The 288,358-nt window shown below is 38.1% G+C and overlaps 2 protein-coding genes and 1 long non-coding RNA gene across 11 annotated transcripts; 2 read left to right on the top strand and 1 right to left on the bottom strand.

The window, feature by feature from the left end:
- Positions 1-49,602: 49,602 nt before the first annotated feature.
- Positions 49,603-183,387, top strand: ABCC9 (ATP binding cassette subfamily C member 9). Of its 8 annotated transcripts, none has more exons than XM_046012227.1 (41): positions 49,603-49,989; positions 51,103-51,217; positions 54,193-54,253; positions 55,579-55,740; positions 58,860-59,001; positions 63,277-63,398; positions 72,928-73,094; positions 74,033-74,275; positions 76,380-76,574; positions 78,761-78,913; positions 79,566-79,721; positions 81,631-81,765; positions 84,963-85,125; positions 89,857-89,897; positions 90,769-90,911; positions 102,209-102,317; positions 106,973-107,080; positions 112,289-112,361; positions 113,257-113,362; positions 118,419-118,457; positions 119,832-119,933; positions 121,671-121,755; positions 123,163-123,243; positions 134,110-134,247; positions 134,396-134,521; positions 138,674-138,770; positions 141,054-141,283; positions 141,923-142,071; positions 142,284-142,353; positions 144,432-144,589; positions 149,290-149,382; positions 153,863-153,965; positions 164,471-164,572; positions 165,142-165,262; positions 166,951-167,081; positions 167,830-167,908; positions 170,255-170,363; positions 171,673-171,776; positions 174,130-174,263; positions 175,812-175,874; positions 180,704-183,387. In XM_046012227.1, the coding sequence occupies exons 4-41, from the start codon at positions 55,599-55,601 to the stop codon at positions 180,839-180,841; spliced, it is 4,650 nt and encodes a 1,549-aa protein (XP_045868183.1). In that variant the 5' UTR covers positions 49,603-49,989; positions 51,103-51,217; positions 54,193-54,253; positions 55,579-55,598; the 3' UTR covers positions 180,842-183,387. The 8 variants fall into 8 exon arrangements, with proteins under 8 accessions (XP_045868183.1, XP_045868184.1, XP_045868191.1 ...); XM_046012228.1 differs by having other exon boundaries at positions 49,603-49,923; XM_046012231.1 differs by lacking the exon at positions 49,603-49,989 and adding an exon at positions 50,313-50,780.
- On the bottom strand, positions 174,195-195,290 carry LOC123946637. The gene is made up of 3 exons (XR_006819641.1): positions 195,192-195,290; positions 187,210-187,361; positions 174,195-174,280 (listed from the first exon to the last, which is right to left on the bottom strand). It is a non-coding gene; the product is annotated as an uncharacterized LOC123946637 (long non-coding RNA).
- A 1,595-nt stretch (positions 195,291-196,885) lies between these two features.
- On the top strand, positions 196,886-204,284 carry KCNJ8 (potassium inwardly rectifying channel subfamily J member 8). 2 transcript variants are annotated; one of them, XM_046012237.1, is made up of 4 exons: positions 196,886-196,924; positions 197,249-197,387; positions 198,230-198,671; positions 202,606-204,284. In XM_046012237.1, exons 3-4 carry the CDS (start codon positions 198,298-198,300, stop codon positions 203,504-203,506), a joined length of 1,275 nt encoding a protein of 424 aa, XP_045868193.1. In that variant the 5' UTR covers positions 196,886-196,924; positions 197,249-197,387; positions 198,230-198,297; the 3' UTR covers positions 203,507-204,284. The 2 variants fall into 2 exon arrangements, with proteins under 2 accessions (XP_045868193.1, XP_045868192.1); XM_046012236.1 differs by lacking the exon at positions 196,886-196,924 and having other exon boundaries at positions 197,093-197,387.
- The last annotated feature ends 84,074 nt before the right edge of the window (positions 204,285-288,358 follow it).

The raw sequence follows: 288,358 nt of genomic DNA on the forward strand, positions 1-288,358 counted from the left end.
AAGGAAAAGAAAAGAAAAGGTCTTTTTAAAATTTTGATGTACTAATATAATATCTTTATTATTCCTTTAAATTTCATTTTGCTGTAATTTTTTGAAAGCTCCTGAATCTATCTTTCTGAATGTTTGAAAAATTTGCATGGTGGAATATATTTTTCCTGGTAACCAGGTTATAAGGAGATTTAATACTTTTTAGCTTGTTATGATATTTACTGTCCTTCCTCCACAACATATAACTACTTATTAGGTATTCTTTCTCTTTATTTCTCAAAGTTCCAATAGCACAAACTTTTTGTAGATTTCCTGAGTTTCACTGACTATTTGGGGTTATAGAAAGTTGTTAGAGTGCCCAACACAAGAAGGTCCCAGCCACCCCTTCCGTATGGAAGTTACCACTGGACTACTTTCTTAGGATCTTGCTTTTTTTTTTTTTTAAGATTTTATTTATTTATTTGACAGACAGAGAGAGAGGAAGGGAAGCAGGCTCCCTGCTGAGCAGAGAGCCCAATGCAGGGCTCGATCCTAGGACCCTGGGATCATGACCTGAGCGGAAGGCAGAGGCTTTAACCCACTGAGCCACCCAGGTGCCCCTCTTAGGATCTTGCTTACTGATTTCCTGTTCATCAATTTCTCCCAGACCCCAGCTATTTTGCAAGACGTTTCTCCACAATTCTATAACTTCCCAAGTAGGTATCTGTTTTACCTGCCAGGAGAAGCTTCAAAATTCTTGTTGCCTTATGTATCAGGATGCTTTTGGTAAGTGTAGAAAACCCTATTCAAAGTGGCTTAAGTCATTAAAATGTTTATTACCTCATACATGAAGTCCAGAGGTATGGAGGCCCTAGAAGTAGCTAAAGGTTCAATGATGCCATGAAATACCAGGTTCTTTCTAGTTCGGTTTTCTTCTCTGTAATTCTTAGTATATTGTCTTTTTTCTCAGACTGCCTCTCTTCATAAAATATCTGCGGCAGGTCTAGGCATCATAATTAAGTACCACATCCAGAAGTACAGAGAGATTGTCTCATCCGGTTTCTTGTTTTTAAGGAACGAGAAACCTTTCCCAGAAGCCTCCACTCAGAACTCAATCATATCTCCGTAGGCAGCCCCACTCCTCATCCATCACTGACTTAGATGGGCAAGTTTAATTCCTGAGTTAAGGATATGCCCACATTTGCGCAGAGTCTCAAATAGGATTTTGTTAGCATGAAAGAAGTAGGGAATTAAATTTATGTAGGCAGTCAACAGTGCTTGCATACTTTATTATGAATTACAATTTAACACTTTTTGTTGTTCTTTGAACTTTTTCTGCCCAAAAATGTTAATGAGGAAAACTTGTCTTTTTAATCACACCAATATCTTGAGGTTTCTTCTCTAAAAAGAAGTGCTGGTTTTTGCTCAAATTACAGCAATTAGCTGTTACATAACATCTTTTCTTCCTCTTATAAATTTAAAATTTTTTATCTCTTGAATTCTCAAAGATGTTAGTGAGGGACATAGCAAGTCTTTAAAATTACCTTTTTTTATTGGCTAATTTCCTCATTCTTGCTATAAGAATCAGAAAGAGAACTTGTGTCAACTGAGTATTTATTTTTGGCTTTATCAGCTTAACATCAAGTCAACACTTTGCCCTGGCTCTTAACCTGGTATTGATAACTTGGTCAAGTCAGTTAAAGTATTGGGGTGAAAAGTTTCCTCATGTGTTTGGGTATATATAAAATAACTTCTGTTCCAAAGTTTTAAGGCCCTACAAAACTGATGAAGCACAGAAAACCACTGAATTATTTGAAGAAGTTTTTTTTGGCCTGGTTTACTTAATCTTGACTTACTTAGGTCCAAGATAATGAAACATCCTCTTTTTGACTTACTTAGGTCCAAGATAATGAAACATCCTCTTTAATTGAAGGTGCAAAAAATGAATACTACTAATAACTTTAACAATTGCTTATACCAGAAAAATGCATCAAATGTCTATTTTGAAATGTCACTATATTTTAGTATTATATTAGTGTTTTCAAAATGTATTTTGTGTGTCTTTATAAAATACCAGGATAAAGGTCAAAACTCCAAAGACTGAGGTTTAATGACCATGTCTGTATATTTTCTTCTTTTTATGGTATATAATCTTAAGATCTTCAATATCATAAAATTCTCATGTCATTGGCTATGACAATTTTATGGGATACCAAATAAAAAGTAAACTGAACAAAACTGATATTCATGAGATAATAACTTGGAGGAATATAGAATTTATCCTGCAGCCAGATTATACCTTTCTTATAAATCCTGCCCAAAATATGTGTGAATTATTTGATTATCAAATATAAGAAAAGAAAACCAAATTAGGAGTCTTGTTTGCTTAAGGTTTAAATAGAAACCAATTCAATTCAACGTGCTTTTACTGAGAATGTACATACCATTATGTAAATGATTTATAGAATAATTGAAATGTTGACAGATGAGATGACCTTTGATTTCCTTACAGATGCAGAGTGCTTAAAGCACAGAGGAAAGTAAACAAAACAGTAAAACAATGACCTTCTACTATTATGAAAACACAGAGCCTTATATCCTAGTGGAGTCTATAAATTAAGCTTATGAAATGAATAAAATATTTTGTGTTGATTCCACGGAAGTTAAAATAAGGAGAGAATAAGGAGAAAAGAAGTTGAATATAAAATTTTGTTGAGACCATGAATATTTGAAATTTAATGATAACACTTGAGTTCAAGTCAGGTCATTGTCTATCAAAGATGAGGAGAAGAGTCTGTGTAATACACATTAAAAAAGAGTCTGGAAGTTTTCCTTCTGCTTCAATTTTTTTTAAATTTATTTATTTGACAGACAGAGAGGCAGGCAGAGAGAGAGGGGTAAGCAGGCTCCCCGCCGAGCATGGAGCCTGATGTGGACCTCAATCCCAGGACCCTGGGATCATGACCTGAGCTGAAGGCAGAGGCTTTAACCCACTGAGCCACCCAGGCAACCATTCTGCTTCAATTTTTTGAAACAGCTTCAGGAGAATTGGTGTTATTTCTTCTTTGAAAGTTTGGTAGAACTCCCCAGGGAATCTGTCAGGTCCTGGGCTCTTGTTTTTTGGGAGGTTTTTGATCACTGCTTCAATCTCATTACTAGATATCAGTCTATTCAGGTTATCAATTTCTTCCTGGTTCAATTTTGGGAGTTTATAGTTTTCCAGGAATGCATCCATTTCATCTAGGTTGCTTAGCTTATTGGCATATAACTGTTGGTAATAATTTCTGATGATTGTTTCTACTTCCTTGGTGTTAGTTGTGATCTCTCCCTTTTCATTCATAATTTTATTAATTTGGGCTTTCTCTCTTTTCTTTTGGATTAGTGTGGCCAATGGTTTATCGATCTTACTGATTCTTTCAAAAAACCAGCTTCTAGTTTCATTGATACGTTCTACTGTATCTCTGGTTTCTACCTCATTGATCTCTGCTCTAATCTTGATTATTTCCTTTTTTGTGTGTGTGGAGTTGGTTTGATTTGTTGTTGATTCTCCAGTTCTTTAAGGTGTAGAGACAGCTGGTGTATTCTGGATTTTTCAGATTTTTTGAGGGAGGCTTGGATGGCTATGTATTTCCCCCTTAGAGAATCGATTCCATTTACTATAGCACCTAGAACCATAAGATACCTGGGAATAAACCTAACCAAAGAGGAAAAGGATCTGTACTCAAGGAACTACAGAACACTCATGAAAGAAATTGAAGAAGACACAAAAAGATGGAAGACTATTCCATGCTCTTGGATCAGAAGAATAAACATTGTTAAATGGTCTATACTGCCTAGAGCAATCTATACTTTTAATGCCATTCCAATCAAAATTCCACTGGTATTTTTCAAAGAGCTGGAGCAAATAATACTAACATTTGTATGGAATCAGAAAAGACCCCGAATTGCTAAGGAAATGTTGAAAAACAAAAACAAATCTTGCGGCATCACGTTACTTGATTTCAAGCTTTACTACAAAGCTGTGATCACCAAGACAGCATGGTACTGACATAAAAACAGACACATAGACCAGTGGAACAGAGTAGAGAGCCCAGATATGGACCTTCAACTCTATGGTCAAATAATCTTCGACAAAACAGGAAAAAATATACAATGGAAAAAAGACAGTCTCTTCAATAAATGGTGCTGGGAAAACTGGACTGCTATATGTAGAAGAATGAAACTCGACCATTCTCTTACACCGTATGCAAAGATAAACTCAAAATGGATAAAAGACCTCAACATGAAACAGGAATCCATCAGAATCCCAGAGAAGAACATAGGCAGTAACGTCTTTGATATCAGCCACGGCAACTTCTTTCAAGATATGTCTCCAAAGGCAAAGGACACAAAAGTGAAAATGAACTTTTGGGACTTCATCAAGATCAAAAGCTTCTGCACAGCAAAGGAAACAGTCAACCAAACAAAGAGGCAACCCATGGAATGGGAGAAGATATTTGCAAATGACAGTACAGACAAAAGGTTGATATCCAGGATCTATGAAGAACTCCTCAAACTCAACACACACAAAACAGATAATCGTGTCAAAAAATGGGCAGAAGATATGAACAGACACTTCTCCAATGAAGACATACAAATGGCTATCAGACACAGGAAAAAATGTTCATCATCACTAGCCATCAGGGAGATTCAAATTAAAACCACATTGAGATACCACCTTACACCAGTTAGAATGGCCAAAATTAGCAAGACAGGAAACAACGTGTGTTGGAGAGGATGTGGAGAAAGGGGAACCCTCTTCCACTGTTGGTGGGAATGCAAGTTGGTGCAGCCACTTTGGAGAACAGTGTGGAGATTCCTCAAGAAATTAAAAATAGAGCTTCCCTATGACCCTGCAATTGCACTGCTGGGTATTTACCCCAAAGATACAGATGTAGTGAAAAGAAGGACCATCTGTACCCCAATGTTTATAGCAGCAATGGCCACGGTCGCCAAACTGTGGAAAGAACCAAGATGCCCTTCAACAGACGAATGGATAAAGATGTGGTCCATATACATGATGGAGTATTATGCCTCCATCAGAAAGGATGAATTCCCAACTTTTGTAGCAACGTGGATGGGACTGGATGAGATTATGCTGAGTGAAATAAGTCAAGCAGAGAGAGTCAAGTATCATATGGTTTCACTTATTTGTGGAGCATAACAAAGAACATGGAGGACATGGGGATATGGAGAGGAGAGGGAGTTGAGGGAAACTGAAGGGGAGATGAACCATGAGAGACTATGGACTCTGAAAAACAATCTGAGGGTTTTGAAGGGGCGGGGGTTGGGAGGTTGGGGGAGCCAGTTGGTGGGTATTATGGAGGGCACATATTGTATGGAGCACTGGGTGTGGTGCATAAAAAATGAATTCTGTTATGCTAAAAAGAAATTAAAAAAAAAACTACACATTAGTTACAGAATGTGGTCCTCTTTCCCCTCATTGTGCCAAAGCTTACAGGCAGACCCCGTCCCCCAGAACTTTCCCTGTTTAATGTTTTCTTACTAAAAATGACTTTTCATACCTTAATTCATAGAATATATTTATCTCTCACACAGTGTTTTTCTAGGTATGCTTTTTATTCATACAACTAAAACCCAATCTGACTTTTCATTCTTCTCATTTTATTTTTTAGAATTCTTTTTCTTATTTGTGGTTTATAATTATGTAGTTGAGGCTACTAAGCAAGGTATATTTAAAGGAAGCCTTGCTCCCATCCTTGTTTCCTATGCTCTAATCTCTTCTCTCTTTTATAGGGTAATGCTTTTAATTTTTTTTATTCATCTATTTAAAAAATAACACACACACATATATATCCATATCATTATGTTATTATACATAACATGATAATATATAATAACCTCTCTCTTTCCCTAGAAGAATGATAAATTATACACAATTTTCTCTACTTTAACTTTTTTAAAGAATTTTTTTATTTTATTTTTTTTATTTCTTATTTTTTATAAACATATATTTTTATCCCCAGGAATACAGGTCTGTGAATTGCCAAGTTTACACACTTCACAGCACTCACCATAGCACATACCCTCCCCAATGTCCATAACCCCACTCCCCCTCTCCCAACCCCACCTCCCCCCAACAACCCCCAGTTTGTTTTGTGCGATTAAGAGTCACTTATGGTTTGTCTCCCTCCCAATCCCATCTTGTCTCATTTATTCTTCTCCTATCCCCCTAACCCCCCATGTTGCATCTCCATATCCTCATATCAGGGAGATCATATGATAGTTGTCTTTCTCTGATTGACTTATTTAACTAAGCATGATACCCTCTAGTTCCATCCACGTTGTCGCAAATGGCAAGATTTCGTTTCTTTTGATGGCTGCATAGTATTCCATTCTGTATATACATCACATCTTCTTTATCCATTCATCTGTTGATGGACATCTAGGTTCTTTCCATAGTTTGGCTATTGTAGACATTGCTGCTATAAACATTCGGGTGCACATGCCCCTTCGGATCACTACGTTTGTATCTTTAGGGTAAATACCCAGTAGTGCAATTGCTGGGTCATAGGGTAGTTCTATTTTCAACATTTTGAGGAACCTCCATGCTGTTTTCCAGAGTGGTTGCACCAGCTTGCATTCCCACCAACAGTGGAGGAGGGTTCCCCTTTCTCCACATCCTTGCCAGCATCTCTCATTTCCTGACTTGTTAATTTTAGCCATTCTGACTAGTGTGAGGTGATATCTCATTGTTGTTTTGATGGGCAGAGGATATGAACAGACATTTCTGCAAAGAAGACATCCAGATGGCCAACAGACACATGAAAAAGTGCTCCACATCACTCGGCATCAGGGAAATACAAATCTACTTTAACTTTTTGATTTAACAATATATCCTAGAGACAGTTCTATAGTAAACATAACATGTTAAACAAAATGATTGGGGAAAAAATTTGGAGTTACATTCCAAATAAGATTGAAATCACTTACAAACTTTGTGAAAAATGCCAGTGGTCAAAAAATGTTACTTTCTGCAAAACAGCTGTTTTTAAAAAACCATATTGATAATTGTTTGGTAATCAGAAAGTAATGTTTTAAGCATTTACATACTGATATAATAGTTTGTTGCATACATATGTATGCATATGTGCATACAGATATACGCTTCCGTGAGTTTTGTTACATTTTATAAAATTGACTTTTCAGTTGTTATGGAACATGTTAGTTATAATTTTTCCTCATTGAAATAATTGGATGTATTCTCCTCGTTAGTATTATTATACAGAATGTCTGATTTCCAGAAAGAGATTACTGAGAATAAGAAGATAACCTGTACTTTATTTCTCTATCCCAGTTTGCCAGGATATTATGATTTTACTAGCAAACAGTAGATGGCACTATAAGTATACACTCATTAGAAACCAAATTTATTTCTAATGAACTCCAACATGTAATTTATATTATTTAACAGTTGAAGTTCTTGTGCCTAATATTGCTCAAAAAGGAATGGACCATTGCCTGAGGTCTAGAAATATATTTCTGACATATTCAAAATTTCTATTCAATTTTATTTGAAATACTATTAGTTGTAATTACTAAGGGTTTTTATATTAATAAAAATGTTATTATATTAATAAATGATGTTACTGATACAAAGTCTACACTTGGACATTTTAATTCAGCATGGCGAGTAATTGTGATGGGTTAATCATTTCAGTGTTAGAATATCTAAGACACAGACTGCATGTATTCCTTAACCACAAATGAATAGACTATCCATCCTCCATTTTTACAAGATTTTGATATTTTTAAAAAATTTCAAAGAAGTCTCAATGCCAAAATCAAAAATTTGTTGGTCTCCCTTAACCTATAATTATGATTTTTTTTTCTCTCACTTTCAATTTGTTATGGTGTTTTGAAAAGTTACCAATGACCTTTATGTTGCTAAGTTCAACTTTTATTCTCTGGCCTCATTTTGTTTGACCTGTCAGCAGCTTTTCACACTCCTGATCATTCTTTTTTTCTGAGAATCTCTTCTTTTCTTGGCTTTCAGGATACCACATTCTCCTGGTTCTCCTTTTACCCCACGGGCTGCTGTTTCTGTCTTAGCATTTCCCACTAATCCCTCATTTTCTTATCTTTTAATTTTGGAGAACCCCAATATTGGATAAATTCCTTTTCTTATCTACATTCACTTCCTTACTGATATCATCCAGGTTTGCTGTTTTAAATATAAGTAAAATGTCTAAGTTTTAGGTGAAGTCCCAAAGAGTCAATTGTATAAAAGGAATTGCTGCATTATTTTAAGGATAGCTGGATGTAGAAGAAGAATAGTGATTGCTATCTAGTTGTATTTAAATTCTATAAAATCATGGGATTTTATGGTTGTGGGTTTGGTGTACCATCCGAGTACAGGGGCCATCTCTGTGATGACAATGTTCAAATTTATATTTCTAGCCTAGACCTACTCTTTGAATTCCAGACATATATTCAACTGTTTATCTGCTGATTCTATTGATATCTAATACAAATCTCAAGTGTGCCCAAATTACCTTCCCATTTCCCAGACTCCTATGCTGTGATCTTATTTATCTCAGTTGGTGACAACTCTGAATCCTTTCAGTTGCTGAACATTTTCTTACTCCTCTGTTTCCAACCTGTCATGAAGTCTGTTGGCTCCTCTAACTTCAACCCAGCTCTCACCACTTCCGCTGTTAACAGGCTGGTCCCATAGATTATCGTCTCTCACTTGAATTATGGCAATAGCCTTCCAACCCATATGTCAGCCTCCATTCTGACTGCCTTACATTTGACATTCACCAGAGCAGCCAGAGGGGGTCTTGTCAAAATATAAGTCAGTTTATGTTACTCTGTCTCTCAAAACTCTGCTGCAGCTCCACATTTCATTCAGAATAGAATCCAAGTGCTTATAAATGAGCTGTAAGGTCAGATAAGATCTGACCTTCAGCACTTGAGTTCTTCTCTTCCTGCCCTTCCTCTCTGTCACTCCAGGCCAGCCATCCTGGCCTCCTTGTTTCTCCCCAAACTCAGTAGGGGCAATCCTACCTCAGGGCCCATGCACTGCCCTTCCTTTGTCCTGAAAGTCTCTCCTCTTAGTATTTACTTTGCTCTTTCACCTCCGTGCTTTCTTCACCTCTCACACTGAGGAGTACACAGAGGGTCCTGTTTACAATTTCAAACTTTATTGCTGCCCCAGAATCCCATCCCTCTTACCCTATTAGTTTTTTCCAAAGCTCGTGTCACCTTTGTCATAATATTTATTAGGTTATTTGCTGCACTAAAATATAAGCTTCACGTAAGCAGAGGTTATTGTCTTTTTGGATCGCTTCTCTATCAGTGCCTAGAGCAATGCCTGGCATGTTGTAGGTAACCAGTAAATATCTGCAAAATGATGAATGGGCAATGAGCAAGTGGGAAGATAGTACGCCGTAATCCTTTCTGTATTTTGGGTCCCTAAATATCACTTAGTTCTCATGAAGCAACTATCACATGTTTTGAAGGATGACTCTCTGTTATAATAGGTTTTGCTTTTCTTCTAAATCTGCTTGAACCAATGGTGGACTCATGGGAACAAAATTCCAAAATAATTGGCAGTGCTCTAGTTAAAAATATAATATGCACAACTTAAGATATAATGAGCAGGTGCCTAATAGTTGAGGAATGTTTACTACCCAGGTTGCCTAGTAAGGAAGGACATTGACATTAATTGGGTCGCTGACATACACATAACACCATAGGCCTTTCACTTATATGTTATCATTAACTCTTTGCAACTGTGCGGTGTGTGTGTTGCCCTAATTTTGTTGACTTAGAGGTTTCGGCTCAGGAAGATAAAATTACTTGACCAGCATCACATATTAGCTGGTAACACAGCTAGGGTTCAAACCCAGCTTTGATTCCTAAGCTCACAGTCTTTTGTGACACTCACTACCCAGGCTCCCTTCTTTTTTTAAGGGAAAACGTATTTAAATATGTATTATACCAGATCGGGTGTGTGGAAAAAAATCAGTCTAGTGACTCTTGAATATTTACAGCCAAGAGGTGTTTCAGCTTCTGGACTTGCCTCTAGTTCCAACCTACTTCTGGGATGAATTTTATCTTATTTTTATTCACTTATTTATTTTTTAAAGTTTTTTGAAGATGTATTTATTTATTTGAGAGAAAGAGAGAGAGAGCATGTGCATGAGGGGGAGGGACAGAGGAGAAGGCAGAGGGAATCTCAAGCTGGCCTAGTGCTGAGTGTAGAGCCTGATATGGGGCTGGATCCCATGACCCTGGGATCATGACCTGAGCCGAAATCAAGAGTCAGATGCTTAACTGACTGAGGCACCCTGGCCTTACTTGATTTTAATTATGAAAAAAAAATAGATCAACATGAAACACTGGTATTATGTTTCTTTGTATATACCTGAGATCTGGATAAGTGGAGGTAGAATATTTCAAGTCACATTATTCATTGAACCCTTTACTCCTTTTATAAAGAACAATCTACACTGCAGTTCAATCTACACAACAGAATTCTCCTGACAAGGATACAGTCAACCAGGTTACTTTGACAACTCTAATAGCCAATCTAGGTTTGGTTTTGATTCCGGTAAAAAATTAACCTATCTCCTGACCTAAATTCAGATGGGAAAATAATACTAGAAGAAAATACTTCTGTCTGAAGTAGATTCTTCTTCTGGTGCCAACTCTGGCTGATAACGACTCCAGGGACAAATCACAAACAAGCTACAGGCCACGACTGTACGCTGCTTTGAAGCAAAACGAAGTTGCCCAGCTCACGCATTCGCTCTCCACATCCAGCTCTCTAGAGATGGCTGCTGATCAGACAGAGCTCATTGTTCTCTCCACACCCGTTCTATAGCCACACCATCAGGAAAAGTGCTCTTCTTCTGGCACTTAGACTATAGCTCAGAGTCACAGAAAGTTCTTTCCTCTCTCATGCCCTGGTGTTAGTAGAGTGACTTTTTAGGCCTGGGGATGTTTCACATCACTTTTATTTTGGGATCTCATGTCTGGAGACAGCTGGTGAGTGTTAATGACCAGGCCACAGTGCTCAGGTCTGCACGTCCACTGTCCCCATTTCAGAACAAGGGAAACATCCTGGGATGTGGTTCTCACAACACAAAGGAGACACTAAAGCCTTGGGACGATCCTCAGTGGGAGAGGAGCTATTTTTCAATTTGGCTTGGGACCAAGTACTGACAAATGTGAAACCATTGATTACATATTACTCCTTTCAGCCAAAAAGTCAAAATTACACAAATACACAAGAAAAACTTACTATATTTTTCCCACATTCTTTCTTTTCCCTAGATATATTGTTTAACATTTGAACAGTTGTACAAGAGATCCCAAGGGAATGACACTTCCCACATGAGCAGCTTCCTCGCTGAGATTCAATTCAATTCTCTGGCTGCTGAGGGGCCAATTTAAGTCTATCTGATTTAACCCTATAAGTCCTTTTATGCTATTATGTGGGAGAAGGGAAAGAAAAGCATGATAAACCCAAATCCCTGTGAATTGAAAAAACACTGTCCTGTGTGGTATTTGGCTTAGCATTATCTTCATGCCATATTTGCCTGTGCCAACACAAAGTCCTGGTGTCACAAGAGAAAGGATAAGGAGGTAGACTGACATATATACTGTGGTGCATTTCAGATCAGCTGCCACATGTTAAGATCCATATCCTAGGAGCTAAGCTAGTTGTGGAAGATTCAAAGGTGAGTTACATTCAGTCTTTGCCGTGAGCTTTATCACCAAAGCAGAAAAAATGGGCAAGAATTGAAACATAGTACTTCACAAGCCAAAAGCAGGAATCATACCAAGAGGAGGTAGATTTGATCAATTACCTTACAGTCACTTTCAATGCAATGATGCTATCCCTCTCAGTCACTGAATTAGAATTTGAAATTTGAAATTAGAATTTGAAATGAATTAGAAATTTTAGCTAACGAACTAGCTAGACTAATGAACTATTTAAAGCAAACTGATATAGAGAAGCAATTTATCTATCTCTAGGAAATAATTTATATTATCACACAACTCTATTATACTTCTATGAAACTCAGATTATGATGTCTTCTAAAAAATTTGGAGTGTAAATAAAATTGGTAGGGTTCAGAGAAGCATTCTGTTTCTTTGATAAATGTCATTATTGTTATTTTAGTCATTATACTATCAGAGACCCCATTGGGTCCCATGGCCCTCATATCTCAAAGATTGGGGAAGATCTCATTCTTTTTATGCTATGGGCATTTGCTCTACTGCACATAAAATTCTGATAGCCATCTTGTGAGCTACAGATTTCAACCTACAACAAAGCCCATAGAGCAATTTATTGAATATTACTTTATGTTAGGTTCTAAATTGAATGCTTGTCCATATATCATCTTACTGACTGTTAGAAGCAACTCTCTAAAGAAGCCAATATTATTTCTGTTATTCAGAGGAAGAAATTAATTGAGATTAATTGACTTGCCCAAGGTTAGTCAGCAATTAAGTCATTACAATGGGATTCAGAGTCAAGGTGTGAACAGTGACCAAAAATGATAAGATATGATTTGTTAATAAAAAGCATTATTTGTTAATAAAAAGCATTTAGATGTAATTGCTAAATGAAAATATCTTTGCATTTCCCAGAGTGGCTTTGAATTTAGCAAAGCTTTAATCCCACTTGAAAGAACAGGATTATATCAATGAACTAATTAAGGTCAAATACTTTTCTCAAACAAAAAAATGATTTGGAGAAGGCTGGAAAGTTAAGAAAAATTAGTGTTCTTTTTTTTTTTAAATTCTTCTTTTTCTAGGAAATCAACCAATGCTTTCCTGTTGACATAATTTCTGCCAAGACATGTAAAAGTATCCTGTATCTAGAATATATATGCTCTGTAGGACAGACAGAAAGGGTATAGTTTAGTGTATTGTTTGAATGGGAAACAGGAAATCAATCTTCAACATAGACTTAGATAATGTGATTCAATTAGCCTCAAAGCCTAAAACATGCTTTTTCTTTTGTTATACCTTAATAGTCTTATTTATTCTTTTCCTAGTACCTAAATTACTTTTATACTATGAAGAAAGTATTTTTTTTGTTAAAGTGGAAGAATTAATATTGAATACAGTGATAAAATCTTACAGAGCATAAAATTTATAAACACACACATACACAAAACATTCCACACATACAAACAGTCCTTAAAAAGATAGACTATCAAAACAAATCAACTTTCTGCCTGTCCTAAAGAGTCACTTTCTTTTCTGTTTTTACTCCCTCCTCAAGTTGGGATGAGGAATAGCTGGAAATAGGCATAGTCTCTGAAATGCGGCTCTGGAGATCTATTTAGTTGCTCTTCAGTTAGCTCATTATCTTGTTTTACAGCTTCTAGAACACTTGGAAGAAATGGAACAATTCTTTTTGAGGTTCTGAAGCACCAAACATCTATGTGGTTCCAAGATATAGGGAAAATATATGTTTATTATTATTTTCAATGATAATGGTAGCATTCATTTTTTAATACAACTGGATACTTTACTTCTAAAGATTTACCCGTGATATTTAAAGTAAGAGAAGAAGGTTCTTTCCTTTGGCCGTGAACCTGGGAGGATGAGAACCGTGTAGCTGCCACAGGTGGTGACTCCAGCCACAGATGCTGGCTCACACTGAGGAAGAGAAACCCAACACACAGAAAGAGGCAAAAACGAGAGAGAGAGAGAGAGAGATTAAGAGAGAACCATGGCATTGAATTCCTGATAGTAGTCCCTGAGGGCCCTGAAGCTGCTCTGACTCCTGGTTTCCTGATGCCTGGCTCCCCATTTTTCATTCTGTAAGCTACACCAACAGCTTTCTAGTAAGGTCTCTTACATGGGTTTCTATTTGTTGTTGTTGCTGCAGTTTTGTTGTGATTTTCATGTAAGCTGGTGCAAGTTGAGCTTCTATCCTCTGCAACCAAAGATTCTTATACATATAAGAACATTTTTATCCCAAGCGTTGAGGTACCATCTCAGCTCCAGCAGTTCTGTGACCAAGAAGCAAAGGATTACACAGGGTATTGCCCTAGCCTATGAGCTAGTTTTCAGGGGCTAACCATCAGAAGGCCTGAAGACTCCATGGTAACGGTGCTAAGTAAGGGATAAAGCTATATATTCTGTTTTTTCTAGAAAGTCCCAGTTTATACCAACAGTCAGTGAGGTGTCCTGCCTGCTTAGCATTTGTCTCCGAAGTTTTAATTTCTAAAGTGGCATTATTATTATTGACAGTTGCATTAAAATAATCCAACACCAGCTTATGAGAGCACTGCTTTGGATTTCTAGCTTCTGCAGTGGTCCTATCAGGTACCCGTGTGCGGTAAAGACTCTTTTTAACATGTGATTAAAAGTCTGAAAGACCTCCAGCAATAGCCCGTCTCCCTCCAACCCATCCCACAGGCATTGTAACTCACACTTCTCCTTGAATGGCGGTGAGTGCAGTGAATAAAGGTGCATCTGAAGACAGTAAATTCTTGCCAGTCTCTAGTGGTGGAGGATTATTCAAACTCACTGCCCCTGCCAACCACCTGAAGGACCTGCCAGCTATGCCATAGGCCTGGGAGAGGCTGGAAGCTGCCAGGCCACAATAAGGCTGGCAGGGTAGAGTGGAATATTAAGAAATCATAGTTCATGTTTACATGAAATACCTGTAGGTGAAATAGTTCTCACATAAGTCACACAGAGTACAGTCTGCATACTTTTCCTCCAAAGGTTTGTCATTGGTGGGAATGAGCTTGTTTCTATTTTATTGTTTAGTTACACTTCAGTATTTTGCAATAAACTCCTTACAAAATTGTGAGCTTCAAGAAACATAAGTCTACCGTCACTGAAACATTAAATTCTTAATGCCACAAGATGCAATCTACTAAAGGAGGATCAGCATCCATCTACTTCAAAATTGAGTTGATATTTTTATTTTTTAAAGATTTTATTTATTTTTTGACAGGGAGAGAGAGTGAGCACAAGTAGGCAGAAAGACAGATAGAGAGAGAGGGATAAGTAAACTCCCCACTGAGCAGGGAGCCCAACGCAGGGCTCTATCCCAGGACTCTGGGATCATGACCTGAGCCGAAGGCAGACGCTTAACCGACTGAGCCACCCAGGTGCCCCTTGAGTTGTTATTTTTGGAAGAATGTGTCCAAAGACAACCATTTTATAACGTCAGCTGCAAGATATGGATTGTACATTAGCTAATTTGATCAATAACTTTTCTTAATTGTTTCATGTTTTCTGTTTCCAAGTTTGGCCATGCATGTTGGAAAAGAGGAAAGGTATTAAGTGCTAAATATACACATTTTTTTTAATTTTTATTTTTTTAAAGATTTTATTTATTTGACAGACAGAGACCTCAAGTAGGCAGAGAGGCAGGCAGAGAGAAAGGAAGGGAAGCAGGCTCCCTGCTGAGCAGAGAGCCCGATGCGGGACTTGATCCCCGGACACCGGGATCATGACCTGAGCTGAAGGCAGAGGCCTAACACACTGAGCCACCCAGGTGCCCCATATTTTTAGTGAATGATTTATTTGTTGACAAATAAGAACAGAAAAATCATATGAGAGAAATAAGTATAGGTATTATGGAAAGACTAAACCTTAAGTTCCTTCTGTACAACAGGTGTTTAATAAATACTTGTGGGCCAAATAGGGCAGGATTTCCAGAGGTCACTAGATGGATGTTAAATATCTTTCAAGGGTGGCTGCCCTCTAATTAACAATTTTAAAGCTTACCAGTGCTTTCATCAACTTGCACAAAAGATCATCTTAATGTCATTAATACCAGCAAGTTTATAGAGGTTTTACTCACTAGGTCCTAAATATAATTGCAACAGTTCTTTTTGCTGATACAGATTATTTTGCAAATGGCTCTTGGCAACTTTAAAGAATAAAACCCAGTAGTTGGCCGAACTCCTGGTTAAATTTAGGAATCCCTTTCCTGTGTGGGGCTACCATTTCAGGAGCTACTTGGGTGGCATTTTGCCCATAGTTAGAACTATATTTCAATTTATTAGATTCATCTCTAAGAATTAGGTAAAAATCTTATTTTTTAAATAGGTCTTCAAAATGTAGTGGTAATTTTTTGTTTTCTTCTGATAATCCTATCCTTCTATTGACCTGCAAATAAAAAATTACATGCTAAAAGGATTTTTGAAAATTTTGGGGAAATTAAACAAAGTTTTTATTATGCTAATAATTTCCTAATTTAATAGTTTTATGGGTTGAGTTATTTGTATTATGTTTTGCATGTCATTAAGCAAAGAATTAGAATAAAAAGTATCTTCTAAAGAAGAAAAAGGACTGTATACTTTCACTTTTCTTCCAGATTCCAAAGTCTTTTTCTTCCTTTCTCCCTCTCCCCCATCCTCTCTGTCTCTCTGTGAGTGTATGTACAACATCAGAACTTCAAAATCTAAATCAGACTCCAATTATTTGAAATCCATGGCAAGCTAAGTGTAGGAGTGGGTTAGGCAATTTTCCAGTGAATTTAGTCAAAGGAAATAGCTAAGGCTCGTAATTAGCAGATGGTTCGTTCACTGCCTAAACTCTGATAATTGCTCATAACTATTTTCCTTTGTTTACATGATGTAGATTTGACTCAAGTGTGCCAAAATATTTTGCTGACAGAGAGAGTTCTAAACATTCTGACACTCAAATTTGCTCTTACTCTTCCCTTCTATGTAAGAAGCAGTAATGAACAAGACAGAGACTTAATTGGATAGACATCTCATTTTATCTTCTTATTCAAGAGAAACTATGGTCTGGACAGATTGTCACTGGCTCATGGTTTTCTCCTGTATCCCCTACTTTAACCCTCCCCAAAAGCTGGAATTCCCCACCGAAGTTTCCCTCATAAGAAGAGTAAAATGGGAACATTTGGCTGTTAAGATATCATAGTGAGTCCCAAATCTCACTGCCCTAATACCCAAACAAGAGTAGGCAAACATGATAATGATAGGTAAAGCTAAGGATTCACCAAAACGAACCAATCACAGAACAGATTAGAGCATACATTTCAACATTTCAAAAATTTTATTTTTTGATAATAGAAGCCAAAGAGTCTGAGTTGGCTGGGCTTCCTTCCCAGTAGCCTCATTTGAGAAGCAAAAGGGGGAACGGAGAAGACCCTGAGGAACACCACTTAGGACCTTCGATATGACTAAGGAATGAGAAGAACACGCAAGGAAAGAATCCATGACTAGGTCAAGCAAAATCTCTCAAGAGTGGAAATCCCTGCATCCCATCAGAAGACCTCAGTAGAGGCTCCATGGCACTTGAGCTGGGTGGAGGAAATGAGCCCAAAGAGGTCGCATCCTGACTGGATATAATAATCTGTGATGTAAGAAAGTTAAGGGACTCTTAGATGACTTGGCAGAATCCAGGTCCTTAGCAAGTATTTCATTCAGCCCCATCTGGGTTCTCCCCTTCCTTTCTCCACACCCCAGACTATCGCCAGGGTAGATCTGGTACTACTGGTGTAGAGTATAAGGGGACAGGAGAGAATTGTCCAGGATAACTGCAGAGAATATTTTTACTATCCCTCCCCAACATTTAGGTAAATGTCTCTGAGTATAGAAAGCTTCTGAACTACCTCACAAGCGTGTTTCACATGGACAAATAACCAATGGAAGAATTTTGGCATTAGTCCTCCAAGTGTGTCCATACAACATAGCTATATTTTTCTAACCCCAAAGAGTATTAACACTCTTTCCCACAGTCATTTTGACTTTTCTGATGTTCCCCTTTAATCAAATTGTCATTAACATCTGTTTTAAGCTACAAGACATTCCCACGGTAGCACAACTATGATGATTTTTTCATATGGAGAAAGTAAAGGAAGCACATGAATCGAGAAAAACAAACAACAACTTGAAAAATCTTGGATTTGAGAAAACAAACTTTGAGTAATTAATATAAACCTTATTTTGTGGGGGAGGAACGTGAGAAGGATACTCTACTCACAGTAGGTTCTCCTTTACTGCAGAGAAGAACCGAGCTGTAGCGGCACTTTGGTTACTCCAAACAAAACTCAACTAATTCTTCTGTCTTACCACCCTTTCTGGGGATGTTCTCAAGATGGAAGGAGCCTTTCAGATTCAGTTTTTACTGTCATTAATGGATCTTTATTGTCATAGGCAATGAGACAAGACAAAAAACTTTTCCTTAGTAGCTCTAGTACAGGATAAACTTAGGTGCCCAGAACTATTATATGTAACCGGAGAAAGCAGTTACCTTTGCTATTACAGCCATTCAAGGGCTAAAACTATAGGTATTTTCCATCCCCAATGATATAAACTTTTACTTATTTCCATTACAAAGAGAAGTCCTCAAGGAGGCCAAGTTCCACCAAACTAACTTTGTCCATTTGGTCTTTTTAGAGGAGTTCTTGATTATTTTCCACAAACAAGAGCTCCCCTCAGGCTGATCAAAATTCATGGAAGGCTTATGGCTCCTTTTAAACACCATACTGTGGTACTGTACCCAAAATAAGTATGCTTCACAAAAGGCAGAGGAAGAATTGGTCTAGCAAAATCATTCTATGTAAATGCCCTGAGATGTTGACTAACAGTCTAGAAAATTCTTTGTGTAATTAAACATTAAAAAGATTAGCTAGAAAAGAACCTTAAAGATATCTAGTGTCTCTCTCTCTCTCCAGTCTATTCTTATTGATAAATAATTTTCCTTAATTACATGCCTTCTTTTGTCTGTTGACAGGTATTTTTATTAGGAGCCTCCCAATCTCTGCGAGGCACAGGGTATAGATTCTTGAACAAAACACATATTCTCCAGCCTCATGGAGTTTTAAGTCTACTGGGAAAGACAAAACCCGATTTATGCAAATAACTATAGAATCCCAGTCTGGCAACTTTCAATTGCTCCAGATGCATGGAGCACTACTTTTATAGGTAGCCATCCTATTCATACGATGCTATGAGAAATTCTCATAAAGAAAAGAAAAAAAAGAACAAGGAAAAAAAAGAAAGAAAAAGAAAAAAAAAAGAAAAAGGAAAAGAAAAAAAGAAAAAGAAACTTCTCCTCATGTCACGTGGGCCATCACTTGTCACATGCTTCTGTGGCGCCATCTCCTATGTTTGCACATCTTCATTCTTCACCAGCATTGTAAATCCTGTGCCAGAGAAGTGTTCTCTTTTATTCAAATGTCTGAGTCCCCCCTTTTGATTCACCCTCAGAATTCAGCTCCACGAAGACTCACCTAGCTTCTGCTAGTACATGTTGGCTGGTCCCACAGATCTTTGGGGGTAACATCCCTCTTCTCCTTTATCAAGCCCAGTATCCCAATATACCCTGGATGAGTTATTGTTGTCCTAGAGGCTGGGAGGGCAAGTGGGGGTAGATCCCAGTCGTAGCTCCTACTGTGCTGGAAGAGGACCTCTGTATGGTCTTCAAGCAAGGGAGCAATTCAGACCCTTAGTGGGGAGGAGTGAGCTACTTCTGAGGCTCTCAAGGAAGGGAAATCTGGGTTTCGAGAATTTCAGGGAACCCCATCCATGTGTCAGGATCTCAGTCTTTCCTATACAAATGTTAAGATAACTAACTTTAAAAAGTTCAAGGATTCAGCAGCGAAACTACTAGAACAACAACGAAAGCTCAGTAATTTCTCCAGTTTCATTACAAATAAAGCCATTGATTTCCCAAATTCAAAAATTGGAAGTTATAAAATACAACTTTAAGATGTTCTATTCTTACCAGTAAATCAGTTATGTGTTGCACTTTGTTGCTAACAACAGAACTTGTTAAGATGTCTGGTTTTTAAATAATAAACTAACTTTCCTGTAGAAGAATCATAAGCTATAAAATACAACTTCAAAGTCTTCCATTTACAATAGTGTATCAGTTATGAGGTACGTTTTGCTGAAAATAGAAGCTCCATAAATAAGATAGGAGTCTCTTTATCTTTCACTAAAGAGAGGCCTAGAGATAGGCAGCCCAGAGCTGCTCTGGTGCTATAATTGTTAGGCTTATCTCTTTCTGCTCTGTCATTCTTAGAGAAAGGCTTTTCCAGCATTGAGTTTGTCCCATGGTTCTAATAGTTACTGGAGCTCCAGCCATCCCATCTATAGTCCCAAGAGCAGAAAAGTAAAGTTCAAGTGGTGCATGTACCCTAGCTGTATGTCCCCACTTTAACAAACATTTTCAGGGGGTGTCATCTAACAACTTTCACTATGTTCCACTCGTCAGAAATTAGCCACTGGCCACATCTAACTACAAGCAAGACTGGGAAATGTAATCTTTTAACAGAGCACTTTGCTACCTCGAATCAAGGCAATGTTAATTAAAGGAGAAAAGGAAAATGAACATTAGTGTTGGCTGCTATAAATAACATTTTGAACTACATATTATTGATAACTACTGAGTATTTGTTCATGGGCATATAAAAGAAGATTTGAATAAATTAAATTTTACTGAAGCTGACAAATATCTTTGAATATAATGAGAAGTGCAAGGTGGCTTTGGATGGGAGAAACCTGAGGATGGAGGGAGTTGTCAAGGCACTAGCTTTTGTTTGGGGTAGTAATTTGCAAGTGATTACGTCATTGTTAAAAATTAATAGCAAACTAAATGCACAGAAGGAGACCACGTATGAACAAACAATAAGAGAAGATCATCAGCCAAGATTGGATATTAATCTATCTCAAAAAAGAAAGTGCAATTTTGAAATCCTACTTTTAAATTTAAAAAATGACTAAAATAACTCCAAAATGCAGATGGAACTATAAATGGGTGGAAAAGAAAAAAAAAGTGGGAGGGGAGGAGAATAACGAAAAAAAAGTGCACTGTCAGATTTTTTAAATTTCTGACACATCATTCTAATTAAGCACTTTGCCTCTTGGAAGGAGGAACCAGATCCTAGTCATTAACCCATGCTGTCATTGATTCATGGATAACATCCTCTGTGTATTTTATTGGGAGTAATGTTGTTCACCCTTCTACACTAAATAAAATGTGATTACTCCTGTGCTTCTTCTACTGTATTTTCCAGGACTCATCTATGGATTTTGAGGTGCCATTTTATGCTGTGCCATTACCCCCTTCTGCTGCAGAGATTTCAGGTTACCTACGCTCTCTCTCTTTCTACCTTGGTCTTATTCAGAACTGTCAACAATGTGAAAGTAGAAATGTGTAACTACCAGAAAATTTTGTTAAAAGACAGCGGGCGTGTACCCTTTGACCTTTCCGCCATTTTCCCCTTCCTGCTGTCTAGGAGACAGAGGTAATGCATTTGCGAGCATGAAGGATGGAAGAGCTCAGTGCTTCTTTGGGGCCCCTGTGACTCAGCAGAACCACAGTTTCAGGCCTGGACTGCCCTCTCTGATCTTCATTAAACATCGATGAGCACAAACTTGTGCGTATCAAACTCTCTAAGACGGTCTCTTGTGTATGCGACGGACCCCAGTCTTAACTGATACACTTTCCTTCTCTTGGTTATATGCCAAACTATTTTAAGAATCAGAAGCCACAGGAAACCAACAGCAGAATGTTCAGCAGAACCCACATTCTGAAGCAGGATCTTAAAGATAGCGGTGCAGATTCTTTCTATTGTGCATTGGATTGGATTCTCTCAAATGTATACCCATTGTATTCTACTATTATATCTTAAAAGTAGAAAGATTACCTCTTCCAGAGTCGTCTCCTCCATCCTGAAAAAGTGTAGGAGCTTGTTATACTAGCACTGCATAAAAAATTCTATTTAAAATATGAAGTGAAGCATTAGGAAACCAAAATTCTCTGGGGTTGATTAATGTGGTAGTTGCAGTGCAGAAAGCATGTTTGATGAACTGTCTATATAATATCCAGACACAGAGAAGTGTGCCATTCCTAAATGTTTCACCTCAGTAATATTTTTGAAATGTGTTATTTAACACAAGAAATATAGTTGACCTTTGAACAGCAGGGCTTTGAACGTGTAGATCCACTTATATGTGGCTTTTTTTGGATAAATACATTACAGTACTAAAAATGTGTTTTCTCTTCCTTAAAATTTCTTAATAACATTGTCTTCTCTCTAACTTACTTTAGTGTAAAAATATGATATATAATACATGAAACATACAAAATATGCATTAATCAACCATATTTGTTATCAGTAAGGCTTCTGGTCAACAGTAGGCTATTAGTAGTTATTATGCTTTATGCAGTCAAAAGTTATAGGCTGATCAGGGAGATTCAAATTAAAACCACATTGAGATATCACCTTACACCAGTTAGAATGGCCAAAATTAGCAAGACAGGAAACAACGTGTGTTGGAGAGGATGTGGAGAAAGGGGAACCCTCTTCCACTGTTGGTGGGAATGCAAGTTGGTGCAGCCACTTTGGAGAACAGTGTGGAGATTCCTCAAGAAATTAAAAATAGAGCTTCCCTATGACCCTGCAATTGCACTGCTGGGTATTTACCCCAAAGATACAGATGTAGTGAAAAGAAGGACCATCTGTACCCCAGTGTTTATAGCAGCAATGGCCACGGTCGCCAAACTGTGGAAAGAACCAAGATGCCCCTCAACGGATGAATGGATAAGGAAGATGTGGTCCATATACACGATGGAGTGTTATGCCTCCATCAGAAAGGATGAATTCCCAACTTTTGTAGCAACGTGGATGGGACTGGAAGAGATTATGCTGAGTGAAATAAGTCAAGCAGAGAGAGTCAAGTATCATATGGTTTCACTTATTTGTGGAGCATAACAAAGAACATGGAGGGCATGGGGAGATGGAGAGGAGAGGGAGTTGAGGGAAACTGGGGAAATGAACCATGAGATGAACCATGAGAGACTATGGACTCTGAAAAACAACCTGAGGGTTTTGAAGGGGCGGGGGGTGGGAGGTTGGGGAACCAGGTCGTGGGTAATAGGGAGGGCACGTATTGCATGGAGCACTGGGTGTGGTGCAAAAACAATGAATACTGTTACGCTGAAAATAAATAAATTAAAAAAAAAGTTATAGGCTGATTTTTTACTGGGGGGGGGATGGTCATGGGCTAACTGCTCATCCTTTACTATCGCTGTTTCTTCAGATGGAAAGTCCTTGCTCCAAATCTGAAGTGGGAACTGTAGTGATCCCAGCCAACAATCTGAAGGTCAAAGAGTAAAGTTTGGTCAGCCCAGAGGACAGACCAGCATAGATATAGGGGAGTTGGGGGGGAAAGGAAAAGTAAAGACTGGAAAAGTATGGCAGACTGTTGAGAGAGTGCAGGAGAACTCTCACTGTAGGTCTCGCTGGGTAAAGTAAACTTTGCTAGAAGCTATCATCAGCCCTAAAGGATCATGGGATTCTTGGTTGTTCAATAGCTTAGCTGGTGACATACAGACAAATTCGTCAAACGTCTATGCATACAAAGTCCAACCGTCAGAGTTGAATTCATTTCACTGCTAAGTTGGAAACTTCCAAGTTGCTTCTTTCCAAGTATATTTTTGTCATGTAACTCATTTTTTGAAAAATGTGGGGAAAAATTTGAAAGAATTCTTATTCAATGCTTTCATAGCTACTGAAATGCTGTTTTATGATAAGATGCTTCTAAAAATTTAAGATGGAGATAGTTTTAATTCTTTTTTTCCCCATTCCATGTATTCTCTTGGCATTTTGGTTCAAAGGACATTTGGTAGGAGTCAATGCTGCACTACCTGCTGTATATATGGTGATGATGAAGACCCTCTCTCTGTTTTGCAGATAAAATACTTTTACTGTGTAAATGCTGTAATTCTGTCTGCAGTTCCCTTTTCTACTACTCAAAATAGCGAAGTGCTTACGTTAGTCTCACGAAGAGTCAGTCTCTTGACTTGGCACTAGGGGGAGCAACACTGCAGAAGAAAAGATGAGAAAATTTGAGCTTCACAATCAATGATAGGAAGATGGAAAATTACAAAATTTCAGAAATGAATGCTGAGAAGTGGTAGGATGTCTAACAGTCTGTGATGGTGAGCAACCAGTCAGGAAAGTGCTTTTAAGTGAGGGCAGACAGTGGAAGCTGAGGATGCTGGTCTGGATCACCAAAATCTTTTTAAGGGAAGTTTCTCCAAGACTGGAACTTGTAGAGTTCATATATTAAATAGCATCCAGGAAACTAATGCATATCACATTCAAAGCCTTTGCTGCCAAGTTTTGCTAATTAGCAGGGTTAAAGCAAGAATGAACAGGTAGGACAGTTTTGGGCCAAAAGCAATACAATTCTGATCTGGTTTTAATAAGTAGAACCCTGAAAACAAAGGGCTTTTAGAATAATAGTAATTTTGTAATGCAGAGAACATACTATGTTGTTTTCTGGTAAGGACACTTAAAAAAAATCAAGACTTTTTTTTAAAATAAAAAATTTATTTAAGTAGGCTCCACACCCAGCGTGGAGCCCAATGTGGGGCTTGAACACATGATCCTGAGATCAAGACCTGAGCTGAGATCAAGAGTCAGATACTTGGGGCACTTGGGTGGCTCAGTGGGTTAAAGCCCCTGCCTTCGGCTCAGGTCAGGATCCCAGGATCCTGGGATCGAGCCCCGCATCGGGCTCTCTGCTCAGCAGGGAGCCTGCTTCTTCCTCTCTCTCTGCCTGCCTCTCTGTCTACTTGTGATCTTTGTCTGTCAAATAAATAAATAAAATATTAAAAAAAAAAGTCAGACACTTAACCGGCTGAGCCACCCAGGTGCCCCATAAAAAAAAAATCAAGAAATTTTGAATCAAAGACAATGAATTATGGTTAAAAAAAAAGACTGCTGTACTAAGGACAGAAAAATGCAAACATGTATGAAGTGCCTGTCCTTATGATTTATATAAGCTGACATTTAGGTTTCCCTAGGATGGTGATGAGATTGGTGATGCCAACCATATTTTTCAAGTTAGAACGCAAGCTCATTATGAGCCAAGCATTAAACTAAACATTATTTGTTCTTCATGCTATAACATATTTATATGATAAATATGATCAGAATCAACACAAAACTGGTTAGCTTTATTTTATTTTTTGCCTTGACAAATATCTTTAGAATATTAAGACTTTATTAAAATGCAGTAGAAAGACATAGTTAATTTTATTTTTAAATTGAATGCAAACACTGGAAGCACATATTGTCTGAGAAAAACTTATAGTATTTGGAATTTGACATTTAATAGAAAAATGAATTCTTGAAAAGTAAGCTATATATCTTATTACCAAAAGAGAAAGCTCAGCTCATATTGTTCTTGGCTTTTAAAAGTGGTGGGTTTATTACTTATTTGAGCTGAGTATATAAATAGAATGTGTTTACTATCAGGATTCACTAATACCCTTTAAAGTCCCTCTAATTCCTTATGCTAATTCAGGTGGTGTTGATGTCACTGTCTTTGGTGGTTTCATTACATGAATGTGTTGATGTGGACATGAGAATATGATATACCAACTCAGAATCCTTTCAGAAATACCCTGGTGTTATTGAGTAGGACCTGTTTAAACCCTTAGCTGAGAAAAAAAGACACGAGTTTAGTTTTTAAGCGCACAGAATGTCCCCTGTTCCCCACTCCTAAATTATGGGACACATTTCTGTTGGGTTTGCAACCTGATGGGTTCCCACAAAACCCTAAAGGGAAAGAGAAAAAGGTCATCTTCCTGCAACTTTTAACTTCTTGAAACATTTAACTAACCCTTAATTCCCAAATTAGAGGAGACACTAGACTTGCATATTCTGAAATTTGGGTTCTAAAAATTGGGGAATGCCATTGACCTTTCATTTGGAGGTTTCTGAAGGCAGGAAACCCACTGGTGAGTGGGTTCACAGAAGCAGGAGGTCAGCATGAGAGTATCATAACATGCCTATGAAGAGGATGCGTTGAGGGCTGCCATATCTCTATTCCTAGAGGGCATGGGAGCTCGTATTCAAGATTCCACCTGAGAGAGCCCAAAATTGAGCAAAGAGATGAGAGCCACTTAGATTGCTGTTCCCAGAAGGTATACCCAGAAGGGTGTATGCACCACTGATAAGGATTTGGGGGAGATACACATTGGCTAGAAAAACCCCAGATGCCATCTACCTGGAGACTCGCACATCAGTGAAATCAACTGACATCACAATGAACCTGTGGAGGACGGGGACCTCCTCTCATCCCTCTCAAAGCACCTGACCGTGACTTTGTCTTTGTCCAATTCCAGGAGCCAGACCAGAGGGTGACATTGGTGGCAAAAGCCTCTGAAGAGGAACAGATAGGAGGTGGGCGGAGAAAATCAGGGAGGTGGAGAAGGATGTCATGAGAAGACGACTTAAAACCAGATAGTACATGTTTTCATGAAGAGATTAAGGGACAAATTTCAGTGGGCAGGACTGAATTCATCAGGGAAGACTGAATCAACATGAATAGTGGTCCACAGGCTTTGAGCCAAGCAACGACGTTTGAATCCTGGCTCTTCTGTTCACTAACTATGTGACCCAGAGCAATTAATTGTCCCTGCACCGAAGATTTAAAATAAATAAATAAATAAATAAATGGACTACAGTGTCTTGGACACAAGAACATTTAATACATGTTACTTATAATAACGATGGTGATGATGACAAATTCACCACTCAGACATGAATGGGCTCATAATCTTTACATCGGTTAGGGAAAAATACATCCTAATTTTGTACACAGCTGTGTTCTGATGCTTAATTTACACACAGTTTATATGAAGTAGGATATAAAGATTAATAAAATATCCTTTTACCAATTATATAGTTTATACAGTTAAAACTGAGTACATAAAAATAAACAATTATAACCACAGTGGTTGTTTTATTCAAACAAAATAAAAACATTCTTTACTTTATAAATCAAATCTCAAAACATGGATTTTGGAAACATAAATTCTCATCTTGTGTTGAAATAAACAGACATCATACACATTGCTTTTTGTAAGTTTAAATGTTAATTCCTTTGTGTAACACAAAGACTTTAGATCTGGTCCCTGTCTGCCCAACCATCTTCTTATTCTTTAGTCACGATATCCATTCTCTCGCCTTTATGCAGAGTCTTTTCTCTGTACACACACACACACACACACACACACACACACACACACACACCCTCTTTGCTGTAGGCAGCTTCTTCTCTTTTCCTCAAATATAATTATAACCCTTTTCTCCTCTGAAACACCTTCCATGAATTCATTCTTTCGACATTCACTTGCATTCATTTTCAACATTCTTTTTAACATTCATTCTTTCAGCAAATATTCCTGAACAATTGTTTCAGGCATCATCCCACACCCTTGGAGTATAGTACTGAGCATAGATAGACAGGTCCTTGTCTCAAAGAAGCAGTATGCTAGTAGGAAGAGAGAGAAAAATAGGAAGACAGAAAAAGGAATAACAGTGACATTTAGGTCAGTGAAGAGGAAAGACCTTCTAAATAATCAAAATTCTAGGACATATAACCTATAGTAAGAGAGACTACTCATCTGTTCTCACTACTGTATCCCCAGGGCCTAGGACAGTGCCTGGAATATAACTGATCCTCAATAAACATTTTTTTTTTAATATAACCATGAATGCAATGGATCCTTTTGGAATGCAAGGCCAGAGAATTCCAGGCAGAGTAAAGAAAAAGTGCAAAGGTCTTACAGGAGGATGAGCTTGGCATGTTTGAGAAACACAAAGTAGGCCAAGGAGCCAGAGGAAGAACAATAGGAAGTGTGGTCAGACAGGAAGACAGGACTTTGTAGATTCTGGTCTAGGGTACAGTAGGAAGCCACTGAAGGTGGGTAGAAACTTGCACATACTTCCATTACATATTATCACACTGTTTGATAATTTCTTGATCCACCCTATTAGATACATATTTTTTCACTTTGTCATTTTTTTTTTGCTCCTTTCTTTATTTTTCCTTTTATTTTACTTACTTGGCTTTTATTCTTTTTTTTTTTTTTCCACTTCTTGATCTTGAAGCTTAGTTTATTCATTGTTTTTTACTAGTTTTACTAATACATGAATATAACACTCTAAAATTTATGTTTCTTGCTTCAACTTTATTCCCTAAGTTTTGATAAGCAATGTTTTTTTATAACACATAAACTGTTTTATCTTGATTCAGATTTCTTCTCACAGTTTAATTATTAAGAAGTGTGTTTTTAAATTCTCAAATACATGAGCTGTTGGTGTTCTTGTTTTTAATTTTGTTATGGTAAGAAAACATGGGTCTAGATAGACATGAGTCGCATGTGACACTTGCTTTGTAGACTAATAATAGGTCAAATTTTGTAAATGTTCCATATGTGCTTCAAAATAATTTTTTTTTGCAATTACTAGATTCAGGTCTCTCTATATGTGTATTATATCATATAAGTTAACTGTGTTGTTCAAATCACCTACAGTTTTAGTAAATTTCCATCTCATTTACCTTATCACTCACTGAAAGAACAGTTCTAAAGTTAACCTTCATCGTTGTAGACTAGTCACCTTCTCCTGGTAATTTTGTCAGTTTTTGTTTTTCATGTAATCATAATTCATATATGTTGTTAGGGGTACATACAAGTTCAAAAGATATATAGCTTCCTCATGAATTGCTCCTTTTATAAAACTCTTTTAAAATATAATGGTGTTTTTGTCCCACCCAAATGTCAATTTCCTCTGATGCTGACTGATATGGCTATATTAGTTGGTGCAACTGTCATTCTGGCTTCCTGCTTCCCACATATTACTTTGTGCCCTTCCTTCTCTCTTTGTATTGGATAAGTCATGGTTTTTCACCAAAATTTCCCTTTATTCTTCTTTTATTATTATAATACAGCAAAAATATAACCACTTTCTATCCTTTAAGTAAATTCACAGTATTCATATATGGCATAGAAAATGTAAAGATGACTAGTGTTTTACTCTCCTGTCAGATTATATATAATTGGTAGAATTATATATATTTTATGTACTATATATAATTATATATATATATATATATGTATATTAACTCTAATCTCCTCTGAGTTCTGCTAACATGTAATTGTTTCTGGGGATGTCTGGGTGGCTCAGTCGTTAAGATCCTGTCTTCGGCTCATGTCATGATCTAGGGTCCTGGGATCGAGACCCACATTGGGCTCCCTGCTCAGCAGAGAGCCTGCTTCTTCCTCTCACTCTGCCCCTGCTTGTGTTCCCTCTCTTGCTCTCTCTGTGTCAGATAAATAAACAAAATCTTAAAAAAAAAATGTTATAGTCTCTGAAATTCATCTTGCTTCTGAGCCCTCAGCTCTCCAAAGTGAGCATTTTTGTTGTGGGGATGGTAGCTTTCAGAGTCTATGCCAATTTGGTGGAACCCATATCCATTTCCCCACTTTCTTTTTCTGTTCTGCATGGTTTCTTGTATCTCAGACTTTCCTTCTGGGGTCAATCTCTTTCTTTAGGGGAAACTATTAATTACATTATAAAATCTCACAGTCACTGTCTGAAGATTTTGTGTTTTTTTTGTTTTTGTAAGGAATCTCTACACCCAAGGTGGGCTTAAACTCACAACCCTGAGGTCAAGCGTCACATGCTCTACTGACTGAGCCAGTCAGGCTCCCCCTCACAGTCACTGTCTGAAGGTGATTTTATTTACTCTTTCATTTGTGATATTTTGGTTTGGTTTCATTTATACTGGCAGTCATTTTCCACTTTGGAGACATCATTTTGCTGTCTTTCTGGCCTCTTTTGTTGCTGTCCTGGTAGTCTAATTATTTTTTCTTCCTCGCTAATCTGGCTTTCCTATCTGGTTACTTTTAGAATGTTCTCTCTGCTTTTGTGTTATGCAATGTCTCTTTCAGATGCATCTACCTTTATTTATTTATGTATTTTGGTCCTATATTGGAATTGTGTTGTTTCTTCTCTTTCATCACTTCTGCAAACTACTCAGACATTATTGTTTTAGATGTTTTCTCTCTACGTTCTTTTTATTCTTTTCTTGGGAATTATTATTAGACCGATGGCCAATCTTCTCATTGTTTCCCTGTCTCTCTTAAACTCTCTGTCATAGTTTCCATTTTTAGTTCTCTCCATCTGTATCCCAGATAATTTATATATTCTGTCAAGTTGTTTTTCTATCACACAAAGTTCTTAGTAGCACTGAATACTTCTGTTGTTTCTGAAGACTCTGTCTCAGATGGATTTTTTTCCCTTGTATGTTTTGTAATATTTTTCTAGACAGTTTGTCTTTAGAGGTGCTTGTTTATTTCCCTGGGGGAGTCCCATGGGAGTAAGTTGGGTTACATTCCTTAGAACTGGACACTTGACATGAGGATTCAGTGGCAGTCCTTATTAAGGGAGTGTTCCTGGCAAGCTGGCAAGGGAGTGGAGGAAAACAGGAGCGAGAAGGCGAGCAATTTGAACAAGGGTGTGATCTCAGGCAAAGTCCCACGGAAAACGGTCTTGGGCCGATTCCGTAGATGACTCTGGAGTCTACGTTATACTACTGAGTTGTTGCTGCTGAGACTATGGAGCTATGAAAAATGGGCGGGAGGATGTGTCTTGGAGGGCTATGCTCTGAAAAAGGAGGCCCGGTGGTGCTGGATAGGAAAGCATACCCAAGAGAGTATCCCTGCCCCAAGAAACCGTGAAATTGAATCCAGGGGACCTGGGTGAAGCACATACACTGGTATCATCCACTCCAATGTCTTTGCAGGCGATTTTACATTAGATTCTGCTGAGCACTTAAGGATGTAACTGGCCGGGGACAAATATTTATGTTTGCTTCTCAGTTTGAAGATTCTCTGATACCATGTGGGTCTTTCTTCGGAAAAGTGCAGGCCAAAGAAACTGATTTCTCGTTTAAGACTTGTTTTATCCCAAAGTGCAAGCCAAGATGAACTTGCATGTCAGCTGCCTGGCTGCTGAGCCACTTTTCCCCTTCCTAGCTTCTCTACCTTAAGGGCACAGCTTCTCCAGGACAGGCCTTTCAGCAAGATTTCGGTTCTAAACCTTAATCGTGCTCTGTGCAAGGATTAAAATCTAATCCAGATATTAGAGGGTCTAATTAGCCCTCCATGTCCCTCCCCTATCACTTCTGAGGGCTGCATACTGTTTGCACACCAGTCTGGTTAGAGACTTGGGGCTGTGTTTGTGAAAAATGGTCTTACTCTTCTTTTGATTTAAAGTTTTTTAAAAATTTATTTTTATTTATTTTTCTATTTTTTTGCTTACTTAATTGTTTGGTGTGGATCTTCTGTCTCTTCTCTCTCTGCAGGTGAGTTTTATGTAGGAAGAACTTCAAATTCAAACTGTAAGTAAGATTCTTGTCCTTCCAGTCTTGGTTTGGACCCCGGTACCCTTGGGTCCTCAGTGGGTCGTAAATTGTCTTTAGTTGTGAAGATCAGTACTAGAAAAAAGTTGGAGACAGGAGACAGAGAAAACCATGAGATCAAAGAGTTCCTGAAACAGAAGTGTGGAAAACTTGACATCCTCAAAAAGGATAAACAGGAAGAACATGTCACCACTATAACCAGAAGAGGAGGTGAACATAGCTGTGTGTTCTGTGGCCTGCAGATGTATTTTATTGCTGTAGCATGAAAAGAATGGGTAGGAAATTCTCTGTTTTAAATTCCTTTTTCTTAGAAAATGATACGAGGTTTCTGAGTTAGCTGGAGAGACAACTGAAATACTACTTTCCTCGGTTTTCTTTAAATGTATGATGAGAAATGAGCTTGATGTCTTGAACTCTGATGGTTTTCTTCAGTATTTTCTTTTTCTTTTTTTTTTTTAAAGATTTTATTTATTTGACAGAGAGAGATCACAAGTAGGCAGAGAGGCAGACAGGGAGAGAGAGAGTGGGGGTGGGGGGGGGAGCAGGCTCCCTGCTGAGCAGAGAGCTCTAGGCGGGGCTCCATCCCAGGACTCAGATCGCCACCTGAGCCGAAGCCACCCAGGCGCCCCTTCTTCAGTGTTTTCTGTCTTTCTTTCTTTTTTTTTTAGGATTTTATTTATTTATTTGACAGACAGAGATCGCAAGCAGGCAGAGAGGCAGTCAGAGACAGAGGAAGGGAAGCAGGCTCCCCGCTGAGCAGAGAGCCCAACGTGGGGCTCAATCCCAGCACCCGGGGATCATGACCTAAGCCAAAGGCAGAGGCTTTAACCCACTAAGCCACCCAGGCACCCTCTTCAGTATTTTCTTAAAAGTACTAACACCGTAATGCAGTATTACCGATAAAGCAGCAACACGTAAGGTAGCAGCCCAAATAAAGGTGTGCGAGAAGTGTTTAAACTTCCAGCAAGGAAAACTTTTAGCAAACAACTCCAGTGTAGATTGTAGAGCTGACACTGAACTTTGAGCTTAGTTCCAAAGTGCTAAGCATTAACTTGACTTCCTCGAGTGCAAATAGCTGGACTGGAAACATTCTAGGTTGGTGTTAGTGTAACACATGGAAAAAATCAAATAGGAGATTCAAGATTATTTATGAAGAGTGTTGATTCTGCCCAATTTGGCCAACAGACTTGCAACGGTCATGGTCACGTGGGGCCTGCTACTCTGTCAGGAAGAGATCTTTAACTCTTTATAAAGACAGGAGAAGGATTTGTTGAGAATAACTGTATTTACACTGTAGATGATAGTGGTATTCAGTTTCTTACAGAGACCATGCTGTAAAAATTATCAGCTGCTCCGTTCCTTTCTAATAGTAGTTTCCCATTCCCTAGGCACTGGAGAAAACTCTTAACAAATATAGCGGTTATCTCAGCTTGCATCCATGGATATAAAAATATGTACATAATTTTGGAAGACTGGGAGCGGGAAACACAGCAAGAGTTTGCTTTCCTACCAAGAAAAACTCCTCAGGTATGAGAAAGTAGAAGTACAGAAGTTTGGTGACGTCTGGTACATTATTATTAGAATGTTGTATTTGTATTGGTTACTTAGGTTATCAATCAGCTCAGCCACCCTCAGCCCGAGAGCAAGGGAGCTATAGTAAAAAAGCATGTAAAATCTCCAAAAGCTGTTGTTCTAAACCTCCATGAGACATGGAGTCTTCTGGAAATGGTGGGACTGGGGACACGGGGACAGAATGCTAGCTCCGCTGGTGGTACGGATAATAATGAAGAACTAGTTTCAACACCTTTTATTTTCCGGAATGGAACCCCCGACTAGGTATCAAGTCTTGGGCTACTTGACATCATCATCAGTGGTACTTTTTGTGGGAGAGTGTCTGGGCAGTGACGCTGTCGATGGGTAACAATGGCATAGCTCCTACTCGTAACTTAGGCACCATTAGACACATTATCTCAGCGATCTGCACCAGAATATAAGAAAAACAGTATGTTTCCCCATGGTAGTTAACAGAATATTACTTAACCTCATGTGAGACACCCACTGGATATTCTGACATTTATTTGGAAAGTTTTTCTGGAGGCTATATTTCTTGAGGAGTAAGTAAAATTATAGATAACTTTTCTTTAAGTAGTTGTTTTTGTCATCTTGTCCTTAAATTCAAACTGTTGTGACTCAGAAAACATAGGTGATATGCGTACAGTCAGAAGAATGATCTCCGTTCTGCTTTCTCTTCCCAAATGATCCCAACTCTGCTCATCTTCTGTGTATCTGTGGAAGACGCTGAGGGTTGCTGTTCAGATCCCCTTAAAAAGGGCCTGCTACGCAGCCATGAGGAGAGGAGGATGGGAGCTGACAGTCTCCAGCCGCTGGCTTTCTTAAGATCTGCCTCAGCTTCTGAGCAGAGATCAGGTTCTTCTCAGTTTTCCCCAGCCGTGACTAAGCTGATTGAACAAAGCGGTGCTTCCAGGGCTTGGCTTTGGTCTGACAGTTCCCGGGGGGGTTATGGAGTTTTTGTCAGGTCTGTGTTGTGATCTGACAGCTACCTCTGTCTAATCCTACTTCCTCCTCCTCTTTTCTTTTAAGGTGTTAGACTTCCCACTCAACTATATGCACTCCTAACTCATCTCGGTATCTGCTTTCTAGAGAGTCCTAAAGGAAGGGTACCCCACACTGTCCTCATTCCATACAGTTTTGTGTTATGACATTCTGTGTAGCACAAAATCCTTCTGTTCCAGCACCTCGGTCCTTAATTATTTCTTACAAAGACAGTTAAATAGGTACTGTTACAAGAGACGTGATTTTGGATTCAGACTTGTTTTGGGTTTGAATCTCAACTTTGCCTTATACATAGCAACACGAACTTGACTGAGTTGTTAATTCCCAATTTTTTTCATCTTCCCAGCATGGGACTCAGCTGGAAACAGATGCCGCGCTGGATGGAAATACGAATGCATACAACGGATGTGCAAAACAATTAAGCATTCTCCTAACAGTTCCAAAGACAGACGTCCTATTTCATGCTCACTGTAGACAGTGTGGATTTAGTTATATTTACATTGTTTTTCTTTTTCTTTTTTTAAGAGTTAATTTATTTGACACTCAGAGAGAGAGAGAGAGAGAATACAAGCAGGGGGATTGGGAGAGGGAAAAGCAGGCTGCAAGCCTGATGCAGGCCTCGATCCCCAGACCCTGGGGTGATGACCTGAACTGAAGGCAGACCCTTAACTACTGAGCCACCCAGGCATCTCAAGTTTTTCTTTTCCTATATAAGAATTTACCACTAACATGTAAAAAATGGATGGAACATTATTTTTCCTTCTTGCTGGTAAAAAGAAATCCCCTGCACTGTAAAATCTGCTTGCTTTTTTCCTTTCCCCTCAAATTTTCTAATTTTAATCATATCTCATCTTTTGCCTCTCTCGAAGTAAATTTTTTCTTCCTTAAAGTTTGGTATATTTTCCCATTCATTGACTAAGTTTTGTTATTCTCCTATGATAAGAGGTGTTAGCTTTTGCTTTTTACAATTAATAGTTCAGTTTTGGGATGAGAATTATGTCTCTTGTACTATTTACTATATTTTGAAAGAGAGGTTTCACTCTATTTAACTTCCTCTTTGTCTTTTAAAATAACTCCTTGAAATATTTTGCCTAGTGTTTTTCCATTGAAACAAAAAATTTGGAGGACGGGAAGTGAAGGCGAATTATGGAAAATGTTTTAAGTTAGCTTTCTTTTTTTCCGTCTTTTTACTTTCCTTGCCAAGTTTAAACCCATGAAGTCTTCACCAGATACTAAGTACAGAAGGGACCCAAACAAACCAAACCTGCTTTAAAGATGGTGACATATTCTTAAATTATATTTTGATAAAGGATCTTTTTTAGTGTAAGAAATATTTGTAATAAATAAACAGCAAATAATACTAACATCTTATCGTTTTATGGTATTTTATAGTTTGCCAATGACTTTTACTTTATCTTATTTTAACCTTGTATAAAAATACTCAAAAAAGCTGAAACTGTTCCTTTTGGACTTTTCAGAATCCTGTTTATATGTTACTAGGAAGACCAGAACCCTAAATGAAAGTCTAACAGAACGGTAAAATGAAAGTCTTGCTTGAGACCTTAAGACAACAGAGCCTGGAGATTCCAGACGCACATGGGACAGTTCCCCCACCCCCTCATCCCACTTTTTGGGGAGCTGAGAGACTTGAGAGTAGTCACAAATCACAGCTGAGCAAGCACAACCGATAGGGGTGTAGTTCTTCCATGTCTCAAACCTCACCTCTCCCTTCAGCATCTTGAGGTTTTGCGAATTTCCAGGGTGACACATTATTGTTCGGTTGGTCCCTCAAATGCAGGAGATACATATTAAGCTCATCAATGGGTCTCCTTACATCCCCTCTCCCATGACATGTTTTTAGGAGGAAGCTTCTCATAGTCTTTCTTTGCAGGATTGCCCTTTTAATAGACTTTTCCCAAAGTGCCCTACAGAAATCACCTTCTATGTGCTAAGTCCCAACTCCTGTGGGTAAGGAGCCTTTAAGAATTATCTGATTGGTTTCTGCCGGCTAGTTTTTGCAAGTCCTGCAGGGTGTTCTTCCTTATTTTGATATCTGAAATCTGTTGGTCTTTGTCCAAACTTCTATTTCAAGAGCCATCTACAAATAAAATATTGAAAAATAGTAAATACACACGTGCAGCTTGCACAGAGAAATGTACGCCATCAGAGTTTGTCTTCAATCAATCATAAGAGACTCTTTTTTTTTTTAAAGATTTTATTTGACAGAGAGAGATCACAAGTAAGCAGAGAGGCAGGCACAGAGAGAAAGAGAGAGAGAGAGAGGAGGAAGCAGGCTCCCTGCCCAGCAGACAGCCCGAAGCGGGACTCGATCCCAGGACCCTGAGATCATGACCTGAGCTGAAGGCAGAGGCTTAACCCACTGAGCCACCCAGGTGCCCCAATCAATCATAAGAGACTCTTGATCTCAGGAAACAAAGGGTTACTGGATGGTGGGGTGGGATGGATGGAGTGCCTGGGTTATGGACACTGGGGAGGGTTTGTGCTATGGTGAGTGCTGTGAATTGTGTAAGAGTGATGAATCACAGACCTGTACCCCTGAACCAAATAATACATTATACGTAAATTTTTAAAAATCAATGACTCTGACTTCAACAAATATTCACTTATGATTCTTCCAGATGCTAAATCCAAAAAAACCCCAAAGTATTTGAAATAATTTCAGATATGCGGACCAGGTTGGTGGCGTCAGAAAAATCAAATTCATTAGTAATTTAAAACATGGGACTTAATGCAATGGCAACACATGAATGTGGGGCGCTCAGATCAGATGGGGGGGCACCAAATGTTGGGTATCCCAGAGGGTGGGGGCTGGCAGCATGGGGGGTGAGAGAATTCTTCCAAGGCAGAACTGAAGAGAAAGAATTTTACTGAATACACCACAAGGAAGCATTGCAAAGGAGAGCAAAGGAAAGACAGTCTGCGAGAAGTTAATGGTGAGAGACCACGGTTATGGGGCAGAGTGAGAGTTTGGGGACAATGGATTTTCCCCTTTTTGGTAAGCGTAGGAACTGTAGTGCTTGTAATTGGTCATTAGGGCCTATGGCTATTTTGAGGTGGGTCCTTTAATGAGCCTGTTTGGATTCAGCTTGGTGGTCCCTGTGGGCCCTTTAGACCTTGCTCAAGTTTCCATTGCTCAAGACTTTTGCCTATAAAAGCAGCCTCTACAATGAGGTATTTTTTATACTCTCTGTGACAAAGACTATTGACTCTTGCTTTCTCAGGCACATAGCTAGATTGTTTTTCCCATCTATATTTACTTGAACGCATGACTGTGTGCCTAGCCTTAACCAATGGAGTATGTGTCCCTTCTGACATGACACTTTTAGGGAGCATGTGTGCCTTTTCCACACTTTCTTTTCCCATCACCAGTGGGATATTTTAAATGTCATTTCCATAAGGAAACTTCCTGGACCAGGTCTGATCTGGCAAAAATACACCATATACTTTACCTTGCCTTACTTTACCATGATTTTATTTTATTTCTTATTATTTCTTATTTATTTAATAGTTTCCTTTCTTGCTAGACCTAGAGCTCTAGAAAGACAGGAGGTGTGTCTATTTGTATAGTGCTATTTTCTCCACATGTGTCTCCACATGTGAGACACATGGTAGACAGTCAGTAAATGTTTGTTGAAAGGATACGTTACTCCAAGTCTTCATACTCTTCGTTACAAGACGCAAGTGCTCAGGGTGCTGGTGGATCAAGAACACCAACCTGTTGGTTTCTGTAACTTCATTTTCACCAGGACTAATGAACTGTATTTTCTTTGGCTTAAGACAGATATCTTCTTTTCCCAAAGGAATCCTTAAAAAAAGGAAATGGTTTCTTCAAAAGGTTCATATTTGCAAAAGAATAAACAATTGTTATTACGTGACTGAGCCAAAGTAATCAGCGGGGCTTATCTAAGTTTATTAAATGCCCTTAGGATCTGTTTCCCAGATTAGCCTCTGATCTGCAGTTCCAGGAACAGCTTCTTGTGTTGTTGATTTTTTAAAAAATTTTGACTCTAACCTTGTGTCCTTTTATAGCATTTCCTAAGGAAGTTGCCTGTATTCACATCCTCAATAAGAGCTATTGAATATTCAGTATCAAATGCATGTGTATGAGTCTGTATTTCCAGATTTATAGGATGCATAGTAATGGAGATCTAGATCTTATTTACACTTTTTGTTTTGTATAAATGTTATGAGTATCCTTCATTCCTACAGAACATCTTTTTGTTTTTTAAAGATATTATTTATTTATTTGAGAGAGAGAGCACGAGAGGGGGTAGGGTCAGAGGGAGAAACAGACTCCCTGCCAAGCAGGGAGCCTGGTGTGGAACTTGATCCCAGGACTCCAGGTACATGACCCAAGCCAAAGGCAGTTGCCCAACCAACTGAGCCACCCAGGAGCCCATTCCTACAGACCATCTTTGGAGAAACTGCTCTCTGGTTTCTCCTGCCCAACTCATGTAACTAACTATAGCAAGATTTGGAACAAAGTTCATTGCTTAAAAACAATATACTTGACTCAAAATCCTCTTTGGCTCACACCACCAAGTGTCCTCACTGATATCTCTCCCAGAAACACAGTTCATTGCTCTTAACTTCTGCCGTTCTCTCCACGTGAATTTCTGCTCTCCTTTGCAAAAGACTGAAGGTAGGAAAATGCCCAGGTGTCTGTCAAGGTTGCTATGAGCTAGTGGGAGCAGAGGTATGATTTAAGGGATGATAGAAGAGTGCTTGTTTGCCTAGAGTTCACTGACCTTTCCCCTGTTCTCTGGGTAATCTATGTTTTGTACTTGCAGGGAGAAGACCAGAAGGCCAGCCCGTGAGGCAGCTGTCTTCCCGGTTCCCGTGATGTAGGGAGGAGTGTGCTGACACTGCAGTGTGTGCTGTGTGGGGGAAACACTGCAAATGCCACCCTGGAGGGGCCCTTCGGACTGCAGTTACAGAAAGAAAGGGCTGTAGCAATCAGCTTTAGATCTTCTATGTGGCAGATCCACAATTGGGTGATGCAAGAAACGAGCTGTTTGGGGGAGAGGGTTGAAGCAGGGCAGGGTTCAGAGAGGGAAAAGCACAAAAGACATCATTCGGCGGTTGGATGAGCAAAAGCAAGGAGATTGAGGAGGTTAGTGCGGGGGGAGGGGGTGTCCCAGAGTTTAAGTAGTAGAGTTTGGTTGAGATATAAGGGGTCAGTGAGGATGAGGCAAACTTTATAAGGGCCTTAAATGACAGAGGAGTCATGAAAAATGTGTGTGTGTGGTAGCAAAGTCTTTGAAGATGAATTTGAGGAAGATGAATATAATCTCTATGTGTAAAATTGTTTAGCCAGAGAGAGACCAATTAAGAGGCTGATAGAATAACTAATGGGACTGTAAGACAGAAGGGAGGCAGACAGAAAGGAAAGAGGTGGAGGGAAGTTATTGCTAAGTGTAACATAAATGATTTAATAACTGTGAGGTTGGAGGAGGAAGAATAAAAGAAAGTGGGCAATGAATGAGTCCAAAGCTTCAAATCTAAGTTACCAGTGCGATTAAATAAAGAGTTGGTAGGTGGGACTAGTTTAGGAGGGGGTGAAAGAGATACAGGGAAAGAGGAGTACAATAGAGTATACTAATATACTATAGATATTTCAGTTATTGTTATGCCCACACGGCTCTAATAATAAATACTTTTTCTTGGAAGAGAAAATTAAGATTTTACCAAAGTCCTAAAGAAATAGAGAAATTTTTCCTCACTAATATCAATATTCTGGGTTTTCTCTACTGTCCTCCAAAATTATGTCTGACCTTTATTGTAATTGTGAAGCAAACATATTGCAATTGCTTGTTGTTGTTTATTTTATTTTATTTTATTTTATTTTTTGCAATTGCTTGTTTACTTAACTCTATGGTGTAAGTAGAATAACTTAAAAGGAAAAAAATCGGGTGGGAGGTTGGGGGAACCAGGTGGTGGGTAATAGGGAGGGCACGTATTGCATGGAGCACTGGGTGTTGTGCAAAAGCAATGAATACTGTTATGCTGAAAAAAAAATTTTTTTAAAAATTAAAAAATATATATATACACAAATATATATATAATATAATAAGGGAAAATCCTTATTATATTCCCAGTATCACTAGGGTGTTGGCAGGAGTGGTAAGACATGAAATTATTTATTTTTTTCATTAGTTTCTTAACAACATAAAAGAGATCATCAAATACTTAGCTCAGAAAATAGATATGAAGTTGAGTAAGATGCTTAGCCGAGTGCCTGGCACATAGAAATTGTTCACATGGTCTCTCATTGTCTCATTGTTGCTACTTTTCATGAATAGAGAAGTAAATCCTTGTGCATTCCAGGAATGCTCATGAAGATAAGAAGGTTTTCTATTTTCCCCTTCTGGCTCCTTCTCCAGCTAAGTCATCTTTGTAATTGTGCTATTTCCAAATACTTTCTTATTACCTAAGTTATGACAATGACTGCTTCAGCTTTCTATTTCACAGTCTGGACAAAGAGCTAGCTGACACAGCCTGCGGAAAGAAGAGAGGCCCTAACCACTTGGGCAACAGAAAGTTTGGGTTTGACTGTCTAAAGAGTTAATTCATTAGCCCATGACAAATTGAATAAAGAAATAAAGTTAAACTGTACTTATCTTAGACCAAGAGCTGTATTTGGCACCAGGAGTCAGCATCATTATCTGTATAAATACATCATTATCTGTAAAAATACTTCTGGAAGTTATCCTGGTAAACAACCAGTTGTGAAGCCACTACCCGACCATGTTTCTCAACCTGGAATATGCGCATTAGACACTTGATATAACAGTGTAATCATGAAACATATTCCTAAAGTGCTGATTTTACTTGAAGATTTAGGAAGATACATTTTCACTGAAGGCAACTTGCATATATTATTTGGTCATTCAACAAACATTTATTGCACTCAAGCAGAATGTCAGATGTTGGGAAATGTCAGAAGTTAGAAAAGGAAATTGGGGTGCCTGGGTGGCTCAGTCAGTTAAGCATCTCTCTTCGGCTCAGGTCATGATCCCAGGGTCCTGGGATCAAGCCCTGGGTCAGACTCCCAGCTCAGTGGTGAGTCTGCTTCTCTCTCTCCCTCTGCTTCCCCCCTGGCTTGTGCTCTCTTACTCACTCTCATTCTCTCAAATGAATAAATAAAATCTTGGAAAAAAGGAAAAAAAGAAGCAAAAATAGTTTTACTCCTTTCAGTTTGAATAAATAAAAATGTATGATTTCCTCAAGTATTTCATTTAACTAATGACAAAAGTATGAAACACTAAATTGTGGAGATATTTAGATTTACCAGCAGTCCTGTCTTTACTAAATTTGAACGATGTTGGAACCAGCCGAGTCTCTTTTATTTTTTTAGATTTTTTATTTATTTGACAGAGAGAGATCACAAGTAGGCAGAGAGGCAGGCAGAGACAGACGGGGAAGCATGCTCCCTACTGAGCAGAGAGCCTGATTCCGGGCTCGATTCCAGGACCCTGAGATCATGACCTGAACCAAAGGCAGAGGCTTAAGCCACTGAGCCACCCAGGCACCCCCTAGTCCCTTTTATTTTACAAATAAAGACTTGAAGTCCCTGTCCCATTCTCTACCTACATTATTTTTAATACTTGATATCATTTACATGATTTTTATTTATTTGTTTCACCAAGTCCCTGTTGAATCTGCACCAAGATATAAACTGTGGATTTAGATTTGCCTGCCCCATTCAAAAAACCCAGTGCTCATGAAGTTAATATTACTGAGATGACACTGTATTTTTCACATTGCCTACAGAGTGATCTTTTAAAAGCAAGGACCACTGTGGGTGCCTGGCTGGCTCAGTCGGTGGCACATGTGACTCTTGATTTGGGGATTGTGAGATTGAGCTCTATGTTAGGTGTAGAAATTACTTAAAAATAATATGTATATATATAGTATTTTAGACATTAAAACAAGTACAAATCCCTTGAAAAGCACAGCTTATATAAACTGACACAGGAAGAAATACAATATCCGAGTACTACTATATCTAGGAAAGAAATTAGGTTCTTAAATAGAAGTCCTTCTACAAGGAAAACTCCAGGCCCACATATATTATATAATATATATATATATATATATATATATATATATATATATATATATCTCGCATACACACACACACACACAAGGCTCATAGCATCTCATGTTTGCTTACAAAACCTAGGAAGAAGCTCCACATTATTTACCTTGAAAGGTATCCCAATCACAAACCAGTCTCTAACAATCTTTCTAGCTCACCATATTTTTATTTATACTATATTAAGCTACTTAGAGCTCAAGTGTGCAAGATCTTATCAGCTTCTGTGAGTCCACACATGCTTCTCTTACTGCTTGGAAGACTTTCTGAGCCTCCTCTGCCCCCATCTCTGGCTGGTAATGGAAAGATTCTATATCTCGGTTGCTGCTAGTCACATGGCAGTATATATATATAGTCAAAACTCATAAAACTGTTAGATTTTACTGTATGTAAATTTTACCTAAATAAATCCTACTTTAAAATATCTGAATAATCTCCATATACTTGGGAATTAAGACATTTCTAAATAACCAATCAAAGAAGACATTTCAAAGAAAACTAGAAAATACAAAGTTAATGGTACCAAAATTATTTTTAAACTAAATAAAATTGACAAATACTTGGTAAAACTGATCAATAAGAAACAGCAGAGAATATGTAAAAGACTAATAGCATAAAGATCCTACAGACATCCAAAGGGTTCTAAGGAAATATTATGAACAACTCTGTGCGAAGACATTAAAACAAGTACAAATCCCTTCAAAATCACATCTTATATAAACTGACACAGGAAGAAATAGAATATCCGAGTACCACCATATCTAGTAAAGAAATTAGGTTCTTAAATTAAAGTCATTCTACAAGGAAAACTCCAGGCCCACATGGCTTCTACTTTAATCTATCAAAAATTTGAGGAAGAAATAATAATCTTATGAAATCCTTTCAGAAAACAGAAGGAAATACTTCAAAATTTATTTGATGAGGCCAGCAAAGTTTCGATATCAAAATATTGCCAAAACAGACGAATAAAACTCTCCCCAAACCCAAAAAACAAAAACAAAAGGCAGGAAAACTATAGACTAATGTCCTCATTAAAATAGATGCAAGTTTTCTAAATAAGATATTAGTAAATTGAACTCAGGAATATAAAAAAAAAGGAGATGCTATCTTAACCAGGAGGAATTTATCACTGGAATGCAAGATTGGTTTAATGGTCAAAAACTGAACAATTCATTTTGGCATAGTAACAGAATAAAGGGGGAAAAGCATATGATTAGCACAATAGATGCATAAAAAACACTTGACAAATTTCAACATCTATTCATGATTAAACTCTTTCAAGAAACTGCAACTACCAGAAAATGTTCTTGAACTAATAAAAGGGATCTATAGAAAACCTACAGAGAACATCACTCTTAATAGTGAAAAATTGAATCCTTTTTCAGATTCAGAACGAGTCAATTATATCCACTCTCATTATTTCTATTCAACATCATGCAAGAGATTCTAGCTAGTGTAATAAGGTAAGAAAAAAGAAGTAGGAGACTGATGGGAAAAAAGAAAAACTTCATTGGTGGATGACATGATCATAAACAGAAAATTTTAAGGAATCTGCAGGACCACTGGAACTCAAAAGTGAATTTAGCAATGTTGTAGGATACAAAGTCATTTCTATATTTGGATAGTGAACAATTAAAACATGATATTTAAATAATGTCATTTATATTACCATTAAAATGATAAAATATTTTAGGGTAGATTCAATGAACTATGCACAAGACATATACACTGAAAAACTGAAAATAAAACTCCATTAAGAAAATGAAAAGGCGGGGTGCCTGGGTGGCTCAGTGGGTTAAAACTTCTGCCTTCAGCTCAGGTCGTGATCCCAGGGTTCTGGGATCGAGCCCTGCATCGGGCTCTCTGCTCAGCGGGAGCCTGCTTCCCTCTCTCTCTCTCTGCCTGCCTCTCTGCCTAATTGTGATCTCTCTGTCTGTCAAATAAATAAATAAAATCTTAAAAAAAAAAAGAAAATGAAAAGGCAAGCCAAAAAATATTGACGCATATAGCTGAGAAATGAGATATCCAGAATATACAGATAGTCCCTGTCTTACAATGATTTGCCTTGTGATTGTTTTTTTAACTTTATTATGACAAAAGGAATATGCATTCAATAGAAACTGAACTTTGAATTTTAAATTTTGATCTCCTGAGCTAGCAATATGCTGTACGATACTCTCTTGTGATACTGGCCACCGGGGACAATCTGTAGCTCCCAGTCAGCCACACATCAGGAACATAAACAACCATTCTAGGTTGTACCCATTCAACCATTCTATTTGTCACTTCAGTACAATATTCAATAAATTACATGAGATATTCAGCAATCTGTTATCAAATATGTTTAAGGTAGGCTAGGCTATGATGTTTGGTAGGTTAGGTATAATAAATGTATTTTTGACTTATGATATTTTCAGTTTATAATGGGCTTATCAGATCATAACACCATTGTAAGCTAGGGCAGGTTTGTAGAAGAAAAGTTACAACTCAGTAATAAAAAGATAAACAACTCAATTAAAACTTTGAATAGAGGGGTGCCTGGGTGGCTCAGTGGGTTAAAGCCTCTGCCTTCTGCTCAGGTCATGATCCCAGGGTTCTGGGATTGAGTCCCGCTTCGGGCTCTCCACTCAGCAGAGAGCCTGCTTACTCCTCTCTCTCTGCCTGCCTCTTTGCCTACTTGTGATCTCTGCCTGTCAAATAAATAAATAAAATCTTAAAAAAAAAAAAGTTGAATAGACACCTCACAAAAGAAGTATACCGGTTTTCTATTGTGATATAACATATTGCCACAAACCTAAGTGGCTTATAACAATACCCATTTATTATCTCATATTTCTGTAGAGCAGAACTCCAGGTGGGCTCAGCAGAGAGTTTTGCTTAGATTGTCTCAAGCCAAATAAACGTGTCAGCCTGACTGGGCTCTTATTTGGAGACTCTCAGGAAGAATCCACTTCTGAGTTCATTCAGGGTGTTTGGCAGAATCTAGTTCCTCATGGTTGTAGAAATGAAATCCCAGTTTTATTGCAGATTGTTGGCTGGGGCACTCTGCTCATTTTCTAGAGGCCATTCCCAGGTTCTTGCCTTATGGCTATTTCACTGGAGCAAGGAGAATCTCCCTCACACCAGTCCTTCTCATTCTTCAGATCTACCTGACTTTCTCTTCTACCACTAGCCTGAGAAAACGCTCTGCTTTTAAAGAGCCCGGGTGATTAAATTAGGCCCCCCTGGATTACCTGCCTTTAAATTAGTAACCCTAATTACATCTGCAAAATCCCTTTTGCCAGATAACATAACATAATTACAGAATCACAGGAGTAACACCGGGGCAAAGATAAGAGCTATCTTAGAATTATGCCCACTACATGAAGATGTGGGAACCAACCGGCCCATGAAGATATATGCCCCAAATCATTAGTCACAAAGGGAGAGACAGCTTAAAACTATAATCAGGAACCTGTCTACACCCAACAGAAGAATTAAAATGTTGGCAGGACTATGGAAGACCTAGAACTCTCATACTTTTCTGAAAGGAATGAAGGTTTCAACTTCTTTGGAGAATATTTTGACCATTTCTGTAAAGTTACATGTGTACTTACCAAACGACCCAGCAAATCCACTGCTTGGTGTTTACCTAAGAGAAATGAAAACTATATTTATAAAACTTTCATTGAAGCTTTATACATCATTATCAAAAACTGGAAATAACCCAAATACATACACAGATAAACTGATAAATTGTGGTATATTCACATAATGGAATTTTTAGCAATAAAAAGGAATAAACTATTAATACAAGCAATGACATGGGTGAATCTCAAAAACACTATGCTTAACGGAAAAAAGCCAGACACAAAAGAATATGTACTGTATGACTATATATGTATGGCATTTTTGAATAGGCAAGACAAATCTGTAGTGATAGACCTCAGATCAGTGGTTACTATAGGTAGTGAGGATAAGACTGGTCAGAAGCACAAAAGAACTTCCTGAGGAGATAACAAATATTCTATGTCTTGGGGGGGGGTGTCATGGTTATATCAAAGCATTTTAGATTTTACATGTATAATGGATAGTTTTTATTTTATGAAAATTATACTTAAAGTTGATTTTAAAATGTACATATTTTAATGAAAACAAAGATGTTTGCCTCCTTTTATTATTTAATAGCATTCTGGAATTTGGAATTGATAAAATTAGATAGAGTATAAATAAGCTATTAGTACCTGAAAGTGGGAAGTAAGTTGTCTTAGTCAGTTTGGGTTGCTGTAACAAATTACCCAGGTAGTAATTTGTTGACTGGGTGATTTTAACAACAAACTTATATTTGTCACAGTTCTGGAGGCTGGGAAGTCTAACATCAAGTTACCAACAGATTTAGTTCTTGGTGAGGGCTTCTGTCCTGGTTTGCAGACAACTGTCTTCTCACTCTGTCTTCACATAATAGAGAGCAGAAAGAGCAAAGTCTAGTCTCTTTCTCATAAGGTCACTAACACCATCATGATCTCATCTAAATATAATGACCTCTCATGGCCCCACCTCCTAATACCATCCCATGGAGGGGTTAGACTTGGACTAAGACTTAGACTCAGAGGGGTCAGACTTAGGGGAAATACAAGCATGCATTCCACAATACAAGTGTAACACTATTTGAAGAGAAAAATCATAATTTTTGGACAGTAAAGGTAGCGTGGCAAAACAATACTAAGATTATTGAGAAAGCTTAACAAAATGGCTATATAGAAGATAAACACATACCAGAAAATATAAACAAATACCAGCACAAAATATGAAAACCAAAATATAAAATTTGTATGCTCGATCGTTGCAAGAAATGTACAGACTTATATAAATTTGACAGATTAAAAGGAGGCTTAAGTAAATGAGAAACCATCTTTCTGGATAGAAGGAACACTGAGAATACGATTTTTTGGTAAATTATTTTCTAAATTTAATGGAACCCCAATAAAATGCCCAACAGAGAATAGCTAAGAAAATTTTGAGAAGAGTAAAAAAGGGGACTGGCCCTCCCAGAGTTAAAAATATGGTTTAAAGCTTCAATAATCAAATTCATTTGATCGTAGTCATATAGGGAAAAAATTGTAAAAAAAATCCGTTAAATGGGGCTCCTAGGTGGCTCAGTTGGTTAAGTGTCCAACTCTTGATTTCCACCCAGGACACGATCTCAGGGTTCCGAGACTGAGCCACAGGTTGACTCTGCACTGTGTGGACCTGCTTAAGATTCTTTCTCTTCCTCTACCTCTGTCCCCCCCCGCCCCATGCACGCCAGGCTCTCTCTTTCAAAAAAAAGAAGATCCATTAAACAGAATAATTACCTCAAAAACAGATCTTTTATGAAATAATGATAAGTATACAACAAAGTTGGTATTACACATCAGGGTGGAGGAAAAAGATTATTCAGTAAATGGTGTTGGTGTAACAAATAAAATGTTAACTTCTCATCCCATAGCATATGCCAAAATAAATTTTAGAACAGAATAAAAACTAAAAACCCTTTCTTTTTTTCATTTAAATTCAATTAACATATAATGCATTATTGTTTTCTGAGGTAGAGGTCAGTGACTCATCAGTCTTATATAATACCTAGTACTCATTACATTACATGCCCCCCCTTAATATCTATCACCCAATTATCCCACCTACCTCCCCTCCAGCAACCCTCAGTTGATTTCCTATGCTTAGGAGTCTCTTATGGTTTGTCTTTGCCTCTGATTTCATCTTGGTTTATTTAATTAAAAAAACCCTTTAGTGCACCTGGGTGGCTTAGTTGGTTAATTGAGTGCCTTCCGCTCAGGTCAAGATCCTAAAGTCCCAGGATGGAGTCCCATGTCAGACTCCCTGCTCAACAGGGAGTCTGCTTCTCCCTCAGACCCTCCCCACTCTCATGCTCTCTCATTCTCTCTCTCTCAAATAAATAAAATTTTTAAAAAACCCTTTAAACAAGTAAAAGTAAAGGTTAGTATTTATTAACCAAAACATTGGGGTACAATGTGCTAGTAAAAGACACTAAATTTGCCTAAGTAAATTTTCTATTAGAAGAAAGCACCAGGAAGGTAGAGACCCTGGAGGTCTGACTCATCCTCTGTGACCTACAGGAGATCTATGCAGTATGTATGTTCTAATAAATCTTTATAGGATGTATGAAAACAATTGTTTCTATTTTTTGCAAAAGCAGCATCACTCTCGTTTCTTAAATGACAAACTGGGAAAAATATTTGTCATGTATATGTAAAGATTAATATCTTCTTATTAAAAGTTCATGCAAATCATAAGAAACTTCATTGAGACCCATTAGATGGACCCGTATATGGACAAGCTATTCACCACAGAGGGAATACAAAGATTGGCGAACATTTGGAAAAAGTCAATATGAATAACAAACAATTACATGTTATGTGTCAAATTACAGGATTTTAAAAAATAAATAATATATTCAATGCTGGTTTTGGTGTAAGTGTAATAGGTCATCTCAAATAGTTTGGGGGAAGTTAATGCAAACCTTTTAGAAAAGTAATTTTGCATTCTATATCTATAGCCTTAAAAATACTACTTTTCACCCTGTAATTACTTTCCAGAAAATGAACCTTAAAAAAATTATCTGCTGCAAAGAAAGAAGAAAATTTATTTTAAAAGGTCATTGTAGGATTAAAAATGGTGGTGAAAAATCGGTAACTATGTCCAACAATAGGAAGATGGATTTTAAATTACGATTTCCACACAATGCATTATGCAGCCATTTAAATGATTTCTATAGAGATTTTAAAATTTGATCAAGAAAATAATTGTTTTAAAAGGTACTGTGAGGAGAAAAATTATTTTGTGATTGCCAATAATAATATTCAATATGCATAGAAAAAATAGTAACCATGGCATACATATTACCTTTTACTGAAAGGGCAGGCACTTAGCATTTTAAAGGGATTCTCATTTACCCTCACACCAAGACTATGAAGAGATATTTATCTATATGTATATCTTTGTTTTATATATACATTCATTAATATATGTATCTTTATTTTGTATACCTATAAAATATGTATATATTTATATTATATATATATTTTTTATTTTTCCCCATTGAACAGGCGAGGAAACTAATACACAGAGAGATGAAGTACTTTGTCCAAAGTGTTTGAGCTGAGTGAGGCAGCGGGTTTGAGAGCAGGTTGGCTCTTGCGTCCACGCTTTTACTCACTATTAAAATGTAACTAAATGCTTTCAGTTTTGTAGTTTTGGGGGCTCATGGGTCTCCCTTCTACTTTTCAATAATTTCCAAAGTTTTTACAGTAAGCATGATTTTTACTCATTATAAATAATCCTAATAATAGTAATCTGTACATTGTAAATCCCGAAGCCAACCTGATTTTCTGCAGTAGCGCTCAGCCCTGTGTCTGGGGTTACCCGCACCCCCTGTCTCCAGGTGTCTGCGCCCTACATCCCCCTTCCGGCTTGTTCGCCGGCTCTTTTCCCGAGTTCCACCCACAGTACTCGGATCCCCGTCCCTGAAACAGACTTTCTTCGCGCGCCTGCGTCGTGGCCGACAGCTCCAGGGTGCACTTGGCAAACGTTCAAGCGCTGTGGGACCGGAGTCTTCGGGACCCGCCCAGATGTCGTCCCGCGAGGCCCCGCAGACCTCTGGCCGGGGAGAGTTCAAGCTTCAGCCGCTGGCGGAGGCCCGGCCCTCACGCGGGAACGCGGCGACCTTGCTGGGAGGGAGGCGCCCGCGGGAACTCCCCGAGGCTCGCAGGGCGGGGGTCGGCCTCGGCCCACCGGGTCGCAGAGGCCGGGAGGCCGCGGGGTGCGGGGTGCAGTCCCGGGACCAGCGCCTAGTCCCCCGCGCTCCTGGAGCGGTGCCCTTGGCGGTCGCGCACCGAGTCCCGGAGGCACCAGCCCGCCCGCCTACGGCCCTTTATCAGATCAGGACAATTGCTGAAAACAGGGATTATCTGGCTGAGTGAGCAGTGGCCCCTGAGAAAATCTAGGGTTAGTTAAAGAGGGTTGCCCGGGGACAAAACTTACGGCTTGGGTCCCGGGGACAGTTACCGTGGGGTGAGTGCATTTTAAACCCGTTATCTCCTCGACAATTAATTCTCTCTCCGGTCGGGAGCAAGGGGGGGGGGGGGGGCTGTTCGTGCAGGGGTGGGAGCCGAAGTCCCACTTTCGGGGAGCTAGTGTAGGGGCCGCCCTTCGGAAGCACCGCGACTGGTCCTGGGGAGGAACGAAGGTTTCCCGGCCGCCGGGGCAAGTATTCGATTCGAGCCGCCTCGCTCCTGGGAGACCTTCGCACACACGCCCCTGCCGCCGGGCAGCGGGTCCTCTGCCGGGAACCAGCCCTTCGCTTCCCAGGGCCGCTGGCGGGGACAGCCGGGGCCTCCCCAGGTCCGCTTCCTTCTGTGGTCAGTACGGGGGCGCACAGAGAACCTGGGGGAAAATGTGCAAGTGCAAGGGAGTACCTTGCGTGTTCTGGCGCCCGAAAACCTGACTCCAGAGAATCACTGAATCCTACGTTGCAAGTCTCCGTGTTTAATGAAGTTTAGGGGACGCGTATGACTTGCCTTTGTAAAATCTCTGCATCGCGCACCCCAAGTTTGTCGCCCTGGTACGGAAAGCAGGGCCGAGCGGGGGTGGGGAGGGTCTCCAGTCGCAGGCGCTCGCTTCTGCACGCGGGGCTTCTGCCCAGTTTCCTGCCTCGGAGTTGTCGTGTCCGCCCCAGCTCAGAGCAGCTTGTGCAGTTGAGAAACCCGATAGGAGGCAGCAGCTGATCTCCCACCACCCTAAAAATAATCCGCTCCGGCGCCCTGTGTGCTTCGGCTAGGGGAGGAAAACTGCCTGCGGAGTAAGTGAGTCCGTCTCTTTTACATAAATATGATTTAAACATTTTAAGAGTAACTGTAAACTGTCGATCTCGGCGACCCAAAGGCGCCCGCGCCCTCTGCCTTCGGGGTCGCTATTTCTAGGATGAAGGCACCGGGCCCCAACCGGAGAAGAGAGGGCGCGGGGATCAGGTTTCCAGCTCTACTTACAAACTGCCGGCTCCTGCTGAAAAACGGCCGGGAATACTGCAAGGACTTATTACTGATTTTTTCCCTCTCAGACAGCGTCCTGTATTATTCATGAAGTAGTTTTCAGTTTGCTTAATTTTTGTTACTCTTTACTTTTTAGGAGTTCTGCGTCTGGGTTTGAAATTGACACTTAAGTCAGTGTAGGGAGCCCGTGTTTTGAAGGTAGTGCAAGTGCACGAGTAGGGGCTTGAAGCAGCATCAAGCGACCGCCCAAGGTATTTATATTTTGCTTGTTTGTTCAATTTGGGATTAAAATATACATATATATATCCTATTGGCGTGTCTGAATTTTCTCTGTTGAGTTTCCTTTAGTGTGCGATAGAACTTCAACGGGTGCATTGAGATGAGGCACTAAATCAGAAGTTAGTGGTCATTTTTGCTAATGATTTTCCTATTTGGAGCTGTCATTCATAGGTAGACAGGGAGACAGATGTCTTTTGCTTCCTGTTTTGTGAATCGTAGACTGAATGAAAAATTTCAAAGAAGTTATTACATTTGTTTTTAAGTGATTTATTCCTAAAGTACCCTAGATGATGTTAATGTTAATGCCCTAAATCCTTCACAATGTCATGTTTCTCTCTCATAACATGTAATTAATCTCCAAATAACTGAAGAATGAGTTACTTTGTATGTAAGAATGCAAGTTTTTATGTTGCTATTAGCATGTTTTCTTCAGGAGTTTCCAGTTTAATTAAGTTCTCTGAGGTTGCTACTCCATCAGAACTGACACTTTCTTATGGATGAGCAGGAGAGAGCGCTAGTTTTTACTTTACTTTAGCCATCAACTGAATCCAAATTTTATAACTCCAGAGGGTGTGGACATTCCTAAATGCATTTTAAGAATAAGAATACTGGGGGTGGGATTCTTGCTATGAAATCATACCTTTGGGCATCAAGGAGTATATTCCTTCTGTGGTTTCAGCTGGGCAGACCATCCCTGTAATTAAAGTTTCACTTTTGACATTTGTCTTTAAGGTTCATTCAGTCAAGTTCTTCAACCCTGTCTGCTGTCCTAAACACTTGAACATCTTTCAGTGGGTTTATGCTTGGGGGAAGAAGGGTGTCATGTCTTCCTATCTGGTTTCTTTCCCCTCTCTCTCCTCCTGGATGCTTGGGCCTCTGTCCGTGCTTAGCCCAAGGAGACACTCCAGAAGGGGCAGGGAATCAGGGGTGACACGTGACCAAGGTTAGCCAGCAAGAGCAGCAATTTATGCTGTTCCCAAACCTTCCCTAACTTAATTATGGTTCTGGGAGGGAAACCTTGAATGACAATAGGAGATTTAAAAATTAATTAAAAGTTCTGATTGAACAAAATGCCTTTGGCAAACAGGATAATTATCAACATATCTACAACTTTACTCCTTTTCTCTTTTTGCCCATGTTGAGTTGTAAAATGGGCTGTTAGAATATGCCACATGTGTACTGTAGGTTGGAGACAGAAACAAAGACAGGAGAGATACAGTGAGAGGGTGAACAGGTTGGGAGCCCTAGGTCATGTGAGGGTAGAGATTATGGTAGAAGAAAGAAATCATTCTAAAGCCTTCAATTTACTAATCTGAAGTATGTGCCTTAGTGTGATTGTATCATTGTATATTCCCGTATCCCGTAGACCATAACCTTTACATTATACCAAGAACTACTGGGATTAGTGTAGTCTGATTTACGTGGTCTAAGACTACAGGTACTCTTTGTCATGGGCATTCTTGGATTCCTAGTGCCTAGCACATGGTCAGCATCAATAAGTACTTTTATAGTTAACGAATGGCCTACAATCCCAGTCATCAGGTATGTGGCTGGAAATGTTCTTTGAATTTTTCAGGTTGCTGTAGTTCTCTGATATTTTCTTTCCACCATTATACACATTTATCCAAAGGTTACTTGATTGGTAGGCTTGAGGATTGATTAGACATACCAGGTAGGCAAAACTTAACTATAGCTAATGAAGTATATGTTTTGCAAATTCAGATTGTACTTAGTATCTGCCTCAATGATGATGATTAAATATCTATCATTTATCTGTCTATAAATGTGGCCAATTGGAATATTATAATTTTGGATAAAATTATAAAACTGCCAAAGTAAAAATTATTTTCTGGTTCATTCGAGGAAATGGTTTATATGTGTCTTTCAATAAGAGTGGGCTCAAGTTTCTTCCTGTCATTTCTACCCAATAAAAGAGATAGTCTAAAAGAAAAATGAAAGTAGTCATGAAAATTCTATTAATAGCTATTATTTTTCAGTTTCTGGGTTTTTTTGTTCTAATTTTTCCATCTTATTGATGTACATCACTGTATAAGTTTAAGGTGTACAGCATGGTGATTTGATTTAGATGTATTGTAAAATGATTACCACAGTAGGTCTAATTAAGATCCATCACTTTAGGGGTGCCTGGGTGGCTCAGTTGTTTGAGTGACTGCCTTCGGCTCAGGTCATGATCCCGGACTTCCAGGATCGAGTCGCACATCAGGCTCCCAGCTCCTTGGGGAGTCTGCTTCTCCCTCTGACCCTCTCCTCTCTCATGCTCTCTCTCATTCATTCTCTCTAAAATAAATAGATAAAATCTTCAAAAAAGAAAAAAAAGATCCATCACTTCATATAGCTGTGGTACATAATTTGAAACTTCCATTTTACTGCTACTTTAAAACTCTCAAGCTGTTTTTGATTATTTTATGAGGCTTGGAGTCTTAATAGTTGATAAGAATTTGCCAAGTATATACCCTCATCTTGACTTTTTTTTTTTTCATCTTGACTTTTTTAAAATACTTTTTTTTTTTAATGACAAAAGGTCTCAACTGAGATCATATCAATGATGTTCAATAGAGCTTACCGGAAACAATATGTGAGAGGAATTCCATATAAGGATTCAGGGGCTCCTGGGTGGCTCAGTTGGTTAAGCGACTGCCTTTGGAGAGCCTGCATGGAACCCCACATCAGGGTCCCCACTTAGTGGGAAGCCTGCTTCTTTCCCTCCCTCTGCTGCTCTGCCTGCTTGTGCTCTCTCGCTCTCTCTGTTAAATAAATAAATAAAATCTTAAAAACAAAAGAATTTACAAACTGTAAACACAGGTTTTTAAACTAGTTGTTCTACTCATATAATACTTTATAAAACTTTACCTTGAAATTTGGTTTCTCAATAGTTTACCTACTGTTGCCAGTCTTTTCTGTCTAACACTCTCTGTTTTTTTCCTAGGGTAAAATATTGTTCATGACCATTGCTAAGTCATTTCTCAATGAAAGGGGAGAGAGAAAAGGTACTAGTTTACTCCAACCTTTAATAATCTAATTCAGAATCCACTGTGACATAATGTGGAAAAGAGACCAAGTACTGTGAGGTTAAAATCTTAAACTGCTACTTTTAATGACGACAGATAAGCTGTTTTTTAAATGGGTTGGAGGCTGCATGATGTAAGCAGGGGGAGAAACAGTTTAAGTCAGACACATGGGTGTGGATCACCGCTACTCTATTCGTTGGCAGGATACTGAACCTCAGAATGCTCTCCTGTAAAATACAAATACCTAACATTGCATGGCTGTTCCAAAGACTAAAGATAGTGTATGTGAAGTGCCCAGAATTTGGCAGGTAGGAAGAAAATGGGCATAATAAAATAATTTTTCAGAAGGCTAAACTCTTCAGAATTTCACAGTGATATTTTGATGAAGCAGAACCTTGCCTCTATACCATCTGCCTCAGCCCAGCAATGAGAGGCTTCATTTAAAATGTGAGTTGGAGTGTGTCACTCCACTGATGAAACCTCCCCCCGCCCCCGCCCCGGGATTCTGTTTCACTGAGTAGAAGCCAGAGTCCCAACAATAGCTAGCAAAACCTTGGATTACCTCATCCTCAGCTTCCTCTCTAAATCTGTCTACTTCTGTTCTAATGTAGTATTGATTTCCAATTTAAAAACATTTTGTTTGTTTGTTTCAAGACTTGATTAGGGTATATTTCATGCAAGAATATTCTCTGACTGTAGGACCTGAGTAATTTCGTTAAATTGTCACTTGAGTTATATATAATGTATCTGAAGCCCATGATTTTAATAATCTTCACAGACAGGCTGATGGCTGCGTGCCCCCACGTGGGCCCCTGTGTATTAGTATTCCTTTGTACAGTTAACCAAGAGTGGTGGTGAATTTTGTCCAGCTTAAGTTATTTGCTAATGCATTTCCAATGAGAAAAGACAAGAAAGAATTTAATATTACACTATCTTGTAGAATCAGTCAGTAGTTTCATTTTTTTCTTTCTTTTTCTTGACATATCACCATGTTTGTTCCTTGAAATCATTTTCGTCATACACACACTTTGTTAAGGTACCATCATTGGTAGATATTAATAATTATATATCTTCCAAATTAAAATATTTTTCTCCGGAAGGGAAAAAAAGATGAAAAGGAAGTGATTTATAGACTGTATAAGGCCTTTATAAGAAACTCTCAAAAGACTTTGGCGTACAGTTTCCTATTTCCTCAGTTGCAAAAATAAAGGGGTTAATTTTATAATAAACCTCCTCCTTAGGGCTATGAGTGTATAAAAGGGAATATAATAATGGAGCCTCTTTCTTTTGTTTCTTCCTTTTAGAGTAAGCTATATAAGAAGACATGAGCCTTTCATTTTGTGGTAACAACATCTCTTCGTATAATATCTGTGACGGTGTGTTACAAAATCCCTGCTTTGTGGATGCCCTCAACTTGGTCCCTCATGTCTTCCTCTTGTTTATCACTTTTCCAATATTGTTTATTGGTAAGTAATCTATTCTCCCATATTTCCTCAGCTAATGTTTATTTTAAAAGTCTTCATTATGGTTGAAATTTGGTATAATGTTGACCTAATCTTCCCCAACATGAAAACTGATATGAAAATCAATGAGAAAAAAACAAGCAGGTTTTTTGTGGTTCCCAATTATTTATGGTCTTGGCATATGACATTTTGTAGGTAAAATAGAAGTCATATGTCTTCTTAGAAATGGATTTCAAGTAGCAACAGCAGTGTTTTAAGAAGAGGGAAAGAGAACTAGGTGGGATAGATCGAAAGCCTTTGTGGAGCACTTGCTTTGTGCTGGTGAAGAGAATGGGAAAATGGGTGAAACACAGTATTTGCCTGGAATAGTCACTGGAACTGTCCAGTGAAACAGAAGTATCAAAGTCAAGAGAAAAATGACAATCCCACATTGTACACTCATTTGCAGGTACAGGAACAAATTATCCTGGGCATTAACTTGTTAGAACAACTAATTCTTTGGGCCAATGGGATGATTGCCCATGGGGCAATGGGGATGATGGAAAGTGACATGTTGAGGGACCTGAGGACACAGAGCCTGCAAATTCCAGTAGTAGTGCGAAGGGTGCATTCCAGGTAGAAAGAATACTTATGCAAACTATTTGCAAAGGAGCTAAAAATACAGTTTTCCCTATTATTTTACAGTTTACATATACACAAAATCCAATTATTATTTTTAAAAGATTTTATTTATTTATTTGACAGAAGGAGATCACAAGTAGGCAGAGAAGCAGGCAGAGAGAGGAGGAAGCAGACTCCCTGCTGAGCAGAGAGCCCGGTGCGGGGCTGGATCCCAGGATCCTAAGGCAGAGGCTTTAACCCACTGAGCCACCCAGACGCCCCCACAAAATCCAATTATTCTAAACAATTATGTATGACTTGTATAATTCCACCCCCCAAATCAAAATAGACATTTAACTTAAACATTTAAAAAAATACATCTCACATATAAAAATAACAGAGGGGCACCTGGGTGGCTCAGTCAGTTAAACATCTGCCTTCGGCTCAGGTCATGATCCCAGGGTCCTGGGATCGAGCCCCACATTGGGTTCCCTGCTCCATGGGAAGCCTGATTCCCTCTCTCCCACTCCCCCTGCTTGTGTTTTTTCTCTTGCTGTGTCTCTCTCTGAAGAATAAATAAATAAAATCTTCAAAAAAATGACAGTAAACTTATAATGTATTTTTATCCCCAGGGGTACAGGTCTGTGAATCGTTTATTAAAAAAAAAAATTTGGAAGGGGAGGCGAACCATAAGAGACTATGGACTCTGAAAAACAACCTGAGGGTTTTGAAGGGTCGGGGGTGGGAGGTTGGGGGAACAGGTGGTGGGTAATGGGGAGGGCACGTTTTGCATGGAGCACTGGGTGTTGTGCAAAAAGAATGAATACTGTTACGCTGAAAAAATAAATAAAATGGGAAAAAAAGAAAAAAAAATGACAGTGACTAGTATGATAAACATCTATTGAGCCTGTCACCATTCAGCTTAGGAAATCTAATGGTAAGAATGTAAGTGAATCCTTCTGTTACTGTTTCCTGAGCCTGTTACTCTTTCCACATCCTATGTCCCTATTCCTTTCAAAAGAGGTAACTACTCTCTGAATTTGATCTTGAATTCTGCTTATAAAACTAAATTTGCTTATAAAAATAAATGCAAAACCCATCAGATTGCTTTTCTTAAGAAAACTAGCATATTTTAATGGTCTGATTTAAAAGAAGGTTAAAAAATAATTTGTATGCTTTTGTTTCTTCATTTAACAAATATTGATTGAGAGACTACTATGTATCTGGCATTGTAACAGTGATCAAAATTTTCTGTTATAAGATGTATCATATGCCGAGGCTAATGAAACTCTTGGCACATTGTTATTTGTGTTAAACAAATATATAGACATTAAATATAACTGTGTCAGAATGACCATGTATAGAGACATGAGTTGTGGTTTATGTGGTTGGTATTTATTTGTAGGACATTAACAGTGCCCTTTGGCCAAAAGTAGACCATAATTTTTCAATTGCAATTTGACAGTTAATAATTTTTTTTTGACATTCAGCTAACTTCTTGAGAGCAGTTACTGTGACAGTCTTGTTTGCATCAGTAACATCAAACACAGACTGGCAGAAGGGTGTTTGAATCAAGTGGGGTTGGAATGAACATTGTCAAAGGAGAATGGTGGAGGAAAATGCAAACTGCTCATGTATAACATTGGCTACTTGAGTTAGTGAGAGATGATAAATAAATCTCAAAGAAGTATCAGGCATAAAGATAGCTTGCCTGCAAGAGCTTACAGCATAAATTCTAGTACAACATGTTATATGTAACTAATCTCTCCGTAATGAAGTTCATTTGGGAACAACTAAGACATGAATCAATTTTCTTTTCAAAAAAATGCTTCAGGAGTCTCATTAGTCATTACAGAAATTCCTTCCTGTAATATTTCGAGCACAAACCCCGATTCATTCTTGAAGTATGTGAGGCTTCTCTGCAAACATTTCTTTGAGAAAATACCACTATCACTGTTGAATAGTGCTGGCCTAGTCATAGGTTATAATTTTTCACACATGATATGCATATGATCGAGTTGACTCAACTAATGAGTTCTACATTTCATTACCAAATACGGCTTTTTTCGTTAGTCCCCCTACAGATCGCATGTTTTGAAAGACTTTAGACACCAAATTGCTTTTATTAACATCATCATTAATTTGGTTTCCTCTTAAATGAATCAGGGACCTGTCAGTAAGAGCTCTGATTAACACGAGATAACTATGTTGTCACCCAGAGTCGGCCTTATTCTTGAGCACTGCGACAAATGTCAACGTGTTAACCTAGACAGTCCCGTAAAGATTCATTGAAATTGAATTATTTTTTCAACATAATGAAAACAGACCAGGATTGGCATTGCTACCCTAGAAAGCACTTCTCATTCCTTTTTCAAGAATTGCCCATCCCCCAAGTGATAACACAATATGAATTATTTCCATGTAATTATAATCATTATAATTAATTATAATTAATTAATTAATAATAATTATAATTATTTCCATGATTAATTATAATCTTTTCACTTCTCTACTTTTTTCAGGGTGGGGAAGTCAAAGCTCAAAAGTACAAATTCACCACAACACCTGGCTTCATTTTCCTGGACATAACCTGAGATGGATTCTTACATTTGCTCTTCTGTTTGTGCATGTTTGTGAAATAGCAGAAGGCATTGTTTCTGATTCGTAAGTGATTCAACATAGCTAATAACTAGATTACACTATATTAGTGAATATATTGATATGGATGGTAGTTAAGAGCCTACCCAGTCAGGCTTAACTTTTTCGTTATAATGTATGAGAAACCACAGGTGTCACTCATTTATAGCAGTCCTTCTTATCTATGATTCAATTTACCTAATATCAGCTGAAGTCTGGAGAAATGATCCTCCTTCTGGTGATGGGTCATCAGAAGGTCAGTAGACTAACACTGCATCTCAGTGCCTATGCCATTCACCTCACCTCATCTCGTCGTGTAGATATTTTCTCATCTAACATCATCACAAGAGGAAAGGTGAATACAGTACAGCAAATATCTTGAGAGAGAGGGAAAGAGACCACATTCATGTAACTTTTATTACAGTATATTATAGTTATTCTATTCTATTGTTATCAGTTGTTAATCTCCTACAGTGCCTAATCTATACATTAAACTTTATCATAGGTATGCATGTATAAGAAAAACATAATAGGATTCGGTATCATCTGTGATTTCAGGCATCCACTGTGGTCTTGGAACATTAACTCCTGCAGATAAGAGGAGGACTGCTACATTTGATAATCATGTGTTTTGTCCATATTTTTGTGTGACTACATAATTTCTCTGATAGTAAAAATTCAGGTCTCTGTGATTTGTGCTTATTCATGTGCTATTTTCTTTGATTCCTTCATCTATGTAGCTCTTGCAGAAAGTTCTCTCCTTTTAAACACTTTGACGTTTATTTATCTATCAATGGAGGTATATATAGAAAGAATGTCTATGTTGACATATAGCTCAAGTAGCTATATACTTACATATAACTGTATAACCAGTTCTCAGATGTTTCCATTTATTTTATAAAGAAGCAAAGATAGATGAGGCAGGTATTTAAGAAGTCTGAGAACTAGTGAGGATATAGCCACAAATTGAAGCAAAACACAAAACCGTTTTAAAATCAGGATTTGCCATAAAACCCATACTTTTGAAGGAATTTTGTCATTCTTACAGAAGAAGTTTGCATTAAGCAGTTAGAATATAATGAATTCTACTTATTAACCTGAATATAATGTGGGACAATAGTTTTTATCACATATTAACAAAAAATAGGAAAGAATTTTGATAAGCAATATCAAATAAGAGAATTTTGATTATGAAATTATGTTAAATAATGCACCATCAATTAAAGAACTGATAGGAAAAGTTCTTTAGAGTTCTTAAAAAGAAAGCTCAAAAATCATTTTTCTTTTATCTAATAAAGACCTCCCCTGACATCTGTTTATGTTTTTCTGTTGTAATTAATGAGGAATGAAATTTCTGAGCTTTTGTTACAGAGCCAACTATTTTGTAATGTTTTGTGACAGTTCTTTGCATGGATGTGCACGTCTTAGTTTCTGATAAAAAAAAATCAAGGACTCTGATGATATTGCATGCCTTCAAGGATTTAGAGGCTTGATTGTCTATTATCTTATTAATTACTGTTTAAAACCCTATTGTATTAGCATAGGCAACTCTGGTCTTTGCTTTTTAATTCTTTAACATATAGGCTGCCTCTGTGTGTTTCTTTCTTTTTTTTTTTTTTTTGAAGATTTTATTTATTTATTTGACAGACAGAGATCACAAGTAGGCAGAGAGGCAGGCAGAGAGAGAGGGGGAAGCAGGCTCCCTGCCGAGCAGAGAGCCCGATGTGGGGCTCGATCCCAGGAACCTGAGATCATGACCTGAGCCGAAGGCAGAGGCTTAACCCACTGAGCCACCCAGGCACTCCCTATGTGTATGTATAAATTGGAAGATGGATTGGTCCAACATTTCCTAAAAACTTGACACCATGTAGGAGAGAATGCTTCCTTCTTTCCTGCCTCATGACTGATGTATAGATTCAGTCGGAGACTTAGAGGCTGGGCTAATAATGGTGAAGACAGATGCTAACAGCAGAAACTTGTTTTATAGTAGTAATAATATAAAAGGCCCATCCTGAAATCAAACAGAAATGCACTCTGGATTTCCATTATCCCTCCCATTCCTTAGCTGCAGACTGCTTGCTGACTGCTTCTTGTTATTTATTTATTTATTTATTTATTTATTATTTTAAGTAACATATAATGTATTATTTGGCTCAGGGGTACAGGTCTGTGATTCATCAGTCTTATATAATACCCAGTGCTCATTACAACACATACCTTCCTCGATGTCCATCCCCTTACTCGGTTCATCCAGCTTCTCAAAAATCATTTTCCAATGATTCCTGAACTCCAGAATTTAGTTTGCTTTCTTGTTTGCCTTGTCCTATACTGGAAACTGCTTCTAAAGAATGCCAGTGAACATTAAATACACTTTAACGAACACCTTTTCTTCCTTATCATACTTACTACCATTGGCATTGCTGACTGCTGCTTCCTTCCTTTTTCTTTTTTTTTTTTTCCATTTTATTTATTTTTTCAGCGTAACAGTATTCATTCTTTTTGCACAACACCCAGTGCTCCATGCAAAACGTGCCCTCCCTATTACCCACCACCTGTTCCCCCAACCTCCCACCCCTGACCCTTCAAAACCCTCAGGTTGTTTTTCAGAGTCCATAGTCTCTTATGGTTCGCCTCCCCTCCCCAATGTCCATAGCCCGCTCCCCCTCTCCCAATCCCACCTCCCCCCAGCAACCCCCAGTTTGTTTTGTGAGATTAAGAGTCATTTATGGTTTGTCTCCCTCCCAATCCCATCTTGTTTCATTTATTCTTCTCCTATCCCCTTCCTTTTTCTTTAACAAAATATTTATGAACTATTCTCTACTTAAAATGTAACAAATGCTCATTATAATTAGTGAAATAATGCAAAGCCTTTCCTAATTGAATATTTGACTTTCTTTTTTAGTAATATAAATATTAAAGCTATCCATTTTTCTTTTGAAAAACCCTTACTTATTTTGCACAGATTTTTGTAAGAAATGTCCTTTTTTATTTCTATATAAATAGTTTGAGGTTCTGCTTTAGGTATTCTCCTAGACCTAGGAATCATTTTCAGTTTGCTTTTTAGTCTAATATGATTGATTTATTAGTAGAGCATATAATTTGTTAAGCAAATACCTTTTAGGAATCATTAACATTTCCATTATAGTTAAATATTTGATTATTTTATACGGTTTTAATGATAATTAGAAAATAATAATTTTTGTTGGAGACAAAATTTTATTGAGTTTACTGATTAGGTTATTCAAGTCTTGTGTGTTGATTATTTTTATACTATTTAATTCATCAAATTCTAAAAATGTGTATTAAAGTCTTCACTATTACTGTGTTTTCATTTAAGCATTTATTTTTATTAATTTGTCTTTTTTGAAATTATTTTCTTGTCCTCCATGATGAATGTATTTTGATTTTCTTCTTTACTTTCTGAGTAAAGACTTTCTGCCATAATAGGATGTTTGTGCTTCTACCAGAACCTTGAGGTCTGGGAGTCACACTCTAAAAATAACAGAGCTTAAGGGAAAGAATAGGGTTGGGACACCACTCAAAACTTTGTTATGATGAGGGGGGAAAAAATGAAAACTGAGGGTTGTGGAAAGGGGAGGTAGGTAGAGAGATGGGGTAACTGGGTGGTGGGCATTAAAGAGGGCTTGTGATATGATGGGCACTGGGTATTATACTGAACTAATGAGTCATTGAACATTACATAAAAAACCAATATTGTACTATACCTTGGCTAATTGAATTTAAATTAAAAATCCAAATATATATGCATATATATACTTGTGCAGGTTTGTAAATAGACAATTAATAATATAATAGCAATCCTAATAAAAAGACTAACATGGTTAAAAGACCCATGAAATCCCAACAAAAAAATGCCACAATAAGTATAAAACTTTACTGTAGCTGTTGCAATCTTTATTCATCCCTTATTAGATTGTCTCCCTTAATGTCGTTTTGTCATTCTTTTTCTAACTTCTTGAATTGACTACATAGTTTATTTATTGTAATGCTTTCTTATTGAATATGTTTAAGGTTAGTTATGAACTTTCTTCTGAGTATGGTTTTGACCACATTTATTTATAGGCCTTGATAGGTAGTATGCTCATTTTTAAATTCTTAAATATTAGACAGTGATTTTTAAAATTCTTTCTTTGGTTCCATAATAAAAGAATACTGGAAGGCATTCTGTATTTTAAGCATCTTATTACTTAAGGGAAAGTTTTAATGAACAATTTGGAAACAAAATGAGAAGCTGTCTGCAACCATCATCTCCGGACACTGATACTGTACCGCTCTCCGCAGACGGCGGGAGTCCCGGCATCTCCACCTCTTCATGCCTGCTGTGATGGGATTTGTCGCCACTACAACATCAATAGTATATTATCATAATATTGAAACATCAAATTTTCCTAAATTACTCCTAGGTAAGTATGATCAAGTGTCATCCTCCTTCCTGGAGCTCTTTTTCTTTCTCCTCCTAGTAAACACTGTCCCTGGGGGTTGGGACTGGGAGCATGGGAAAACCACAGTAGTTAATTTCTCTGGTTTCCTGGTGAATGGGGAGATGAAGATAAACTGAGTGCTCTGGGCTGTGAAAACTCTGTTCCCCCAGGACATCCGTTCTCCACTAGATGCCCCTCGTGTTGTGTTTGTTTTGTGAGATTAAGAGTCATTTATGGTTTGTCTCCCTCCCAATCTTAAGAAATTTTTGCCTCTGCTCAAAATATATTTTCCTCATAGTCTCCTGGTTTTTTTTTTTTAGAAGCTTTATAGTTTTAGTTTTTATTTTTAGGACTGTGATCCATTTAAAATTAATTGTGTAAATGACGTAAGGCTGATGCCGAGGCTCTTTTTTCCAAATGGATATCCATGTGCTCCAGCACCATTTGTGGAATAGACATTCCATGTCTCATTAGATTGCGTTGGGACCTTTGTAAAATATTTGGATCAAGTTACCATTTTAGTATGATCTATTTCTTGACTCTATAGTTTCTGTTCCTTTGATCTGTTTGTGAGTTTTCTGAGATTACCATTCTGTCTTAATCTGATTACTAGTGCTTTGGAGGTCTTGAAATCATATAGTATACCCATACAACTAGTTTTCTTTGCTTTTCTCCTTGAAAAGGAGAAACTAGAACCTTTCTAGTTCGTTTATATTGTCATATGTAGTTAGATTCAGGTTGTCCGTTTCTACCAAAAAAAAAAAAAAAAATCTTGAGGCGCCTGGGTGGCTCAGTGGGTTAAAGCCTCTGCCTTCGACTCTGGTCAGGATCCCAGGGTCCTGGGGTGGAGCCCCGCGTCGGCATGGAGCCTGCTTCCTCCTCACTCTCTGCCTGCCTCTCTGCCTGGTTGTGATTTCTGTCAAATAAATAAAAAAATATATGTATAAAAAATCTCAGAATTATGATAGAGATTGCACTGAATGTTTAGAACAATTTGGAGGAGAATTGACATCTTAGCAATATTGAATTCCACAGCCCATTTGTTCTTCAATTATTTAGGTCTTCTCTCATTTCCCTTAGAAATGTGTTATACTTTCAGGGTAGAGGTCTTCTATGTCTTGTTAAATTACTAGCTTTTTTGTTTTCCCACTGCTGTTATGAATAAACTTGTATTTTAAATTTTGTATTCTAATTGCTTCTGTCATATATATATATATATATATATATATATATATATATAATACAGCTGATTTTATATATTGACCTTATATTTTGAAACCTTGGAAATATACTCATTACTTCTAATTATTGCTTTGTAAGTTTCTTGAGATTATCTAGATATACAAATATACCATCTGAAAATAAGAGAGTTATATTTATTTCTTTTTAAACTTTATGCTTTTTTTCACCATATTGAAATAACCAGGACTTCCAATATAATGCAGAATAGACATGGGGAGTGTGAAACCTTCTAATGCCTGATTTTAGGGGAAACATGGTCAATATTGCATAATTAATTATAAAGTTAATTATAGGTTTTTCATAGAAGATCTTTATCAGATGAGTAAATCTTCCTCTATTCAAAGCGTTCTTGGAGTTGTTTTTGTTTTTTGTTTTTTAATAATGAATAGATGTTGAATTCTATTAAGGAATTTTTTGGCATCCACTGGGACAATTATAGTTCCATTAATGTGTTAAATTAATTGATTTTTCAAATGATAAAGCAACCATGAATTCCTGGGCTATGTTACACATGGTCATGATATATTATCAATGCTATATATTCTTAGATTTTGTTTTCCAAGGCTTTTTCTTTTTTCTTTTTTTTGGGTGTAATTTCTTTTTTTTTCTTTTTTTTTTATTTGTTTATTTTCAGCGTAACAGTGTTCATTGTTTTTGCACCACACCCAGTGCTCCATGCAGTACGTGCCCTCCCTATTACCCACCACCTGGTTCCTCAACCTCCCACCCCCCTCGCCCCTTCAAAACCCTCTGGTTGTTTTTCAGAGTCCATAGTCTCTCATGGTTCATCTCATGGTTCATTTCCCCAGTTTCCCTCAACTCCCTCTCCTCTCCATATCCCCATGTCCTCCATGTTCTTTGTTATGCTTCACAAATAAGTGAGACCATATGATACTTGACTCTCTCTGCTTGACTTATTTCGCTCAGCATAATCTCTTCCAGTCCCGTCCATGTTGCTACAAAAGTTGGGTATTCATCCTTTCTGATGGAGGCATAATACTCCATCGTGTATATGTACCACATCTTCCTTATCCATTCATCCGTTGAAGGGCATCTTGGTTCTTTCCACAGTTTGGCGACGATGGCCATTGTTGCTATGAACATTGGGGTACAGATGGCTCTTCTTTTCACTACATCTGTATCCTTGGGGTAAATACCCAGCAGTGCAATGACTTATGACCCCTGCAGGGTTATAGGGAAGCTCTATTCTTAATTTCTTGAGGAATCTCCACACTGTTCTCCAAAGTGGCTGCACTAACTTGCATTCCCACCAACAGTGGAAGAGGGTTCCCCTTTCTCCACATCCTCTCCAACACACGTTGTTTCCTGTCTTGCTAATTTTGGCCATTCTAACTGGTGTCAGGTGGTATCTCAATGTAGTTTTAATTTGAATCTCCCTGATGGCTAGTGATGTTGAACATTTTTTCATGTGTCTGATAGCCATTTGTATGTCTTCATTGGAGAAGTGTCTGTTCATATCTTCTGCCCATTTTTTAATATGGTTATCTGTTTTGTGTGTGTTAAGTTTGAGGAGTTCTTTATAGATCCTGGATAACAACCTTTTGTCTGTACTGTCATTTGCAAATATCTTCTCCCATTCCGTGGGTTGCCCTTTTGTTGTGTTGACTGTTTCCTTTGCTGTGCAGAAGATTTTGATCTTGATGAAGTCCCAAAAGTTCATTTTTACTTTTGTTTCCTTTGCCTTTGGAGACATATCTTGAAAGAAGTTGCTGTGGCTGATATCGAAGAGGTTACTGCCTATGTTCTCCTCTAGGATTCTGATGGATTCCTGTCTCACGTTGAGGTCTTTTACCCATTTCGAGTTTATCTTTGTGTACGGTGTAAGAGAATGGTCGAGTTTCATTCTTCTACATATCGCTCTCCAGTTTTCCCAGTACCATTTATTGAAGAGACTGTCTTTTTTCCATTGTATATTTTTTCCTGTTTTGTCAAAGATTATTTGACCATAGAGTTGAGGGTCCATATCTGGGCTCTCCACTCTGTTCCACTGGTCAATGTGTCTGTTTTTATGCCAGTACCACGCTGTCTTGGTGATCACAGCTTTGTAGTAAAGCTTGAAATCGGGTAACGTGATGCCGCCAGTTTTGTTTTTGTTTTTCAACATTTCCTTAGCAATTCGGGGTCTCTTCTGATTCCTTACAAATTTTAGGATTCTTTGCTCCAGCTCTTTGAAAAATACTGGTGGAATTTTGATCGGAATGGCATTAAAAGTAACCAGGTGGTGGGTAATAGGGAGGGCACGTACTGCATGGAGCACTGGGTGTGATGCCAAAACAATGAACACTGTTATGCTGTAAATAAGGAAATAAAAAAAAATAAATTAATTAAAAAAAAGTATAGATTGCTCTAGGCAGTATAGACATTTTAACAATGTTTATTCTTCCAATCCAAGAGCATGGAACGGTCTTCCATCTTTTTGTGTCTTCTTCAATTTCATTCATAAGTGTTCTATAGTTCCTCGAGTACAGGTCCTTTACCTCTTTGGTTAGGTTTATTCCCAGGTATCTTATGGTTCTTGGTGCTATAGTAAATGGAATCGATTCTCTAATTTCCCTTTCTGTATTTTCATTGTTAGTGTATAAGAAAGCCACTGATTGGGGCGCCTGGGTGGCTCAGTGGATTAAGCCGCTGCCTTCGGCTCAGGTCATGATCTCAGGGTCCTGGGATTGAGCCCCGCATCGGGCTCTCTGCTCCACAGGGAGCCTGCTTCCTCCTCTCTCTCTGCCTGCCTCTCTCCCTACTTGTGATCTCTCTGTCAAATAAATAAATAAAATTAAAAAAAAAAAGAAAGCCACTGATTTCTGTACATTGACTTTGTATCCTGCCACGTTACTGAATTGCTGTATGAGTTCTAGTAGTTTGGGGGTGGAGTCTTTAGGGTTTTCCGTATAAAGAATCATGTCATCTGCGAAGAGAGAGAGTTTGACTTCTTCATTGCCAATTTGGATACCTTTTATTTCTCTTTGGTGTCTGATTGCCGTTGCTAGGACTTCTAATACTATGTTGAACAAGAGTGGCGAGAGTGGGCATCCTTGTCGTGTTCCTGATCTCAATGGGAAGGCTGCAAGCTTTTTCCCATTGAGGATGATATTTGCTGTGGGTCTTTCATAGATAGATTTTATGAAGTTCAGGAATGTTCCCTCTATCCCTATACTTTGAAGCGTTTTAATCAGGAACAGATGCTGGATTTTGTCAAATGTTTTTTCTGCATCAACTGAGAGGACCATGTGGTTCTTCTCTCTTCTCTTATTGATTTGTTCTAGCACATTGATTGATTTGCGAATGTTGAACCATCCTTGTAACCCAGGGATGAATCCCATCTAATCATGGTGGATAATCTTTTTAGTGTGCTGCTGGATCCTGTTTGCTAGGATCTTGTTGAGAATCTTAGCGTCCATATTCATCAGTGATATTGGTCTGAAATTCTCCTTTTTGGTAGGGTCTTTGCCTGGTTTGGGGATCAGGTAATGCTGGCTTCATAGAAACGGTCTGGAAGTTTTCCTTCTGCTTCAATTTTTTGGAACAGCTTCGGGAGAATTGGTGTTATTTCTTCTTTGAAAGTTTGGTAGAATTCCCCAGGGAATCCGTCAGGTCCTGGGCTCTTGTTTTTTGGGAGGTTTTTTTTTGTTGTTGTTGTTTGTTTGTTTTTGTTTTTTGGGGGGGAGGTTTTTGATCACTGCTTCAATCTCATTACTAGATATTGGTCCATTCAGGTTGTCAATTTCTTCCTGGTTCAATTTTGGGAGTTTATAGTTTTCCAGGAATGCATCCATTTCATCTAGGTTGCTTAGCTTATTGGCATATAACTGTTGGTAATAATTTCTGATGATTGTTTCTATTTCCTTGGTGTTAGTTGTGATCTCTCCCTTTTCATTCATAATTTTATTAATTTGGGCTTTCTCTCTTTTCTTTTGGATTAGTGTGGCCAATGGTTTATTGATCTTATTGATTCTTTCAAAAAGCCAGCTTCTAGTTTCATTGATATGTTCTACTGTATCTCTGGTTTCTACCTCATTGATCTCTGCTCTAATCTTGATTATTTCCCTTCTTGCATGTGGAGTTGGTTTGATTTGTTGTTGATTTTCCAGTTCTTTAAGGTGTAGAGACAGCTGGTGTATTCTGGATTTTTCAATTTTTTTTGAGGGAGGCTTGGATGGCTATGTATTTCCTCCTTAGTACTGCCTTTGCTGTATCCCATAGGTTTTGGACTGAAGTGTCTTCATTCTCATTGGTTTCCATGAATTGTTTAAGTTCATCTTTGATCTCCTGGTTGATCCAAGCATTCTTAAGCAAGGTGGTCTTTAGCTTCCAGGTGTTTGAGTTCCTTCTGAGCTTTTCCTTGTGACTGAGTTCCAGTTTCAAAGCATTGTGATCTGAGAATATGCAGGGAATAATGTCATCTTTTGGTATCGGTTGGGTCCTGCTTTGTGACCCAGTATGTGGTCTATTCTGGAGAAGGTTCCATGTGCACTTGAGAAGAATGAGTATTCTGATGTTTTAGGGTGGAATGTTCTGTATATGTCTATGAGGTCCATCTGGTCCAATGTTTCATTCAATGCTCTTATTTCTTTATTAATTTTCTGCTTTGATAATCTGTCTATTTCTGAGAGAGGCATATTAAGATCTCCTACTATTATTGTATTCATATCAATATGACTCTTTATCTTGATTAATAGTTTTCTTATGTAATTGGGTGCTCCCATATTGGGGGCATAGATATTTATAATTGTTAGATCATCTTGGTGGATAGTCCCTTTAAGAATTATGTAGTGTCCTTCTGTATCTCTGACTACAGTCTTTAGTTTAAAATCTAATTTATCTGATATGAGAATCACTACCCCGGCCTTCTTTTGAGGCCCATTGGCTTTTTAGATCTATGTTGTGAAGTATATTGGGCTTGTTATTTTCTTGTAATATCTTTGCCAGGTTTTCCTATGCTGGGTTTTATTGGCTTCTTAAAATGAATTGTAAAATGTCCTCCATTTCTCTATTTTCTGAAAAACATTGTGTACAATTAATTTTATTTCTTCCCTAAATGTTGAATGAAATTCATTCATCAGTGAAATCATTTGGGCCTTTTAAAGTGAGGATCTTAAATTTAAACTTATTTCTTTATTAGACATGGACTCTTCAGTGTTGTGTTTTTTTTTTTTTTTTTTTTTCCCTTCAGAGTATTTCTTGTTATGTCAGTTTGGGAAGTTACAAGTTTCAAGAAATTTTCCCTTTCATCTAAGTATTTTATTTATTGTTATAAAGTTGTTCAACGTAGTCCCCAATTATCTTTCTTAAGTATGCAAAATATGTAGGGATGATTCTTGTTTCATTCCTAATACTGGTAATTTATGATTTTGTTCTTTTCTTAATTATTTTGGCTGGGGACTTAGCAATTTTCTTGATCTTTTAAAAAAATCAATTAACAATGAATACTGTTACGCTGAAAAGAAATTTTAAAAAAAGTGAAAAAAAATCAATTTTGTTGGCTAATTTTCTCAATTATTCATTTTCAATTTCATTGCTTTCTACTCTTATCTCTATCATTTTCATCCTTTTATTTATTTTGTTCATCATTGTTCTTTCCCTAGCTTTTAAGATAGAAAATTAAATCACTGATTTTGGTTTGTGGTGATTTTTTCTGCCTTGTCATTTTGTCCAGATAAGAGGATATGAAGGAGCAAATAAACTACTAAAAGGGTGGCAAAGACCCCAGAAAAATGCGCTGTAACCAAGTCAGAAGAGACCCCTAATTGTGGGGGGGGAGAAAGGGGATAAAAACAGGTTCTGAAAAAAAAAAAAGAAAAAAAAAAGAAAGAAAAAAATTATCTGCCTTTTTTTCTAAAATAAATATTTAAAGCCATAAATTTTTCTTAAAGTATTGTTTTAGTTGCAATCCTTAAATTTTTAATATGTACTATTTTTATTATACATTAGTTCAAATGCTTTCTGATTTTCCTAGTGATTTCTTTTTCAACATGAAGTTAGTTAGAACTATGTTGTTTAACTTCCAAATATTTGGAGACTTCTAGATATTGAATTGTGTGGGAAGTCTTGAAGTTTACCTTCTTGAAACTTGTAACTTACCAAAACTCAAAGTGGTTAATAGTATTCAGATCTAAATCTAAGTTTGTATTTTTTATGGTTGTGTCTCTAAAAAATTGACCTTTGTTATTATTAGAAATTTTCAAAGTTTCTGATAATACTTTTTTTTTTCAAGTTTTTATTTAAATTCCAGTTAGTTAACATACAGTGTAGTATTAGTTTCGGGTAAACATTTAGTAATTCAACACTTACATATATCACTCGGTGCTCATCACAAGTGTACTCCTTAGTCTCCTACCCACCTCCCTCCGGTAACCATCAGTTTGTTCTCTAAGTTAAGTCTGTTTCTTAGTTTGCCTCTCTCTCTCTCTTCCTTTTCCCTTTGCTCATTTGTTTTATTTCTTAAATTCCACATATGAGCGAAATCATATATTTGTCTTTCTCTGACTGTCCTATTTTGCATAGCATACTTTCTAGCTCCATCCCTGTCATTGCAAATAGCAAGCTTTCATTTTTTTGTGGCTGAGCAATATTCCATTGTGTGTATATACCACATTTTCTTTATCCATTCAACTGATGGACACTTGGACTATTTCTATAATTTGGTTATTATAGATAATATTGCTACAAACATCGGGGTCTGTGTATCCCTTTGGATTAGTATTTTTTTTTAAGATTTTATTTATTTATTTGACAGACAGAGATCACAAGTAGGCAGAGAAGCAGGGAGCCTGCTGAACAGAGAGCCTGATGTGGGGCTCGATCCCAGGACTGTGGGATCATGACCTGAGCCGAAGGCAGAAGCTTTAACCCACTGAGCCACCCAGGCACCACTGGATTAGTATTTCTGATGATAGTATTCTTTGTTTTAAAGTCTACTTTATCTAAAACTAATATAGCCACTCCAGATTTCTTGTGTTTTCATTGTGTATTTTTTCCTTCTACTTACTTTCAATCTGTTTCTTCATATGTAAGATGAATCTCTCTCTTTTTAAAAAGATTTTATTTGTTTGAGGGAGAGAGAGAGAGAGCACATGAACAGGGGGAGGGGCAAAGGGAAAGGGAGAGAGAGAATCCTAAACAGACTATGTGCTGAGCACAGAGCCCAATGTGGGCCTCAATGCCAGGACTACGAGATCATGACCTGAGACAAAATCAAGAGTTGGATGCTGAACCAACTAAGCCACCCAGGTGCCCCAAGACCAAGTCTCTTTAGGTAGCATGTAGTTGCATGTAGTTCAGTCTTTTTTTTCCCCCCGAAAGTCTATTCTGATATTTTCTATTTTATGCTAGAACAAGATAGATAATGAGCTTATATTATATGCCAAAATTTCCATTCTTTTTCACTATGTATATTGTGGCCACTTTTAAACTTTAGTAACTCTAATAAGTGTTATACAATGGATTGTCTCATGTGTGTTTCAGATTTCTTCTTTCTCAACCTGTATTCACTTGTACTGACCCTTATTCAAAGTTTGAAATATACTGGAACTTTGATTTCTAGTAAATTGTGTCCATCTCATATTTGTTATGAAAGGCTGGCTGTGGTTAGGAGAGGTTTAGATCCCTACCTTTCTCAACCACTGCATAAAGTCTGGCTTTGTTCTGTAGGATCATCATTCTTCTCTTCACTTTGTGGAGATGTGTGGTGTTTTAAGCCATTTGCATGAGAAGAGTTAACTTACTACTTGAATTTTGATCTGTAAAGCAGAAACCCCATTATATAGCTAGTGTGCATTCCATAATAATTCCAGGTAATACCATTAGACATACCCCTGGCAGCTGCAATACACTTACCTATTAGACCGGTGATGCAGATAACAACTTGTGAATTCTTCATATAGTATAATCGGGACTTCTTAAAAAAAAAAAAAGACTGGGAGATAGAATTAATTTTGAAGTCAACAGAACTACACATAAGTTCTGGAGTATAGATTATTCCTATTTACGTGTCTTTTTACATCTGTCCATCTACTACAGAGTGGAAGCACTAGCATTTTAAAGTCATTACCACACCTTCAGTTCAAAAACTCTGAAAGTGTCCTGGGGCATACATGTTGCTTTCTTAAAAAATAAAATTATGTGGAAATAAAATATTTAAAATTATCTTTGTTATTAAAAAGCATTATATCTATATTGAAATGTCAGTGAAGTTAAAAAAAAATATCAGGGAAAGACTGTATCTTTTTCCTTTTCTTTTTTATTTTTCCAGCCCTATTTCTGTATTGGGTAATGGCCTTTATTACAAAAACCATAAAATTGGTTAAGTACTGGCAGTCCGGTTGGGGAGTATCAGACCTGCGTTTCTGCATCACTGGCATGATGGTCATCTTGAATGGACTCCTCATGGCTGTGGAGATCAATGTGATTCGGGTCAGAGTAGGTACCTCATCATTTTTTTTTAATTGCTGGAATTCAAGACCCCAATATTAAAGATTATAGTCAGCTAGAAATTAGTAGTATTCAAGAGGATGAACAAATGTATATCCTCTTGGTGTATAAAAGTTGAACTAATCACTAAGTTTCAGGCCATTAGTGTTCCAGAAATCTCAGTATGACCCTAGAATCATTTGTAAATATTGATTGATTGTTATGTGCCAAACACTATGCTCAGTTCATATTATGGATGAAATTGTTTTCATCAGGAAATTCCATCATCCATGATTTGTCCCAAGCACACCTATATTAATATGCAAACTACTGTATTTCTAGAAATTTCAAAATGAAAAGAAGACAATGTGTTTGCTCATTTCACTGCTGAAGAAACTTTTACAGAGTTAACTAGCTATATCCAAAGTCACACAGTCAAAACTCATGCTTCTTATGTTGTGTGACATACTTGTGAATGATTTTTCAATATTCATTTTCTACCAGAGCACTTTGAGTTTGCTCTGAATGGCAAGTCACAAGCTGTAAGGAATAGTGGAGAAGTTAGTGAACATCAGCCAAACCACGAATTACCAGAGAGTGACTCAATAATGGTGTCAACACATTAAAAAAATCTAAATAATGTAAAAATCTTTATTTAGTTGACCCTATCACAGGCTATCATGAAAGATTGGTTCTTAGTAATAACTATCTTTTAGAGAGATAATCTGTTTGTTTGGTTTTTTTGGGAATTGTCCGTAAATGCATTAATCATAAAATCTGGCATTTAAGGGAAATTATTTCAAAAAAGGTTTCTGAAGAAATGTAAGAGATACTAAAATATACATTTTTGTCCTCCTGAAATGAAAATGTAGAAAAGGTTAAAATTTTATTTTAATATGTGGAATAATAATTGGGCTAAAAAAATTGTGGAATTTTTCTTGCCACAGAGATATGTATTCTTCATGCATCCTCAGAAAGTAAAGCCTCCTGAAGACCTCCAGGATCTGGGTGTGAGATTTCTTCAACCATTTGTGAATTTATTGTCAAAAGCTACATACTGGTGGATGAACACGCTTATCATATCTGCTCATAAAAAACCTATTGATCTGAAAGCAATTGGAAAATTACCAATAGCAATGAGGGCGGTAACAAATTATGTTTGCCTGAAAGATGCATATGAAGAACAAAAGGTAATTTAATATCTGTTTTTCATGTCCATAATTGTAGAAAGTGGCTCTGTCGGGGCGCCTGGGTGGCTCAATCGTTAAGCGTCTGACTTTGGCTCAAGTCATGATCCCAGGATCCTGAGATTGAGCCCCACATCGGCTCCTTACTCAGCAAGGAGCCTGCTTCTCCCTCTCCCACTCCCCCTAGTTGTGTTCCCTTTCTCTATCTCTTTGTCAAACAAACAAACAAAATCTTAAAGAAAGAAAGAAAGAAAGAAGAATAAAATGGGTCTGCTAAGTATAAAGTTACTAAGTTTAAATGGTTAAGAAAGGTCAGATTTTCTTCCTATGTCTTTCCCAGTAATTTTGAGTCATGTGAATTGGGCCACTGAGAATATACCAGCAGAGGAGATAGAGGGGGGATAGAGGGAACACTATTTTTTCTTTTTCTGGAACCAAGTGGAAAGTAAAAATTAAGTTCAAAGATCATGTATATCTAATCCTTATTACCATAAAATGTTAATAATTCATGGAATTGTTAAGTTTTTTCAACTAGTCAATAATTTTGTTATATAAAGGTAAAAATAAATCATATAATAATCACATTTAAGAAACTTAAATCCCTAAATTAATTGACTAAAATTTGCAGCACGTATTTCAGACTTGAGAAATTGAATTAAATAAAGTTACCTACCTATTTCATGTATCATCCCATGTATCTGTCAAAATTAGTTTCTTCTGGTACTTTCTTTGAGAAATTGCCTTAAAAACCTTAAATATGAGTCTTTGGATATTTTGAATTTGTCTTCTTATTATTCTATATAGTCATGTGTGCTCTCCACAATGGTAGATGTAATTTATATGGCAGTCATCTACAAATATTATTGCAATTGAAATTATTAGTATTCACGACAACATTGGAAAGGGGTAGGGTATGGTGAATCAGTTACAGTTTTTGTCTGTTCTAAATCAAGACAACAAAGCATTTATGGTAAATGATGAAAATGACCTCTGTTTTATGTCAAAAGTGTGTCTTATGAAATTAATATTGCAGGAAATGGTTACTACAAATGAACCTGAGTCATCTCTTTGGTTTCACCTCTGGGAAAAGTATTGCATAACATTTTTAAAACTCCTTTGCTGAAGTAAAGATTAACAGTATAGCCTACACATAGTTTAAATTTTCTTTTTTTTTTAATAGTATAAGTGTTCTGAGTACTCTTTATAACACAAATCAGCTTGAACTTAGTGAGTTAACATCTTGCATTAACAAACTTTTAAAAATAATCAAATTACTTATCTAATAGGGAATTGAATATGAAACACAATCGAATTCTATTCCACTGAGTTGGCTTTTCACAATGAAAGAAAAAAAAAACCAAGTTATCCACCTCCTCTCTAAGACTTAATTATGATGATTGTTCAGGTCTTAAAACCCTTTCAATAAATCACTAGAGATGGGTAAAACCATGCGTTGGCTTAAATATATATGCCATTCTTCAATTTTGCATTTCTTTGTCAAATAACTTGGAAACACAAGTCTAACACAACTTTAAACAGTACTGACTACTATTCACGGAGAAGGGAAATACCTGAAAGAGAAACAATTTGAAGTTGAGATGATCTGTTTTGTTTAGCTTGTAGTAAAATACCTTGTAGTAAAATATCTTTAGCTTGTGATAGATACCTGGTGATGGAGTGACTCCAGAAATTTTGACTAGTCTTCAAATCTGTTTCATTCTTACACTTTACGATCTTCTTTTCCATACAATGGTATTTGGTAATATTCATGACAGATACACATGTTCCAAACCAAAAAGAATTAAAATTAATTTGACCTTAAGAATTTTGGGTTATCCATTGACAGCTAAAAATTATGCAAAGTCTTTGAAAATCTGGCCTATTTACTCCTCATTCTATCCCATTAAAAGGTGTTCAGTAGCTACTGTTTGCATAAAATGCAATGGTTTATGGATTATGCATACTATATTAAAGGGACACATTAACACTTACTTATAAACTTAAAATATCATCAGAGATATCAGAAGGAATTGCCATAGTTGCTGAGATTAATTGCTGTGCTAATAGTTTTAGCTTGGTTCATCTGTGCTTTTTTCTTTTCTTTCAGAAAAAAGTAGCAGATCATCCAAACCGGACTCCATCTATATGGCTAGCAATGTACAGAGCTTTTGGGCGACCCATACTACTTAGTAGCACATTCCGTTATCTTGCAGACTTACTGGGTTTTGCTGGACCTCTCTGTATTTCTGGAATAGTTCAGCGTGTGAATGAAACCCAGAATGGGACAAATAACACAACAGGAGTAAGTTTGTCGTGCTTCTGAAAGGAAACATGTTATTGGCAGATTTCATTGTAATTGTTCCTTTCTATTAATGCAGTTCTTTGAACCATTTAAACAGGCTTATTTACAGAGCACTGAATGCATTTAAAAGGAAGAAAACAATAATTTTCCTTGTAGGGAAAATTATGTGTTTATGCATTCATTGAATGGATCTGTTCAACAAAATTATTTCTCAGATTCAGAGCCTATAAACATTTAATGAGTATCTAGTATGTGCCAGAAACCATGCTCAGAACTTTCACATTGATTATTTTCTTTGATCTTTTCAGCAACCCTTTGAAGAACTTTCATGCATGAGTACATGAAGGAAGGCTGTGACCAATCACAGTAGCAATGTGATTTGTACTATATACATTTTTCTTATATGATAAAAGCCATCACCCTGTTTCACATTATGATCAGGGCAAGTCACATTATAATTTTTTTATTAGATATCATGCTACTCTTTGGGGGGCCATACAATATAAAATACTATATATCTGCTGTTACAAATATATAGTTTTTTATTCTCTGTTCTTAAGAAAGTCTCATCATGAACTTCCCAATTTCTTTCTAAGAGTTGATTTCCCTAGGTTCACAGATAGAAACTCTAGTCTAGTCTAGTTATGTATTAATTTTTCTTTTCTATTCCCTCAACCTAATTTTCTTTTTTTTCTTCACTTACTAAAATTTCATGCATTCTCAAAGCCTACATCAAATGCCATCTCCTCAGTGAAGCTTTTCTGATTGTTCTGGTTGGTATTTGACTCTTCTTTGTACTGTCCAACACATTGTTTATTTCACCTTGGCACTTGCTATAAATGTTCTTTAAATGAAGCATGTTATTTATGGATGTTCTTATCTTTCTAGGTGGTAAGCTCTTTAAATAGAAGGACTGTGGACTGTTAATATTTATGTTCACAATGTGTAGCCTAGTCACTTGCACATACTGGTGCTCAGTTATTATGAAAGTGAACCGGATATTTTCACCATTGAATGCACTTTTGTGATGTTTTACCCCTACTAACCTGATTACATTCCATACATTCCACATAGAATTTTTCTGTCATCTCTCTCCCTTACATGTATTAACCACACATCTTTCTGAGAAGGAACAGAACTTACACATTTCTGTGTATCCTCATGAAAGAAGAGGAAAGGACCAGAAACAGAATGTAATGGATCTAAACCATAAAAAACGAAGATTGCCCAGATTGACATGATGTACTTATTTGAGTGTTACCTTCCCTCACTTCTTTTTTTTTTTTAAATATTTTATTTATTTATTTGACAGAGAGAGATCACAAGTAGGCAGAGAGGCAAGCAGAGAGAGTGAGAGGGAAGCAGGCTCCCTGCCGAGCAGAGAGCCCGATGCGGGACTCGATCCCAGGACCCTGAGATCATGACCTGAGCCGAAGGCAGTGGCCTAAACCACTGAGCCACCCAGGCGCCCCAACTTTCCCTCACTTCTAACTAACAAGTTACCACATACTATTGTTACAAACAAAAAGCAGTTTTGTATGTCCTTATGATGACTTCGGTCATACCAACTCAATTTCATTTTAAGTTGTGTTTTGTCCCTGGAAGTGTCAATGTCAATAACCACATTACATATTTTACAGTTTATAATTTATTTTGTTAATATAAATTAAGATAAATGAAAATTAGATTAAGTCAACTATGTGGAGTTATTTTAATAACTTTAATAATTTTAATAATATTTTAATTAACAAAACTATAGAAGTTGTATTTCTGTATTAGTGGTCTTGCTGACCAACTGACAAAACCAGTTTTGTGGTTTCTACTTCAAAATTACAGTCTAAATTAATTTCGATCTTCAGTTACTATGTCTCAAGATGGAATAATATATCCTTGCAGAATATATACTCAAGTTTTTAAAGATTAATGTGTACCTTTTTTCTACTATCTGGCATTTCCAGCAATCTTAATGATCAATTTGGGATTTTATGCATTTAACTAGTTTGAATTTGTATCTGTGGACAGGATGAAGAAAAGCCAAAATTGCCTTGTTGTGGCTCATTTCACTGCTGTTATAAAGATATTGAGTTTTTACATTTAAAAATCATGTATCATTTGATAGATGTGAACTGTACCCCTGATATATGAAAAGAGCAGTTTTAATTTATGTCTTTTTCTTTTGGGACAAGATTTCAGAAAAGCTTTCATCAAAGGAATTTCTTGAAAATGCTTATGTACTAGCAGTTCTTCTTTTCTTGGCCCTTATTCTGCAAAGGACATTTTTGCAGGCTTCCTACTATGTAACCATAGAGACTGGCATTAACCTCCGTGGAGCTCTGCTGGTATGTACAAGTTTGAATGATCTTTGTGTTTTGAAAATGCCATATACCATCCGATGATAGAAGCGTAGTGGAGTTAATTTTGTTTTTCACGATTCTGTTTTTACTCTGATACTACAACTTCAACATTTCTAGGAGCTGCTTAATAAAAGTAACAGAGCTAATTAGTAACCCCCAGAATTTTTAAAACGTTTTGTAATAATAAGAGAATTTGGGGGCACCTGGGTAGTTCAGTTGGTTAAGCATCGACTCTTGATCTTAGCTCAGGTCTTGATCTCAGGGTCGTGAGTTCAAGTCCCGGGTTGGGCTTCGTGCTGGGGGTGGAGGCTGCTGAAAGAAAGAAAGAAAGAAAGAAAGAAAGAAAGAAGTTTTGAAAACTTTATCTCTGTTTTAATTTGTTCTAGAGCTTATGTTTGAAATTGAGTATGCATTTTGATTATATTGCAAGAAAATTAAGTTTGTATGTAATTGAGGACGGAAAGTTACTATGCTAAAATGAAGATAGTGTTTGACTTAAGAAGATGGAATTCTAGGTTTTTTTCCCTCCTTTTTCTCCAGAAAAACTTAAAATGTTATCTTTTCAATAAAAGTGAATAAATATAGTATTGATTAAGTTTAGAGTTTCAAGTACTTTTTTTGTTTTTCTTTTTTGCAGGCGATGATATACAATAAAATCCTTAGGCTGTCTACATCTAATTTATCCATGGGTGAGATGACCCTGGGACAGATCAATAACTTGGTTGCCATTGAAACCAATCAACTCATGTGGTTCTTATTCCTGTGTCCCAATCTATGGGCAATGCCTGTTCAGGTAGATCAATATAAATAATCTCATTTGCACAGGAAACAAAACAAAAGGAGTAGGAGATACTTAGCTCAGTAAAGGGCAAGCTTTTTAAATATGCTGATGTTAATTATACTCTTTTTATAGAAAGAAAGCAGAGATTCAGAACTCTGACATAAGTTAGGAAAGTGGGGTGTGGAATTCTATGTTTAGGTTCAAATATCTGCTCTATCCCGTTTGCACAAGTGTTTAAATCCTCAAAACATTCATTTCCTCAACTTTAAAATGGGAATGATAATAGTATCTGCCTCATAGAATTGTTGGAATTGTCAAGACTAAGTTAGTACATGCAGCACAAGCAGCATAATGCCTAGCATTTCATGGGCATCCAGTATTTGTTAGTTGTTACTGTTGTTGACCAGATTCAGGCAATTCACAGAGCCAAGGCTTGACCCCGTTCATTTTGACAGACTCTCATAGCATTTCTAAAGTAGAACAATTGCTGTAACCCATTCCATAGTTTCAATAGCTGATGTTTTATAAAATGTCAAACTTTATTAGGTGGTAGGAACACTAACAAGCTGGAGGGCAGTTTAGCCATTTTTTATGGAAAATAGCATTTTAGCAAAGATGCAGCATCCCTGCTCCCCACCAATTGAGTAAAAAAAGCAGAAGAAATGTTTTCAGCTCTTTCTTCCATGTGATGGTGAATATTTTTAGTTATCTCAAGTTTTGCATCCTGTAGATAGAGCTTAAACTGTAGATCTTATTAAAACCAGTCTGTCACCTTTGTCCCTGTGTGCCATGCTTATTAAAATGCATATAATAATACAGATATGGTAGTTTTAAAATTTTGTTGGCCCTTTTAGTTTTAAATGGAAATCCAAGCCAAATAAAAATGTATATCATCCACAGTGCATGACACAATGAAAGATTTAAAATTTGCTCAGTCTCTTTTATTAATATGTACTTATATACAGGCCAAGTAAGTGGCTGCCTACATGATGTAATTTAAAATGCACCCCAAATCCTAGGCTGCCTTTGAAAGATTACATCATGAATGACTTTAAGGAAACTTTATTTTGACTGGAATCCCTAAAAAGCCCAATTGGTTAGGCAGTAAATATGTGCATTTGCCTCCAAAAGGCCACTGTTAAGCTGTTATCATTGGCAAACACACAAGGATTTAATGCTTTAACTACACAGATATAGTTCATTTGTTGACATTTTCAGCCATGATAAACTGATCTACTGGAGGAAAAAAGTAGGGAGAAAAGACTGTGGGATCAAATCCTAAGTTTTTAAAGGAAGAAGAAGAAAGTGACAAACCAGAGAGGGTTGACTTAAGTGGTTCAACCCTGGGTTTGGGGAAATAAAAAGGGAAGTGAGGTATGACAGGGCACCACCAACTCTAGCTTCCTGATAGTTTTAGTTAAGCTTAGCCTTCTTGTCATCAAGTGACTTCTGGGGTCACTGAGGCTGTGAGGAGCTCAGATTATTCCTTTAGCCTGCAAACAACCACCCAGGGCTCACTTACATTATGATGCTGCCTCCTGCTTTCCATCCTTCCCACCTGGAAAAGTTAGTAGAGTTCCATGACAATATGGAATGCCAGTTACAGTGGGTGATAATGTTTTCAAGAAAAAAATGTGAAGACTGTCTTAGAAGGTCAGAAGCATCAGGGGACCAGTCTGCAGCCTCATGCAGTAACTTGGTTTGACACTCGTTTTGCAGATCATCAGACCAAAAATAAATTCCTACCACTTAGCTTTCCCCAACAAAACATAGCAAAACCCAACTGTTCTCAGTTGAGTTGACTTCCAAATACATGTATTTATTAATCAATCAATAATGAAGAAATAGTACATTTTTGCCAAAATATATTTCCTTTCATGCAGTGGTTCATTTTCCCTTTTCCATATGGTTTCCTTTCTAGATCATAATGGGAGTGATTCTGCTCTATAATTTACTTGGATCGAGTGCATTGGTTGGTGCAGCTGTCATTGTTCTCCTTGCGCCAATTCAGTACTTCATCGCTACAAAGTTGGCAGAGGCTCAGAAAAGCACTCTGGTACGTTCCCATCTTTTGGAAACTTGATTAGGAAAAATCTACTAAGCTGTTTTATTTTTAAAATAATGGGAAATGAATACATGCCACTCAGAATAATTTGGAAATTGATACATTTTATTTCAATTCTTAGGCAGCAAATGTGTATTTTCTGTGTTGCAAAAAAGCACTTGTTTTTAAGAATTTTTAAAAATTTTATTTTATTTAAGATCAATTAATTAACATATAGTGTATTATTAGTTTCAGAGGTTGATTTCAGTGATTCGTCAGTTGCATATAACACCCAGTGCTCTAGAAGTAATGTTGCTCTTTTTAAAAAATTTTATTTTATTTTTTCAGTGTTCCAAGATTCATTGTTTAGGTACCACACCCAGTGCTCCATGTAATACATGCCTTCCTTAATACCTACCACCAGACTCACACATCCCCTCATCCCCATCCCTCCAAAACCCTCAGTTTGTTTCTCAAAGTCCACAGTCTCTCATGGTTCGCCTCCCCCTCCAATTTCCCGCGATTCATTTTTCCTTTCCTTCTCCGAATGTCCTCCATGTTATACCTTATGCTCCACAAGTAAGTGAAACCATATAATAATGGACTCTCTCTGCTTACTTATTCCACTCAGCAGAATCTCCTCCAGTCCCATCTATGTTGATAGAAAAGTTGGGTATTCATCTTTTCTGATGGAGGCATAATACTCCATGGTATATATGGACCATATCTTCTTTATCCATTCGTCTGTTGAAGGACATCTTGGCTCTTTCCATAGTTTGATGACTGTAGCCATTGCTGCTATGAACATTGAGGTACAGATGGCCCTTCTTTTTACTACATCTGTATCTTTGGGGTAAATACCCAATAGTGCAATTGTGGGGTCATAGGTAACTTTATTTTTAATTTCTTGAGGAATCTCCACACTGTTTCCAAAGTGACAGCACCAGCTTGCATTCCCACCAACAGTATAAGAGGGTTCCCCTTTCTCCACATTGTCTCCAACACTTGTTATTTCTTAACTTGTTAATTTTGGCCTTTCTAACTCATATAAGGTGGTATCTCATTGTGTTTTTTTTTTCCCCATTTTATTTATTTTTTCAGCGTAACAGTATTCATTCTTTTTGCACAACACCCAGTGCTCCATGCAAAACGTGCCTTCCCCATTAGCCACCACCTGTTCCCCCAACCTCCCACCCCTGACCCTTCAAAACCCTCAGGTGTTGTGTTTTTGATTTGAATTTCTCTGATGGCTAATGATAATGAACATCTTTTCATGTGTCTGTTAGCCATTTGAATGTTTTCTTTGGAGAAGTGTCTGTTCATGTCTTCTGCCCATTTTTTGACATTTTCTGTTTTTTGGGTGTTGAGTTTGAGGAGTTCTTTGTAGATCTTGGATATCAGCCCTTTGTCTGTAGTGTCATTTGTGAATACCTTCTCCCATTCCGTGAGTTGCCTCTTTGATAAAAAGCGTCTGCACAGCAAAGGAAACAATCAACAATAACAACAACAAAAACCACTTGTTTTAAAAGTGGAATTGAAATGTATGATTTGATCATCTCAGACTCAAAATACCAGAGGCACAATTCCTGAAGTTTTTAAGTGCCATGGGGTGATGAGGCATGGATCATTTTCTAGATCACGTCTAGAGAATATACCTGAGTGTATTTCGAGTCCATTGGATGTTAATTATTGGCATGGGATAAATGGTTCAAAGAATAAATAAAGCATCAGGTTTGCTGCTTCTGATGTTAAATTTCCCTCGAGTCAAAACAAGCCATGAGATGATCTATGGAGTTACACTCAAGTATTTCAGTGGCTGCTGCTCTGGCTGAATATGTTCATGGTCAGCTTGGCAAGCAAGCAAAGCCAATGATTGACACTTTCTGGCTTCAGCGTGTCATAAAATCATTTTATTGGACCAAGAATTGGCTTCTTTTAAAGAAATATTTGCAAATAATAAAATTGTTGACAGGATGTTTAGAAATAAAGTTTGATTAAATATGAGCGAGGCTGTCTGTGAATCAGGCATAAAATGTAGGGATGCTGCCACCCATGGAAGTGTTTCCCAAGTTGGTTTCTGCTGTGACAAGCGAATTGTATGTCATGCAGGTGGTTTCTGTCACTTGTAGTTTTTCTTGTAGTTTACAAGAAAAACTTGTAGTTTTTCTGCTACTCCCAGTGAGGCTGCTCATTGTTTCTGTCTGAGCTAACCGTCCATCTTTACTTCAGGGCATGAATACAGAGAGGTGAGGAAGAGGGGCACAAAGTGGAGACATGACTATCCTCAAACATCTGTCTTTCATTGAGCTCATCATGCTGTATTCATTTACTCATGCAACAATCATCTGATAGGCATCTAAGGCTCTGTAGAGACCAGAAGATGAATAAAAACCAAGCCATTTGCTACTTTTGCTTCCTCCCATCGCCTTTGGGCCACTTGCCTGCTCCTTTTGATAGCTCATAGGACATAATGTACCTTACTGATCATTTTAATACTTGGTGGTGGTAGAAGTTGCAGCAGTTCAATAAATTGTGGCTTTTGTAAAAAATTTCTTTACAGTTAATCCAAACTCTCAGTAATGAGTAAATCTAGTTTAGGCTTTAAACAAGAGCTTATGAAGAGGTGTGTAGAAGTCTCTCGAAGTTAAAGGTAAAAGCCTTGGTTTCAATAAGTGTATTATGAAGACACAACATGAACACCTGCCTTGTGAACACACACAACCCTCACATTCCCAAATAAGAAGCAAACTAACTTTCCTTACATTCATTGTTTTCTAAGTATGAGTGATAGTGCTGAGGAGAGAATAAAATGAGTTAGATGTTAGGAGGAGCCACTGGAAATCTCTGTGTCATTTCCCTAAATGTCTATATATACTATCTGCAGACCAATTCAAGGAAATCAGGTGATACTTTAAGAAACTGCTTTTATTTAACCCAAAGCAACAGAAACATAAAAGTTTTTAGGTAGAAAGATATTTGAGGCCATTTCATTCAATTTTTCGTTTTAGAGTTGGAGGCAGAAGCATAGAGAGTTTGCCTTCCCCCACCCTCACCCCGGCCCCCACTCCCAGGGGATCTCAAAGTCACAATCAATGGTGGAGCCAGGCAGAAATCAAGATCTGGTCCATCCCTGTCTCTTACATATAGAGTTCCGCCCCTTTGATTCACTTGGATGCAGCATGCATTGTTTTTTTATTTTTGTTTTCTAGGATTATTCTACAGAGAGACTGAAGAAAACAAATGAAATATTGAAAGGCATCAAACTTCTAAAGTTGTATGCCTGGGAACACATCTTTTGCAAAAGTGTAGAAGAAACAAGAATGAAAGAACTATCCAGTCTCAAAACCTTTGCACTTTATACATCACTCTCTAGTAAGTTGCCCTTGCTCTAAGGACCACCAAAAAATATGTGGCCTATTTACTTTGGGTTATGATCCCTGAGACATTCTACTCATCTGAGGAAGTCCATTCATTCTGTACTTAGGTGCTGCCCAATAGCCATTAGCCATGTCAGCCTTTTTAAATTTAAATTAAAGAACAGGGTTAGCATAGGCTTAGTCAGGTTGACCTAAATTTGTTTTCTTTGAAGATGCGTGCTTTTGTCATGTTACTTTGCATCTGAAATCCTTGGTTTTTTCATCTGTAAAATGGGGATGGTGATGAGCATAGTACCTGTGATTGAAACCATTTTATCAGTTACCATTGGGAAGAATAGTGGGTTTTCAGTAACAGTTTTGTTTACTTAAGTTGATTGGACTGTATTGTTATTGACCTTCTTATCCCCAAAGGTCCTCAAAAATTATCTGCAGTTGTCTTACCTGTCTCTCTGTGAGCTTATGATATTATATTTTCTTGAAGATTATACTTAAAATGCTATTTTTGAAAATTGAGAAGAAGAAATGTCAACATATCTGAGTAAAAGAAGTCCAGTTATATTCACATAAAACCCTCTTTTCCAATACATTTTCAAGAACTTTTAAATATGGAGCACTCTTATCTTCAACTCTAATTTTTATAAAGCAGCTATTAACAAAATTATTGTTTTTCCCCCAGAGTGACACTGAGTACTCTCAAGAAAAATTAAGCTTATGTTAGTACAATTCTTATAAACTTAACCAAACTACTCCCACTAACATTTGATCTGGTTTGTATGTCAGTTTTGTTTATCTTTATTGTTCCCAAGACTTTGAACAAATTAAAATGCTGGAAGTTAATATATTGTTTCCTCTTGAATTCTAAACTACTTTAATTCTTAGAGATTATAAATACTTCTTGTGTGAAATAGATTTAGAGAAAATATTTGGTTTGTATAGCTCATTTATTCTACCCCTAATGCCTGATGCATTAGAAATGAAATGGGAAGGAGATTTCTCTTCCAGCTCTGTACCACTGCTAATATGACATCAAAATGCTAGAAGATGGAATGATTGATATCCACTTGTTTATATAACAGTACTCTAATCTGGTGACCCTGGCAGGGGAATGTATATTTGTCTCTGCAGTGGACTGAAGTACTCATGAAAAGGATGGATGAAGCCAGAAATAATAACAATAAAAAAAGTTGAGATACTCAGCCAATTATTGCCCTAAGTGGCTTTACACATATAATCCCATTTAATCCTCCCAACATCCCAATGATTTAGATGCTACTATTAATTCCATTTTAGATATTAAAAGATTGAGGTGGAGAGAGCTTAAGTAACTAGAATTTCATTTAAATCATCCACCTACTAAATGGCACGGGTGGGTTGTTAATCCAATTTGTCTGTCTCCAGACATGAAATTTGGATGGGTTTTTGAAAGTCAGATACAAAAGAAGGGAGGACACAGGATAACAGGGGAGAAAAACAAGAAATAATGAAAGTAAAAATACAGAGTTAGATGTTTATGATGGGCAGCAGGAATTCTTGAGCCAATGGTATAAAATTCCCAGTTGGACCACTTGTAAGATTTATGATATGGTTATGTACAGTGTTCTTGGTGATTAAGAGCTTGAACTGTAGGAGTTGCATAGAGCTGGCTATAAATCCCAGCTCTGCCACTTTTTGGCAGTGTGGCCTTGACCAAATTACTTATATCCTCCAAGCCCCAATTTCTTCATCTGTAACATGAGGTGATGTTTATCATGTAGGACTGTAGTAAAGATTAAAATAATGAATAATACAAATGTTGATTTGGGTTGTTGATTCTATTCCAGGCGTGACATCAAATGCTTCATAGTCATTATCTCATATAAAGCACCTGGTAAATGGTCTAGTACTCACTAACCTCCAACCATCACTTTCCTCATCTAAAAATTGGTATAATAATAATAAATCATTATCACAGATATATTGCGAGAATCAAATGAGGCAGTGAATTTTATAAATAGGGGCACCTGGGTGGCCCAGTTGGTTAAGCACCTGACTCTTGATCTCAGCTCAGGTCTTGATCTCAGGGTCATGAATTCAAGCACTGCATTGGGCTCCATGCCCAAACATGGAGCCCACTTAAAAATACACACACACACACGCACGCACACATTTTGTAAATAGGATTTGTAGAGAACCACAAGAAAATAAAAAATAATGAAAGGAAAAAGTCAGTTGTATAACAGAGTGCTTATTATTGAGTCTTAGAGGGCAAGCTGACCTAAAATGATATCTTGCATCAACAACTTGTCAGCTCTACAGCCTTGGTTTGTATTGGGGGTAGTCTCAGTTTTCTCATCAGGAAGCTGGGAAATATTAAGATCATCTTCAGGAATTAAATAAGATTATGTGTGTCAAGTGTCTAGAAAAGTACCTGAAACATAAAAGTGCTCAATCAGTGGTATCTGGAGATATTGAAAAGCAAAGTTAAACAGGACACTTACTAGAAGAACTGAAGATTCATCTCTGCTTTTATGAATCAGTATTCTTGCCATTTGAGATAATATCTGGGGGGAAGAGAAATTCTATTAATTTCCTAGTTTCCATTGCCAAATGGTTGTGTACTATTTATAGATTTAATCCATTGGTAAAAGACAAAAAACCAGTACTATATTTTTTTGTATTCGCTTTGATAGAGTCTTATATGGAGAAGTGAAAAGAACATATAGCTTTTTTAAAAAAACATATTTATTTATTTATTTATTTATTTGATGGAGAGAGAGAGGGAGAGAGAGCATGAGCAGGGGGAGGGGCAGAAGGAGAGAGAAGCAGACTCCCCACTGAGCAAACAGCCCAATGTGGGACTTGATCCCAGGACCCTAGGATCATGACCTAAGCTCAGGGCAGGCACAATGACTGAGCCACCCAGGTGTCACAAGAGCAAAGAGCTTTGAGACCAGAAAGGTCTAGGTTTAAATCCAAGTTCTATGACCTCCTAGTTTGGAATCTTGCAAGCTGTGTCCTCATTATTGTGCAGGGTAGTTACTGTCATTAAATATGAGAATGTGGTTGCCTGGGTGGCTCAGTTGGTTAAGCAACTGCCTTCAGCTCAGGTCATGATCCTGGAGTCTCAGGATCAAGTCCCACATTGGGCTCTCTGCTCAGTGGGGAGTCTGCTTCTCCCTCTAACCCACTCATACTCTCTCTCTGTCTCTCTCTCTCTCTCTCAAATAAATAAATAATATCTTTAAAAAATATGAGAATGTATGTAAAGCTCTCTTATCATACCTCAGTGCTTGTGACGTGTTAGTTCAGAGCAAGGTGGTGGCAAGCGGTCTGAGAGGCCTGACTGCATTGGTTTGTATCCCAGCTGTGTGACCTGAAGCTTCTCGTCCTCATCTTTGTAACAGTATAGGAAGAGTACCCTACATGTACCTGGTGCAGATTGCTGTAGAAATGGTTTTCCAACAAACAGCAGTTGTCCCCGTTCTTCCTCATCAAGAGGAAATTACCTATTCAAAGATGTGGACTATAAAATGAATGATAAACAATGATGAGGGGGAAAGAAAAAAATGCACTTAAAATAGCCACAGAAAGAAGATGGAGGTAGAAACGCAACTGCTTATCGGTGCTGTTAGGAAACTCGGGGCAGTGTTTGGATTCCCAGTCTTGTACAAGCATTTGGATTTGATAACCAAGCCACGTATGGACCCGCAAAAGCACAACCTGATTTTGTGTACAGTGGTGAGGGTAATTCACGAGAGTGGATCATGAGGACTGATGTTGGTTTTTGGATGAACTCTCTCCTGCATGTCAAGGAAACTGGGTTCTAGCTTTCACTATGTCACCAATTCATGTACTCTTTTACTCCTCAGTTCCTAGAATTCTGTGGTTTATGAAAAATAGAGCTACAAGTCATCAACTTGGCTTTTTAATTTTCCTATAACCTCTAAATGTTAGTATTTTAGCCTAAAAGATGAGTTTTCCTTGTTTCAATTGTACATATCATCTCATCAAATATGAGTGCAGTATGTTCCTAAAGAGACATTCAGACAAGCAGAGGGCTCAGGAGATGGAGGTGTTTTGTTAAACAAAAGGTCTATAACTGGAAATAAATGTCACTTTCGGAAGTCAAATTCTTATTTTTATGCACCATAATAACTCAGTTTTCATATATTTAAGTTAGCTTAGTGGACCAAGTGAAATAGATTGGAAATACTCTCAGGAAGGCACATTTGAATGGATTCTAATTATTTGTATCATTAAAGGAGTATTTCATCTGAATTTTGCAGTTTGTAACAGTTCATAAAAAATAATTTTTCTGTAAGATAGAATATTTTCTGGGGTGCCTGGGTGGCTCAGTCAGTTAAGCATCTTCCTTCAGCTCAGGCCTGAATCGAGCCCCAAATTGGGCTCCCTTCTCAGTGGGGAGTCTTTTTCTCCCTTTGCCCCTCACCCCCCTCATGCTCACACTCTCTCTCTCTCTCTCAAGTAAATAAATAAAATATTTTTTTTAAACTCTGTTAAAAAAAGAGAAGTATTTTTTGATTCAGACTAATGTGGGGAACTCCTGCGACTTTAAACAAGGAAATACCAACAGGGCACTGTTTGTGGACACTGGACAAAATGTTATTTAATGCACTCGGTCCTCTCTGTCTTTAAGGAACATTAAAGTAATAATAGATGATTAATTAGAGTTACTGAAAACATTTCACAGTTCGATGAGCCTAACGTATTTTATTTCTTTCCACAGTCTTCATGAACGCAGCAATTCCCATAGCAGCTGTTCTTGCCGTAAGAAACTTTCTCTTGCTTTTAGAAATGGAACTAAGTCAGTGTTTAGAAAGGATTTATGAGCAAGAATGTGTGGGTGGTAATATATATTATTTCACCTCTGCTAGTTTTCTCTTGTAGTCCCATTGTAATAATTCTAATCCAGGGTTTCTCCACGGTGACACTCTAAGCCTTTTTGGCCCAGATAATTCTGTGTTGGTTGGTCTTTTCCTCTGCATGAGGACGTGTAGCAGCATCCCTGGCTCTTGGATGCTGTTAGCGTCCCCCAGACATTGCCAAGTGTGCCCTGGGGAGCAAAATGAATAGTAGTTGGGAACTAACTGTTGTAATCTTCATGATCTGGTTCCCAGACATTCTTAAATCAAGAGAGTGCTAGTTCAACAACCAGAAAAGTACATTACATTTCAAACTAAAATAACAAACTGGAATTACATTTAGTAAGTGTGCATGGAACACGACTGTTGGCACATTTAGTAAAGATCCATAATGGGGACCCTAAAACAATGGAACATCTTCTTTTTCTCTTAGAAAATTTAGTATTGGTTGGATAGAACCTGATTGGTTGTTAAGAACTCTAGGTTCACCTCACAATTATCCCCCTACTGAGTAATTTGACAGAAGACCATTTCTGAATCTGTAAACAGATTCTGCTCTGCCCTTCTCACAAGTTCACTGCGAGGATGATATGTAAGCCATTAAGGACTAAAAATAACAAATCTTTTTGATTAGGGAGTAATTTGAGTGAAGTAATTGTTTTCAGAGTTAGGATGGACGTGTTGGCATAGCAAAATAGATTAGGTTTGTAAAATTGAATGTAAGCGTTTGTGAAACTTTCTCCAGCTTGCTCTAAAGAACTTCTCTCTTTGTGCAGACATTCGTGACCCATGCGTATGCTAGTGGGAACAATCTAAAACCTGCCGAGGCCTTTGCTTCCCTGTCTCTCTTTCATATCCTGGTTACCCCGTTGTTCCTGCTCTCCACAGTGGTCAGATTTGCAGTCAAAGCCATCATAAGGTATGCCCTGGGATGTCTGGAATTCTTTGCTTGATTATAGAAATTATGTATGCTTGTGGGAGTCAGTTTGAGAAGGTATTAAAAAAAATTTCAAATCAGTCCAGAGATAACCATTGTTAAAATTCGAATAGGTTTCTTTTCAGTCTTTTGCAATTATTTTTAAATGAAAATAATTATTATTCTGAAATAAAAATTTTGAGTTTCTGTTGCTTTTGACTCCTTATTTCATGATTGTTTTTACTTTTTCCCCTTCTTTAAGATCAGGATGTTTATTGGGTATGCAAAAGTCCATTGTTTTAAAGTACTGTACTCTAATTTAATGATTACCTCCCTGTTGGGCACTTAGAGTGTTTCTATTTTCTACCTAACATAAATAACTTTGAGATAAACATCTTTTTATATCTTTAAACTTTTCTCTGATTATTTTCTTAAGACAGATTTTTGGAAGTAGGGATACTAGTTCTAACAGTATCCACATTTTAAAAAATTTATTAATTTTTAGATTTTAACTCCAGTATATTTAACACTCAGTGTTATATTAGTTTCAGGTGTACAATACAGTGATTCAACAATTCCATACATTACTCAGTGCTCATTAAGATAAGGGTACTCTCAACCCCCTTCACCTATCTCACCCATCTCCCCCCCCCCCCACCTCCCTTCAGGTAACTATCAGTTTGTTCTCTTGAAGTAAGAGTGTTTCTTGCTTCGTCTCTTTTTTCCCCCTTTGTTTATTTGTTTTTTCCTTAAATTCCACATGTGAGTGAAGTTATATGGTATTTATCTATTTCTGACAGATTTATTTCACTTAGCATTGTATTTTCTAGCTGCAACCATGTTGTTGCAGATGGTGAGATTTCATTCTTTTCTATGGCTGAGCAATATTCGTGTGTGTGTGTGTGTGTGTGTGTAAGCACTTTATATCTATATCTATATCTATATCCTTATATTCTGTATTGATTCATCTGTTGATGGATACTTGGGTGGTTTCCATCATTCGGCTGTTGTAAATAATGCTACAATAAACATAGGAGCACATATATCCTTTCGAATTAGTGTTTTTGCATTCTTTGAGTAAATACCCAGTAGTGGAATTACTGGATTGTAGGGTAGTTCTATTTTTAATTTTTTGAGGAAACTCCATACTGTCTTCCACACTGGCTGCACCAGTTTGCAGTCCCACCAACAGTGAATGAGGCTTCCTTTTTCTCCAAATCCTTGCCAGTATTTGTTGTTTCTTGTGTTTTTGATTTTAGCCATTCTGACAGGTGTGAGGTGGTACTGCATTGTAGTTTTAATTTGCATTTCCTTGATGATAAATGATGTTGAGCATCTTTTCATGTATCTCTTTGGCCATCTGTAGCTTTTCTTTGGTGAAATGTCTATTCTTGTCTTCTGCCCATTTATTAATTAGATTATTTGTGGGCTTTTTTGGTTTGTTTGTTTGTTTTTTGGTGTGTGTGTGTGCACGCTCGATTGTATGAATGGTATGAGTTTTTAAGGTTCTTTTTTTTTTTAAGATTTTATTTATTTATTTGACAGAGAGATAGAGAGCACAAGCAGGCAGAGCGGCAGGCAGAGGGAAAGAGAGAAGCAGGCTTTCCACTGAGCAGGGAGCCCAATGTAGGGCTCAGTCCCAGGACCCTGGGATCATGATCTGAGCCAAAGGCAGACACTTAACTGACTGAGCCACCCAGGCACCCCCATTTTTAAGGTTCTTAATGAACCTAGGGTTCATTAAGGTTCTTATTGCTATGTTGCTTTTAAAGAGTGGTGGGTCAAATATTATACACATATTTAAAAATTTTTTAAAGGTTTTATTTATTTGGGATAGAGAGAGAAAGTGAGTAGGAGGGAGAGGGAGAGAGAATCTGAAGTAGACTTCACTGAACGCACAGCCCTGTGCGGGACTCCATCCCATGATTGCCTGATCACAACCTAAACCGAAACCAAGAGTTGGACACTTAACTGACTGAGCCACCCAGGCTCCCCAATTTTTAAGATTTTCTTAATGAAAATGGCCATAATATTTTCCAGTAAAACTGTATCAGTTTAGGGGTGCCTGGGTGGCTCAGTGGGTTAAAGCCTCTGCCTTCAGCTCAGGTCATGATCCTGGGGTCCTGGGATCAAGCCCCGCATGGGGCTCTCTGCTTAGCAGGGAGCATGCTTCCCCCTCTCTCTCTGCCTGCCTCTCTGCCTACTTGTGATCTCTCTCTGTCAAAATAAAATCTTAAAAAAAAACAAACTGTATCAGTTTATCTTTGCAGTTATAGTGATGTACAATGTTCCCATCAACATATAATTTCTGTTTTAATTTTAATTAAACCAGGAAAAAATTTAAGTAAGACTCATGGTTTCTGCCAATGGAAATACTTTGCAAAACCCCTCCACATTTTGGTTATTTTAAATATGCTGCTCTAGTTTTTTAACCAGTGTATACTTTGTCTCAGACTTACAATTTCCTACAATGCACAACAATAAAAATATATGATATTGACCATTTCCCACCAGTTTTCTTGTATTATATAAATAATTACGCTACCAAACTTTATTATGCTATATTATATAATGCTGTTTGTGTCACAGTCTGCTGTGTCTGATACTTTATTATGAACAGGGAAGTCTTCAAGTAAGTATTTCGCTTATGGTATAAGATCTGATAAACATAAAACCTCAGCATGTTTCATAAACAGTTGTAATGCCTGGCCTTTGAAAGAAACGTCAAGATGTTACAATACTAAGGAAAATTGGAAAATGGAGGCCTTAAATACATGGAGCTTGGCGTTGCTACTGATAACAATGTTGAACATTTTCTTATAAGGGCTTTTATTTTATTTATTTAATTTTTTTTCTTGTAGGGTCTTTTTTATTTCCATTTTATTTATTTTTTCAGCGTAACAGTATTCATTCTTTTTGCACAACACCCAGTGCTCCATGCAAAACGTGCCCTCCCCATTACCCACCACCTGTTCCCCCAACCTCCCACCCCTGACCCCTCAAAACCCTCAGGTTGTTTTTCAGAGTCCATAGTCTCTTATAGTTCGCCTCCCCTTCCAAATTTTTTTTTTAATAAACATATAATGTATTTTTTATCCCCAGGGGTACAAATGAGTTAATTTTCCCAATGGCTATGTATACGAAGAACACTAGTATTTGACATATAAAATACCAGAGTCTTCAGTTTGGGACAGTTTTCTATATTGTTTAACAATGGCTCAATCCCCAAAACCGGAAGATGCATGTCCATTATCTTATTATAAACTGAAATTCTGTTTGGTTGTAATAGTATCACAGAATGGTTTTAGTCGTGTTCTGTAGGTTATGTCGTGGGTAACCAATTCTGGAGCTGTTAGAGTTTAAGGATCAGACCCTCTGGCCTCGTTTGGCTCCTTTGCTTTTCTTACTGTTCTGCCTCTTAAAACAGTTGTACGGAACATGGACTGATTTTCGTAGCACCACTTCCAAATTAGGCAGTGCTCTGGAAGGGAAGCTACTTCAAACAATAAAATTGATGAATGGCCAAAGTCTGCTATTTTGGTCCTTAGTTTCATTTTCTCCATTTAATAGCTGTCCCTCTCATGGTTTCATTTTTAATTGGAATTTGACTTTGTATCTCAAGTGGGGATAAGAAACAGTTGATAAGTTCTACCTAACTTCTCTGAAATCAGGGGGTTACCAAACATCAAAAGGGCTTAAAGAGTTTATTTGGGAAAACACACACACACACACACACACACACACACACCTAGGAGTGCTCTTCCACTTCCATAGTATACAATCCTGTGTAGTAAATGCTGGTGAAGTTGAGAGTGGATAATGTTCACTGTATATTTCTGCATAGCACTCTTTTTTCTTTATGTCCCAGGGAAAGGCATTTGCCAGTTTGATAAAGACCAGTCTGTTTTCAGGGCTCAGCTCCAGATTTCCCAAACCATAGGCTGAATAGAATCAGCTTATAAAAACTTGCTTCTCCAAAATGAGTCTCAGTGATTGATTTGTGGGTCCTACAGAGATGACCAGTCAGCAGAGTAGCCAGGTCTTTTCCCTACTGTGTGCTGGTTCTGGGAACCCAAATGAGCTTTTTCCCAGTATTGACTGGGTTTGGCATTTTCTTCTGTGCCTGGGAACCCGTGACCAGTCTTTGATGCCAGTTGGCCCACAACAAGCTGAACAGCCTGTTTATAATCGGAGACTTTGGTGAGCTGATTTTGAAACCTCTTCTTCAGGACCGTGGAAGTCATAAGTTCTTTGCTTCACTCTTAAACGTATCAGAGATTTGGTGGGTTAGAAGGGGATGCAGCATACTCCCAAACTTGCATTACACATGCCTGTAAGAGACTTAAAAACCTCTCTAATGGAGGAAAATTCTTTCCTACGTGAAAATTCTATACTTTCTTTTAAAAATGTTTAGTTTCTTAGTCAAAATGGTCTTCGTGGTGCTCAGTGGGTGGGACGCCATATATACATAATAAAAAATGGAAGAAAGAGGCAGATATGATTCAGGTTTTCTCCTTACAATCCTACACTCCACATCGTTTGAGTTTTCTGGACATTTTATGATATCATAATCCAGTCTACATTTGTAAAACAGAGTCACGAAGTGGGGAGAAGTAGGAAAAATCACTATTGTCTAAAATATTAAAATACTGAGTAAGAGTGATTTTCCAGGATGCTTGCCTCACTTTTCCACTTTGTTTTATTTCTAAGAAAACAATATGTGTTTTTGCTGTTCTGGAGGAGAATGTAAGTTGATATGTTGTATCTTTTATAAGTAATTTCAGTGAAGGTTTCTGGTATTTGATGTATAATGCATTATCTATGTCCAAAGATGTTATCTGCCAAAAGTAAAATGTGTAAAAACCAATCCCTTGCTTTGTTAAAAAATAACTTTGTATCCTTTCTCTCATATACCTCCCAAAGGACTGTATGCTTGGCTGGTCCAGGAGAATTACCTTTGATCAAATAAATTGTTACTGATATTACAGAGTATGCATACTTCCACCTGGTCCCTGTTTATAAAAAATGTTATAGTTCTTACAAGAAAAGCACATAATTGTCAGCGACAAAGTCACTTATTCCCAATTAATATAATAGCACCTATCCAAGGTACTCAAGCTTTAGCTAAACACCCAAAGTGAAACTTGAAAAGTGAAAAAATAGCATGTGTAGCTAAAACCTTAAAGACTGATATGAATTATCCAAACACTTGGGAGATTAGTAAAACACTGACCTAGGAAGATGGTGGAGGCACGTTAGAAAATTGGTTGGTATCAAATGCATCTGCTGTCAAATCCTAGTACAGCCTTAGAGTACTCATTGTCCAGTCTCCAGCATATCATTTTGTGTTTCTATAGCTCAGCACCTTACTTACTGAGTACTGCAATAGCACCTGCTTATGGCAATTGAAACAATGAAACGAGACAGTATATGAACAGTGCCCAGCTCATTGCCTAAATATTTTAGATACTTTACCGATTTCAATTTTCCTAATTTACTCTCATTTTATTAATCTCCATCTGTGCTTCAGAGAGACATCTTCTGTGGGTCTACATGCACTGGTTAATACTTTGGGTACATTACAAAGTATTAAGAATTGCAAAGATGAAAGGTAGAGTGAAATCTACAGGGAACCTACCATCTAGATGGAGAGACCAGGAGGGGAAACTAAGTACAATATGGTGTATTATGCTATTTACAGAGCTCTATACAGAATACCATGGCCCATTATTTGAGTGTCACTGAAGTTTATCGAGTGAGAAACTAGACAGTCAAGTGAAAATTTAAAAGAGTTACTGTGGCTTCTTCATAAGATCTTAAAGAATAGGTAGGACTCGGTCAGTTGAAGAAAAAGGGAAAACATTTTTAAGCTGAGAGAGCAATGTATTCAGGGGGAAAGGGTGAGTAAGTAGGTGAGAGATCTTCGTGCATTTAGAGGACTAAACATAGTTGAGTGTAATTGGTGATGGGTTCTGATGTGGGAAGTGGCAGGGGATGAAGCTGGGAGCGGGGAGTAAAATCCTGAGCAGCCTGGAAATGATGCTAAGGATGCGGAAGGCAGAGGGGTGCCATTTGCTATTTTAAGGAGAGGAATCCTACATAAACAGATTTGGATTTTCCATATATAACCCTGGCAGCATGGTGGAAATTACTTCAGCCTTGGTCAGCATTCATGCGTTTTCCATAATTGCTTTGCCTCAGTGATTTCTGAAAGGACCTCATATGAATAGGAAATGCTTTTTGTATTACCCATTTATTCATTCACCAGACATTTCTTGAGACATTACTACGTTGTATTTTTGGCATTGGACTGGATCCTGAAGATGAAAATCTTTGCTCTTAAGGAGTTCGTAGTATAATGAGGGAGATAGTAACAAAAAATGACAAAATACGGGTGCTGCGGACCCTCAACCAGAGAACCTAGAATGATGAGGACGGGGAAAGGGAAAGGACAGGAGGTTCAGAGAGGTATTCATCTTGGGGTCCTCCGATATTCCTTGTAATTGGAATTCCAAAGTGGAGAGTTATGTAGAAGAAAGAAAGTTCTTTCTGTGCCCCAGTTATGCTCAGAGACCATTGCTTCTTAATGTCTAGCAAAAATGGGGCTCATTAATTCCATAAAAACTTTAGTAAGATTTGTGTGTGTACTAGAAAAGTGAAATGAAGAGTTGAATCAACTGACTTTACTTAAATGGCCGAGTCACTGGTTTATTCCTTCTTGGATTTATTCAGCAAACATTCATTGAGTAATATATGCCAAGAGCAGCTAGACATAGAGTCACAAGGCAAATGACCCTGTCCCCTGGACTTCCCTTTGTGTGCAAAGACATAGTATGAGACTGTTTAAAGGGTATTCCTTGGAATGGCAAAGCCATGCTCCTTAAAATTCATCTTCAAAATATAAGAACAGAATTACAACTAAAATCTATAAAGGTAAAGAAGATCTTTCAGTACTACTTTCAAAGTAGATCTTAGACATTTCTATCCCAGGAAAAACAATTGTAATTATGTATGGTGACAATGTTAACTAGACTTGTTGTGCTGATGAGATTGCAATGTATACAAATACTGGATCATTATGTTGTACACCTGGAACTACTACATGTCAGTTATACCTCAACTTAAAAAGTAATGAACAATCTCCACACTGTTCTCCAAAGTGGCTGCACTAACTTGCATTCCCACCAACAGTGTAAGAGTGTTCCCCTTTCTCCACATCCTCTCCAACACACGTTGTTTCCTGTCTTGCTTATTTTGGCCATTCTAACTGGTGTCAGATGGTATCTCAATGTTGTTTTAATTTGAATCTCCCTGATGGTTAGTGATGATGAACATTTTTTCATGTGTCTGATAGCCATTTATATGTCTTCATTGGAGAAGTGTCTGTTCATATCTTCTGCCCATTTTTTGATATGATTATCTGTTTTGTGTGTGTTGAGTTTGAGAAGTTCTTTATAGATCCTGGATATCAACCTTTTGTCTGTACTGTCATTTGCAAATATCTTCTCCCATTCCGTGGGTTGCCTTTTTGTTTTGTTGACTGTTTCCTTTGCTGTGCAGAAGATTTTGATCTTGATGAAGTCCCAAAAGTTCATTTTCGCTTTTGTTTCCTTTGCCTTTGGAGACATCTCTTAAAAGAAGTTGCTGTGGCTGATATCGAAGAGGTTACTGCCTATGTTCTCCTCTAGGATTCTGATGGATTCCTGTCTCATGTTGAGGTCTTTTATCCATTTCGAGTTTATCTTTGTGTACGGTGTAAGAGAATGGTTGAGTTTCACTCTTATACATATCGCTGTCCAGTTTTCCCAGCACCATTTATTGAAGAGACTGTCTTTTTTCCATTGTATATTTTTTCCTGTTTTGTCAAAGATTATTTGACCATAGAGTTGAGGGTCCATATCTGGACTCTCCACTCTGTTCCACTGGTCAATGTGTCTGTTTTTATGCCAGTACCACGCTGTCTTGATGATCACAGCTTTGTAGTAAAGCTTGAAATTGGGTAACGTGATGCTGCCAGTTTTGTTTTTGTTTTTCAACATTTCCTTAGCAATTCGGGGTCCCTTCTGATTCCATACAAATTTTAGGATTCTTTGCTCCAGTTCTTTGAAAAATACCGGTGGATTTTGATCGGAATGGCATTAAAAGTATAGATTGCTCTAGGCAGTATAGACATTTTAACAATGTTTATTCTTCTGATCCAAGAGCATGGAACGGTCTTCCATCTTTTTGTGTCTTCTTCAATTTCTTTCATGAGTGTTCTATAGTTCCTCGAGTACAGGTACTTTACCTCTTTGGTTAGGTTTATTCCCAGGTATCTTACACTGTTGGTGGGAATGCAAGTTAGTGCAGCCACTTTGGAGAACAGTGTGGAGATTCCTCAAGAAATTAAGAATAGAGCTTCCCTATGACCCTGCAATTGCACTGCTGGGTATTTACCCCAAAGATACAGATGTAGTGAAAAGAAGAGCCATCTGTACCCCAATGTTTATTGCAGCAGTGGGCAAGGTTGCCAAACTGTGGAAAGAACCAAGATGCCCTTCAACGGATGAATGGATAAGGAAGATGTGGTACATATACACAATGGAGTATTATGCCTCCATCAGAAAGGATGAATACCCAACTTTTGTAGCAACGTGGATGGGACTGGAAGAGCTTATGCTGAGTGAAATAAGTCAAGCAGAGAGAGTCAAGTATCATATGGTCTCACTTATTTGTGGAGCATAACAAAGAACATGGAGGACATGGGGAGATGGAGAGGAGAGGGAGTTGAGGGAAACTGAAGGGGAGATGAACCATGAGAGACTATGGACTCTGAAAAACAACCAGAGGGTTTTGAAGGGGCGGGGGGGTGGGAGGTTGAGGAACCAGGTGGTGGGTAATAGGGAGGGCACGTACTTCATGGAGCACTGGGTGTGGTGCAAAAACAATGAACACTGTTATGTTGAAAATAAACAAATAAAAAAAATAATGAACAAATACCTTCTTTTAAGATAAATAAATGGCCATTATTTCATAAGGCATTTCTAATGTTGACTTTCCAGTGTATATGGTCAGTATCTGCTAACAAAGATGCAAAGAAAGTACACAAAAGGAAGACCTTTCTTTCTTTCTTTTCCTTCCTCCCATCCGTCTTTCCTTCCTCCCTCCCTTCCTTTCTTCCTTCCTTTCCTCTGAAATTCTTTTTAAATAGCAGTAAGATACACATACCATAAAATTTGCCATTTAAACCAGTTTGTGTGTATAGTTCAGTCACATTGAGTACATCTACATTGCTGTGCAACCATCACCACAATCCATTCTGTAACTTCTTCATCTCTACAAATTGGAATCTATATTCATCAAACAATAACAATTTCCCCTCCTCCCAGCCCCTGGAAACCCATTGACTTTCAGTCTCTATGAATTTGACTCTTCTAGTACCTCATAGAGGTAGTGGACTCATACGCTATTTGGGGGTGGGGGTTGTGCCTGGCTTATTTCACTTAGCATAATGTCTTCAAGGTTCATCCATGTTATCATAACTCTATTTTATTGAATCAAGAATTCCAGAATCCTGGTGCAGGTGCTGTTGAAAGCAGAATGGTGATTCCTCAAAAAATTAAACTTAGAATTAGCATATGGTGTAGCAGTTCCACTTCTGGATATATTCCCCCCAAAACTCAAAGTGGCAGGAACTTGAATAGATGTTTGTACACCCAGGTTCGTAGCAGCATTATTCACCATAGCCAAAGAGGGAAAACAACCCAAATGTCCATCAATGGATGAATAAGTAAATAAAATGTAGTATATACAGATGGAGTATTATTCAACCAAAATTCTTCTTAAACCATTATCTTTTTTAGTTCTCTGTAAGTGAAGTTTGGAAGCTAATTAGAGTTGCTGCAGTGGAATTTACTCACCTTTACGTTCCCAGTGACAAGAAGCAGTTTCTATGGCATTTGAGGCCACACACACACACACACACACACGCACGCACATACGAAACAAGCTTTGCAGACCTATTTGGAGGCACTTAACTTTGCGACAGGTTCAAACGAAAAAAAAATATAGTACCTATTTTGTTCCACATCTTTACTTTCCAGTTTCCTACCACAGGTGGTATCTCCCCTGTGGTTGATGCGGCATGGGCCAAGCTAGTTTGCTCACCTTCGGCATCCTAACATGCTAAAAGGAGCATTTCTTTCGCCACTTCACAGAACTTTCTTTAGCATATTCTCTTATTTATAGGAGGATGTTTTCAAATCATATTGTTGTTTCTCTGGTTCTTTTCTTTTGTCCTGATTCTATAACTGGTTTGAAAAAGTTAGAATGGGAAGGGTAGGTGGGCCAAGGAGTCTTGTGCCCTGCCCAAGGAGACCATAAGACAGGACGTTTGCAAACCACTCTTCTAGATCCAGGCTTCTCAAATGGTAATCTGCTTAGGAAGCATTTCTGGATCTTGTGAAAATGAGTATTTTGAGTGAGTAGGTCTTGGGTGGGGCCTGAGAGTCTCTGGTAAACTCCAGGTGATGCTGATGTTATTGGTCCTTTGCCAACACCGAATAGCAACTCTGTAGAGGCCCGTCTTCCTGCCAGGTTCTGAAAATATATGTAGTGTATAGTGCTCAAGCAAAATAGCAGAATGGTCATGGACCCCAGAGCTGTGTGTTAATATGCTAAATGTTTTTAAGCAAGCTATTTAGCTTCTCTATTACTTATTTCCCCTCATTTGTAAAATTAGAATAGTGTGTATTTCCCTCATTGGCATTATTATTATTTTTTAATATTTTATTTATTTGACAGAGAAATCACAACTAGGCAGAGAGAGAGGGGAGCAGGCTCCCTGCCGAGCAGAGAGCCTGATGTGGGGCTCGATCCCAGGATCCTGGGATCATGACCCGAGCCGAAGGCAGAGGTTTTAATCCACTGAGCCACCCAGGTGCTCCCGTTATTATTTTTAACCACTCTGTTTTAAGTTCCTCCTCAACTCCACTGTCTTTGACAAGACACATAATTGCAAAAGAAAAAAAAAAGTGCAAAGAGTTTGGCTGCATTCAAGGAGTGACAAATTGTTCCTGGTTTTCCTGAGACATTTCTAGTTTCAGCACTGAAAGTCCCAGGTCCTGGGAGCCAATCATCCTTGGGCAATTTACTTAGGATGCTTGTTCCTCCCAGCTGAATTCCCAGTTGGTCTTGAAAAATGACTCTCAGAGGTGGCTTGCTCAACGTGATAGTGAGGGAAATGCTTGTTTATTTTCATAGAATTTCGTTGGTGGTGGTTTTATTTTTAACCCCTTTTTTTGTTTTGTTGGTTTTTGCAGTGTTCAAAAGCTGAATGAGTTTCTCTTGAGTGATGAGATTGGTGAGGATAGCTGGCGAACTGGTGAAGGTTCTCTTCCTTTTGAGTCCTGTAAGAAGCACACTGGAGTGGTAAGTGCTTTTTCTTATTATTGAAGCTGTGACTAGGTAACTGGCCCAAGACTGGATGATTCAAATCAGTGTGATTAGAAGAAATTGTAAGCTCCACTTTTAACCTATATAAAGAAAAATTGCCACCTGCTCTACAACAAAGTTCAATAGTCTAAAATGCATAAACAGATGTATAAGGCTTGTCATTAGATATCATCAAAGAAATATCCCAAGAGGGACAGCACATGTTCAACTGAAAAAATTAAAAGGTTTTCTGCCCAAAACTTTATATAATAATAATACTAAGTAAGCTTACCAACTCCCACACCATATTCTTTTAATACCTTTTAGTTGTATTATACTTTTTAGTTTAAAAAGTGCTTTTGATGCATTGTATCTTTTTTTTTAAGATTTTATTTATACATTTGACAGACAGAGATCACAAGTAGGCAGAGAGGCAGGCAGAGAGAGAGAGGAGGAAGCAGGCTCCCCGCGGAGCAGAGAGCCCGATGCGGGGCTCGATCCCAGGACCCTGGGATCATGACCTGAGCGAAAGGCAGAGGCTTTAACCCACTGAGCCACCTAGGCGCCCCTGTATCTTTTAATTCAATACAAATTATACTACCTTATTTTTATCTTCAAACTGAATATATTGAGTTTGTGTATTATGTGGCTTGAGTCAAGTCATAAACTTAGCAGCAGAGCCAGAATTAAAACCTGAGTCTTTTAAGTCCAGAACCAGTTTATTCATCCATTATACAAATATTTACTCAATAGCTACATACAGCCTGGAAACATGTTCAATATTATTTCATCATGTATTACATGTAAGATGACATGTACCATATATTTGCCTGTGTTTCTAGATTTATTGGCTACCCTGTACTTCAGGGATATAGCTGTGAACAAGGCACACAGACTGCTCTTTGTCACAGTTAGCTTTCTTAAGGCAGGAGTCAGATGATAAGTTTAAAAAGTGAGATAATTTCACTTTGGGAAGAAAATAAAATAAGGTACAAGAGAATGACTGGGATATTGGAAGCTAGTGACCATTTCCCAGAAAGGCTACCTCTGAAGAGTTGGCATTTGGGCTGAGACCTGAATAAAGAGTACATACATACCTGTTCAGCAAAGACTGGGGGAAGAATGCAAAGACCCTGAGGTGGGAATGAATTTGTTGTTCTCAAGGAGCAGAGAAACACGCTGGTTGAAGCCTGGTGAAGAACAGAGAGATAAGACAAGGTAAGAACAAGGATTGAGGATCTGGATTGTATTGACATGCAGCAGGAAACCGTAGGAGGGTTTTAAAGTGGGGACTAATAGAATTTTGCTTATCTACCTACCTACCTACCTATCTATACATGAACCTTGAACTTGGGACCCTGAGATCTAGACCTGAGCTGAGATTAAGAGTTGCGTGCTTAATGACTGAGCCACTGGGTTGACAGTAATCCATGGGAACAAGGGTAGAACAGGTAGATCAGTAAAAAGATTATTATAATAACTTGGGCAAGAAATGATGATGTTAGAATTAGTTTTGTGGCAGTTGCAATGGACATCATGAGAAAGTGAGCAGATTCAGTGTACTTTTTTTAAATGTTGAGTTGGTAAAGACTTGCTGATAGACTGGATAGGGTGGCTAAGATGTGGACTGGTCCACCACTAGTGGACTGGTGTTGAGGTAGAATCAAAAGATATATTTGCACATGATAATGTTGAGATATTCATTGACATCTAAGAAGAGAAGTCAGCATTGGAGATGGGGTAAATTTAAGAGGCATTAGCCATTAGATAAGATCACATCACTTTCTTGAAAGGTGTGTCTGAAAAAGTCTAAAGAAAGTCTTTAAAATTAATATGTACATTTCATAACAATAAAATAGATGCTTTTCTAAAGTGGATCATGTTATAATTAATATTATTTGTGTTACTATTAGACAAAAATATGAATGTATTTATTACTTTTGTAACCAAACAAAATTACATGCGCAATTTTCTGACTGGAATTAATTGAGGCTTGGAAAGTCTTTTTACCAGGAAGTCAGTCTATATTAAATTTTTCACTACATCATGTTTAAAACTGCTAAATACAGTTGAGATAAGCACTCAGCTATGTTTAGACCTGCTGTTTTCTTCTGCTTTTCTGTGTTTTACTTTACCCTCAGTTATTTTATTGAGACAGTGTGATTTTGTCTAAGAAGGAGCTACCACTCATGCCTGTATACACTGGGATAACCATGCCTTAAAATGCTGGTTTGCTGTTGTGTGGACATGGATGCAAAGACAAGAATGCATTATAGAGTGTCTATACATTGAGACAGCAGGAAGGTCAACTACTTGATAAGAACCAGCGTTGTCATCCTTTGGATTATAGGAGATTACCGAAGAATTTATTAGGTCATCTTTCAGAAATGTGGGGATGAGCAGAGTGGATGACCTCAAGAATTGGGGATGTAGGAGATTAAGTTTGTGGAGTTAGGGAAATCTGAAGAACTTTTTGTATGGGATGAGGGCTAGAAGAAAAATTGAACCAAGAAAAGGTTTTTGGAAGGAAAAAAGAATCCCCTTCAAATGTATTCAGTATCTTCAGTGTTATTGGAACCAGACTGGACTTCTGATGTCTTTCAGGGTCATTCATCACTGCTGATGGGCCAAACCACAAACGACAAACTTTTTAAAATGGAGTGAAAAAATCTGTGTGTTTGAAAATAACACTAATGGAAACTTCTTCTTGAGAGTTTAAGATGCTATGTATTCTGTAAAAGCTTTGAGTTAAGTGGTTTTGGCTGTAGAATCTCCATGGAGAATTAGTGACATTCTAGAGCCAAAGTCTCTTCAAATTACATCTGTGGAACTCCAACTCAAATCTCTGTCAACACATCTCTTCCTCCCACCCTCTTCTTAGTTTTGTGAAGAACATGACGTCATTCCTTTTGGACCTCTGGGGCAATAGTACTATAGAATTAAAGACTCTAGAAGACAGAGGACTTATGTGAAGGCATAGACCATCTTGTGAGAAAGATACACTTAGCTTGAAGGATACTGACTTTCTACATCTCATGCAACATACTTCCAGGGTCATCTGTGAGATTGTGAAAAGAAAGAACTAAAAATTTCAGGAACAATCTCTCAATTTTTTAAAAGTTAAAATTCGTTCAGTATTTTCTTTCTTTCTTTAATATTTCATTTATTTATTTGACAGAGAGAGAAAGAGCAAGAGAGGGAACACAAGCAGGGGGAGTAGGAGAGGGAGAAGCAGACTTCCCACTGAGCAGGGAGCCCAATGTGGGGCTTGATCCCAGGACACTGGGATCATGAACTGAAGGCAGACGCTTAACAGCTGAGCCACCCAGGCGCCCCATGTTCAGTATTTTCTATGTGACAAAACCAATGTTAGCTCTTCTTAATACCTTTTAAATCTGTGTATTTATTTACACGTAGCCTAGCAATGTACTATTTGATAATTTGATGTTCTGTTGATATAACAATTGATGGAAATTGGAAGGGTAATATCTTATTTGGATTAAATTACTGATTATTTGAGGACATTTCTAATTCCCATAGTAGAAGTCAGTGGATTTTTCAAAAAGCTAAACCTGCAATTCCAGGCCAAAAGAAAAAAAAAATTTCACAATTCTAGACTACTTTGCTTTTATAGGTAATTTAACAGTTTTAAAGTATATTACTACTTAGCCTTCATAAAATCTACAAGGTATTTAAGTAAGACAGATCATTTTTTTTGTTGTTGAAATATTTGGTCACTAGATTCCTGGCACAAATTTTGAGCTTGTAAATTTTGCTATATTAGAGGTTTACAGAGCTGAATTTTCTACCTTCTCTTTAATCATCTGTCTCTACTGCATGATATTGAAGTCAGATTTAGAGGGTAAGAAATTCCTATTTCTATGACCTAACTTAAGTTCCTTTCAAGTAGGGGAAAACTGTCCAACCTCAGCTATCATCCTCTTTATAATGGATACTTTAGTCCTTTGACCAGGAACAATGCTACAACATTTTTGCGAAAGACTAGATCATTCTATTACACTTTCATCAGCATTATATGTTTATATACTTAAGAAACAGTATTTATATATACATATTTGGACCAAAAGTTTCTGAGATCCTTATGCTTTTTCTCACTCACAGTGGATCCTTGGGTGATGTGTAACCCAATCTGAGTTATGTGAGTGTATGAGATTCAAAATCCTCATGATTCAAAGGGTGATCAAAAAGGTACTGTTGGAGCATTTACAATCTCAGTGGCCTTCCAAGTAGATTCTAGTTTAACCTGAGTTAGTCTGCCTGTCTTTTGACACACAGACTAGATATATTTATTGGGAGAGCTGGATGAGGAATATCCAAAACCTAGTTTGGGGCTACACACTTTCAACTCCATCCATTGCAAGTATCACATCTTTGTGTTTTTATTTTTCTAAAGAGACTTGTGAATTAGGTTTAAAATGATAAGCTTAACGCACTTTGTTATTATTTGCCTTTTTTTTTTTTTTTGGAGAAGCCATTGAAAGAATTCAAATATTACATTCACTTTACTTCTTTCTTTTTCTTGGAATTTCAATTGGAGAAGTAGCAATATGAGTTAATGTTCTGTAAAACATCTTTTTTTTTTCGTAGAACATCAACTTGTGTTTTTTTTTTTCCCCCCATTTGGAATGTAGCAGCCGAAAACTATAAACAGGAAGCAGCCTGGAAGATATCACCTGGACAGCTATGAGCAATCAACCCGGCGTCTACGTCCTGTAGAGACCGAGGATATTGCAATAAAGGTTATTTTATTTCCTGGATTCTTGCATGGCTAGAAACATTTATGTTACTATTTTATGGTGAAGTTCTGTAAAAGTGTCCTAAATTGGGTCTTTAAAGTCTCTTTACAGTGATCACCAACCCTCATAACATTTTCAAAAGTGTTCTGATGAATTTCATTGCCAGTTCTGCCTTGCCTTCCGACCACATTTCTTGCTCTAGCAGTTCTGTTTTAATAACTGGAGCATGAACCTTTCTTCTGAATCCGCGTTAGAAGCTAATCTCCAACGTATTTCCTTTCATGCTCTTACGTTCCTCTACCTAGTAAATTGATTTATAGAGAACACCAATATTATAAATACAGGTTTTAAGGAAATAAATCAGATCGTAGTTGTCTTCAACCGGGAGGGGCTTAGGCCAGTGTTGCAAGCATCCCCCCCGCCCCCCACCGGGGGCCAGAGTCCTGGAGATTATCCCTTTTGAAGAAAACTGTGTGGACTGCTGGGGTTAACCAGCAACCTGTGCTGCCCAGGCCAGTTGGAGAGTGGGAGCCTCCACATGGAGGCATGGAGGAGTGTCTTAAAGCTGCCGGCTACTTCCCTCTGTATCTGCCTGACAAAATACTTGGCCCACAGTAGGCACTTAGCAGTTGGAGCAAATGTAGGATTGGCCAGATTAAGCAAATGTTAACCCAACTTCTGCCATTGACTTGATGTGTGACATCTGGGCAAATTACGCTGCCTCTCTGAGATGGTTTGCCCTTCTTAAGGCGGGAATGCTATTTTAGCATGGTTGTTTCGAGGATAAAAAGTGTCACGTGTAAATTTGAAAGAGCTTTAGTGATTCTTAACCATGGCTGTACATTAGGATCCCCAGATAGCTTTTAACAGTGTGTGTGTGAGTGTGTGTGTGTACGAATATGACCCCGGCATCATCAAAGACAATAGTTCTAGTAGTTCCCTAACAATTATAATGTGTGGATAGGATGTAATGTGTGGATAGGATAGGATGTAAAGTACTAGGCTATGACAAAGTCTGGACTGAGAGACGATGAAGGGCCCTCTGTGCTTCGTACTTCCAATTATGCCCACATAACGAGTAATAGACACGTGACTGCAGAAACAGGATCAGTCTTTTTTTTAATTGACATTTTCTATTCAATATAGTAAGAACCTAAAAATATATCTTTCCCATGTGCCTTACTAAATTTGTTTTTATTTTTTATTTTTTATTTTTTTTAAAGATTTTATTTATTTATTTCACAGAGAGAGATCACAGTAGGCAGAGAGGCAGGCAGAGAGAGAGAGAGAGAGGGAAGCAGGCTCCCTGCTGAGCAGAGAGCCTGATGCGGGACTCGATCCCAGGACCCCGAGATCATGACCTGAGCCGAAGGCAGCGGCTTAAACCACTAAGCCACCCAGGCGCCCCAAATTTGTTTTTATTTTGAATGTAAAAAAACAAAACAAAACAAAGCTATCATTTGCTTTTTTAAAGTTGACCTTTCATGCACCAAAACAAAACAAAACAAAACAAAAATGCCACACAAAAAAAGCAAAAACAAAAAACTTGAAAAACTGCTTAGCAATGGGCACTGCAGTTTCAGGCCCACCATCAAGCCTTTAAGTTTTTATTCATGGGGGAAATTCTCAAGTTGGTAATAACTCATTTGTCTTTTTGAAATCTGTATTTTATTGTGAAATTGAACATGCCTCCAGAAAACTACATAAAATATACATGAACCATTTAATGAAAAAGTGAACACTTATGGAACCAGCAGGAAAAGAGCATCGCGGGTTCCCTCCGAAGGTCCTCCCAACACACACATTTGCTGTTCCCTCTCCTATCTCTCCAAGAGACAGTCGCCACCTTGACTTTGATGGTCATCATATCCTTGACAACCCCTGCTATGCATGCCTCCCTAAAAACATATTTTAGTTAAGTTTAAATGTGTGCATGGATATGTGTGCGTCTTGCTTCTTTTGCTCATTATGGATGTCTAGTTAATCCAGATCGTCAAGTGACTTGTTCGTTCTCATGACCAGGTAGCATTTCAATGTATGAATATGCCGAACTTTGTTCTACTTTTGATGGGCTTTTGGCTATTTTCCCATTTGGGGCTATTGTGAACAACTGCCGGGTCATGGGGTCTGTACATCCTCCCCTTTCCCAGATAACGGGAAACTGTTTCCCCAAGTGGTTGTGCCAATGGACACTTTCACCAAGGGCTGTTGAGAAGGTCTGTTGCTCTGCGTCTTCACCAGGGTTTCCAGTATTTTGCCAAAGTTTGTATCATGAGAAGGTGCCGTTGTAGCTTGTGGTTTTTTTTGCTTTTATTTACTTTTCTGATTTCTACTGAGGTTGAGCATCTTTTCATATACCTTGGCCATGTGGGTTTCGATTTCCTCTTTTGTGACTTGCCAGCTTATTGGTTCCCTCCCCCTTTAAAAAATGCTGAGGACTACTTCTTTATACTTTATACTTCAGCTGTTTTGGCAGTTAAATGTTACAGAACTCTTCTTCCATTTAAAGCTTGGCTTTATCATATCAGAAGTTGTTAATTTTAGTGTAGTCTGGTTTATATAACTTTTTCCTTATGACTGATTTTTTTTTTGTCTCATTTAAGAAAACTTTCCCTACCAGAGGTCAAGAAGATGATTTATATTAGCGCCTAAAGTCTTTGAAGCTACACATTTCACTTTCAGCTCTGGAATCGACCTAGGATCCCTCTTTGTGTTTGGTATGAAGTAGGGATGTGATATAGTGAGGAAATCAGGAACAAATAATTTTGGTTGAAATTTAGTGGTAGGAAATTTAGTGGCAGTAACTTTACTACATTCCACAGTGAGTCAGTAAGGTCTGATTTACTTTCTTATATGACATCCTGTTGTCCCAGTCCTTTATACTGGTCACTGTCCTCCCCCTACCCACCGACAGTCAGTGTAGTCTTGTCCACACTTCAGGGATCTTTATGTCTGGACTGATTGGTTGCCTCTATTTATTTTTTTTCCATTGGTTTCTCTCTCAGATTCCACTGTTATGATCATTATAACTTTCTAATAAACGCTGATATATTTTAGGACAAGTTCTTATATGTTATTGTTTTTCTTCTAAAATATCTTAGCTCTTCTTGTCCCTTTTGTGGGAAAGAGGCCTAGGTGCTTCAGGACTTAACAGCTCTAAATTTGTCCTTTTTTTAATATTTGGACTTGGTATTTCCTTATTCCTTGTTTTAATGATCATCTTTACAAACTACGTTTTATTCAGCATTTTTACTTATTTTTAGCAGGAGGAAATGGACAATGGTTTGTGTAATGTCCTGCCTTTAATTTTTAAAAATTATTTAATCGAAGTAAAATGCATATAGCATAAAATTAATTTTAAACTCTGTACTGTTTCAGGCATGGACACTGACAACAGAACGCTACCTGCAGCTCTCTCAGGCCTCACCTTTGCTGACATTGCTTTTTAACCTTACCGGGAGAGACCTTCAGCAACTTAAGCCCCTTCTTTTCCCCTCAGTCTTCTAGCACTTTCCATAATCAATCCAACATCATGCCTGCGACACTCCTAAAACAGACCACCAAACACTATGGAAGAAAGATGCAATGGGCCCGTTGGCAAAGCCACACATTTAGTATCTCCCCACTCCGCTGCCCCTCAGTAGTTCCTGGCGATCCTCTGCATGCCTCCCGTCAGCATGTTTCCACAGCCTCCCACGGCTCTTCTGCTTTCAGCACGGTCTTCTCACCTCCTTCCATGTCCCCTTTGACCTCTTCTCTCTGCAGATACGCTTCACTCCCAGTTCACTGAAAACACAAATTATCCAGGAGGGCCTGTCTCAGTTCCACACTGGCCTGCTTCCAAACCCAGGCATATTTGCAGCACTTTGCGCCTCAGAGAAACAGGGCTCCTCAGGCTGTTTAATTTCTTGCAGCATCATTTGTCAGTTAGCCACAGTATCGTAAACCTCTGACCCAGCCAGCTTTAGTCTTTATTTCCCAGAACATGTTTCATAGTTTCCTGATCTGTGCCTATTTGTATATGTAGGTCTTTACCCCCAAATGCCTTCATTGTAATTCAATATATTTTCCCAAACTAGCTCAAAGACCTCCTCTTCCAAAAAAAATTTTTAAACCCCATCTCAGACATCAATGTTTTTCTTTTTGAAATGTGAATGGTTTTCCTTTTGTTCCACTTAGTGTCTGCCCATCCCCTCTATTTGTTACTCAGCTCACACTGTCTGGCACTATACTTGCTCCTGTCCATGGTCTATCTACTCAGCTGGCTGCAACTCCAAGCAAGCAGGGAGGAGACGTTGTACCTTCTTTGTAGCCTACATCCATATGAATGCAACCCCTCACACAGAGTGGGTGCTCAACAAATATTTGTAAAGCAATCGGAAATGCAGCCCTTCCATGCCACCCTCCTCCGAGGACTAATCTCATGTGCATCTATGCGATGGATATTACTCAATGTCCTGCATTTTACAGGCTAGAGAAAACTTACGTGGAAAATTGCAATCTTGTCTTTTCAAGCAACCTCAGTCCTTTGGTTCTGTTTGTACCTCTTTTGTTTCCCATTTTTGTAACTATTTAAACTATCAAATCTACTTCATGCCTGTTAGATTGCTTTGGATGACTGCAGGTCTTGTGATCTTTGCTGGTTGTTGAGGGTTTATCCCACCAATAAATGTTACCTCACTTTTGTGCTTTATTTCTCTCTTCCTTTTACTCTTTGTTTTAACTTCATTGAATAGAGATTAATCCACACAGTTCAGGAAACTCCTTTATTACAAAAATTTCCTCCTTGGTAACAGTCATTTTGTTGGAATCATTTGTCATTATTTCCACTCTATAACTTACATTACCAGAATTCTGGGAATTGCCTAGCAGTGAGAAAGTAATCAATTAAAAAATATTTGGGATGAATGTTGTTTAAGAATGCTCTCATGTAAATGATCTAGCAATCCCAAATTCTCAGAGAAAATTGTAATTTTCCTCCTATTCATAATATCACTAATTCAAAGACCCTCCTTTCACTTCCATTCTTTTTTGTTCTTCATTTATACCTCTCAATAGCTAAAACTATAAATTAGAATTTCACCACTATGTGTTCTACCTTGTACTGAAAGTCTTTCAGTGTTCTAAAGAGAAAATGCTTTTAATTGGAATTATTCTCTAACACAAAATATATACACGGTTTTATAATTTAATTTATGCATTCTTTTCTAGGTCACAAATGGCTACTTTTCATGGGGCAGTGGTTTAGCTACATTATCCAATATAGATATTCGAATTCCAACAGGTAAGTCATTTGTTACTCAGTTTTTAAATTGTTAATTACCAAAACCATGGATATCCAAGATAATTGATCTTAACAACAACAACAAAAGACTTTTTAAACATAATAAACATTATCTGTAGTTGTTTTTTTGCACCATGTAGCTCACAAGCCACTGTATCATTGTGGAAATGGCTGGAAATGCTTTTAACTACAGAGTATGTAGACGTTGGATAAGTTATCTACTGTCCAAATAAGCTGTTATCAGCTCATTTGCTGATTTGTCCATTTAAATAATGGGATAGTTGATTTTTTGTTCTGTTTGAGAAAGGATTTAAAGAAAGACCATATAAGAGAATTATTTTCTATCCTGGAAGACAACCAAAGTTTTCAAGATATTTAAGGCTCAAATGCTCAATAATTTTTATTTAAAATGTCTAGGTAATTGAATAAACATTCATTTTTGAGCTGGCCTGATAGAAAATAGGTTGGTATTTTTCTATTTTACATGCATATCAAAGCCTGAAATTAGAGAAGGTGTCTTAATGCCAGCCTAAATCCCTTTCATTCCAATTATCAATTTGAGTCAAAACTGCCTTCTCCTGAATGAATTGAATAATAAAATTAAAATTAATTGAGATTATTTAGCCAAATATTTCATTGCTCTCTTCATTAATCTCAACTATTCTCTTAGTTGGAAACAGTAAAGCAAGACCTATTATCTTTTAAATTTTCTCTCCATTTTCAAAAAAACCTTGTGTATCAGAGAAAGGAGCTATGTCAAATAAATACCTTATTGCTGGAGACCAAAAGTGGGCCATTGATTTTGAAACATCAGCCTTTCTAAATGTATTTTGGTTTTGTTTTACTAAGAGGATTCCATGTCCTCCTGTTCTTAACCTTGTTTTAATTTCCCTAGGTCAGTTGACCATGATTGTGGGCCAAGTAGGATGTGGGAAGTCTTCTCTTCTCCTTGCTATCCTTGGTGAGATGCAGACACTGGAAGGCAAAGTCCACTGGAGCAAGTATGTGTATTTTTAATTGGTTTCTATTGTTCTTCCATACACCTGATGCTCTTCCAAGGGAAGATCCAAATGATAATCCAAAGGAAGAAATTAGACCAATAGATTCCTAGGTTAGAAATCTGAGAATCCCCTCAGAAGTAGATACAACTTTTTAGTGGAAAACTTAAATGTCATAAATTAAAAATTGCAAAACAGTTTCTCACAGAGGTTTAAAGTGACATAAACTAGAATGATTGGGATTGTAAAGATCGATTTTCAAAGTTAAATGGTAACATTCAAAGAAATAATTTGAAAATTCATCCTGGATAAAAGAAGTTTTGGAAAACTGACATTATTCAGAAAGCTTAAATGCAAACAGAACCATAATGGTTCAGTGTTCAGTGAAGAAATACCAAATAATCTTTTCCAAAATCTTCATAAGGGGCTGAGAAACCAGCCATTTCTTTTCACAGTCAATTTAAAATAGACACTAGAAAGATCTAGTAAGATAGATATGGGTAGGTCAGAGTGGTATGGAAAAAGAAGATATCTAGCATGGGCTTTCTTCTGAATATTTGAACAGTTGGCTTGGGGTCTTCAAATCACATTGCAATAATAAAGTGACTCAGAACCATAATATTATATAATTGTATGATAATGAGTTAATCCTATTTATTTAATTCAGCCTACCTGGTAGATTCCCCATAAGTGTATGAAGCTTATCTAAGAAATTGGATTGTAGACTAGTGGTTCTCATCCACGTGTGATTTTGCTCCCAGTGAGTTGTCATACTGGGGAATAGGTTGCTTTTGATCTCATTGATATAGGCTATAGTTGCTTCTAAATAAATAAATAATAAATAAATAAATAAATAATAAATATTCTAAATAAAGCAGGGAAGGCCACAAGGAAGTAAGAAAATAATTCCATAAGTAATTATTTGGTTAAACTTCTATAAATACCAGGAAGAAGTAGTACAGGATTTTAAAAGAACAAATAATAAGTAACCCAACTGACTTGAGTCTGTGGGATCAACAAGGCTTTTTTAGGAGAATGCATAAATGAGTGATACTTGCTTATATTTTAAGGATAAACCAAAATTAATGAATCAAAAAAGTAAGGAGCTATAATATAAGTGGAGATCGAAGGTGGGGAAGAATATTCTAATTCTTCTTCAGTCTTTCCGTGGTCTGCTGTAGTGTCCTCTTCCTTTACATGGCCCTTAATTTGTCTTTGACTTCAGTTCTTCTCTAAGTATTTACAGCATAGCAATGTACATTTCTGGCCAAGATCTTTCTTCTGAAGACCTAATAGCTCCTCCAAAAAGTCTTGTATAAGCTGCATATTGAGCACATCCAAACCGAGCTCATAAACATCATACGTCCAATACCTCCTTCTCTTGTATCTTGGCAGGGTGTGTCCCCACCCACTGAAATCAGTTGGTACTTGCCCAACTCAGAGCTCAAAGGTTCAACCTAGATTCTTCTCTCTCTCCATTGCCCGCAAAATCTAACCAGTTACTTTCCTTCTGTCTGTCCTTAACATTCTTATGCCTTTATATACTTTATATTTACATATATTATATTATATTATATACTTTAATTTGCCTAGTTCAGGAGAACTGGATATGTGAACTATTCACTGCAATAACTCCCTCACCTTTTTTCATACTGTTATGAGATGTATCTTTCTGACACGAAAATCTAGTCCCCTCTTGCCTATAATTTTTTTTTTAATTGACTGGCTAAAGCATACAAGAAATAGTCCAAAGACCTTTCTATACTATACCAGGAGCTTTCATGATCTGGTCCCTGTCTAATTTCTTAGCTTGTACCCTGCCATCCCCCTACCCTTACTATTGTGCTCTAGTAACCGAATTGCAGACGCGCACACGTCCTCTGCAGTGCCCTTCCTTAGATCATTAGACTCACTTTTTTTCTAGCGTCACCTCAGATATTTTCTCTTTGACAAAGCCTTCTCTTATTCTTCTAGGTAGATTGAAATGTACCTTATCTCCTGGTCCTCTGTGTTTTGTTTAAGTAACTTATGTGTATGGTCTCCTTAGTAGACTGAGATACCCTATATCCAAAGCATGTTGTCTTTCTCTTTATCTGTTTCACATCTAGTCCAGCCCCTGGCTCTTTTCTATTCTTATTTGTGGGAAAACAGCACTCGTGCATCTCTGTCTCTATCTCTATCTCAATCCTGTCTCTGCCTATCTTTCTAATCTCAACCTACAGCCCCCTCCAGCTACTACTCTAGCCCCTTCTTTTTGTAGATAAAAACAAAAACAAAAACAGAAACAAAAAACCCTTCATTTGTGCTTTCTATTCCTCTTACTCTCTTCTTTCCTTAGCCCACTGCACTCTGGTTTCTATCTCTGTCACTCCACTGAAGCTATTGAGTCCATCAGTGGCTCCTAGTTTTTAAAATTCATTGGGCATTTTTGGATCATTATATTACTTGATCTCCTGGCCACTTGACATTGTTGCCCATACCTTTTCCTTCAACAGGCCTCCTTGCTTAGTTTCTACTCATGGCTGAATTTACCTTAGAGCATTTGCCTGCTCCTCTTGGTCTTTTCTCCAGGTTTCTCTTCCTCAGCCATTTATTAAATAGTGCTGTTTTTCAGGTTCTGGCTTTGTTGCCTTCATTTCTGCCTCTGTATATACTCACCAGGCAATCAGATAGCTTCCTATGATTTTAGTTTCCTCTATCTGGTCTTGTACCCGTGTTCTATTATGAAACAAGCTATAATTGTTGGAAGTCATTTATTGAATTTTCATTAATTAAGGATGGAATCCAAAGCCCTTGATATCTAAGGCAAGTTTTAGGAGGGAAAGTCACCACCAAGTCTTCATTTGTTTACCAGCTATCTCTTCCGAGCTTCACATTCTGCTTCCTAGCTGTGGTCATTCAGATATCCCTTGGGTACCTCAAACAGAATGTGTCTGATATTGAATTTGCTATCTTCCCCCAACATATGCACTTCCTCATCTGTGTTTTCTGTCCACAACTTCTTCCTCTCCTGCATCCCCTCCCACCTTGTCAGTCACATAATCCTAGGTATCTGTGAAGGTGTCCACTTCTCTTCATTCATTCACCATTACTCTAATTCAAAGCACTGCCTTCGTATCTCCATTACTGGCCACTTCCAGTGGTCTCTCTGTCAGTCTAGTCTTGGTCCTCCAATTCATTTGGTACATTCTGCAATCAGAGTGATATTTCTAAACTGAACCTGTCTCACCCCCTCTTGTTTAAACCCTTTCATCATTTTTCTGTTCTGAAGACAAATTCAGAAACTCTGAAAATGGTTTACAAGCCCCTTTGCTCTCTGGCTGTGCATGCTTCTTACGTTCATTACATACTTTTCTTCACTTGCCATTTACACCCCCATTATAGTCATGCCGAATTTATATCAATTCCTCATAAGGCCAGGATAACTCAAGGCCATCCAGTATGTGTTTTAATAGGTTTAAAATACTCTTCATCTTTACTTCATCTACCCCACTCTTGGGAGGTGAACAGTAAATACTTCAAAATTGATATTGAATAAATATAGTTGGAATTTAATGAATAGTAATTGAAAAAATTGATGCTTTCCAAATTCATATGTCCAATTTGGGCTGACATTTTCAAACATCTGGTGAGCATTTTCATGATTCTAATTGGCACTTCTGGCTGAATGGCCATTAGGCAAATTAATGCATTAATTTCTGTCATACACCTGCTTCTCTTCATCTGTTTTCCATCTTGCTCAAATTGAGGTCATTCATTAGCTTTTCACCATTAAAAAAATCAAATTTCTTGATATCTAAAGCATATTATGTGGAACTATCACTTAGGGGAAATTGTATTTTTTGTGTATGTGTGAGCAAATTAAGTCAGGGAATAATCACTATTGAGAGGGAATTTATTAGTCTGAGAGAGTTGTTTCCTACCTCCATTAACCATACCAAGATGTTATTAACAATATGCATGTGTGAAAATCTTATCGTTAGTAGATCAATGCTAAACATCACCAGATTCCTTCACATATATATACTTTCTTCACAAAAGCATATGATGCTTTCCAAAGCCAAATCAGATCTATTTTGGGGATTCCACTGGAATTTAATTTTGTGTGTAGTTTTAGAATTCAGGTCTTTCAGAAGAATGGAATTCAATTGCATTATTAAAAATCAGAACAATAAAATGAACAGGTCCTCAGGTGTTTTTCCCCCATAACATAGACATAACTAAATGTTTTTATTTTTTTATAACTAAATGTTTTTAGACAAGCATCTCTTTGTACATGAATCATATCAAACAATAATTAAACCCAAATGTTGTACTTTGACCTTTATACACGTCTGTTTTTCTCACCAGTTCCTTAAGGGCCAGGCTGTGTCTAAATCTTTTAAGTTTAGAGCCCCCCAAATGTTCTTCCTTTCATGTTGTAGGGTAGTTAATTAGGAATTTAAATAGATTAAATTTGAATTTTAGGGGTACCTGGGTGGCTCAATCCGTTAAGCAGCTGCCTTCAGCTCACGTCATGATCCCAGGTTCCCTGGATCGAGCCCTGCATGGGGAATCCCTGCTCAGTGGGGAGCCTGCTTCTCCCTCTTCCTCTGCCCCTTCTCCTGCTTGTGCTCTTTCTCAAGTAAATAAGTAAAATCTTTAATATAATAATAATAATAAACTTGAATTTTAAAGGTAGGGAGGCTTTGGAGATACCAAATCCTTATATAAACTAGGAAACTATTCTAGGAAGATTACAAAAATTTATATAGCTAGTTGGAACAGAGTTGGGGTAGAACCCAGATCACTGTATGAACCCAGATTTTGTATGTAATAGGACAGTGCTGTCTATCTTTTGGAAGCATACTAATTATTTCCTAGCTGATGAAGACATAAAAAAAAATTATCATCTGTCTGATTTGTCTTTAAAATAATGTCAAAACCCATTTGGGAAAGAAACATTAGTTATTTAATATGATTTGTATTTATTTTATTTCTTACCAGATATATGCACAGATTCACTCTATATTTATATTTATATTTCATAATTAATGAACATTGTTTGCCATACTTGCAGTGTAAATGAATCTGAACCTTCTTTTGAAGCAACCAGAAGGTATTATTTCTACTTTAATCTGCATTTAATAAAAAATAACTTTCTTTCTCAGACTTCATTTAATAATCTCTTACTCCTAGTCATTTTATTCATTCTGATAGCGAATGAAGTTTTTATTAAAATGTGCCAACATGTTTCCAATAGCAGTGGTTCCCAACATTTATAGGCTGCTAAAAAAAATTAACTTGTCAAACAAAATGGCCCATTGTGTCAATGATTTTCTTCTCCATGAGTCACAGAGGTCTCAACTTTGGCTGAAACGCACTCAAACTGTTCTTAGCAAATTGGTTTTGGGACTTCATGAAATAAAAAAGCAAGACTATATATATTGTTTATGAGTTAAACAATGATGGGATCTGTCCCTAAGCTAGAGATGGGAAGACTGGGAGCGGGGAAGGGAAGCAGACATGTCAGAAGTTGGGAACCACTGTTTTACTACACATATGGTTATCTAAGAGACTACTAGCATACTGTATATCATCAGGTCTTTTAAACTCCCAAGACATAATGTTTTAGGATGATTACTGAGCATTTCTAATTATTCCTTTTCTTAACCTTACTGTCTTTTAACCTTGATTCCTTAATTACTACTTACAGACCATGAACTAACTGTGAATTTTTGACTTTTAAGCTGTTCCCTTTCCTACCCCAATCCCATTGTCTTCTTTATCTTCAACTCACATGTATTTTCCTGGTTATTGCAAATTAAAGTCTGATGTGTAGACATCTGGTAGAATTTGCAAGTGAAAAAAAAATGGGGGAGGAGGAAGAGGTTACAAATTTTTAAAAAATAAACTATTTCAATATGTTTTGAAATATGTAGTTTTTAAATGTGTAGTTATTTCAATATTGAAGTATATCCTCAATATATTATGCTTTGTTTTGAAATAATTAAATATTATCTAATAACAAAATATGTTAACATGATTAAGCCACAGACACAGTACCAATTCATGTCTTTTTCTAAGGTCTGCATATAAAATTAATAGTTACATAAAGTGCTTTTAGTAAAAAGTAAAATATCTGTGGCTATCAGAGAGAGCGTGTTGTTATTGATCTTTTAATTATTTTAAAAATTACACTCAATTTAGAAAGTAGATTTTCAATTTATTTAAACACTTCTTTAGCATAGCAAAATCAAATTTTGCACATTGGGAGACATTTTGATTAAATTCAAATCCTTTTAATTTAGGTGAAATACTTAACCATTAAATAATAAGGTTGGTGGTTATTAAAATGTTCTTTCTTGAAAGTTTTCCATTTCTGTGTCTGAGATATTTTACCAACTTCCATGTTCCTTAGTTTTACCAAAATACACACAGCACAACACCCTTATATAATTTTGGGGTATTGTTTTTCTTTTTCATTTTCTAGTAGGAACAGGTATTCTGTGGCGTATGCGGCTCAAAAGCCTTGGCTATTAAATGCTACAGTAGAAGAAAATATCACCTTTGGAAGTCCTTTCAACAAACAGAGGTAATTTTGAATGTATAAAATTTAGAATGAAAATGAGCAACTATTTCTAATCTTTATGTTTGGTCCATGGTTTCTGGAACGTTTATAGCCATGACTTCCTTTTTTCCCTGGTTGCATCCTTCCACCCCCACTGTAAGGCCTTCTGAGTCAACTTTTTAAAGAGAAATCTTACTGGAAGTCTCAGCCCATCCTATACATTTATTGAGAACAACTTGTACACCAAAACTAAACAGCTGAATTGGAATTGGTGGCGCGGGGCAGGGGAGTTACTGAGGTTATCGGTAAGTAGAAGGAAAAATCCAAGGAGCAGAAGGAAAGTTACTAGTGTAAAGAAAAGGAAGAATGTGGGATCTGAGAGGATCTAGTTACGGAGAGTGGCCAGAATATGCCATCTCTCAACCGTCTTTAAATACCACCACAGTGCACAAAGGCATAACCCTTTCCAGAAGCCATCATCTCGAACCTTGAAAGTTAAGCATTAGGTCAGGGGAGATCAACTTATTTAGTAATGGAGGCTCTGCTAGAGTAACAAAAACTTATTTGACAAAAAATCAATGGGCTTACAAAAAAAAAATTAGGTCACTGGAAAGGCATAAGGAGAGGAGGGAAGAGGAAAGCAGATAGTGTGGGAGGACAAACCTAAATTACATAGGATCTCTCGGGACCTGGGGAACAAAAGTCAGAAAAGGACTTATGTGTATTGTCAGTGGCAAACTAGATTATAAATAAAAGCTGAAATGATGTAGTGGAGTGCCTTAAAAGCCAACTGTATATAATTCAGTGCATTCTGGGAGGTACAGTAAGTTTTAGAAAGGGGAATAACAAAGTAAATGTGATGTTTAATCTGGAAGTGTAATGGTAGATACGTACAGGATGAATCTGAATTCGTAGCGAGGAGAAATTTAGATGTTTGTTGGAATAATCGTCCAGGCATGCAGCGTTCATTGCCTGCACTTGGGGGTGACTGCAGAAATAGAAAAGAAGATACAGTTGACAGAAAACCATTCTAGAATAAGAATGGAAAAATAAGAGCAAGGAGAAGAAGGATTACTCAAGAATGACTTTTTAATATTTTAAGACTAGATGATTGGGAAAGTGAAACTGTGGATATTTTCCCCAACATTCCCTATCTCCATGCTCCCCTAAACTTCCAATTTATCGTTTCTAGTCCCAGCCTTAGATCTATTTGTGTATCGTCAGTCCTCAACCCTTTCCATTTTGCCTCCTTTCTGCAGGCAGACCATATGCACAGACACCCACCCACAACCTGTTTCAGCTCTAGTGAGTCTCCTGTTATCCCTAAAAGGCACCATGACCTTTTCACCTTCATGCAGTTCCTGAAGTTTCCTTTCCCTCATTTTCTTCCTGGCCAATTACAACTCATCTATCTGGATACAGCTTATGTGTTGCCTCCTTTACAAAGCCGTCACTAACTTCTCAAAGTGGTCAGCCATTTCTATGTATTCTAGGAGCATTTTACACCTACTTCTGCTGTAGTGCCCAAGGAGATCCATTTTATTATATGTTTATCAGTCTTCTGCTCCATTTAGTAGTTTTCTCAGAGTGAGAACCAGTATCTAATTATCTTTCTATCCATAAACCTACCGTTGAGGCTAATCTGTACTAAATTGCTCAACAAATATTTTATTTTGGCTTCCAAGATATTGAACCTGGGGCTTACTTTATGAGCAATATATTAATAATGTCCTAAAAAAATCAAAATAATTTCTCCCAAAGGTACAAAGCTGTTACAGATGCCTGTTCTCTTCAGCCAGATATTGACTTACTACCTTTTGGAGACCAAACTGAAATTGGAGAGAGGGTGAGCTATGTATAGTTTAATTAAACAATAAACAAAAATCTAGAAAAGTCTTCTGGTTGTCTTTCACTTTTAATGGAGCATAATGAAATCTGAGAGCATAGGGGCTGTGCGTTGTCCTAGTGACAGGTTCCAGAAACAGGAGCATGGGAGTTTTAATGCCACTCTTAAGTATTTGTTGGGTAACCACCATCTATGTAACATTGTGTTAGCTACTAGAGAGTTCTTAAGGAATATAACGCAGTTCCTGTCTTTGATCAAATACATTTTTACTTACTTGGAGTTGAAATTGAAGTTGCTTCCAACTTCTTCCACTCTTGTTAACATCTGTTTAATCTTGTTAAAGTGACCTTTTTTCCCTTTGTGTAAACATGTTTTACGATGACATCATCCTATTCTGGACAGCTAAAAAGTATTTATGCCTCTATATAATCTTTATAACAATTTGGCTAAAATATTTTGACCCTCATAGGTTTGAAGTACTGGGCATAAATTTTATGTATTATCTATGTTTACAGCAAATTTGTTATATGGGTGTTATCCTTACTGCATATTGCAACTAAGGAAGCTAAGTGGAGAAAGGTTGAAGAGCTTGTCCAGTTAGTGGTGTAGCTGGGATTTGTGTAACTCTGTAGTCGGTGTGTCTGTGTGTTTTTTTTTAAAATTATGTTAGTCACCATACATTATATCATTAGTTTTTGATGTGTTCCATGATTCCTTGTTTGTGTATAATATCCAGTGCTCTTAATGCCTTTTCTTGATTGCAGCACAGTATGGTATTTAAGAGTATGGGCTCCTTAGTTTCCTAGTGTGTAAAGGGAATGCTACTCATATATTGGAATTGCTATAAGGAGTAAAAGAAATAAGGAAGGTAAAGGCATTCACACAAGCCTAGCACATATTACGTGATCAGCGTAGTTTAAAATTTTTTATAATTAGTACTTGATTATAAAATATATTGGTATATAGTTCTGTTGAACATAACTGATAATATCAAATTTGAGAGGTATATATGAAGTAAACTACAGACACAATTCACAAAACTAGTAAAAATTTTGGAGTTATGTGCTGTGTTTAGCAGTCAGCTCACCACGTGTTTGGTTATTGATGCTTTTGCACAGCAGAGCTATCTATCAGAGTGAGAAAAGGATCTATGGAACCAGTCAAAAATTATCTGAACATAATTATTAAGCATTGACCAGTACTTTAAAAAGTATTAATTTAATTATAAAGTATCGAACAGAAATTGACAATTTTCATTTTACCTCACCAATGTTATCACAATTTAATTAATAAATTACCATTAATTTAAGATTTTTAAAAAAGAAGTTTGTATTTTAAAGAAAATTTGTAAACAATAGATCATTTACTGCTGGAAAGGTTGGATGCTTATGGTTATTTCTTCTCTAGGGCATCAACCTGAGTGGAGGTCAGAGGCAAAGAATCTGTGTGGCACGAGCTCTCTATCAAAATACCAACATTGTCTTTTTGGTGAGAATATGCCTTTATTTCTACTTCATTTTTCCCTCTGGACAAATGAGCCTTTAGAGACAAGTCAAGTGACTAAAGGAAAGACAGTTTAACTTCTGAAATCTTAAAGAATATAAAGGAAACAAATCCCATATACAAACCAGATCAACACAGAAAGTTGAAAGTTGGGGTATCTGGATTGGAATCCAAGTGACTTAGGTGCCCTAAATTGTTGCTTATATGAGATTCATAACCATGAGAATCATTAATGAAAAAGTCTGTACGGTGTTGGATCAACTGGACAGGTTCATATATCTTCTCATTTATATTTGCTGACACAAAAGGGATTGGAAGATGCACTCTTAGTGGATAGAGGGTAAGTATGCATAGTACTCCATTCCTGTGATGTGCAATTCAGGCTGTGCATGACCTTTGACCATGAAGCTTTCTAAAAATATAGAAATTTGGTACAACCCTCGACTTACTAAATTATAACTTATAAACATAGAGTCTAGAGTCTGACTCTTAAAAAGCTCCTTGGATGATTCTCATGTATATCCTGGATAAAAAACTTGGTTCTACCCATGGATCCATAAACAGAATTTGATGATTATGGTGATTACAAATTTTGCTGTAGTTTGGTTCCTCTATCAGGAGGTAGCTAAAATAACTTAACTTAAAAGTATGTATATGAGATTAGCAGACTATGTAAATGTTTCCTTTTCCTGCCTCCTTCTTTTGTGCAGTTATTCACCATTTATAAATTTCCAGACTTACTTTAGAGTTTTCACTCTACCTAATATTGAGAAGCTCTTCAAAAAGTAGGTTTTAGAGTTTCCCACTAGATTTGGATCTATTGCTGGGGATGGGAGTAGAATTTGGACACACTGGAAATTCGCCTCAGGTTAATATCCCTAAGAATACCTGTCCCCAAAATTTTCCAGAAAAACATACCATTAAAACCATAGCAGGATCTAGCAGTAACTTATGTAATTGTAAATCCCTTTCACAGTGGATAGACCCACAGCTGGAAGTGACTTCTTGAGTCTTGGGATCAGTTAATGCCTGAACCATCTGAAGACCAAAAGACTTGGGAATCTGAAAGAGACCAATGTTCTCTGGGTGTAGTATTCTATCCATGTTCATTCCATTGCCTTCAGTTTAATGACCTTACTTATTTCAGTTGTAGAGTCATGGAATTCAAAGAAGTCATAGGGTTAAAATTGTAGATTCCCTTAATCCATTCATTATAGGATTACTTTTCACATCACCTCTAAGAGCTTTTTTTTTTTTCCAGAGGGTTTGTAATTTTTTTTTTCCCATTTTATTTTTTCAGCGTAACAGTATTCATTCTTTTTGCACAACACCCAGTGCTCCATGCAAAACGTGTCCTCCCCATTACCCACCACCTGTTCCCCCAACCTCCCACCCCTGACCCTTCAAAACCCTCAGGTTGTTTTTCAGAGTCCATAGTCTCTTATGGTTCGCCTCCCCTTCCAAATTTTTTTTTTTAATAAACATATAATGTATTTTTATCCCCAGGGGTACAGGTCTGTGAATCACCAGGTTTACACACTTCACAGCACTCACGATAGCACTTACCCTCCCCAATGTCCATAGCCCCCTCCCCCTCTCCCAATCCCACCTCTAAGAGCTTTTTGATGACTCTCTCTGAAGACAGATTGCTTAACTTCACGATGGCCTTTTCCTTGTTGGTCAGTGTATAAATTTCCGACTGCTGCCATAACCAATTGCCATAATTGGTGATTTAAGTAATAATATGATGTGATGCTTCTGTAAATTAGAAGTCCAATATGTGTCTCACTGAGTGAAAATTCTTGTAAACAGGGCTGTGTTCTCTTCTGGAGGCTCGAGGAGAGAGTCCATTTCTTTGCCTTTTCCAAATTCTAGAGGCTGCCCACACTCCTAGGCGCATGGCTGCTTTCCCCCCTCATCAAAGCCAGCAACTTTGTATCTCTGGCCATTTTTACTAGTCACATTTCTTCCCTTCACAACTGGGAAAGTTCTCTGCTCTTGAGGATTTGTGTTATTGGTTTGGACCTATCTTGATTATCCAGGATAATCTTCCAGTCTCAAGGTCTTTAATCTTAATTATATGTGCAAAGTCCCATTTAACATGTAAGGTAACATTGTTACAGGTTCTGGGAATTAGGACATCTTTGGAGGCTGTTTTTCTGCCTACCACGGATAACTCTTATTGGAAAGTTACTATGTGATTAAAATTTGCTTCTGTGGATTTTTCATTAATTGGTTTTCCTTCTGCTTCTGCAACAGCATGTATTTCTTTTCTTCATCCATAATCAACATTTTAATATTATTTCCACAATTCACCTTACTTTACTTTTTGCTAAGCTAAGCAAGCTTAGTATTTTTAATTCTTCCACAGTAATATAATTTCTCTAAATTTTCTTAATCCTGGATCTAATAGATAGTGTTCATCAGAGTCCCTTGAAAAAGTGTGTTCCAGATGTACTCTGGTCATCTCAGATAACCTTAAAACTATTAGATTTTATGATCTAAATACTATATATACTTTATTGCAACCTGAAATTGAATAATATTTTAGCAGCAAAATATCTCTGTTGATGTGTTTTAATAATTACGTCAAAATGATATCTAACACTTCCATTGTTTAAAAATTCACAAAGCACTGAGTGTTATCCCATTTGATTCTTTTTTTTCCCCATTTTATTTATTTTTTCAGCGTAACAGTATTCATTCTTTTTGCACAACACCCAGTGCTCCATGCAAAACGTGCCCTCCCCATTACCCACCACCTGTTCCACCAACCTCCCACCCCTGACCCTTCAAAACCCTCAGGTTGCCCCAACCTCCCACCCCTGACCCTTCAAAACCCTCAGGTTGTTTTTCAGAGTCCATAGTCTCTTATGGTTCGCCTCCCCTCCCCAATGTCCATAGCCCGCTCCCCCTCTCCCAATCCCACCTCCCCCCAGCAACCCCCAGTTTGTTTTGTGAGATTAAGAGTCATTTATGGTTTGTCTCCCTCCCAATCCCATTTGATTCTTATGAGTGTGCTGTGAGGGTAGACAGTGTCCCCATGTTAGATGAAGAAACGTATGCATAGAGCGCCTTACCCAAGGACTAATGACTAGTGAGTGGCAAAGTCTGGCTAGGACAGCATGTCTGTTGAGTATTGTTTTTCCGATCAGGTAAGATTCTCTGGTATTAAAAAGTATATATTACTGTCAAATTGCTAACTATATTGTCCTATTTTCCCTTTCCTTTTGCCTTCCCCTCTTCCCTGCCTTCTTTTCCTTCCTTCATCTCTCTCTTCCCTTTTCCAACCCTTCTCCTTCCTTCCCTCCTTCTTTCCATCCACTAGTATTTTGTAAATGTCCTCAGTGCCATCTTCTGTGCTGGGTAGAAGAAACAAAGGAGAAAAAGACATTACTCTTATCTTTAAGGACCTTGTGTAAATAATTACTTGGATCATATTATGTTTTACTTTAATTAAACTTAATCACATTAGCCTTTACACAATATCAAAGCCAAATGGAAACAGCTTAATGATGTATCAAGGATATTAGTTATTTTTGAAGCTTTACGGCATCTACGAATGTGCTGTGTGTATCAGTGAATATATTTGCTATTTCCAAAGGTATATCCGTGCAAAATATATACTACTTACATATACTCATTGAAAACAGGAAGAATATGTTAGTGAGAACTGTATATATGTATATAAAAATAAATAATACCCTCCTGAAAATGAAGAATTGTTTATTCTTTGAATTGGTCTTTTGACAAATTGTCTTGTTTCCCTCAAAAGAAGTATCTCCCCAAAATATTAATATACAAACTGAATCTCAAGGAATGATTCCCAACCCATCAAACCTAGATTTTTATTAAGTTGCATAAGAGATTACATTTGATTTTAACACCAGGATACTCCATAATGAAGCTATGACCCATAAATGATAGCAACCACTCTTAAAGTCTTTCTATGATGTAGGCATGATTCTAAGTACTTTATACACAGCAACTCACTTAATTCTCAGAACAACCCTATTATTTTTGGCATTATTGCTGCTATTATTATTATTACTGCACTTTATGAATGAGGATACCGAGGCTTTAGGGGATAATTTACCCCAAATCACACAGTAGTAGAGAAGCAAGGATACAAACCCAGATAGCCTGATTTCAAAGCCTGTATTCTTTTTTTTTTTAAGATTTTATTCATTTATTTGACAGAGAGAGATCACAAGTAGGCAGAGAGGCAGGCAGAGAGAGAGGAGGAAACAAGCTCCCTGCCGAGCAGAGAGCCCGACACCGGACTCGATCCCAGGACCCTGGGATCATGACCAAAGCCAAAGGCAGAGGCTTAACCCATGGAGCCAGGTGCCCCAAAGCCTGTATTCTTAACTACTGCACTCTTCCTTATTAAGAGAATCCTGGAAGTCACTAAACTCTTATTGTGATGCTTAAAAGGTATTAGCAAAGTATTAATCTACCACCACTTTATTTAGAAGAAAACAATAATAAAATAACACTCCTAAAACACTTTACAGAGACTTTTACAACACTATTTTATTTGATCTTTGCAAAAATTTTAGGTGCTGACAAGTCTCTTTATTATTCCCATTTTGCAAATGAAATAGCCAAGTTTGAAAAATTACCCAGCATCAGAGAGGTGGAGTGATGACTAAAATTTGAGTCTCTCAACATAGAGATAATGAACATTCCATTTGCCTTACAAACTGAATTATTATTATAAACTCATTTCCAGAGCGCCTGGGTGGCTCAGTGGGTTAAGCCTCTGCCTTCGGCTCAGGTCATGATCTCAGGATCTTGGGATCGAGCCCCGCATCGGGCTCTCTGCTTGGCGGGGAGCCTGCTTCTCCCTCTCTCTCTGCCTGCCTCTCTGCCTACTTGTGATCTCTCTCTGTCTGTCAAGTAAATAAAATCTTTTAAAAAAAAAACCAAACAAACCTCATTTCCAATTCATGTCCTATTTCTATGTGAAAAGTGGTCAGAATTATTTGGAATAGTTTTACCTGTATCACAAGGGATTCTTAGAGTTTTATTGGAATCGGACGCAGTAGGTTGTTTCAGAAACAGTCAGATTACCTTTATAATCATTACCTGATTTTCGAAAGTCAGTGATTTGCTGGTAGCTAAGTTTTGGTCTTTATATCCTTGCTGACTTAATGGAAATGGAGATAGAGAAATTTTTGTCACTATAACCCTGATACCGTTGGTGTTTTTCCACTTCTGTGGAAACATTGCTTTGTGCCACATCACTTTCTATTGATACCTGAACTCTCCTTTTTTAAAGTGATACTTAAGTTCCATCATCACTTCTGTGTTAAAGAAATTCCATATATTAGCAGTTCGTCTATCACTTATCCAAAATCTAACAATTAGAAACTTCAGATAAGAGTTTTTCCTTGTTATTAAAAGAAGCTAAATGACAAGTAAGAAGCTGATGTCTGTGATAATTCAAAGAAGAAATTCACTGGATGGTAGTAAAAAGCTTATTCAGGGAGCCTGGGTGCCTCCGTCAGTTAAGCAACTGCCTTCGGCTCGGGTCATGATGCCCATGTCCTGGGATGGCATCCCGCATTGGGTTTCCTGCTCAGCAGGGAAGACTGCTTCTCTTTCTCCTTCTCCCTGCTGCTTCCCCTGCTGGTGTGCTGTCTCTCTGTTTGTCAAATAAAAATCTTTTAAAAAAATAAAATAAAAAAAAAGCTAATTCAATCTCCTATTCATTCTTCTTGGAACATTTCAAAAATAATGGTCATTAAGATGATCCAGAGTTCTGAAAGATTTTGAAGTATCTCACAGGTCATTGAAAGAAATTTCAGGACGATCAAGACAATTGTGTCATTAAGCCCATTTTGTTTAATTACCATGTTTGAAATATATATACACACACATTAAGATATATATGGATATGTGTATATGTATGTGTGTTGTCTGAACGATATCATTTTATTAACTGAAATATCACATAGTCCAAAATTTTGCATTATTTAAATGATTTAAATAAATGATATTACAGTAGGCATTTCTCTGTTGTTAAATGTATTCCAATAAAAGCCATTTGAGGACATTAATTAAATCACCTCTTATTCATCACTATGAAATCAGTAGACTGATTTTTTTTTTAAGATTTTATTTATTGATTTGCCAGAGATAGAGGGCAAGCACAAGCAGGGGGAGTGGCAGATAGAGGGAGAAGCAGGCTCCCTCCTAAGTAGGGAACCCAATGTGGGACACCATCCCAGGACAGTGGGGTCATGACCTGAGCCCAAGGCAGAGGCTTAACCGACTGAGCCACCCAGGTGCCCCTGATTTTTTAATCACCCTTTAACTATCTAAGTGCCTTGTTAATATTTCCTTTTCATACATGCTTCTCCTAAGTACTTTAATAAAGCCATCTTGCTTATAATAGTTTCTGTTGAGGCAGGCAGAGATTGATGGAGACTTTATGAAATTATTGAGCTAATTGTATCACTAGTGTAATGACTGCATACATGCATTTATTCTAACTTCCAGATATCAATTTCTATCTCAATAGAAATTGTTTCTGTTTTTCACTGTCCAGATAATTAGCCAATGCATTTTATCTGTATACACACTATGATTGTGCTTACTCAATTGTTTAGAAAATTTTCCCCAGCCGTAATTTTTAAGTATTTCAATATGTAACCAGTAGAATGAGTGGACTTCTTTTTTGGTCCTATAGGCAAAGTAAAAATTTGTTTCATATTGCATGTATGGAGGAACAACAAAGAAACAAGTATGATGATGAAGACATCTATGTATTCCTTTTTCATTGTTCCAATCACTCTTCCCAGTTCTTTACCAGAGACCTCTACCATTTTCTACTGCCTTGTCCCTGAGTTTCTCTCATCCCCTGCTATGAGTGGTGCTTCATTTGGTGGTTGTGTATCTGTTCACCATCCTCCCTGCATGTCACTTTGCTTCTTAATTCATTGTTTTCTGGAAACATTCCAGTTTTCTCTAGTAGTTTCTAGATTTCTTCTTTTAAGGATTCCAAAGCATCTACTTTGATGCTGTATATAACATTATAGAAATAAAATGTATGTTGAAATAATTAACAGGAATGTCATCACCAGTCAATTATTTCCTAAATTATTTTCTAAATGTCTTAACCAGTACGTAAAAACTTCCTTTCTGGGGCGCCTGGGTGGCTCAGTGGGTTAGAGCCTCTGTCTTTAGCTCAGGTCATGATCCCAGGGTCCTGGGATCAAGCCCCACATCGGGCTCTCTGCTTAGTGGGGAGCCTGCTTCCCCGTCTCGTCTCTCTGCCTACTTGTGATCTCTGTCTGTCAGATAAATAAATAAAATCTTTAAAAACAAACAAACAAACAAACAAACTTCCTTTCTTCCCAAGACAATTGGGAATTTGTCAGCTCAGTGGTAGGTATGATATTCTTGTAGTTACTACTATTAATACTGATAATATAATATCATTTGTTTAGTGTTTTTTACCTGGTACTGTACTAAGTACTTTATCTATATTATCTTATTTGATTCAGTTAATACTTTTATGCCTTTTTTTTACAATATATTTTCAAGTCCTTGAATATGTCTATAATAACTGTTTAAATGGCTATTAACTTATCTTGAATCATAGTTTCCACTGACTGCTTTTTCTCATGACTATGGCCCAAACTTCCCCATTACTTTATATATCTGTTAATTTTTTCTGTATCCTGGATATTGTAGGTGATATATTGTAGAGCCTCTATATTCTCATATTTTCCTATGATGATGGTTGATTTGTTCTAGCAAGGTAGTTAACTTGGCTAGAGTCAGCCTCCACCTGAAATTTCTTTTTCTAATTGAAGTATATTTGACAAATAAAATGTATTTAAAGTGTATGATCTCTCTGATATGAGGAACTTGAGAGGCAGGACTGGGGGTCGTGGCAGGTAGGGAGGGAAAAAATGAAACAAGATGGGATCAGGAAACCATAAGAGACTCTTAATCTCATGAAACAAACTGAAGGTTGCTGGGGGAATAGGGTGGCTGGGTGATGGACATTGAGGAGGTAATGTGCTATGTTGAGTGCTGTGAAATGTGTAAGCCTGATGATTCACAGACCTGTACCCCTGGGGCAAATAATACATTATGTGTTAACTAAAAAATGTACAACTTGTAATTTGATATATTTATACATATATATTTATTTATATTTATCTACTAATAAAGTATTGCAGTTATAGTAATATTTAATACTTTTCTCTTTTGACCTTAATATTAGAGTTTTAACTGATTTACCTATCACTGTTAAAATATTAGGGTATTCTAACTTAATTATGTATTTACCTTTATTAGTGAGTCTTATGCTTTCATTTGTTTTCCTCTTACTAAATAGTGTCATTTCATTTCACCTTGAAGAACTCTTTTAACATATCTTGTAAGGGCAGTCTAATGATGATGAAATTCTTCAATTTGTCTTTGCTGGAGAACTCTTTGTCTTTCTTTCAGTTCTAAAGCACAGCTTTGCTGGGTATTCCTGTTTGGTAGATTTTTTGTTTCTGTTTTTGTTTTTCTTTTAGCACTTTGAATTATCACCCTTTTATCTTCTGGCGTGCTACGGTTCTGCTGAAAAATCGTATACACTTATGGGGATTCTCTTGTATGTAGCAAGTTAGTTTTTCTCTTGTTATTTTTAAGGTTCTATTTTTGCCTAAATTTGACGGTTTAATTTTAATGTGTCTTAGTTTGGCTCTTTTTCAGTTCATCTTTTTTGGTACTTTTGGTGTTTTCTGGATCTGAATATCTGTTTCTTTCCCCAGGTAGGGGAAATTTCCTACCATTATTTCTTTGAATAAACATTTTGCCCCTTTCTTTCACTTCTCCTTCTGGGATCCCTTAAATGAATATATTGCTCCTCTCCATGATGTCCTATGAGTCCCTTAAGCTATCTTCAGTCTTCTTCATGCTTTTTTTTTTCCTTTTGTTCTTCTGAGTGGATTAATTCCACTACCCTGTCTTTCAGTTCAGTGATTTTTATTCCTCTTAATCTAGTTATCTGTTGAAGTCCTCTATTGAAATTGTCAGTTCAATTATTATATTCTTAATGCTACAATTTTTGTTCGGTATGATTTTACACCTCTTTGTTAAAATTCTCACTTTATTCTTGCATTTGTTTTCCAACCTCAGCGAGCATCTTTATGTGAGCTTTGAACACTGTATCAGATAAATCACTTACCTTCATTTCATTAAGATTGGTTCCTGGAGATTTATCTTGTTCCTTTGTTTGGAACATATTCTCTTGTTTCCTAATTTCCCATGACTCTCTGTGTTGTCTTCTGTGCATTAGTAAAGTAGACACCTCTCCCAGTCTTGACAGACTGGTCTCCTGTAGGCGATGAACCTCGTCATTCAACTTGACCCAAGCTCTTGATTGCCTCTCAGAACTTTGTGACTGCCCGAGCTTCTGTCTTTATTCTTACTGATTCCCAGTGGTTGATGGTGGACTATGACCCATCAGTGTTCCGAAGGGGAGGATTGCAGTCAGCACCTAAATGGAGGATGATTAGAAGCTGGACCCTCAGGCAGCAACTAAGAAAATATTTAGTCAAACCCCTTCCAGGGAGAAACTGGGAGATGAATATTTTTGTCTGGTCCATATGCACTGAGCCAGAGTGTATCGCCATGTGGGGTGCTCCTCTGCCTATTTAAAAATGGCTTCTTTGTTTGCCATAGTCCTGTGGGACTCATGAATGCAAGCCCTGTTGGCTATCAGAGCTAGGTGATGGGAGCCAGCACATTTAGTGTCCTCCATAACAACTGGGACACTAAAGGTGAGAATCTCCCCTCCAAGGAGAAAGTGGCGACTTAGTTTTATTGTTAGAATAGGATGGAAATAAAAGACAAGGGACGTGTCCCATAGCTCTTTCAGGCTACAGGAAGGATCATAATCAGGATCCTTCATGCTAATTAGAAGTGGGACCCTCCAGTAGCGGCTTGTAAAGTATGCGGTCAGACTCCTTCCAGGGAAACACTGGGTAAGGTGCTTCTTTGCCTGCTCCCTCTGTGCCGAGTCCTGGAGAGACAGATGTGGTAAGTGCTCATGTGCCTTTTAGCAACTGCTTTTCATTTCCTATATTTCTATGGGACTTACCAATGCAACCTCCACTGACTTTCAAAGCTAAGTGATTTAGGGGGCCTATCCCTTGGGGAGCAGCCAAAAATTGGGGCTCTATATGTACGGCCTGAATCCTTCACCTCTTAGAGAGAAGCTGGGAGTTGGGGATTCCTCCCAATTACATGGTGCTGTGCAGAGGGTGAGGTTTATGGTGAGAGTGTGTCTCAGCCTTTACTATCTTTTAGATGGGGTATTTTTTTTAGTTTCCCAATGTGTTGAAGTCACTCAACTAGTTTCTGGATTTCCTTCAGAGGGAATTGCTCTGTGTATAGTTGCATAGTCAGAGCACCCATGGCAGGAGGGAAATTAAGGATTCTCCTACATCGCCATCTTGGTCTGGAGTCTACGCCTGTTTTTATTATCTAAATTTCAACTACTGGAATTATTGTTTTATTCTTTCTTCGGTCTATTGTTTAAAAGTTGTCAGGATGTGTTGTTTTTTGAGCTTGGAGGTTTTATATATAATAATACAAACCACTTGGGTTATTATTATTTGCTTTTTAAATAATTTTTAAAGTGAAAGAGAAAATAAAAGCTTCACTTTTAATTTAATACCTTTCCCCAACAATTTAAATATAGACAGAGTCTGTTTTTTTATAAATCGGATGTTAAGGATAATGTACTCTTAGACATTTGTATTTCTACTTTCTAGAAAAATTGGATCATATCAAGAATATAGAAAATGTTTCCTTTTCTCTCTATTTTCCTGGTTGTAGGATGATCCATTCTCTGCCCTGGACATTCATTTGAGTGATCACTTAATGCAGGAAGGGATTTTGAAATTTCTTCAAGATGACAAAAGGACACTTGTTCTTGTGACTCACAAATTACAGTATCTAACACATGCTGACTGGGTAAGAGTTTAAGAGAAATTTCATTACTTTTAGTATTATACTCATATACATAAACAGGGACATTAAGAAATGCTATCTTAAATAAAAGGAATTCATTTGGTCAGTTGAGGCTTTTTGTCACAATTCTGGTAATATGTGCTTTCCTTAGATCATAGCCATGAAAGATGGAAGTGTACTAAGAGAAGGGACTTTGAAGGACATTCAAACCAAAGATGTTGAGCTCTATGAACACTGGAAAACACTTATGAATCGGCAAGATCAAGAATTAGAAAAGGTAATTGCTCATAATTCAGAAGAGTTCAGAGCCCACTTTAAAAGAGTCATGAATTATTAAATTCCTATAATTATTAAAATTCATTTAAAGGTATATTACCATTTAATATTTGATGATATTATGGTCCTCGTTTGAAACCCAAAGTCATTGTATATTTATATGTCATTAATAAATAGGCTACTTAGGGGGCATCTGGGTGGCTCAGTCGGTTAAGTGCCTCACTTCATCTCTGGTTGTGATCTCGGGGTCCTGGGGTAGAGCCCTGAATCAGGCTCTCGGCTCAGTGGGGAGCCTGCTTCTCTCTCTCCCTCTGCTTGCTCATGCACACACTCATACAGGTTCACTCTCTCTCTCTTATCTTAAAACAAATAAATAGGCTACTTTGAAAGAATAAAATTCTAATGATAACTTTTGGAGGAAGAGCTCTCGGGTTTTTAGAAAAATTTGATTTGAATTTGAACCATATTAAAATTATATGTGTGTTTAAAACTTACACGGTTCGCTGAACATGGTATATCAATATTTTATCTTAATTTTCCTTCTGCGTATCTTATTTTCTTCATCTGTAATGTGAGGTTATTTTCACTCACCACCTATAAATGGAGAGTCAGGGACAAAACAAAATTTAAGATGATTTTGAAAGAAGATCGAGCTGTGAGCTGTGGGTGAAGTTGTTAAGCATGCCTGGATAGGGTTGGGGAATGAAGGGAAATCATCAGGAGGTAATAACAATAGACTTTTTTTTTTAAATTTTTTTTTCTTTTTTCTTTTTTTATTTGTTTATTTACAGCATAACAGTGTTCATTGTCTTGGCATCAATAACAATAGACTTTTACGTTAATATAGTTTTTAAGTTTAAAGCCTTTTTAACATAGCTCCATTGATTCTCACAACCCCCATAAAAAGGCAAAGAAAATATGATCTCACTTTTATACGTGAGAAAACTGAAGCCCAAAGAGGTTAAGTAACTTGTAAGTTGTACAGTACATATTGTAAGTGGTACTAGGTGGACTTAAACCCAGGTCCGTATTCAGTGTAATTGCAGTATAATGCTATGTATGATATAAATATAACACTGAATGAGGTGGGAACTGAGTCAGAGGCCAGACTGAGAGCAATGAAAGAACAACTTGTGTTGAGAGGTAAAGTTATCAACTGTATTAGCAAATTTTTCAAATGTTTTTTGAGTTGAGACTAGGAAGTGTTTTTTGAGTTGAGACTAGGAAGTGTCCAGAACGTGGTACTCCTGGTCAGGAATCAGCACTATAAAATGAAATTTTTGTATCAGCAAATTTCTGAGAATACCAGGAAATTAAAATGCATTATTTCATAAAAGAATAAAAGGATCTATGTTTCTATAGAGAGAGGAAGATAAAAAGTCAGACAGACCCTAGGATTACTCTGTCTTCTGTGTATTTGCCAAAGACCCCAAAAGCAAACAACCTAAGGATGAAAAGACATATGTAGAAGTTTAAGTAGAATGGGACAAATCACAGAACCATTGAGATGAGGATATTCATTAAAAAAAAAAAGAAATTACAAGGCACCATCAGCAAGTGCCCACTTAGGATTTATACTGTGAGAAACTTGATTGGGATAGCTCCAAATGACTTTTTTTTTTACAGTGACCAAGATGCCAGGGACAAAAGAATATGATGTAAGCTTAAGGAGTGGGGCCACTTATGGCTTACTGTGGAAAGAAGATCTGGAAAAAAAAGAGAGAGAGTTGTTGGCTTGATTTTATAATAATAGTGACTGTTAAACAAGCCCGGAAGAAAGTCCATTAAGTTGTATTTAGAAATGAAGTGATCACTTGAGATAGCATAGCTGTATAATTAAAGACACATTACAGGGTTATAAATCAGTGGGTGGAGATGTGGAGCAAGTTAGGGTGTGAACAGAGTGAATGCAGTTGCAAGGTTGAACAGCGGCGTGTAAAAGCCAGAAAGAACAGAGCACCTGTCCAGAATCCTCACCTCAGGGTGGAGGAGGTTAATGCCACCTAGGGAAGGGCAGGCACTAGGAATTCATCTGAAGGCAGGGGGAGTCACACTGCGGGGGGGCGGGGGGGCAGGGGGCGGGGAGGGGAAGGACAGTTTCTTGTTCAGTTTGTTATGTCGCAGGGTCGGGTGTTTGGCAAGAGCGCTGGTTCTCAACCAGAGTCCGGTTTGCTTTTTAGGGGACATTTGGACACATTTAGAAACATTTTTGGCAGACAGCTGAGGGGCAGGTGCTACGAGTGTCTTGTGGGTAGAAGACAGGGAGCTGCTAAACGTCCTACAGTGCAGCCCTCACAACAAAGAGTTTTCTGACCAAAATGTTAACAGTGCCAAGGTCGAGAAAGGCTGACCTAGAACCAGAGCAGATCAAGCAAGCAGAGAAGACCAGCAAAACAGAACATCCTGTCCCTGGGCTTTAGACACCACTGTCTGTTTAAGGGTTAAGGGGTCAACAAAAGAAATGTTACAAGGGTAGTAATGAAAACTACAAGAAGGTGGAGGAGATAACACGTTGAGCTGATTTAAATATTACTAAAAATTCCAGCTTGGATGACACCATTATCTTCCTAATGTTATTAAGCAAAATAAACTAATGTCATTTGATGTCTCCTCCCCCAGCCCTCACTTTAATCCAATCTATAACAGGTGCTCAAGAAATGCTTATTAAATAAATGAAGTGGAATTCACTTAAGCCAAATATCAACATAATTTAAAATATTTAACCTGTAATGAGCTTAATATGAGTGTTTACTTATAAGAAAAATGAGTAAAGATTTCTTCAAAGTATCTGAGATGTTCCATCTTTTGCTCACATAGCAGGAAGAGTTGAACAGGGACCAAATCTGTTGTTTTCCAATGTGCAGGGTAATTTTATTTTATTACTCTGTAGGCAAAGGATCGAGTCAGCTTTAATTTTGTGTCTAAGCTCATGTACAAGCTAGTTTTCATATCATTAGGCAAAATTAAAAGCTGATATGAAATTGTCTCTGGAAAAAAAAAGCTATTCAAAAAAAAGAAACATATTAGCTTTCATTCTTTTTTAACCAAGAATCTGGAAACAATAGAGCCTTCTAACAAGTCTCCTAAATTGTACATGTTGTATAAGGTCAAAACAAAAACAACAACCACATGATCACTACTTAGAGACTGACCACTATGGGTTTATTTGTTTATTGATATAACAGTCAAACTGTGAGGGGTGTGTGTGTGTGTGTGTGTGTGTGTGTGAGCATATGCAGAAAGCCCTCAATTTACCAGATTCCAAAAGTTTGTGGATCAGTTGTTTGGTTTGGAACTCAGAATGCATTTCCCCATAGAAACAAGGCTATGGTTAGTTTCCCAAACTGTCCTGCAGCAGCTGATTTAACCCACAGGGTATTGAACTGATACTACCACTCCAGTTCTGAAGCCAAGGGGACTTGTGTGTTGGAAGAAGAGGAATGGAGAAATTAAATTTTTCTCCCTGTCTTGAGCACACAAGTCTGAAGCAACTCTGAAAAATTCACAAAGTTTGTTTGTGGGAATGTTTCCCTTTTCCTTCAGCATATTTCCCCCTCCTAGGGCTTTCTCCTAAGGTGCTAGGCACCTAAGTACCCTCATTTTTCATTTGCTTCAAAATTACTTACCTTCTTTCTCTGCCTATTGAAGTCCGTTGCTTTTGTGCAGCTACCCTAGTGAGATGTTAAGGAAACTCACTCTGATTTAGTAATTTATTAGAAGAGGGTATGAATGATAGTGCTTTACCAAGTCTAGAACTGCATGCATTTTTTAAGGAAATCATTTATTACCATGAATAAATCTTTAGTTACACAATCACAAGGAGTATCTGAAAGTGATGTAAAGATAAAACAAGTAGCAGTGGTGAAATATGCCTTAAGGAGGTGTCCCTGCTCCTGGGGTTGGCGCCCTCGTGTTGTTGCTACTACCCTGGCTTCTTACTGCCCAACACCTCTGAGCTCTGACGCCTTACAAACCTTAGATGTTGCCTCACAGCTACTCCTACAACAGGAGTTGTGGATCTCTATAGAGAGCGGAGAGCCCAAGACTGGCAAAGATAACTAACAGTTGGTACGTATGGGTCACTGATGAGTGAGTCAAAACCTTCCTGCCGCTGTGAGCTCCTTGAATGATGGTAACGTGGTGTTTACTGTAGGATATGGAAGCTGACCAAACAACTCTAGAGAGGAAAACCCTTCGAAGAGCCATGTACTCAAGAGAGGCCAAAGCCCAAATGGAGGATGAAGATGAAGGTAGACTTTTCTCTTCTATCTGAAACCTTCAAGTGGGACATAACTGCTTTACCTTGGCAACTGATACACAGTGTGCCCATGAAGAATAAAAAGCCACTTCATAGGTAGAAAAGAACTAAGCCAAATATGTAATACTGAAAATGAAAAGAATAGGAGCAAAAGAAAAGTATATATGTATAATCCATCAACCAGCATCATGAGTGGTTTCTAAGTGTGTCTTAGTGTATTTGTGCTGTGTGAGAGAGGGCTGAGAGGCAAAGGCGCTGTTTGTGAATAGTCCTAGACCCTTGTTTTTATAAATTGGAAAGGACTAGTAGAATGACCAAGTCAAGTTATTAATAAAATGTCAGTCCTTCAGAAATAAGCAATAAATGGGAAATATGAAGAAAATACTGTTTTGAAATATTTATATTTAAATCATTTAGTAAGTCCTCATGGAATTTTCATAACAATACAGCAATGAAGAATAAGAGAATTCCATGAAAGCCATTTGTTATGTTTCAGCTTTCTGGATCTAATAAGGTATAGTAAAGAGCAAAAGATTTCCTGGAATATATTGGAATAAGATGAAATAATTACACTGCCTTGACATTTGTTGCCAAGAAGTTTGTAAGATAAATCTCATTTAATTCCATGGGGTAAATGCACTATACTTCATGTTTCTTATACAGTTTTTGCTTAAGACTGTATTTCTACAAGCCAGTAAAGAAAGAGGGAAAATTGTAATTTCAAGCTAAAGAACACCAAGATGTGCTACCTTTTTATACCAGATAACTATTTAGTTTTTCAGTAAGTACTCATTGAGAGAATGAATGAATGGATTTTGCACTTCAATTCCTTATATTTAAAAATATTTTTAAAGAATGTCTGGTGCTGTAACACACATCAGCCTTTAGAATTTAAAACCAGTTATTTCTAATGTACTCTAAAAGTGGAGTCATGCCCACTTACTCTCTCTAGTGTTCCAGTGGTGAGTATATGGTTGGATACTCTACCCTGGGCTTGTTGGTTCATCCATTCTCTGGGGCATAAAATAACGTAGTACTACTTTCCTACAAAATAAAATGATGTAATGCATACTAAAGAGCCGAGTATGCTACGTATTTTTCACTCAGTTGCTATTCCTGGTCCTGGTCAGTATGTCTGTTCCAGCCACCAAGAAGGGAAGAAGGGAAGTAGTTGCACATATTGTTTCTAACTCCTTACCATCGGCCAGTTCATTACATGGACAGATTAGGTACTGAGAGAAGGAAGAAATCTTGTCATTAGCTGGGCAGCCATAGGCAAGTTGAAATTTCAATTAGTATGGAAACAGTGAATGGATGTTGGGGAGATAGCGAGTAGTCTGGAAGTGAACTTTCATCATGTAGATTTCTAATCCCGCTCACACATTGAACCTACACTTACCAAAGGACAGATTATCTGAGACCTGTTCATTTACTTCATCTAGTTCAAAATATTAGGATCTTTGGTGATGCTCAGTCTTCCCATAGTATCCACCTTTAGATTTCTGTGGTATGATAACCTGTAAATCAAAGTTACCTATCTTCCCTACCCATAACCTGCTCAGTATACAGTAGTAGAATACATAACAGGATAACTGCAATGAAAATGGTCTTTGGAAAAGGAAAGGATGGGAAATGGGAAATGCACAACAGTTGCCAGACCACACAAATAATCAAATTTTGCTGGTGAGGAAATGCCGAAATTCTGTCTTCATAATGGAGTATGTTCTTAGGATAATCATTTTGGAGTTTCCAGGTGGTTTAAACATATGAGGAACTCCCTGACTATTGTCCTCTGTCCTCTGCCTTTGCTCTCTGGAAGATTTCTTCTTGCTCATGCCCCTCTGTGACCACATCTAAAATGGACCATAGAGAACAAATTTCAGAGTCTATCTCCTTCTGGTGAAGTTTTACAAATATAGAAATTTAGAGTTCAAAGAATTATGTATTTAAGGGCCAGAACTGTGGTTTCATTGGCAATGTGGTTCTTTCAATAACTTTGTAAACTTCTAGTCTACACTTCCTGTCAATTTGTTGTGTAATAAATTGGCAAATTATCTCATCCAGACATACATGTTGCTTCTTGTTTTGTTTATTAATTCATTTTTCACCGATTTTTTCAATGGTTTTTTTTCCTCCTAAAAGCATTTAAGATTTCTAAGACTAACACTTGTGTTTCTATAAATCTGAGGGGGATTTTTATATGCTTTTTGTAAGGTAATATAAATTTTACCTACCTGTTGGTTGAGGAGAGCTTAAACTAATATTTTACATGCAGAGGAAGAAGAAGAGGAAGATGAGGATGATAATATGTCCACTGTAATGAGGCTCAGAACTAAAATGCCTTGGAAGACCTGCTGGCGATATCTTACTTCTGGAGGATTCTTCTTGCTCTTCCTGATGATTTTCTCTAAGCTTTTGAAACATTCAGTCATTGTGGCCATCGACTACTGGCTGGCCACATGGACTTCAGAGTACAGTATAAACAATAGTGGAAAAGCTGATCAGGTATAGTGAATTCTGTTTTTAAATCATCAAGGGAATAAATACTGAGATTAACAGTGATACTTTTATTTAGTTTGATATTAATAGCCCAAGTGTCGTAGGATTTTTGTAATTATTCAGTAAGTTAACTAAAATAGGACCTGAAATGGAATGATCTGTCAAAACGGAAGCTATTTGGATTACTTTTGTGTTTTTAAAGCTTATCATAAGGAACATTAAAAGATAATGTTTGGATTTGGATTCAGGGGAGGTATAAGCACATGATAGTGTGTGTGTGTGTGTGTGTGTGTGTAACATATACATGGAACTTTCGTTGTTATTGTTTTGATGGTATTGATTTTAACTACTGACACCAACGTATTAGCTGGTCATTCTGAGATTAGGGATAGGAAGGATGAGCTCTACAGTGTAGAAAACCAAGAATATTCCAAATCTGAAAATAGATTGTAACGCTTCATCTGCCCTTAGGTAAACCTTGGAAGAGAGTGGAGGAAACAAGTGGGGACAGGGCGGGGGTACTGTGTTTAGTCTCCAAGAACTGTCTAAACTGATGCAAGATAATGAGGTTGAAAACATTGTCTGACTTTGACATTTTGTGTGATAATTTCAGATGTGGGTTTTTTGGTGTTGTTTGCTTTTTAGACCTACTACGTAGCTGGATTTAGCATCCTTTGTGGAGCGGGTATTTTCCTCTGCCTTGTTACATCTCTCACTGTAGAATGGATGGGTCTCACGGCTGCCAAAAACCTTCACCACAATCTCCTCAATAAGATAATTCTCGGACCAATAAGGTAAAAAATAGTTATTTCTTACTCCCCCACACAAAATCATAAAACATGAATCTTTAAATTTAAGCAAAGTGTGAAACGTTAGAGAGTGTATTTGGCCTTTGAGCAAATGAATACGAACCTTCCCATTTTCCTAGCTCTAAACTGTCCATTAGCAATGCTCAGGTTCCAGACAGTTTAGTATTATCACACATTCCAATCTGTTTCTTGCTTAGATTCTTTGATACCACGCCCCTGGGACTGATTCTCAATCGTTTCTCAGCTGATACAAATATCATTGATCAGGTGAGTGCCTCTGAGTTCCTTCCAAGTTCAAAAACAATTTTTTCAGTATAAGGTAAATAATATTTAAGATAAGCCATGATTCCTATTAACGATAGAGGATTTCTAAAACTTTAAGCCTATATGCACTCATATCAATATTATATGCACAACTGATTTCTAGAATAAAAACTTAAAGAAAAGCCTTAACTTGAAATAATGTATGCACGTAGAAGAGGATACTTAGAGAATCAGTGTGAAATAAAGGGAACAAATAATAAACTAACATTTAATTTTTTATTACAAAAAGGAATCATTTTGATCAATGGAGATACATTCACAACAAAATTCTTAAGGTTTAGTATCGATGAAGAGTATCTCCCAGAAGCAAAGGATAGAATGCCAAGCTGTCTTAGATGTCCTTTACTTCAACTAGAATGGCTCTTTACTAAGAAAAGCTTTAGATGGTATGATATTTTAGAGAATATTCCAGGGATGCTAAGTTTATTTTAGATCCCTCTGCCTCTAGAAGTTTGTCCTGAAATTAAAGTCCTCAAACTCTAAAATTGTATCACTCCAAGAACAGACCCCTTAGGATAACCGACGAAAGAATCCATCAAATCCAGCACTTGTCTTTTCTGACTTTTCAGAGTTACTGTCAGAATATCTAAATTATCCTCAGTTTAGGAAAACAATGCTTGATGCATGCAGCTGACTAAAAAGTATACTGAAAAATTTTGATGTATTTTTTGGTGTTAGTCACATTGTATCTAAAACACTTCATAAGGAATACATATGGAAAAAAGAAGAGACAACACAGTATTTGGAAGATGATATGATTGCCACCTAGAAAGTTCAAGACAATTAGTACAATTAAAAAAAAAGCTACATAAACAGTTCAGAAGAGTATCTGCATAAAGTGTATGATATAAAATTCAGTAGCTTTCTCTGCACTAATTAAAGAATTAAGTGAAAAATAAATACTGCTCAGGTGGTGGGTAATGGAGAGGGCACGTTTTGCATGGAGCACTGGGTGTTGTGCAAAAAGAATGAATACTGTTACGCTGAAAAAATAAATAAAATGAGAAAAAAAAATAAATACTGCTCATAATAATAACAAAAGCAAAAATAGAGAGGAAAACTAATAAGAAGAAAAGAGATCCAATAATCCTGGGAATATGAAAAATCCTGAATATACAGAGAATTCCCCTATCAGATACCCAGAAAAGAAACACCAGCATATGGAGAAATTTAACACAGGATAAGTGTGGTATCTGGGATCAGTAAGAAAAAGATTATTTTTCAATAAAGGATGTTGGGACAATTAGCTATCCATAAAATAAAAGCAAACATGTATGGAATAAAGATGGCCATAGAAAGATATAAAACTATAAAATAAAATGTGGGAGAATAGTTTTAGAATTTTGGGGTGGGAATTAAGTAAGACACAAAATTCTGAATAAGGAAAAAAGCCAACAGAAATGACTATATAAAATTTCAAACTTCTGTTGAACTAAAAGCATCAAAGGTGAATTTAAAATATGATAGATTAACTGGGAGAAAAGCTGGAACATATGTAAAGCAAGAGGAAAACATCCATAACCTATAAAGACCATCTAAAAATCAACAAGGAAAATAAATAATCCAATCAAAAACATGTAAAGGATATGAGCAAAATACAGAAAATTAATGTAAATTTCTTACAGAAGAAGAATAGCTAACTATGTTTTTAATAGTATGCAGCCATTAAAAAAGAGGGAGATTTGTGTATGGTAACATAGGAAGATTTATAGATTTATAGACTATCTTATTCAGTAAAATAAATCAAGAACACATAGACAAATGAGATTTATTTCCATAAAATCCCCAAGATAAATTGACTGACAGAGGATAAGAATATAGGTAGGGAGGTGGATAAAAATACTGAACTAAGGGAGGTGAGTGAAGTTGAAGGAGTGAAGACTTGCTTACAATGAAAATGTTCATGTACTACTTTGGTAAATAATTATATAACTTAACTTTAAAGTGAATATTTTATTGCACTGTAACCAATATTTTCTTTGAGCTAAAACATTTTCCTTTCAAATTAATCTTCTTCATAGCACATCCCTCCAACTTTGGAATCTCTGACCCGCTCAACACTGCTCTGCCTGTCTGCCATTGGCATGATTTCTTATGCTACCCCTGTGTTCCTAGTCGCTCTCGTGCCTCTTGGGGTCGCCTTTTATTTTATCCAGAAATATTTTCGAGTCGCTTCTAAGTAAGTAAAACAAAGTTCCATTCATTTTCAAAAGCCTGTATTTGATTTGCTGTGATCCAGATTTGCTATAGTGTTTTTCAAGATTAGGTATGGAATTTGGAAAAGCAATCTATTTTTAACACGATAAAACCTATATTATATTCATTTGGAGATTTATTATAATTGTTTCTGTAATTGGTTGTTAAAACCCGGATATTTATTAACATGTGGATTGACGTGTTGAGTTTTGAGTCCACAAGCTATGTCAAATCTTTCATTCTGTGATCCATTTTCTGAATACGACATTGACAGAAAACTTGTAAAACCAAACAGTTCCAAAGGGTAAGTGACTTCATATTGTTCTATTCCACAGTGGGAAGAAAAGATAAAATATTGTAAAATGCTAAAATGCATTCTGTAAAAATCAGAAGAATTTTAAAAGGTTAAAGAGATAAGTCAGAGTGATGACTAGAAAAGTAGATAATCTTGAATGTCTGATACAAGAGCTGTAACTCCAAGAGATTGGAAATTTCCAGATTGGATCATTTAACACATACTTGAGTACACAGCCAAATATAAATAAAAGTAGCCATGAATCTTACATTCTTCTATTAATATAAGATTTATCATTTGCTGAGATGTACTGTAGTTAAATGAAATATAGTACCAGTTGTTTTAAAATTAAACCGGAGTGGGAAACGAAGCATGAGAGACTATGGACTCTGAGAAACAAACTGAGGGTTTTAGAGTCGGGAGGGGGGTTGGGGGCATGGGTGAGCCTTGTGGTGGGTATTAAGGAGGGCACGTATTGCATGGAGCACTGGGTGTGGTGCATAAACAATGAATCTTGGAACACTGAAAAAATAAAATTAAATTAAAAAAAATTCCAGATGGGATTGGGAGGGAGACAAACCATAAATGACTCTTAATCTCACAAAACAAACTGGGGGTTGCTGGGGGGAGGTGGGGTTGGGAGAGGGGGAGCGGGCTATGGACATTGGGGAGGGGAGGCGAACCATAAGAGACTATGGACTCTGAAAAACAACCTGAGGGTTTTGAAGGGTCAGGGGTGGGAGGTTGGGGCAACCTGGGTTTTGAAGGGTCAGGGGTGGGAGGTTGGGGGAACAGGTGGTGGGTAATGGGAAGGGCACGTTTTGCATGGAGCACTGGGTGTTGTGCAAAAAGAATGAATACTGTTACGCTGAAAAAATAAATAAAATGGGAAAAAAAAATTCCAGTTCAGCTTTGAAGGATTGTTATAGATAATACAATAAATTTTATACCATTGCAATAATCACTTTATTGCAACAAACACTCAGTAGGCATTTCTGTGTTGAAAATAATTGTGTAAGCTATGTGGCAGGTGAAGGGATCCACCTGACAAGAACCTATTCTCAAGAAACTTAGTCCCTATAGATAAGGTAATCCTTGTATGTGCATTAAGTGCTAGACTAAGAAGATAGATATTGAGTTTATTCGGTAAACTGAGGATATTTAATAGGACATGACTGCAAAGAAGATGATGAGAAATTGAGGAAGGTAACAAGAAAAGCCAATATTGTAGTTGGGAACTTCTCAATATATCTTATAACAATTTAAAATTTTAAAAATGTGGTTGTTTTTCCTCAGCTATGATTTGGGGTCCTCCAATGTTAGAGATCTGTATTAAATCTAGAATGTTGGGGCGTCTGGGTGGCTCAGTGGGTTAAAGCCTCTGCCTTCAGCTCAGGTCATGATCTCAGGGTCCTGGGATCCAGCCCCACATCCGGCTCTCTGCTCAGCAGGGAGCCTGCTTCCTCCTCTCTCTCTCTCTCTCTCTCTGCCTGCCTCTCTGCCTACTTGTGATCTCTATCTGTCAAATAAATAAGTAAAATCTTGAAAAAAAATCTAGAATGTTTTTTCATTCCCAGACTCATCTGCTTTTCTTGTAGCAAATTCAGACCAAAAGAGAAGAGTTAATCATGAGTTCACTCTTTCGTTTATTCTGGTACCATTACTGACACTGCTTGCTGGAGAGGCAAGGAGTTCAGTTACTTTATTTCTGTTGTTTCCAAATCTATTCTTGCCTTCTTATCACTAAATATTATAGTCATATCTTACTTCAGTCACATATTCATTTGGGCTTATTTTTGCCCCTTTGTAATACAAATTGAGGACAAAGACTAGGCAATCATTCCTAGTCCATTATAAATTGGAATTGCAAATCATTAAATAAATAAATAAATAATAAAAATTGTGGATTCTGTTCATTATAAGAAAGAACAATCTGTTACTAGCATTGATATTGCCTAAAATATGAAGATGATCTTTTTTTAAAAAGAGATTTATTTATTTATTTTAGAGAGAGAGAGAACGAGTGGAAGGGACAGAGGGAGAGAGAATCTTGAGCAGACTCCACGCTGAGTGCAGCCATGTGAGGCTTGATCTTGGGACCCTGAGATCAGTACCTGAGCTGAACCCAAGTGTCAGATGCTTACCCGACTGTGCCACCCAGGCACCGCATGGATGAGATAGTCACTTTTAAAGAATTAACACTGATAGATTATCAAATATTCTTATTTGAAATTCTATGGAAGTGAACAAGTATAAGCACATGACATTTAATTTCACAGACAAAAAACCTTTCTAGGGACACCTGGGTGGCTCATTTGGTTAAGTGTTTGCCTTCAGCTCAGGTCATGATCCTGGGGTCCTGGGATCAAGCCCCACATCAGGCTCCCTGCTCAGTGGGGAGTCTGCTTTGGCCTCTGCCTCTGCCTGCCACTCAGCCTACATATGCTCACTCTCTCTCTCTCTCTTTCTCTCTGTCAAATAAATAAATAAATAATCTTAAAAACAAAACAAAAAAACCCTTCTAGATGTTGAGCCTCTGCAGGACTCACTCATATTGAAAAACTCAGGCAACTTAACAGGCTGTTTTGTAAATACCAAAAGGAATTAAAGTGGGAGACGGAAATGTCATGGAATTTGGAATCTCTGAAATCAAAGACCCAATGTGTGGTTAGCTCTGTAAGAAAGTGTGATTCCTACTTAAAAGAATACAAGGTCAAGCTGTGCCCTCACCTTCTTGGTTTCACAAAGTACAGTCTTATAAACAAGGGTTTCTCCTTCCTAATTTTTTCCTTTCATTGCAAACCTCAAATGCAGTGACCACCTGTTACTTGTATCAACTTGACAAATAGCCACTTAGGTTTATGGTTAAAGTAGCAAACTACTCACATTCCTTCATATTCGATTTCCTCCTCTCCTCTTTCTTTCCCTTCCCTCTTTCTTTCTGTCTCCTCCTCTGCAGTTTCTAAAGAGGACAAATCCATTGTAGAAACCCAAAAGAGTTTTGCATTTGTTTGTGGCACTCCACAGGCAGCCCAGAATGGCCCAAGTGAATTGTTGAAGATTATGAACAGTTTAATTCATTGACTCTGGAAGGTGATTGTAGATGCTACAGCTCTAAATCCTCAACCCTAAAACCTAAAAAATGGCAGGAAAAAAAAAAACTGAAAAGAAAAAAGAGGATTGTTTTGAAACATATGGTATAACACTTAGCCTATCTTCTAGAAATGCTAGCTTATGTGGCTTAAGGAAATGTTTTCATCACTAGTGTGCATCTTTATGAAAAGGATGATTCAGATGTTTGTCCACTAAATGTTCATTGAATATTATACATGCACACACACACACACACATATATATAATATACATATAATATGAATGTAGTTTCTCAGAGGACCAATGAAAAAAGTTCCATGAAGCGTGGAGGCAAGGAAGCAAATTCACTGTGGCCAAGGGCAAATTCATCATCTTTTTCTTCAAATCCCTTTATCCCGTGTCCCCCACCCTGGTAAATAATACCGTCATTTGTCAAGTCTGCTAAGCTAGAAACAACCAAGCCATATTTGACTTCTCTTACTCACCCTGCTATCATTCATTGATTGTCACAGTTTAGAAAACTACTTCTGGGAGACTGTCTCACAATCCTTCCCCTGTTTTAAATCTCATTAGCATCCCAGTAATTCAGAACTTAAAAAAAAAAAGTCTCTGATGTAGAGTATCCTAACTCACTCTCTTTCATCCTTTATAGCCGCCCAAGTCACGTTGCTTACGCACAGCCTGATCGTTTCATTTCTAGTCTTCAGGGATTTTGTCCAGGTCACCCAGAACCCTCTACCACCTAGTCCCACGTCTCCTTTACATAGCCTTTCCCCGCTGCAGCACTCGCAAAGGATTCTGGGCACCACCCAGACTGAACCTGCCGCATTCTTTAGTTTGCTGTGTTTGCCCTTATTCCCATAGCTGGAATGCACTTCTTGTTTTATTGAAGCCCTCCTCAAAGCTTAAGATTTGGCCTAAATTCCACCTGCCCCACCCCCAATATTACCCACTTGCTAGGTAGGAGGTAATCATCCTTTCCTCTGTGTCCCCATAGCAGTTTGCTCTAATTGTTGTACAAAGCAAGTAGTTTTTTTTTTTTTTTTTTCAAAAATTATGCCTTTATTTATTTTTCTAGTTGACTGTGGTAGCAGTATATATGTGGCCTGGACCAAAATTCATTCTGTACTCATTTCTTTCTTCCTCTTTAGAATATAAGCTGTTGAGGTTTTTGTTAACTGGGTTCTAGGAGGAATTAGTTGCAATAACAAGGAAAAACCCTAATTTAGGATGAACACAGTAGCCTCTGAGCCTGAATGCATCTGAAGTTAATTTTGCATTTCTCTCTGTTCTAGAGATCTCCAGGAGCTTGATGATTCTACCCAGCTCCCTCTGCTTTGCCACTTCTCAGAAACAGCTGAAGGACTCACCACCATTCGGGCATTTAGGTGAGCAAACATATTTTCATTTTGCTGATTAGGCAATCATATCATCAACAAATCTATCTGCAAATAACTGAAAATTGCTACCATTTTTTGGATGCCTACTGTGTGGGCATGGCAGTGTTCTAAACTCGAAGAGGGAAAAATATGGCAATAAGTGTTCAGAGTTAGTCTAATTCTCTGAAATTTTGACAAGCATAAAGAAAGAATGAAATACCATATTGGAAAGATACTAGCTGTGTAATATAACTGTCTTGTCAATTCCCTAACCTCAGTTTTCTTATCTGTGAAATGGAGAAATCAACTTTGCTTCTTAGGGTCATTGGGCTGATTGACAAATACATGGAAAGCACTAATCCTGGTGATGATTAGAAAAGAAGCATCCAATCAGCAAGTTAAAATAAGAATATTAATAATAAAAGAAATGCTACTAAAAATAAAATAAAATAGATACTGCTATATCAAGTTATTTTAGGATTTAATCAGTTTTCTTCAATTATTACTGGTAAACAGTAAGAACCCAAGCTTTTGATCAAAAGCGTTTACTTAACACTCAGAAAATTTTTCTGAAAATTTTTTCCCTGTTCAAGTAAACTCAGAAGAGAAGGTGGCAGCACTGAGTATTTCATTTAATCTGGAAAATTGGCATCTTAAAGTATAATGTCTTCTTGGAACTCTAAATGCAAACATGTAGTGATTTCAATTAGAGCTTTTTCTACCTTAAGTAATATTTATATTATTATATATAAAAACCTGAGTCAAAAAGTAGAATAGAGAGATAAAAACATCAACAACATGTATCACAGAATTTCTGCATCAATCTACATAGACTGCATCATGAAGAGTCACACTTCCTGCAGTGGCGTGTTTTCCCATCATAGTGGCTCTTATTGGAGATGACAAAACTACTTATTGACATCAAATTATAATATTAAGACCAAATTTGTGTCCTGGTAGAAACCAGTAATGACCAGTGGTACTCATGCATCCATCATATTAAAGATTTCATTTTTCACCAAATAAATCCTTTCAAGTTAATCTATTTGAGTATTGAACATATGCTGATACTACTCTTGATATGGATATTTAAAGTCTACAAAGACATGGCCTTCCACTTCCATCCCAGATAAATACCACAAAGAAAATAGTTAGGGTAACATGGCAGGTGGGAGCAAGAAGTGACTGGATTCAGGCAAGCTCGTCGATGAAACTGCAGGACGTTGATAGGTTCAACATATAACAGTCCTTGCTCGTTTTCTCTCCGGACAAGGTGAAGTTATTTTCTACGAGTGATGACGACTAGAATCAGGTAAATCGTCTTGAAGGAAAAAACAGTTTAAAATGACAGAGGAACTTGACCAAGAGTCAAGGTTTAGGCTTTTCATTTATCTTCTTTGTTAGACACATGGACAGAATTTAGCATGACTATTCCTAACTTTACATGAAGAAAAGTTAGAAGAACTTTTCTTCTAGGTAGTTAGAAGAACAAAATACTATGTGTTAAACCTTCAAGGCTTGAATTATGATTGGAAGAAACAAAAGACAACCGAACTTTTTATGGAGAAGTATCTGCGTCATAGTCATCCAGATTTATATCTTTTAACATTCATTTCTAAAATAAATATTAAGTACCACAAATATCAGCATTTTTAAACCAAAAGAAGTTTTAAAATGTGGGGACAGTCCTGCTGCCATGAATAAAATTCTAGAGTCTTTACATTTGGTGCTTTTGGTCAAGAATCAAACATTTTCTTTTCCATCCATTTCTTCCTTTCTTTCAGGCTACCCAGAGTCCCCAGAGTCTTCAGCTCTTTTGGAAAGTTAGTATTTACTGATTAGGCTGCCTTTCCTCCCCTGCATTCAGGGTTCGTTGTGTACTCACACGCGGCAGTGAACTCCCTCAAGTAGTTTACCACGAAAGTTTCACAGTTAAATTAGACTGAGATTTCAGTGACCTTTCCTATTTTTTTTTTTTTTGGTCCAACAGAATAAAGGTCTAAGAATGTTCAGAAGATGAGCTGGATGTGGATGAAAAGATACAGACTGAGTGTGTCAAAGTTTCCATTAGGAAAACAGAAGGTTTCTTGCCAAATAGAAACACACAGAAAGAATGTTCACTGCATTTCCACCCCTCCCCTCTCGCTGCTGCTTCAGACCGTTGCCAATTCCATTTACAAACTCTTTAAGAGTGCATCTGAAACAATATCCCACAACTAAATGAAGAGTAAGAAGCATCCCAGACAAAGCACTTTGTCAGAATAAAGTCTTTGATGTTCATCTAAAAGGTGACCCAGTGGCTTTGGTCCAGTGGGCCCCATCCCCAATCTCTCCATTACCACCGTCCTGTAGAGAGGGAACCCTCTCTTGAGCCCCTGAACATGATGAGTTTTCTCATTTCTGTGCCTTTGCTCGTGGTGTTCCTACCGTTTCCAGAGCTTTGTCCTCCCTTGTTAACCTGAAGAATTCAGCTCATCCTTTAAAACCTTGTTCGGATCATCCTCCAGGTCCTCCATGAAACTTTGCTTAATCCCCCTCCTCTCCCCATCCTCCAGCTCCTTCCCTGTGCGAATCACCCCCTTCCTTTATATTCAAGTAGCGTTTCGTGCACAGGGCTGTTATAACCAGCCTCTGTGTTGAATGGTCCTTGCTTGTTAACACCGTGTTTACCTCCTTCCTAAAGACAGTGTTCCTCAAAGGCAGAAGTTATATCTTCTTCATATATATGTGTGTATATATATGTATATATATATATTTTTTTCCCTTGATGTCTTGCATAGAGTTGGTGCTTGGCAAAATTTCTGAATGAATGGCTGAAAAATCTCCCTAACATTGCAAATACAGAAATGTTATTCCTTAGGTGGATATATCTCATTACTGTTCATATCCACTATTACAGTAAATCCTCTAGTCCTGTGGGCCATCCTCCCTTTTCCTTATTCACTCTCTTCAGTTCTAAGAGGCCATCCCAGAACAAGACAGGCATGTTCCTGGGACTGCTCAGCCCCACTCCAGTAAGTTGCTCTTCCGTGTAGGTCCTTCTGTACATGGCATTTAGGTCAAGGCTGCAAACTCATAACTCAAAGTGAGGTAATTATTTGGCTCCGATTGCCAAATCCTTTGATTATTGTAGATCAGATGTTGTCTGACTCAGTTATCTGATTTATCTGGTTTGGCATATTGGAATGATCAGATGGATTGGACAGTTATCAAGTATCTGCTTTATATTGGCCTGTATGGACGACTTTGTGGGCCAAGTGAACGCCCCACACAGGACTTGTGACATAGTGATGGTTTAATATAAAGTTTTGCAAATTCATTTGAAGATTTGGGAAACTTGGGGCAGTCTTTTATCAAACTGGAATCATTTCTGAGCTGTCAAGTGAAACTTGGCTATGCCTTAAGAACTTAATGCGCAGATAAGTGGTCCATATATGAACTCTTCACGGCCATGAAGAGTGAATAGACCACATTTTGATTTGGCATTTCCCAACCTTCAAGTCAGTTATTTTGATTATATTATCCAGCTTTCCATTGTTTTTGTTATTCACGGAAAACAACTGAAAAATGAAAAGAGACTATTTTTGTTATTTGGAAAGATTTATCACCATGTAGCATGAGTTCTGTGAAAAAGTAGCTCACATGTTCAGATGGATAAGATTCTTATTAGAAGTTTCATTTATAACATGGATTACCCAGAATTTGGTCTGATGATGTTGATTTCCAAGAATGAACTGAATTTGGCCAGGGATCACTATCTAAACTGTGTTTGTCATAAAATCCTATAAGTACCATAGGCTGAGAGTTCCTTTCGTGCAGTGACCATCCTTACAAATATTTTAGAACCTTGAGCATAGAGAGCATAAGCTCTCTCATCTAACAAGAACATCTGCTGCCTCCAAGGACCTCCATCCTCTACTTCTTTCTACTCAGTTTTCTTCTTTGGTTCCCAGAAACCCCAGCAGAAGGAGAAATTTAAAAGTATCTATTTGCCTGTTACACGTGCATAGTTTCCTGTCTTCTCTGGTCCTCGTCCAGCTCCTCCTACCCACCTTTAACTGTGTTATTTGGAAAAGTAAATAAAAAAATTTAAAAAATGCAATAAAAAGTAGTTCGAACATATCGCACTTCTGTATAACTTACTCTGGTTTTTGTAAGGCCCTTGCAACATAGGCCGTGCCTTGTTTTTGTGGCCGCAAAATTATGAGGAAATTTATGAAGTGATCCTTAATAGGAATTTGTCATCAGAAAGCTTCCTTTTCATAGCAGGGGTCTAAGAAAGGAAGAAAGACCGGACCACACCCTCTCCAGTAAGCGTGCAGCAAAGCAGTAGCAGCTGGCCTTTATTTTGAAGTAGGAGTCCATTTACTAGTCATTCCATCCCATCCGTTTGTCACGATGTTGAGTAAACAGTGTAGTAGTAAGTGTGACTGTTTCTTATTATTTCTCCTGTTGGTGGCTAGCACGATAATATTTTTGTTTTCTGCAGGCATGAAACCAGATTTAAGCAACGTATGCTGGAACTGACGGACACGAACAACATTGCCTACTTATTTCTCTCAGCAGCCAACAGATGGCTAGAGGTCAGAACGGTATGTCCATTTCATGATTTCCAAATGGAATCCAAACAAAAAAGGGGCCTGATGCAAAGAGGGAGACAGTTGTAAAAATTAGTCTTGCACTGAGAGCCACACTAACTTCACTTTTTCCGGATGTTAAAATAGCTCAGGTTTGTTTATGTTACAGATGAAATTTGTCATAATGTTTTAGCTAATGGCAAGACAAATAGCCCAAAAAGCAAAAATTCATTTTGTGTTCATTAGTCTCTAGATCGCATAAGTTAATGGAATGGCAAATGTTTGTATAACTTCATTTTTTTTTTTTTCAAAAGAACAAATTTGACAAGTGAACAGATGTACTCGTTTCCTTCACTGAGCAGGGCAAGCCTGGAGGAGATGGTGACTTTCTATGTTTTAAGCCAGTGGAGGATCACATTAGCGCAAAATGTAAAAAAACTGCAATTAATCATCTGTCGCCTTCTTCTCTCCCTTGTGAAGGAGGAGGACAGGCACATGGTTTGGCATCATACAGACTTGATCTAGCAAGTTAATTAATTTGAGTCTGTTCCTCATCTGTAAAATAGGAATAAGAATATGTACTTCATGGGGATATTAGGATGAAAAATAATAATGTAAAGCCCTTAGTTTCCTGATTAGCAGGTGCACGCAACAAATGTCTTTTGAATGAAAGGATGAATAAATAAATAAGTAAATGGAAACAGCACCTGCTGTGGTAAGTGGTTCATGAGCCAAACAGCTGGGGTATGAACCAGGAGATGGATGGGACACAAGTTCCAGAAAGGAAGGAAATGTAGTTTGCAGACTGGTCTGCATAATCTGTACTATAAATAAGCTACTTTGGTGGTAATGATGAGTCGTCTGTAATCTTTAAAAAAAATTTTTTTTCTATTGGGGAACCTGGGTGGCTCAGTCGTTAAGCCCCTGCCTTTAGCTCAGGTCAGGATCCCAGGGTGCTGGGATGGAGTCCTGCATTGGGCTCCCTGATCAGCGGAGAGTCTGTTTCTCCCTCTCCCTTTGCCTCCCCCCCCACCCCACTTGTGCTCTCCTTCTCAAATAAGTAAATAAAGTCTTTAAAAAATAAAAATAAAATAAGAAAATAATTATCTATCCATTTGTCCAAAGGAAAAGGAAGTTTATCTGTACTATTACAAGGCTATCATGTCTACTATACTCAGGCTTTCAAAACTCAACAGACCAAAGAAGGCAGATAGTAAAAGGAATTTGATGATTTGGAAATGAAAGAGCCCAAGTATAATCTGAGTTGTTGATGGATGGATACAGGTTGGTATGGATTCTTGGACAGTGCCCCTGACCCTGCCATGGGCTTTAGTTGTCATGATTTCCCACTGGTTTACAGAGACTCTCTTCCACTATATTAGTTACAATGTAGAAATTATTCAGTGACATAACACAATTGTATTTTACAAATTTTAGATAGAAGCATTGGTTGTTGATAAGAAATTCCTTCCAGCTAGCTGTAGGGGTTGGGCAAAATGTCTCCTGAATTACCTATAGAAAGCATAAAGGCAGATGAAATGTTGCTTGATTTATAACAAAACTAAGACATTATTCCCAGATCCTATCCAGACTCTAATTCATTGTTTTAAACTTCTATTTGTTTTTAAAATTTGTTTTCTCTAAGGAAGGAAAAAAAAAACAATCATATCTGAAAAACAGAATAAATCATGAAAGAGCTTGATGAAAGAATGGCCCCCAATCATAATAGAAAATGTCAATGGTTTGTTGTTTGATTTCTTAACTTGGAGATCAAGCAGGTTTTTTAGGGGGCAAGTGTGTTTGCTTTGGACTTGAGGTGAATGTCTGATTGGACTCCTGTTTCTGTTCTTTAGCACTTCCTACTGTCAGGTTAATGGACAAGTGTATAACAAGAATCTTCAAGCAAACCATATGTTCTACTCTCATAGCCAAAAGACAAGATATTAGAGCCTTCAGACTGCCAAGAAAGGGGAGGTCAGGAGAAATTAGAGAGGAAGAGTGGCCAGATTCAGAATGGCTTCAGTTCAGTTTGACTCACGGCTCATTACTTTAAACCCCATGTGAAAAGGCAGTGGGACAACCCAAATGTAAAAGAGTTCTAGTACCAGCTGTAGAGACCTAAAGAAAATACTGATGTTTGAAACAAGAAGGGCAAGCTTTGCCATCCATTCTGTTCCTTGATAGTACATTTGTTCGTGTGTCTTGTCTTTGTTTCTGTGTATTATGATCCTTCCAAGAATTCTTGTCTGGTCTCATTACCAGAGCTCTCCCTTAAAAACCAATACAAAAAAAAAAAAAAAAAAAAAAAAGGAATCTTTTGCTTCTGTTTCTGGTGGGTAAAGGTAAGTTTTGGTAAGGAACTTGCTGATTTATTGTAAAATTCCAGACATCTCTGCTGACAGAAATCAAGGTCCAAAGTCTTTTGTGTATGATTTGTCTCCTTTGCCTAATTGTGTGTGTCAGTAAGTTTATGTGGGTATGCACACACACACACACACACACACACACGCACACGCACACACACACCCCTCTAGACAACCCAAATGATCCAACCTAAAACTAGTGAGATTCACACTCCTCTTCTGAGTACATTGAGAGTGTTCATTAGAACCAGGATATTATTTAGAATATGTTAATATCAGAATCTTTACTCAACTATAAATGTGTAATTCAAGAACATATGCTACAGTAGGGGTATGGAATCAGTTAACTAGATAACTCCTATTAGGAAGTAGCTTTTCTCTCAATTGTACACATATAATGACCTCATGACTATTGTGCTCTTGTGGACACATCCCCATCACCGGAGACACAATTTCAGTTTGAAGTGAGTGGATCTTGTGTCAGAAACATGGATGTTGAGATACAGGACCTCGGGGACGAGGGTGTGAACTGTTCTCTGACCCCCACAGCTGGACATATTCTGCCTTGTAAGTCATTAGAAAAATAAGTAATGAAAACTTCTATTTGGTCCCCTGAATCTGCATTGATCTTACTTACCCACAGTAACAACACAACCCCTCCTTTCTCTATTCCTTGCCATATTCCTCATTTAGCAAAAATATCTGCCTATAGCAAATATTCTTAGAGTTCCCGTAGCAGAAACACAACTAAAACGGTACAAGGAAGGTTGGGGCATTAGGCATAAATCAGAAGAAGCAAACAGGATTTCCTGATGCAGATCTGGGGATTTCACCGACTCTAATTCATGGACTCATCACCTTCATAAAGAGAAAGAGGAGAAAACTTATCATTGCTTTCTGTGGCTATTTTTCGCTTCCCTTCCTCTTCACTCTCAGTTCGAGCTTTTGGAAGCAATGCCACTGATTTCCCTGGATGGAACATCTCAAGGAGAAGGAAGGAGGTCAGGAACCAGAGAAAAACACCTCTTGTGGGATTTCAGAAGATCCATGAGCCCCATCCAATTTTTGTTTATGCTCTAATTTATTTTAAATATATGGCTCTCATTTCTTTTCCTGGTCAAGTTAAGCAAGAGCTAAGACAACCACAAGTTACACCCTTTCTCTGAGTAAACAGCTTTCCCTATGGACTACATAGCCCTGCCCACCCTAGTCACTTCGTATTCATTCCAAATTAGGAAAAAAATGAAGGTCACAATACACTCGCATCAAAAAAGGACAAGAGTCTAAAAGAATAATTTGGCTGGTGGGAAAGGAGCTAGATTGTGACCACCCGGCTTGCTTTGGCAGAGAGGGGAGTGTTGTTCCTCTGGGTGCCAAGTAAAGTGGGCCCCAATCATGTGCAGGGTGTCTCTACAGCCTAACCTTTGAATGCTGCTTACGTCCTTTGTTCAGCACGGTGTTTTCTCCTCAGCCCTGCACTAAACAGTTCCAGTTCTTTGGCATCGGTGTTTCCATTTGCAAAAATTGTGTAACTCTATCTAAAGGCTGTCTTTCCAAGGCTTTGTCTTGCTGTGTGGTGAAAGGATAAAAGAAAATTCACATCAGGAAGCCAAAAAAAAAAAAAAAAAAAAAAAGAAAGAAAAAAACTTTAGCATCAACAGGCTCAAGTGAAAATAGCCTTCAGAGTGAGCTTGCACGAGAGTTGATTTTACGAAACAGCACAGAACTTTTTTGTGTATTTCTAACTGCACCACAGACAGGTGTGCTCTGATCTTGTCATTGGGAGGCCCTGCTCTATGCTCCCAGATATGCAGTGGTACCAGAGAGTGGTACTGCTGAGGGCTGCATAGACATTATGTTGCTGTTAATCATTCGTAAGTCTGTTTTATAGAAAATTACTGTTTTCACTATAATCCTGTAGATAGATACATGTCATTGAATCACTAGAAATCTGGACAAGAGGCCTCTCTTTTGACTTGGAAATCAGAGGCTTATCCCTGGAAGGAGTGTTGCATTCACAAACTCTGTGGAAGTTATAGTTTATCACTATCCAGATACAATGTCCGGCAGTGGGGCCCTCTTGGAGAACTGGCAATTTTTATGTGCAGTAGCTTCTGTTTCGTTTTGACTACAGGTGTGTTTTCGTGGAATGGATTAGTTAGGATGGGTAAGGGCTAAGTACTAGAATGAATACTGCTAGTGATCCCTAAGTATTTGCTCTCTTTTGTGTGAGTTATTCAGATCAGCCACTTCTCCTTTCTTAATTTATTGCCTTGAAATTATTTTGTTGTTGGCATATTTGCAAAGAAAGGAAAGAAGGTGTAAGTATAGAATCACTTTGTAACTCATTAAACTTGTTAAGTGGCTCATTCAGCTCGGTGGTGAGTCTGCTTCTCCTGCCTGCCTCTCCCTCTGCTTGTGTGCACTGTCTCTCTCTCCTTCTATCTCTCTCTGTGACAAATAAATAAATAAAATCTTTAAAAAATGGTAAATGAAGTGAAAAATAGAGAGCTAACACAAGCTCTTACTATCAATCAATTTCACACATCTGTACTCCTGTACAGTTTGAAGGGAAGTTAATGGAATTTAGTGATTTTGCTATGAGTCTTCTTGATAAACATGGTGCACAAAGGAGCTTCCCTTCTTATGCAGATCAAGGTGAAATTCTGATTAAATGACTCTAAAACATTCCAAATTCATTACAAAAAAGTTTTGTTTTAGTTTTTTTTTAGAAAAAATAATATTTTCTGACGCCAAAACTCATACTCTTTATTACAGAGAGCACCTAGCACAATCCATGTCCCACAGTCCTATCCCTGCAAATGTTACTTTTTTCCCTTCAATATCCTGTAGAAAAAAGATTTTTGAGCAGTGGCAATAATCCAGGAGGGATCTGAAAATATCTAGTTGGTATAACTAGAAGACAAGAAGAATAGCACTTTTGGGGGCGCCTGGGTGGCTCAGTGGATTAAGCCACTGCTTTCGGCTCAGGTCATGATCTCAGGGTCCTAGGATCAAGCCCCACGTTGGGCTCTCTGCTCCACAGGGAGCCTGCTTCCTCCTCTCTCTCTGCCTGCCTCTCTGCCTACTTGTGATCTCTCTCTCTGTCAAATAAACAAAATTAAATTAAAAAAAAAAAGAAGAATAGCACTTTTGAAAAAAGGGTATGAAGAATGTATTTTTATAATAAATAAAATAACTTTGTTATAGCTACTCAGCTGCAGACATACTGGCTTTTAAGCTCTTGTATCTATATGAATTTAGCAGACTATAGATTTTGAAAACAGGTTCATCCCCTGGAAATTGTGCTATCAATGCACTTCAGAAAGCTATTCCTTACTGCTGAGACGTCAAAAACATTTATCTCTACACATTATCTTTAATAAAAAATAAAACAAGAAAATAAGATAAAAACAGAGAGGGAAACAAACTATAATAGAATCTTAAATATAGAGAACAAAATGAGGGTTGCTGGAGGGAAGGTGACTGGTGGGTGGATGGACTAAACAGGTGATGGGCATTAAGGAGGGCACATGCTGGGATGAGCATTGAGTATTCTAGGTGGGTGATGAATCACTGCATTCTGCTCCTCAAACCAGTGCTGCACTGTATATTAACTACCTTGAAGTTAAATAAAAAATATATGTATACTTTATATATGTAAAATACATATCTTACAAATAGATATCTATGTATATATAAAGATATTATACTTTTATATATAAATTTTGATATATTTTATATACTGGACTAATAATAAAAATAACAGTGTCTGATGATCATACTGAGAATCTTTCAAGTAGTTTTAAAAACGTTAGCCATGAAAGAGAGCCAGAAAATATATATTAGCTCAAACTTACTCATCAGCCTCCTCTCTTCCCTCCCTTCGTCTGTTTTCACTTCTCTTGCTGGCAGTATTGCAAGGCCAAGGCTATTTATCTATTACCAGAATTATCATCTTTAAGTCAATAGAAAATAATTTAGATCATCTAACTGAATCAACCATTTAGTTCTATATAATGAGTGAATCCAGGCCCCAATATAAAATATAAGGTTCCATAGTCAATTTAATGGGGAGAGGTGTGGAGTGAGAGAAAGAGAGAAAAAGAGAAGAAAAGAGACAGATTGAGTGCATAATGTTTTGCATTTCCTTCATAACGTTTACATTAGGCCTACTGTCTACTATCCATTTCTTGAAACTCGGTGATTATTTTATTGTTATACTTTTAAAAGAATGTATACAATTTTGAAAAAGAAAAAGTTGGAGGCATCACAATTCTGGACAAATTATATTACAAAGCTGTAGTGAACAAGGCAATGTGGTACCGGCACAAAAACAGACATATCGATAAGTGGAACAGGATAGAAAAACCCATAAATGGCCCCACAACGTTTTGGTCAACTAACCTTCCACAAACCAGAAAACAATATCCAATGGGAAAAAGACTTTCTCTTCAACAAATGTTGTTGGGAAAACTGGACAGCCACATGCAGAAGAATGAAAATGGACCACTTTCTTTACATCATGTGCAAAAATAAATTCAAAATAGAAGAAAGACCTAAATATAAGACAGGAAACCATCAAAATCCTAGAGAAGAACCCAGGAGCAACTTCTTTGACATCAACCACAGCAGGTTCTTACTAGACACTACATCTCTGGAGGCAAGGGAAACAAAAGCAAAAATGAACTATTGGGACTTCCTCAAGACAAAAATCTTCTGCACAGGGAAGGAAACAATCAGCAAAACTAAAAGACAACCTACAGAATGGGAGAAGGTATTTGCAAATGACATATCTGATAACGGGTTAGTACCAAGAATCTATGAAGAACTTATCAAACTCAACACCCCAAAAATAAATAATCCAGTCAAGAAATGGGCAGAAGACATGAATAAACATTTTTTTCAAAGAAGACATCCAGATGGCCAACAGACACATGAAAAGATGCTCCACAACACTTGGCATCAGGGAATACAAATCAAAACCACAATGAGATACCACTTCACACCTGTCAGAATGGCTTAAATTAACAACACAGGAAACAACAGATGTTGGTGAGGGTATGGAGACAAAGGAACCCTCCTGCCCTGCTAGTGAGAATGCAAACTGGTGAAGCCCCTCTGGAAAACAGTATGGAGGTTCCTCACAAAGTTAAAAATAGAACTAACTTATGACCCAGGAATTGCACTACCAAGTATTTACCCAAAGAATGCAGAAATGCTGATTTAAGGGGACGCATGCACCCCGATGTTTATAACAGCATTATCAACAATAGCCAAATTGTAGAAAGTGCCCAAGTGTCCATTGACTGATGGATAAAGAAGCAGAATATTACTCATCTATAAAAAAAGAATGAGTTGGGCCCCTGGGTGGCTCAGTGGATTAAGCCGCTGCCTTCGGCTTGGGTCATGATCTCAGGGTCCTGGGATCGAGCCCCGCATCGGGCTCTCTGCTCTGCGGGGAGCCTGCGTCCTCCTCTCTCTCTGCCTGCCTCTCTGCCTACTTGTGATCTCTCTCTCTGTCAAATAAATAAATAAAATCTTTAAAAAAAAAAGAAGAATGAGTGTTCGCTTCGGCAGCACATATACTAAAAAAAGAATGAAATCTTGCCATTTACAACAATGTGGATGGAGCTAGAGAGTGAAATAAGTCAGTCAGAGGAAGACAAATACCATATGATTGTACTCATATGTGGAATTTAAGAAATGAAACAGATGAACATGGGGGGAAAAGAGAGAGAGAGAGGCAAACCATAAAACACACTTTTAACTATAGAGAACAAAGAGGGTTGATGGAGGGGAGGTGGATGGGGAATGGGCTAAATGGGTGATAGACATTAAGGAAGGCACTTGTCATAAGCATTGGGTGTTCTGTGTAAGTGATGAATCACTAAATTCTACTTCTGAAACTAACATTACACTATATGTTAAGTAAGTAGAATTTTTTAAAAACAAATACACGCACGCGCGTGCGTGCGCGCGTACACACACACACACAAATGACTATATGAATGAACAAAGCTCTTCCTCCCAATAAGGTCATCTGGGAAGAAGTGGAGAATAAAAGTTAATAAAAAGGTGCCTTGCTTCAAATCCTTAGTGTGTCCTTTACCCACAGAAATTTCTCAGAAGCTGAATGGCGTTTTTCTTTATATCAAGCTGGGAGGGAGGGCCTTATTCAAAGTATCTCCTGATACTAACTTACTCTCTGGGACTCATCACAGAAAATTTTTATGGGTCTTTTTATAAAAGATAATATACAAATTACAAATTTATGGCATACCTTCTGAAATATTAACTTTGCACAGAGGGCTGGAAGGAAAAATTCATATTCCAAGAGTGGCCCAGACTGGTTAGATTATGCACCCGTGTAGTTGTTGCTTCAAATAAAGGGAAAAGGAAGAAGTACTGTCTAATGGGGATGTGACGAGTTGTTAACACATGGCCCAACGGGAAGAAGCAATCCAAGGAGTATTTACTACCTCTTGGGAATTTACTGCCTCAAGAGAGTAACTCTGCATGATTTCTTTCTTTATTCTTTGTAAAGATCATGGAAATCATTATGGAATTAAATTTTAGTGCCTCTTTGTAACCTTTGATGTTTTATGGCACACATAAACTTTTAAGCTTCTTCAAACATTTGAAAATCATCCAGAGGAAAAAAGATATCCTGGTACATGGAGGTGGTGAAATCCAAAGGGTATTTAGTCTTTTCTGAGTCCTTTCAAAGTCTTTGAATTAGGTATCATTTCTATTTCCCAAAGAAACTGAGTTTCAAAGGGATTTAAAGTATTTGTGTGGTAATTGGCACAGTCAGCCTCTGAACCCAGATCTCTGATTTCAAGGCTGGGATTATTGATTGCTCTTCGAGACCTGGATCTTTGGATGTGTTCTAAAAAGACGCAGGAATGCTCACATGTGAGCCAATTTGAGTAACTTCATTTGTTGACGCCAGCATGTTAAACACTCCATTACTGTCATTAAAGCCTTATCACCTAGTTATTAGGTTTTTTTGGGGGGGGAGGATCAGAGATATATCTAGCTAGGAAGGTCGCAAGTGAAATGAGACTTGAAATAGTTCTAGAGGTGCTCATGCCTGAAATGTTACCTGCTTCTGGTACATATGACTCATCAGCATGAAAAGTTTTTAAGATTTCTTTTTCAAATGATAAGACATAACAGTGCCTAAGAGTGCTGGGGAATGGGAAAGGAAGAAGTGTTCAAAAATGGACAGATGTGGGGTGTCTGAGTGGCTTAGTCGGTTAAGCGTCTTACCCTTGATTTCAGCTCAGTTCCTGATCTCAGGGTCGTGACATTGAGTCCCACATTGAACATGACCTTGCTTAAGATTCTCTCCCTCTCCCTCTGCCCTTCCACACACCCCCTGTGCTCTCTCTTTTTCTCTTAAATACATAAATAAAATCTTTTTTTTTAAAGAAGGAAAATGGACAGAAGTGCCCCGTTTCTTATTTGAAAGATTGACTTCAATGAATTTTTAAAAATTCCATAGAAGAGTTTAATCACTGATAGACCATAGATAATTCAGATGCTCTAAGACAGGCCCACACTTCCCATTTATGACTAAATACAACCCTTTTTTTAATTTACATGCAATCTGGAGATTTAATGTCCCAGACTCTGAGCTCAGATATTTGACAAAAAGTTTAGATATCAATCTCAACAACGCAGCCAGATGCAAATTTCTGCAGGTCCCTTACTATATCACACAAGGAGATAGGTCATAACCCAGAAATAAGCACACATGAAATTTAAGGTAGGAAATCAAGTCTCCAAATAATTGCTTATCTGGCAACACAATGCAATAGAAAGGTCCGGTGGGGGTGGGGAGCGGAGGAGAAAAAGAAACCCTTTGTCTGTTGCTGGTTGGGCCACAAATTGGAGCTGAATTTCTGGCAAGTTATTTAACTTCTCTGAATCCATTTCTGCATGGATACAACAAGATCATTGAATTACGACCATTCCAGCCGTAACGTGGTGAGTCGGCATTCATCCCTATATTCAGTAGCCTTTCTCGGAAGCTTAACAGGACACACAAGAAGTGATGTGTGCTGTCTTGGTGATCACAGCTGTAAATTGATTGGGATCTTTTAAGAACTGGAGGAGAATATTTTAACGCCTTTTCTTGCTCCTTTCTAGGATTATCTGGGAGCTTGCATTGTCCTTACGGCGTCTATTGCCTCCATCAGCGGCTCTTCCAATTCTGGACTGGTGGGTTTGGGTCTTCTGTACGCATTGACGGTAGGTATGGATGAAAACACTTCTTTTCATGTAGTGCTGGAGGTACTTTCTCTAGTTATTATCAACTCCTATTCATGGACATAAGAGGAGCAGATTGAAATTCGTAACAAAATGACATCTTGCAAATAATGGAGATTGGGGCCTAAACCCAGGATTTTCAGACACTGTGGATTCAGTTCTGATACTGCAAACTGGTTTTTAGAAACTCCTCAAAAACTATGGTGAGAGCACTCCTAAGGCTATTTGAGAGCCTTGTCTTAAGTTGTTCACAGCCTATTTGGGGACACTAAAATGAATATGAATATAAATGAGATAAGTGCAAATAGAGGTACATGCAATTTGAGCAGGGAAATCAGAGGACAGTTTATGAATCATTGACATGTGACTACCTTGAAGAAAGTGAACACCTCCTTTGCCTGCTTTATCCCATAACACCCTCCCTGGTGTTATGAATTGTACTACATAATGTACACTAACTGTCCAAGTCATCCTATCCTAAAATATCCAGTGATTACAAAGATCATTACTTTATTTTAAATGTGTTAATTTCTTTTTGTCACCCGACACAGATAACCAATTATTTGAACTGGGTTGTAAGGAACTTGGCTGACCTGGAGGTCCAGATGGGGGCAGTGAAGAAAGTGAACAGTTTCTTGACTATGGAATCTGAGAACTATGAAGGCACTATGGGTATTGTTCTGAATATTATTTTGTTTCACTCAAATATTTATTTTATACCACTATTAGTTGTATGTCAGACACATTGTCATTTTTGCTTTTGTTCTCCACTTTAATATCCAGAGAATCCCTTCTCATCTTGACCTTGCTTTATGAGGTACACCTGAAATGATAAAACTATTTAGGCTTGAAAAGTTTGGGATACGACAGACTCCAAATAGATATTAATAGTTAAAGAGAATTATAAAGAATATTTGGACTTTGTTACATTCGTTACCAACTTACACTATGAACTATTATGTTCTCTTTCTCAAGATCCTATTAACCTAGATGTCAAGAAACTTGGATCTTACTCACGGAGATTCTCAGCTTTGCTAGAATAAAATTGGCAGGGAATTTAATACTGAAGATGGAATGATCTTTCTTAAATTCAGATTTCATGCTTAAAATGCATTCTTCTGGGCACCTGGGTGGCTCAGTGGGTTAAAGCCTCTGCCTTCAGCTCAGGTCATGATCTCAGGGTCCTGGGATGGAGCCCCACATCAGGTTCTCTGCTCAGCGGGGAGCCTGCTTCCCCCTCTCTCACTGCCTGTCTCTCTGCCTACTTGTGACTTCTCTCTCTGTCAAATAAATAAATAAAATCTTTGAAATGCATTCTTCTGCCTAAATCCTTCTATAGCTGTCTGGGTCTTCAAGGACAAAATCCAGACAGGTTAGCTAAGACCACTAGACTCTTCATCAGTTCCTTGCTCACCTATCTGGTCTCATCCCTCATCACCGATCCAACATGCTGTGGTTTCTTTTTTTTTTTTTTTTTCCATTTTATTTATTTTTTCAGCGTAACAGTATTCATTCTTTTTGCACAACACCCAGTGCTCCATGCAAAACGTGCCCTCCCCATTACCCACCACCTGTTCCCCCAACCTCCCACCCTTGACCCTTCAAAACCCTCAGGTTGCCCCAACCTCCCACCCCTGACCCTTCAAAACCCTCAGGTTGTTTTTCAGAGTCCATAGTCTCTTATGGTTCGGGTTTCTTTTTATCTTTGTTCTCTCCATATATATTTGAAGCAAATCTCCCCATCCCTAGTCCTTTAAGACTCATCTCAGTCACCATCTTCTCTTGAAGTCCTCCTGGAACTCTCAGGTTATACCGTCTGTGCTCCCGGAGCGCCTTGGGCTGGACTCCATCATGTGGAGTACTGCACGCAGTACTGTAGATCCTGATGCTTCCCCAGGACGTAGGGAGCACCTCGAGGCATGACTTTCATCTCCATGTTCCCAAGACCTTGCACAACACCTCTCACATTTTTAGGAACTCGGCTGTTTGATGACTGATGGACTGAACACGAGAATCAACTCACAATGAAGTATCTTCAGTAGAATCAAGTGGTAGAATGCAGAAAAGACATGATAGTTCATGCTTCAAAAGAAACACGCACAAAAACTATTTTGAAAGTTCTCAATCAATAGGCCTTTGCTCTGAATGTAATTTCAGTTTTAAAAAGATACAGAATTTGGCTCAGTATGACTTTAAATTTATTTTAAAAAGGATATGTTTGCATGTAAAAATCTATATAAGTATGTGTATGTTTCCTCCTGTCTCTCTCTTTCCCTCCTTCTCCCTCCTTGTCCCTCCCGCTCCTTGTCTCCTTCTCTCCCTCTCCCTCTGATTTCCCCTACCCCACCCTCACCCCCCAGACCCCTCTCAAGTTCCAGAACATTGGCCACAGGAAGGAGAGATCAAGATTCATGACTTGTGTGTGAGATATGAAAATAATCTGAAACCTGTTCTTAAGCACGTCAAAGCTTACATCAAACCCGGGCAAAAGGTATGGAATTCACTGACATTTGTTTCTTACAGATCAGAGGATGGAGCCACTTGATCACTAGCTAAGCTCTTAGACATCCAGCCAAGTACATTCTCACTGGGCTCATATAAGACTCCCTATAATTTACGGGTCAAATTATCTACATAAAAGAGAAGAGAGAGAATCGGGATAAAATGCACGTTCTTTAAATTGTATTGCTGTTCATTAGTCTCCCATGAAGATGAGGAAAATCACCAACATGTGTGTTTTTCCAAATTTCTGGCTTCTGGATCACAGTCATATCAGACATCCCCTTGAGAACTTTTGCATTTGTACTAGCTTTAGTCCCAAAATGATTCATTTTAGCTACTTTTAAAAGAGGAAGTGTGCAGAAAAAAATTGGAGTCCATCTACTTTTTGTTATAAAATCATCACTTCGACGATAAAATTGAATACTTACTTATTGGGCTGACAAGATACTAAGTGCAAAAATTAAGCCACGAAGGAAAAACACCACAGCCACATACAAATAAAAAGAGTTAGAATGAAATAATTGAAGATTTGGTGAGGATTCTGTGTTTTTATCTCAATAATGAATGATACATAAAGGAGACCTAAGAAAAGAATGATAATTTATTACAACTATTTAAATAGAGGTGCAGTTTCCCCATGGCATTTTGTTGAAATTAAAAATATTTTTTGCCCATCTTCTGGGTTTTTTTTTTCTTTTCCTGAGTCCTTTTTTCTCTGAGTGACACTTACTTTTTAGGTGGGCATCTGCGGTCGCACTGGTAGTGGAAAGTCGTCATTATCACTGGCTTTCTTCAGAATGGTGGACATATTTGATGGTAAGTTACTAACTAAATGTTCTCATTGGCTATGTGGTGCTTTTCCTTAAAAAAAAAAAAAGCGAGACTTCAACTTATCTAATCCTGCAGAAATAAAGAGCAAAGATTTATGAGGACTTTGCATCCTGCAACCCATGGTTTGAGGCAGGTGTCCCATATCAACAGTCTAAAAGTAAAGAATGAACACAGAATTGTTAATAAAATTATTAGCTCTAAACTTGGCTCCAGAGATTGTTGTTAAAGAATTCTAATAAACTGATAAAATGAAAACAAAGCCACCCATTTTGAACAGCCGTAGATGTAGGTGGCATTTCAAGAGGAAGGGAGAGAAAGGAAGACTGTCTTGCTTTGCTCAAACTAAAAACACACCCATTTCCATCAAAGGAAAAAAATGCAAGGAGATAAATAATCTGCACTATTAATTTTGGCGCATGACTCTTACCTTCATAACAAGGTTTAATGATGCGGAACATTTTGTGGGGTGGCAACCTGCTAAGGGCCAAGCACATGTTGACAATATAAAAAAATATTTATTCATCTACAGAATTATTAATAACATGATACATGGAAATAATTTAATCTTTGCTTTAGAAAAAAATGTCACATTATTTAGTCTATCAAGTGGCCTATAAATAGTCGAGCCTGTAAACCGTCTTGAATAGAAGGGGATCCAGCAATGTGCTTGGTCATCAGCTCAAGGAAGTGCTTCCTATTATTATCTGAAATGATCGCGATGGTGATTATAGTACTTCACATTTTTATTGTACCCGACAGTTTATGTTATGTAATCTATGCAACAGCTCTGTGAGGTGGAGAGGTCAGGTTATGAACAGAGATGAACTACAGGAATTGCAATCTCCTTGGGGTTTGGATTCAGGAGCAGAGTAGGTGGGGATCTGCCGCTGGGTTAGTAGCTTGCTCTTCCATGGCTAGTAATAATAAATAAAACACAGATATTTTAAGGACTTTCAGTGGATATGCCTTATAAGCCAGTTACATGATCCAAAGACAATTGATTGACACTTTTCATTAAACAAACAAACCAACCAACCAACCTGCGGTTGTAACTGAACATATTAGGTTTGCCTGTTCTTTATGAATCCAGATACATGCTTCCAGGCCCCATGTGGGCTATCAAAGACTGAGTCTCTTCTCTAGCATTAGGCTATTAAGATTTTAATAGATAATGTGTTATTCCTGAAAGAAAGTTTAGCTGATCACTCTGTCTCCTCTTGAATCTAAATCTAGTTGTAAAAGGGGCTCCACCTGGCATTCTTTGTCTGGCCTGCTCATTTCATATGGCAGTTCTGTCTTTGCATAAAGTGATATGATAAAATAATTCAACAATATGAGGAAAAGCTATCAAGATGGCACAAGTTTCTAATAAATCTAAATACAGTATGGAGAAATTAATTAAAATTTGATATCTGGGAGCCTGGGCGACTCAGTTTGTTAAGCTACTGCCTTTGGCTGAGGTCATGATCCCAGAGTCCTGGGATCGAGTCTTGCATCAGGCTCCCAGCTCTGTGGGGAATCTGCTTCTCCCTCTCACCTTCTCCCCTCTCATGCTCTCTCTCTCTGTCTGTCTCTCTCAAATAAATAAATAAAATCGTTTTTAAAATAAATTAAATTTGATATTTATGTCATAGAATTTTCTTTTTTAAAAAAATATTTTATTTATTTATTTATTTAACAGAGAGAGAGAGAAATCACAAGTAGGTAGAGAGAAAGACAGAGAGAGAGGGGGAAGCAGGCTCCCCACTGGGCAGAGAGCCAGATGTGGGGCTCGATCCCAGGCCTCTGAGACCATGACCTGAGCCGAAGGCAGAGGCTTAACCCACTGAGCCACCCAGGAGCCCTGTCATAGAACTTTCTTATTTGCAATGCACTATCCTATTCAATCAATAAAAGAGTGAATAATTTAGACAAAAATCACTGTCTTTAAGGAATTTATATTCTAGTTGTGAGAAAGAGAGAGATTATAAAAAAGAAAAGATAAGTGAATGTATATAGAATACATTGTGAAGGAAAATAAAACAGGGAACAAGGATAAATATTGGAAGGAAGAAGACCCATTAAGGAGAAAAAGTTCTTTTGGTTTGTAGGAACCATGGAAACTGAATAAAAATTGAGAATCACTTTAAGAGAAAATACTTAAGAAAGAGAACATACCACCAAAATGTATATTTTTCATAGAAATGCATAATGATGTTTCTAATACTTAAATGGAAAGCTTTATCTTCTCAGTTTCAACCCTGAACTAGAAAGTACTTTCAATTTGTAAACAAATATTATTTTACTTTTGATTTTACTACAAGCCTGCATTTTTTTGTTTCTGTTTAACAGGAAAGATTGTTATTGATGGGATAGACATTTCGAAACTACCACTGCACACACTGCGTTCTAGACTTTCGATCATTTTGCAGGATCCAATACTATTCAGTGGTTCTATTAGGTAGGTGATGTATTCAACAGAAACCTGAATGTCTCAGGGTTTAACTTTTGGCTCATAGGAGCGTTTTACTCAGAACTGTTTTTCAGGTAGGTGTGAATGACATTATCAGGATGATACGATCAAATATTCTGGCCGTTTTGGTTTGGGAAACCCTAGAGTTGCTAAATTAACCTATAGAAGCCAGTCCTTTATGTTTTTCCAGGAGCTCTGCTCTTTCAATTTGACTCCACAAGTCACTTTTTCCTCTGTCCTTGGGGCAGTGATTCTTGGCAGACATTTCTAAGATGTTCTACCCTACAGATATCCTGCCTATTACTTATGCATCTGGCTTGGGTTTAGCAGATATTGAGTTTGGTTAATCCCTTGATTCCCCCATCCCTCATAATTTTTCTTTCAACCAAAATTGCTTTTAAGAAGCTGCTACAATCTTCTCCATGCCTGGTTTATGGTTTCCTACAGTTAAAAAAAAAAAAAAGGTATCTACTATCTGCTAAGTGCTGTAAGTACTTGTCTCATTAAATCCTCAAAGCACTGCTCTAGTGTTATTACGCTCATTTTACGGATAAGAATTTTGAACGTCAGAGAAGCTTTAACTTGTTTGAGTTCACGCACTTAGTAAGTGGTAGAACAGCAGTTCCAAGTAAAGTTTGTTTGACTCCAAGGTGCACCATGGCATTACGCAGCAGGTCATGTGGCTCCTTGCACCCGTCCTTTGTTCTCTCTTGCTCCCCTCCTCTACCTTAATTACAAAGAAGTATTGCCGCTTCTTTTTGTCTTGAAGAGAAAATGGACCTAAGAGTGCTCAATATTCAGCTGTAAAAGTTAAAAGTTGGGGATGTATCCAGTTAGTTAGCAATGCCGTAGCGAACTGATGTGTCTGGATAGATTTATTATGAATACTACTCTTGTGGTTGGTGCTGCATGGACTCTCTAAGATAGCTTTGCATGTTCTCCTATAATCATCGGTTCTGTAAAAACACCTTGCTAGACACTACTCAAGTTACTTTAATAGAGTATGAAAGTGGATAAATCCACATAATGAATTTTATCATGTCATATACGACATATAAATTTACTAACTGTAATTTCAGAAAACATTTTTCATAACATTACGGTCATCATTCATTTATTCATCCAACGTGAATTGAATGCCTGCTCTATCCTGAGCACTGGTCTAGGTACTAGGAATATAGCCATAACCAAAACAAATAGGACTTATATTTTAAGGAAAGAACAGCCATAAGCAAACATATGTAAAAATGCCTTTATTTTTGTTTATTCACTAAATAACTTATTTTTTCCCCTGCAGATTTAATTTAGATCCAGAGTGTAAATGCACAGACGACAGACTCTGGGAAGCTCTAGAAATTGCTCAGCTGAAGAATATGGTCAAATCCCTACCAGGAGGTCTAGGTATATTTTCTAGAGAATACACTTACTTTTATATATGCAATTAATTTTATATATCTCTATCTATAGTTTATGCTAGAATCACATAATTCATGTTAAGTCCCCTTATATTTAAAATGATCTCCAACACTCATTAGGACACTTCAAAATCTAATATTTTTTCATAGGATGTCAGAGGATGAAACCTATAACAAATTCTGTTCTATCTGAACACTCCAGAATATTCTAGTTAATACATTTAACTCTTCAGTCTTTTCACTTTAGCGGTACAGGTCATTTTAACTTATTTTGTTTTATTTTACTTTTTTGGAGAGAGAGGGTGCAAGAGCAGGAACAGAGGTGGAAGGACAGGGGAAGACAGAGAATCTCAAGCAGGCTCAGTCCACAGCCCTGAGATCATGATCTGAACCAAAATCAAGAATGGGATGCTTCGTGGACTGAGCCACCCAGGCGCCCCAGTGGTAGAGGACATTTGAATCAGAATATTTCCCTGTGGTCATTCTCATGTGATTGACATGACCCCTGACCCGCAGTAAATGGGGTAGAGGATTGAAGAGGCTACTAGGTTCAGAGTACTCCGTACCATGTAGGAGCAGGCAGTTTCTCCACATTGGCAGCCGTTTTCTTTGTTGCCAGGAGGGACTATTGCTTATATTTATGTGGCATAATTGTGTGAAGACATTATTTTCTATACTTTGCTGCAGTGTTGTTCAAGCCACCCCCATGTAAGGGATAAAACATGTACTCAAACAATCAGTGATCCAAATTTAGTCCCATAGGTAGACAATTTCTGGCAAATAACTGATGACAGAATAAAACAACAACAATAAGGAAAGAACATAACTAACAAAACACCAGATGGGCACCTGGGTGGCTCAGTCGGTTAAGCATCTGCCTTCAGCTCAGATCATGATCCCAGGGTCCTGGGAGTTGTGGGAGCAATTCCAGGGATCTGGATGAACTTTCCCATTGTAATTTTGAAGTATTGCATGGCGAGCCAAGCAAGTCTACTTGAGAAGTTGATAATGCATATAGACCCTTCTCCCAATGTGGTATTTAGACACACATTCAGTAGTTGGGAATATAGGCAATTAGGACTTTGTAGTCCTCTTCACTCACATGAAAGATGTATGCACCTCTTCTGAATCATGGGCACAGAGTTCAAGTGTTATGGTATAGTGTAAACAACAGAGGGTTGTATTTACACTATGTAATTGAATGTTGTTTATGTTCATTGTCTTCATAAAGATCACATCAATTGTTTGATAAAGATCTGGTTCAGACCAATTCTGGTGAAGAACAGCCATCATCTCTTGCACCCTCCTTATTTATTATGTAAACTTAAAAATTTAGAGAATTAAAGGCATAGCACCCAAGGATGAAAAATTCCAAAAATTTGATGCAGTGAGAAAATGTAAAATAGAAATTTAGGACTCTACTGGGAAGTGTTAAACAGGTATTTTGAAAACAGAATTTATCTTAAACTGACAACAGGACAGCTTACAAAATGTGGATGGAAACCAAAAAAGAAAAAGAAAATGATAGTGAGGGTCTAACATTCATTTATCCATCCAATAATGTTTTATTTAGCTGCTGTGTCAGATACCAGGTGCTGAGGATACACTGACAAACAGAAACAAACCCAGTCTTTAACCTGACAGTCCAGTGGGATGGTATAATGAAAACAGAAATGGACACTGGGGTCAAGAGTGTTCTGTTTCTTGTTTTTTTTTTTTTCTCTCTCTTTTTTAAAGATTTTATTTATTTATTTGACAGAGAGAAAGAGACAGAGATCACAAGTAAGCAAAGAGGCAGACAGAGAGAGAGAGGAGGAAGCAGGCTCCCTGCTGAGCAGAGAATCCGATGGGGGGCTCGATCCCAGGACCCTGAGTTCATGACCTGATCCGAAGGCAGAGGGTGAACCCACTGAGCCACCCAGGTGCCCCAAGAATGTTCTGTTTCTTATTGAGTTCTACTGTAAATTAGCTGTGTGATCATGGCCAAGCCACTTCATTTCTCTGGGCCTCAGATAATTATATTAAATAGTGTCATTAGATAATTATATTAAATAATTAAAAACCTCTCAGGTCTTCCAGTCTTCAAAATACTTACCAGTATTTTATATCCTGCTATAAGGATATAAAGATATTCACCACCTTTTGCCAAAAATAGGATGGCCCAGGATCATCTTCATTTTCCTGAAGTAAAATTCCTTTCACCTTTTCAGTATGAAAGCTTCGCAACAGTACAGTAAGCTCCTCCGTCTCTTGTAGGACATTCCTATTTTTCCCCTCCTTTGCTCAAGGAAAATGTTAACAACATTTGAGTGAAATCCTCGCCATTCTCTCTGATGTAGATGCAGTTGTCACCGAAGGAGGGGAGAACTTCAGCGTTGGTCAGAGACAGCTGTTCTGCCTTGCTCGGGCCTTTGTCCGCAAGAGCAGCATTCTCATCATGGATGAAGCTACGGCTTCCATTGACATGGCCACGGTGAGTGCACTGAAGAGCTGGGGAAATGCACATGAAAATGACAACTCAGTTTTTCCTGATTGCGTTCGAAGTCCTTAGTGCTATTGTTTTCAGTGTCTTCTCATTCATCTCGTTAATTAACTGATGATAGCACACCGAGAATTACAATAAAGGAAACATGACAATCTACTGCCAGTAAACATAAATTGGCTATCACTTTTTGATAAATTCTTAAGGCAGTAACATTCCAGTGCTCAGTTGACTTGAGTGCTATATTGTATTCAAGCATTCAAGTCTTATGCCATGGAAGTTATAAAATGAAGTATGCAAAATCTTCATTTAATAGAAATTGTTAACAAAAACATTTTCTAAAGCAATTTGAAGAAGAATTCGCTAGAATTAATAGTGATCTTCTCAATGTGTTCATGGTAACAAGCCAGAACTTTGCCTTTGAAAGAATTATTTAAAACTGTTAAATATGCCAAGAAGGATCTGTTTAGAAGGCTGTGACTGAGTGGAGAAAATGTCACATTAAACCACAAACTGTATACACTAGCAATTAATGTTGTTCTTACACAAGTTAACTTGATATTAAAAGTTTGGCATCAGAAAGGACAAAAATAGAAACATCCACAAACATGATATTCTCTTACTGAACACTCTAGATTGGGTAAAAAAAATCCCAAAATGTGAAAGTTTCAGGATTATTAACAGCCAATTATATACAGAGATGCTAATTTGACATCATTTCTTTCTACTAAGACTAATCAGTTACACAATATTATATATCCTTCTCAAAGTTCTTGGAATTTAAAGTAATAAAATAATTTCTAATTAAGCCAATTCACTAAAAAAGCATAACTACATCAGGATTAGTATTAATTGCTAAGGATTTACAATATTGGGGGTTATTATAATACAGCCTCAGTGGAGATGAGAAAGGAAGGGAGAATGAATTAATTGGCAATAAGCCACTTGACAGGAAGGAAGTCTTTACATTAAGGCTTAGGAATCAAGTTTTCCTCTGAGAGAGAGAGAGTGTGTGAGTCTTTATCCAGAACATCTTTTAAGATATAACGATAACAATAGTTTGTGAAGGAGATAAAAATGGTTTTTGCTTGGATGGTTCTTTTATGAGTCAAAATCCAAATTTAGGGCATGTGTTTTATTTCTTCCCTTTTCTGACCCAAAGGTTAACGCCATTTTAGAGTTTTATTAGTTTTGAATACATACTGTTTGTGGCATACCTTAAGTGAGCATTTCCATGACCATTTAATTTCATTTTCCCCTTTCAGTTCCCTGGTAACAAATCTATCAGTCATTCTGGGTTGATCACTAAGTTTTATTTGCCTTTTGAAGACCTATATCGAGCCCAGGAGAAGCTTGCTGTGGGGACTGCTCCCTGTGGCACCTTCCAGAGAAGACAGGAGCTAGGAGTTCTCAGAAGGGACGGGACCTGGGCGGGGAGTGGGAGGCAGGGTTGTGGTCTTTGGTCTCAGGGACAAAATAGTATGGTGAGAAAAAGGAGTCCAGAGAAAATTCAGACTTTGTTTATTGATTTTTTGGCAGGAAAACATTTTGCAGAAAGTGGTAATGACGGCTTTTGCAGACCGCACCGTTGTTACAATAGCTGTAAGTATTGGACACAAGGGTGATTATTTCTCTTTGGTTTTTGTTCTAAGATTCAGTCATCTTTATTCTGGGGGCAATTCAAGTATACATATGTTGGATTATGTATTTCTCTGCCAATGCTTCTGCATCTGTGCAAAAAAAAAAAAAACAACAAAACAATAGCAACAAAAACACAGCTATGCTCCGAAAGACTTTATACTGTTTTTTCCCCCCAAACTGTTCTACCTAGCTTCCCTGATTTACATTGATAGGATATCCTAAATCGAAGGATTCCAGCAGGAATGCCTGTGGGTTGTTTTTTTTTTTTCCACCAGATTTAGTTGGTAGTTCATATGGGATAATTCTCTTTTCAATAATGTAATCATCTGATGAGCTGTTTCAGAAGCAAAATTCTTCAACATGACTACCAGTTCTGCTACCGCTTACGCTTAATTTCTGTTCCTATTCACCTAAATGTTTGAAAAAAATGACATCACAGCTGAGGCAGACACATTCTGTGAGCACTGATCTAACTGAAAAATTGCCCAAACCTTTGTATTTGTGATGGCTTACTTACAGTAGGCCGTGGTTTCTTCTTCTCTTTGCAGATGGATGGATTCTTGCTTACATTCGGGCTTAATGTTTAACAAGAACTTTTTAAAATGAATCACCTGGACATTTTCCCTCTTGCTGATTCTCGTCTTTCCATTTCTCTTTTCTCTCCAGCACCGTGTCTCTTCTATTTTGGATGCAGGTCTTGTCTTAGTCTTCTCTGAGGGTATTTTAGTGGAGTGTGATACTGTTCCAAACTTGCTCGCCCACAAGAATGGCCTCTTTTCCACTTTGGTGATGACCAACAAGTAGACCGTCATCAGCTACTCTGCCAACTGTCCCATTCTCTGGTAGTTATCTTAGGGGCACCCTCTCAGCCAGGCACAGCTAATGCAATGACTAAAGGGGGTGGTGTGGTGAGGGATGTGAGAATGATTTATGTGAGAATACGTATTCTCACATAATACAGAGAATACAGAGTATTCTCACATAAATCATCTCAACCAGCTGCTTCAGTTACATTCAATACGGAATGAGACGCATGCATAACTTTCTTACATGTATAGGCAAGAGATGGGATTTACCAAAACCCAAGCACCAGATTTACTTCTGTTAAGACAGAGTATCTGAGGAAGACCAATTTCATTTTTCTTTGGGGGATATGTTGTACGTGTCCTTAAAAATACTGTACCTGTTCTTTACCTGTCCTGGAAATTGCATTTTTTAAGTTTACAGAATTATTTAGGCTTAACTGTTGAATACTGGAACTTACGCATGGAGTGCTTGCTTATGCTTTCATTTTTGTGAATGATGCATGCAGAAGGAGCACCCTTGGAAGTGCAACTTTTTTAAAGTGGCAGGAAATGATTCCCATCAGGGCCCACCTTCTGTACACTGGGCCTAAGTAAAGAAAAAGCCACTTTTCTCCCACTTTCCCAAAGAACTCTGCTCTGGAGGAGTTACCAGATTAAGTCATTCATCCTAGACTGTGAATGATTTAATGGGTGAGAGAATTGGCTAACTTGAAACAACAGTTCCCTAATATTTTCAGGAATTTTCTCACTGGAAAAGGTAGGGAGATATTTGGGGGAGGGGAGGAAGATCAACAGGTAAAGTGGGAGAGAAGCAGACCTTTGTCTACTGAAAAGACTAATTTTCTCTCTACTCAAAAGACTAGTTTTCTGTCTTGCATGACGCATGGTATTGTTAAGTGGCCCCATTTAGTTTATACCTGGAAGATTGCTTGAGCATAATTTGCATTTTTAACCAAAAAATTTTGTTCTCTTTCTTGACCGCCTGCATTCTCTGGACACTCTTCCATAGATTTCTGTATCTTTCACTCATTTTTCATTTCAAGACCACTGATGTGGGGGTGACCACTAGGATACTTCCCCACGGGAAAACAGAAAGCTGTGGGTAGGATGAATTACCAGGCTCTTAACAGAGAGAGAGCACCAGCAGCCTGTGGTAGAACCCTTGTAGAAGGATTCTCAGCTCTGTTAAACAGTAACTGTTCTTTCTTCCCTGCTAAAGTTATTTTGTTAATTTTGTTAACTAAACTGAAAATTGTGAAAGAACTTCAAAAGATAAACTTTCTCTGGCTTCTTAAAGGAAGTCTAGTGCACCAAAACAGTGCATGGCATTTATTTATTATGAAAGTGATTTTTCTACTTCACCCTTGATTAGGTTAATTTCTCTAGAGTATTTTGAAAATTGCATCAATGTCCTTATAATTGACACTATACTTTCTCAAGCAAAAAATAATTTGGATTAATGGAATAAGCACCACATATATTCCTTTCTATTGGCCAAGATTTTCCATGTTTTTCTTTTTCTTTTCTTTTTATTTTTAGATTTTATTTATTTATTTGACAGAGAGAGACATGGAGAGAGAGGGAGCACAGGCAGGGGAGTGGGAGAGGGAGAAGCAGACTACCTGCTGAGCAGGGAGCCTGATGCGGGGCTCGATCCTAGGAGCCTGGGATCATGACCCAAGCCCAAGGCAGATACTTAATGACTGAGCCACCCAAGCGCCACTTTATTTTTATTTCTTAAATAAACATTATTTTAGTATAATAAGGCAATGTTTATAACATTCTATTTAGGGATTTAGAGGCCATATTCTTTTTTTAGCATCGTGATATGGTTATTGAAGAATTAATCTTTTTCGGAGGGAAAACACAGCTGATATTAAACAGTTTATTAACCTTAAGTTTATTTTTGTTTCTAAATGCATGGGTATACAAGTGACTCTGGTCTTCTCTCAAAGATAAACATTATCCTGCAAATTTTGGCAATTCCTAAATATATATCATTCATTACCAATATTCAGTGGCTGATAGGTTTGTCTAGGGATGTTGGAAATAGTGGTACATGTTCTGAGCTGGCATCTTTATTATCCTCCATATATGTCTTACTTTTCTCCTCTAGTTGTCCCAGCTGTGACTGTTTGCTTTTCTGAAAGCATAAGCATTGAGACTACACCATCACGTGGCCCAGGGCAGGTGATAGGCTGGGGATGGCTTTAGATTGGAGTTTGGGTTATTAGGAGAAAGGACTTCAGAAAACTGTATCAAATTAACAGACGGTATTTTGGGGTTTGTCACTCCCATCAGCATGCTGAGATTTTGACCTGCATAGTCCAGGTCCAATATGGTGGCTCAGAACCAAATATGGCTACTGAGCACTTAAAATGAAGGTAGTCCAAATTAAGACACGTTGTAAGTATGAAATACACACTGGATTTCGAAGATCTGGTACTAATAGAAAAATTTAAAAGATACCATTACTAATTTTTGTATTGGTTATATATTCAAATACTTCAAATATATTGGGTTAAAATATATTATCAAAATGGATTTCATGGGGTACCTAGCTGGCTCAGTCGTAGAGCATGTGACTTCATCTCAGGGTCATGAATTCAAGCCCCACATTGAGCATGGAATTTATGTAAAAAAAAAAAATCAACTGGATTTAATATAACTTAACCTAGATTTCACCTGTTTATTTGTGCCTTGAAGCTGTGGCTTTTAAGAAATTTAAAAGTACCTGTGTCTCACATTGGTGGTCCACATTACATTTCTATTGCACAACACCTATCTTAGAAGTAAAATGACCCATGACACAGAATTTTCCCTTGTAAATTTTAAAAATAAAAAATAAGAGTAACTGACATTTAGTATGTGCTTGTATGAGTCAGACAAGGGGCTGAATTCTTTTTACAAGGATCACCTCATCTGACCCTCACCACCATCCTATGAGGCAGGTACTATATTCATACCGTCATTTTATAGATGTGGAACTTGAGGCATACGAAGTTGAGTTTGCTGATCAGGATTGTACAACCACACAGGTGGGGAAAGCAGAATACCTGCCCAGTATCACCTAAAGCCTGTGCTCTTAACCCTAACACTAATAACAGAAGGTGAGCCACACTTGAAAGCAGCAGACACTCCCTACAAAGCAATCTGATAGATTTCTAGCTATCATTTCTAGCAGGCAGAAATATCTCATGTTTTGAAGTTAATAAGCCTGATTTTTATGTTGGTTCTGCTACTTATTATCTATACAATCTCCTGTTTTTGCTTTACCTCTATGAGCCACAGTGGTCTCGTGCATAAAGCAGAGAAACACCCACATTTGAGGAATGTTTAATGATGAACAAGGTGTATGGAGCACCTAATGTATAATATATGGTCAATAGGTGGTAGCTTTTTTTTTTATTATTAATTACCAATCCCAAAGCTTCTCTCCAAAGGGTACCAGGCGAAAAGCGAGCATAAGTGTGTGGCAATGATCTCTGAAGACTACGAGCCGGCATGTCTAACATCCTGGATAATCCATTCTAACACTGCATGCTCGAATGGCCTTCCCCATAGTGTGTTCGCAGAATTGAACCACCGTCCGAGGCTCTTCAAGTTGTGCGGTGGACCACGAATTAGTTGATTCTACCCAAGAGATAATTTCAATCTAGACTAAACTATAACATAACTGGTTCACAATGGGTCTTCTTATCATTTAATTATTTGACAAACGAAATAAGCCTCCTTCACGTCAGTGAAAGTGCTGAAACTACTATATTATTACACTCAATTTAACACATCCAAGACCCAGTCACACTCGCCAGTATTTAAACTGATGTACATAATGATATATTAAATAAGACAGAAAGAGAGGCTGTGCTTCTGTTCTAGTACCTCCTAGCACCCCAAGATAAATAATCAGTGAGACACACCTATTCCATTGCTTTGGCTCATGAAATTTGTAACAAGTACCTGTATTTTTTTTTTCACTTGCAGCATCGGGTTCACACTATCCTGACAGCAGACCTGGTTATTGTGATGAAGCGAGGAAATATTTTAGAATATGACACTCCAGAAAGCCTCTTGGCTAGGGAAGATGGAGTTTTTGCTTCTTTTGTTCGTGCAGACATGTGAAGGGATGTCTTAAACCAATACATGGATTTAAAATAATGCAGTCATAACCTATTTAATGGATCATCAGCTTGACCTTCAAAACGTGGCATCTTAAATTTTTACACTTTTGAAAGGATATTTGTTGTGTTAGGGGACTTTGTCATTAGCTACGATGTCACTTTATCCATGAATACTCTATTTCCCATGTTGATATTTTTTTTTGTTTGTTTTCCAAGATCTTACTGCTTAATATGTTCATTACTGATCATCTTTCTAATGATTAAAACCTTACCTTTAAGAATAGCAGACTGTATTAAAACATGTAAGTTACTTTAAGTGGTAAGTCAACAGCGTAATTTCTCATAATGTTAAGGCTGGTAAATATCTTTCAGGCATAGAAGTCACCATGAGTATTCAGTATGCTTATACTCTTATTTATAAGAATATTTTTTCCATTTTGTTGGTGTCCCCAGATGTTATTGGAAGAGAATTAAGAGGGCAGGTTTTCTAATCAGTGAGAAAATAAAACACACAAATCCGTTATCTACTGTATGAGAATATTCTGTGTTCATTACCATTCGTAGTAATAGTGATGCTTTCACAGTCTCTCTTCCACATCTAAATTGTTTCCTGTTACCAAGAAGTCATTTGTGGTAGCTTTGAGAAGCCAATGCCTTAACCGGAAAGGTCATGGGAAGAGTTTAGGTATTTGAAAAATATACTCAAGTTTCCATTTTTCCCTGTCCAGTCAGGAGAGAGTTCCTAAGGTATCAGGAATGATGTGCTTTTTCCAGACTAAAGTTCAAAGAGGAAATACATTCAGTCCTTCTGTGACAGACCAGCTAAAACTCTCTCTGATTTAATTCACCAGCAAATGTGGTTATGATCCTGAGCCCTAAAATTCCACATTATTCAAGATTCAGGAGCATAGGCAAGTGGTCTCGTTTGCTTATATAAATATATATGAAACAAGTGTCTATTTCAAGGTGGAAGAGTTGACTTCTTTTTGACATTTCTGCCCAGTGGTGTCACACGTGTATGCACTTGGTACTGCTCGAATTTTAATGTACACCTTAAAAGTGAATCAAAATGTTATTCTAATTTTAATGTGTATGTTAAGAGTGCATCAAATATGGGTGGAATAGTAGTGTTACGTTTGCTTATAAATAAATTTTAAAATACTAAGTCACCTGCACTGTCACACTAAGCAGCCAAAGCTCTCTACTACAATTCTGTGCCCATCTAGTATAAAATGTAATGGGTTTTCATATGAAGATCACGTGCATTATTAGATTTTGAAGAATTGTGATTGATAGAAAAAGAGAATTTGTGCTCCCTCCCTGTAGTTTTTATGTGCGGTTTATTGTATTGTGTATTCACTCTTGGGAAATCTGTAATACTTGTTTAATGGCATATATGACTGGGTCTTCACCTGAATACAGAGTTCCAATGTTTACCTAAAATAAGTTCCATAAGGATGGACAGACATGTTCTGTGTCATTTAGTTTGAATTGACACCTGTTGTATATATAAAACCTCATTGAGAAAAATCCTCTTAATGTTTCCAAAGCTAAACAAAACAGAATCAATAACTATTAAATCAATCTTGAAAATATTTTCTGAAAATTCTACCAATCTCCCTCAAAGTATTTCTGGCATGGAAATGTTTTGTAAGGCTGCATTTATATGAGGCTTGCTATCAACTTATATCTCATTCTCACAGAGAAATGGGGATTTACCCAAAACAGCAACCCCTCATGATATTTGTAAATTATACCACTCTACAGAAATGTCAACAGAAGTATAGCTAATGACGCTAAACTGAGAATCACATTTATTATTCTGACACCCAAGTGGTCACTAGTTCCCTCATAGCTTTTAGTCACTTGAGTGTCTAATTGTTTACAAAACTGAACTGACTGAATAAATCAGGAATAACTTTTTTAATTGTTTAATCATCTATTATGTTATACATATGATATATTGAATACAGAAATATTTCAGCTTGAAATAATTTTTTACTAAATAGGCACATATCTATAAAAGATGAGCCTTAACCAAATCAAATTTTACACTCCCCAATTTTACATTTAATTAACCAAAATCAGCTTTAGAAATTTTAAATCCTTAATGTTTGTTAAAAGCAATAAATGCGTAAAGATTTATATGAAAAGTAACAAGTTTACTGATATCACTGTGAGGTTTTTAAAAAATCTGCCTTAAAGGACTGTGCATCCTCTATTTTTGTGTTACTACTCATGATCCATTTAAAAGTCAGCTTAGCTCTAAATGAGATACAAGAAGACTGGTATTGGAGATCACGTAACTGATGTTTGAGATGTGGGACCATGTCTCTTTGTCTTTATGTTCTTTGCATTTTATACAAGTGTCCAGCCCACAGTAAGCCCTTAAATAAGTATAGTTTATTGATCCACTGATTAATCCCACCACTAGCCATGGGCTTGAAACTCTGGGTTATTCTCTTCACTTCTTGTGTTATGTTTATTCTACCGTGAAAATATACTGACTTGGTATTATATAATAAATTACTCTTTCTCTTTGCTTGATTAAACAAGGTTATTATTCTTTCACTTATAATCTCATTGGGTATCAACCAGGATGATCAATAGATGTAAATCGATAACACACTGCTCTGACAATTTTGTTTCACATTTTCCACTTGTCCTGCACTTCATTACTCTTATATATTGGTTCTATGTGGAAGTTGCCATTAAGTGAAAGAGCTGTATCAATAAGTTTATGACATCTCTAATTCAATAGCTGGATGTCTGGACTTTCCCCTAAGGTTTATTGATCAATTTTTATAGTTATCTTCCAATATAACTTTTATCACTTATTTTGTACTATACTCTTTGGATTTCTGTGATTTATAGTACCATGATAATTCACTTATTGACCCATTGTCTAAAGTTAAATGAAATCTTCTCATCTTAGCATAAGAAACGGTAGTCAAGAGTATGTGTCCTGTAACTTACGTTTATTTTTTTCTTAAATAACTATACACCATTCCCAATAGCAGTAAGGTGCGCCTGGCTCAAACTTTCCGATGAAAGGACTTGTAGGTGTATTTCTAGAAAATGTCTCCAGATGAGATTGATAACTAACCAAGTCTGGGAATCACTGGTCTACCTCAGTTAGCACACAGTCTTCTTTGATATGATAACATGGAGCCACAGAATACTGAAGGTGATTTTCACATGCTCCCTCTCTTTCCTGACATTCTAGATTGCTAAAATGGGTCACTCAGTGTCACTGAGTGAACCCTTAGTTCCATCGTAAAGGAAACAGAAGTAAATAAACGGAATCTTCCCTGAGAAGATATACACTGGGGTTCTGAATGCTATTTCCTTTTGTTTTGTGTTTAATCACTAATACAGAATTTAAGGGGAAAATGTCTTCACAAAGATGCAAAGCCTTTATCCCCCACACGTAAATTAGCTGTCAAATTATTTGTACATTATTCCACTAAATTTGGGGTCATATTTCCAAATGTTTACAGTCCATAAATGTGAGCACGTTGGGTAGGTTTCACTGTTGATGTCTCACAATATGGAAAGGAGGTAAGTTATCTGATGATTATTCCCCTTTCCACCTTCAGCTTTTTTTTTCTACAGGTGTTGTCATCATTGCTGATATATGAAGGTTGATACATTCATTCTACATATCTACTATATAAGATTTAAATTAGTTCTGGGGTGGCTGGATGGCTCAGTGAGTTAAAACCTCTGCCTTCGGCTCAGGTCATGATCCCAGGGTCCTGTGATGGAGCCCCGCATCAGGCTCTCTGCTCAAAGGGAGCCTGCCTCCCTTCCTCTCTCTATCTGCCTAGTTCTCTGCCTACTTATGATCTCTGTCTGTCAAATAAATAAACAAAATCTTTAAAAAAAAAATGAGTTCTTTTTTGGAGTGCCTGAGTGGCTCAGTCTGTTAAGCATCTGACTTCTGGCTTGGGCTCAGGTAGTAATCTTTGGGTCATGGGATCAAGCCCTGCATCGGGCTCCTCACTCAGTGTGGAGTCTGCTTGTCCCTCTTCCTGTACCCCTGCCTCTCCCCCCTCTCATGCTCTCCCTCTCAAATAAATAAATAATTTCTTTTTCTATGGGTAGTAGCAAATTTCCCTTAGCCATTCATGCTGTGGTCACCAATGTCTACTTTCTAAATCGACAAAATCAAGGGAATCATACCTGGCTACCTGGCTAAATAAGTTAATTGGCTCCAAGAAGAATGCTCTCTATGACCTTTGTGTGACCAACAATCACAGATCATTTGCAATTATATACTACACACTAATGGCAAAGAGCTTTGTTTTATTTTTATCACTTAATCTGCCCACTGTATAAAATAACTAATGTGTTCATAAACAGCAACAGTATAACACTGTTTAATGCCACTTCATTCTCATTTTTCTCTTAGAGCTAAACTATGCACTATTTATACACATTATCAGTTATTGTTAAGTGAAAGACTATTGACCTTTAATATTATCAGAGTCAAGTGGATTTAGACCAGGTCTTCCATATCTAGGTATGTGCTCTTTGACCCATAGTAGTTGGGGCTTTGTTCCAACACTAGTTAAGTAAAGAGCAATTTTTAAAAAATCATCTTGTTTAGACATCCAGAATGTTCATCAAGCCTTTGAATGTGGACATAAAAAGAATTCTCAACTGTTTAAATCCCTTAATGTGTACCTCTTTCACAGGTCACAATGTATCCTCCAACACCTCACCCTGTGTGCATGCCACCCCCCTTGTGCACATATCTGTTCACATTTTCTCTTGCTGTCTTAAATTAGAATAAAGCTGCATGAATCTTTTCATCACGTATTAATACAATGCATAGAAAAGTCAAATACAGGTACTTACAATGCACAACATGAAGAGAAATTCTTATAACTACAATAATATTTAAGTGTATCTTTTAGCCCTAATGCTACTTTAGGAAGACACTTCACTTCTAGATGGATCATAAAATGTGTTTTCAGTGAGAGAAGATTCAACGTGTTTTTTTTCCCCCTATCATTATTTTTTAAAGATAACCATGGCAACATATTGCTGGGTTATAGTGAGCAGGCTCTTTTTAGTTCAACAAAAAATGATAATGGTTGTCATAAAGGTAATGACCTGGTCTGGGCATCTATGAAAGAAAGATGGTTGTCTCTTTACTAAAGGATGCTACAGGAAAACAAACTTGGGTTTTTCAACCGGGCTAATTATTTTATGAATATCTGCTATGTGTTTACCTTTCAGTAAATCAGGTGTGATTTGAGAAGATTATTTGTCAGGGTAGCACAGAGCTTTCTGGTATGTGAAAAATAGTATGAAATCTTCTGAAATACTATCTTTATTGTACTTCTTCCTCAGGGAAAGAACTGAGATTAGAATTTAAATGAATCACCTCAAATCTGGATCTGTCTCCAGAGATGGCACTTTATGCACCAGGGGATGGGAGTGCAGAGATGGGGGTGCTGCTGAAAGGACACATCTGCCTTGAAATCCAGGGAACGCAGAATTATGGGTCCTAGGAGAAGTGCGGGCTGGGCCAGCTCTAACAGCCTGTTCAGGGACAGTCCACTCACTCAATTCCATCTTTCTATCTCAAGCTTCTCCACTTCCTTCTACCCTTCTGTGCCATTCTATATCCTTCCATCTCCATCTTTCTCTCCTTGCCTGTAGCCTTGATCACTCATATCTCCAATGAAATCCTCTAGCACCAGGACCCACAACTATCTCTACTTCTCAGATTGTCCATTTCAAAGTATCAAGCAAGGCATCTACTTTGTGCAGCTCATCTTTCTATCTTATGCATGACTGGACAACTTTTCACTACTTCGAGTCAGGTATTGAACTCTGGCCTAAATGGCTGTGGTTGGATATTATACGCCAGTTGGAAGTAATATCCTATGGCAAGGAAAATGTAACGCAGGCTGGAGAGTGACATTCAAGCAAGAATACAAGCCAAAATTACAACCAGTAGTTTCAGAAAAAGAGTGGTAATACCAAGCTGGCTACTGATCATTTTTCTTTGGGGAAAAAAAAATTAAGGGAGGGAGAACCATTCTTCTATCACATGAGCAGTAGAGTGAGATGGTTGACTAAACCCTTTGGACATTCTTAACATGGTCCCACACCCTACAAGGATGTAAGTTTCTTTTAAAGAAGAAAACAAAATTTCCTGCCATAAGTCATCACCTCCAAATATTGACTTTTTAAGCCCAAGTTTTATTTCCCTGTGGGAATGACTGCATAATTCACAGGCTGTGAGACACTTTTTCACAACCACCCATTCAAAACAAGCAGTAACACCCACCTCGAATTGTACTCTCTTACCCATTTTAGGATCCCCAACACACAGGACAATTACAAGCATACCTTAGATAGAGGCACCAGTTCTTCCCAGGACCTGCCACTCTCAGACACTTAGAAGTGCCAAGCACTTGGCCAAGGCACTGAATTTGCTGTGACATTGGCCAACTGGAAAAGAGAGGTGGCAAAAGGCTGTGATTTGAGGTACAAGATTTCACCTGAAAAAAAAAAAAAAAGAGTTTCTTTTTTTTTTTTTTTGTTCCCACTTGACTGAACTTCTAGCATATGTTAAATTCAGTAAAATATTGTATTGGAAACACAAGACATCTAGGCTTTTGGCCAAAAAACTTAGGGAAAAAATTAGCAAGCTTAATATTTCATGAGAAATTCTTGGCTTAAACAATATTTTAATAAATCTTAGTTATGTGTGCCAATAAAGCAGAGAGATGACACAATGACTTATGATTTAAATATTATATAATCTCTGTAACATCTAGTACCATCTTGTATCAAACGACACGAAGAAGGAAAATTCTGGGGGAAAGAAGAAAAGAGCTATGTGAAGTCAATTCAAATACTAGTAGAATGCATATTTGCATAAACTATCTCATTAAAAAATTTGATGAAAGGATAATTACAACTAATATATATTGAGCAGATATGATATGAGCCTTATAAGTATAATCTCATTTAATCTTGACAAAAATTCTACAAGACAAACATTATCACCACTTTGTAATTGGGGTTCAGATTGGACAATTTGCCCAAGGTTTAGTAGAACAGAGATTCAGGTAGTCCAACCTCAATGCCCACACTCCTGGACATGTGCTGTACTAGACTAATGATGCAGTTAGTGAGTCCATTGAGTTCTCTCGGAAATAAATTATTTACATGGTCTGTGATATATAATAATAATTATGTTGGCCTATAGAGAATATATTGAAAAAAGGAAGTGGACCAGGAATTAGAAGACCTGAGTTCTAGTCTTGGTTCTGTCACATATTGGATGTGTGACATTAATCATTTAAAGTCTGAGTTTCCATTTTCTCATTTGCAAAAAGGAAAACAAAAAGGCATGATAACTACTCTGCCAGCTTCACTGAGTTTTTGTGATTTATGGCAATGAAAGGATTTTGTAATTTGAAAAGCACATTCTGACATGAAATATCACTACATATACCACATCTTAATAGTATTATGTGGGATTATTTTGTAAGTCACAGAATAAGCTTTCTCCCTCTTAAAAAATTAATATGATTCCAACTTTACAATGGTAAAATGGTATATTCATAGTGAGGTATTATACACAATGGCTCTAGAATATTGATATCCTTGGGGTTCTGGAAAGGGCAAGTGCAAAATAAATCTGTTGAGGTATAACCTAGACCTCCTGGAAAGGGGGGGGGAGCAACAGAATTAATTCACATTCAAAATTAAAACCACATGAGAAAATGAAACACCATGATGAGTAGCAAGAGACACAATAGGAATACTAGCACAAGGACTAGAAATATTAAAACAATCTATAAGAGATTTAAAAATATGTATGTTTGCCAATAGGTTGTAAAAATATGCTCAACATCATTCTTCACTAGGAATGCAAATAAAAACAGCTCAAACTACAAAGACTGATCATGGCAAGCTCTGGTGAAGCTGGGACTCCCACACACGGCGGAAGCGAGTGTAAATGGCACAACCTTCATGGAAAATAGGTAGTTTCTCTAAGGCTAAATATATGCCTATGCCAGGACTCAACAATTTCACTCCTGAACTTGTACCCAAGGGAAATGAGTGTTTTTGTCACAAAAAGACTTGTACAGAAGTGCTCATAGCAGCTTTATTCATCTAGTCCAAAAAAACCCAAAACAGCCCAAATGCCCATCAACAGGAGAATGGATAAATAAATGGTAGCTTCTTCACACGATGAAATACTTAGCATAGAAAACAACATAGCCAAACCTTCACAAATATGTGGAGTACAGGAAGTCAGGTACTGAAGAGTACCTACGCTAGGAGCCCAGGGACACACAACTCAACAAGAAGCAAAACAAACAGACAATGAAATAAGTCATAACAGAGTTAGCTCTGGGAGAGAACTGTTACAGTGTGCAAAGGTGCAGAAGGCAATCTAGGGTGACAGACATATTTTATGTCTTGATCTGTGAACCACGTGGTAGTTATATGGTTGCATGTATAGGCTTTTAAAAGGTAAGAGAAAGCAGATTAATTTGGATTGGACAAATGGAACTAATAAAGAAGAAAAAGCCATTAAAATTAAACATTCAATGGATGGGTTAAACAGCAATTAAGTTTAGATGATGAGAGACTTCTTTCCATTGGAAACAGATCGAGAATGTACCCAGAATGAAACACAGAACAAGCTGATAGAAAATATGAAGCAAAATGAGAAGATATGAAGGACAGTATTAGAAGCTCTGAAATACGGGTCTTAGAGGGAAAAAAGAAAAACCCAGAGTGAAGATGACTTAAAGAGCCAAGAACTATTCCTTAAAAAATTCAGACTCAGATGATTTCAAAATTATTGCCCTTTCAAGGAGCTAATCCCTATCCAATTAAACTATTCTAATCCACAGAGAAAGAATCTGCATCAATTCTTTTTGCAAAGACTCATAACCTGGGATGCCTGCGTGGCTCATTAGGTTGAGTGTCAGGCTCCTGATTTCAGTTCAGATCATGAGATCAAGCCCCACGTTGGGCTCCGTGCTGGGCATGGATCCTGCTTAAGATTTTCTATTCCTCTCCCTCTGCCCCTCCCCCTGCACACTAGCTTTCTCTCTCTTGGGGGGGAAAAAAAAAAAGGGTCCCCTGGCTGGCTCAGTAGGTTAAGCCTCCGGCTTTTGATTTTGGCTCAAGTCATAATCTCAGTCAGGATCCTTGGATGGAGCACAGGGCTCCACGCTCAGCAGAGAGTCTGCTTGAGGAATATCTCTTCCTCTTGTTCTCCCACCACCACCACCTCCCCCACACACTAATCGTGCAGGAGTGCTCTCTCTTTATCTCTCAAATAAATAAATCTTTTTTAAAAATAAATAGTTAATTAAAATTAAGAGGACCCATAACTTTCATCCAAAACCAGAGAGAACAGACAAAATAATACATGCCAATCTCACTTATAAATATTGATGCAAAAATCCTAAGTTAATATTAGCAAAAATGATTCAGCCTTGTATTAAAATAATATATCACCATGACCACATGCAGTTTATCTCAGGAATGTAAAAACTATCTGACATTTTTTTAAATCCAGTGCTTTAATTTACCATATTAATTGGTCAAGGAAGAAACAAAAACAAAAGCTAAAAAAAAATTTATGTAATTCACCATACATTACTAATTTTAAAAAACCTAGAAAAGTAGAAAGAGCACACTACCTCAAAATGATAACTATGTAAATTATATATTTTGGAAGCATTTTTCTCAAAATCACTAAGGAGAAGAGCATGCCTTTTATAACCATTGTTATGGGCTACTGGCCCCAAAATACTAATAAATGCAGGTAAAGAAAATATTCAAATAATAAGTGATAAGTTAGTTAAATACTGATTACGGAAGTTGTGTCACAATTACATTTTTTTTTAGAAAATATGTTTTAAGTGTAACAGCCTGTGCTAAATCCTGTACATACTCACCTCACTTAATCTACACAACTCTGAGAGGTAGATGTTAATGTGTCCATTTTCCAGAAGAGGAAACTGTTTCAGTGTGATGGAGTATATTGCTCAAAGCCACCAGCTAAGTAACTGGCAGCACGGCCAACTGATCCCACATCTTTCTGACCCTAAAGCTTTGTGAGATTAGGCAAAAAGCTAAGGCATATTTCATGCATCTTCCCAATTCCTCGATTTAAAAAAAAAAAAAAGTTTGACCCAACTGCACAATAAACTTCTGTAGGTTTACAGAAAGATCATATTATTACCCCATTTACTCTAACAATCAGTGAGGTAATGTTGCATTTTAAATTAGTAACAAATACCAAATTTTTAATTCTAATATGAACCTCTTTAGAAAAATGACTTTGTGAAAGCTTTTCTGGCACAGAAAATTTTTACCTAAAGGAAAATCCAGGTCACTTAATAGCAGGAAAAAATAGCAGGAAAAAAAAAATCCTGGCAAATGATCATGAAGTCTAAATATCACTTTCAACCTCTATAATCCCTTTCGCAACTGGCATTTTTGAAAGGTGGCAATAAGGAATCACCCTACAGAGGGTTCTGGAAAATGTCAGGTTTCTCTTTCCAAGTACCGTATGAGTCACTGAGTTTTCAAAACATTGTGACGTGAAGCTTAGCAATAGATCAGGACATTGTTGGGAATTGCTCTTTCCCTAAGAGCTTCAGAAAAACCTGTCAAGTGTTCCTATGGCAAAAGAGATCCCAGGCTCATGTGACCTCACCTTTCTTTGGCACAAGAATATCAAAGCATAATGTCAAGGCCTGGGAAAACGAACAGTGACAGCCACTATTCCTCATCTTCTCTTGGAAGGGACCCCACCAACTTTATTGAGTATAGCATTTTGTACCCTACTGGCAGAAAATAATTACTACGGGTACTTTCTACTTGATTGAAGAAACTACTTTTCTCTTGGAGACATTAACATAGTAAAACAAACAGGTTGAATTTCTGGGTCCTTATTTTGTTACCAGGGCCGTGGCTGGCTTCTTTTCAGTATTTAAATTCAAGAGTGGAGGAGCTACGGGTCCAAGTGTTGGTTAGTAGCACTCTGAAGGTCAGTGAGTCTCAAAAACTGTACTCTAGTCTATAAAGTGATATTGTCATGTCTCCTTAGTCTCAGGTTAGTAGAGATAGTTAACAAATAGTTAAAGGAATCTGTGGGTCTATACCTTTCCCCCTTCCCACCTCCACACCCAGCTCAGATCTTTTGGACCACCACCCAACCAAACCAGCCCACTATATGAATAAGAACTGACAACAGACCAACCACCACATTCTACCTCTGAAACTAATAATACACTGTATGTTAACTACATTGAATTTAAATGATTAAAAAAAAGAAGAAGAATCCAAAATTTATTAAGTACTTACTATGGGCCAGTCACTATCCTGAGCACTTTTATAGAGATTGTATCATCCTGTCCTCCAGACAATTCTATGAGTTTCTTATACCTGAGTGAGCAAGAGGGTCTCCAGGGGAACTTTCAAGTGGGCATTATTTTATTATAAGTATTTAAACCTTCTCATTAAAGATATTTTCATTTGGGGGCCAAAGATTTTATATCTTATCCTACCCTCGCTCACTAAAAGCCTGGAGGGGCATAGAACAATGTTACCAGGTGTTTCTCATGTAGATGAACAATGGAGTAACAAGTGTCCCTCTGAGACACTGTCCAGTGAGAAAAGCATGGGATTTGGGATCGGATGTTTTGAGTCTGTTGTAACTTTTCATCTAATAAGTATTTGATTTTGGATAATTCATTTAGTTCTGCTCTAATGGACTCATGTGTAAAAGGAAGAAAACAACCCAGCACGGCTGTATCAAGCATTAAGTCAATGTTTTTCAGAGCTTAGTATATGCAGACTCTCTCCATCTATTCTGTGGGTAAATGGAGAGATAGATAGATCAGTGAATCCCCTTGCCACTCTCCCCAGCTTGCCCACTTCTTCTCTTCCGACGGATATGTTGGTCTTGTTCCTATTCTTCAAACACACCAAACCATTTCCTTTATATTTGTTCTTGAGCTGCCTGAAGCACTCTTCCCGCCCCAACCTCCCACACTCCAATGCCGTTCATCACCTGACTAGTCCTCTGTTCAAATTCCACCTTCTTAAAGAAGCCTTTTCTAAACTGTATATAAAATTGCCAATTTCTGGCCCCAGTTACTTTCAATATTTACTCCCCTGCTGTATTCCCCTTCTAAGGCTTGACACACACCATTGATAACCACATAATGTACTACTCATTTATTTGCTTGCTCACAGCTTCCCCCACAAAATGCCTAGGTGCAGGGGCTTTGTTTTTTCACCTAGATGTACATTAAAAGGTTGTGATTGTTCTTAATGCCTCCCTTCCTGACTTGCTGATCCACACCTCTGAGCTGGCATAAGTTTGAATGGATTCTTCTGCACGAATGGTGCTGATGGTTATCCTTAAAGAAGTGGGGTGGCCTAATTTCAAGGTCAGTGAGGGGTTATTTGGTATGTAAATAGATACATATATCAAAAAGAAATATTCTCTAAACTCACTGGAATAGATAAATAAGAAGAGTTACATTGTCATTCCCATTTCATGATAACTCAAAAAAAATGAGTGTATAACATGCTGTTTTGATTACTAGTTTATGTAACAGTTTTATTAAACTGATTCCCAAGCAATATGTTCCAAAGTGGTTTATATGAGGACACTACTAAAGCAGCATACCAAGCAAATAGACCAACCGTTATTTGGGCTGCTAACATGAATCGTTTCCACTGTCATTTTGAAGACTCTCCAAATTCTTACGTCTGATATGGCTCAGGAAGTCCAAGAGTTCGAAATTCACAAGTCTAGTCAGAAGCAAGGTCATTAAATGCCAGGACTTCACTCTTTATCTAGAGAGTACTTTCAAGGACTACACGGATTTGTACTTGATGATCAAAGCAGCAGACAATTGGAAAAAGCATCAGCCTAATACTTTCTCCACTTGTTTGAAGGCACCTGACAAACTTTGTTGTTAGGAGAACAGGAATTGCAGAAATGTCTTTATCCACGAACAAAACGCTCATACATTCCAGAAGGAATTTAAGAGATGTTTACTTAAAAGTGAACAGATATCCTTGAATTGCTTCCCAGTTGCATAAATTTCCCTGGTATGCAACATAAACAGATTCTAACAGAATTCTTAAAGTCTTATAGTCAAGAAAATCATAAGATTTTAATAGTTTAGCTCTGTTCTACATTTCTTACTGGTCTCCTCAAGAGTGGTGCACAAATTAGTCTTCACTCTTAAAAGAACAAATGGGTAAATTATAGAACAGTTAAGAAAACACATGTAACTTTTAGTGGATGGTAGCAAAATAGTGATTAAACAAATAGACCAATAAAATAAGCCTTAAGTAGTAAACGTGTTCTTAAAAAATTAATTGATTTCCTGAACAAATTTCTCAAGGTAAATTTAAATGTTCATATTTGGGCCATAATATGAGAAGAGGAAGATCGATAGGGAGAGTAACTGATACCAATCAATAATAAAGAGTTGACCCTTGACCAACTTGAAGGTTAGGAGTGCTGACCCCACATGCAGTTGAAAATTCATGTATAACTTTTGACTCCCCCCCCCCAAAAGTTTACTAATCATTTAACTTCGACAGGAAGCCTCAGGGATGACATAAGCAAGTATGCTACCATGTATTTTGTATGTTATATGCATTATATACTGCATTCTTACAATCAAGTAAACTAGAGAAAAGAAGGCTTTATTAAGAAAATCACAAGGACTGATGTAATGAGCACAGGGTATTATACAAGACTGATGAATCACTGAACTCTACCTCTGAAACTAATAATACACTATATGTTAATTAATTGAATTTAAATTTTAAAAAAATTTAAAAAAAAACAGAAAATCACAAAGAAGAGAAAATTCATTTATAGTACCGTACTGTATTTATTGAAAACAATCTGCCCAGAATTGGACCCACGCAGTTCAAACCCACGTTGTTCAAGACTCAATGTTTTTCCCTGTCACAATAAATACCACAGTCAGCTCTGATTCTTCTCCCTCCCATTACTGATTCTGTGTAACATTCCTTTTGTATATATTTGCTTATTAGCCCCAGACCTCATTCCTTCTCTAATTAATATAATAGTTTCCAGTATCCCCTTCTGCCAATCACAAAGTTTTGGAGCCCAAGGAACTCTACTCAGATATGCAATTCTCAAAGCCATCATAGCCCCTGCTTCCTGACCAGTCCTACTAAATCAGACTTAGCATGTCTATCTACTGAAAACTGCCCCCCCCCACTCCTTTGTTGAGCATTTAAGGCCCTCTATGCATTTATTTTCAAGTCCCTGACATGGTTTTCAGCCTTACCTTTTCCTTGCATTGGTCCAAAGTATTTTTTCAGCACTTCTGTCATTTGAGCGGTGATCAGCCAGAGGCTTAGGACACAAAGATAAAGAAGCTGGAGGCTTGCCCTCCAGCAACCCTCAGACTCTTGGGGGCTGAGTGGTGGAGGGGACAAGTACATGAATAATGCATGTGTTGAGAAGAGTGGTGACAGAGGCTGCCCAGGCAACCCTGGACTCAGGCGTCCAGTCTGGCCATCTTATTGACCTTGCTTCATCAATGTTAATTCATTCAGTTCTGTGCTGAAAAGTGGCCACCCTGGCCACTCCACAGTTTCGTCCCTGATGTTTCCTTTCCGTGGAAGGGCCTTTTTTGGTTTTCTGCATACCCCAAATATATCTGGTCAGAAGACTGGATCAGATGTCAACTAATCCATGAAGTTTTCCTTATTATCTTTGTCTTATTCTCTCTCATTGAATTCCTAAGGCACTTTGTTTGTAGTTCCCTTTCTCATTCTAATCACATCCTTGCTGGTATTGGAGTTCATTATCAAAGTCTTCTTTCTTTTACTACAACTGTCTGCCTTTTCAGAACAGCAACTATGATTTTATATATACAAACGTAGAAAAGGAAAAAGAAAAACAAAAACAAAAACAAAATCCTTCACCGAAGAGTGAAAAGGTGTTCAATGAATCTTCCCCAAGCTAAAAAAATACGGAATAAATTGTACACTAAACTCAATTGTAAAATAGAACAATGAGGGGATTAACTATACAAATTGATCCCCATACACTTAGAGTAAATCTACTACATAAATTACTGTAAAAATTAATGTCCGTAGAGATGAGAGCTGACACTAACAGATAGCAACCTGGGCTGAAAGGGGTTAAGCAGATCTATCCACAATGGGAAAAAATTCTCCACTGCCTTTATTAAAGACTAATTTTAGGTCTTTTGGTAATTAAATGAACACACTGTTTATGCTCCATACGCTTTCTGCCCTGAGTCTTGGAAAATACGTGAAATTTCCAAGAATTAAAGTTTCCACTAACACAAGTGCCAAATCAGAAGGACTGACCTGTGGGAGAAAGCACATTTGTCTTTGCTTGAGCCTATTCAAAAAATTATAGAAAGATATTTACTATATAACCTTTCTTGTGCGCAATTGCTCTGTTTTATCATTCAGAACATCTAGACAAGATCAGGAAACTGCAACATTTCAGAAAGTAATCAAGTACAGAAGAATGACCATTTGAGTTCTAAAGTGTTGACAGCGATCCCTCTTGGGGGCAAACTTTCTCATTGGAAGAAACCTCGGCTTTTTTTTTTCTTCTTCTTCTTTCTTTTCGGAGGCGGGGGGCTTGGGTGGGTCGTTGCATGCCAGTGTGTGTGTGCGCGCGCTTCCTTGGTTAATTCCCTGAGAATTAGCTTTGACTGGTGAAGAAACACTTTACTTAGAGTGGGTTCCAAAACATCTTCCACCTGCATAAGACCCACTAGGTGGAAATTTAATGTAAATTAAGTGTGTGCACACAGCTTGAACACCTTGGAAAACTGTTTTCTGATCCCTATATCTGGTTTTTTTCAATCTCAAGCAACCCAGTGATCTACTCAGATTACAAAATAAAAAATAAATTCTCTTTACGTCAGTGAATTTGGACTCTAAGTTCTCTCTCCTGAGCAGGGAGCCTTTTAAAGACAAGCGAGCACGCTGGCAGCTGGGGGTCGCAGCTCCTGGGAAAGAGCTAGTTCCACAGGTCCCGCCCTCCGCACCCTCTCCTTGCCCCTCCCTCTGGCCTGCTCCCCACCTCCAAGGGATGCGCCTTCCCCCACTCCCTCCCGCCGCCACCTCGCCGACTTCAGCGGCCTCAGAGGTCTCACACGCGTCAAAGCCGGAACTAGGAGGCTGATTTGTGGAGGTCCTCTCCCCTCTCCCCCCGGCCCCTCCTCCGTCCCGAGCGAGGGCCCCCGGGAGCAGAGCAGAGCAGGGGGAGGGGAAGATCCACACCCATCCCCCTTCCTCTATCCCTCCCGCGTTCAGATGCAATTGCACCTTTTATTATTTTAACTCTTCTCCCTAGGACGCGCGGCCCCCGGATCAGTCCCTCCGGCGTCCGCGGTCCCTGCGCCCGCGCGCCAGGATGGGAAAGCGAGGGACCTGCCTGCGGTCGGCCGGCGTGTGCGGGGAGGTGCAGCCGCCGCGCCCGCTGCCCAGAGTCTGTAAGTTTCAACGCTCCTCCCGGGGAGGGGAGGGGGAGGCTGTTCGCATCCCCGCAAATGGTTTAAAATGCCAAACACAGCAGAGGTTTACAGTGTTGAATGGACTTTCCGGGGCACGCTCTTAACCCTATCTGCAGCTCGTAGGCTGTTGTCCGGGCTTTTCCTGCAGCTTCTGTGTTCGATCCCTTCCACTGTAAAGTTTTCAGTTTATACTATTATGAATCCCACTGGGAATTCATAATTTTTTAAATGCAATTCATACCTCTTTAAAACTTAAGGTACTTCTTCATCATTTTCAAGTTACGGAGCACATCGCTTATTATTATTATTATTTTGTCAAATTTCACTAAACATGTTATTTATACTGCGCAAGAGGCCACGGCCTTTTCTTTGCGTACTTCTAAAAATAACAGAGGAAGAATTTACTCTCTTTACTTTTCCTATTACTATATCGTCTAAATAACAAATGGCTCGTGATACCCAGCTGGCTTTAATTTTCATCATAGACGCCGCGTGTTTGCATTTTTGCACTCATCTACAGACGCGGTTTATCTCAGAAGTAGTGTTGAGCCTGCTGTTTACAGGAAGGCTCCTGGTTTTGTTTAACACAGGCTATGCCCATATGTGTTCAAAACGATAAGGAAAATTGGAACAGTTCCGATTCAGACCAAATTTCTCCGCGATCCCGGAACTCAAGCACAAACTAGATTCGTGTTTAGAGTAGTAAAGTCATACCTTAGTTTGCATGTCACCTGGCACGTATAGCCATATCCTTGAGTGCAAGAACTGAAGAGGTGAGGAAGTGGGGGAGGGGAAAGTTTTAAATCGTTTCCTTTCTGCAGGAGGACTTTCCGAGGAAAGGAGAGGCAGGTCCGAGACAGGTGAATAGGCTGGCTATGGTGACGGGACGATGTTGGCCAGAAAGAGCATCATCCCCGAGGAGTATGTGCTGGCGCGCATCGCCGCGGAGAATCTGCGCAAACCACGGGTGCGAGACCGCCTCCCCAAAGCCCGCTTCATCGCGAAGAGTGGGGCGTGCAACCTGGCGCACAAGAACATCCGTGAGCAAGGACGGTTCCTGCAGGACATCTTCACTACCTTGGTGGACCTGAAATGGCGCCACACGCTGGTCATCTTCACCATGTCGTTCCTCTGCAGCTGGCTGCTCTTCGCCATCATGTGGTGGCTGGTGGCCTTCGCCCATGGGGACATCTACGCTTACATGGAGAAAAGTGGAACGGAGAAAAGTGGTTTGGAGTCCACGGTGTGTGTGACTAATGTCAGGTAAGAATGCAGTGGGATGAGGCAGGGACTGAAAACAGGACAGAAAGAAATACTAAACTGCCCTTTCCTATCAGTCATTTGTTGAAAGCGAAATAAAGCGTTTACTTTAGTAACTTCATCCACAAAGAAGGAAAAAAAAACTAATCCAACACAATAAGAATCTTTTTAAATGCAGCTTTATGGATGAGGAAGCTCTGAAAATGTGGAGCTTCAATCTCTCTGGTTAACTTTAAAAGTACTGTATCAGTAATTTAAAGAATGGTTGTGATTCAAAGGATTCCACAGAGCGCTTTACTCAAAAAAAAGCACCCATTCAGTTTTCAGTGCGGAAAAAGCTGCTGTCCATAGTTCTGGTGTCCACAAGTCAATATCTCTGATTGACAAAAATATTGTGTAAATTTTAGTAATATTTTTCCCTGACTTCTCTTACCCGTGACATTTTCAGAAATCGTGAGGAAAATGGGAAAAACTGGTGTAGAGGTATTGTAGATTAAAAATCCATTAAAAATGAAATAAATAGATATAAACCCTTCTTTACCAAGATTATCGTAAATATTTGGTTGCTTGCATTGGATTAAAAATTTAAAAGTTATGCTAAGATGCAGAACTAGGAAAAAAATATTAGTTTTCGGTGGAAATTGGCCCAAGTTTTTCATGGAGGAGATTATATAGAAGTGACTTAATGTGGTTTTCTTTACAAGTTTTAATAGAATAGGGAAAAGACAGTCCTCAGACTGCCTAACGTTTGCTTCTTTCTCTTATGTTGTGTTTCAAAAGTAAGTAGAATGAATTTGATTTCAGTCATTCTCCTCACATTTTCACAGGGCCTAAGAACATTTAGTTGGCTGTTTTTAGTTGGGATGATCTGTCTTTAAATTTGTTTTGTTGGAAGTCAGAAAGAGCTCATTTATATCAACTGCATAAATATTCACTCTGAAGTGAAACAATGGTAATAATACTGGAAACTTTGCCAGGATATTTTCTGAGTACTATTCCAGATTCACATAGTTGAACAAGGACTATTCTGCCAGACAACTGTAAAGCATGAGACCTTTCCTGAACCCTAAATCTTCTGAAATTAGCATACCACTGCAAGAAGCAGAAACCCAGACTGTGAACTGGTCTGTCCTTAGTAACCACAATGCCAACATTTCAGAGAGGGTTGCAGCATTTGTGTGCTGAGATCACACGTCACAGATTTCAGCTCGGATTTTGAGGAAAGAAAAATATATTTAATTGATCCATTGCCTTTATCATCAAGTAGATATTATTTTCTTGTCTTAACTTTTCACAAAATTTGTCTCCAAGAAAATATAGATGAAAAATGGTGGTGGTCATCAGCATACCAGATACAATGGAAACGATTAAGACACTGTGTTTAACAGACATTTGTAGGCTCCATATCCTTATCTATTATATTCCTCTTTAAGAAATTTATGGGCACTAATATTGGTGAATCATTTTCATATCAAGATAAATGTTTAATAAACATACGGTAGACAGTCATAAAATGAGATAAAAGAAACAAAAATGATAAGCCTCGAAAATAAATGACAGATTTTAATTACAAGACAAATATGTTGGCTTTTCCTGTGAAAGAGGAGTCATAAAGCAGTTTATTAAAGATGTATCATCAAAAGTGGCATCCTTTCCATGATTTTTTGGGAGAACTTATGGAGTGCACTGGTTGTTAAAAGCTGTGTTACTACTAGCTCTTCTTTTTTCACCAAGATGTGTATGGAGGCACGTCCATCCCCCTAATGCATTCCTGCTGGTGGGAACATTCAGTTTACTGTGAGAAATGGTGTCACAAATACAAGGAGACAAAGTTGATCTTATTAGCCTGACAATTTTCACATTTTTAATTACACTTATTACCTAAAAAAAATTACTTGACATCTTTTAAGATTAAAATCTTACTAATTTTGTTTTAATGTTATGATATTATTTGTGCTTTAAGCTCAATGTGCAGCTTAATCATAACAAACCATACATGATACAATTTTTTCACCAAAAATATAGAAATAAAAATCTCCATTCTCCCAAAGGGGATTTAAAAGATGTCTAATAAAGTTTCTTATTCTTTGTATTTTCTTTCAGAAGTTCACTGTCCCACCCTTTTATCGAAATTAGACACAGCTTATTGTGACAGTTACTCACCGGGATGTCCAAGTAACATTTTACCATTCTCGTTTTAGGATGGCTCACTTTCCCCTTCATGTGGATGACTTTTCCAACATGAGTCAGAAAATAAACCAACGTATCTCTTCTTATTCAGCCTAACTCCCTCTGTAGCAGAACAAACAAGCAACAGAACGCTTTCATCTTTTGAGGGCATGACAGGCATCCATGAAAGACTGGGTCTTGCCACCATAGAATGTTTAGAATTCAATTCATTTGTAAAATAAACAATATGTAAAATATGTAACATAAACAATATGTAAAATAAAGCACTTGAATAGTCCCTCAATCCATTAAGACGAAATGTCTGGGAATATTTATCTCCAGGCTGTGCCTTGTAGTATATAGACATTATTAGAAATCAGCATTGGGTCCGAACCCCTCCTCTGGGGTCCATTCTTATTCTTCCCCAAGTTTTTGGATCATATAACACATCTGTGTAGCTAGTGCAAAAAGCCATCATTGTGGTTTTTCCATGAATCTTTTTAGCAACAAAAGGGGTTAAAAGGCAATTTTTACACTCCCCTTAAAAGTTAATCAAGAGAATCATTTATGCTTACCCCTCATGGTGTTGCACAAAAGCGCAGTGTGTGTACTTGGTATTCAAATGTTTAAGCATTTTGCTCATTCGTTGTGCGTGGCATTAATGGATAAATAATATGGATAGCCTACGTATGGTTAATCTTCTATAAAATTAGAGAAGTTTGAAATTGGCCTCGGGGACAAACACAAGACTAACCTGTTTTTGTTAAGAAGTCACAGCCATATATGATATGTAGTGAAGTGAATGAATTAATCTTAAGCATAACCAAATGTGGTGCATCTTAAGCACTTACCTGAGAGCTTTTCAAAAGTCTTACCCAGGTCGACCTTGGACCAAACAAATCAGTGTTTACATTGAGATATGTGGAAGAGATGTACAATATGAAAAAGCTTCCCAAGAAAATACTGACACGTGTTCACTCCGCCTTTGCCTCTTTCAGAGCACCAAGCCAGAACTGAGAGCTTTCAAGTTCTCCTTAATTATGTGATCTTGACACAGTTAACTTACTAATCTCTGCCTTAAATTTTTCCTTTAAGAGCCTCAGTATTCTGTAAAATTAGAGAACTACATGAGACAATCAATAAAAGTTTTCTTTCCAAATGGCAAAACATTACAATATTTTTTTTATTAAAAATACTAGTACTTTTGAATGATGTGTTTTGTACCACCTTTTAGCCCTGTGCTTTCTCTGTGTAAGGTACATGGTAAGTGTTAGCCAATGAATATGATTTTAAGGGTTATAAATAACAAAAAGTACACTTATTACTCAGGACCTTCCCATATGACTCCAGTCACTTAAACTCAAATATGCAATAAATAGCAAACATCTATCTGATAAGAAGTTTCTCCAAGTAAACTATGCCATTGTGAAAGTATTTCACAAAGTAAAATATGTCCTTAAATACAAGTATGTATTTATTATTTTAACTTATTGTAATGCTTTCATATACATAGGCCCATCATTACATGGTGTAGAAAACAATAGACTGAATTCCAGAAGTCTGGAAGTAGACGCATTCCGATGAGAGAGAGGAAGAGAGAGAAAGTGCTTGTGTTCAGAATCAGGCATTTGACAAGTTAAGTTGCCAAGTCTTTCCAAAAGCGTTTAATAGCCTTTGGAGGAAGAAAACGGAAAATTCACCTTGGCATGTTATTTCATTATGTAAAATGTGATCTAATGGCACCGTTTTCTGATATCATTCCTTCCAGATCTTTCACCTCTGCTTTTCTCTTCTCCATTGAAGTTCAAGTGACCATTGGATTTGGAGGGAGAATGATGACGGAGGAATGTCCTCTGGCTATCACAGTTTTGATTCTCCAGAACATCGTGGGTTTGATAATCAATGCAGTCATGTTGGGCTGCATTTTCATGAAAACAGCTCAGGCTCACAGGAGGGCGGAAACCTTGATTTTCAGTCGCCACGCTGTGATTGCTGTCCGAAATGGCAAGCTGTGCTTCATGTTCCGAGTGGGCGACCTAAGGAAGAGCATGATCATTAGTGCCTCAGTGCGCATCCAGGTTGTCAAGAAGACAACCACACCGGAAGGGGAGGTGGTGCCTATTCACCAGCTGGACATTCCCGTTGATAACCCAATTGAGAGTAATAACATTTTTCTGGTGGCCCCTTTGATCATCTGTCATGTGATTGACAAGCGCAGCCCCTTGTATGATATCTCAGCAACTGACCTCGCCAACCAAGACCTAGAGGTCATAGTGATTCTGGAAGGAGTGGTTGAAACTACTGGCATTACCACACAAGCAAGAACCTCCTATATCGCGGAGGAGATCCAGTGGGGCCATCGCTTTGTGTCTATTGTAACTGAGGAGGAAGGAGTGTATTCTGTGGATTACTCCAAATTCGGCAACACTGTTAAAGTAGCTGCTCCCAGGTGCAGTGCCCGAGAGCTGGATGAGAAGCCTTCCATCCTGATTCAGACCCTCCAGAAGAGTGAACTATCCCATCAAAATTCTCTGAGGAAGCGCAATTCCATGAGGAGAAACAATTCCATGAGGAGAAACAATTCCATCCGAAGGAACAACTCATCGCTCATGGTGCCCAAGGTGCAATTTATGACTCCAGAAGGAAATCAGAACACATCGGAATCATGACAGCAAGCCAACCTCAAGAAAATCTGTTATCACGTGTTGGTGGTTTAGACAAAGCACAGTCGGACTGCACCAGAGCTGGAAACCAGCAATTTGTTCTTCTATATCTTATGTACCAAATGTTACCCATATTCAAGCAACAGCACTTTCTGTGTCACTAACCAGTAACATGAGGTGGAGGATTCATGGCTGACACTCGTCTCACACATGCGGCATTTGCAGTGACATGCTTCTGTTATGTAGAGGAAATAGTATGCTCTCCTTTCTCTCAATTTGAAACCCGAGAATTCCATTAGTTGTAATAGGCCTTGAGTACCAAAGTTAGCCAAGGAATGATTCTGTTTGAAATGCATTGTACTTGAAACCACAGATCTCTCTGTTTCCATTGGTCACTCTGAATGCAAGTAGGATGGGGAGGGGAACCCCAAAAGGGTGCTGTTAACACCTCTTGTATATCAACCAGTATGTTGCTTTCTCCTTTTTCCAGATTCTGTGCCTGATAAGAAGCCTGAGGCAAAAACTGCTTCTCTCTAGGTGCTTCTAAACAGATTGCAGTCACTTACTTCTTCACAGTGACCTTTGCAGGTTTCCTCGTCCTCCTCATGGCAGCCGTTGGTGGAACTGGGCAAAGAGCTTTGGAGAAAAGCTAAGAACATTCCTGTCTCACTTAGGACTGGATCCCCAAAAGTGACAGTTATTTCTTTTGGCTTCTCACTTCTTAAAAGTCCCCACAGGGAAATACTGTGTTGAATATTTTATTAAAATATTTTCTTTGTATTCACTGTAGTTTTGTGATTTCTCTTTCACAAAATTATCAGTAGTCAAAGCTCAAGGAAAAAAAAAATTTTTAGAGGCATGTGAAAGAGATATCATACAGTAATAACACCTTTCAGATCTTCCTGTCTTTGAAATTGGTTATTCCAAGGGAACTACATTTCTTTGGTCTCATTTTGATTTTACTCCCTTCCAAGATTTGAAATGTTTTCTTAGCTCTTCTATCTGAGCCTGATGTATCGTGGAAATCATACACTTTTTTTCTTTGAATCTCCAACCTCCCTTCTTAAAACTCTGCTCTCTTCCTAAATTCAGGCTTGGCTATGTTAGTTTAGGGTTATCTCACTTGCTAAAGTGAGATTTTTCTGTCAGAACTTGATCTAATCATCCTTAACTCTTGTTTCTTCAGGGAAGGGGCAAGGTCACCCAGGGAAGCACTAAGGTGAGAGACTGGGGGCTTCTGCTTCTGTCTCACATAGCTGAACAGCAGAAAGCTGAACCCTTCAGCAGAAAGCTGAAGCCTTTTACACCAGTCTTGGGGTTTGTATTCATTTTACTTCATTTATGAGCATTTGAAATAGGCAGGTAATCATTAATATATTCAAATCCTATCTTAAACAAATGACTCACGATTCTAACCAGATGAATGGAAATTTTTTCTTGGGTTACTGAGTTAATAATTTCTGAACAATTCTAGCCACTCTTTGAACCAGACTCATGGAATTAGCAGGTACTTGAAGCTCCTCCTGGATACCCAATACCATTTAAAATGTGCCTAAAACCAAATGCTCCATTTCCACTAACAAAATTTACCCCCTACCCCAGCCTTTCTTCCAACCAGGCCCAAACCTGGGAGTTGTACTTGACACCTCTCTTTTATACCTCACATGCCATCCATTAGCACAGTCTATTAGGTCTGGCATCAAAATATATCCAGAATATGACCAATTCTCTCTGCCTCTACCACTTCCTCCAGAGTCCAAGCTGGGTACTCATTACGCAGTATGTATGGATGCGGCTATACCAATTGTCAGAATAGTAAAACGTTTTTTAATAAGATACCAAAGGAAAAAAAAATCTGTCTCAATAAGACTTAGCTCAACAGAGGTTTCAGAGATGGATATCAGACTTCCTAGCTGTCCTGGCACTGATGCAGTTCCCCCACTCCCGCTCCAGGGCAGCTGAGCAGAGCAAGAAGGCAGCTGCCACGGCAACAGTAAGAATACGTAGAAATCCCACACCCAAGCCAGTGTTAGTGGAGGGGACACAGGCTGCAGGGCGGGGAATGTCGGGGCATAGTCAGTGGGACTGAAATACAGGATTTCTGAGTGCAAGTGGTTCAGAATGCTTTAGCACCCAGGGGCGAATCTAGCTAGGAAGCACGAGCAATGCCCCCACCCCCTTCCAGCAGCAACCAAATGCCAGGTGCCAGAAACCTAATGACCCTCAATTCAATGGGAAAGCTGATCCAAGAGTTTGATGGGGACGCTATGTCAAGTCATGGTTCCAGCAGGGACATCACTTAGCTGGTGACAGCCACATCAAAGAGAGGATCACATCCCTAATTCCTAAAAATACACAAACGTTTTAAAGTATTACAATGATTTGAGAACCTGGCTTTGCTAAAATATATTTAACTGGCTAAAAAGTTTCAGGAACTATTTAGTTTGTTTTAAAAAACAAGAAGGCTCTGTGCATGTTTGTGTGTGTGTGTGGTGTGTGTAATTTTGGCTTATGTATTGCATTTAAGTATTATTTTATAGTAAATATTTATAGTCTCTGCTTCCACCCTAGTCTAATTCCATAGTCACAATATTCTTTTTTTTTTCTTTCTTTCTTTTTTAAGATTCTGTTTCTTTATTTGAGAGAGAGAACACAAGCAGGGGAAGCAGCAGACAGAGGGAGAAGCAGGCTCCCCGCTGACCAGGGAACTAGATGCAGGGCTCCCTCCCAGGACCTCAGGATCATGATCTGAGCCGAAGGCAGATGCTCAGCTGACTGAGCCACCCGAGGGCCCTGACAATATTCTTTTAAATACTACTACACCACACCTCTGCTTAACACCTTCCTATGGCTTTCTGTTTTTCCAAAAATGAGAACTGAAATGTTTTCCAAGGCCCATGAGACACTACATGTCATTACTACCACTCCTGCCTTGCACCATTTCCACTCAACACCACAGGCGCCTTGCTGTTCCTTGAAAAGGAACCATACATACCTTCATATCATGGGTTTGCTTCTACCTGGACCGTTTTCCCCATAAAGCCTCCTGGGCCTCTCCTATCATTATTTAGTGACTAGAGTGCCATCGCATGAGACAATATAGTATTATGATTAAGGAAATGTCTCTGCAGCCAGACTCTCTAGGTTTAAACTCCAACACCTAGCATCTGTGAGGTCTTGACAAATTAGTTAATTTCTTTTGCTTCATTTTCCCCATGCATAAGATCAGAATGATTATAGTACTTACCTCGTAAGTTGTTACAAGGAGTAAGTGAGTTAACACCTATAAAGAGCTTAAGAGACTTTCATTTTCCCAGAACAAAAGCTTGAAATGAAGGACTGCCTTGAAATGAATTGCATTCTTAATAAATGACTAATTCAGTACATTACATTTGTTCTCTGGGACAGAGACAAAAGAGCTTTGCAATGTAAATCTGATCTCTCACATCTGCAGCAGAGACCTTACATCTGCCCACTCCCAGCTCCTTTTCCTGATTCTTTGATATCAGCCACTTGCTTGTTATCAAATAGTGTAATGTGTAAAATACTATAATGTGTAAAAGGGAAAGATTTTACATACAGAAGATATTTCTGGTTTTACAAGTCTATCATTTATATATTCATCCAGTAACACATGGTGAATGTCTGATAATTGCCACCTGGCAAAATAGCTAGGTGTCTTTCTTTCTTTTTTCTTTTCTTTTCTTTTTTCTTTAAGAAGGACCAGATTTATAGGTAGGGTAGGTGCTGATTCTGCTCTTAAGAAATCTGAGATGGAAAGTATGAGGAGAGAAACACTGGCTTACATACCAGAATTACAGAAAAGACACTTCCATCTCAAAATCAAAATCACGTCCTACTCCTAGTTACTGAGCAGGCAGGGGAAGACCATGGACGATCCAGATCTGTTACCCAGATAGCTTTGCTGAGAGTGAGATGAGAAAATAGAACACTGCTCATACTTAGAAGTGACTTTTTCCTGCTTTACCTTAGCCCCAAATCACATTTTTCTTCTACAATTCCTCATCATTTGTCACTTGGCTCAAGACTTTTTCTGAGTAAAAATCCTGTTTCCCGACCACAGACATTTCTAAATCCCCTGGCCAAGTGTTTTGGCACACAAGTGTCTCAGAACCAGCAGCGACTTAAAGAAATGACCTCAGTTCCCAAAGTCTAACTCCCAGAGAAGTCAGCCACGTAGTCAGCATGGGGGAATGTTCTTTCCCCTCCATCAATAGGAATCATTTTTGTTGTTGTTGTTTAATAACTTGGCATGTAAGGAGCAAGAAGTATTCTCTTTGAAAATAAATTCATTATAGATGAAGAAGAAAGGATGAAAAGATATCTATATCTCTTAGGGTTCCCACTCCCAACTTTTGTCATTTTCAGCATGTCGAAGGTAGAGGCAGAACTGAAATTAGTGTCTCTAAGGACCAGTGCATTAAAATAACCATAACAAATCCTACAGGCTGTTTAAGAGGAAACCCAAGGGCCATGCTCTTCCCATGATCTTTATGCACAATTCTCATCAATGGTGATGGGAATTTCCCCACAGACCTAGGGAGGAAGTGACTCTAATTACACCCCTTGATAACTTGCTGCACAGATTCAAGTTTAAGTTCATGAAAATCTTAATCAGCCTTAACTTCAGATGAAAATATCACATCAGAGCCCAGTTTCATGCCAGATCATTCATGTCTTCATTAGTATTCTTTTGATTGTTGTCCTAGTTCTCATGAAGATTTTCTTGGCAGTACTGCATGACACCCTTCCCCCGACTCTAATACTCTCTGGGGTAGTGTAAGTGAAACTGTTACTTTGCACAGTGTTTATTTTAATCACTTGAGAAAACAAAAACATTAAGGCTGGATCTCTACTTACTATTGGATTACTTTGGTTTGTATTGAATAAATACTGAAAAAGTGGAAGATAAAATAGTTGTCTGTAAAAGTGAAGTTAAAATTATAGACTTTTTGGTGAAAAAAGACTTCAATCATTTATCATTGACTACTGGGGAAAAAAGCCCACATTCTTTAATCATGATAGTCAAGGCTCTTGTGGTCTGATTCTAACACATGTTTCTAGCCTCATCTCCTGGCCTCCCTCCTCAATCCTGCTTCCCTCCGCAACACCTTCGACTGCTTCAAGTTCATTGAATGGTTCATTCAGTCTCTCACACAAGTCTGCAAGTCTCTGAGGTTGAAATTTGTGCTTTCTGTATCTAACAAAATGATAGATTTTACAAAACCTTTTCAAATCTTCCACCTAACTTACTTCTTCCTTTCCATCATGTGTATCTCTGTGTATTCATTATTTCAAATAACTGGTATTATATAATGTTTTGATACAACATTCACCTCTCCCCATTAGAATAAAAGTCTGCCTGTTCCCAAACTACTTACCACAGAGCTTGCCTAAAATAAATGGAAACAGCAGCTTGATAACTACCTTCCCCCAAATCTAGTCTTCCTCTCTTTCACAGCAACAGAGTGGTTCAGCTAGTAATACTACCTTCCCCAGACTCTGTTGCAGTTAGCTGTGGCCACGGGCTTAATCTGGGGTCAACAGCCCATGGACAGAAGTCAAATGGACCTCTTGCCATTCTTGATATATAAAATCCTGAGCTTATATTTCTCCACCCTCTGTTTCCTTCCCACAGGCCAGACACATATGTAGTAGAGACCAGCTTTTACCAGGCTAATGGTGACAAAACCCAAGGAGCAAAATGATGGGAAAAACTTGTGACACAAAATGATTTTGTGGAATAGAGTCACACTAGCCAGGACTATCTACCTCTAGACAGTTAGTTACATGAGAAAAAAAGAAATATATATTTTAGTTTAGTGGGTTTTTTTTCTTTTTAGTTTTTTAAAATTTGTTTGTATGTTTTATTTCCTCAATCAAGCTTAGCCTTTACCCTAAATAATACAATGCTAAATTATATCAAATGGCCTTGCAACTCACAGGATGGCAGAAGATACCTGCCATCCTCAAATGCTACCAAAATCTCATATCTATAATTTATATAGAACTCTTACAAATCAATAAGAAAAATACAAACAGCCAAATAGAAATAAATGGAAAACAACATGAAAAAGCCTATCACAAAGAAGATAATCCAAAATGCCAACATATACATCAAAAAATGCTCAATTTCACTAGTAACTAAAAAATGCAAATGATAATCACAATCCAATACCATTTTATACCACCAGAATTGTTAAACTGAAAAAGATAAAAGCAAGTGTTGGAGAGAAAAATGGTCATTATATAATGACAAAGGGGTCAAAACATCAAGAAGATATAATAATTTTAAATATTTATGTGCCCAACATTGGTTATATAAGTTTATGATATATAATATAACATAAATACAAAATTTATAAAACAATAACAACTAAAAGGAGAAATAAATAGTAATACAATAATAGTTGAAAACTCTTTTTAAAGATTTATTTTAGAGAGAGAGAGAGAGAGGTGGTAGGGGGAGGGGCAGAGGGGAAAGGCAAGAGAAAATCTCAGCAGGTTCCATGCTCAGCACAAAGCCCTATGTGGTGCTTAATCCCATGACCCTGAGATCATGACCTGAGCTGAAATCCAGAGTCAGACACTTAACTGACTGAACTACCCCGCACCTCAATAGTTGGAAAATTTAATACCACTCTTAACAATGGATAGACCATCCAGGAAAAGAACTAATAAGGAAAGAGCAGATTTGAACATCACAGACCTAAGACATATAGAGAACATTCAATCCAATCACAGCAGAATACATATTCTTCTAAAGTGTACATTAAACATTTTCTAGGATAGGCTGTATAATTAGGCCACAAAACAAGTCTTAGCAGATTTAAGAAGACTGAAATCTTTTCTGATCACAATGACATGAAAACAGAAATAACAAGAGGAGCACTGAAAAATTCACATGCACATGGAACACTACCCCTTAAGGAACTAAAGAAAGAAGAACAAACTGAACCCAAAGTAAGAAAGAAAATAATAAATATTAGAGGAGAAATAAATAAAAATAGAAAACAGAAAAGCAATAGAAAAGATTAACCAAACTAAGAATTGTTTCTTTGAAAAGATGAACAAAATTGAGAAGCACTTGGCTGGACTAACAAAGGAAAAAAGAGAAAGGACCCAAATTAACAAAATTATAAATGAAAAAGAAGACATTACAACTGACACCACAGAAATTTAAAGGATCAGAAGAGGTCACTATGAACAACTACATGCCAACACCTGGACAATCTGAAAGTAATGGAAAAAGTCTTAGAAACACAACTTACCAAGACTGAATCAGGAAGAAATTAAAAATCTGAATACAATTTACTAGTAAAAAGATCAAATCAGTAATAAAAAAAAAATCTCTCAACAAAGAAAATCCCAGGACCAAATGGCTTCACTGGTGAATTTTAGCAAATACTAAAAAAAATTAATGCCACTCCTTCTCAAAGTCTTCCAAAGAATCAAAGAGGAGGAAATACTCTTGAATTCATTTTTCAAGGCCAGCATTATCCTGATACTAAAAACAGAAAAGGACACTACTAGACAAGAAAACTACAGGCCAATATCCCTGATGAATGTAGATGCAAAAGTTATCAATAAAATACAAGCACACAGGGCACCTGGTGTCCTGAGGTGGCTCAGTCTGTTAAGCATTTGCCTTTGGCTCAGGTCATGATCCCAGGGTCATGGGGTTGAGCCCCATGTCCAGGTCCCCCCTCAGCAGGGAGTCTGCTTCTTCCTCTCTCTCTGACCCTCCCCCTTGCTTGTGCTCATGCTCTCTCTCAGGCAAACTCAATTCAGCAGCACATTATATAGATCATTCACCATGATTGAGTAGGATTTCTCCCTGGGATGTAAGAATGGTTCAACATATACAAATCAATCAATATGATACATCAAACTAATTGAATGAAAGAAAAGAGTCATATGACCATCTCAATAAACAGAGGAGTAGTTGAAAAAATTCAACATCCATTCACAATAAAACCTCAAAAACTTAGGCATAGAAGGACCATATCTCAACACAATAAAGGCCATATGTGACAAGCCCAAAGCTAACATCATACTCAATAGTGAAAGAATGAAAGCTTTTCTTCTAAGAAAAAATGTCATAAAATTAATATGAAACCACAAAAGATCCTGAATAGTCAAAGAAATCCTGAAAAAAAGAACAAAGCAGGAAGTATCATACTTCCTGATTTCAAGTTATACTATAGAGTCATCAAAACAATATTGTACTGGCCTAAAAAACGGAAAAATAGACTAATGAGACAGAATCAAGAACCCAGAAACAAACCCAATAATGAACCAGTCAACTAATATTTGACAAGGACCCAAAAATATTCAATGGAGAAAAGACTGTCTCTTCAATGAATGATTCGGAGATAATTGGATAGTCACATGTGAAAGTATGAAACTGGACACATATTTTATATAACTCACAAAAATTAACACAAAATGGATTAAAGACTTGAATGTAAGGCCTGAAACCATGAAACCCATAGAAGAAAACATAGGAACAAAGTTCCTTAACATGGGGTTTTTGTAATGATTTTTTTGCATATGACACCTAAAGCATAAACAACAAAATAAAAATAAACAAGTTGGACTACATCAAACTAAAAAGCTTTTGCACAGCAAGAGTAAGTATTAATGAAGTGAAAAGACAACCTACAAAATGGGAAAAATATATGTAAATCATATATCGGATAAGGGTTATACCCAAAATATATGAAGAACTCATACAACTGAATAGAAAATTTAAAAAAAACCCAATTTAAAAAATGGACAAAAGACCTGAAGAAACATTTCTCCAAAGAAGATATACAAAAAAATCAATAGGTACATAAAAAGACACTCAACATCACTAGTCTTTAGAGAAATGCAAATTAAAATCACAATGAGATATCACCTCACACCTGTTAGAATGGTCATCAGAAAGACAAAAGATAACAAGTGCTGAGATGTAGACAAAAGGAAACCTTCATGCACTGTTTGTAGGATTGTAAATTGGTACAGCCATATGGAAGACATTAGAAAGATCCTCAAAAAATTAAAAAATAGAGCTACCATGTGATCCATCAATTCCACTTCTGGAAATATATCCATAGATGATGAAAATACTAATTCAAAAAGATATCTGCAATGCCATGTTCATAGAGCATTATTTACAAGCGCCAAGAATGGAGACAGCCTAAGTGTCCATTGACGGATGAGCAAATGAAGAATTCGTGTCGTGGTATATATATATTTCATAGAACAGTATTCGGCTATAAGAAACAAGGAAATGCTACCATTTGCAATAACATAGATGGACCCTGAAGGCATTATGCTGAGTAAGTCAGGCAGAGAAAGACTGAAACTGTATGATCTATTTATATATGAATCTTAAAAAAAAAAAACACCAAAACCAAAAACAACGAATTCATAGAAAAAGAGGCCAGACTTGTGGTTATCAGAGGCAGGGGTGAAAGGAGAGGTCCAAGATACAAACTTCCAGTTATAAGAGAAATATTGGGGATGTCATGCATAACATAATGACTATAGTAAATACTGTTGCATGATATATAAGAAAGTTATTAAGAGAGTAAATCCCAAGAGTTCTTATCACAAAGAGAAATTTTTCTTCTTTATTCTCTTTTCCTTTTTCTTTTCATTATACCTATATGAAAAGATGATGTTCAGCTAAACCTATTGTGGTAATCATTTCACAGTATACGTGAATCAAGCCATCATGGTCTATGCCTTAAATGTATACAGTAATCTATGTCAATTATTTCTCAATAGAACTGGAAGAAATATTTTTTAAACCACTGAGCCACCCAGGTGCCCCTAAGGAAGAAATATTTTTTAAATGAGTGATATGCAACATTCCCCCCCCAAAATTCTGATATTATGGGGCTCAAGGCTAGGAGAGTTTCCTAGACCTGCTGGGAGAGATGTGTATCCTGCTCCACAGAAGCTGCCGTGTGCAGGACCCTTAAGTCCCCACCCTAAGCATCCCTTCATCTAGCTGCTCATCTGTACCCTTTATCATATCCTTTATTGTATAAAAACTAGTATATATATTAAAACAAAAAACAAATGTTGAAGAAGATGAAGAATTTAAATCAGCTACTAGCAGAAGAATATTTTGTCATTACCACCTTAAAGAACTGTTTGACAGGTTCTTCTAAAACTGAATATGACAGACTATGATTCAGCAGTTCCAGTTTGGGTATATACTCAAAAGGCTTGTGTAGCAATGTTTCTAGTATCATTATAGCCCCAAAGTGGAAACAACCCAAATGTTCATCTATAATAAGATAAATAAATTGTAGTATAGCCATATGATAAAATTCTATTGCACAATGAGAATAAATAATTTACTATTCACGCTGATAGATATCTCATAAACACACTATTAAACAAATCACAAGAGTTAAAAACAGCCACCAGGACTCTGTGGTGTTTACAAGTCAGGATAGCATTTACCTTGGGAGGGCAAAGGGTAATGCCTGGCTTCTGGGGTTCTGTTTTCTTTCTTGAGCTGTGTGCTAATTACTTAGGTGTATTTATCTTGGGAAATCATTTGCTGAGTTGTGCATCATAACATACATATTTTTATATCCATAGTTCCATTCAATAAGATTTTTAAAAATTTAAGCACACAAAATATATTAAAGAGAAAGAGAATGAGCGGTTTAAAGAAAAAATGAATCTCTTAAAATTAACCAACATGGATAGTTATGTGGTAAATGCACTGAATTTTTCTAGATTGATTGACTATCGAAAGATCCAATACGACTAATGTTACTCAAAAAGCACTTGGGATGCCTGGGTCGGGTAGGCTGCTGGCTTCCGCTGGGGTCCTAGGATCAAGCCCCTCATCAGGCTCCTTACTCAGCGGGGAGCCTGCTTCTCTCTCTGCCTCTGCCTGCTACTCTCCCTTCCTGTGCTCTCCCTCTCACTCTCTCTCTGACAAAGAAAGAAATAAAATAAAAATCTTAAAAAAAAAACAAAAAACACTTATCTGGGGCACAAAACCAGGTGAGGGTCCAACTCTTGATTTTGGCTCTGGTTGTGATCTCAGGGTCGTGGTGTCAAGCCCCATGTCTTACTCTGCAGGAAGGGGGTCTTTCTGAGATTCTTTCCCTCTGCCCTTCCCCTTGCTTGCACTACCTCTCATTCTCTCTCAAATAAATAAATCAATCTTCAAAACAAAACAAAAAAAACAGTGGGCCACTTAGGTGGCTCAGTCTGTTAAGCGTCTGACTTCATCTCAGGTCATGATCCCAGGGTCCTGGGATCCAGTCCAGCATTGACCTCCCTGCTCATCAGAAATCTGATTCTCCCTCTGCCTCTACTTGCTGCTCCGCCTGCTCGTGTTCCCTCTCTTTGTCAAATAAATAGAGTAAAACCTTAAAATTTTTTTAATTAAAAAAACCACTTATTTCCATTAGTATTACAATCTATTAGATTTATAGCTCATGCTGGATCCTGAATGCAATCTTTCATTTAACTGTTATTTATCTATCAACTACTCTGTGCCAGACACTGCATTAAATTGTGAGAATACGAATGATAACCAAGTGATTGAAAGGTGCCTAAAGTCTAATAGATTATGTTTAGTTATATTACTGCTGAATTATTGTATTCATAATACATACTATACATATATTACATATATAGTACATAGAATATATATATAATGTATTGTTATTTATAACATATTTAACGTATAGAATACATATGACATAACAAACTATAATGCATGTGTATTATATATGTTATATAATATACATAGTATATGTAGCATAGATACAACTATATATAATTACAATATAGCAATTATTTATTTTATATAATGTATTTCATACAGGGTTATGTTGAGGATTTAGAAAGAATTTGTGTTCAGCACAGTTTACACCCTCAGTAAATCTTAAGCATATCGTTGTAATTACTATTATTTTGGCAGAAGCAGGGAGAACACAGTGGTGCTCCCACAGGTGTGTTAACCAAAGGACAGAAGAGAGAAATAGTCTCTAGCAGAAAAACAATGAGAAACCATGAAAAGAGAAGAACAGTGGATTTATTCTAGATCATCCCCAAGGCTCCTAAAATAGCCACTGTGACTACCCAGAAGCCCATGAAGGGCGTGCCCTGTTTTCCACCAAAGACATTAGAAACTGGTACTAGGCCATCAGCATCTAAAGTCCCTCTTCCTCCCCAGGTTGTGTGTCTAATTTCACAAACATACATGGCTTAGGCCTGAGCCTTTAAAGGCAGAGAAGGAAGTAAAGAGAGGCTATCAAAACTCTCTTTTCATATCAACCTCCTTCTTTATCTCAGAGGTAACAGGCACATACAGAGATTAAGGGGCTTAGGCTCAGATAATCATTAAAAAATTGAGTGAGCCGGAGTAGGATTTTAGCTCCAAGTGATAAGCTTGGCCTTCAGCTGGTTTGCCTGTCTTGGACATGAAAAAACAAGAAAAAAAAATTGAAATCAGAACTAACTTACTAGGGACCCATAAATAAGAAATCTTTTTATCAGCGGGAAAGAAACCCTGAGGGCTCTCTGGAAAATGTAAAGATGAAACGGAGTTGCCCGGAAAACCAATCAAGAGCAGAACCTTATTAGCCAGAGTCACCCAAGAGAGGACAAAGAGTAGCTAGATGAGTAGTTCCGCCCCAAAGATCAGGAAATAGCTCGAGTTCAGAGCCAGTCAGGGATGGGAACAGAAGCAGGAGCAGACAGTGATCTGTGGACTGCGGATCTGCTGGGCGGGGCCAGATGTGGATGGGCGATAACTGGGACTGTAAATTAGGGATCCCCAGCCAGGGATCTGCTACCTGAGGTTTCTAGTGAGGCCCCTGGGGCTTTGGGCTGCGGATAACCTGGGCCACCATAAAGGATACAGAGAGAAAGCAGTGGACCTTTTTGATTCAAGGATTAAGAGGCTTATTCGGTGCCCTTTAAAGTCCCCTAACATTTGATCACAGTTTATGTTTAAAGATTCTGTATGTTGATAGACTTTTTGACACATCACCATGTTGGCATTCTCTAAAGGGTCGAAATCTGACATAGACATTAAATCTTTATAAACAATCACCCAGGGACATAATTCAACTTAACTGCATTTCCATTTTGGGTGGAATTACATTAGGCAGAAAGGATTTCTGGCGTATCTTTGTTCTTTGCTGTTGAATGGTATTACCCTGCATCTTGGAGACAGAGTGAGATGATTTCAAGACAAGAACTAGGTTGTCCAGGGCATTGCAGTCGCCATGGAAATGTGAGTCACAGTAGAAGCACTGTACAGAGAAACACATATAGAAAGCTTAATCTGGAATGCTGGAATGGCAAACATCATAAATATAACGAGGAACAAGTGTTCAGTTAACACACGGAATTTATCAAATTTAAATAAAATTCTGGCATTTGAATAAAAGATCTGCTGTGTACTTATCCAAAATAAAATTATTCTGTCCCTGATTTCCTTTTGCAAATCACCACTAAATTCAATTGTATTTCACTGGGGGAAAATGTGACTCTTTTCTCTTTTTAAACTTTTATTAGAGAAAATTTCAAACATACACAGAAATGGAGACATTAATATAAGGAGTTCCCCCTATTCAACAGCCTCCTCAATAATGACTAACTCATGACTAATCTTTTTTCCTCTTTTATCTTCCTATGCTTCCTTGTCTCCTTCTCTCATTGTTTGAAGGACTCCTGGCATCATATATTTTTATCTATAAATATTTTACTACATATCTAAAAAGATATGGAAGCTTTATAATAATCTCACCAGAACAAAACCAACTATAATCTCTTCATGTCATCAGCGTGCTCCAAAATTAGTAACACCACATCCAGGGTAATGCTTATCCGCAACAGCAATTAGAAATAAAAACTGGCAGGGGCCCCTGAGTGGCTCAGTTAGTTAAGCTCTTGATTTTGGCGCAGGTCAAGATCTCAGAGTCCTGGGATGAGGCTGAGTCTTCCCTGCTCAGAGGAGAGTCTGCTCCTGCTGCCCCTCCCCGGGAACACCCATGCTCCCTCTCTCTCTCTCAAATAAATAAATAAATCTTAAAAAAAGAAAAATAAAAACTGGCAGAAAAGTTTATATATATTTGATAACACTACAAAGTAGCAACTAGGAGCTTAGAATACTAAACAGGGTATAGCAGGTCAGCTCAAGAGACTGTAAGTGGTTAAGACTCATCAGTGAGGGACGCCTGGGTGGCTCAGTTGGTTAAGTGGCTGCCTTCAGCTAAGGTCATGATCCCAGCATCCTGGGATCGAGTCCCATATCGGGCTCCTTGCTCGGCAGGGAGCCTGCTTCTCCCTCTGCCTCTGCCTACCTCTCTGCCTACTTGTGATCTTTCTCTCTCTGTCTCTCTCTCTCTGACAAATAAATAAATAAAATCTTAAAAAAAAAAAGACTCATCAGTGAGACCTGTATCCTTGGGGGCAAATAAAACATTATATGTTAATAAAAATAATTTTAAAAAAACAGTCTTAATCCTGAGCCTTCTGTTAATTAAACCAATAATTTCACTTAAAAAAAAACAAAACAAAGCAAAATAAAACAAAAGACTCATCCATGAATCCAGTTAAAGTCAAGATTACAAAAAATAAACAAATACATAAAACAGAGTAGAAAATGGAAGAAGTAAAATGAGTTTTATCAATATAAGAGAGATGCATTTGGAAAAAGGCATTAAGGGGATTCTAATAAATTAGACTTGAAAATAGTTTGGCATTTGTTAATTTTTGATAGACCCTATTTACCCTTTCTACTTTTTAAATTCAATTCAGGGGTACCTGGGTGGCAAAATCAGTTAGACATCTGACTCTTAATTCCCACTCAGGTCATGATCTCAGGGTCTTGAGCTCAAGCCCTGTGTTTAGCTTGGCACTCAGAGAGACATGTCTGAGATTCTCTTCTCTCCCTCTGCCCCTCCTCCTATCCCCCTCATATGCTCTTGAAACAGTTAAACAAATTAAGTAGTTAATCAATTAATAATATCTAAATAGAATCTTTTTTAAAAATTTCAAGTATAGTTCACACTATGGTTCCTTTATACAAACTGGTTGGCCATATGCATGGAACCACTTATTTTACTCCAAAACAAAAAGGAAAACTCTTTATCAGTGATTTTTTTTCTCCTTAAAATAATGAGATTTACATTACCTGCCTTTTACCACTATTAGTTGATACCATTGGACATTATGAATTCCTATACCAATAATTAGCTTCAGAGACAGAGATATCACTTAAGACCTAAGGCCAACAGAACTGTGGGAGCACCTGGCTGGCTCAGTCAGAAAGCATGTGACTCTTTTTTTTTTTTTAATTTATTTGACACAGAGAGAGAGATCACAAGCAGACAGAGAGACAGAGAGAGGGGAAAGCAGGCTCCCTGCTGAGCAGAAAGCCCGATGCAGGGCTCAATCCCAGGACCCTGAGATCATAACCTGAGCCAAAGGCAGAGGCTTTAACCCACTGAGCCACCCAGGCGCCCCAAGCATGTGACTCTTGACCTGGAGGCTGTCAGTTTGAGCCCCACACTGATGTAGAGATTACTTAAAAAGTTAAAAAAAATAAGTAAATAAATAAGAAATAAAACCAACAGGACTATGAAATCAGTTGTGAAATCTTACCATTGTTTCTTGTGTTATTTCTCACTTTTTAATTCAATATATGAACTATATATGTAACTATATTGACACAGTAATTAAATGTGAAGATGAATATAACAAAATGTCATTGCTAAAGAAAATTTTAGTCTAAAGATCAGATGATGGATTTAAAATAACAACCAGAACCTGGCAAGGGCCATAAAAGTTGTGCAAAAAAAGACTAAAAACATTTAGATACCAAGATCAAAGGAGAGGAAGACTTCAAGATGAGTCCTGAATAATGGGCACAATTTCAAGAGGTAGAGATTGCAAGGAATATAATCAATTCAGAATAAATGAGACTAATTCATTAATTCATTTAACATATATTTGTTAAACAAGGAATGACATTGTGTTAAATATGGTGGGAACATGGCCGTGATCAAGACAGACAAAATCCCTGACCTCATAGAGTTTATAATGTTGTAAAGGAGGACAAACAACAAAAAGGTAAAATACATACATATGTTATATTATGATTTATAATATAAATATTATAATAGTATATGTATTTTTTAAACCACAACTTTAACTTTAACTTCAACTGGATACAAAAAGTGTATGAGGCTTTTTCTTTTTTTTTTTTTTTTAAAGATTTTATTTATTTATTTGACAGAGATCGCAAGTAGGCAGAGAGGCAGGCAGAGAGAGAGGAAGGGAAGCAAGCTCCCTGCTGAGTGTAGAGCCCAATGTGAAGCTTGATCCCAGGATCCTGGGATCATGACCTGAGCCGAAGGCAGAGGCATTAAGGAGGCTCTAAGGCTAAAGGAGAGGAATCAGTCAGTTAAGCTTCCAACTTTTTAGTTTCGGCTCAGGTCATGATCTCAGGGTCCTGGGATCAAGCACCACACCAGGCTCCACACTCAGGTGGGAGTCTGTTTCTCTCTCTCCCTCTCCTCCTCCCCCTACTCACACTAATGTTCTCTTTCTCTCTCTCTGAAAATAAATAAATAAATCTTCAAAAACAAACAAAAGTGATGAAAGAAATAAACAGGGTAATGTACTTGATTGGATGGGACCAGGACAATTCTTTAGGTGGGATGATGTAGGAAAGACTCTCTTTCTATTGAGGCCTGGACAAGAAGTTGCCAAGGGAAAGTCAATGAGAAGTACAAAAGCCCAAGACAGGTTTTGTTTAGAGGATAGAACAAAGGCCACCTACAAAAGGCCTCCACTCTTACTCTAGAAGCAATGGGGAGCCAGTGAAAGGGCTCACACAAGGATTATCACAATCTGACTTTTATATATTTTAAAGTTTATTCTGGTGGCTATGAGCAAAGTGGTAAGTGAAGGGGTTTCCTAGGGAACAGCAAAAAGGGGCAAGATGGAGTCTTATGGGAGAAATAAATGATAAGAAGAAGGATGAATTCAGACAGCAGATTAGAGTTATATTATAGAAGGCTTTGAGTGCTGGGTTGGGGAGTAGAAATTTAATTCTGAAGAAAAAAGGAAGTTTTCAAGCTTTTTAAACAAAGTAAATGATTGTGGTTCAACTTTATGAAAACCATGTCATTAACAATTTGTTAGATGGTCCAGAAAAAGGAGGGGCATGAAGATCCAATTGAAAGTAATTATAGTAGCCTAGGAAATAGGTAATGAGGGTCTGAACTAGGACTAGAGTAGGAAAAGTATAAAAAGAGTAAGATGCACAAGACATTGTGGGAGAAGGAAACTATGAAATTTCTAAACTAATTTATTGAGGACAAGACAAGGGGCGACATGGGATCAAAAAAGATTAAGTGTGATGTATGATGGGGTTTTTTTCATCATTCAAAAGATCCCAAATGAGGAGCACTGTGAGTGTGTGTGTGTGTGTGTGTGTGTGTGTGTGTGTGTGTATTTGGAAGGCATCTGCATAGACAACTCAGAGGAGACCACAGAAGTGAATACTCCTGCCAGGGAAGAGAGGAGAGAAAATGTTAACTAGAGCCAAGAAGAAAATTTGCCAAACCTTAGAGAGATAGGAAGAGGGAAAAGTCTGTAAAGAAGATAGAGAAGTATAAGAAAGGCAAGAGAGAAACCTAGGAAATGTGTCACAAAAGCCCTAAAATAGGAGAACTCCCCAAAGGGTGGGAATGAGAAATAGTATTGAAGTGACAGAACAAGTCAGGAAAACAAATAAATCTCTCGGAGTCATTATGGTCATTTTCAAATCATATTTCAAGTTGATTCAATATCCTGACTGACTCAGATTTATGGCTCAAGAGCTTCGTCAGAGGCTGTGTTACAGGTATGGACGAACTGCTGGCAAACACTTCGGAATTTCCATGTGAAGTCAATTGGTTGCCTATTAGTAGACAATGGTAGCTTGGTGCTTCTCAGATGCTGAAACATTTTCTCACAGTTCGGAGCCTAAAATCACTTTCCCAAGGCAACTTCCAGTTTTCAGAGTTTCAGACACCTTCTTGGCCACACTAATGTGTTACCCATTTCATGGAGTCTAAATGGGGTAGGAGTATATACATGAAACAGATCACTTTTTCTCCAAGCACTGTCTTATGTATACCATGTCAAATTTCCCTTTCTGGTTGGGTAGAAAACCTCTTAATAAATTTTTGCACAACTTCCAAAAACTTTGTCCACTTAAAAATTCCAATCATGTATTAGAAGAATAACGTCTACTCTCCTATACTGGAATGGCCTGTGGCCCAGGATACTTGAAATAAACGAGTAGAGGCAGCCTGCTCTTTTAATCTTCCTCCCTCTCCCTCACTTTGGAGAAATAGAGACATGGAGAAATGCCTATGACTAGGGCATCTCCTCCCTCTTCCTTTTTGGCATGATGGGTATTTCGGAGAAAAGGGGGAATAACAGATATAGTAAAAAAAAATGTAACTGGTGCCCAGTATGTTTCTGTGGACTGCTAGTTGCCTCTGCCACTGTCATGGTCCCAATCAACACGATATGTGTGTATTTTTCTTGGGTGATTTTAGCTTCACCGTAACATTACTGTGTACCTCCTTCGGTGAGGGGAAGTTTCTCACTTTTCATTCACCCTTTGCCAGTGGCCATGCCTTCACTGTCTCTGTACTAGTTGTCTATTCCTCTGTTACTTAATAGTTTAATAAAACAACATACATTTATTCTCCCGCAGTTTCTGAGGTTCAGAAGTCCAGGGATGACTTAATTAGGTCCTCTGCTTCCAGGCTGTTAATGAGGCTCAAACAACTTTCATCTGCACACTTGACAGGAAAGAGATTTGCTTCAGGGCTCACATGGTTGTGGGTAGGATTCAGATCCTGGTGACCTATGGGATTGAAGCCCTCAGTGGCTAAGCCAACTGTGGCTCTCCTCATCACGTGGGCCTCCTAACACAGTTGTATGCTTCACCAAAGCGTGCAAGCCAAGAAGGCTATGGAGAGAGTCAGTTAGCAAGATGTAAAGCACAACCTTAGTAACAAAATCACGAAAGTGACATTCCATCACTTTTGCCATATTCTAGTAGTTAGAAGACAGTCACAGGGTGTGAATGTTAGGAGGCTGAGATCCTTTTTAGAGTCAACCTGACATAGACATTTTTGGGTAATCCTGGACCAATCTCTTTGCCCTGCCCTACCTCTGTGCCTAACTCCTTCACTTAGAGCCTCAGGAAGAACTGAGTTCCATGGCTGGGGTGGCTCATAGGTTGAGAATGGAACACCTGGTTTGGGTTCAGGTCATGACCTCAGGGTCATGAGATGGAGTCACATGTGGAGCCCTCCCAACAAGCCCCCCATAGATCCCTGAGTTCTGTGGAGCTTGCCTTGGCTTCCTGCTGGGGGAGTCTGCTTGGGATTCTCTGCCTTTCTCTCTCTCTCTCTGCCCCTCCCCCCATGCTCAGGCACATGTGCGCTGCCCCTCTCTCTCTTTCATATAAATAAATAAAATTTTACAAAAAAAAGAACAGAGTTCCTCTTCTGCATCTTGCAAAGGCTATAATGAATCTGTCTGTGGTGAGGGTGTTCTCCCATTTTCCCAGGGACATTACACCACAATCTCTTCTCTCTGTTGTCACAATCAATTCTAGCAAGTCTCGTACCTTCCGATTTCTCTAAACAACAGGACTAAGTATTCATATAGGCCTTGAACACTCTAGGGAGCATGAGTAAAACTTTGTCAGAAAGTGGCCCACGCCCTCCACACTGAGAGAATCACAATTTAGCAATCCATCCAGAGAATGAGATGACAGTCTTCACACCTTGCAGGCAACCGTAAACTCTGAGAGACTTTCTTGGAGCCCTGGCTCATAAGGAACAGAAGGAAAAGCCACAGAACAACTCGCATGTAATGTTAGCCTTTTTCCCTCTTCCCACTGTTGTCTTACATAGACACACAAAGTGACAGACAGGTCTGTGACTGGTGGCCGGGGGTGGGTCTTGTCACCTCTTATAAATGCTAGAGATGGGGTAGGGCAGGGGGTGAGGAGATTAGTTATGGGCTTCCCATCATTCAGTAGGACATGGGGGTGTATAGAACTCTTTGGCCCCATTGTTGAGCCCCAAATGCCAATTCTGGGAAAAGAGAAATTTGCTCTAATCATCATCGTAAACGTGCAAGACCCAGAAGAGCTTTAGGTAAGCGTTCCCTGCAGCCTTGTCCACACCACCCATCTATAATCTGGGATCCTTGTTCTAAGGATCTAAGCAGTTCAAAGTACTGCTTCCATTTCTTCTGCATCCTACCACACTACATCTTTAGCTCACTTTCTTTTTTTAAAAAAAGTGGTCATTTTGCCTATTCTTTCAGTTTAGGCTTTGTACCCTCCATCATTCTCTCTCTGTCCTGTGTCTATTTAGTCCCCTAAAATGAGGCAATCTCATCTACTTCCAAAGCCTTGATTACTCAATGACACCGGGGTCTGAGCCTGGGTCACAACTCAATTTTTGCATCCTGATTTTTAAGTGCCTGCTCACAGAACAGGCACAAGAGGGATCCTTCAAAATGCTAAGTTATTTCTCATCTTCCAGAGAAAAATGAGGAATTCTAGATTCATTGAATATTAAGATTAAAAGGAAAATCTGAGGTTATGTAAGGCAACTCTCTTCGTTCTGTAGATGAGCATCCTGAAGGTCAAGTCATTTAGGAGAGGGTCAAACCAATTTGCCTGGCTTTCAGTATTCTGCCTTTTCCACTGTATAATACAGTTATTGGGGAAAGAAGACAGAAATACTAAAATCGCACTATATTTATCAAAATGATACATATCACAGATATAGATGACGTGATTTTAACTGAATTGCTACATTTTTTAAAACTTACTTGAAAAGAGGTCCTAATTTTGCATATTATAAATAAATTATACTACTTCATTTTATGAGGATTGAAATCCAGCCACTTACACAATACTTACCAAAAGTACTTGCTTCTCCTGTTACAATGTTTAGTGACCCATGTTGGGAGTGAGAGGGCAATTGAATCTTCCAGAATCTGGGAAAAGGAACTTTTCTATTGCATCTGCCAGAAGGGAGACTCCATTTTAGTTAATAAGAACTTGGTATTAATTCAGCATTTGGATGAGATCCAAAGTCAGTTGCAATAAATCTTGATAACTGCAGCTCATTTCAGGCCAGGACCAGGCAGTTTGTTTATTTTAAACGCTTGCTGGATGGGTTACTCCCCTGGGAAAATGACCTTGTTTTCATCTCAGGCCCAAGGGAAGCTTCTTACACTGTGGAATCTTATTCTAGAACATGTCTGGAAAGACAACAGTGGCAGCCTAAACCCAGCTAGCATCATATCGTTCTCTGCAGCAGAGGTTTTTTATTTTTTAAAATAAAAGGAAGATCAAGAAATGTTAACCCTTCCTCCCTCCCTGCCCCCACCAGCAGTCTGAAATCCCAGTTGAGAACTGCTAACCTACATTACTGCATTCCCTTTCACTTTCAGGGCACCACAGATGCTAGAGGTCACAACCCCCTTAGAGAGAAAGGAAACTCAGGTGAGTCTACAGCTCCCAGGTAAGGGTGAAACAGTGTGAAAGGTAAGCCTACTGCAAACAACGTGGGCTTTGGGATGAGCAGAAAGCAAGTTTGGATTGCTCTTCTGTAAACGTGGACCCTGTCTTCCCTCTAGGACTCCCTTCTTGTCTCCCTCCTCAGCATTCAAACAATTAAGCAAGCACTTACAACTCATGCCTTTCCTTAGGACGCAGGCTTCTCCTGCACACACTTCTCATTTGTAAATACACCTTAGGTGATAAACATTTTCTGCTATTTTAGTCATTGACACAAATCGATGCATCAGGTAATTTTTTTGCTTTCTCTTAGACAGCAAGTTGAGCAAAGGAAGCTGCAGAAAAAGAACTCTGTTGCTAGAAAGGGACAATTTTGGAGCATCTGACTTCACCTTAAGAGGCTTTGGAAAAGAGTTTTAAAAACATGGAGGTAACCACGATCTCAGAGATCCTTATGTCTGGAGAACAGAGGAGGAGAAAGGAAAGACAAAATGAGAAAAAAGGGAGAAGGGTACGAAAGAAAACAGTGAAAACAAAATTAAAGTATGTCACTGTCTTACCTAGGGCACACCCACCATGCCACTGAGTTTACACATCATAAATAGTCACTCCATTTCTGGAGCAAGCTAGTCTGCTAATACAATCCTGTCCTCCTCCTGAGGTCATGCAAAACTCATGCTGACCAGCACGCTTACCAGAGATACGTTAAGATTGCAACAGCTTGGGCGCCTGGATGGCTCAGTCAATTAAATGGCTGACTCTTGATCTCAGCTCAGGTCTTGATCTCAGGGTCATGAGTTCGAGCCCCGTGTTGGGTTCCATGCTGGGCATGAAGTCTACTTCAAAAAAATGGTGAAAATGCAGAGACAACTCAACGTGGGTATTGGGTAAAGCAGCCTAGACTGGAGAATGGTACCCTGGGCTAGAGAGAGAATCTGTCAGGGACACCGGGACTGCCCTGTTGCTTCTGCTGGTGTCACCTTCAGGGCAGGAGCAGGAATGGGAGAACAGAGAAGGAGAGGAAACTGCCTAACGCTTCACACCTAGACTTCTAGACTGACCTCCCTAAGCACCCTTCAGCCATCCCAGAAACAGACTCCAGACAAACAACGAGACACCCCACACTAAATAGGAAAGGGAACTTCTAGTGCTCCATTTTCTTGAAAAATTTACTCAAGACACTCTGACCACAATAATAATGGTGGGGTGGAGAGGGAGTGCCACCTTCTAATATTCAGAAGGACAAAAGGAGTGACTTACCCATACAAAAAGTACAGCACCTGTCCATCTACATTGGGTAGGCTGAAAGGCTGGTGGAGTTTTCTTGAAAAAACAGATTTTTCAAAAGTAATTTTGTCTTATTTTATTTTCTTTATTCACGATATTCAGTGTCTATTAATGTTAAGGCATAAATAACCAATATTTTATTTAAAAAGTAGCTTCTTTAGTGAGCTACCCAAATTCTTTTGGGGTCTGGGCAATGCGCTTAATGCCTTTTGATTTGCCAACTGAAAGGTGAGATATCAAACCAGTTTTGGCAAGGACTGGACCAAGCATCTATCATATCAGCCAAGATTGCCTCTACTTATAAAGTAATAGCAGAAGACAATAGACTGTCTTCATTTCCAATTTCATAACTCTAAAAGCTCAATAAAAAAAGTTTGCACTGAAGCAATTTTTAAAAACATATTTTGCAGTTGGGTCTTAAATGGGAGAGAGCTTCTTCCAAATGGCTCGAATGTATAGCTTAACAGAAGATAGAGGCTAGCAGCTTCACTTGTAGTTTATAATACATAAGGAGAGCAGATAACTGTCCTTGGGAGGTACTGTGCTAACGTGTTACCATTACTACAGGTGTAGGTTCCTTAGAGACAAAGAACAGGAGGCAACGGCTCTCATAGTGATGGACTCAACTTTAAGAAAAATTAACTTATAAAAATAAGAGTTTATGGAACAGATGAATTTGGGGTGGTCAATCATTTTATGAAAGACAATCCCACACAGTAACATTAGCAAAATGACAGGCTAAGAAGCACCAGGTTCTCCGTCCTTCACAGAGAAAGTGAGTTAACAAATATATATGGACAAGAATACTTCTGTGAGAACTCTAGAGACCTAATGAGAAGGTACAGCATCCAGGACAAAAAACAGAATACCAGGAAAACGAATAGAAAATTTTGGAAATTTTGCATGTCCGTCCACCCCCTATGTGGCATAATGCCAGTGCAAGACAACTGGGAAGGAATTTCCCGTAACAGGGCTTTTCCCTCTGGACAAATCAAAGAAGTAGACCATGTATCCAAAATTCTGTAGTCTGGGGTAGTCAGGAGAGCCTGACTCCAAATGCTGACTAGACTGATGGCATAATTTGGAAGCTGCTGGAAACAGGCTTGTACCCAGGCACATTAGAACACAGTTCCACATGAAAATGTCAAAGGGAACAGGAGCTCAAAAAATGTTTTAGAGATCCTGGAACTCCTAGCCAGACTACGCAAAGCCTAGGAGGGGTGGTTTTGTCAAATCCTCAAATCTCGGCAAAAGATTAAGTGGCATACACAAAAAAAAAGCTCTGTGAGGAAGCAACAGGTAAGAAGGACAGTCAAAGAGGGAAATAACAGAAAGGTAACCAGGTAATTAGAAATTCTAGAAGAGTACTCGTTCTCAAGCTCCTCGCTAGAAATCATTATTAGCTGGCTCTTAAAGACTCTCACCTTTCTGTTATCTTCCTTCTAGGACACTATGTGCCAGGATATTGGAACCACCATCATGGCTTGTAGTTTAAAGAGTCCCCACTTCTCTGTCTGGCATTGGGAAGTGTGGAAAAGTTGCTCAAGCCCCAGCAGACAGAGAAAAGTCTGGCAGGTACTCAAAGTATAAAATCTAAATGCATATTCCCCCCAAAATGCTATTATCCTTAGAAATTAAATTTCATAACATTGATAGTACTCCCTCATACTTCAGAGAGCTTATGGGATGTACAAGATTGCTATTGCTAACCTGCCTAGATCCTTGGAAGAGAGTATCCGTCCTTCATCTATTGCAAGCTGGCTGCTAAGAGCTCACCACTACACCTTTCTCCCAGAATTGCCATGGTCTTTCAGGAGCTACCTTGTTTGGGAATAACCTGGAAAGTTATAACTTCCCTCTTTAGGGGTAGCCTGTGGTCAATGACTGACAATTTAGGGGGTACAAAAGCCCCTTACCTCAATTTGGCACAATACTGTGGCACATTTTAAACTCTATAGCTCTCCATGGGATTGGGGAGGTCAAGCTTTAGCTGAAGACCTTTGCTTGGCTTTCTCCCTGCCATGTCCTGCTTCCCTCAGTTTTTTACAGGTTTTTTTCCTGAAGGAACTCCTTCAGTAACCTGCAAAAGAATCCCAGGCTCTGGCTCTGCTTCAAGAGAACCAAAACCAAGACATGGGGGAAAAAATAATTTTTTTTGAATAAGCCTAAGAACCTAATTAGCATACAGGTTTTTAATAGAAAAATGCATTTCAATTCAAATAACCAACTCACAAACATATTTTCTGAAGCCTGATCTGTGCATCTAAAACTATATATTAAAAAACATATTCTTTCCCAAATTGTCCTGTAAATTAAATATGGTAAACAGATGCAAAAATGACTAAAGTCTTCTGCTTCTGAGTCATCACAGACTAAATAATTAAAATTACTAAATAATTAAAATGGGTGTCTGGGTGGCTCAGGTCTTAATCTTGGGGTGCTGGGACCCAGCCCAAGTTGGGCTCCTTGCTCAGCAGAGAGTTTGCTTGTCCCTCTTCCTCTGCTCCTCCCCCTTGACTCTCATGTTCTCTCTTAAATAAATAAATAAAATCTTTAAAAAATAACAAAACCGCCTTCTCACTAAGGGCAATAAAGAAATTGACAAATTTTTTTTTTTTAAATTCTGCTTAAAAGCATTGGAGAGCTAATAAGGTAGTAAAAAAGTATGAGATGAAATCCATAGAAAGATGAGGCTTAGGAAGATGAACTAGAATTTAAGGGCACTTTTCTCCTGGAAGAATTCACGAGTTCTATGCAGGTGAGGACAAAATGGTGACACACAAGGAGAAAAGTGACATGAATAAACCAGCAGAAACAACAGACAATTGAAGTAGAACCACAAAAGCTCAGTGTTGGAGTTATCAGAGAAGTACTTTAAAACAAAAGAACTCATTAGGTTCAAGGAAAAGAGATTAAAAATCTTAGCAGTGACTTGGAAATTGACATATATAATAACAGATTAGAACTTAATGGGTAACACATTTAAACAGTATGGCAGCAGTTAAGAAAGAGGGGAGAATTACTGAACTGAAAGAGATCAGAAGTTAAAAACCCTAAGTCCGTAGTGAAGCGTGAAGAGACAAATGGGCAGAAAACCTAAAAGAGAAGGTAAAAGACAAAGTATAGAGTGACAGTCTAACAAGAACAATACTTATATTTGGAGTTCCAGAGGAAAAGGAAAGATAAAAGCAATATTTGAAGAGCGAATGGCTGAAAGCATCTCAAAACTAACAAATCCAGATTGTAGAAAATTACAAATTCAGAGAATTAATGAACCAGATTTCTAAGGATAAATCTGTGAAATTTGTCTGTTAGTTCAGCTCAGCTCATGATCTCAGGATCCTAAGTTCAAGCCCATTGTCAGGCTTTATGCTCAGCAAGGAGTTGAGATTCTATTTCTCTCTCTCTCTCCCTCTGTCCCTCCCCCACTCGATGCATACTCTCTCTGTTTCAAATGAATAAATAAATCTTTAAACAATAAATAAAACAATAAATGTATTTTAAACAATAAATATTTTAAACAATAAAATTTTTAAACAATAAATATTTTAAAATATCTGTAAAATATATATATATAATCTATAGAATTGAAATAATAACTTCACGGGATTGTTGTAGGATCAAATGTAATATAGACATGATCTAGAAATTAATTATGATCGCAAGTGTTTTATTTTAGTGATAATTCTAACTTTATTAATTCACCAGGAAGAAAAAGTCCCCCTCAAAACCTTAATTCTATATAACAGTCTTTAAAATGTTAGGTTAAAAAAAAAAACCTCCATTTAACTGATAGATTTGACCATACAGCAAATACTCTTAATAATGAGTTATAATTTATTAATTCTATTCCCTCTTATCCTTTATAGTTTTTGAGTATAATATTTATCAATCTTAAGAAGTTGCTGGAATAATTTGGAATTATTGGAGCCAATGAGGTTTTTGGCATGAAGAAAGGAATGTGGAAGGAAACCAGCAAGCCAAACGTATGACTGAAATTCAATAGTCTTTAAATGACTGTGGTATGGAATCAATATTTGTTTATATGCATGTGAAGATAGAGATCACGAAATTTCCAGGGTTTATGTGATGTCCAAATAAGACTTTTTAAAAAATCCGTATCTGATTTAAAACAACAACTACAACAACACTATTAGATAATTACTGAACATTTACAATGCCAGGAAGTTTGGAAAACAGAAAACTTGAAGCTAGCTCATAAACATTTTAATGACCTAATAAGAGTTATTTTCACCTACAGATATTGATCAGACTCCAGAAGAGGAGAGAGTATGCAGCCAAGTTTACTATCCTCACATGACCTATCTTGGCTGTTTATCTTTTTTGCCCTCTGCTGAAGTTCAAATCAAGACTTTCATGTTCAAATAGGAGGATAATTTACTGAGCGAATTAAAGGAACTAGCTTCCAGAGCCAGATGAGCAAGGAGGACCACAAATATTTTGGTTTCTTCTGGGATGTTTTTCTGGAATCTTTAAGTGATTGGCAACATACTTTATACGGCACACAGAACACTGTTGCTCTTAAGTTGCCATGTCTTGTTTGACAGTCACAGATATGATAGTTGTGTTTTAATGAATAATATCTTTATAGTTTATCTTCTTAAATATACTTCAATATACAGGGAGAATAAAGAAGTTATTAGTGGCAGAGCTTCATGCCTTTGGAAATATAAATTAATAATTCTGAATTCCAAAGACCGCGTTAAACTAATTGGACTGCAGGCGCCTGGGTGGTCGGTTGGTTAGTTGTCCTACTCTTGATTTGGGCTCAGGTCATGATCTCACAGTCCTGAAATGGAGCCCAGTGACGGGCTGTGTGCACAGCACCAGGTCTCCTTGAGATTGTCTCTCTCCCTCTCCTTCCCCCGACTCACTCTCTCTAAATAAATAAATAATATCTTAAAAAACAAAAAAACAAAAAACTAATTGACCTGGTCTGTAATGAAACCCAATTCTTGTTTAAACAACAACAGAAGTGTTGTTCATTAGGTGGAGGTGGCCCGGGCATTAATCATTAAACAGAATCAATAGAGAAAGACAGCAACTGTTTATCCCCAGATTTCTTTTTTTTTTTTAAGATTTTGTTTATTTATTTGACAAAGAGATCACAAGCAGGCAGAGAGGCAGGCAGAGAGAGAGAGGGGTGAAGCAGGCTCCCTGCCAAGCAGAGAGCCTGACATGGGTCTCGATCCCAGGACCTGAGATCATGACCTGAGCCAAAGGCAGAGGCTTAACCCACTGAGCCACCCAGGCGCCCCTACCCCTGGATTTCTATATCATAAAGACTTAATTTGTTAAAACCTAGTTGATATAAAAATGACTTTTGAAGCCCTCCAAATTAAAGAGTTTTTCTAAAATGTTCTTTGTTACAAAGTGTGGTTCCCAGAATGGTTTACACTTGGTTATTTGGAGAAGCTCTGATTTTTTTTAAAATCTGCATATAAATCTCAAAATTCATTCTGCTATTATTGATGAAAATATGGGAATAAGAGCAAGTTCACCACATGGAAGACTGTCTAGACAAGAATGTTAGGGGTTATGACTGAAATAATATATTATTATTGAGAGCCAACACTATGCTTAGCAGTAGGCAAGACACACAGAGAATAGGATCCCAGTCACTGAACTCACAATTTAAGCCAGATACACAAACAACCAAATCATAAATCATAACAGCTAAGAAAATGATATATATATATTTCACTGGTGTGACTTTTTATGTTGATTTACTTTCTAAGCAATAAAAAAACTAAGAGATACTAGAAATAATCATCATAAAGATTGTCAATGCATTTTATTAGGCCAGCCCAAGAATTAACCACCTGACTGATTTTGAAAGCAGATTTTTGACATTTAACAATCATGGGAATGCCTATTTTTAGCAGCTGTATTTATAAAACATTTTATCGCATGATATTATGAGAAGCAAATTTATGCTAAGCATAATTCCTAAGCATAATTCTTTGTGTGCATAAATTTACTAATTTCCACTTTCCATTCCTTCTTGCCTTCATGATCACTGGCTTTGTTTGAGGCATAGGAATAGTGAGCCAGTAAGATTAAATTCTCCTTGTCTTTTTTCCTTTTAGAGTAAATTTGTATATACAATCATATGGATATAAATGTCACCCCACCTTCAGAAACCAGAAAGCCAAAAACCTCAAATATTTTTCTAGTCACTTTTCCAGAGGATGTTAAAAGTTTGACAAATTGTTTGCTTTGTGATTAGAAACTTAAGCGAGCATACAGTTCACAAATGTCCTATCTTTACCCTGCTGTGGAAATTAGGTGGTATTTAGGCTTTGAACAACATATAATATCTCTGGATCTTTGTCTCCTCCTCTGTCAAACGGGGGTAATGCCCAGTTCTCATGAGAATTAAATCAGTTACTACATGTAAAATGCAAAAATAGGGGAACTTTAATAAACAATAACCGTGAGTCTTAGTATCTAATACCATATTTATTTAAATAATATAATATTCACCAAGTTTCCTCATTGTCCAAGTTTACCATGCTAGAAAAATATAATGAAAAATAGAGCTAACAGATATGTTTTTAAAATACCTACAGTGAAACCCCAAGGAAATTAAAGCATTTGTTTTATGTTTGAGGGGAAATAAAGCATGAGAATTAGAGGGAAGTCCATGAGAGACAATCCTTTCATTTAGAAGTCATTCAATAAAAAGGGCATAGCTCTTGAATTGGAATGGACATAGATTTTGTGGGTTTTGAAGCTTATACAATTTGAGGTTCTCTTTAAGGTAAATTACATAATTAGGGTGTCTTGGTGGCTCAGTCGGTTAAGCATCTGCCTTCAGCTCAGGTCATGATCGCAGATTCCTGGGATCGAGTCCCACATCAGGCTCCCTGCTCTGCAGGGAGTCTGCGTCTCTGCCCCTCCCCTTGCTCGTGCTTTCTCTCTCTTTCTCTTGCTTGCTCACTCTGTCTCTCAAATAAAAAAAATCTTTAAAAATATAATATATAATTATTATATATATTATTATTATACTATATATAAATATATATTTAATATGCAATGAAGTACCTTGAGGTAGATGGGATCCAGATAAATAAGGATCACAGAAACTTTTTTTGTTCTTTCCAAACATTTATTTTTTATTTAAATTTAATTAATTAACATAGAGTATATTATTAGTTTCAGAAGTAGAGTTCAGTGATTCATCAGTCTTATATAATACCCAGTGCTCATTACATCATGTGTCCTCCTTAATGCCCATCACCTGGTTACCCCATCCAGCAACCCTCCCCTCCAACAACCCTCAGTTTGTTTCCTAGAGTTAAGAGTCTCTTATGGTTCATCTCCCTCCCTGGTCCCATCTTGTTTCTTTTTTTCCCTCCTGCCCCTATTATCCTGTTTTGTTTCTTAAGTTCCACAGATGAATGAAAGTATATGATAATTGTCTTTCTCTGATTGACTTATTTCACTTAGCATAATACCCTCTAGTTCCATCTATTTCTTTGCAAATGGCAAGATTTCAATTTTTTGATGGCTGAGTAGTATCCCATTGTATATATACACCACGTCTTTATCCATTCATCTGTCGATGGACATCTGGGCTCTTCCCGTAGTTTGGCTATTGTGAACATTGCTGCTATAAACATTGGGGTGCACGTGCTCCTTCGGATCACTGCATTTGTATCTTTGGGGTAAATACCCAGTAATGCAATTGCTGGGTCTTAGGGTACCTCTGTTTTCAATTTTTTGAGGAACATCCATACTGGTTTCCAGAGTGGCTGTACCAGTTTACATTCCCACCAACAATATAAGAAGGTTCACCTTTCTCTGCATCCTCACCAACATTTGTTGTTTCCTGACTTGTTAGTTTCAGTCATTCTGACAGGCACGAGGTGGTATCTCATCGTGGTTTTGATTTCCCTGATGCCGAGAGATGGTGAGCAGTTTTTCATGTGTCTGTTGGCCATCTGGATGTCTCCTTGTCTGAGAAATGTCTGTTCACGTCTTTTGCCTATTTCTGGACTGGATTATTTTCTGAGTGCTGAGTTTGATAAGTTTATAGATTTTGGATACCAGCCCTTTATCTGATATGTCATTTGCAAGTATCTTCTCCCGCTCTGTCAGTTGTCTTTTGGGTTTGTTGACTGTTTCCTTTCCTGAGGATCTCAGAAATTTAAACTTCATTAGCTTTGGAGTGGCTCTGCCCCTGCTGTGAGATAAGGCGAACGTCAGATCCTTCCAAGAATGGAGAGCAGAAATAAGAAGTAAGGGTAAGGACTAGTGCTTTGAAAAGGAGTTGTGGAAGTCAATTAACAAAAAATTTCATTTACCTTGGAAACTGCAGGAACTAAGAAGGCCCATTTGTATGTCCAGAGAATGTAACATGGATACATATACACCATTAGAATATGATCATGTTAAGATCATATTCTAGAAAAGGTGCTGCTTACCTGCTTCTATCCACCAAAGTACCCAGTATCAAGACCAGAGTCGAAGTAGAGTGTATGTTGTTGAAATACACAGAAAAAAAATACCTTTATAATACCCACACAGACTGTTCAACACTGATTGCAAAAGGATTTGTCCGGAGTGTACTTCGTTATTTTATTTGACAAATACTTATTAAGAATTTACTGTGTGGCAGGCACTTTTTAAGGCAAGGAGATGCAATGGTAACAGAACAGATTTTAAAACAAACAGGGCAAATGAAAACCTTTTTGATCCTTACCTTCTCTTCAGAGAACACAAAAAATAAACAACACAAATAAATTAATCTCATAGCACGTTTTCTGTGGGCTATGAAATATAAAATAGGGAAAGGAAAAGAAGAAGACGGGTACGGGTTTAAAGGTCTATGCCCAGAAAGTTGTCCTGTGAGTTTAATATTCAGACAAAAGACTTGGAGGGGGAGATTTTTTTTTTTTTTTACAGAGTATAATGCTTTTTATTCACCAATAAACTAAAAGTCCGTTTCTAGCTGTTTCCGGAGGGGGAGATATTTAAAGCAGTAAGCTCTGTGGATAGCTGAAGGGTGGGAGTTCTGGAAAGAGGAAGCATCAAGTACAAATTGCCTAGAGCAGTGTCTGGCATGCAGCAAGGGTTCAACAGTACATCTTCAATAAGAAGGAAAAGTGGGTTGGCCTGATGAGGATGAGTTTGGGACAGTGACAGGGAAGAAGAGCCCTTGGTCTCTCCTGGCCGTGGGGACCTGCAGCAAAGGCAGAAGAGCAGATGCCCCTGATGTGGAGGTTATGGGGCTCACAGCGCCGCAGGCTGCTGTGCTGTTTACCCGGGATGGATCCCCTGAGCCCTCGGTCCTGTCCACTGGCCCAGCTTTAACTTCGTCCTCTTCGGTACCAAACTCTTGGCCTCCATGAGGACCTCTGTTACTCCCCTCATCCAGCAGCTCCAGGACCCAGGGCTCTGATGCAGCACGTTTCTGCCAGCCCTTAATTCCGATCTCAGCCGCGGGATCCCTGCTTGGTTCACTCGCTGCCCATGACCGTTCTGTGGAGTCCACAGAAATGGCATTGCTGTTTCATAATGGTGGTTAGCATAAAGCAGACTTCTCCAGGACCAGGACAAATAGAGCACTTCTTTTCTCATAATACCAAGCAAAATTATAAAGCAGATTCTGTGGTCAGATCAGTGAATTGAATCAGGAGGAGAGAGCTGTTTACGACTACCTAGCAACTCACTTTCTGTGTTTCACAGGAAGAGGACACAGCTCTGCGAGAAACCCAACGGCGAACGGCATGCACGATGCAATAGTGCATCAAACTTCTTCTCCTTACAGTTCCTGAGTTACAGTTCATTTTCGTTGGCGCACACAAATGCTCCAGTCTGTAAAATTTAGTAGTGTGAACAGTGCCAGGCTAAAAGTAGACTGGAAAGAATTTGCTTATATATACAACTATGATAATTTGAGAGACTGTAACGAGCTATGGCTTAGCCTATCATTTATTCTTGCATCCTACCATGATCCTTTCCTGCAGCCCTCCTGGAGACATTCATACTTTCGCTTCCCTCAGACAGATCGTAGCAACTAAAACTCTAAATCTTGAATTTATTTAGCACTCGCTATGAGCCAGGCCCTGAAGGAAGGGTGCTACCTATGGTGCCTCATTTAAAATCACCAACACCAGGACCCCTGGGTGGTTCAGCTGGTTAAGCATCTGCCTTTAGCTCAGGTCATGTCCCAGGGTCCTTGGGGTCGAGTCCCGCATCAGGCTCCCTACTCAGGGTCCTCTGGCTTCTCCCTTTGCCTGCTGCTCCCCCTCCTCCTGTGCTCTCTTTCTCCCTCTGTGAAAAATAAATAAATAATATTTTTAAACATAAATAAATAAAATAAAACCACCAATAACCCTGGGGAAGAAAGTACTAATATTATTATCCTCGTTTTACAGCTATGAAAATTTATGCTCAGCTAAGGCAAGTAACTTGCTCAAGGTCACAGAGCTTATTAGTGTCTAATGCAGGATGAAACCGTGGAGCTATAGGATGTTAGAGCTGGAGATTTTAACCATATTCTCCACATCCCCAAGTGTTAATCCTGACAGGAGAGCAGGATCAGGCAAGAGGCAGATAGCACCAGCCTGACAGTTACATACAGCTTCCCAAGATACCTCCCTGGGCAGACGTTATTTATCTCCCTTTCCCCTCCTAAGGGAAGCCTGGTTTTGTTTGCAGTTGGAATACACCTAGCTAAATACTTTTTCTTCCCTCTTTGTGGCCAGAGCTGGCTGGCCACGTGACACGTGGCCAATAACATGTAAATTAAATTCTGTGGGTGGTTCTGGGAAAGATTGTGTTTCTAACCTTTCCCAGAAGGAAACAAGGACACTCTTGACCCAAATCTTCCTTCCTCCTTTCTTCCTGCCCCCAATGTGAACAAGAGGATGGGGGAACTTGAAGCTGCTGCTTTAAATTTATAGGGGGAAATCCGAAACAAAACAAAACAGATCTTGGCAATGAAATTAAACTCCTGAACCCCATCAGACTACCTTTTCCCAGACAACTGGTTATGAAAGGGAAATAAATCCTTATTTATTTATGCTATTGCTGGCCCAGTCCTCCATTACCTGTAGCTGACACAGGTCAGCAGAGCCCAGCTTCTTCCTGGGGCTATGGTCTAGTCTCATATCCCAAACATGTTTGTAAGTTCCAAAGCAAGGCCCAGCTAGGTACTTTGAGGTCAGCCATTTCCTTATTTTACATAATGCAATATTTCCTTTCTATCATTTGTTCATTCTCTTTTGCTTTTTGTATCTATGTTTGCTTCCTCCACTCAATTTTCCATTCCTTCCAGGACACGGAAACATTCTGCATATACCAGGAATCAATAAACATGTGTTACATAAAATACAATCAATCAAATGGTAACTTGAACAGAAACATGTTTTTGGTGGACTTTACTCTCTTTTTATGTTCAAGGCGTGCCTTCAGGTGGTCTATGTTTTTAAATAATAAAAGCAAACATTGAGTTATATCAAATATTAGTACTATCAAGCGGAAGACTAATGTTAAAATCATATGATGGGTGGCCCGTGGGTGGCTCAGTTGGTTAAGTGTCTGCCTTTAGCTCAGGTTGTGATCCTGGGGGTCCTAGGATTGAGCCTCCACAGCAGGCTCCACGCTCATCAGGGAGTCTGCTTCTCCCTCGTCCCCTGCCCTTTCCCCACTCATATTCTCTCTCGCTTGCTCTCTCAAATAAATAGATAAAATCTTAAAAAAAAAAAATCATATGATGATCTCCAGCCTGTCTTTGTCAGCCCCTCATTCTCGTGTAACTAACTAAATAAAGGAACGTCTTGTAATTCGGCTTTTAGGGAAGTCCCAACTAAAGAAGGACCACGCCCTGATGCAGTCGTCTCAGGATGGCGGGGTAGAGGTCTCAGTTCAGTTTAGTGAAAAGAGACATTGTTTCTCAAAGCTACTGGAGCTGCTTTCTGAGACCATCCATCTATACCCATCCCTTTGACATCGATACAGAAATGAAATCACCTGAAGATTAAAATGGTTGTCGGAGATGTGTGGTGTCATAACTTAAAGCTACGGCCCTCCAAGCATGGAGGACCATGGAGATGCATCAGCTGCATCTAGGGACGTGTTAGAAATTAAAATTCCCGGGGCACCTGGGTGGCTCAGTGGGTTAAAGCCTCTGCCTTTGGCTCAGGTCATGGTCTCAGGGTCCTGGGATCAAGCCCCACATCAGGCTCTCTGCTCAGCGGGGAGCCTGCTTCCCTTCCTCTCTCTCTGCCTGCCTCTCTGCCTACTTGTGATCTCTGTCTGTCAAATAAATAAATAAAATCTTAAAAAAAAAAAAGAAATTAAAATTCCCAGAAATCTGTGCTTTCACAAGCCCTCTAGGGTACTATGATCATGCTGACATTTGGGAATCACTGCTTTTTACTTGATTAACAATGATAGAAGGGAATAATTTAAGTGCCTGAGAAGAACCTGGACAAAGAAAGAGAGAAGAAATGGAAGAGAAGAAGGGAAAGAAAGCAAACATGATATTCGATGGTGGGACAGTTCTCAAAATTGTCCAGCAAAGTTCTCTGTGTGTGTATAAACTGGTGAAGGGGTCGAGTTCTGGGTCCAGGTTGACACAGGAGGAAAAGAGAAATTGTGCCATCAAACAGAGAGGACAGGAGCAGCACCTGGGTGGCTTAGTCTTTTAAGTGAATGACTCTTGGTTTTGGCTCAGGTCGTCATCTCATGGATCATGAGATGGAGCCCCTCTTCCGGCTCCATGCTCAGCAGGAAGTCTGCTCGAGATTGTCTCCCTCTGCCCCTTCCCCCACTCACAGTCTCATGCTCTGCTTCTCTCTCTCTCAAATAAATACATCTTAAAGAAAAAAAAAAAAACAAAAACAGAGGGAACTGGAAGGGTCCCACTGGTGTCTGAATTACACAAGTACACAAGGAATCACCCAAAATTAGTTCTGCATGGTGACATTTGACAGAGAATCTAAGGTTCTTGTAAATACTTCTCTATTCCTGTCCTTCCATCCTACCAGTCCCTGGACAAGGGTTCCTCCACTCTAGACACCCAAACATGCAAATCTTCCTAGATGTGAAGAAGATCCATATTGCTTCAGAACTTTAATTGGACTTCGATCAACTTCACTCCTTGCCCTCAGGTTTTGATGCAACATCCTGATATTGTTTTTTCTCTCAGATCACCATCAGATTCAGGTCCTTCCTGGAAGTGGATTTCCTGTTATCTTTAAGGAATCTTTGGGGAAGAATATCCTTTCAAAACAGTTGCTGCAATTCTTCTTCAAAATGGGATTTTTGACTTTCCACTCACATGGAATTTTTACCTTGCATTGACTTGCCGTTCTCTCCTTCAAACCTGTGAGATCCTTCATTTCAGGGTATGACCTACCTTTGTGTCCTGATGACAAGTAACAGTGCCCAGAGCACAGTAAATACTCAGGACATGTGTGATGAGCAAATTAATGTCATCAATAGATATTAACCTTTCCAAGGACTCAGCTTCTTCCCCTCAACTCCTGTGCTGGAGACCTTCCCTTTGCTTCCCCAATCCACTCGCCAGCCCCTCTACTCCCTTGCACTCTGACTTTTCCTGGGTTTGGCCAGTGGAGAGCTATGATGGAAGACTAGAAAGAGAGAGGACAGTGGAGTCAGAGCTGCCTCCTTCCCTGTGGGATCACTTTTTGAATTGACTATAGTCCTTGACCTGAGGTCACTGATCCTTTCAAGGTAGCCTTCTCTGTGCTCTTCTTCCCCATTCTGGTAACTTCTTCCCCTCATTCCTCTGGGATACAGAATAATGGGAATTCTGCTGACCCTAGCCAGGCTGACTGCACTTTCCTCTGTGGTTCCTCTATACCCTGCCCAGACCCATTTTTAAACCATCCTCAAGTGATTCTGATATAAATGTGCCATCTGTCTACCACTGGGACACGGATTCATGTAACTGCCAAACATAAAAATATTGGAAAACCTACATAGCTTTAAATATTCACCAACAACTGGGTTGTTCACAGTATATGGTGTTTTTGCATAAATATGCTATTCTAAATATTTCATAAGTATTATATTTTACATTGGAGGAGATATAAAACTTACACCGTCCCTAGTCTCCTAAAGAGACAGTGCAGAGAGCACTGAGCCAATCTGTGTCTGTCTGTAAAATGCTCTAGTAGAGCCAGAATTCCTGCCAATAACTTCATGCAAGCAAAGGATTTCAGAGAATGCACAAATATACATATAAATCATATTCCATTTGGTTTTCACATGCATAATACAACGTTTCCTATGGGTGCAATATCTTCGATTTATTGCTTTTGCTTTTTGGTTTGTTAGGATATTTACATTTTAAACTTTTCTTTGCAGAAACAAAAGCACTTGTGGAACTTCAAAAATATACACTTTGAAATCTACATATTTTTAAAAGCCCATCAAATGGTTCCTGTTTGTTTTTTTTTAATATCCTTTTATAAATGTAGTACCACCGTCTGGAATAGTGATAAGAAAATCTGGGGGACTCTCTGCCTACTTGTGATCTCTGTCTGTCAAATAAATAAATAAAATCTTAAAAAAAAGAAAAAAAAAGAAAATCTGGGGGAATCAGAAGCCCTCACTTGTACTACTCCACTACTGTGACGCACAGAGTCGTTAATTTTGCTGCTCCTTTGCTACCCTCACTTATAAAATGGAAGAACTGAAGTAAATAACCTCTAGAGCTCTTTCCAAATCTGCAGTTTTTTTATCCTGGTGTCATAATGGGGGGAAAAAAAAAAGGAAAGCATGTCTTTTCAAAACTCAGTCTTCATAGCTATATACTAACTAAATATAACCCCAAATGAATTGAAGCCCTATGTATGTTATTTTCCAAGTTAAACAAAACAAAACAAAAACAAAACAAAGCAAAAAACTCAACTATGCTTCTTGACAAGTTTTCTAAATTGTTCCTGCCTATAACTTCTGCTTCATTCTCTTATGATCAACATGCTTCGCCAAGTCCCCCACACGATCTCCCTTGTCTTGTGATTTCAGTCTGCAGATCATCCTCCAGCCAGCCAGCCTCGGTGCTGTCGAACAACCTGGCATTTCTTATTTTGAACTTCTGTGCCAGATATATATCCAAAAACATAACCAAGTGTAGTCCTTTTTCTCTGGCTGCTGCTTCCTCCAAAGCTTCCCTGGCTTAGATGGACCCCTCAGTGTCACCTTCAATGACGGTATGACCTCAGCAACTTCTCCTTCACTGTCCTGACTCATTCAGCAAACATTCACTGGGCACCAATTTGGTGGTAGTACGCTGTACATTATCCCCAAATGCTTTTATGCTTTCACACATGAATATTTAATCTTGTCCACTCTATAACCACTCATTACTCGGACGCATAAGTATTTGCTTATGCTTGTTTGCATCAGGATACACCTGTGTGAATAAGGAAGTGTGTCTGCTCCCTTTAGTGTAATCATGGCATGAGCAGTCAGGGTCACACTGCTTGCTCTTGAAAGCATTTTAGGTTTTAAGAACCCTGATGGCACGGGCCCAGGCACTGGTGAACAAACCCTGTGGTAAGATGCTCAGATCTCTCTCTACGATGGAAGACTTACCCCCTAATGGGAGTGCTGCCCACAGACAGCTCCTAGCATCAGCTTCCCTCAAACATTGCCTCAACCAAAGCATCATCTTGTCCAAGTTAATATCTTGTCAGGGAGGACCCGTAACCAAAGACGGTTTGCCATGGAACTAGAAAGGCCCTGCTCTCTCACCTCCACTCAGGGAAGCTGTGACATATCCTTCAGATCTTCCCAAGGGTTGGCTGAGTCTTTTGCCAAGACTGCCTTAAAGCTTGATTTTTCCTCTTGCTTCTTCGCTTTCTCTTTCACAAGAATTGATCCTAAGAACTCCTCCTGCCTTCAGATCTCCATCTTAGAGTTCGTTTCTCAGGTGCATCAACCTACAACACACATAATGGATTAGAAAAGAGTCCCACCATTTAATGAGTAGAAATATAGTGGGAGAGCCCACTGACAGCAAGACAAGATCTTAGCTTTCTACCCTCATTTTAGCTTTTTGAGAAGAGAAATGTGATGCAGAGACCATATGTGATATAAACAGAGCAAACTCATTCAGGTAGGTGCCTACTTTTGTAGTCACAGTAAATCCTATAAAGCCCACACTGAGTGAGGAGGAGTAAGCATTTATTGAGCCACTATTAAGTTTGAGGCATATTATCCATATTATTTTATTCTGTCTTTACAGTTCCTCCAAAAGGCTAATACGTTCAGAGAGTTAAGGTGATTTACCAAATATCACACCATTAATAAGTTAGTTAGAAGCGATAGGACTTGGACTACTGCAAAGAATATACGGATATAGCTTTTTAGCTCTTAAAAATCAGGACAAAAATTTAACTTAAATTACTCCTGTCTGCATGACTCTTAAATACAAGATTTTTAAAAGATTTATACTCTGATTAAAGTGGAGACCAGTGTTGCCAAGTTTGCATTTCAATGCCATGTTGGAGTCTCCTACCAACTCTCAGTTAGTTGCAGAGAAAAAGAATTCCTTCTTGCTCTTTGTGATTTATATACTCAACAGAACAAGACCTTTGCAGTCAAACATTATCACTTTCTGATGATGGCAACACATTATCTACCCAAAGTTGCTACTATTGGTACATATCAAGTAATGTTGTAGAATACAAGATTTTGGTAATTGAAGAAGAAAATAAAAGAAGACATTAAATCATATCTTTTTTTTTTTTTTGATCAATATGTCACTTCTTTGGCTCCTTTTGTCAAAGACCACCACTCACCTTCCCCCATAAGTTATTTAAACTCTCATGAAGGCCTGTTTAATTTACGGCCCAGAGAAATGTGTTACGTTTCAGAGAACTGTGCCAATGGACTGCTCAACTGGGTTTTTGTTAACTGATCTAAATTTTCTGGGCCTTTTACAAGATTTGAAAATTTCAGACTGAATTTGTACATGTTTTATGAGAGCCAGAAAAATCAAAGTGAAGGGGACCAGAGAGACCTTCGGAGTGAAGGTCTCTTTCTCATGTAGACAGTTTAATCACTTCATGTGAAACACCACCATGCTATTAAAGATTCTTTGGGGGAGCCGGTTTCACTCAGAAAGCACTGGATTTCCTGCGAGTGTTGCAGTGTGTTGCAATTGGCTCTTCACCACTGGAAGGCTGCTGTTGGAATCCTGCAAAACTGGCTCTCTGTGATTAACTTGAGCAAAGATCACATTCAGCAAACTGTAAGAAGGGACAATAGGTCATTGCTCACAAAATTAAAAAGAAAAATCCTTTTCCCTAGATAAGCCTCTATTCCGGTGGCGTTCATGTCTTAAGTAATGTCAGGCCCTTATGGAGAATTCCATCTTGCTGATTTTTTTCAACTTCCTTCCAGCTTCTGTACTGGAGGAAATTAAATACCTGTCCTTGCAACCTTTATGTCCTGCATAAACAAGTATCAGAAAAATTGTCAAAACCCACAAAATGCCAATTTTTCTAATATCGGGAATTTTTGTCCTTCTCATCCAATGCTTTGAATTCTTCTAATAGTAACATTGACTTGTAAAACTGCAAATGTCTTTGATTAAAGTGGCTGAAAGTGATGAACAATGATCATGATCATTTATTAAACATACACTCACCTTTACTATACGCCAGTTATTAATTTATGCAATTGACACATATATTATCTCAATAATCCTAAAGGAATATTCAGAGAGGTAAGTAAAAAGCAATACAGCTACTATGTAGTCCCATGCCTGACTCACTGTAACGTTAACCATTGACGGTACAACCTCTCTGAGTGAAGCTAGAAGACAAGTGGTGACCTCTTTCTTCTCTCCCATTTCCAGCAATGTTATTTCTAATCCTTCCACCAGGTAAGAGAAGATGAGGAACTTGATACACTCATCTTTATCTTACAATGACTTTGAGAGCACTGAGCCTGGCAAAATTCTGGCACACAACAGGCATGGTGCTTATTGTCTTGTGATCTTCTTTGATAGACACATACACATGCATTGCAAATTATATATAATGTATATATAAATTATACATACACATAAACGCACAAAAAATTCTGTAACAAGGAAATACCATCTAGGCATTGATGGAGAAGATACAAAAATGTTCTCAATGGAGGAATTTAGAAAGGGAATTTATTAAGGGAATTCTGCCAGGATATTTATGCTCTGTCGATAGTCGGAAGGTATATATTTTGATCCCATTGTACAAATCAGGAGGCTGAGGATAAAGTTAAGTACCTGGCACGTGACCACATGGATATTAAAGCTAATCATCTAAATGAAAGCACCTCCTCCGATTCACAAACTGTCAACTTTCTTATCATAACAACCTCACCATTTCCGGCTGATTTCCAACAGCTGTTTTTGTTATTGTTCTCAATGCTGTTTTCATTTCCTGCTCTCCTTTTACATAGAGATATTTTCAGAAAAAAATCTGCCTTTCAGCCAAGATCAATTTGTCCTACTTTAATTCTCACCAAATGATATAATACAGGGTCGACTCTGGCAATGGTCGCCAAACTTTGCTGACATCAAAATCGCCTAGGAATCTGGAAAGACATACTCATGGTGTGTTCCTATCCCCAGACATTCTGATTTAATTAGTATGAGCTATGATGTGGGTATCCAGGTGTCCTAAAACTCCCCAGGTGATTCTAACATGCAGCAAAATTTGGGAACCTCGTTCTATGCATTTTTTAGTCTTCTTTTGGGCTGATGTCTGAAAATCTCAGGTCATGCCATTGGGCAATATTATTTCTTCTTTATTTCAGTTATTTGTGGATCTCTAGGACGCTTCCCTCATTCCTTGAAGATATTAGTAATGGTCAGTCCAAAAAGACTTCTGCCATAATTCTTGGTGGTTTTCCTATCTAGGTAGATAATCCTTTTGTTATCTTGTCCTTTCAGATTTTTGTCTCCTTCCTTGAATTGTGGTTGTCCTTTCCTCACCCTGGGCCAACCATACTCTCCATGTGCTTTACCAATAACTGCACTGTTCCCCAAGTTCAATTTCAAGAGCACCTCTCTCTAGCCACCACATCCTATCTTTTAAGATCATTTACTCTTCTCCCCAACTCCAATAATTCAGTACTCAAATTTGTTTGCACCTGTCTTTGGATCTCCAATTTTTCTACTACTTCTTCACTGTCTCTTACCCATCTCATAGTCTTACTTCCTTCCTCTCCAGCTTAGATTCTAGAATTTATCAGTATTATTATTCCCTTACACACACTCTCTCACCCTTTTTTTCCTCTCCATAGTAGTCCTCTGGCAAAATTCCAATCCTGGTTAAATACCACTCTGTATCTAGTTTTCATATGCACCAAAGGAGGAGAACAGAGCTGAGGAGGGGAAAAAAGCATTCAACCCTGCTGACTGGTCTCATTATAAAATGATGATCGTTAACTTCAAGTAGGCCCTTAGTGCTGCTGGGCAATTCTATTCATTTCCCTAATTCGTTCACTTACCATTTCCCTAGCCCTTCATTCTGAGCTGATGACCTAGATTCTTAGTCTGTTCAAAACTATGACTCAAATGATGAGAAAAGTCCACATGGGTCTACCACAAAACCTATCATGCAATTGTTTTTGGATGCTTCTGTACTTGATCTTCCCTCCGGTTCTAGGGATAAAACTTCTGCACTCTTGTGTTAGGCTGCCTCTCCATAAGCACACTGAATTCTACTGCTCTCACTTAAGGACTTCCCTCAGGTTACATGCTTTTTTTTAGAGATCATTTCCGTTAATATACAAACACTCTATAATAGTTCCTCTTTTAAGAAGAGTAATCCTCTCTTAACTCCCTCAAGTAACTGCTTTATTTCTACGAGTGAATTTACTGAAAGTCTTCTCACAATATTACCTATCATCACTGTCTCCATTTGCTACACAGATACACTATTTCCTCTTTTTATCATGAGCCCACTCCAACTGAGCTATTGTCCCTATACTGAAACAACTTTTTACATGGTCTTACATGACCTCCACACTTCTAAATCAGAAGGTCAATTCCTAGTCCTCAGCAGCCTTTGAGAAGCCATAGAGTGAGTTATGAGTTCATCATCACCTGCTGCTCTAAAAACTGCTTCCAATGTCTTCACATTGCCTACTGAAATAAGTTTCTTTTCTTTCTTTTATTTTTGTAAACCTCTATTTCTGATTTGTTGACTTAAAAATAAAAGGCCTAGAAGGAAAGAACGAAAGAAAGAAAAAGAAAAAAAGAAAGAAAGAGAGGAAGGGAAGGAAAGGACAAAAGAAAAGAAAGAAAACTCAATTTTTAATCCTTCCAACACAACCTGCTATTCCTCCAGTGGGTCCCCTCTCAGTAAATTACACCTTATTCCTTTCACTTGCTTGGAACAAAAGACTTAAGAGTCATTTGCGGTTGTTTTTCTCTCACATCCCACATCCAGTCTGTCGGCTAACCCTGTTGGCTACTGTAGATATGTGTCTTGAGTCCATGTACTTATTACCACCTTTACCACCACTACCCTGGTCCAAGCCACCATTTTCACTCCCCTGGGCTGTTGGAAATAGCATTCCAAATGACTCACTGTTCCCACCACCATTTCCCTAGTTTCCTCTCCACCTGCAGAGAGAGATTTCCTTTTAAAACATAAGACACATCAGGGTGCCTGTGTGGCTCAGTCGTTTAAGCATCTGACTTCAGCTCGGGTCATGATCCCAGGGTCCTGGGATGGAGTCCCACATCAAGCCCTGCACTGGGCTCCCTGCTCCATGGGTAGTCTGCTTCTCCCTCTGCCCCTCCCCCAGCTCATGCTCTCTCTCTCTCAAATAAATAAATAAATAAAGTCTTTAAAAGATATATATGACACATCATGTCACTCTTCTGCTCTGTACCTCCCAGCGATTCACTGTCCCACTTAGACTAAAAGCAAAGTCACTATCTGTCTTGTTTTGTTAAGTTTTTATTTAAATTCTAGTTAGTTAATAGAGTGCACTATTGGTTTCAGGAGTAGAATTTAGTGATTTGTAACTTACCTCTAACACACAGAATCTGTATGGATCCTTATAGAGATGTCATAGCAGCAGATTGCTCCAAATACAATCAGAATCCCACTGCCATAATACTCTCATGCTGTGAGCTCAAAAAGTAGATGAAAAGCATATGATTCTCAGCAATTCATCCTACTGGCCTATGTCCATGGTCACTGTCTGATGGTGGTGATTGCTTCTAAACACATGTTCAGGCTAAAGTATCGGTGCCTGTAATTTCCTCAAAGTTTACTTTTTCACTCTCACAAAATTTTCAATTTTATAGCTTGTCCTGAAACTAAAGTAAAATTTCTTTCCTGAAGTTACTGGATCTCTCATGTGTTCCTAAACTATATCTTTAAAAACATCCTCCTGCTGTACCTAACAGACATTGTTCTAAGAAGATGTCAAGATTTATTTCCCTAGTTATCTTAGAAAATACAGGAAGTTTTCAGACTGCAGTGAGTTCCCAAACACAAAATGCTTCTGCATTCAACACCTTCCGGGCACCACTCTGCTGCCATCACAAGTTAGAGATTTTTAATTTGCTATTAGATTATTGTTCGATAACAAAATAAGAATTAAGAAAAACCCTCTTCCATGATAATGGGCAATGTTTGCTTCAAAATTGTTGATCAAAAGTCAAGTAAGTAAAAAGAGAAAATTATCCAAACTAATTCAATTTCTTTCTCATCTCAAGATGGTGTTCAGCACAGAGAACTTTGGAAAATAAGACTACTCTTCTTGCACTTACTCTGAGCATAAAAACTCTCTGTCTCCCTAGGCTTAAATTATCACCTTGTACTTTTCTAAAAACAAAAGTACATTCAGTTTACAATGCATATTTCTAAAGGAAAATAAACACATTTTATTCAGATGTTTGTGAAACCAAACACGGACACCGTCATCCAAGGAGCAGACTTTATGGGAAAAAAAGAGAAAAGATGGTTCTGGGATAGTTCAAATCCCAAAGGAAGAGAAAGACACATATCACTTAGAAAGAATTCCCACCAGAAGCAGGACACATGCATTTGAGACAACGAAAAACTGAATGAAACCCAAAAACAATAGACAGATAAGAAGGGTTAGATGAGTGAAAACTATTTTTTGTTGTTTATATTACAATGTCACAACTAGATTTTAGATTTTAGGGCAATTTTCCAGTGATAAGTTTTTAAAGTTCATTCAAGTATAAAAGTTGTTCAAGGTATTTATAAACATTGGCTTAATAGGAAAAACCAGCGTGTTAAAAAGTCTCAGATTAAAATATTTGCTTGAGAGGTATTGATGAGAGAAAAATTCATGTATGTATTCTAAGGAAAAGTAACAGATGAGTAAAAGAGTTGTGAGAGCTACTTCGGAAATTCTCTTCCTAAAATGTTCTTTACACGTGTAGGTTACCACCAGCTAACACACTACTTCTTGCACACTTGGTGTATGGGGCAGCCTGGTGGTTAATTCTCTTCCAGCAAGAAAAGAGGTTTAGTCTGACTTGAAAGAAAGAACGTACTGAATGCTGTAATGTTTTCTGTTGGTGTACTTTCTCAAATAATGTTAAGGTTTAGTGCAATTCTACACAAAATCCCAAAGATTATTTTAACTTGGCAAATAATTTTAAATTTCCATAAGATCAAATGGGCAAGAAAAACCAATGTTTTTGTAAAGATAAGAACAGCAAAATGAGAGGGGGCACTTGAGTGGCTCGGTCGGTTAAGCAACCGACTTTTGATTTGACTTCAGGTCAAATCTCAGGGTTGTGAGGCTGAGCCCAAAATCAGGCTCCAAGCTGGGCGTGGAGCATGCTTAGGATTCTCTCTCTCCCTCTACCCCTCCCCCTTCTCTTTTTCTCTGTCTCCCTCCCCTCTAAAACAACAACAACAACAACAACAACAAAAACCAAAAGATAGTCATATGAGGAACTTGTCTTACCAGATGTTAAAATTTATTATAAAAATAAAAATTTTTATAATTTTTATATTTTTATAAAAAAAATTTATTTAAAAAAAGCTATAATAATCAACACTGTGGAGCTAAAACAAGAAAAAACAGACCAATGAAATAGAATAAAGAGCTCCAAAATACAATTATAAAAACTGGTATATGATACACATGTGATCATCAAGAAAATATGTTATATGCATCAAAATATACAATAAATAAGAAAATGTATAAGTAGGAAAAATACTCAGTAAATGGTTCTAGAAAATTGATCAATTATTATTTGAGGGGAAAAAACAAGTAATTCTCAGTACATAAGTTAAACTGTAAAACTTCAAAGCAGAAAAATCTGTGTGAAGAGAGAATGCAAATAAATATTTTCAATGCTTTGTATGGAAAACTCACAAAGAAAAAAAATTATTTAATTCAAGTTTTTGCAAAAACAATCAAGAAAAGCCACATCAGAATTAAAAGGTACACACTAAGATGGGAAAATAAATATGAATCCAACAAGTATGGATGCAGATAATGTCCTTAATATTTAATGAGTTCCTATGAACCTAAGTGTATGATAGTACATATCAAATTAAATCGAAAAAGAATCACAAATGGAGAGTACACAAAAGAAAACATTCAAATGTCTATTAAATATAGGAAATAGATAATATCCCTAATAAGTGAAGACTATAATTTAAAATAATAAAAATTTGTTTCTAAATTTTAAAAATATTAAAATTTATAAATAAATTTATACACACACACTCAACAATAATACTGACAGCTGCAAAAATGGAGGGAAAGAGCACTATGATAGATTGTTGGAATTATAAGTTGGTAAAAGTTTTCCAGGAGAAAAATACAGATATTTATCAGAATATTTTTAAAATATAGTCAAAACTGAAACAATTTAAATCTCCATCAGTCAGTAAATGGTTGAATAAATAATGGCTGGCAAGACTGTGCATTTGGATAATATTTCATAGCAAAAGGAGCATGATAGGTTATTTTAAAAAGTATCAAAATCATATGCAATATGATCACAGTTTGTTCACACATACACACGTTTTCAAAGGAAAAGATCCCAGAAAAATAGAAGAATATGTTTTTCGCAATGTTTTGAGTACTTCAGATTTGCTTTATTATCTTGGTATGTTCCAGAATATTCACAAGGGGTATGTGTTGTTATTTTTAGAAATTATTATTTAAAGTAACACGTATTTGCAGCCACCAGGCAGATGATGTCGGGACTTGACCAGAATTATATGAGCTAATCTGTGTCCTCAAGGAGCATCTAGTTTCACTCCATACAAGCTCATATTTCTCATAAGAGAAAATCCAAACCCATATGTCAGGGTATATCAAATATCAAAATAGGGAATCATTTGTCTTCTCAAATTCAGAGGCACCGGGAGTCTAAAGTCAGGGCAGAGTACGTGAGGTGGGTTCCGAAGAAGATAGGGATTTGTCTAGTGAGAAAAGATAAGTGATAAAGACTTGAAAAGAGACGGTCAGGATTGGCCGTGACAATATATCTCGTATTCTCTATCTTTTCAATAGTTACTTTAAAGTTGTTAGGTATCTGGAAAGCCAACATAAATATACCACGAACATATCAAATCCAGCGTTTGACGACTTTCATTTTCTAACAGATCCTACAATAGCTCGTCTCTTTAAGAAAGAGACAAAACTCGTCTTTCAAACTGACAAGTGAGTTATTTAAATGGAGGAGCATTCTAGAATTTGTTCACAATTGTAGATGGGGAACAAGTCTGTCATTGTGACTACATCTAAATTCCTTGGAGACAATGCAGCTATCCACTCCTAAAAAGTGGCTGTGGAGAGCAGGACTCATATATGTGCTACGCAGGAAAGACAGAACTTTCCCATGACCTAAAGGGACTCTGCAAAATGACCACAGATGGTTTATACCAGGAAAGCTGGAAAAATTATATGAAGTCCTGTGAAAAATCTTAGTTTGGAAAAAAAATAAGAGGAAACAAATAAATAAGAGGTCACCAGCAGCTCCAAATTAAAAGAGGTCTCTCTGAATCGGCCTCTCTGAGATTTTAATATATGGACTTTCAAATCACAGAGGTCTGGAGAGAAGATGAGAACCAAAGTGAGTTCCAAATCCCTGAGTTTTATTATCCCATTGTTACACGCTAAAGAGATTTATGAGAGCCTTGCCCATAAATGTTTTTAGTGTACTAAAGCATGTATATTCTCACCGGACCTTTTTATAAAGAAGTAATACAGTGTGCCAGGAAAGGCACTGAGTGAATGGTTCGTAATCAGAACTCTGGGTACCTTGATAATTATCCTAGGGAAATGGCACCTCATCCTTAACCTCGCAGGGTTTTTGTTTTCCTTCTCAGCAATGTGAAGACCATGTTTAAAAGGAGAGTAACGACAGTCCAAATCCAGCCAGGAAGACTGCGGCTCAGTAGCACTATTCAGGAAATTCCAGTTGAATTCATAAAAAGTCTAAAAAGAGTGAAATATCCTATAGACCACCAGGGAGAAGCCTTATGGTCTCCAGAGCCATAAATTCTACAACATTGGAGCTAGAAACATTTGGGCCTGATCCCTTGGTTTTACGTGAAAACTTCATTTTATCTGACATTGACGAATGGAGTCTAAAGACAGGCTTGAGGTAAACAACACTTTATTTAAAAGGTAAATAATAGTGTGAGGTAAATGATATCTGTAAAAATATGCGTAATCTTTTACAGATGTAAAAGCTCAAGGCACCAGAGAAATTAAAAGTCTTGTCAGAAGTGAGACAGCCGAGTGCCAGAGCTTGTTGTTGAACCTGGGGCTGCCCATTCCAGCACCATCCGTTTTTTTGTTTGTTTTGTTTTGTTTTTTGTAAAAGAATGAATGTTCTATTCTTTAGTGCTTATTAGAATACATAATAAGTCACACAATCAGTGATTCATGACATCACTCACAGGGAGGAAAGTATCAAGTATTTCTCTTGTACAAGTGGTTGTGAACAGGGCAGCACCGCGTTCTTAAAGAATTTGCTCTACCTTTTTCAACAGGAAGGAGTGGTGGGACCCAGCTGGGGCTAAGAATGACTAAGTACATCCCAAATAAGTGCTAAGAAAAATCTATCTACTATCATAAAGATGAAAAAAAAGTAGGCTCAATTACCCATCTGAAAGATAGTTTGGAAACTGAAACACAAGCAAATAACAGCTTATTGGAAAAATTCACGTTAACATTCTTTTAAAATTCCACTGAGATGTTTTGTATAATTGAAGATGCAACCTCAAGACATCAACACTTTTTACTTTTATGCGAAATGTTGGTAAGGAAGCAATGACACTTTTTTTTCCACTCACCATTAATGAGAGAACAATAAATCATGGTTTTGCATAAACAAAGATTTTTAAGAGGCTGTCATTAAGAGAGCTCACGATGGGGTTAGCTGGGCTCAGCTGAGTCTTGGTCCTGAAACTTACTGGCTATGTGACATGTTATCTTAGTCATTGGTCTATGGTGAATGCCTAGCAAAGGGTCTGACACTTAACAAACTGGTAATAAAACTTTATTGAATTTTTAGTCCTTAGTTTGTTTTTCCAGAAAATGGGACTTGGTGCCTCTCTCTCTCTCTCTGTCATACACCACACACACACACACACACACACACACACACACACACACAATCAAGACTTTGTTTAGAAAATAATGTAGCATATCATTTCTTGTTTTTTCTCTCTATTTCTTGGTCATTTCTGAGAATAGCTTCTTCGCCTTTGATGGTGATGTTTGTAGAACAACAATATTAAAGTATGTCATGAATAGTTTAAACACAGGTTTGATGGGCACAAATAAATTCACATTTTAAAGTCTAAAATAACTGTTTGATTACTTTGATCACATTAGATAAAGTATTTCAGTCCTCTTTGTGCCCTGTGGACATATCTGATTGGAATGTCTTTGTCTAGCATTGATTTTTCTGAAAGAAGCAAAAGAAGCTGAGAACTATTTAGATGGTATGTCAGATGACCAAAGAAACACAAAGTTCCTTCAATAGGCTTTGATACCTGTTCTTCTGAGCACTGGCAGTATTAATAAAAATTAAAAATCATACAAGAAGAAAGTCAAAGCACCCCGAACACCAAAATGTATAACAGATATGATGCCCTGAGGAATACAGAAAATAGGAAACAGAGAAAGTTCTGTTTAGTGGATGATGAATTACCCTTAAGTCTTTTGACCTCCTACTTTAAAATTGTATTTTCTTTTTTTTTTTTAAAGATTTTATTTATTCATCTGACAGACAGAGATCACAAGCAGGCAGAGAGGCAGGCAGAGAGAGAGAAGGGGAAGCAGGCACCCCGCCGAGAAGAGAGCCCAACGCGGGCTCAATCCCAGGACCCCGGGACCACGACCGAGCCAAAGGCAGAGGCTCCAACCCACTGAGCCACCCAGGAGCCCAGTCCAGTTATAACTAGACTATTCGATTCCCCTTTAACAATACAGACAAAAAGAATTTAATTAACATCCTAGGATGATTTAGCACAAATGATTTTACCTTCTTCCATTCTACTTTCCTCATGTTTAACTGAGACTGTTGGAATAGATTATTCCTAAAGCCCTTTTTTTGTTGTAAAACACTGTGAATTATCAGGTTAATAACAAAAATACAATCCAGAAGATGAACTGTGTTATACTCATTTCATGTTTTTGTTCATTTATTCAATAATAATGGTCAGTGGTTATTGAACCAAGAACTTTTCTGACACTTCATATATGTAAACACTTTTAATCTTTCCAATACTGCTATGAGATAAGTACCATTACAATTCCAATTTCAGTAATAAAAAAAGAAAAACACAGTGACCACAGAGCTTGTGGTCAGGTGGTGTAGCCAGGGTTCAAACCCAGGCTATGTGGCTCAGACCCCATGTGTTGGAGCACTCTGCAATCGGGCTCTCTGCACGGCAGGGAGCCTGCTTCCTCCTCTCTCTCTCTCTTTCTCTCTGCCTGCCTCTCTGCCTACTTGTGATCTCTGTCAAATAAATAAAATCTTTAAAAACAAAAACAAAAAACTATGAGTATTGGTTTCTTAAAACCAATTAATTAAAATGTAATTATTGTTCTGACCAAGGCTACCATAAAATATGGAATAGATGAAGGTAAAAAATTGTGCAAATGGTAAGCTTAGTACACCTTTAATATTAAATGATTGTGTATGTGTGTGGGTGTATATGAGTTATTAAGATAGTAGAAGTCAGCTAAAATTGTGACCTCTTATCAACAATTCCTGAAGCAAAAAAATAGATAGTAAGGTTTTAGATATCTATGTAGGTTGTTAAGCTTGTATGTACTTAATAAGACAATTCTTAAGATCTAATTTAGATTAAATCAAAACGTGGTGAACTTACTATGTAACAGTGGACAGCTTCTGACATTCTGACAAAGGACATAATGATATGAAAGAATGAGAATGATGGCATTTCCTTGAGGGAAAACTCCACCAGAAAATTGAAGAGCTGCCTAATCTCTCTTTACCACCTCCGTGGTGGGTAATGACTCTGCTGCTGATGGTTAGAGACCGCGAGTGACAGAAGTAATGAAAATTCGTTGGTGATGACAGGGGTTATGCGCCTCCGTTCCATCGTTTCCAAAAGGGGAAAAACATTTCCACTGGGAAAAACATTTAAAAAGCACACAATCAACCAAATAAACTATGAAATACTAACCACAGTCACTGTTCATAACTGTAAAAATCATGATTAAAGGAATTAAGATAAAAAAGAAAACATTAGCAACACTGAGTCCAAATAATCTGCTTCTTTTCTTGACATTTCAGTAATGCAACATCTATCATTATCTTAATGAATGTGTACAATACGCAAACAGCATGTGAACTCAATTACTACTAATAAATGTCTTCAAAGAATGTGCTATCAACTACAATTTCTCATAATGCACTCTCCTGGGTTATTTCCTTCTGTCTGACATCCCAAAAGGGGTACTAGAAAATACCAGAGAGCAAACAGTATGATTCCGTTTACATGATGTACAAAAAAGGCAAAATTAATCTGCACTATTTGAAGTCAGAATCTGGTTTAGAAGGATGGCAAAAAATGGGAGGGGGCATAGAAGAAGCTTCTAAGTTTCTTGTAATGTTCGTTTTCTTGATCTGGTTGTTGATTACTGGATGTGCTTAATTCATAAAGTTGTCATAATAAATACATATTTGGTATGTATGCTATACTTTAAAGGTTTTTTAAAAAAATATAAAATCTTTTTTTTTTTAATTTTAAAAAAATTATAAGGGGAAACTGGGTGGCTTAGACAAGCGTCCAATTCTTGATTTCCGCTCAGGTCATGATCTCATGGTCATGAGATTGAGCCCTGTGTCCAGATTCTCTCTCTCTCACTCTCTCCCTCCCTCCCCCTATCCTCTGCTGTCTCTCTAAAATAAGTGAATAAATAAAATCCTTTAAAAAATTTTTAAAGTTTTTTAAAAACAAACTTCATTCAGGGGCGCCTGGGTGGCTCAGTGGGTTAAAGCCTCTGCCTTCAGCTCAGGTCATGATCCCAGGGTCCTGGGATCGAGCCCCACGTCCGGCTCTCTGCTCCGCTTCCTCCGGAGCCTGCTTCCTCCTCTCTCTCTGCCTGTCTCTCTACCTAGTTGTGATTTCTCTCTGTCAAATAAATAAAATATTTTTAAAAAACCCATTCATATGTACCAGCAAAATTCAAAAAATATAATTTTAAAAAGATTTTCACATCTATTAGACTGATTAACTTAAAAAAAAAATTGACCATACCATGTGCTACTGAGGATGTGAAGCACCTGAAACTTAAGCATTGCAGCTGGGAACAAAAAAATAGTACAGTTGGGCAATTTCTTATAAAGTCTCACACATACTATGACCCAACAAGTATATATACTAAGAAAATAAAAACTTACATTTAGATAAAAACCTGTACACAAATGCTTATAGCATTACTCATTATCTCCCAAACTGGTAGCAACCAAAATAACCCTCAAGGAGTGAAGGCATAAGCAAGCAAACTGTGGTACATCTATACAATGAACTACTTCACAGTACTAAAAAGGAACACACAATTGATACACACAAGGATATGGATAAACCCCAAATGCATCATGCTAGGTGAGAAAAGCCAGTCTCAAAAGATTCCGTACGATGACTACATTTATATGACGTTCTGGAGAAGGCAAAATTATAGGGATGAAGAAGAGGTCAATTAGGTCCCAGGGATATGGGGATAATTTACTACAAAGGGCAGCATGAAGGAAACTTTTTGGGCAATTGATATGGCTCTGTGTCATGAGTGTGGTGATGGTTACACAAATCTATGCATATGTTAAAATTCATGTAACTATGCACCAAAGAAAATTAAAGTTTACTGTGTATAAACTGAAGAATTAAAGTTGGGAAAGAAATCTTACTAGTTTCAACAAAGATATCAAGGGCATTAGAATAAATATAACAAAAAAGAAGCCAGTCTGTTAGAGAAAAAAATAAATAAATTTGGATTGAAAGACAGAGAATATCTAAATTAATGGACAGATTTACTAAATGATTCAGAAGAGTGGTAAAGATGGTAGATGTCACCAAATTGATCTGAAGAATTGATACTTTTCTAAAAAATACCAGTTGTTTGGGTTTTTTTTTTTTTAGTTACTTGACCAAAATGATTCTAAAATTTATATGGCAGAGAAATGGGCCAAAAATAGCCAACCAGCTTTTTGAATAAGATGAATATGGTAAATAGACCCATTCTACCTGAAAATAAAACTTATTATGAAGCTATGGTAATTAAAACTGACTTGGTACATTGTTAAATAAACAGACCAATGGAATAATAATAATGATAATGATAATAATAACAACAATAATAATATCCCAAACAGATCTCACACATATAAACTTTAATGACCAGAAAATGGATTGAATATTAGAGGAGAAAATACAGATATCCAATAAATGTAAGGATCATTAATAGTCATGAGAACAAAGGACCTAGAATAAACAAAACTACTCTGCAAAAGAAGAACAAAGTTAGAAGACTTATACTACCAGACTACAAATCTTACTTAAAGCTACAATAATCAAGAAAGTATTATATTGCTGTAAAGACAAACAAATAGATTTGATCACCTAAGTGGCTCAGCCCGTTGGGTGTGGGACTCTTGATTGGCTCGGGTCATGATTTCAGGATGGTGAGATCAAGCCCCACAGTGGGCTCCATGCTGGACATGGACCCTACTTAAGATTCTCTCTTTCTCCCTCTGCCCCTCCCCCTTCTCACATGTTCTCTCTCTCTCTCTCTCTCTCTCCCTCTCTCTCAGAAAAAGGAATTAAAGAAATTAAAAAAAAATTTAAAAGATTGACAGATCAATGGGACAAAATAAAGTCCAGAAATAGATGCACACACAAATATGACCAATTGATTTTGACAGAGCTGAAAAAGCAAGTTAGTGGAGAAAGCAGGGTCTTTTATATCAAAGGTACAGGAATAATTGGAATCCAAATGCAAAAAAAAGAAACTTTTAAGTCTTATCTTTACATTATATATAAAAATTAACTCTAAATGGATCACAGACCTAAATACAAAACGTAAAACTATAATCTTATAATCTTTTAGGAAAAAAAATTTAGGATAAAGTTTTTGTGACTTTAAGTTAAGCACTAGCTTATTTATATATGATACCAGAATAGAAGTTTTTAATTTTGATAAAGTCCAGTTTATCAATTTGTTCCATATACAAAAAATTTTAATTTTGTATCTGCTGTGTTCATGAGAACCAGGATTCTTAAAGTAGGAGAAAGCAGTTACAGCTTAAGTATAAACAAACAGAACCCATGCTTACTTGGTCCATTAATTTATAACGAAGGAGCCAAGAATATACAACAGAGAAAAGACTGTCTCTTTAATAAGTGGTGTTGGGAAAACTGGACAGCTACGTGCAAAAGGGAGGTGGGAGGGAACCACTCTTACACCATACACAAGTATCAACTCAAAATGGATTAAAGACTTGAAAATAAGACCTGAAAACGTAAAACTGGAAGAGAACATAGGTGGTCAATCTCCCTGATAGGAGTCCTGGGTAGTCGGGTCCTTTCCACTGAGTCAGTTAGCTCCTCAAAGGAAGTGACACTCAGCCTTCACTTCACTCAGTGAAACAGTCTCAGCTCCTCTTTTCCTGGGAAGAAACTCTTATTCTGGGGAGGAGGAGATGCGGCAGTATCTGTACATCTTCCTAAAACAGGATTTTTCAGGCTGTGGGCGGGCTAACCCTCAATTTACAGAGAAAGGGCATCTGGCTGGCTCAGTTGGTAAAGCATGTGACTCTTGATGGGGGGTCATGAGTTTGAGTTCCACACTGCGCATAGAGATTATTTTAAAAATAAATAAAAAATAAGTAGCAAAAAATAAATTTCAAGGGGAAAAAAAAATCTCTAACTCTGCAAAGACGAAGTTCGACCAGTACATACAATCTATAGGACCAAACAGAAATGCTTATGCCTCAATCTGAACCTACTGCCCTTGGGTTCCTTTGCTGGATTTCAGAGCTTCTCTGGGAATAATGGGCAGGGCGATCATACTCTATCTGCCTTGGAAACTTCTGGGCAAAAGGGAGGATCTATCACAAAGGCAAATTCCTGCATTGCCACCGAAGACAAAAAATAATCACTACTCCCCAGATGGAAAGTTTTCCAGCTTCACCACATTCAGGTCCAGGAGCAGGGAAGCACTCAACACTTTAGAACAAGGCAACCCAACGCTTTCGCTAAACAAACACAATTTGGGCACATATGTTTGCCAAACTGCCATGTGGTGTTTGAGTTCCTAATACCTGGAATGTCCCTAAGCAGAGTTTTAAAACAGAAGTTATTTCTTTGAAATGCCAAGATTCCATGGGAACATTATCCTCTATTTCAAAAATAAAGCTGAAAGTTATTCAGAAATAAAGCATCAATGAGCCCGGGGCCGGAACTGTAGGGAGTGTGAAGGCTTTCGCCTGCCTTTAGAAACCTGTGCTGTTCCAGAAAGTGAGGGCTATGAAGCTAGCTTCACGGCTCACAGAAATACGTGACAGAGTCTGAAGCTCTTTAGTAGGGACAAATATTCCAGGGCTGCCGAGGACACAGGCTTTTACAAAACCTCCTATATTTAAGTAGGCTCCCAAGTCCCTCCGACCGCCTAGCAGAACAGAACATTTCAAAGCACTTACCTATTAATTACCTTATTGAATCTTCACTAAATTATTCTAATGTTTAGCATGGTTCCCTGTTCACTTAAGGAAAGAAACTTAATTTCGTTAACCCCATCTGTTTTTCTTCCTCCCTCCTCCCATTTCACAAATTCAGTCCCCACTGCTGACGATGCTGATGGTGGGCTGAGTTACTCAGATGCCCATGGACATTTTAAAGGCTGTGATGGGCATGAGAACAGCAAATTCGTTTCCTCGTTAGATTGCCATTAGGAAAATTCCAGACCAAAGGGAGACACAGAAGCAAATGTTTACAGAGTGAACTTCTGGGAGCAACAAATGTGTAAGAGCTTTGCCTCTTGGCAATGCAAGCTAGAATCCATAAACTCTGGGGGCAGGTTGAGAAAAAAAGAGAACACTTCTTTGTTGCATATGCGTGCATTGCAGCACTCCCTAGGCTGTATAACTCAGTGAATCCCCATGTGGGCATTATTATCCCCATTTTATGTATGAGGATAAAAAACATGCGTGATCCATGAATCTAGTATGGGAAAGTACACAGAGCAAAGCCAGACCTATAGATTATGATTTTAAAGGTTATTGTATCTCACCAATAAAACCCGTGTTGCATGATTTGCCTCCACATCCTGGGTCACTGAAGAAGCCCTGAAAATTACTCTTCTCTGCGGCAGCTAAAATCATATCAACTCATCATCCCAAGCTATTGAAAAGGGTCCAGATAAACTTCACCAACTAAAAATACAATGGACAAAATCCCCATCCATTTCAAGCTATTTCTCTCTGTCGCAAATTTTGAGTGCGCATGTTTGGTTATAAAACAGTCTCATCAAGACAAATTAAAAGTACGTCCAAGCAGTCTTTTGGCTAAGCACAAGTTTAAGATCTTTCTTTCTTTCTTTCTTTCTATTCCTTTATTTCTTTCTCTCGTTTCTTTCTTTCAATCTTTTTATAGCTATTTTTAAGAAATGAAAAAAGAAAAGTTACACAGCAAATTTTGCTTCTCACACGGAAACATGTACTTCTGGATCCAGGATAGTTGAACACGAAAATTTTTCTTGGGGAAAATATCCGAGAACGAAAATATGCCATGTTTAGGCAAACTGAATAAGGAAGATGATGGGGGCGCCTGGGTGGCTCAGTGGGTTAAGCCGCTGCCTTCGGCTCAGGTCATGATCTCAGGGTCCTGGGATCGAGTCCCGCATCAGGCTCTCTGCTCAGCGGAGAGCCTGCTTCCCTCTCTCTCTCTCTCTGCCTGCCTCTCTGCCTAGTTGTGATTTCTCTCTGTCAAATAAATAAATAAAAATCTTAAAAAAAAAATAAAAAAAAAATAAGGAAGATGATGATTAAGTGAAATAGAGACAAGGGTCATGTAAGGTCCCACTTCACCGCCGGATAACCTCACTCTTTCCTCCTTAATGGAGCCATGCCTGGGGTGTGACAGGCTTGTTGTGACAAGTGATTCCTGAAGTCATTTATATACAACCTACACCAAACCCCAAAAGACCACCCCCCCACAGTTTTATATACACTTCTCATACATACAGTCCAAGGAAGTCTTTTATCACTTACTAGAGGCACTTATTATTTAAGGGCCTTTCAACTCCCACGCAAGATCATGTTATTTACTGTTGCTTGCCTCAATGGACATTTCCCCACCCTTTTTTGCACTAGGGAACTAAGACTCTGGTGTGCTGATTTGTCTAGGGAAATACAGTGGGAACTTTTAGCCACTGCTTTTTACCTAGAGCCATTGATTGATTCATTTCTAGAATAACAGTAAGCAGGACAATGATGATAAGGGAAAAGGACGTGGAGGGGAGAGAGGAAGAGAGAGAGGAAAAGCAGGGAGAGGCAAAGGGGAAGATGTTGATGAACGGGTTGTTGCTGCCATCTGGTGGCAATGATGAAAAAATACAGGAGAAAACATTCTGAGAAGTCAAAATAGTTTGGGAAATGCATTTTTCTATAAAAAGTCAAAAACAAATGTTGAATTCGAAAGTGATTAGTAGGTGTTACTTATTTAACCCAGACGAGTTGGAATTTGAGGTGTTCTAACTCACATTATTTTTCTTAATATCTAGGAACGCAAAGGTATTCTGAGTTTTCAGGCCTAAGAACCATAGAAAAGGTGTAATGAGACTCTGCTCCAAAATCTTTTAATCCAGTAGAACAAAAAGGTGACAGATATACTATGTAAGTAGTGTAGTTTCAAACCTCAACACCTGTTTACATCTATCGGGTTCTTACAGTATATTTCCCAGAAAGTTATCAATGTGATAAAATTAGGCAAAATCCAGGATACCATTGTTTGATCGGTGTAGACCTCTGGGAGGGATCCCACAGTCACTGTTATTCCAGCTAAACATTCAAAACTTCCATCATACACCAAGCAATGTGGTCTCCTCCTACACAGTGTGCTAGACTCTATACAGGAAATCAAATTTTATAATATAAATGCAGTTTGTTCATTTCTGTCTTCAAATCTTTGTATTGTCTTTCCTTTCTACCCCGTCCCTGGCAACTAGCTGGGTCCTTGCCAAACTTCAAACTCTGACCACCTTAAAAATGCTTCAAAGATTATCTACACATGGTTCTGATCACTAAATATTCGTTTTGCTTTTTAGGCGTCAGGCACTGTTTCAAACATTTTTTATATGTATTATTATTTCCAAATCCTCAGGAAAACTTGAGGGATTATTATCTCTATTTAAGAATTGACAAATCTTGCTCAGAGCAGTAAATAATTTAAGCAAATGTTCACAGGGAGTGTGTGGAGAAACCAGGTTCTAAAGCAAGCTCAGTGGAATATAAAGATTAAACTCATGCTCTCCTTGGAAGCACCCTACCAGCCTGTTAGCAGACCTACACATACCCTGTACGTGCACACACACACAAACAGCTTTGTATGACTGATACAACTACACATTTGTGTTTAAATAATAACAGTATATCTCTGTTTAGTCAGAATATATATACGCGTATGTTCCTATGTCACTTTCCTGTGCAGTTGGATCAATTTCCCTCAGTAGGGCATGAATGATTAGAAATAATACCTGACATTTCCTTTAGTAACTCCAGAGAGCCTGCAATAGCAAGGGGTATGGTCTCTTGGTGAAGACTGTGGAATCTTAAGTCAAATGGTGTTCTACCACACACCAACTCCATGGTAGTAAAAAAGATAATTGATTTTAGACCCTCCGTTTTGTAACTCTGAAATGTTGATGGGGCCTCTTGAAAATGAAGTGAAAGATCCATGAAAAGATCTTAACTGACATTATGCTTGTTACATGTTAATCAATAAAGGATAGTTCTTATTTCTGTTCCTTCCATACACTGGAGATTCAAGTCAGATTGTTGATAATCTGTTTTCAGCAATAGTCATGCTCTCGTGAAAGGAAAGAAAAGAGCTCTTCTTTACTGGATAATTCTGAACAGCAACTCTGGAATGACAGGACAGGGCTCTTTCTGTGGGCTATAAATCATGGAGGATCTAGATAGAGCATCTTTAGATATTCAAAAGGCAGAGGATAACACCCTCCTAGGTTTCCCATCTTGGCAGGGACCGCATGGGAAGTTCTAAATGTGAACGTGGCAGCTTTGTCAGTTTTCTCATGCTCCCTGCCCATCTCCTGTAAGTCACAGTAATTACTCAGTTCCTCTCAAGTCCAGATTTTTCTATGACTCTTCCCTCACATGCAAACCTAGAAAGGAATTGCAGCACAAAAACTATCAAACCACATAAACCCCAGAAATTATATCCAGATGACACTTTATACTCTCTGTTTTCTAGTTTTTGTCAAGGAGGTAAAACGACAATCACTGAGTGAGAATTCTTGTATTTCAAAAACAAAAAAACCACAAACCACCTTAAGTGATTTTTTTAACTAACTTGAATTTAAATAAAATCCAAAAAAGTAAAAAAAAAAAAAAAGCATTTGCCAAGATTATTCATTGCAACCTTGTTTATAATATCAAACTACCAGAGGCGCCTGGGTGTCTCAGTCGATTAAGCATCTGCTTTCCATTCAGGTCAGGGTCCTGGGATGGAGCCCCAGCCCCAAAACGGGCTCTCTACTCAGTAGAGAACCTGCTTCTCCCTCTCCGTCTGCTGCTCCCCTGTTTGTGCTCTCTCATGCTCTCTATCAAATAAATAAATAAAATCTTAAAATATATATATATGTATATATATATATAAAGTAAAGAGTGGAAGAAAACAAGAATAGAAGCTGGTCTTTTCTAAAAATCGCTTATTTAAATATCGCTTATTTGGGGCACTTAGTGGGGCATGTGACTCTTGATCTCTGCATCATGAGATCAAGTTTGGCCAGTTTGGACAGTTCATTTTAAAAAAATAAATTAAGTGTAGCTTATTCTATTAATTGGAGTTGGGAACTATGTGACTTCTTTAATTCAAATATTTTACATGTACATAAAGTATTCCTATATTAGGCATATGAATATGTTTAATTTCAAACACAGTCATCTTTCTGTACATTTTTAATGGCATATAGTCTATAGACCAAAAAATTTTGAAAAAAAAACAAACACTTTGTTTTACTAATTTACATTATTGGTGGTAGTGCTGATTTTGTCATTCTGAGAGTATCCAGGGTGTCCCAGAGGATAAAATAAATGAGTAAGTAATGAGTAAGTACATTTGTGCCATTGACAAATAGGAATTTCAGTATGAAAAAGATGAAATGTAAGTTTAAGGTTGATGAAACAAAATTAAAGTCCATCTCTTTGAATATTAATAGAAAATACCAGTGTGAACCCAAGATGAATTTTATCTTTAAGAAAATGATTTAGGGGGTGCCTGGGTGGCTCAGTGGGTTAAGGCCTCTACCTTTGGCTCGGGTCGTGATCCCAGGGTCCTGGGATGGAGCCCCGCATGGGGAATCTCCGCTCAGCGGGGAGCCTGCTTCCCCCCTCTCTCTGCCTGCTTCTCTGCCTGCTTGTGATCTCTGTCAAATAAATAAATAAAATCTTAAAAAAAAAAAAAAGGATTTAGCCTTTCCTCATCTATCCCTAAGGTGTTCAGCCCTTCTGTGGAAGCTAGGATGGTTTTTGGTGAGCTCTCACTTCCTCTGGTGACTAGCCCTCCACCTCTGCGGGGACCAGCACCCCATGGGACACAGCACTCACCTGCACCACAGCCTCAGTCTGGGAGCTTGCCTGCATCTGCTCAGCGCTTATCCTCCAGGACGATGAGGCGATGGTCACTGAGGATAAGATCAATGCCTTCATTAAAGCAGCAGGTGTAAACGTTGAACCTTTCTGGCCAGGCTTATCTGCAAACGGTCTGGCCAATGTCAACATTGGGAGCTCATCTGCAAGGGAGATGCTGGTAAAGCTGCCCCAGCAGCAGGTCCTGCTCCCTCCACCAGGGCTTCTCAGGTTGAGGAGAAGGAATTGGAAACAAAGAAAGGAGAATCAGAGGAGTCTGATGAGGACGTGCACTTTGGTCTTTTGACTAAATCTCTTTTGTAACCTGTCAGTAAAAAGCTGAACTCTTGGAATTCAAGAAACAAAACAGATGAACAAAGGAAAAGGGAAGGAAAGCTACAATGAGATAAAAATGGAGAGGGAAGCAAACCATAAAAGACTCTTAACTATAGGGAATAAACAGGGTTGCTGCAGGGGAGGGGGATGGGGGATGGGGTATCAGGGTGATGGACATTAAGGAGGTCACGTGATGGAATGATCACTGGGTATTCTATGCAACTGATGAATCACTAAATTCTACCTCTGAAACTAACAATACATTACATAGTAACAAAATTGAATTTAAATAACAATTTTTTTAAAAAAGCTGAACTCATTAAAAAAGGAGGGGGGGGTGGCTAAAGGATCTTCGAACTCTGTCCTCTGAAGAGACCTAGAAATAATGACCAGCACAATGGTAAGTGTATCCTTAGTGCCCAGACTGTGGTCTCTAAACATTATTTTCCACTAGATGGAAACCGACCTTCTTGGAGAAATGGGTTCCAGATCTGGAGTAAGAAATTTACAAAATAAACTTGAACAATCTTGTTGGATCAGTAAGCAAGAAACATTGCCAAGGTCTTTTCCAAATGACTTATAAGGCAACTTGAAAAGGTTCCCATAGCCTCAAAGTTGGACAGTTAGAACATCAAGAAGAAGAAGTGCGATCTTGTAAAATAGCTGTAGTTCATGGATTATAAATGACATTCGAGTAAGCTAACAAGCAAACTCATTGGCCATCTTTGGAGACTGATAGGGAAGAAAGTCATTTTGAAAACTAGTTAATAAAGAAAGGGAAAGAATAGAACTTTATCTTGCTCTTTCTACATAAATTATCCTTCAGGGTAACTAAATGGTTAATGAGGCTAAGTTCCTCTGTATAGAAATATGGTAGTTAATTAAAAAAGGGGAATGGTGGACTGGTGATATTCTAAGATCACTCTTTTACAAACTCTAAGAGTTAATGGAGTTAGATCATGATTATTAACGACTTCTAAAACCCCGAAAGGAGAATCAGCTGGTAATAGACTCCTCTTAAGTAAGTGCACGAAACCTACTAAGTATTCTTGCCTGAAAAATTAAACTCAAATCTCATCAAGAGTCTAAATCTAACTTCCAATTTACTGAAATACAGAGATACATAAAATACCACAGAGATGCATTCAGCAAAATCTAGTCTCTTCAGCAAACAAATTACAGGAAGGGGAAAAGAGTAACCGAGCTCTGCAGATTAAAAAGGATTTCAGAGACATAGTAGCCAATTGCAGTGTAAAAGTCTTACTTAGAACCTGGTTCAAAACAAGAAAATTTGGAGGGCCACCTGGCAGGCTCAGTTGGTAGAGCATGTGACTCTTGATCTCAGGGTTGTGCATTCAAGCCTCATATCGGGCGTAGAGCTTACTTTAAATAAAATTTTGTTTTGAAATAATTTGACACAGTGGAGAAAATGAGAACACTGACAGAACACTTGATGCTATTAGTAGCATCAAGGAATACTTGTTAATATTTCAGGTGGGATAATGGTATTGTGGTTATATCAAGAAGAGTTCCTCTTTCAATAATACTAAAATATTTACAAATTAAAACTGTGTCTGGAAATTGCGATGAAATGATCCGGTGCATTGCAGGAAAGTGAGTAGGGGCATAAAGGGCCAAGGTTGAGCATGAATTGATCATTGTTTGAAATTGGCAATGAATATATGGGAAACTGTTATACAATTCTCTCTAATTTTGTATATGTTTAAAATTTTCTATAATAAAAAGTAAAAATAAAATCTGAATTCTCACCATTAGCCCCGAAGGATGTATAACCTGGTCCATGCCCACTCTTCCACTCTCATCTCACTACTCGCACCTTGCTCATTTTCGGCCAGCGGCTCTGACCTTATTTCTTTTCTATGTATACATCAAGCACTTTGTCTGGAGAGAAGGGAGCAGAAGAACTGTTTGAAGAGAATGACAGTGAATTTCCCCCAAATTAGGAAAGACTTCAACATAGATACAAGAAGCTAAAGGAAGCAATGATTTTCTATATGTCTTTTTCCCACCAATTCTGGTATTCTTAGTGTGTTGCAGTCCCTCTATTCTGTGGAGATCTTGCACCCCAAGGCCAGCTTAAATCAATAGTTGGCCCCAGAATTGAGTTTCAAACAAGAAAACCTCAGTACCATCCTGACAAATACTTACAACCTCTGAGTGGCGGCAGACATCTGCATTAACAAGTCCAGGGGTGAAGGTGATGGCCTGTGGAGGTGACGCCTTAAAACTTGGGTACACTGGGATGATGGATGAATAATAGCTCTTTTTCATTTAATTCAATGTAGAAATGAGAAAGGAATATAATGCTAACAAAATCTTAGAGGTCTTCTGTAGACACTGTCTTCCCAAGTGGTTTTTGTGATGAGGCAACTGAGCTGAGGTAGACTGATCGGGGAGGCCAGCTTCAGAACCAAGGACTGCAAAGCTGGGGATAGCTGAGATACTTAAGGGTAGGAAGCAAGAGCGCTTCAGTCAAACAGAAGAGGACAAACAAGTGGGAATGAGAACAACTGCAAATTTGGGATATTGGTTGTCTCCAAAGACTCCTTCGTAAGGACATAGCACAGATTCTACTTTTGTGTTCAGGGCTAGTTGTAGAAATCTGGCCATAAAATAAACAGGATAAGACAAAGGGCACATTGCACAGGAAGGAGGGTGAATGTGGGTAGTTACATATTCTGCAGCAGCTCCATACACCTTGGCAAGAGCTCATCCTTCCAAAACCCAGGAATAGCTCCACATGTGATCTGTGCCTGGGAAGGAGAATGCACCAGGCATGAGAGGGAAGTGCACTGTCAGAAAAGTGTTGAGCAAGGAAATCATTTTTCCTGCTAGAATTAGGTCAGAGAACCTTCGAGTGAAGAGGTTTTGGAGATCAGTGATGGCCACCATTGTGCTGCTTCACAAGGGCAGGGGGCTGGCTGACTGAGTCAGGGGAGCATGAGACTCTTGATCTCAGGGTCGTGAGTTTGAGCCCCACGATGAGTGTAGTTGAGCCCCATACTGGGTGTAGAGATAACTACAAACATAAATAAATAAACTTTAAAAGGTTATAAAAAGGCAGGGGGCTGTGAACGCCATACACTCTTGATCCCATTTATCCAAAAACTACATTCCTGTTTGCCAAGCCCTGTGTTTGTCACAGGGGACACGATGCTGAGCAAACAGGCATGGCTCTGAACATAGACAGGGTGTCCCTCTGTCTCTCTCTCTTTACTGGGAAGTTGGTTATCCAGAGATATTCACTGAGAGGCCAGGCAAAGGGTTTTCTTAGCTTCTTTCACCAAGAACTTTCCCCCCAAACCTCAGGGAACCACATTTCAAAGTCGGCAGAGTCCACAGATGAATGTACAAGAACTAAGGATGAAGACAGCATTCTCCAGAGGCTAAAATGTGAGTTTCTTCCATAGAATTTGTGATACTGTGGCAATGAAAAAAGTTAAATCCTCAAAAACAGGGCAAAGTAGCTGAAAAAAACTGCCGCTTCCCACTTTACCATCACTATGGTAGTCACTTTAATTCACAGATGGACAAGTCAAGGTTTGTGTTGTCTGCTTCTGTTTCGTCTGGGGTAAAAGATAATTTATCTTATGAGAAGATGGAAGTATCAAAGAATGAATTCCAGTAAGTCTGCTTTATTCCATACATATAAATTAAGGCATATAAAGTCAGTTGGCTTATAGAAGCTGAGAAGCTTTATCTATGAAATTGGCATCAAAATTAAAGGAACTTATTAAACATAGTCCCACTTAACAAAAAAGGCACAATGCCAGGTACCATGAAATGATCGGATTATGAATGTTATACCAGAATATATCTTTTTTAAAGCTCATCTTTTTAAAATTAATGAATAATCAAGACACTAAAACAGAAGAGAGACTTAAATATAAAATCATAAAGCTTAAAGTATAAAACTATAAAAATCAAAATGTATGTTACAAACACACAATTACTTATTTTTTCTTCCATGAAATAACTATTTTATTTTTTGAATAGGTAATAAATGTCCTTAGCTTAAAAAAGAAAGTGAATAATAGAAAAGTGGGTCTCCTCCCCACTCTTTGTCACCTAGGGAACCACTAGGTTCCCAGTGGTAACCACTAAAACCCTTTGCTTGAATGTCGTTGGGATATATACAGTGCATGGGTAAGCAGGGCTGATGTGGGCATGTGGATTCATACTACTATTCCTTTTTTTTTTTTTTAATCAAAGAAAAGGAGTGAGAACCAGCAGGGAGAGTGGCAGACAGAGGCAGAAGCAGTCTCCCCTTTGAGCAGGGAGCTTGAGGCAGGACTTGATCCCAGGACTCTGGGATCATGACCTGAGCTGAAGGCAGACGCTTAACCAACTGAGTCACCTAGGCGTCCCTCATATCACTGTTCTTATGGCTGACACCTGTTCTGATTGGTCCCCCTGGACACAGTCCGTGCATATTCACACATGTGTATAACCATGTTTCACAAATGCAACACACTGTTGTATCAATTGCTTTACTTCATGTATGAGTGAGATTTTCCAGGTGCATTCATATAAAACTAGCTTGTTCTTTCAGATGCTGAATGGTATTCCATTATACAGAACTGTGCTACTTTATTTAAATAGTCTTCTGTTAAAAAGTAAAATAAAATTAAAAAACCAGTCCTCTATTGATGCACATCTTGGTTGTGTCTAAATTTTTGCACAATCTTTGTACTTACTAGAAATAAAAATGTTGTTTGAAATGACACTCATGTTTTGCACTTACACTAGGGTTGCCAACTTGTCCTCCAAAAGATGAACCAATCTCCCTCTACCCAGTAATATGTAAGTTCACCCGGTTCCCTCTGCCATCACTAACACACTGTAATATCAAAGTTCCTTATGTTCCACATGCCAGGATGTGAGAAGCGCCATGTCATCATGGCTTTAATTTTACTTCTCTTTCTGTGGGAATATCTAGGATTTTTTAAGGAATATGAATAAGAATTTAGAATCATGAAAATTTACCACTGTCTATTTCATTGAAACTGCCCATCAGAGAGTCGCTGAATTTTAGTCTGGGTCTTTGCCTGAGAGATGACTTCGTGACCCCTCCTTGCTTAGCAGGTAAAGTAAACAAGGGATGGTCGGGTGAAGTGGGCTAGCCTGGAGCAGACCCAGGCAGTGACTTGAGGTCTTGCTCTGTAGCTTGAGATCTTGTCCTCACTCATGATCTAAGGGTCTTCTTTGCTCTTACACTCTGGTTTCGTTTTATAGCATCACTACTAAGGGCCGAAGACTAAATGCTGATATGTAAAATGTTTTATTTGAATTCTAAGTTTAACTTTAATTTATATAATATTTGCTTTCCAGAATGTTCTGGCTTTCTGGTTATTTTAATTACAAAAAGCTGAGTTATAATGAAGGAAAAGATGTATTTATTAAAGATATTTCCTTCAGGTCAAAAGAGGAATGCTTTCTTTTTTGAAAGGGAACTTTAAATCCTGTTTTCCCATTCCAAAACTCTCCACAGCTCTACATCTCTATCAGGATTCACTGTGTTCTAGGTTTTGCTACATTGTGGAACAAGCAACACTGAGAGCCAAAGATTAATCATTTCTGATATTCCATTTCACCTCATGAGAGAAAGTCAGATTTGTCGCTATATGAAATCAAAGTGAAAAAATAGTTTAAAATATTCAGACTGCTGACCCAGTCATCTCTCTCAGGAATAGGAATAAAATGCAGAATCAGCAGTAAAGCAATGTCACTAGGTCATCTGTACCATGATTACTTTTTTAGTTTCTCATTATGGGCTGTGTTTACCAGACAGAAGATTTTAAAGCCAAATAAAAGATTTTACAATTTACAAAGGGCTTTTTCTTACCCAATCTAATTTAGTCTCACAACATCTCGGAGAGGTCTTAGATGTTATCAGCCCATTTCATAGTTGAGAAAACCATATACTCCAAAACATCCAATGAAATGGCAATAAAAAAATAATTTTACAGAAATTGGACGGTGAAAAAAGCAATATATTATATTTTTTATATATATATATATATTTTTCTTTCTGAAAAAGACATTACAAAGAACAAATCGTCATTTCACACTGCATTTAATTTTCTCCAAGCTTATGGTTTTTGGCTCTTCACCATCTCTTCCTATATACATTTCCATTTTTTCCATGAATTCAAGCCAGACCTTCTTCATGACTAATCTGTTTGCTAAACACTGCAAAATTTTCTGAATCTTGTCTTTAGTACTCATACCATTTCTTCTGAAGATGAGATACCATGTTCATTATCTTCCTCTAAGTGGTTAATATGCATGAACTTATTAGCTAATTTTCTTTTCCAATATCTTCGAGCTGATGATGCTAATTTTCAGACTCCACCTATCCCAGCCTATACACAGATGGCTCTCACCATCACCATGAACAAGATGCTCCAACAAACTATCCTTCCATCATTCCAACTGTATATCATCTTATATAGATGACCATAAGAATTATCTTTTTAGAACAACTCTAATATTTGTGTCTTTCTAGTGTTTGGACTCAGGAACTTTAAAGGGGTGAGGGAGATAATGTTGAAGATGAAGATTCTTATATAAAAATAGTAAGACTACCCCAACAGAGATTTAAAAGTCCTTTGCATCCAGAGCTAAGGACCAAACATGGTCAGGGTGGCCATGGTGTCCTGAGCTTCCCAGAAAACATCTGAGAGGAAGATTCATTCGCTAACTATGACTGCAAACGTGCTAACAGAGACCTTAACTCCTGAAAGCCTAAATGCCCTAACACTTTAGTATTGCTTTATGCCTTTGTCCAATCTCGGCTTTTGGCCTCTCTTTGTGCCTGTACCTGCTTCAGACAAACCTTCACCATTAGTGCTTCTGACCAGCCGAGCCTTTAACTGACAGAAGGTGGTATGAGATTTAGATGGTACAAACTAAGAACCTGAGGGCAGCTATAAAACTGAAGCTGATGGGCTTAGAGGACATTCGCTGTGCTGATAGAATAGCCATCCCCCCCTTGTAGAAGGTGAGACTTCAGGGGCGCCTGGGTGGCTCAGTTGGTTAAGCTTCCAACCCTTGATTTTGGCTCAGGTCATGATCTCAGGATTGTGAGATCGAGCCTGGAGCCTGTTTGAGATTCTCTCTGTTTCCCTCCACTCCCCCACAGAAATCAAGTGGAGAATCCAATCCTCATCCACAAGGACATGAATAAATATTGTTAATGCATATTGGAATTCCAGGTTGGCTGGGTTTTTTTTTCTTTTTTTGTCATTGAGATTGGGGAAGAAGGTAGGAGTTGGTGTTTAAAGACATCACCTAATCATTCCTTTGCATAAATAGGGAACAAAAAAATACAACTCTCATGTTGGAAGTTAAGTATTCTCTGGGCATAGAGTGAAAAACGTCTTCTTTTTGCCCTAAGCAAAATGTTGCCTGTGTCAGCTGCCTGTATCTGGTTCCTGGAAAAGATGTCAACCTTAAAATCTTCAAAAACCATCAACAACAGGCTTCTTCCACACCATAACTGCTTTGTAGCTGCTTTTTCAGAACCTTCTCCCTGGTGCTCCGCAGTCAATGCTCCAAGGCACACTGGCTTTGCAGAAGCTATCAAAAAAAAAAAAAAAAAAATGATCCAAGGAACGTGAACTAAGATCCCAAATTAATTTCTCAATGAAAGCTGACTTAAACCTCTAAACCATTGTCCTTATATTTATTATTAATGGAGCTTCTATAAATAACCACAATTTATTAAACGCATACCATTTACTAGTGCTTTATATTAGCTGTAATGTTGAGAATGTTCCAATTTATAGATGAGTAAACTGAGGTTTAGAAGGATTGAGCAACACATGTAAAACCACAGAAGTAGCAAGTGGCAGAGTTATGGCTGAACCAGATCTGTCTCAGTCTGAAACTCATCTTAGCACTCTGTCATCTAATGAGAAGATAGGAAAAACATCAGCAATTTTAAACATATTAAGAGTGGTCATAAATAAAAATGACATTAACAGAAAAATACAAATTGTCAGCACAGCTGCTATGTATTCCTTAGCTTCCAGTCATGACTGGTTTGATGGGAAGGATAGAAAGAGACAAATGAATGAAATATAGAAAACTTTGGGAGTTTTCATTTATTGTTGTGTTCAGCATTTCAAGCAAACTTACTGTAGGTGGCAGTGTTTAAAAGCATCACTGACAGCCACACCTGACTGCAGCTCTAGCGCGGGTGTCAAACAGAAATCTTCTAACTTTGGCCCATACTTATTCCCAAGTATTTGTTGTCCTTTGAAAGGTTCAGAAGCTAAAGCACTACCTCTTTCCAGATAATTGTTTAATTTTGGATTCACCGTTCAACTTGCAGATAAGGAAAACTGCCTTTAATAAACTACAGTAAATCCAGTTAATCTTACTTGGTAATTCTGTGTAAGGTGCATTGAAATTGTTCCAAATATCAATTCCATCCCTGGGATTTTATGGACTATGCTACACAGTGGTATTTATTTACGCATTTATTTACTTACTTATTTATGTGTTTTTTAAATTAAAGTATAATTAACATACATATTTTTTATTAGTTTCAGGTATAAAATATAATGATCCAATAATTCTATACATGACTCAGTGCTCATCACTGTAAGTGTACACTTAACCCCCTTTATTCATTTCACCCATCCTCCCCCCACCTCCTTTCTGGCAACTACCATTGTTTTTGTTTGTTTGTTTTTTATTTTATTTTTTTTATTTCTTTTCAGTGTAACAGTATTCATTGTTTTTGCACCACACCCAGTGTTCCATGCAATACGTGCCCTCCCTATTACCCACCACCTGGTTCCCCAACCCCCCACCCACCGCCCCTTCAAAACCCTCAGGTTCTTTTTCAGAGTCCATAGTCTCTCATGGTTCATCTCCCCTTCCAGTTTCCCTCAACTCCCTTCTCCTCTCCATCTCCCCATGTCCTCCATGTTCTTTGTTATGCTCCACAAATAAGTGAAACCATATGATAATTGACTCTCTCTGCTTGACTTATTTCACTCAGCATAATCTCTTCCAGTCCCATCCATGTTGCTACAAAAGTTGGGTATTCATCCTTTCTGATGGAGGCATAATACTCCATCATGTATATGGACCACATCTTCCTTATCCATTCGTCCGTTGAAGGGCATCTTGGTTCTTTCCACAGTTTGGCGACCGTAGCCACTGCTGCTATAAACACTGGGGTACAGATGGCTCTTCTTTTCACTACATCTGTATCTTTGGGGTAAATACCCAGTAGAGCAATTGCAGGGTCATAGGGAAGCTCTATTTTTAATTTCTTGAGGAATCTCCACACTGTTCTCCAAAGCGGCTGCACCAACTTGTATTCCCACCAACAGCATAAGAGGGTTCCCCTTTCTCCACATCCTCTCCAACACATGTTGTTTCCTGTCTTGCTAATTTTGGCCACTCTAACTGGTGTAAGGTGATATCTCAATGTCTACCATTGTTTTTTAAAGATTTATTTATATGAGAGAGAGAGAGAGAACATGGGCCGGGGGAGGGGCAGAGGGAGAAGCAGACTCCCCGCTGAGCAGGGCCCCCCCCCCAAAGTGGGTCTCCATAGCATGACTTTAGGGTAATGACCTGAACCAAAGCCAAACATCTAACTGAGCCCCCCAGGTGCTCCTGGCAACCATCACTTTGTTTAAGAGTCTGTTTTTTTGTCTTTCTTTTCTTTTGTTGGTTCATTTGTTCTGTTTCTTAAATTCCACAGGTGAGTGAAATATTATGGTATTTGTCTTTCTCTGACTCACTTATTTCACTTAGGATTATACCCTCTAGGTCCATCCATGTTGTTGCAAATGGCAAGATTTCATTCTTTTTTACACCTGAATGACCACAAATTATACTCCAATAAATAAAAACCAAAAAAGTATTCCAATAACTATGGGAATTTACCCAAAGTAAACAAGAACATTAATTTGAAAGCACCTATATATTTATTGCAGCATTATTTACAGTAGCCAAGATATGGAAACAATCCAACGGTCCATCCATAGATTTATGGATAAAGAAGATATGTTATGGGCAGCAACTTCTTTGACCTCAGCCACAGCAACTCCTTCCTAGAAACATCATCAAAGGCAAGGGAAGCAAGGGCAAAAATGACCTATTGGGACTTCATCAAGATCTAAAGCTTTTGCACAGCAAAGGAAAGAGTCAACAAAACCAAAAGGCAACTGACAGGATAGGAGAAGATATTTGTAAACGACAGATCAGATAAAGGGCTAGTATCCAAAATCTATAAAGAACTTATCAAATTCAACACCCAAAGAACAAATAATCCAATCAAGAAATGGGCAGAAGATAAGAACACACATTTCTGAAAAAGAGACATCCAAATGGCCAACAGACACATGGAAAAGTCCTCAATATCACTGGGCATCAGGGAAATACAAATCAAAACCACAGTGAGATACCACCTCACACCAGTCAGAATGGCTAAAATTAACCAGTCAGGAAAAGACAGGTGTTGGTGAGGATGCAGAGAAAGGGGAACCCTCCTACACTGTTGGTGGGAATGCAAGCTGGTGCAGCCACTCTGGAAAACAGTATGAAGGTTCCTCAAAAAGTTGAAAATAGAGCTACCCTATAACCTAGTGATCACACTACTGGATGTTTACCTTATACAAATGTAAGTGATCTGAAGGGGCATGTGCACCCGAATGTTTATAGCAGCAATGTCCACAATAGCCAAACTGTGGAAAGAACCTAGATGTCCATCAGCAGATGAATGGATAAAGAAGAGGTGGTATATACATACTATGGAATACTATGCAGTCATCAGAAAACTGAAATCTTGCCATTTGCAATGATGTGGATGGAACTAGAGGGTACTATCGTAAGCAAAATAAGTCAATCAGAAAAAGAAAATTATCATATGATCTCACTGATATGAGGAATTTGAGAGGCAGGGCAGGGGTCGTGAGGGGTAGGGAGGGGAAAAGTGAAACAAGATGGGATAGGGAGGAAGACAAACCATAAGAGACTCTTAATCTCATGAAACAAACTGAGGGTGCTGGGGTGGGGGTGGGGGTTAGGGATCGAGTGGCTGGGTAATGGACACTGGGGAGAGTATGTGCTATGGTGAGAGCTGTGAATTGTGTAAGACAGATGAATCACAGACCTGTACCCCTGGGACAAATAATACCTTAAATGTTAATTAAAAAAAAAAAGATGTGTTACACACACACACACACACACACACACACACACACACTGGAATAGTCCTCAGCCATAACAAAGAATGCGATCTTTCCTTTTGTGACAACATGGATGGACCTAGAGGGTATAATGCTAAGTAAAAAAAGTCAGACACAGAACAACATCTATCATATAATTTCAGTCATAAGTGGAATTTAAAAAACAAAATGAACAAACAAGCATAGAAAAAAGAAATAAACAAAAGCAGACTCTTAAATACAGAGAACAAACTGGTGGTTGTCAGAGGGGAGGTAGTGGGGGTGGGGCATGGATGAAATAGTAAAGGGGATTAAGAGCACACATCTCTTGAGGAACACTGAGTAATGTACAGAACTGCTGAGTCATTATACAGTATACCTGAAACTAATATAATATTGGATGTTAATTATACTTTGAGTTAAAAAGCAAAAGAAAGGGGCACCTGGGTGGCTCAGTTGTTAAAAGGCTGCCTTCGGCTCAGGTCGTGATCCTGGAGTCCTGGGATTGAGTCCTGAATCGGGCTCCCAGCTCCGCAGGGACTCTGACCTTCTCCCCTCTCATGCTCTCTCTCTCTCACTCTCTCTCTCTCAAATAAATAGATAAAATCTTAAAAAAAAAGAAAGAAATCAATATAATCAATGAAGCAATAATTCATTGTTGTGTGTTTTATAAGGGAAAAGAAAATTAAACTACTAATAAAGGTTGTGTCAAAAGTACAGGCAGGCAAGCAAAGAGGAAGGGAAGATTTTGCCAAAGAAGAAAAAGTGTTGGTTCATTACAATGGAAGTTCATTACAGCCTTCTTTAATAAAGTATTTTTCACAATCAAACTATCCATTGTACTATTTTCTTTCTGTCAGTTTTATTTCAAGACAAATAGAATCATAATAAACATGAAGTGCTCGGACACGATTAACTGGCTTAGTAAAGGCAGAACATAGGAGTCAATTAATTTAGGAAATGTCTGTGCTCTTGGCGTCTTTCAGATATGCATTTATCTGTCTCATACACCTTCTCATTTCACCTTCTCTGTACATGCACCATGTTAGGGAGAAATCTCCAATCTCCCATTAAAATTAATTCTGTGACTTTTTTTTCAAACTAACAAAAAGCAAACAGAAAGTACTTTTTTAAAAAATACCATTGAAAGAAACTAAATGTGGTCAGGCAGGAAAGAAAGAAACTTTTGACCCAATTTATGTAGACAATTTTCCCCTAAGATTACCTATTTACTTTATTATTATTATTATTTAAAAATTTTATTTATTTGTTCATATAGAGTTAAACTTCAAGGCAATCCCCTTTCCCCAATCAATGCTACCCCTATAGGTAAACCAATTTTTTAATCCCCCTTTATCTTAGGAGAGTTGAGTCCTTTAACAAAGATATCAAGATACATCCAGGAAGAATCTAAATAACCTTCCTCGCCCACACTGAGAACTTATAACCACTCTCCCATCTTTTTCTTCCGCCAGTGTTTCTGTGTATTTGTGTTTGTCCTGATAGTATATAAATCCTATACTTGGGGTTCCTTTTGACGAGGTTCATCCCTTTTCTTTTTTCTTTTATATATATACATATATATTTTTTTCCTCTTGTTATATACTTTTTTTTAAAGGTATTTTATTTATTTCATACAAAGAGAGAGATCACAAGTAGGTAGAGAGGCAGGCAGAGAGAGAGAGAGAGAGAGAGAGGGAGGAAGCAGGCTTCCCACTGAGCAGAGAGCCTGACGCGGGACTCGATCCCAGGACCCTGGGATCCTGACCTGAGCTGAAGGCAGAGGCTTTAACCCACTGAGCCACTCAGGCGCCCCATTGTCATATACTTTTATCAGTCTTTTTCTTTGTCTTTTTTGTTTGTATACCTCATAAATCTTACCTTGGGGCCCATTTGGGCATAGCCTTCTCTTTTATCTTCCCTACAGAAAGAAAGACTTCAAAGGTAACACGATGTCAATAAAAACGTATCTCTCAATAATCACTCTCAATGTGAATGGCCTAAATGTGCCCATAAAATGACACAGGGTTGCGGATTGGATAAAACAACAGGACCCATCCATATGTTGTCTACAGGAGACTCATTCTGAACCTAAAGATACACCCAGACTGAAAGTGAAGGGATGGAGAAGCATCTTTCATGCCAATGGGCCTCAAAAGAAGGCCAGAGTAGCGATTCTCATATCAGATAAATTAGATTTCAAACTAAAGACTGTAGTCAGAGATAAAGGACACTATATGATTCTTTTTTAAAAAAGATTTTATTTATTATTTATTTGACAGACAGAGATCACAAGCAGGCGGAGAGGCAGGCAGAGAGAGAGGAAGGGAAGCAGGCTCCCTGCTGAGCAGAGAGCCCAATGCGGGTCTCAATCCCAGGACCCTGAGACCATGACCTGAGCTGAAGGCAGAGGCTTTAACCCACTGAGCCACCCAGGCGCCCCAGGACACTACATAATTCTTAAAGGGACTATACACCAAGACGATCTAACAATTGTAAATATCTATGCCCCCAATATGGGAGCAGCCAATTACGTAAGAAAACTATTAATCAAGATAAAGAGTCATATTGATATGAATACTCTAATAGTGGGAGATCTTAACATGCCTCTCTCAGTAATAGACAGATCATCCAAGCAGAAAATCAATAAAGAAACAAGAGCATTGAATGACACATTGGACCAGATGGACCTCATAGATATATACAGAACATTCCAACCTAAAACCACAGAATACTCATTCTTCTCAAGTGCACATGGAACCTTCTCCAGAATAGACCACATACCGGGTCACAAATCAGGACTCAACCGATACCAAAAGACTGACATTATTCCCTGCATATTCTCAGATCACAATGCTTTGAAACTGGAGCTCAATCACAAGGAAAAGTTTGGAAGGAACTCAAACACCTGGAAGCTAAAGAGCACCTTGCTTAGGAATGCTTGGATCAACCAGGAGATCAAAGAAGAACTTAAATAATTCATGGAAACCAATGAGAATGAAGAAACTTCGGTCCAAAACCTATGGGATACAGCAAAGGCAGTACTAAGGAGGAAATACATAGCCATCCAAGCCTCCCTCAAAAAAAATTGAAAAATCCAGAATACACCAGCTGTCTCTACACCTTAAAGAACTGGAGAATCAACAACAAATCAAACCAACTCCACACATAAGAAGGGAAATAATCAAGATTAAAGCAGAGATCAATGAGGTAGAAACCAGAAATACAGTAGAATGTATCAATGAAACTAGAAGCTGGTTTTTTGAAAGAATCAATAAGATCATAAACCACTGGTCACACTAATCCAAAAGAAAAGAGAGAAAGCCCAAATTAATAAAATTATGAATGAAAAGGGAGAGATCACAACCAACACCAAGGAAGTAGAAGCAATCATCAGAAATTATTACCAACAGTTATATGCTAATAAGTTAAGCAACCTAGATGAAATGGATGCATGCCTGGAAAACTATAAACTCCCAAAACTGAACCAAGAAGAAATTGACAACCTGAATAGACCGATATCCAGCAACGAGATTGAAGCAGTGATCAAAAACCTCCCAAAAAACAAGAGCCCAGGACCTGAGAGATTCCCTAGGGAAGCAGAAGGAAAACTTCCAGACTCTTTTTATGAAGCCAGCATTAATTACCCTGATCCCCAAACCAGGCAAAGACCCTACCAAAAAGGAGAATTTCAGACCAATATCACTGATGAATATGTATGCTAAGATTCTCAACAAGATCCTAGCAAACAGGATCCAACAGCACATTAAAAAGATTATCCACCATGACCAGGTGGGATTCATCCCTGGGTTACAAGGATGGTTCAACATTCGCAAATCAATCAATGTGATAGAACAAATCAATAAGAGAAGAGAGAAGAGCCACATGGTCCTCTCAATTGATGCAGAAAAAGCATTTGACAAAATCCAGCATCCGTTCCTGATTAAAATGCTTCAAAGTATAGGGATAGAGGGAACATTCCTGAACTTCATAAAATCTATCTATGAAAGACCCACAGCAAATATCATCCTCAATGGGAAAAAGCTTGCAGCCTTCCCGTTGAGATCAGGAACATGACAAGGATGCCCACTCTCACCACTCTTGTTCAACATAGTATTAGAAGTCCTAGCAACAGCAATCAGACACCAAAGAGAAATAAAATGTATCCAAATTGGCAATGAAGAAGTCAAACTCTCTCTCTTCGCAGATGACATGATTCTTTATGCGGAAAACCCTAAAGACTCCACCCCCAAACTACTAGAACTCATACAGCAATTCAGTAATGTGGCAGGATACAAAGTCAATGTACAGAAATCAGTGGCTTTCTTTTTTTTTTTTTAAGGTTTTATTTATTTATTTGACAGAGAGATCACAAGTAGGGAGAGAGGCAGGCAGAGAGAGAGGAGGAAGCAGGCTCCCTGTGGAGCAGAGAGCCCGATGCGGGGCTCAATCCCAGGACCCTGAGATCATGACCTGAGCCGAAGGCAGCGGCTTAATCCACTGAGCCACCCAGGCGCCCCAATCAGTGGCTTTCTTATACACTAACAATGAAAATACAGAAAGGGAAATTAGAGAATCGATTCCATTTACTATAGCAACAAGAACCATAAGATACCTAGGAATAAACCTAACCAAAGAGGTAAAGGATCTCTACTCGAGGAATTATAGAACACTCATGAAAGAAATTGAAGAAGACACAAAAAGCTGCTCTTGGATTGGAAGAATAAACATTGTTAAAATTTCTATACTGCCTAGATCAAACTATCCTTTTAACACCATTCCGATCAAAATTCCACCGGTATTTTTCAAAAGAGCTGGAGCAAATAATCCTAAAATTTGTATGGAATCAAAAGAGACCCCGAATTGCTATGGAAATGTTGAAAGACAAAAACAAAACTGGTGGCATCACGTTACCTGATTTCAAGATTTATTACAAAGCTGTGATCACCAAGACAGCATGGTACTGGCATAAAAACAGACACATAGACCAGTGGAACAGAGTAGAGAGTCCAGATATGGACCCTCAACTCTATGGTCAAATAATCTTTGACAAAACAGGAAAAAAGATACAGTGGAAAAAAGACAGTCTCTTCAATAAATGGTGCTGGGAAAACTGGACAGCTATATGTAGAACAATGAAACTCGACCATTCTCTTACACCGTACACAAAGATAAACTCGAAATGGATCAAAGACCTCAATGTGAGACAGGAATCCATCAGAATCCTAGAGGAGAACATAGGCAGTAACCTCTTCGATATCAGCTACAGCAAATTCTTTCAAGATATGTCTCCAAAGGCAAAGGCAAAAGCGAAAATGAACTTTTGGGACTTCATCAAGATCAAAAGCTTCTGCACAGCAAAAGGAAAACAAAAAGGCAACCCACGGAATGGGAGAAGATATTTGCAAATGACAGTACGGACAGAAGGTTGATATCCAGGATCTATAAAGAACTCCTCAAACTCAACACACACAAAACAGATAATCATATCAAAAAATGGGCAGAAGATATGAACACACACTTTTCCAATGAAGACATACAAATGGCTATCAGACACATGAAAAAATGTTCATCATCACTAGCCATCAGGGAGATTCAAATTAAAACCACATTGAGATACGACCTTACACCAGTTCGAATGGCCAAAATTAGCAAGACGGGAAACAACATGTGTTGGAGAGGATGTGGAGAAAGGGGAACCCTCTTCCACTGTTGGTGGGAATGCAAGTTGGTGCAGCCACTTTGGAGAACAGTGTGGAGATTCCTCAAGAAATTAAAAATAGAGCTTCCCTATGACCCTGCAATTGCTCTACTGGGTATTTACCCCAAAGATACAGATGTAGTGAAAAGAAGAGCCATCTGTACCCCAGTGTTTATAGCAGCAATGGCCACAGTCGCCAAACTGTGGAATGAACCAAGATGTCCTTCAACGGATGAATGGATAAGGAAGATGTGGTCCATATACATGATGGAGTATTATGCCTCCATCAGAAAGGATGAATACCCAACTTTTGTAGCAACATGGACAGGACTGGAAGAAATTATGCTGAGCGAAATAAGTCAAGCAGAGTCAATTATCATATGGTTTCACTTATTTGTGGAGCATAACATAGAACATGGAGGACATGGGGAGATGGAGAGGAGAAGGGAGTTGAGGGAAATTGGAGGGGGAGATGAACCATGAGAGACTATGGACTCTGAAAAAGAACCTGAGGGTTTTGAAGGGGTGGGAGGTGGGAGGTTGGGGAACCAGGTGGTGGGTAATAGGGAGGGCACCTATTGCATGGAGCACTGGGTGTTGTGCAAAAACAATAAATACTGTTACGCTGAAAAAATAAATAAATAAATTTTTTAAAAAATGAAAAAAAAAAACAGAAAAAAAAGGATTTTATTTATTTGACAGAGAGAAATCACAAGTAAGCAGAGAGAGAGGGGGAAAGCAAGCTCCCTGCTGAGCAGAGATCCCAGGACTCTGAGATCATGATCTGAGCCTATGGCAGAGGCTTAACCCACCGAGCCACCCAGGCAACCCCTTTTTTAAAAATTATTATTATTAACATATAATGTATTACATGCCCTTGTGGTACAGGTCTGTGCATTATCAGCCTTACACAATTCACAGCACTCTCCATAGCACACACCCTCCCCAATGTCCATCACCCAGCCACCCCATTCTTTCTCCCCACCCCAGCAATACATATTTACTCTTAAGTATTTGCTAATGGCTGTTTGTACCGCCCACACATAGCCAGACATGAAGTAGTTGCCTGGGAAAGTCCCAGACAGCTGGGAGGTTCTGTGGTAGGGTAAACATGCTGGGTTCTGTGGGACCAGGGAGCTGTACACCTTTAGTGCCTTTAGAGTCAAGGGTTTATGTGTGTTTGTTCAGAAGCTACAAGGTAAAAAATAGTACCATCTCTGCCCCAGGAGACCCTACTCACCCAAGATTGAGCCCCCAGAAATTTACCTCAGATGGGCTAAGTCATATTGAGCCACTGCCAGTGGTTGCCTGCCCATGGGAAACTGCTGTTTCCCAAGTGTCTGAGACTTCTTTCAACTCACCCAGAATTCTCTGCATTTTAAAAGCTTAATGCTAAATCAGTATTTACATTTTGAGTAGGGTGTATGTGTGAGAGAGGAAAATTGTCAAAAGAAAGGAAGAACGACCTATTTGTAACCTGCTGGAGAGACAGCTGGCCTGCCTTCTTCAGAAAAATGCCAGGTGCATAGGTACACAATTTTATATAAAAAATTCAGAGATAATCTGGGTCTTCAAAAAGGACTTTTATCAATGGATACAATTTTAGGCAGCGTAGAAAGGAAAAAGGAAACCAGAAACTTTTCCGGAAATAGAAAATGTTAGGAAAGAGGATACTCCCTGATTCAGATGCAGACACACAGCCTGAGTTCCTGAATAAGGTTAAGGAAGATGCTGTGTCTAAAATAATAATTTAACTACCTCGTACTTCGTGCTCCGATGACTGACTTATTGCTCCCTAACTTACACAAAACCATTTCATGTCTCAGTGTCTTTGCCCTGAATCATTCCTCTCCTTTTCCTCTCCTAAGGTGGAGCTGAAGTTTTTATTCAGCTCAGTCTTAGGAGTGAGGACCAACCTTTTCAGGAAGACTTCCCTGAACCCTCAAGGAAGGCCAGAAGCCCCCAGGATCCCTGCTCATTAGCACATCATTTTCTGATCTCTAGACTTGCAGCAATTTGAGGCCAAGAACTATATGAGTGATTTAACTTTGTGTCCTCAAGTCTCAACATGGTGGCTGGAACTCAGAAATGTTTCTGAATAAATGAGAAAGTGCTTAAAGTTTAGACACCCTTGAATTTGTTTTCAGAGGAACTTGAAACAATATCGCTGCCTTTGAACAGGCTTGTTTTAAAAGAGCATGCACCCATGAATAAATTATCCCATTTTCTCTCTCTCTCTCTCTCTCTGGCTTTCAGCAAAGCATACTTTGAAAAGGCATGGGGCAGCTCCTTCTGGGGGAGCATTGGTTTGTGATAAGTGAAATTTTTATACTAAATATTTCTTATTCCCGTCATTATACTTTTCGTTATTATTCCTTAAATAGATGTACACATGTATGGTCTAAAATTTTAAAAGCTACCAAAAGATACACAGTGAAAAGTAACTTTTCTTCCCACCCCACCCCAGTCACTCAATTCCCTCCCCAAAAGCAAAAGCAACTACCATAAGCAGGATTCATAGTCAAGGCTTATAAAAATATTTTCCATCACATTTTAAAACGTACATTCAAGAGAAAGAATTTGCTTATGGCTAAGATATTCTCAGTCTCTTGACGACTGCTGAAAGGAAAGAATAGCACGTTGGAGGTCTTTCACAGCCGGGCTGATTCTGAGGTGACTGGAAAGTTTCCAGACAAGTCTCTGCAGGAGAGAGCTGGAAATGGAGGTCTGAGTTCCAGAGAGAGGTCTAGGCAGGAGATAAAGATCACAGATGAGGAATTGTTGAGGTCACCAGAATGATGCTGATAGCCCAGGCAGCGTGGGTAGACAGCGGTGAGATTCTGACGTCAAACAGAATCCTGGGAAGCACCAATATTAAGGACAGATGCAAGGAGAGCTGGTAACCAAACTTAAGAAGGACCAGTTAAGGATTATCATAGTCAGTTTGAGTTGCTGTAAGAGAATACCATAGACTGGGTAGCTGACAAACAACAGAAAATTACTTCTCAGCATTTTGAAGGCAGGGAATCTAAGATCGAGCCTCCAGCAGATCCAGTTCCAGTGAGAGCCCACATCCTAGTTCACAGATGGTTGCCATCTTGTCTCTGTGTCCTCGCTGGCCGAAGGGGCAAGGAGCTCTCTGGGATGTCTTAATTAAGAATACAAATCCTGGGGCGCCTGGGTGGCTCAGTGGGTTAAGCCTCTGCCTTCGGCTCTGCTTGGATTGTGATCCCAGGGTCCTGGGATGGAGCCCCACATCTGGCTCTCTGCTCAGCAGGGAGCCTTCCTCCCTCCTCCCCTGCTGCCTGCCTCTCTGTCTACTTGTGATCTCTGTCAAATTAAAAAAAAAAGAACACAAATCCTATTCATGAGAGTCTCCAAGCTCCTCATGCCCTCCCAAGGGCCCCACCTCCAAATGCCATCACACTGGGGATTAGGTTTCAATATGTGAATTTTGGAGGGACACAAACATTCAGTCCATAGCAGTGATGAATTAATAATGGTTGATTTAAAGAATAATAATAATGATTGATCTTAAAACATCAAAGTAAGGGCAAATTGTGCACTGTGGACACTTTAAATTACACTGATATGCACTAGAAAAGCCAGCCCTGAAAGATACTGTAAAGACAGGGGTTCAAGAAAGTGTTACCAGCACAGTGAGAGATACAAAAAAAATTGTATCTGTCAAATATTTGTTGAATGGTCACTGTGTGCCAGGAATGTGGGAATATAACAATGAACAATACAGGTTCTTGTTCTGTCCTTTTATAGGCCCACATCTTGGTGCAACTGTAACTCTAAGAGAATGCCCTAAGATGACCCTTCCCCCTCCCGCTGGTGGAACGTTTGAAGTGGAGACACCCATCTCAGGTTGCTCTGATGTGTAAATCATCCTCTGGAGCTTGGGATGCTTTTGAAAGCCCTGTAAACAGCTCCTGCCAGACCGGCTCACAACCGGTGCCTAGAAAGCAAGGTCAGGAGTGCAACAGGGGAAGCTCACTAAAACACTTCAAAGATGAAGACGAGGCCACCGCTGAAGACGAAGAAGACGAAGGAGGAAGTGGAGCATGAGAAAGAAGAGGAAAAGAAGCAGGAGAAGCAAGAGGGTCTGAGGACTTCATGTTTTCATATAATTTTCATTCATTTCTCTATTTAAAAGTAAAATTGGGTTGCCAGGGTGACTCAGTCACTTAAACATCTGCCTCTGCCTCAGATCATGATCCTGGGACCCTGGGATTGAGTCCCACATTGGGCACCCTGCTGAGGGGGGAGTCTGCTTCTCCCGCTTTCCCTGCCCTTCCCCCTGCTTGTGCTCTCTGTCTCTCTCTCTCTGTCTCTCTCTTTCTCAAATAAATAAATAAATAAAATCACTTTTTTAAAAAGTAAAAATAAATCATTAAGTTATTTTCTACAATACGCCTTAAATTGTTTTAGACACTGAGAATACAGAGATGACAGATGGGTCTCTACAAGCTGGCAGGTCACAGAGAAGTTAGCAGACCCTACCTGCCGGTGTAAGCAGATAGAGGGTGGCATTAATCGAGACCTCCCCTCTCACGTGCATAAGTGCACCAGCTCTGCTGCCCACGTACTCAATGCACAAGGGAGAAAGGAAGCAATAAGGGAACGCTGGCCTATGTTTTGGTTAAGAAAAGACTTTAAAAATTAGAGACCCAGGATTATTAGTTGATTATTAGTTCTCTGCTGGCTGCTGTTACAAGGCATCCCCTTCACCACAATCCCATGCCATTTTTATGTCCATCTCACAGATGAGAAGGCTTCAGAAAGATTACTCTGCCTATTCTTTTTGACACAGTCAATAATGGAAAGCCTGGATTCAAGCCCAGATGATCTGAGAATGGATGCTTGTGATCATCACCCTTATTGCCTCCTAGACTTGCCTATTACCTTGATCAAAGCGGTGTTGAGCTGTATGTGCTTCCTTTCAGGAGTAAAAGAGGTGCAGTTAGAGAGTCAAAGGTAAGCTCTGAGACTTTTCAGAGGTTTGGAACAATTTTCCACAAAATGTGTGCTGTAGAAACCTATATCAGAGTCACTTGGATAGTCATTAAATACACAGACTTGACACCATCTCTTGTACCCCCAGAAAATTCAAAATCCCCCAAAATGCTTCTTTTTAAAGACTTTTTAAAAAAGGATTTATTTATTTTAGAGAGAGAAAGAGAAACTGTGCGTGAGCTTGGGGGAGGGGCAGCCGGAGAGGGAGAGAGAATCCCAAGCAGACTCCAAGCTGAGTGCAAAGACCATGAGGCTCCATCTCACAACCTTGAGATCAAGACCTGTGCCAAAATCAAGAGTCACATGTTTAACTGATGGAGCTATCCAGGCATTCCCTTCCAAAATGCTTCTAAATATACAATGCCATGAATATCAGCCCATACCTTAGCCATTTGAGGCACCTAGTTTAGACAGATATGGCAAGAAATACTATAAGAAATTGAGAATTATTCTCAAAGCTCACCTCGGAAGCGGATACAGGACCACGATAGAGTAAAATGATACAGGACTTGGAAATGTAAGCCACTAGAAAACCAAACAAACCAGGATAAACAACTGTTTTTAGACTTTGGACAACAGACTTGTCAAAAACGTAATCTCTGAAAATCAGGATAGGAAATGAGCCATGGAGTTGCCCTAAATTTCTTTCTGGAAGTATTTTTAGGGCTTTAACATAAGTGAAAAGAGTTCAAGAAGAGACAGAGATGGGCATTCAGGGAAGTTGACTCAGCTGTGGAACATATGGGACACATATAAAATATAAGGTCAGTGGGGGCACCTGTGTGGCTCAGTCGGTTAAGCGTCTGCCTTCCACTCAGGTCATGATCCCAGGGTCCTGGGATGGAGATCCTACACCGGGGCTTCCTGTTCAGCAGGGATCCTTCTTCTCCCTCTCCCTCTGCCCCCCTCCCCTTCATGCTCTTTTTCGTATGCTCTCTCTATCTCAAATAATAAGTAAATAAAATCTTTAAAAAAAAAAGATATAAGGCCAGTAAAGAAAAACTTCTAAGGAAACACAGACTGAATGATTCCCAGAACCCAAATGAAATTTGGTGATATTTGAATTCTAATCAACCATAGAATAGAGATCACGTTGAAGGCCCAGCATTTCAGTGAAGCTCCCAGAAGTGTATGTCTTATTAACGCCTGTAAACCAAACACAGAGGGAAATTACTCTAGAATTGCTCTAACAGAGCTTAAGAACAAGCCTCAACAGGATCAAGCTGATCGGTGACTTCATTGTTTTCCAAACAAATTTCAACACTCCTTAGAGAATGCAACAAAATCTAGACCCTTTAACATGACAACATTCACA

This window comes from Meles meles, chromosome 7 (genome assembly GCF_922984935.1).
Source record: "Meles meles chromosome 7, mMelMel3.1 paternal haplotype, whole genome shotgun sequence".
NCBI lineage: Eukaryota > Metazoa > Chordata > Mammalia > Carnivora > Mustelidae > Meles > Meles meles.

Excerpts from the sequence above, each read along its gene's own strand:
- ABCC9 (XM_046012227.1), top strand. The coding sequence starts at position 55,599 with ATGAGCCTTTCATTTTGTGGTAACAACATCTCTTCGTATAATATCTGT. Across the intron at positions 134,522-138,673 it reads AAGATCAAGAATTAGAAAAG|GATATGGAAGCTGACCAAAC; the intron begins GTAATTGCTCAT and ends TGTTTACTGTAG. Across the intron at positions 141,284-141,922 it reads ATAGTGGAAAAGCTGATCAG|ACCTACTACGTAGCTGGATT; the intron begins GTATAGTGAATT and ends TTTGCTTTTTAG.
- KCNJ8 (XM_046012237.1), top strand. The coding sequence starts at position 198,298 with ATGTTGGCCAGAAAGAGCATCATCCCCGAGGAGTATGTGCTGGCGCGC. Across the intron at positions 198,672-202,605 it reads GTGTGTGTGACTAATGTCAG|ATCTTTCACCTCTGCTTTTC; the intron begins GTAAGAATGCAG and ends CATTCCTTCCAG.